The 288,358-nt window shown below is 48.8% G+C and overlaps 3 protein-coding genes, 1 long non-coding RNA gene and 1 pseudogene across 6 annotated transcripts; 1 reads left to right on the top strand and 4 right to left on the bottom strand.

Annotated features, from left to right (window-relative positions):
- The first annotated feature begins 51,890 nt into the window (after positions 1-51,890).
- On the top strand, positions 51,891-53,993 carry LOC144094821 (uncharacterized; annotated as a pseudogene). The gene is made up of 4 exons (XR_013306586.1): positions 51,891-52,093; positions 52,158-52,325; positions 52,514-52,691; positions 52,782-53,993. The product of XR_013306586.1 is annotated as an uncharacterized LOC144094821 (transcript).
- Positions 53,994-54,577: 584 nt separating this feature from the next.
- Positions 54,578-55,783, bottom strand: LOC144094820 (uncharacterized). Its single transcript, XR_013306585.1, has 3 exons — positions 55,652-55,783; positions 55,384-55,591; positions 54,578-54,679 (listed from the first exon to the last, which is right to left on the bottom strand). It is a non-coding gene; the product is annotated as an uncharacterized LOC144094820 (long non-coding RNA).
- Positions 55,784-58,378: 2,595 nt separating this feature from the next.
- On the bottom strand, positions 58,379-61,476 carry LOC144095364 (uncharacterized). The gene is made up of 7 exons (XM_077629124.1): positions 61,401-61,476; positions 61,262-61,321; positions 61,123-61,203; positions 60,984-61,043; positions 60,388-60,767; positions 59,858-60,121; positions 58,379-58,483 (listed from the first exon to the last, which is right to left on the bottom strand). Exons 5-7 carry the CDS (start codon positions 60,607-60,609, stop codon positions 58,379-58,381), a joined length of 591 nt encoding a protein of 196 aa, XP_077485250.1. The 5' UTR covers positions 60,610-60,767; positions 60,984-61,043; positions 61,123-61,203; positions 61,262-61,321; positions 61,401-61,476.
- Positions 61,477-76,331: 14,855 nt separating this feature from the next.
- On the bottom strand, positions 76,332-79,026 carry LOC144094818 (uncharacterized). The gene is made up of 3 exons (XM_077628707.1): positions 78,597-79,026; positions 77,215-77,419; positions 76,332-76,467 (listed from the first exon to the last, which is right to left on the bottom strand). The coding sequence occupies exons 1-3, from the start codon at positions 78,678-78,680 to the stop codon at positions 76,376-76,378; spliced, it is 381 nt and encodes a 126-aa protein (XP_077484833.1). The 5' UTR covers positions 78,681-79,026; the 3' UTR covers positions 76,332-76,375.
- A 14,989-nt stretch (positions 79,027-94,015) lies between these two features.
- Positions 94,016-231,502, bottom strand: LOC144093818 (uncharacterized). Of its 2 annotated transcripts, XM_077627531.1 has the most exons (8): positions 231,287-231,502; positions 229,430-229,523; positions 228,821-228,896; positions 188,970-189,099; positions 137,471-137,737; positions 96,300-96,394; positions 94,918-95,122; positions 94,016-94,169 (listed from the first exon to the last, which is right to left on the bottom strand). In XM_077627531.1, exons 1-8 carry the CDS (start codon positions 231,315-231,317, stop codon positions 94,078-94,080), a joined length of 990 nt encoding a protein of 329 aa, XP_077483657.1. In that variant the 5' UTR covers positions 231,318-231,502; the 3' UTR covers positions 94,016-94,077. The 2 variants fall into 2 exon arrangements, with proteins under 2 accessions (XP_077483657.1, XP_077483658.1); XM_077627532.1 differs by lacking the exon at positions 137,471-137,737.
- Between the last annotated feature and the right edge of the window lie 56,856 nt (positions 231,503-288,358).

Raw genomic sequence — 288,358 nt, 5'->3', positions numbered from 1 at the left:
TGCTCGATCATCTCCATAATATGTCTAAGTCATTTACCTTGAACTTTCTGACTAAGTGACAGGCTTCCAACTCCTACTTTGTCTATAGAGTGAAAGGCATTTAATGCTACATATGTACTCGGTCTCCGTCATACGTGTTTGGTCTGAGCTTGGAGACAAGGTTATAAGAGCAATTGCACAGGACTGGTCATTCACATCACTAGAAAGGGCAGAACTTGGGGCAGCCAAGACTCGGTTTCTTCTTATCAAAGAGGAGGGGGGGGGGGGGGACGTTGAAATAATCTGCCTTGCACCGGATGATTTTACCTGCTCGATGTGTTGACATTATTTTCAGTTGTACCCTTATGGCACGCGTACATTTGAGAGTTAGCCGAAAGGTATTGAAATGGGTGTTTTTTTTAATGAAGTCAGTATAACGTGTAGCACATTGTGTGTCTCACCCGCCTTCGTTCTTGTCTTTGTTTTGTCGTTGTTTTTCTACGATTATCGGCGGCATGCTCCGTATACGTCAGTTCTTCTGCTAAACAGGAGACAGCTCAGATCATTGTCATTTTTCTGTGTTATCTCATAACTGCAAATAGAGCCACCATGGCCAGCGGCATGGTTCTCTTTTTATGATCAATCGTTATAGGGAGTCCTACAAGACCTCTTTAGCGCCTATCTAGCGCTCCCTTAGGCATCAATGAAGTTCTAGACGGTTGCAATGCTGGTGGATCAATAAACGAGCCAAGCCAGTAATATTCTGCCATAATGAACTTTTGAATAAGATACTTTCGGAGTAAAATGAACACCTATCATTGTTATAATATCTTTAGAAACAACCCGCCATTCTCCCCCACTCCCCCTGCTGAAACCCTTTCTAGGGAACATGCGGTTTCTGCACTCCACACCACTAACATTTTTTTTTCTAAATATCTGCAATCATGAGCTCAGAGAAGTTTGGTTTATTGCCTTCGCTAGGAGGGGAGCCTATGGTTGAACATTTTACTCAACATCTACGCTAAATTTCTTGTGTTACCTTTTTTAACAAAAGCAGGATGTCGTTCCTCATATTGCTCATGAATAGAAAGCAGTCTCGTGTTGCCTATTAGAATGTTTGCATCTATTCTACAAAATATTTCGGCCATGCAACGAATTTTCTTGTTCTCCGTCCCACTTGAGAGCAGCTCAGCCGCGAGAAAAAAACATCGCTAGAAGCAGTTGCTAGAATTACATAAACAATCAGCCACTCATCCACTATCAGACGAAGGTCGAATGAAGGAAAAATACAGAACTGCCTGAAAGAGATAAGGACTCATTTATTTTAAATGAATTTATACCTTTTTGTGTTTATATACTTAAAAGGGGCTCCAGAAGTTATTTCTCTTTCAGTCACGGTCATGTTGATTTTTATTCAAACACGTAGGCTGGCCTTTTCTATACCGCAGTCGCTTTGTCTGAATCATTTGACGAGGAGACCTTCGCACAATTACTGTGAGACGTGCATCTCAAATCTTTTTCGAACACGCAATTCTCGACAGAATATCCGCAGTCCCTGTACTAACCCGTCTTCTCCTTAATTACATTCGATGGTGGCACCAGGAATCATACCTTAACTATAATGAAAAAACCGTTTATCCCTACTACCAATGTTGCTGAACTTTAAAAAAAAATACTCAATAGTCCCTTAGTTTCTTGCTGCGGCATTATACACTGCCAACTTCCTTATTTTTATACTGTCAGATGCGAAAAGAAATTCCGATCCGTCACACTGCTGCTGCCTCTAAGGGGCTCGCACTTTCGGCAAACTCACTGCGTAAACAGAGACTTCATATAAAGAGTTCACACCTTCACCACCCCAGTCTTCGAAGGTGACAGTGTAGGCTTCTGGTTAACAATTTCCGGAGCATCGTCTTTTGCATCTGTGCTTCCTTGAACAGGAAATGAGCGTTCTGTGGTTCGCAAATACGCTAAGGTCTTTGTGCCGCTTTCTGATACCTGCTTTTCTCACGGAAATCTCATATTGCAAGTGCTGAGAAGTGCAGTTAGGCAGGACTATCCTCGGTAATAACGACTGGCATCTTATCTGTCTGCAGCATATCTCTTGGCGGTCAGGGCGGAAATATTAGTAAACAATAAATTATGCGATGCAAAGCATTCTTCATGCGCATTTTAGTGAAGCATTCTCTCTCTCTCTGTCTCTTAAGCAAGTTCTATTACGCCTCTAGTTTTCTATCAATTTTATTGTGCGACAAAAACACTGCGTGCAGAAGAACCGCGTGCAATGCTATTGACAAAAGTATGCAACGAAACTTAGCACCGCTCGGCCATTTAGTTTCTACTGCTTCGAGCTTTACATCAAGCATGGCCTAAAAAAAACGTCGTCAAGAATATGGCGCGTAGTAAATAGTGAATTGGCGCGTATTATTTGTAGTGCTTTAGACGTGCCTATCTTACTTAAATTTACTCAATGTTTCGTTTATTAGGCAGATGTAATACAGGTTTACCATACTTTCGTTAGTCGCAAACAGCTTGCTGAATCCTTGAGCTTATACAAGTCCTTGCTACCGCGAAGATAGCAGCAGATTTTTCTCTTTATTCGTGCGTATGAAACTTCAACGGAAAATATTTTCTTACAATAGTTCTAGATGTCGTTTAGGCTGGACAGAAACAGAAAAGAGATTTCTTCTAGTATCCCTGCAGCGAAAGATATTGAAACGTTTGCCATTACAATAATGGCACTTACCTCGAAAACAATGGCACCCTTGGGGGATGTTACCAAGTCCGCAGTCGCTCGTCAGCTGTGTCTTGTTCCTCTCTTAAGCAAAAGTAAAAATTACAGAAAGGAAGGAACGCAGTTAGGTGGCCTGACACATCCACTTCCATCTCTAGCCTCTGATTTTTTTTTATAATTCTATCATGATACGCCCTTAGATGCTTTTGATATTTTGATCATTGAGGCGACTAATTAGGGAATCAGCACAGCGGCCGTCCGCGCATACCGGCGCGTATGGGGTAGCGCTATTCGTGCTCTTGTGCTAATGGGAAAGTGGGCCTATCACGGCTCACCGCACGCTTATCTCTGCTCTCTCCAGCGAAAGAAAAAATCTCCCACAGTAGCTGTTTATAGGACATTTCATTACTCTTCCCTTGGTCCTCTGCAATTATCTTCCCTCCCGGGAAAGATTTCGCTGAAATTATGATTACTACCATTAATGAATTCTGAAAAGCAGCATTCGAAGACCGTTTCATTCGCAGCGCAATTTTATACTCCCATAGAAGAAGCCTTTCTTTAATTATTAGGATCGCACGAGGATATTCGAAGGCTTGTTCTCCACCCCACAATTCTTCGCTAATGGAGAGGAAGCGGCGAGAACAAGTTGACGTCTTACAGACATGCGGTTGGCGATGATGGCCGCGAACTGACAATGACTTGTTGGCCGCAGAAATGGCGAATAAGACTAGGCAAATTCGAACGACGCATGCGTTGGTGCACGTGCAGTCGCGTACAAAATAAAATAGACCACCCCTCAGCATTCGAACCTTTCCCTCCGAATGAATAACGAGAATCGAAAGGTTTGCTCCCTATACGCGAAAGCTCACAGGCTGCATTTGCATGTTTAATTACCAGGCACGAATTATTACACCTGCCACGGAGAAAATGTAATGTAATTTTTATTGAGACATTAGCTCAATGTAATGCCATTTCTTTTTTTTCATTTATTGGTTTTGTTTGGCCAGTACAGAGACTGCAAACAAGGGAGAGCAAGCTAAAGGCGCCTAGTAGCGCCTGACAGAGGCCTGCCCTCCCCATGTAAAAAAAAAAGACAAAACAAAGTGGCACTTGGCAATGGTACAAAATTTCCATAAGTAACAGAAACTAGAAAAGCAGCAGATATATTGACAACGAAACAGAAATCATTCATGCATAGAGCTAAGCACAACAAAACTAAGAGCAAAACATAACAAAGACAAAAACTGATTAGGAAAAAACACACCACAACTAGCTATAACAAAAATATTCATGAACAGATTTCCTAAATCTGACCTCGGACATATTTTGTACTGACAATTCTGTTAAGTATGGATAGGTGTTTAATGTATGAGGAATTATGTGAGTTAGTTTTTGGAACCCACAGTTTGTACGGGATTTTATGCATGGTATTGAGGGTGCCTTAGACTGTAAGCTGTTTGGGCAATTAAATATGTGCTCTCGAAAGTCTGCCAGTTTCCTTTCATAAGGTTTCTGATATAAACAGCAAGCTTCTTGTGGTAAGCGGCCGTGATGGTTAGCAGTCTATGGTTGAGGAAGGAAGGACCCGTGCTCTCACTGTAATGTAAATTATCAATCGCTCGTACAGCTCTTTTTTGTAAAGTAAGTACTTTCACAAGATTGGTTGAGGTAGTCGTTCCCCAGATCAACAAACAATATTGTACATGCGAAAAGACTAGAGAGAAATAAATTTGTAGTTTGAATTTTCGAGGCAGTATTGTGCGAAATTTATTTAGGATACCAACAGAGCGAGCCATTTTAGTGCAAACGTAGTTTACATGATCTGTCCAGAGTAAGTGTTCTTCAAAAATGACTCCAAGGAACATTGTAGAGCTGACACGAGTTATAGGAGCTTGTTCGAAGTGAATTTGGAAGTTGTTCGGAACTTCCTTATTTTTGGCTCTAAACAGTATGTACTTTGTTTTCCTGACATTAAGTTCTAACCTATTTGATTTTAACCAAACAGACAATTGGGATAACCAACTATTGGAGGCTGCTTGCAAAATATTACTATCTTGCCCTGAAAAAAATACGTTAGTATCGTCTGCATAGATTATAATGTTGTCTGCTGGACGAAGGTTGACGATATCATTAATATATAATAAGAACAACGTTGGTCCTGGAACGGAGCCCTGTGGCACACCAGACACAATCTGACCAATCCCAGATGAAATACCGTTAATGATAGTTGTTTGAGATCGGTTGTCAAGGTAGCTAGCAAATAAGGTTAAAGGAACGCCTCGTATTCCATAACACTGCATTTTTTCAAGCAATATCTTATGGTTAACCGAGTCAAACGCTTTCCTCATATCAAGGAATATGCCAACTGTTAGCAGTTTATTTTCTATGTTTCCAATTAGCTTTTCTTTGATTTCCAGTAAGGCGGCCTCAGTTGTTTTGTTTTTTTGAAATCCGTACTGTTGCTTGGAGATGACATGGTTTTTGTCGAGATATTGAGAAAGACGTGTGCTGATTGCAAGTTACGCAATCTTAGAGAAAACTGAAAGAATGGAGATCGGCCGATAATTATTTAAATCATTAATGTCACCCCCTTTAAGAATGGCAGTGACACGAGCTATTTTCAACTGATGTGGAAATGTGCCTGTCGTGAACATTAGGTTGACTATATGTGCTAATGGTATCGCAATGACATCTGCTACTTTCTTGATCGGGACTAGAGCTATGCCATCTACACCTGGAGCACTATTACTGCGTAAGGAGTGAATAATGGTAATTATTTCTGAGTCAGTGCATGGTAACAAAAACATGGAATTACTTTGTTTACTGGTTATATAGACTGAGGCATCTTGATGTGGACCATCAGTTGATTTTCGTGGAAAAACAGATAAGAAATGCCCATAAATTCATTCGCTAGGTCAGCGCCATCATAGTTCGCACCATGGATGTGGAGTGAGACGGGTGCGTTGGTTCTGTTTTTACCTAGAAGATAGTTAAGTGTATTCCATGTTCTCTTCGAACCATCAGACATGGAGAACTTTCTCGCGTAATAATCACTTCTTGCTTTTTTAATGTCAGCGCCTTATTGCGGAACGTTTTGAATTGACGGAGAATGTCAGTGTCTTTTGTTCTCACAAAACGAGAAAAGAGTCTGTTCTTTTCCTGTATGCGGTCATATAGTTGTTTTGAAATCAACGGCTTTCTTGATTTTCTATGAGTTCTGTGCGTTGCTTGCGGAAATGCAGTATTATAGTGTTCTTGAATAGTAGATATAAAATTTGTGTACGATTGGCATGCATCCTCCTGTCTTAAAATATTACTCCAATCTGTGCTAGCACAAAGACGTCGAAACTCTGATAAGCTGTTTTCATCAATTCTTCTAAATGTTGAAGTTTCCGGTTTACTCCTGTGTTGTTTTGGTTGACTCGGAACTATACAGAATATAGGCATATGGTCACTAATGCTTAATGTCAAAACGCCAGCCGGGACATCACTAGTGCAAATATTCGTAAAGCACACATCAATAAGCGTTTCAGAGTTATCAGTAACTCGTGTTGGTGAGGAAATTAAGTTCACAAATCCATAGCTCTTGTACAAATCTAGCAGATTTCTCGTAACGGACGTTTGACCCAGAATATCAACATTTATATCACCAAGAAAAACCACTTCATAATTATTAAGAGAGATATATTCCAAAGTTTTTTCAGCAAAGTTACAAAACGCAGATACCGAACCTGAAGGCGGTCTGTATGTACAGCCGCGGTCAAAAATACGCGGCCCACGGCTCCGGCGCAAGGAGCGGCTGCGGGGCCGCACCGCGGCGCTGCTACCTGCGTCGGGCGCTCAGTACGAGGGTGTAGAGAGTGACGACAAAGCTTCGCCCTCACTCTTCCCTGAGCACGCCACACGGCTGATGAATGTTAAGTGCAGCGTTCAACTGTTTCGCGGCTGACGGTCCGTACGAAAGAGAGCTCTGCAATGCGTGCTGCGTGTGACTTTCATCGCCAACTCGGATATCTCGTATTCCCTATGCACAGACTGGCTACGGCAGGCGCGCGTTCTGCAGTTCGACTAAGCGCGTCTGCCTGCGACGCGTCCGAGTTCGGTTCGCATTCCATAATTACGCGCGTCTCGCGTTCGTGTACGCCGCACTCCAGCGCCCGGTGCTTGGTCGGGTTAACTCTAATTAGTAGCTGGAGCTCGCTCCTTTAAAATTGTTAATTCAAAGCTAGAAAAAATCTAAGCACGTTCCTGCTGCAACGAAATTACGAGTAACACACCACCAGAAACAAAACAGGCCTTCACCGAGTTCACAGACCGGGGTCCTGACGCGACAATAACTTGTTCTGCGCTATTTCTTGAGCACCGTAATGCCCTTGCACGAAGGCTCACCACGCATGGGCGCGCGGGACATACGAGAGCGAAGCAGAATCGAGGCGGCAACGGCGAACCGCGCGCACTCCCCTTCAGCAGAACGCCGCACTTGACAATTATCAGCCGTGTTGCGTTCCCAGGAGAGAGTGAGGGCGAAGCTTTGTCGTCACTCTGTGCACCCTCGCAGCCAGCGACCGACGTAGCCCGACGGAGGTAGCAGCGCCGCGGTGCGGCCCCGCAGCCGCTCCTTGCACCGGAGCCGTGGGCCGCGTATTTTTGACCGCGGCTGTACCTATAACAACAATTTTCCCGCAGCACAAAGAATAAGCTTCTACATCTTCATTCATTTCACAGCATTCAGGTAAACAGTGATAGCCGATTTCATTCCTCAAATAAATTGATAAGCCCCCTCCTCTTTTCTGTTGTCGAGCCAAGGATACGCATTTATAATTATCAATGTTAGGACCATCATTATCATTGCTAAACCAGGTTTCAGAAAATACTAATACATCCCACTTTAACCTCATAGTTGACAGCAACACAACCATTTCATCTATTTTGTTTTGCAGACTTCGTGCGTTTAAATGAAAAAAACAGAATTGTTGAGATACTTTCCAGAATTCAGCATGTACTTATTGAAAGAATCAATATCAAAATAGGTCATGATAGGTTTCTTTTTTCCCACAGAAGATCAGCGCGCATGAAAACCTAAGGCTACCGAATGTTTACCAAGTCGTCTTCGCAAGCAATGCAGATTGCATTCTCTCCGGTTCTGTTCCTGACAAATATTTTGCCACTTCTCTGCCAGGTATACTGGTAGCCACACTGCTTTGCCTTTGAACGTGCCAGCCACAAGAGTCGCCTGTTGAAGGCTGTCAGGTTGTCAAAAAGGCGTATGTCAGAATGCTTAGCTTTCAGATCTTTTACTTTTGCTAGCCATTGATCTCTTGTTTTCCGGCTGACAAAGCGGATCAGCACAGGAGGCGTTTTGTCCTCATTTTTCCTGTGAGGAAGTCTGTGCACACCTTCAATTTCACTCTCAGTGACCGGTTCAAGGCTCAAAGACAATGCAAGGTCGTTCACAACAGCTAACACGTTTTCGTTCTCAGCGTATTTCAGACCATGGATCTCAAGATTCTGGCGTCGTCCATACTGTTCAAGGTCATTTATTTGCATTTTCAATCGACCCACCTCAGCCTCAGATCCCACCGATTCTACGACTTCAAGCCGTTTGTTCAGATTTTGTATTTCCGTATCGTGTCGTTTTTGCGTTTCTAGAAGCTCGTCATACTTGGCTGACATCATCTGCACTGACTGTTCAAGACTTTCTATAACTTCTTTCAAGCTACTTAGAGCGTCGACTTTCTCTTTCATCTGCAAGAGAACAGTCAACTTAGCGTTGATTTGCGATAGTTCAGCCTAGTGCTCACATGCCTGTTCATTTTTCGACTTTTCATTCGACTTTCCCCCTCTGGTTCTGACAAGTATGCAAGTCGGACACTTCCAAGTGGCCTTGGAGGCTTTCCCCTTTGTACTTTTTACATAACCTCCAGAACAGTTTCCATTGTGGTAACTGCAACTGCATTCGTCACAAGTGATACACTCGTCGCCATCATCAAGGTTCTCTTTACATGCAATACAAATAGTATTCTCCGGCATTGCACGGGACTACAACAGAGGATAAAGTACTAAAGGCAACGAAGTAAGGTGACACTCGCACTACAGAATCATGGCAGCGGCAGCAGTAGCAAAGACGAAAACTATAGGTAGCCTTAACAGTGATACGTACAAATGCCCACCAACCTGTAAAGTAGACAAACTCGGTCACGGAATGTCTGTACGCCGCCGCTGCCACTGCCAAAGTGACTGCAGTGCACTGGAAAACGAACGCCCCCCTGATGAAGCCGATAAGCAGCAGACGAAGCTCAATTCAGTGAAGACAGATGGCAGCAGGGGAGAATCCGGCCAGGACCAAACACGACCAAAACTAATTAGATTTGCAAATTATGACTATTGCTATGGAAGAAACGTGGTGGAGATAAAATATTTTAGTATGCACTTCAGTATTTGCTAATGATGAGCGAAAGCAGCTTAAAGTATTTACTGCACTTCTAAGTGTCTCGTAAGCAGGTTAAGCAACTTGGAAGCATATCTGCATCGACTTACCGAACACGACTAGCCATCATGAGCCAAGCCAAAGCCAGGCCGACACTCCAGCGGCAGGAATATGTCGGACCTTGCGATGGACTGCGCAACGCGCGAAGTTTATTTACTGCGACGGCTACGTGAGGTTATTCCTGCCCACCTGTTTTGCAGACAACGGATGCGTTCAATGACACAGACATGCTGCAACGTCACTGTCGACACTGCCGCTCGACGAACATGTGCTATCAGCAACGAATAAATCGCAAACAAAAAAAACTAAAGTGCCGACACAAAAGCACCAGCATATTAGCTAGTGAAGAGGAAATACAAGCGAGGCTGATTAACACTTCTGAAGAAGAGTCTTTGCGTCTTCGAAGTTAAAATAACCAGAGTTAGTATTGAGCTTCCCCTGGCTAAGATATACTTAATTTGCGTTTGGTCGCTCTGTTGTCTTTTCCGCTTTTCATTTCTTGATGATAGTACACGGTGCAGCATGCAGCCTATAAAAAAACATGGCGCCCTGACAACTTCCTTGGCTGGTAGCGAGAGGGGCAGTTTTCTTTTTAATATAGTTCTATTTTGTGTGTTTTAGGTCAAGAAATGAATGACTGCTAAATTATAATGCCAGATAATATTGCCGCGAATATTTGTAGTGTTTATTCGTTTTTCAAATCTGCCGCGACACCACCTTATCGCTTTGTTTGCGACGCAAGACGCGACTAGATTTATCTCGATTGATCGCAGCCAGGCAAAGCTGATTCTACGTTGTTCCGGAATGTTCTAGTAACTTTGCGCCCTTTATCTCGAATGTTTGCTATCAGCTTTAAATTGAGCACGGCCGACAGCGGCGGGCATTCTGTTCGACGACCGCCGAGCACGCTTGTCGCTTCGCCGCCGCCGAGTGATTCAGTCCATTTTGGGTGCAAGTCAGCCCAATAAACAGTTCTTTTAGAAGACCCCTTTCGTCCGTCTTCATCGCTGCTTCGACTGCCATCACCACTACGTGACATCTGGTGGAGGTGCTGGGTAACTTCCATGTTCCGGACGCCCCTTTCAAGTCGTGAACCCAGCCCTAAGCGCTTCACACCCGAGGACGAACCAGCAGCTCAGCGAGCCAGCCGACGTCTCCAGGGAGAGGAGCCTCACTTCGGGAAACTGCCGGACCGCACCAGACAGCGAAAAGACGCTGCTACCAGCATTGCAACCTCGCCAAAGATGTCGACACCGATCATACTGCAGCAGCCGCGGGTGCCGCCAACTTTCAATGGATCCCTAGGCGAAGACCCTGAAGAATGGTTGGACCAATTTGAGCGCGTGGCGTCATTCAACAAGTGGGATGATGCGGCAAAGATTGGACACGTTTTTTTCTCATTGGATGGCTCCGCACGCACGTGGTACGAAAACTACGAGTCGTCCCTTACGACATGGGAGCTATTCAAGAGAGAACTATTGAAGGTATTCACCAGTGTCGTGAGGAAAGAAAGAGCCGAACGACTCCTCGAGACTAGGATCCAGCTTCCGAATGAGCCCGTCCGCAGTTACGTCGAGGAGATGAAGCGCCTATTTCGCCACGCCGATCTCGGGATGACCGAGGAAAAGAAAGTTCAGTTTTTAATGCGCGGCGTAAAAGAACAACTCTTTGCAAGCCTCGTCCGCCAGCCGCCAAAAACAGTCGAGGAGTTTATGCAAGAAGCCTGCACGATTGAGAATACCCTCGACGTTCGAGCTCGGCAGTACAATCGCCCTTCCTCTGCCTGTGCAATCCGTTCGGACACGCCGGCCACCACCAGCGACAGCTTGCGGGAAGTTATCCGCGAAATCGTCCGAGAGGAGCTACGCCGATTACTGCCATCTTCCCCACAGCCACAAGCAGCGACTCTGATGGATGTGGTACGGGAAGAAGTGCAACAGGCACTTGGCACCCCGACGGCCACAGAACCCCAGGCCATGACCTACGCCGCTGCAGTAAGTACTACTCAGCCCCAGGGACCACCCCCACGTCCTCCCCGAGATGAGCCAATCGTTCCACAACGCCGCCTCCCAGCCCCCGCCCGCCCAGCCTATGACCGACGCTCAAGCCCCAGGAATTGCGACGCCTGGAGGACTTCCGACAACCGGCCGTTGTGCTTCCATTGCGGTGAGGCCGGCCATATTCTTCGTCACTGCCCGTACCGACGTATCGGTCTTCGAGGATTTGCCGTTAACGCCCCACGACCACGCTTCGGACAACGTCCGCACGAAATCGACGAGTACCTGCGTCGAGAAGAGTACACGCCGAACCGCTTTTCGCGCTCACCATCGCCGTCAACCTCGCGCTTTGCGTCGCCACGCCGCAGCTACGCAGCCGCGGTACGAGGAAGGTCGCCCAGCCCCCGTAGGGGAAACTAAAGGCAGCAACCTCTGGAGGTGAGGTTGCTCACGAGCTAAACGCCGAAGATCCTCCACCGACCACGCCCCATGAAGACGCTGCACCCACGACGCCGACACTCGCTGCACCGACGCCGCACACAATGAGAACCTCGACCACGACGCAAGCTACCTTGAAATCGACGCCGCCACCCAGAGGAGCTTCGACCACACGCCCAACCCGTGACTCGGATACGCGACGAAGCCGTGACCCGACGCCGAGAGCGACATGCAATGCAAGAGCCAGGACCTCCGACCTAGAAGTGACTATCGACGGCTGGAAAGTTACCGCTCTAGTCGACACAGACGCCGATTACTCGGTGATGAATGGAACATTCGCTGCGCAGCTCATAAAAGTCACAACGGCTTGGGACGGCCCACAAATTCGCACCGCTGGGGGCCACCTCATTACGCCATCAGGACGATGCACAGCGCGAGTGACTGTCAAAGTACATACCTATCCTGCCACCTTTGTTGTGCTACCGCAATGCTCCCGCGAAGTGATCTTGGGTATGGATTTCCTTAATGAGCATCAGGCGATCATCGACCTGCGATCTAAGCTGATCACGCTTTCGACGGACGAAGCCATCGCTTCGATGAAAACTCGGGAAAATCACGTTGCCCTAAGTGTCCTGGAGGAAGAAGTGAGCGTCCCACCCCGTTCAAGCGTTATCGTGACCGTAGGGTCCACGAAAGCCATAAACACTGAAGCCATCATCGAGGGGAACATGCAGTTGCTACTAGACCGAGGAATCAGCATCGCAATAGGCATCGCACATTTCCGCAATGGCCAGGCCGAAGTACTGCTGACTAACTTCAGCGAAGAATACCGGCATATTAACAAAGGAACGACGATTGCTTTCTACGACGAAATATCTGACGTACGAGATTCCTTCGCCCTCTCCGACCCCTCCGCAGAAGATCCGCCTGACCAAGAGAACTCGCCCACTTTCGACATCAACCCAGCCCTGCACCGGAACAGACAAGACCAGATCCGCAATCTGCTTCAAAACTACAGTGAGTGCTTTTCGACATCGCCGAAGGTGCGACAGACGCCAATTGCCAAGCATCGCATTATAACGGATCAACACGTCCGACCTCTCCGTCAAAGCCCCTACCGTGTGTCTCCGCGAGAACGACAAGCCATCCGGGACCAAGTCGAAGAAATGCTTCGCGACGACGTCATCCAGCCTTCAAACAGCCCATGGGCGGCACCGGTTGTTCTAGTGAGAAAGAAAGACGGCGCACTTCGATTCTGCGTGGATTACCGCCGCTTGAACAACATAACAAAGAAGGACGTCTACCCCCTCCCCCGCATCGACGACACACTGGACCGCCTCTGCAACGCCAAATATTTCTCATCGATGGATCTCAATAGCGGCTACTGGCAAATTGAGGTCGACGAAAGAGATCGCGAGAAGACAGCATTCATAACTCGGGATGGGCTGTTTGAGTTCAAGGTGATGCCATTTGGTCTCTGTTCCGCACCAGCGACGTTTCAGCAGGTAATGGATGCAGTGCTGGCAGGCCTGAAGTGGCAGATTTGTCTGGTATATTTAGATGACGTCGTTGTCTTCGCCTGGAACTTTGAAGAGCACCTCAAAAGACTTCGAACAGTACTAGACGCAATCAAGTCGTCTGGCCTAACCTTGAAAGCAGAGAAATGCCACTTTGCTTACGAAGAGCTGCTGTTTCTAGGCCACATCTTTAGCAAGGAAGGAGTACGCCCAGACCCGCAGAAAACAGCCGCTATTGAACAGTGTCAACCGCCGGCCGATAAGAAAGCAGTGCGCAGATTTCTCGGACTATGCGCATATTACCGACGATTTGTGAAAAACTTTTCGCGCATCGCCGAGCCCCTGACCCAACTGACGAAGGCAGACGTGCCGTTTAAATGGGAAGCGCCGCAAGCAGAAGCCTTCAAGGAACTTCAGCGTCGTTTACAGTCCCCACCGATCCTTGCGCATTTTGATGAAAACGCCGACACTGAAGTTCATACCGACGCAAGCAGCTTGGGACTAGGCGCCGTTCTCGTTCAAAAAAGTGACGGGCTGGAGAAGGTCATCGCATACGCTAGCCGTTCCCTTTCCAAGGCCGAGGCTAACTATTCGACCACTGAGAAGGAGTGCCTTGCCATCATCTGGGCTACGTCGAAATTCCGCCCCTACCTCTACGGACGGCCGTTCAAGGTGGTCAGCGACCACCACGCGCTCTGCTGGCTTGCCAATTTGAAGGATCCCTCTGGCCGACTCGCTCCATGGAGTCTGCGTCTCCAGGAGTTTGACGTCACCGTCGTTTACAAGTCCGGACGCAAGCACACTGACGCCGATTGCCTCTCACGAGCCCCTGTAGATGCACCGCCGCTGGACGACGATGAGGACGCCTTCCTGGGACCCATCAGCGCAAGCTCTTTTTCTCAGCAGCAACGCTCGGACCCCAACCTAAAAGGCCTCATCGAGTACCTGGAAGGCAAGGTTTCTTCACCCCCCGCTTCATTCAAGCGAGGACTGTCTTCTTTCTGTGTGCAGAATGAGGTCCTTGTGAAGAAGAACTTTACAGCGAACAAAACAGCCTACCTCCTTGTTGTACCTACTTGTCTCCGCGAAGAAGTTCTACAGGCTTCACACGACGAGCCGACAGCTGGACATCTCGGGTTTACTCGCACCTTCCGCCGCATTCAAGACAAGTATTACTGGCCCCGACTGTCTGCCGATGTCGCACACCATGTGAAAACATGCCGAGATTGTCAGCGACGAAAGACTCCTCCCACACGACAAGCAGGATTTCTGAACCCCATTGAACCTCCCTCAAGACCCTTTCAGCAGATTGACATGGACTTGCTTGGCCCTTTTCCAACGTCAACATCTGGAAATAAGTGGATCATCATAGCGACCGACTACCTGACCCGCTACGCCGAGGCGAAAGCCCTACCGAACGGAACAGCAGCAGAAGTGGCCAAATTTTTCGTGGAGTGCATTCTTCTTCGACACGGCGCCCCCGATGTGCTCATCACGGACAGAGGAACAGCATTTACGGCGGATCTCACGCAAGCCATCCTGCGCTACAGCCAAACCAGCCACCGGAGGACAACTGCATATCATCCGCAGACCAACGGACTGACCGAGCGCCTGAACAAAACCATCGCCGATATGCTCGCTATGTATGTCGATGCCGAACATAAAACCTGGGATGTCATCCTGCCTTACGTCGTCTTCGCCTACAACACCGCAGTGCAGGAGACCACCCAGATGACGCCTTTTAGGCTCGTCCATGGCAGGGATGCCACGACCACGCTAGACGCCATGCTGCCCAACGTTACAGAAGAAGAGAACGTCGACGTTGCCGCCTACCTTCAACGCGCAAAAGAAGCTCGAAGGCTTGCCCGATTACGGATCAAAGATCAGCAGCGGTCCGACGCCAGACGCTACAACCTACGAAGACGCAACGCGGAATACAAGCCAGGAGACCATGTCTGGGTGTGGACGCCCATTCGCCGCCGGGGATTGAGTGAAAAGCTTTTGCGCCGCTATTCCAGCCCGTACAAGGTTCTTCGTCGGCTGGGTGAACTGGATTATGAAGTCATCCCTGACGCAATGACTGCGTCCGACAGCGACACGGCCGACAGCGGCGGGCATTCTGTTCGACGACCGCCGAGCACGCTTGTCGCTTCGCCGTCGCCGAGTGATTCAGTCCATTTTGGGTGCAAGTCAGCCCAATAAACAGTTCTTTTAGAAGACCCCTTTCGTCCGTCTTCATCGCTGCTTCGACTGCCGTCACCACTATGTGACAATATTATAACACTTCTGATGCTTTTGTAATTGATTTTGGAAGGATATGCACAACCTGTCTCTGGTGGCAAATGGGTTGCCCAATCTCATTCGATCTTGGATAACTTTTTCATCGAATATGTCAATATAATCTCTCGGCAACTAACAAATGAAAGATTGAATTAATGTTATGCGAAAAGAATGAAATTAAAGTTGCCGTGTAGCAGGCGCATATTTTTTTACGAGAAAACGCCTCAGAGAAGTCTGGACGCTAGAATATGGCCTATATTAATCTGTACGGTTCTTACTGTACCTTGAGAAACTACCTTACATGACAAGAAACTGGCGCAACATGGAGGAATTTTTGGCGCATGAAAGAAGAATGATAACATACATGTGTATATGGAACAGCATGAAACTTAAAAAGGTCGTCAAAAAAACGAGTTATGGAGCCGTTAAAAGTTCTCGCCACAGCCTTCCAGGAAGGTGAATTTTCTCCGATTGTCAGACGTTTTCTCTGTACGAGGACAGGATAGCGTGAATAGAAATGAAAGCTGGCAAAATCTTCCACAGGACATGCATAGCAACTGGGTTCCGCCTCAGCATCTATTCTTTGCGTTTGGTTTCTGTAGTTCTCTCACTTGCATGACTGGAATTTTAATCACGTTTTTTTTTTCATTTTTTCAAACAGACTTAACAGTAACCACTAGTATTTTGTTCTCAGCAAGAGACAATTAATCGCCCTGAGGTAATCGTGAAACACAAGACGCTGCAGGGCACTGAAGCATAGAAAGGACCAGCAAAAGCGTTCTAGAGGTTTGTTCTCACATACTAGGCCAGGTGCAAGGTAGTTGCAACAAACGAAGGGCTGCAGCATCAGGCTTGGTCAGGAACTGTGCTACGGTAAGCTCTCTAATTCATTAGCCGCCCTAACACCGTACTTCTCCCCCGAAACGCTGCCCTTGCAACTAAGGAAAGAAAGGCTTAAGACTCGAATTTCGAGCTTCGTTTCTGTTTTCGAGGCGAGAGAAGCTGAAACAAAAAGGTGGGGTACGAGGCGCGGTACACACATGCGTGCAGGAGTAGTACGAAGCCTGTGCGCCCGCTAAGCGAGAAAAACCGACCAGCGCGGACGAGGAAGAGGCACCAAAGCTAACCACCGAGGCCCTAATGGGCCGCAGGAAAGGCCTTCGCGTCATCGATCATTTAAATGCCTTGCCTGGAGGAAACAAAATTACGCCCCGCGCAGGCCTGGACACGAAACTTAAGCCTCGGCAGAGTAGCTGTTCCTGCCCTTTATGTCTTTCAGGCGGTTGTCATGCAATATTTTTTGATCACAGAACCCTGAAACATTCGTTTGTTTTCATGGATGGAAGCCTTTTTGAACCCTAGTATCGTGTATTGCGATGTTCGGGAGACAGGAATACACGTACCCATCAAGCGTACTGCATTCTTCTAGTTTCAGTGCGAAAGCTTTACTTTATCAGCAATTCTTAAAAACCCGATGAGTCTCTGAAGCCTCGACCCTCGACCATTAACCCTTGACCTTTCGTCACTGGGATTAAATCACTTGGGTATTGTGTGGCTAGAGGAAGGTCACGTGGAACAGAAGTTTAAAAGAAATTGTCTTCGAGGACGACGTAAAGCAATGTCTAGACAAGTGTCAAGCGAATTCGAAGGACCATTTGCAAGTCAAGATAATTTGAAACCAAGTGCGCTCGCACCTCATACTTGTTTAACGGCATTAAAACTTTTGTTTTAGAATACTGTAGAAGTGTTTTAAACCGGTCGCTCAGAATAAGGAGGGTAATTTCTTTACCACAGAACCAATTGAAATTGGACAGGAATTTATTCTGGCAGAGAAAAAAAACATGTAATTGTTTTTTGTGTATGCAAAAAATCAAACGACGATTGTACTTTATGTTCCCTTTCTTTCTTTGGCGCTTCCGAGTTGCCCGTGTCTGGAAAATAACGCCTCCTTTGTGGTTACTGAGCAGCGACATATTGTCAATTCCTTAATTCAACTCTTCTAACACGGATCGTCAAAAAGAGGGCAAGAAGTGCGAACGAGCCTAGTATGCTGCCACAGATAATAAGGAGTCCAAAACAAAATTACGAAGGAAAGAGGTGTGAAGAAGACGACGTGGATTAACCGAAGAATAAAATGAAGAAGAAGCATCCCGTGAGGTGGAGAGAGATGATTGGTGGAGAAGCATTCAGTGAGGTGGAGAGAGATGAATGGTGGAAAAGAGAAGAAGGAGAAGACGACGACAAAGCTTACGCGGACTAACGCCAAGGCTATTAAAGGGCGAGGGAGAGCGAGGCACAGGGGGAAAGAACAGAGAAGTGGAGGCTCCGGCGGATCAGGGACGCTTCGGCTGGAAGGGATCGACTCCGGCTACTGCTCCGGTTAGCTCGCGTTCTACGGCTTCGCATCGTGGACTGCCTGCCGTGCCTGAGCCCGTTCCGGGGAGTCAACGGAGGACGCTACCACCTGCTACGGCCATTGGTATCTCCAGCGCTGTTGCCACCCATCCAGGTGGTGCCCCTAACGCCAACAACACCGGCATCACCTCCACGGGTGCTTGGACCGGGAGCTTATACGACGCAGCCAGCGACGCCGCCAGCGACGCCAGCCCAAGCACGTCGAACGCCGCCTCGACGCCGGCTACTGGACCTATACAACGCCGCAGCCGCTCCGAACCAACTGTGAGCACGAACGCCGACTACAAACAGTAGAACGCTAATAGTAGACGCTGGTAGCAGTGTTCCCGGGTCGTGTGTATTTTTCATTCTTTGTGTTTTATGTTTGTTAGTTTTGGTAGTTTTGTGTTCTAGTGTGTGTGTCACGTAAGGTGTAGTATGGTGTATTAAATGGGCGTCTGTGTGGGTACACCTGTCGCCTAGTCCATTCTTTCGGTCCGAGTGTTAATCGGGGAGATCCGTGACATATGCACAAGCGTTTATTTCGTCGCCCTTAGCTAAGCACGCTTTCCTAAGTAGCATTTAAACTGTCTCTGACTGGTGCATTGCTAGAAGACCTCGCTACTCTCCGAGATGAATTTAACGCAAGTGTCTTTCATCGCAGTCTTTGAACCCGCATATTAAGTTAACGCGGTAAACGTCCCTACTTTCGATATGAGCCCCATACAGGTGTGCGACAACTGACTATCGGTGGAACACTCTACATGTGGGCATTGTCGATTATGGAACTTGACCCGTAGACGAGGCGCGCAAGCTCGTGCGACATGGCGACAGCCCCAAACGCGGTGGTAATAATGGCGGAGGGGAACGCGGTCTTGACTAATGTCGCTCCGGGCGCGGTCATTACTGCGTCAATGACCCATTACAGCGATGATTTCCTGTGTTCGGAGGCCGTGCGGCCTCGTTGATGACGGGGAGAATGTTGGTGTCCTCGGAAACGAACTTTCATTACCGAGCGATGTCCATTTCCATTATCCATTCCGTCTCCATGCACTGTTTAGCGGCATGACTGATTCTAGATATCAGAGCAGCGTTTTCTCGTCCAGTAAGAGTGAATATGATACAACAATGCTACTCACTCTAGGTTAGCGGCTTAGAGGGTCGTGAAAAGCTTTCGTTATAACGCCCGCGCTCATTAACCGAGTCATTATTTACTAGAGAACTGACAGAGCTGCCTACATGAGATAATTGCTGCAGTGGCATTAAACAAATAGAACTATGGTACATAAATCAGCCAAACATAATTGTTGGGTTGGCTTGGGGTGAAGTTGATTTTATGATAATTTGCGTAACTTGAAGTAGCCATTTTGTAGATGTCGATGTGGCAACGGTAATGAGATTTATTGTTATTAGCGGAGGAAAGGACCCGGATGTAACACGAAGACACTAGATGAGCACTAGAGTTCGCCCAACGTTTTTATTATGCCGCTTAGACGTTTTCTTTTGCTGTTTTTTTAGAAGCAAACGCCAAATATCTGAACTACTCGCGTTAACGGCTAAGATACATTTTACCATCGCATTCTCTTGTACGCTTTGATGAACTTTGTTTCGCTCGGTAATTTCTCGAGAAGATATGTTCGAGCTGTACAGCTGCCAGGCAGTAAATAAAACGAGATTTGAAGGTATGAAGGCGACAAAACAACATAAAGGCGTATAAAGGTGCACAAAAAGTATCTGTAGGTGGCAACAAATAGCTAAAGGTTCACGCATCTAATGGCATCTGCCTACCGCCGCCGTCACTGTGTAGTCGAGTGCGCTTATTATTGAAATTCTTTTCACTTCATTTCTCCCTAGATCCTAAAAATATCTGGCACTATAAAAATGCGGAAGCGGATATACAGTGACAGTTGTGGCAACTATCTTTAATCGGTTGCGTGAGCCTCAGTTTTTTTTTGTATGTTTTACGCTCCGCTCAACGCATTCCGCTAATCTTCCGTTGCCACGCGATCAATTTAGACGAGGTGCTAGCACACCTCCTCTTCCCACAGAACTCGCCGTTAACACGTTCTTAGGACTAAGGTTGCTCTAGGAAATGCCGCACGTGTCACCGACCCGCTAACTCCGTATTTCCGCCGAACCCTCTACTAACGCACATACGTGCGCCTTCTCGGGCTGCGCTCGAACCCGGAGCGTTCGCTCTTCGGTCATCGATGCTCGCGCATCGCCGCCAGCTTTCCTCCTCCCGCGCAGTAGAGATATCACCATTGATTCTGGTCCTCCGGGGATTCTCTGGTATGCGCAGAGTAGTTGACCTCCCGACCAGCCGTTGGTCGCACGGCCCCCTTCCCGCCTACTATCCGCCCCCCCCTCCAATCATAACGTAGACCACGCAGAGGGCTATAGCATTCCTCGCCTCTGCCTGCTTCCCTCCTCACCTCTATGCTGCTACCTTCCTTCTATCGGACACTCCATCTCCTTTGGTGAGCCGTGTTTTCTATTCGGCTTTGTTTGGTGTGTTTGATCTGCAGCAGCTCCGGGTGCTCACATAGCATATTGGGGGCGCGGGGGGAGGTGAGATGGAATAGCAGAGTTAAAAACGGAAGGCAAGAACGGCCAATGGGATAATTCCGGATGTTTGCCGGGCACTGCAGACAGGTAAAGATGGGATGCAAGTGGGAGATTTAAAGAAAAACATGAAGTGTGGCAACGACGGAAGCAAAATTCCCGCAACTGTCCGTGCAAACCGCTAGGCAGGATAAACATTTAAAGTGTATAACGCGTTATGCTGGCTGAGTAGGATAAGATATCGGTATAAAGCGCAATGACCCCAACTAGTGTACAATGCAAATTTCAGTGTGGTTTATAGTTTTCTTTGTCACATATGTCACATACGAACAATTACATAATCGTAATTCTTGAAAAAATGGCTTCAAGACGAAGTTTCTATACTCTATTTGCCGTAGTTGTTCGTTGTCGGTGTAGTACACTAGAACGGAACCGAAAGGAGACAAATTAGGGTCACGCGTGTCCTGAGAGACAATGCTTACCAAAACGTGACTTCAGGACTAGAATTTTCAAAGTGAACATGACATTGGTGGCTCTAATAATAATGCGAGCTCTGGGATGCATTGTGAAAAATGACTGCTATTTATTATACTCATAAGAAAGACAGCGATCCACAGAAAAAATTGTTCACGCTCCTTCTCTCAGCTTCGGTCCTGCGCGTGAACGGCAAAGAGAGACTGAGGCTCATGAAGTGTGAGCAGAGTATAGCGGGCCTTTAAAAAGCACCGACATGTTACTGCATTGAGGAGGAGTTCTTGAGAAGAAAGGGGATAAAATAATTGAGCAGAAAACAGTCAAAGAGAATTGTGCGTCGACAATGCATCAGAGACGGGACGGAACAGAGATACAGACAAGCACTGACTCTCAACTCCTAGATAAAAGTAAGTCGACATGCAAGTAATGAATGTTCTATATGTTCATAAGGGCGCAACATGCATCAACAATCCTTTTGTTCCCTTGTCTGAAAAAAAAAGTGGGCTATCTCGCCTCCAACGTGTCACCGGCGTAATCTTTTGTATTGTGTCTGTTCGCTTTGTATACACGTGTACTATGTCTTGAATAAATAGCTGATAGTCAGAACTTGTCTTTGCTTCCATTCCGTCCAGTCTCTGACACGCCATTTACGCACAGTAAACTATACCAAATTTAAGCTTTATTCTAGTTAAATAAAATAAAAGGGTGAAAATGTACAGCCACACGGCTACTGAATTTGAGGGAATGCTTATCAAAGAGAGATGCAAAAAAGTTTTTAAAGTTTCTCTTTGGGTTAACTATATATAGGCAGATAAAAGTTTCATTGTGCTCCGCTGATGCCAAGGGCGGTCCGGAGATCTAAAGCAATTAGTTGTTCGTGGCACTCGTGAAATTCTACATCTTGTGCTCGTAACATGCACGCAACCTCATCATCATCGCATAATGAGCTCTATGGTCTCTACTGAGCCAGAGTTAACACAGTGTGGACTGTTCCTTGTCCAAGGCGGTACCAGTAAGCACTAAATAACGCGGCGCTGATTCTGAGACGACGACAGAATGATTTCAGATGGAGAGTAAGTCTAATCATCAAGTTTAGATTTTAACTCCGGGTTAAGGGAAAGAAAACAAAATGGCTGTGGTTTAGCTCTGGTTAAACCTGGGGTGACGCGGTAGCTACAGCAGGCCGAGTGGAACTCGCTCAGTCGAATTGCAGCCAGTCTTTCGCCGCTAGGCTTCGCTGGGCGTTTCTTTTTCATCTTCGTCCCTGGACGTGATTCACTTTCTCTCCCTCTCCACTCCCCCCCCCCCCACTCGGTTTCGCCAGCGGGCCGCGCCGCCGGCAGCTGCTCCGCGCCACGTGACCAACCACGTGACCAATCGCGTGACCATGTGGCGACGCCGCCACGCTGAAGGCTCGAAAACCTAGCGTAATGTAGCTATCGCTACAAAAGTTCCTAATGATAAGATGCCACAGTTCAGAGCCGATCCTTATGTAAATAAGCCTATGTTAATTGTCATGAAGGACGTGCAGCTTTTGTGAGAAAAAAAAAGCTACCTGAAGTTAAGGAGCTACAGACCTTTGGTGGCCTCTTAGTCTGCCATTTCGTTGCCCAAAATGCGCAAACTCCAACAAAGACAGGAGGCAGGCCTCTGGCCACTGAAAACATATCAGAAAGCCAGCCGAAGCTAAGCTAGTTTTCTTACCCGAACTTTGGTCAATGAACTGTGGCTGAAGTTTTTGCTGTTGTTGTGCTCATGCAAAATGACGGAGATACACAAGTGGAGATTCAACGCAGAGAGAAAAATTCTAAAGGAAACATTATTCGAACTTGTTATGGGAGAACGAAACACAAAAAGGCCCACTTATCTCTTCGTTTCCCAGGTTCATGATCCGATAATTTTCTTCCCATTTCTCTACAGCTCAGATAAGCAGCTAATAGCACAAAACTGCATTCGAAAATTAAATCATGTGTTAAAAAATTTTATGCCACCTCTTAGGGCCAGTCGCATAAATTGTAATGGGCCGGAACCTGTTTTGATAAAGGGAAGGGTTTTTTTGCGTAGAGCTGTATCTGGGCTAAAGATCCACAATCCGCAGCTCGCTCTAGCAATATTATTTTCGTTGCTTCGCGAACATGAATTGAAACCTCGCATAAGTCAAATCTAAAACATAGTGGTTCCACACAATAAAGTCAAACTACCTTGAGGTAGTTAGTACGTAGATAAATGCTCTGCCGAGTAGGCATACCCACCCCGCCTTTGGCAGAAGTGTGACGCTCACATTTTCCCCGCTGAATGTTTAACCACTGTTAGAACTACCCTGGGTTCATTCGTGCTTCTATGGATCTCCGAGCGACGATGTTGTTAAATTTTATTAAGTGCACTGCATAAAATCTTTAACAAACTTCTAACGCACTCTGCTCTGCTGCATTATCCTGGCGGGAGCTGCTGTCTCAAAACTGCACATAGAACATAAAACTTCCCGCAATATAAAAACGATCAAGGCTGCTGGCAGCATCGTGAATATTTAAGAACTGGGACATCCTTTCCAACTTTAATGCCCATAATTGTTCGGCCTTTCACGTTCATTGCGGGCCACGCACCTCTGCGCGCCAGAGCTACGTTGTCATAAAAGCTACTGACAACGAAGGTTAACAACCGACTCTCACGTCATATGTGAAACATGCACCACGATGCCATTCATGGCAGTTCGCACCAAGAACCGCGTTGCTGTGCGCTGCTGTGGCGCCTACGCGAACATTACATAAGTCATAAAGATTCTTGGAATTAGAAAAAAAAGTGACATATGTGGACATGGCAGTTCTTACGCTGAAAACGACGACTTAAAAGAAAACAGACCACAACAATTATGCTTATTTGTCGAGTGGCGTTAAAATTAAGAACAAAGGGAAGCCGAATCAACGTCGGCAGTGCTGTCACGCATTTGCGCCAATTTAGTTATTACTGTAGGCCGTAGTAAGACACACATGCCAATACTCCAAGGGTGATCCGCTCTATGGTTAAAAGAGCATTCTCGTTTTTCAAGCTGGCAAAAAAGAGAACAGATCTTGCTGTTTCGTTAACACCCTGCTTTTAGAATGGCGCTTAATACCCCAGCGGAAGCATCGTTGGAATCATAACCAAAGAAAAACGTCACCATAAAGTGCGTGCCGTAGTTTCCCTTTGACTGTGCGAGATGACCGGGCCAAAACACTCTGCTGTTGCGGAAGCACGTCCGACGCTCTTCCCTCTCCCCGCATCAAGTACTTTCCAATGGTCGTCAACAAGGGGCGCGTACTGGAGGCGCTGAGAAGCGCAGGAGCCTAGAACGGCGCCTCTTAGCCCCATAAATGCAGCGTCGGCCGGCAGCCGTGTTTCTTTACGGCACACTTGTGTGCGCAAGCTTTCCCAGCATCGAAAGCTCGGCTCTGCAGCTTCGTACAATTGCCTCCGGTGCGTTCTCCAGGCACCTGGCACTCTCCTTGGAAAACACAGTTCATAAAAGCGTCGAGCTGCAAATCATTTCGCAGTTTCCTGGTCTGCCTCGACATGGAGCGAAAATGCTCCTTATTTATTGCGGTAACAAGACTTTGTGATGCACTTTGTGTGGCAACGGTTAAACAGAAAGTAAGCCGAGAAAGGGAAGACACTAAGCGAAAACTGGAGAGGACACTTAAGCTTATGGGTATGACGCGATAGCGTACTAGAATAGGCTTTCCATTCTGAGCATTTTGACAACTTTCTTTAAATGAAATAATTGAATAATTAAACCGTGAATTTTCTTATTGGCATCATCAATTGGCTTTTCATTCTGAGCATTTTGTCAATTTCGAATCGCCCTTTTCCCATTTTTTATTTTTAAATTTTTTAATTAACCATATAGTTCAAAAGATTTCATTAACTCGTCATCGCCTATCATACACAAATCTATCATCAATCACTGAAACCACAAATTAGTATGATAGGATTTTTTTTACGCAGCCCCCGATTATTTCCGACACCCGGTGCCGACTACGCCGATGCCTCTTAGACCGAACGAGCTGTATACGCAGTCGAGTAAAATCCGACACTTCCGGAGATACTCAGTTGACGCAAACAAGAAAGAAACGATACTGGTGACAGCACATCATGCAGTCAGCGTTTAACCGCGGTTCTCGTCAAGTATGGAAAATGACCATAGAAACTACCTGCAAGGCTACGTTTATCCTGACCAAGATGACAGCACAAACGTGGTCATTCTTCCGAGTTAAGCCTGCGTGTAATCCACGCACAAAATTCGCACAGCTGACGGCAACTATTCGTAGAAGAGAAGTTACACTTCACGACTTGAGCAGTTATTGTAATCTGTTACCCTAACATCGCCTTCATCGTCATTTTCCTAACTACCCGCCGCGGTGGCTCAGTGGTTAGGCGCTCGACTACTGATCCGGAGTTCCCGGGTTCGAACCCGACCGCGGCGGCTGCGTTTTAATGGAGGCAAAACGCTAAGGCGCCCATGTGCTGTGCGATGTCAGTGCACGTTAAAGATCCCCAGGTGGTCGAAATGATTCCGGAGCCCTCCACTACGGCATCTCTTCTTCCTTCCTTCTTTCACTCCCTCCTTTATCCTTTTCCTTACGGCACGGTTCAGGCGTCCAACGATATATGAGACAGATACTGCGCCATTTCCTTTCCCCCCAAAACCAATTATTATTATTATTAATATTATTTTCCTAACTGCGAGGCTCAAGCATTCTCACCGCGTTCACCGTCCGCTCCGACAGCCGCCGCTTCACGGACCCCGATCCGAGGCTGACGAACCCCTGGACGAACTCCTCACGAAACGACAGACGATATTTTCCCTTGCTGACTGGAAGGCAGGAAAATGGTAGAGCATGTTCATAACCTGCATTAGACTCTCCAAGCGGTAGCAAAAGAGACCACCACAAAGATCTTAGGTATGCAACTGCAGCAAAACTTATTAGGCACACCTCGTTTAGCCTGTCTGGCAGTGAAATTTCGCTGCCTGGATTGAGGAAATAACTGCACAAAATGAAGAGGATGGCAGAAGAAGCCGACGTTAACGCGGGTTTTCTATAATAATGTGTTAGCCTTAGAAAGGATTGGGCAAACGGAAGTGGCGACAACCATCACACATGGCCACGCCACCGTCACGCGTGGCCAGCCAGGATATAATGAAATTTAGACCACCCGGGCTGCTGCTGCGGAGCAACGTATCGGGCCTAGTCATTAATTTAACTGCCACCTGCCACGGCGGGCTGTTTACTCACAACCCGGTGGGCAGGTTAAATTAATTATTGGTCTACAGAGGTTATTCGGCAAGAGCAACCGGGGACTCACAGGCCCCACCGATGGCTGTGTTTGAAACAGCCACGTGCGGGGCAGTGACGCAGCGTTTGACCACTGCACCAGAGCGCCAGCAGTAATATCAGGACACCCAGCGATCTATCAATCCAGAACAGAGAATGACCAATGACGCACACATAGACATTAGCTACAATAGAATCAGCAGCAACAGAAAAAATAGCTGGGGTTCGACGTGGCTTGAACCTAATAGTACGAGTGAAATCTTTGTTAAGCATGATCTTAACTGTCTCAAAACAAGTGTCAAGGTCAGAGGTCAAAGTCAGGTACCCAACCGTCAGTCATATGATCACGTGATCATAATATCATAGCATGCGCCATGCCACCACACCGTTAAGTTCAGTTTGACCTTGTCAGGCATTGAACGCCACTGTCGATGTGGTGCCCACTGGCGCAAATCAAACGTCAAGGTCAAGCGTCAGATTCAATGGTCAAGGTCAGGTACCCAATGTTTATAGTCGTATGATCATGTGGTCATACCATAACTTGGGCCATAACACCATGCAGTTAAGTTCGGTTTGGCACTGTGAGTCATTGCAGGTCATTGTCTCATCCACATCGAAATCGGAAGTTGTACCTCGAGGAGTAGAGCTCTCGCTCTAAAACGCTGGCGCATTCAAACAATCCACAAAGAATCTCCGCAGGGCTTTTTTTTTTTACATAAATAGATGCGGTAAGTTAGCTCGAGCGTGTTTTTTTTTAATCTTGTGGGTCACGATGCGGTATTAAGAGTGATCGGAGACGAATTGACGTTTACGATCAGTTAGGAAGTAGTCAACATTGGTAAATGTAAATCAGTAAAAAGGCAATAGGAGACTAATGAAGAAGTGCAATAGAGTATTCCCGCTAGAGGAAAGACAAAAACAAAACTGACAAATTTATTCTAAGTAGAAAAATTAACGTACTTTTTTATAGGCTCAACTCGACTTTACCCTGCCCGATTTATGCAAGTAACCGTTCATTATCTAGCTACCTGTCCGATATAATGCAAAGCTAGCTTTAGATTTTGGAGGTCACGGGTCTTGTTTATCGATTCAACAAGAGTTGCATGATTGCTGTAGCTCTACTGCGTGATGAAGACTGAGGGTGCGAGAGATAGCAGGTAGTCTGTGAGGCTCCGACACACTTCGCAACTGAAAAATTGCACGATTCTTCCAGACGGCTCGCCTGAACTCCGCTTTAACCACTCATAGCCACTAAATACATTAAATTCGGTGTTTTTTTTATTGGGAGGGTAGGAAAATCGACAGTGGTTTAATTAATGGAGAAGATCAAGCCTGTAGCCGGTGTGGAGGCAGAAGTTACGTGCGTGAAAGTTAACATGCAAAGTACGTTTTTTACACTGCGTGCCAGTCACATGTGCAAGTCGTCAGCTGAGAGCTTTCTGACGGGCTAGTTGGTACATCTCTATTAAACAGCGTGCGCTAACAGGACGCACACAGGAAACTTCTTTCCTCTGTCTCCAAGTTTCCTGTGTACGTCCTGTTAGCACACGCTGTTTAATAGCTGAGAGCGTGACGCAGTAAAAGACGTTATTCTCGCGTGCTCAAGATGCTTTCTATTTTGCTTTGCTCCTTGTGGTTCTCTTATGACTGCTTGAAAAGAGCATCGCTGCTGATATCAGTAATAGCAAAAAGAAACCGAGCTAGTATTCCGCTATTGTCACGCCATTTTTAGCGACAGCGTTGAAAAGTGCCTTCAATGTGGTACCAGGTCATTCCACCACCACACGGAAATGTAACTGAACGATGCAGTCAACTTTACGTTGTGTTCTAATCGTGACATACTCAATTTCTTGTTTTATTTTAAGGTGGCAGGCCCAAGGGGCTAGAAAATTTTCATTCGACACGTAGATAAAGCATAACACGCAGCGTAGATAGTTAATATGTAAGGGTCGCATTTCCTAAGATTTTTTTCTTTTAACGCGAGAATGCTAAAGGCCCCGTGCACGAGGAGCTCCCTGGTGATAAAAAGTGGAACCAGACAATAAAAAAACAGCTTTATTTTTCCGCCACACTTCAAAGAAATGTTTTTGCTCGTGATCATTTTGTAACATGTGTAGTGAAAGACACACGTCGTTTTTGGGCAGACGTTTGTTAATTTTATTATTTCTGCGCATTTTCTCCCAAACTCAGATGTTGTTGAATGGGTTTGCCGCAACCACCTCGCGCAAAAGTCACAAATCTTCATCAGCGCGCCATCTCTTCCTTCTATGTTTGTGGCTAGAGACGCCTGTGCGTTCTGCAGCGGTTGCGGCACATGCGACATCTGTTGAACCGTCCGCCATGTTGAACTAGCAAGCAAGCGCGAGACCAGAAGGATTTGCGTGAGCCACGCTCGTCGCACCTTTCCGCGCTACGCTAGCACTGCGTACGAGCGGAGCGGAAGTGCCGGTCCGCTCGCGCGCTACCGTCTGAGCGCATGGCGCATGCGCAGTAGCACTCCCGCGTGCCGCCCGAGTGGAGCGGAGGCGCAAATACGCTCTGATAAAACTGTCTATTAACGAGCGTTATAATCCGTTACAAAAAGACATGATGTCCGGTTATGTATAAAAAGTCACATAATCTTTGGGCGCGAATGTTTTTCGTTAGCCGCAAGTGAAAATTGGAGTCATTGTTTGAAGACAGGCCTGCCTCTTGAAGAACGCGAGCGCGCATCAGTGAAGTTCCTGGGCCTGTCCACAACAGGTGGTGGACAGTGGTGTCAGAAGCGGGTGTTTCGCAGTGAGGGCATTTTTCCGGCGCAGTAATCTTCTCTTTGCCACTGGTTGCGAACTGCAGACGTAAGGGTCACGCCGACCCGCAGCCGCCTCAGAGAGACCTCCTCCACCCGCGATCGGTTGGGGGGAAGGGGGTAGGTACACGGGAGAATAAGAGCACGTGTGCGCTCCTTGGGGGAGACTGCAGATGTTAGATGTGTGAAAAGTGGATCTGGTGGCAAAGAGGCAGGGGCAGTTTGTTGAAGGTCCGTTAAACGAGATATCATGTCAGATGCAATGCCATCGACATCTTTGCGAGATTGAACCCAGTGGGTGAGTATAGGCACCGGGTAAGATTGACAAGCAGCATGTATGGCCTGGGAAACGCGAAGGGTACGGACTTTCTTTAGATGCATCAGAGCTTCTTGTAAATGAGTAAATAGGTGCACCTGGTTATAAGGAGGGTCGTCAGGTAAAGCTGCTATGGCATTTGAAAACGCTTGCAGCTCCAAAGAAAGAAATGATGAAGCGTCAGTGCAGTAGGTTTGGCGGCTGTAGAGTTGAGGGTGGGTGGAGCTTATAAAAGCAGTTGATCCCCCCGTTGGGGTTATAGCGACATCTGTGTAAAGGATACAGCCTTCGTGTTGCGTAGAAAAAGCTGGTAGTTACGGCGGAGAGGAGAACTCGGACTTCTTATGACGAATAGGCTTGTTTGACGTAATGTGAAAGTCGTCCCATAGAGGTGGTTGAGGCTCGAACATAGGACGAAGAGAAACTTTCCGTGCTCTGTTGGTTTGTCCCTGGGCAATTAAACCTTCCAGTGTGTTGAGCTACACAGTCCGTACAAGTCTTTGTTGTCGTCGTGATCAGTGGTTGCGTTGCCATGCTAACCACTCGAAGGGAGTTTACCGCGGAAAGAGAACGCTGTGATGCGAGTAGACGAATTCGTAACAGGAGGTTGGTTGCATCGGAAACATCAGGGGGGTGGTTATTGTGGAAGGCTAAGGATATGGCGAAAGCCTAAGAAGGCGCGACTGATGGCTGGTTCAACTGGGGGTCATCCGGAGGGTATTTAACTCGAAAGGAGCAGGAAGGTTATCATCGGAAGAGGATGGCATGACGACAGCGTAGAAAGATGTAACCGGAAGGTGGTTAGTGTGGAAGGGGGAGTGCGGACGGGGGTGGTTAGGGGGAAAGCGGAGGAATCCTCAACCAGAGGATTGTTACCATGGAAAGAGGAAGGTATGGCGAGGGCGAGGGTGATTGCCACGGAAACCACTGAGTGTAGTTACCCTGAAAGAAGAAGTAGGGTGACCATGGAAGGAGGAGGATACGGTGAGACTATCGTATTGTGGAACCGGAGAGTGGTTGCAACGGGGATGATCCAGAGGGTGGTTATCGTGGAAGAAGTAGGGTTACTGAGGAAGGAGAAGAGAATGGCGAGAGCGTCGTAATGCGTAACTGGAGTTATTTACGACGGGTGGGATCCGCAGGGGGTTACCGTGGAAGGAGGAGGAAGAATACGGCGAGAACGAAGGAATGTAGCACGGTCCACCTGAGGCAGCTGCTGCGAAATGCGGCGCCCGGACAGAGGGTCTTCGGCATAAGGCCGCGCGCATAGAGTGGCGATCAGGACAGGAGAGCTAGTCGAAAAGCGATTACGTGGGAAAAATTAAAAATAGCACTCTAGAAGAATAAAAAAGCCGCTTGCGTATTCTCTAGCTTAACATATCCTAAAATATAGACACCTTAACAGATGGCGCTGAATCTCGCGTTACAGAGCCATTTTTTATTATTTGAAGTTGGCTTTTTAGCGGCGCATACAGGTACCAACGAGGGGAAAAGTAACAGACCCACCCTCGGTGTTCCGACCCGTGCCACTCTGCGTAGGTATGCCACCGGACAAAGCACTTCTGGTGCCGAAACGTGCCCACTGCGCCGGTGTCAACAGAAGTGTTTTTCAGGTGCCCCCCCCCCCCCCCACGCAGAGTGGCACGGGCCGCGATCTGAACGTGGGGGGGAGGGGGCTGTTACTTTCACTCCCGATAGTATATCAGGCCAATTCTTTCGCATTATGGTGCGACCATCGATCCACCGGATTATCTGCGTCTTATCACAGCGCAGAGTGGGGATGCAAGCGAGAGAAACGCATGTGTTTCAGATGCACTTGTTCTAGTTCGTTCCTCCACTCTGCTCTGTGATAAGGCGCTGACAAGCTGGCGGGTCAATGGTCTCTGGAAACTCAAATTATTGGCCAGGTGTACTTGTGGCCAGTTCATGATAAGCAGTATCCTGAGCCATTATTCATTTGAAAAAAAAAAATCAGATATACCTAAGAGCGGCCCTATGATTGCTTCTTCGTCTACAACGCACAGAATGTAGACACGACTATTGAGGCCGGTCAGCTAGCAATAGCAATGACAAGTGAGCTTCATGGTGGCAAGCCAAGCACGGTGCCTTTTCGCGTCTCTGATAAACGTTTCCGTCGTTCATAAGTCAAGGAAACAAGCTGGAATTAAAATAAAGTTGTGGCTGCGTGAACTATTGCCCGTTGGGCATTTATATCAGCGGTCGACATTCAGACCAGCATGTATTCTTTCCATGTTTCCACCGCGACCGACAACAATCCAAAAAATAGACGCGTTTCATCGTGTCCATTGCCGACTAATGTTCTGCGAGTAGGAGCACAATGGGACGTTTTCGAACAAGGGATCTATCTATAAGAGTACTTAATCTTTTGACATAGTCTCCAAGACACACAAATGTTCCAAGTTTCAGCAGCATGGCAAACTGTAAGCCCACCGCTAGCTTCATTCTTAGAGTGCGAACCTGGTACAAAAATAGATTCTCCACTCTTTTTGGGCAGTCAAACACAGGTGCAGTATTGCTGATTATAGCTCGGAAAAATGGTGCTCGGCTGCTGACACGAAAGACAAGGTTAAATGCTGGAGGCCCGTGTACTGTGAGATGTCAGCACAGGTAAGAACTCCAGGTGGTCGAAATCCCCATCGAAAGCCCTTCACTACCGCGTTGTGGCGTCGCTCATAGCTTGAGTTACTTTGGGACGTTAAACCCCATGAACGAAACCATCATTATCGCTCGGACTGCTAACCGCGTGATAACACTGCCGATTTCGTTAACGAGGCCCTGAAGCGGCTTGAACAGCTGCAAGAGAAATAGGTTGTGAAATGAGTCCTAGGCTTCAGCCGTTTATTCCCAGACATCTCTTACGACTCTGTATGGCAAGCGATAAATCGGTTCCGCTGTTCGTTGAAGAAGTACATGGCGGATTTCTTCATTTAAGATCACTTCGAGATATTTCCTGTGTTATTGATTTGTATTGACACTTGTTGCAGGGATGGCATCCTGATATGCTTACAACTTCAGCGCCCATGTCGCGGGTCATTTGCTAAGTGATCGACTGTACAGTGCGGCTGGATATGAAGCGACTGTTTCAACCATGAAGTATTCGTGTATCTCATTGCACAAACAGCAGTCATTATCCTGTCACAAAGAAGTAAAGGGAAAGCTTCTTCTCCAATTATTGAATTTGCGCCTTGCCGCCCACTGCGTTGTATATTCCCAAACCCAGAAGTCAATGAGATTCTAAAACATTATTTCGCGATGTCTGCTTGGTAGGATAATTTGTATCCATTCTCTAGTAGCTGGCTTGCGCCTCAGAAGCTGTGCGACCTGGCACGGCAATGTTTTATGTCTGGAGAGCACTGATATGTCTACGGGCTTGCTACAGTGGCTGCTGCAGAACGCGAATGCGGTCTGTGGGTGCTGTTGCGGGATTCTTTAGTTCCTTGAGCTCGAAAGGGACGCCACGCTTGGCTGCCGTGCTGTTTCATTCCCTTTTTTTTTATGGCAGCTTAATTTTGCAAAAGCAAACAATGCAAAAACTATTTGCAGGAACGAGCTTGACCCTAAGAAATCCGCAAACAGGCAAAAATGTAATAAAATACAGAAGTACCGCAAGAGGTGTCAAATTCTTATTTGTCCGTAGAATCTTTCTACTATATATTAAGCATATTTTAAAAAGAGAACTGATTATTTGTAATCTTTTCTGTGTGGTAAATCCCTGGTTCACAGAGCAGCGGTATCCTGTTAGATGCTGAATGTTTTATCGGTCCAACGAAAATGCTACCCGATTAAAAGAATTAAGGAAAAAGCAATGCCATAGAGTAAACGCAGCTGTCGAAGTCTTATCCGGATTAAGCTCAACTTGCGTGATTTGGAACACAAGTGCATATATTTCAAACATGGACATCCAAAGCGTATTCGCGGTGGTTTAGAGAGCACGAAACACAACGAACGGTGCAAAAGGTCAGCTTAGCAAAAAAATCTGCTTGGATCAGAGAAAACCGCTCTATAGCAGCTGCGGGCGGCAATTACCTAGGAATCTCGACAGCCTGTTTGTTTCGACGCTTTGATGCCCCGTCGAGCCTTCGCTCAGTGGATCGGTTTAAAACCGCAACGTGTCGCGCGCTTGCGTTCTCCGAAAATGTGTTCGCCGTGTAACGTGCACACGGGGCGTGGATAGCGCCCGAGTTTACAACCCTCACCATCAGGTCAGGATTTCGCGGCTGCTATGCGTAACGAGTTCCGCACACGACGCAATTTCCGCATTCCATCGAAAGAAGCTTACGCTGCATATTCGCAGCCGATATGGAATGCGAAGGAGAAGCTCATTTCATCAAGTAAATGTTCCTCTATTTTTTACGTTTTTCTTTTATTTTTTGCTACGTGTATTCACGCAGTGGGCCGGAGGGATCAGTCAAAGGAGTGCACACCACGTGACACAGTAACACCCAATCGCGTCGTCTCTGGAGTGCGCGCACAGTAACACGAGCGATATAGCTTGTCGTGGATTAAAGTGACTTTCATTTCCAATACTCTGGGTAGGTTCGCGGAACAGATCTACCGATGCACCGTGACCTTTGTGCTGTTGAAAGGAGGCATATTCATCATCCCTAAACATCATTAGGTAGTACAGATAACTAAGCTTGTTGATGATTATTTTAACCGCACAAGGAGTCGTTAACCTATTGGATAAAGACAGCCAAGCCACATGGTGATTTCATTCACACTAGGTTAGGTCAGACACATTTTCCATGCATTTCACCCCAAAGGAGCCGAGCAGCAGGCCAGAGAAAAGCATTGCTTTATTTAAAAGTGGCAAGCATCTGGCGGCACTGCTGATCGAACCCCGCACCTTCCGCATAGAACAAAGATATGCTAAAAACTGCCGCACTGCTTCCTGACTTCGGAATATTGGGTCAAGCTGTTATAAAAGCGGCGCATGCAATGCCACGCTTCGTGTGCTGTTGCACTTGCGGGAGGTACGCTGAAAGTGTGACAACGCTTTAAAAAATTATGTTGCAATAGCTTATAACTGCGACACCATTTTGATGCATTTGCTTCTTTTAGTTTTTATAAATACCCTCTGAAATAATAAGATATTTTGGGCTGTCCGTAGTTTTATAATGCCTCAATTATTCTTTTTTGCGCATGTCCATCATTCGCCCATTTATTACGGAGGGTATATATACAGAGTTCTTTGTAATAATGACTGTGACTGGAAGCTATGGAACAAAACAATAAACTAGGCAGAAAAAATGCACGGAAGAACATACAAGTGCACCAGAGCTCACCTGAAGTAGCTGAAAGCTACTCTAAATGAAGGATTGCAGCGAGCTTATCTTATGAAGCAAGAAAACTTAACATACGAACAAAGATCGTCCATCGCAAGTTCAGCCAGAACATGGAAGCAGGAGATGAGTGAGGAGCACAACTTTTATGATGATGCAGCAGGGTGATTAAGCGTTTATTACTTCTACACAGCGTTAGCCCGGCTTCACGCTTATTTTAAGCTATAGTACGAATCATTAAGTTTATATTTTCTCTTTAATGAGCCATCGCATATATTCGTTTCTAGCGTCTCTGAACCAAGGCATTGCTCCTTAAAGCTGTGTTCCGTGTTATGGAAAGTTCCTGAGCTTCGGAGACTCGAACAAGCTGTTATGGACCCTCCTATCATGCGCCTTCTTTAGAGCTGAGCGTATTGCACAACTCAGATCGCACAAGCCGCTGTTTGCAGTGGCACTTCCTAATTTGCTTTTCTCGATCAATATTGCACGCATTAGTACTCCTTATTTTCAGTTTCACTGAAATGATGCTGCACGTGCCGTCAAATGTAGGAAATTGTGACCTCAAATATAGGAATACGATTTGCCTGTGGCATCCATTTTACTAGCTTGTAAAACTAATGCAGTAGAGGGATTTGTGTCGACGTAGTTCACTCAGCAGGCGCTGGCGCACTTGAATAATGAGCTTAAGTTAGCACGTCTAGTTTCCGTAGTAGATATCATCGTTCCAGTCTGGGAGGGGGGAAGGTACAACTCTTCGCGTAAGTTGACCAACGTGGATTTTTTTTTTAAATTACAAGTTCTCTTCCAGTGGAATATTTCCGAGACTCTTCCATTTCGCCACGGACGCCTTAGGTATTGGTAATAGATGACAGCAGGCGTTTCCGAACGTCCAGACGGCATCGTTCCGAATAGACTCCCGGCCTTGTTCCGCCTGCTGCCAGCATGCTCGCTAAACGCCTCACGATTCGGGTACCGTTTGATCGGTACAGGGCTGTGAAAATTAAAGAAATATATTCGAGCAAAAAATATATAGAAGCATGGTTAGGGGTACATCAGAAGTAAATACTGCATTCCTTATACTGCTGGGCACAAATATTTGCTACATACTACAGGAGCGAGATGGGTATTTTCCGACGTTGCTCAAGGGTTAAATTTGCGTGCTGTGGCTTCATATGCTAAAGCAGCAATCTATAACGATAACATTGTTGTAATCAATTGCACTGCAGAGTCTCAAAGAAGCATCCAATAACATATTTCGAAAACCCGGCTAACTAACAATTGCTCCCTTGGCCTGAATTCTTAGGGTTGCGCATTCGCATAAAAGCTCTTGTTTTTCAGCCCGCGTGCTTATGTCCTTTCTGTATTTTTTGTCTTTCCTTCACTATTCTATCTCTTCTTCCTTATCTAGGAGTGAAATATCAGAAGATTTTTTACGCTGCAATTGCTTTGACATTACAGTCTCTTTATCTCCATTTTTTCTTGCTGCCTCTCATATCCCTGACTCTTTTTCGCCTTTCTCATCTCGCTCTTCTGTGCAGCGATTCTGTTTCTACTCAGAAAAGGCTATCGGCGCTCCATCACAGATGCAACGACGCGAGACAAATTATTCCAAAGGGCAAGCGCGTTTATAACTATCCGGCCAAGATCGAAGGGGCCGAGGCCAGAATTAGTTAACCCTGTCTGCACCGAAACCATTACGGATTATGGATGGAGGTGTTTAAGGGGCAAAGCTCGAAGAAACGATATTTTTACTCCCTCACCGGATGTGAGAGGAGAGGAAAGGCTACACAGAATAGAAACAGCTTATTGATGGCCGATGATTATATGTAATCTTAAAGAAACGATTTCGTTAAATGTCGGCCTAACTACTGCGCAATTAGGGAGTATAGCAGGTGCTTACATACGTGCCGAACTGCTAAGCCTAGTATTATTTTTGTTCTCAACCACAGACCATGAGTTGTCGTGATTAGGTGAAGTTATGGCACCTTCGCCCGCCCCTAGTAACCAGAACCATGTATATTGAAAATAATTGCTGTTAATTCTTGATCACGGATATATAGAGTGTTTCACCGAAGACTGTCCACGATTTTAAATGTAGGCTTTTTGAGTTAGACGCACAGTTTCTCGGCATATTGTCAGCAGTGTGTTGCAGCGGTACACAGCTAAGACGGGCTAACTAGCAGGCTGGCTAACTAATATTGAATAGTTAAATTGCGAACTACTTCTGTGGGGCTCCCAAATAATTGAGAGACGTGTAGCCCACCGTAAGTAATATTCTTATCAGGTTTTTGAATTTCGAAAACGCGGTCACCCTCGGAGAGTCGACGTTTTCCACCTATTGTGACATACGATTTTTTTTCCCAAAATAAGCGTTTCTTGCAAAATTAAGCGCGATTAATTTGTGACAACCATCTCCCATCACATATAAAAATTGGATGAAAGCCAAATATAGTGTGTGCGTGTGCGCGTGTCTGTGTAATAAGGAAAGAAAAAAAATGTATCTGCTCCATTTCTTTGCCTTTTCTTTTCAAGGCCTCTGTTGGCCAGGTATAGTGCTGTATAAGATGCGTTCATGTACTGTATGATCATTCTTGACAAAGATCAGTTCCTGGTCGAAGCGTTGAACAAATACGTTAAGTTTTTCAATGTGGCTTCTCGAACTTACTATATTTTTAATCAGTTGCCTTGAAGAATTTAATAACTATATTTTTAATCAGTTGCCTTGAAGAATTTAATAACCTTTATATTTATATATATATATATATATATATATATATATATATATATATATATATATATATATATATATATATATATATATATATATATATATGAAGGGAGCCAACAGCCACCGAAACCGAGGTGCATAGGGGAATGTTTTTAATTTTTTTATGTCTTGTGCTAATCAGTGGGATAATCATACTTAGATTAATCTATCGCCTAAATAAAACTACTTATAAAGCAGCAGAAAAACAACCATGCCGCCGGTGGGATCCGAACCCACGACCTCCGAATATCGTGTCCGGTGCTCTTACCAACTTGAGCTACGGCGACGGCTGTCAAATCTGCTGCTCTCGTGGGTATTTATGTTCATTGGGTGTAAGCGAAATAAACATTCCCCTATGCACCTTGGTTTCGGTGACTGTTGGCTTCCTTAATATGTTTGTCAAACGAGCCCCTCATTTCATTTCCCTTGTCTGCTAATAGCTTAACGGGGGTCTCGGTTCTGGCAGTTTTGATGCCATAGGTATCATAAGAGTGCTCTCGCACAGTTTCCGCCCTCGCCGTTAGATGACGTTCCACGTCACGCTCGGGGTATTACAGGACGTGCTACGTCCGCCGCTATGGTCGAGGGTGGCACTGGTGAACACTCTCAAGGTTCGCTTGCACCCAATGAACATAAATACCCACGAGAGCAACAGATTGGACAGCCGTCGCCATATAGCTCAGTTGGTAAGAGCACCGGACGCGATATTCGGATGTCGTGGGTTCGGATCCCACCGGCGGCATTGTTGTTTTTTCTGCTGCTTTATAAGTAATTTTCTTTAGGCGATTTATTAATCTAAAGTACTAAAATATCCAACTGATAAGCACAACACATAAAAATAAACATTCCCCTATGCACCTTTTTTTACGGTGACTGTTGGCTCCCTCCATAAATATATATATATATATATATATATATATATATATATATATATATATATATATATATATATATATATATATATATATATATATATATATATATATATATATATATATATATATATATGGTAGGTAATTTTTGTCAGCCGATTGAGCTAGCCGGAAGTCGCGAATTAAATCCTGTTATGTTTTTCCATTTCTGCTAAATATTATATACGGATATGTATTAGTGTGAATAAGCAGACAGGACCCGCTTCCGTCAGTGCAAAATATGCTTCTTCGGTAGCGCTCGCCTATTCCCAGAAAGAGCGGGGCTATAATCCAGATACGTATTGGCGCAATGGCAATTTATCTCCGATACTTGAAACCACTGTGGCCTCACCACGCAGTGATAGGCTATCGAACTGAAGGGTGCCGTAAACTCACCCCTGCAGTAGAAAAACAAGAGCTTCCCACAAGCGCGAGGAACAAAGAGGGCCCTCACCACCCGTCACACCACCACGGAAAGCATATGCCGACCCGCAACAGCAAGGAAACAGGCAGCTCTAAATCTGCATGTACCCGTCCGCCAAGCGTGCTCCGGTGGCCTACAAGATAAATCGCGATTAAATAGGTTTTTGCGAAAGAAAAAAGCGACGCAACGGTCAAGTATTGCGTCCATGCGCGCCTGTTGCGCCTAAAGTGGAGAGAGAAGCGTGGTGGGCGCGAGACAGGAGCAGCGTAGAAAGCGAAGCTACTTTGTCATAGTCGTGGATGAACCGACGAGAGGGACTGGAGCTGTTTAAATACCTCGCTCCCCCGCCGGCCACGTGGTATACATCGCTTGCCCTGTCGAATCACTGTCTTTTCGTGCACACAGCGTGCAGCAACAAACAGTGCAGCTGACCCATTCTGAGAGTCTGTGCGTGGCGCTGCCTCCGTTTCTGAACGGCTTCAGGAACGAAAGATTGCAGCGGACGCCAAAATTGCGGGGAAATGCTTTAACGAAGTCACTATATGCGAGTTACAAATACCCCCTTAATGCTGATAATCTGATTAAAAAGCCCGACTTGCGGTCAACTGTTGTAAACTCTTCAACCATGATCACCCATGTTGTGTCTCCAGGGCGGATGGTTAGTAACAAAAGTCTCAGAACGCAGAGCTGACCTCGCTGAAGAGCTGAGAAAGGCGTCATTTGAAAACATTGCCGCACATAATGCACTCTGTAAGGAAATAAACCCTACTTTCATCGGTCTTAGTATGTTAATGTATAATAGGAGGAGTCCATTTTCAACAAACTTCGAATACAAGAAACGCCATCCCAGTGACCGTCAATCCGTTCTGAGTGGGCTCGACTGCAAAATACAAGAAGTAACTATAGAACGAATCCACATGTATGTGAATGCAGCCGTGGACGCTTTGGAGCGCATTCGTTAGACGTTCTGTAGAAAGATTAAAATTTGTGAAGATTGTAACTTCCCATGGTGCATAGGTTGTCCAAAGGATCATCCTCGGTGTTTCTTTGAAATGCTCAATTAATCATCAAAAGAGTGCCAGCGGTTCTATTCCCCAAAATATACTCCTTATTCTGTGCCGTGCAGGGCGAGTGAATGGATCCACGCGTTTATGTCAAGAGTACTTGACTGTCCTAGAATAAGAGCCCCTTTTCTGTCGCATCTGCGTGAAAAGCCTGACAACCTTGCCAATTTCTTCTTTCTCTTATTACTACCAAAACGAAATAGCAATTTAAGTCCTCTACACAACCATGTTTCCTCCCACCTACAGAAACGTGTTCATATACCTTGAGCCTGGCGCATGATAGCCTTAGCTGCTTATGTGCCATTAAACCCAACACAACACAACACAAGGTTGCATTCTAAGCACGACACTCTTCGTAGTAAAAATGAATTTGTTAGCCAAAGTAATACCCAAGTCCATAATGTATTCGGTTTATGTAGATGACCTACAGATAGCATGCACTTCCTCCAGCATATCGTCCTGCGAGAGACAAATACAAATCACACTAAATAAACTGGCTGCTTGGGCAGAAATAAATCGGTTCAAGTTCTCTCCTCAAAAAACAGTAGCTGTTCTGTTCTCATTGCGACGAGGCCTACAATTCAAGCCCAACCTATACTTGAATCAAGCCACACTACCAATTAAACCAGAACATAAATTTTTAGGACTCACCTTTGACAAGAAAATCACATTTCTACCTCACATTAACAACCTTAAAAAGAAAGCATCCCAAGCCCTCAATGTATTAAAGGTGCTCTCGCGAAAACGGTGGGGGTCCGATAGAACATGCCTATTACACATCTATCGCTCTCTGGTATGCTCCAAGCTGGACTATGGGTGCATAGTATACGGTTCAGCAAGAGCATCCTACTTGAAACGACTGGACCCTGTTCATAATTTTGGTCTGCGACTATCAACTGGAGCATATAGAACACCCCCGGCAACAGTCTTTACATTGAAGGTAATGAGCCTGCACTAGAGGATAGAAGAGTCACACTGACATGCGCATACGTCCTAAAAACCCGTTCTCTTTCTAAACATCTCTGCCATCCCATTGTTACCAAGTGCCCATCCAAAAGATTATTCAACAATAAACCACAATCCATCCGGCCACTAATAATGCGCTTTGAAGATAAATGTGAAGAGTTAGGAGTACTGGATGCCCTGCCGAATATTGCACAAAAATATGAAAATTTACCACCATGGTACAGCCTGCCTTCAGTGTGCGACTTCACACTGACACACTTACATAAAAAGGAAATGCCACATCAGCTCATACTACAAGAATTCTTTGAACTGCAAGAAAAATGACACCTTCACTGAATTTTATACACTGATGGGTCAAAAACAGAAAGTCATTTTGGAAGTGCAGTAATTCAAGGAAAAAAATGATACGACTGCCACAGTATGCATCGGTTGTTACTGCCGAGAGTTATGCAGTCTTTGTAGCCGTAGACCAAATAGTAAAAGAAAACATTAAAAATAGCGTCATTTACACCGATTCACTGAGTATGCTCAAAGCGCTGCACTGTAGAAACGCTGCTGAACCCATTATAGTAAACATCATACATAACATGATTAAAATAAAAAACATAACATTATATTCTGCTGGGTGCCCAGCCATGTTGGAATTGTCGGTAATGAGAGAGCAGATGCATGCGCAGCACAAGCTCGAATTGATCAAATAAAACAAGATAACATACCACACAGGGATTTTTTAAAATTAGTGCACAGTAAACTCAGAATTAAGTGGCAGGCTGCATGGGAAGAACACGCAAACAACAAACTGCATTCTATAAAACCCGTTTTAGGAGAATGGAAATCATGTAGACATCAAGAACGTTTCACTGAAGTTATTTTATGTGGGCTACGCATTGGGCACACACACCTTACACACAACTTCTTACTGACAAAACAAGACAAACCTCTCTGCGAAATGTGCGGCGATGTACTCACTGTAAACCACATTTTAATTTCATGTACAAAACTGGAACAACTGAGAAAAAAATATTTTACAACACTCTACAATGAATACATCCCATTGCACCCCAAGTTGCTTTTAGGTGATCAAGCACTGGTTGATCTTTCAAGTATTTTTAAGTTTCTTAATGAAGCCAATGTTTTAAACAAACTCTAGTTATAAAAAGTGTAACATTTAACAAAAACCTAACCTTGTGTTTGGCGCATCATAGCCATAGTTGCTTTTGCGCCATTAAAATCAATATAACTAACTAACTAACTTTAGACAACGTGCAAAAATGCGGCTGCCTTGATTCTGTGAAGGCATTTCGTACATGCAGTACAAACAAACTGGCGGAGTGTCGCTCTGTTTTAGTCTCCGTCAAGAACCACCATCACACTCAGTACCTGTACTATGTAAGGGCCGGAGTGCACAAGACATGGCAAAAATAAACAAAATGTTATCACAACACACACCTGCAGCACAAAAGCTAGACTGGGCTGCCCAGCCGGCAGCAGGGTTTCAATGATGTGCTGCCCACCGCCACACCGGGCTACAACGGATTGCTGCACTCAGCTTGCTCTGTGTTGCAAGGCCTAAGTGCTCCAAAATGAAGCTTTGGAAATAGCACTTTGGAACTAGACACCTATTCTATAAAACATTTGTTTTCAGTGATTTCCAGCGACACGCTAGCTTCACAATGAAATGAGCGCTTTCAAACAGAGCAAAAAAATCAAAAGCAGTCATGCACCAAAGACCGCAGTTCACAAGTGCAAAGTCTGAGTTGTCGGCAAAACCGTCACAGGCAGCCGTGCACAGCATCATACCTCTGCGCGCACATGTCTGCACATTAATGCCGATTCCGCAGGGAATGACAGCTGCGCTATTGAAAGTGGAAACTGTCTTAAGCAGACACTTTTGTGAAATCTAGGTAATGAGATAAACAGGCATATACCGGGTGTCCCAGCTAACTTGATCCAAGGGTTACAATATGGTTAGAAACAAACGAGTGAAACCCATTCCATATTGGTGACAGCCATCTTATGCACTACAGGAATTTTTTCGCAATTAATTATTAGTTCAATTAAGTTTAATTATCTAAATAAATAAATATTGACTCTAGACCAGAAATTGCATTTCAAGAGTCGTCGAGCACCTTCAGAAACATCCCCTTCCATCGTTTACGATACGCAAACCCTCACTGTGTCTTTTTCCCAGCTGCAAAGAAAGCCTGCGAAATGCAAAATAAACCACGTGACTAACGCACTTGCGCGCCACCATCGTGCTGCTCAAGCGTGGTTTCAGCAAACGGAATCACCTGCAGCCTTGAGTCGACTGCCCCGCAGCAGCGGCAGGCCGATATGTTGGCGATGGTTTCTCGCCTGCGTCAGCCAGTGGCACCCATGACGGTGCTTGTTGCCGCCACCAACATATCGGCCTGCCAGTGGTGCGGGGCCGTCGACTCAAGTTTGCAGGTGATGTCGTTTGCTCAAACCACGCCTGAGAGCAGCACTACCTTGGAGTTCAAGTGTGTTATTCACGCGGTTTATTTTGTATAGCCAGTTGCAACTAGGAGTGCTAGCACTTCGGTTTTCAGTGCTGTTTCAGTGTTCGGTTCCGTTGCGCATAGATGCAGCTGATGAAGACGACGATATCCAAAATACAGCGCAAGAGACTGGTATTTTATGACGCAGAATGTTCGGCTGCGGCGGTGTGGCAGTCGACGGCGGCAAAAAAGCGCTCCGCTGCCGCCGACGCCGGCGAATCGCCCGGAAAAACACTCCATGCGGGCCACGCTTAACGCAGTAACCAGCAAAACGTATGCGTTCTCGCCGCCTCGGGTTCGAAACTCACTCGCGGCCGTAAAACATTTTCGATTATTTTATTTCAGGTCAAGTAAATTTCAGACATACAAAGAGCCCACGTCGAAATCCAAAATTGAAGCCTCAGTGCTGCAATGAAAAATGCGACCCCGTTAGCCCGCTGTTCTACCAGCTTGTGGAGGCAACGGTTGCTACCAATGCGGCCACTCGATGGAACCGCATCACCGAGTGGCCGTGGCTCTCATCTGCTCACTCACTGAAAAAGGCAGCGCGTTGGAAATGTTTTCCTTAAGCCCCAACTCGATGGGCACATCCTAGGCGTACGGCAGAGCGCCTGCGCGCCCAGCCCCGCGCCGCGACGAGCGTCGAAAAAAGGCATCTACCTCCATGCTCTTTAGTGCTGGCGCGTTCCCCCCCGAGCCGACTGAAATAATTTCAAGCGTGAAGAAAGGAGATTTGGGGGAGCTGAAAGGACCACTTAAACCCCGAAGGAAAGTTCCAGGAAACTGAAAGGGCTTCAAGCCATGAAGAAAAGAGTCCCCGAGAGCCCCCGCGGTTTTCCTAATGTGCTTTCCGTCCGCACAAAGAAGCACCAGAGTATAATACCCCTGTCACACGGACACTGTAAAGGTACTTTGAACTAATGCTCCATTACTCTAAGGACGAACGCGCGCTGCCACACGGACGCGCCAAAGGACACCTAGCGCAAAGGAGCTTCGAAACAAGGCAGCTCGAGTTCGTCCTTTGAGGCTTCAAGGGAGTACTCTCTCTCCCAGCGAGTTAACAGAATAAATAAATTGAGAAAAGAAACGTTCAATTTTCGTTTTATAAATTCACTTCATAAGATTAGTGGTGTTTTAAAATATAAGATCATTTGTTTTGTGGCAGTCTCACCACGCCATACTCTAGTTCCAGATTGAGCGAGTTGGGCTCAGTGTGGCCAGCACTGAGATGTTATGCTTTGTACTTGAAAAATCATGTCATTATTGCAGTCAAAATTACGTTGCTTTAACATAATACGGTTATAAAACTAATTTACTAAAAAAATGTGACATTTCTGTATTTACATGTGCAGTGAGGTTTGCAATTTTGATAACGCTTTTCGCCGATGAGGGCGCTAACAACTTCTTGCGAAGGTCGTTCCGCGACCGTGTAGCACGGACGAACTCCCTTGAAGTAGTGCTCCTTTGGGAGCGTAAAGGAGCATTAGTTCAAAGTGCCTTTAGAGTGCCCGTGTGACAGGGGTATAACACAGTTTTTTCTACCTCTTTCATTTCATTTCCCCATTCTGCCTGCTATCCTGCTATCCGCTGCCCCAGCTCAGGTGCTTCAGTATCGATGGCATATGCCGGGGCTAGCAAAAATATTTTCCTTCCTTTTCGTCATTATTTCAATAAAACCACCACTACTACTACATGCCTCTGACGCCGTTCTGTTCTCCTCAGTACTCAATCCACATGGTCTTGGCCCGCCTTCGCGGCGTGTATTGGCGCCTGAGAAATGGCTGTTGGACAGACTAAGAGAGGAGGAAAAAAGCCAGTGACTTTTGTTCATTCAGAGCGAGAACCTTATAGGGTGTGCGAGTATCGCATTTTTGCCTGCGAACTGAATAGTTTCGAATTATTATGAATATAGGCAAAGAAAAAATACATGTTGCTGGTAACGACTGAAATGCGCTAACAGACGGGACAGAAAAGAAGAACACATACACATGCGATGGTGTCTGTATTCTCTTCCGTACCGTGAGATGCTGTCCAGTCGTCTGCGTCAACATTCACCAACCAGCCCGACCTAGCCCTCTTCAGTGAACAAAATATCGACAGTCAAAAGTTTTTCGCGCAACAGAACAAGGAAATATGTATCAGACCATAACTTTATTTTGGTCGTTATTGTGGGGGGATTCACTCGTTTGGTTTTACGAAGTTTAACGTCCCAAAGCGACTCAGGCCAACACCCTCTAAATACTTTCTTCAGGCCTCTCCAGGCCCTCCTTTCCACACGCGCTACGTCACGCCAAGTGTCCGGTCAGGCTGCTCACCAAGCGCGGCTCCGCTCCGCTCGGTTGTCTCCCTCGATGTGCTCGCGCTTGCCCGGGCAAGCACAGACACGAACGCAGTCTTGCAGTGAGCGTCTAGCTGCTGCTTGAGTCTTTCAGCCTGGCGTTGGGTGCATTTCCGTTCGCTCCTCGCACGGCTGTGTCTGTTTCGTGTGGCCGTTTCTTGTGTGGCGTGCGTACCTGTGCTAGCGCACGAATGGGAAACTGATTGCCTGCCGTGTAGCGAGTGCAACTTCGTGAAACATGGGCCGGTGCTGTGTTCCCGGGTGCCGCGGGAACTACCAGAATGGTCCCAAAGTACGTGTTTATTGCTTCCCAAGAGACGAAGTACGAAGAAAAGCCTGGTTGCGAGCCATTCCACGGAAGGATTTCACACCTACAGAGCATTCGAGGGTAAGACTCTGAAATATTGCTTAATAGGCGCTGGTAATTATCTTAGTTGTGAGCTGTCGCTCCCGGAAAGGCATGCTGTCTTTGTAGGCAATGATATCACTTCTTACACTTATGTATGAATTGTCCAGGAAGCATTTAGTTCTGTGGATGTGCATAAGGCTTGTGTAAAAGCTGTGTAAATATGTAAAAGCTGTTCACTATTCAGACTCTTTTTACTTAGTGTTTTAGGCAATGGAGAGTCATGGCGAATGGCCTTGCTTCATTTTCTCGTGCAGGTGTGTGAACTGCACTTCCACGCAGGCGACTTCATTACGACGTTGTCACACCAAGATGAACTGACAGGGAAAATAATAGAGGTGAAGCGTGACAGGCTACAGTTGAAGATTGATGCTGCGCCTTCTGTTTTTCCAAACTGCCCAAAATACTTGTCCTCAACGCCTGGACGGAGTGAATCGCCAGAGACGAAAAAAGCAAGAAGGGAAAACGCTGCTTTGCAGGAGGCTATGAGGAAGTCACTTCAGTCTAATGAGCTTGAACAGAAAAGAAACAAAGTTTCATCTTACGAGGAGTTCAAATCTAAGTTGCCTGGAATCTGCAACACGAAATTCTGGACCGTTTCTGTCGATGAGCAGTGCGTTAGGTTCCTTCTCATCGAGAATGATCCTTCACCTAATGTGAAATGCGCCTTGGTAGTTCTCCCTGATCTGTCACTTTCTGTTTTCTTGAATGGAGTGAAGCTTCTGTCGCTTCCTTCAGGCAGGATTCTGCCAGCTCAAGTATGCGACACCTCCAGCCTGTCCTTGCTGCTAGAAGAACTCGAGATAGGCTTGCATAATATACCTGAGGTGACGAAAGAGTCGAAACATACTAAAGTATTGCAGTTTGTCGGTTCACTGCTTGCAGACCTCATTGAGGACAGTGATACGACGAAAGAACAGTCTTCTTTGCTGAAATTTCTGGTTGAGCAGATAGAGCTTCTCCTCGCGAAACAGCATGTGTATAGCGCAGAGCTGCTGGTATTCGCCAGTATTTTGAATTCAATTTCTCCTCACGCATATCACTTCACAAGAGCTGCATCAAGAATCATTCTGCCTCATCCTTCCACACTGCGCCGTGTTTGCTCAAATTACAAAGCTGACCCTCTTGTGGAGCAAAATCAACCGCACTGTCTCTCCTACATCCGAGAACGAGTCAAATCAATGAAAGACCACGAGAAGACAGTGACCCTGATGATCGATGAGATCCACATAAAACCATACTTCGACTACAAAGGGGGCACAATAGTAGGATCGTCGGTTCATTCAACGGAACCAGCAACAACAGCCCATGTGTTCATGGTACAATCACTCCTTTCTGCAAACAAGGACGTCATTCACATATTACCTGTGAGCAAACTGAGCGCAGAAATTTTGCACGAGCATGCTAAGAACATAATCATTAATGTTGAGAAAAAAAGGGGGCTCAAAATTATCGCTGTGATAACGGACAACAATGCTCTGAACCGCAAGATGATGTCGTTATTTGCTGCAAGTCCTCAGGTGAGCATTGTCTATCCCCATCCAGCCGATAACGCTCGCCCTCTTTTCTACGTGGTCGATCCTGTGCATCTCTTGAAGTGCATTAGGAACAATTGGATTAACCAGAAAAACCCTGGAACATGCCTCTATTTCCCTGAAATGGACTTGAGTGGAGCAATGCCCGAAGGGCCTCCTCGTATGAAAGCTGCTTCTTTCGCAGCTGTGCGGCAGCTTTATTCTTCAGAGAAGACGTCGCTTGTGAAGGCTGCTTACAGACTGAACGCAAAAGCCGTGAATCCAACCTCAATGGAGCGGCAAAATGTAAAGCTCGCTCTCGACGTCATTAATCAGTTTGTTTCAAATGCCCTCAGGACACATGGTTCCGCGTTCAAGATTCCTCAAGCTGAGTCGACTGCTCTTTTCATTGACGTTATCCTCACATGGTGGCAAATAGTCAATGTTAAGACCCCTTGCAAAGGCCAGAGGCTAAGGGACAGCATGCAAGACCCTGTAAGGTCTGTTGATGACACACAGTTAGCTTTCCTGAGCGGCGTTGTGGACTGGTTGGACGCTTGGGCAAGAATAAACATCACCAGTGGCTCGCTGACGAAAGAGACTCACAGTGCTTTGCGACTGACATGCTATTCTCTGGTAGAACTCTCGCGCTACTGCTTAGAAGAACTTCACTTCAAGTACGTACTGCTGGGCAAATTTCAGACGGATGCGCTAGAAGACCGGTTCGGCCGTTACCGCCAGCTGGCAGGATCACAGTACCACATTTCCGTGCGTCAGCTCTACGAATGTGAGAAGAAGCTTCGTCTTCAAAAACTTTTGACATTTCCACGCGAGGAAACAGAGTTTGAAGACGTAAGTGAGGATCTTGTCCCATGCAACTTTTCTGTGGCTGTCAGCGACGACGATATTACACACGCCCACTCTGACATGGATGCTATTGTCTACATTGCAGGATACGCTGCTCATGCTGCTTTAAAGAAGCTTTCATGTTCTGCTTGCTTCAGCACATTGGTGATTGAAAATCGAGAGATCGAAGCGGAAAATACTGCCATGATAGCTAACCTGTCGAGAGGAGGGCTGAAGTTTCCCCAGCCATGCACAGTTCACATGGTACTGATGACTAAACTAGTTGCAGAGAAGTTGTCTTTTGGAGCAACCGCGGAAGATTTTCTCTCCTGTAGAAATCAACGTGGTGTCGTGATTTCACAGACGATTTCCCTCCTGGACGAACACGACATTGAGACATGTGAAAATGGCCACACTGCACAAACTCTCCTGCGCTTGGTAGTACGCGTTGCAACCAACGTTGTTCTAAACAACTTTTGCAAACTAAGAAATGATGCCATACAAGACAATGCGCAGCAGAAGGCCGCAGCCCGGAAAGCAGCAACGCTTAAGAAGAAGTAAGTTTTATTCCCAAGCAATAAAAATGCTTTGCGCACACTTCATTGCTGGTGTCTCGTCGTTTTTTATTGTAAGGGTCAGATTAGCTGTACAAATACTCAACAGCGCAACATTATTGTGAGTGTCATTATTGCTGTGTGTGAAAGCTTTAAGCAAAACACAATACAGAATAAAACTAACACAATGCGCAGTAGACGGTGTTTTTTTTTTCAATGTTCACGAACTTCTACTTTAACAACTAGATATACGCATGTGCGGTCTGTGCGGATGGATTTTACCGCACGGCAGACATCATGTACGTGATAGAACCTAATAATTAGATGATTAATTGAAATTAACTAATCAATTTTTTATTATAATGACCAATAATGCGAAATTGGCGGCCGTATGCTAAATTGTTTATTATAAAAAACTGTATTAGCAGCTCGAACTTTCTTGACAATAAGGTGTTCTGCAATAAAAAAAATATATAAAGCAGATAAAATGATAGCCTAAGGCGCGCACAAACTAGCGAATTTCTTTTCTGCAGCAACGACAAAAATGAAAATGAAGGAATCACTTATAAGGCAGCTACGTACGGCAGTACCCGAATAGTGCAGACGGGCGCGGCGCGCTGAAATCGCGGAGCGCGGGGCCTGCACGGTCCCTTGGCGTGACGTCACGCGGCCGGTGGAGAGGCCTTAGCATTGAGAGGGTGTTGCTCAGGCTATGACGGACGTCGTAGTGGAGAGCTCCGGATATTTTCGAGCATCTGGTATTCTTTCACGTGCACTGGCATTGCACAGCACAAGGGCCTCTAGAATTTCTCCTCTATCAAAGTGCGACCAACGTGGACGGGATCGAAGCCGCGTTTTTCGGGCCAGCTGCCGAGCACCATAACCACTGAGCCACCGAGGCGGCCCCAGGGTGATTTGAATAATGGCAGCAATAAACTTTAGCTTGTATGGCAATGCTGTGAAAACAACTCGTCGGATAAAATTACTCTGTTCCGTTTAAAATTTAACCCCTCACGTTCAAATAATGCCTACATGACAAAGCTCATGAAATGCTGAGCTGCTATTATGTACTGAATCTTAAGAAAGCCCCGAAAGGTGGTGCAATATTTTCTTACTGGCGGAGTGACGTCAAATGCGGCTACCTGAACAGCACGACAAAACCCAAAAACATGCCTCTAACAAAGAAGAAAAACTTGCTGTTACAGCGCGTGCACAACCATTCCTTCGAGGCTCCCTCACAACCCCTAACTATAATTGACCACCCCGCGCCTCTGACAAAAGTGAAAAACAAGCCTCGCAACCAATATGCCCTATTTCTTTCTCCCTCCCCTCCCAACTATCTATCACCCGTATCACCTCCGGTATTCACTCCCTCTGGCCTCTTATCTATCCATTGACTGCTGCGCCATGTGCTGTCTGTTGTTATAGCCACAGAGCGATGAAACTACTTCCAAAACGTCAGATTTAAAGGCAAAATTTATTTGAAAAGGTACTTGTTGCATAGCTAGAGCTATTTCAATGGGAATTCTAGCATTGAAAGAGTGTCGCCCAGTCCAATCAGGCGTGACTGCGTGCAGACACGGCACATCACCCGTGTGGTGGCACGTCGCATGCGACCTTACACATAGCATGACATGTGAGGTCGATCGAGGCGAGACATTTTGTACAGCGTCAAGTCTAAGTGGGATTTCCAGGACAGACCACCACATTAGCGGTGTCTGCCGTGCATATTGCCAGCCACTCCACCGATCCCAAAGCGATTCCCTTAAAAAGTCTAAAGCAAGCGCCATTTGGCCAGGTTAAGTAAAAAGCGGTGACGCATGCCTCGCAAGCACGAAGTGCTATTTAATTAGCTTAGGTTTAGACGAAGTTAAATTACTGTTTCTGTCTGAGGCAGTGTGTGAAATCTTGTAGGTTGGTTAGCTGTAAAAATGTGAATACAGAACACAGGCATAGAAGCGGTTGCGCTCGATAGAGAAAACGATAAAATAAACCTGGCTCAGCATTGTACATAGCGTTGGATTAACGAAATTCATCGAAAAAGTACTCGGGAAATGAAGAAAGCCGCCAAACTTAATGTTGACATGAAGATCGTTTCAAAAGTCAGCAAAAGATAGCAAACGTTTGGAAATTATTTTATGCTAAGCGATAATTAGAAACGCCTGGCGATGTCCACGCTACGCTGACAAGAAAAATCTACAGTGATTGTTTACATCCCAATCATTGCGAAAGCACAGATTTGTGATGCATGTAGAAGACAACGATGAGCGGGCAGTGCCGCGGTACGGAGCAGATGGAAGTTGACGAAGACGACGCTCTGCAACGTACAGAGTGCGGGGCAGTTTATTACGAGGCGTGTTCGCGGGCGGCGATAGTCTCATTTGTGTACCATCACAGGGTACAACTTAGGACTTTTATGAGAGAAGCGACTTTCCACCGGACTGGTTTCCTCTTTGAGGCGGTGTCTATCTTTGCCGGCTTTTAGTTGTGTTGCCTTTTGTCAAGCTAGTGCTGTGCAGCCACCAGCTGAGTGCTTAGTAAATAATATGTACATAGCCCCTTTATATGCATACATAACCTCGGGCAGTAAGCACCATAATGGAAATAAAATGCGCCGATCGATATCCAAGTAGTCTCGCGCAGTGGCCTTGTTCGCGTCTCCTCGGGTTCGACTCCCATTCGTGGATATTTATGATTGCCTTTTCTGCCTCTTTTTTTCTATGCTCGGGACGGAGTGGACATACATAGGCAAGAGATGATTTTTCTAGGCTCTCAACCTCCGGATTAGTGCTTGCGCACTTATAGCTGCCGATGGAATAATTTTAGACAGCCCGAAGGACAGCTCAAAGAAAGCATTTGTAGAAATTCGCGTACCGGGCATGGCTACGACTTGAGGTGAGAACGTATCTATAGGCTCGTAGCGAACGTCGTTCCCGCGCCGACTAGGGCGCCCCTCCGGGCGGCGAGCGCACACTCGGAAGGATACGATCGGCCCGCTGGCGTTCGGAAAGCCTGTTTGGTCTCTGTTTCGCGCGTAGCTGTTACCTTTTCAGAACAATGCCGAAATGCAACACGAATTGCTGCGTCGTGGGCTGCAACAGCACGTACACCAACTCACCAGGAACGAAGTTTTATAGGTTTCCGAGCCGACCGTATGAAATAGAACGGCGTCACCGCTGGATCGCGCTCGTCCGACGGCAGAAGTAAGCTGTTTTATGTTCCGGCGATATGCGAATTGCGTTAACGATGAATGTGTTGCTTTTACAGCGATGACGGAAGCAACTGGAGACCTGCAGTGCATAGCAGGATATGCAGCAAGCATTTCTTCGCTGGTGTGAAATCTAATGAAGAAGGCCACCCTGCTTACCACCCGTCGATATTTCCCGCTGCATATAAAGCGACGAGTGGGCCTCTGTCAAGCGACCGCTATACGAGGTAGAGCATATATTTTTTGAATTTGCCCTCAGCTTGACGTATTGTGGCTAATGCCACCTCATTTTGTGCATTGACAGTTGATTTGGTTGCGTGATCGCGGTGCTTTAGTGAACCAATATTGTTTGGCTGTGACTACCCCACAAATGCAAAGCGACGAGGTCCTTATTTATTTATTTATTTTTTGCCAGAAAAAGAAAGCGCCAGAATCAAAAGATGCAGGAGGAGCGACAGATATCCAGTTATGACAGTCAACAAACAGGGTGTGTCTCAAGCCCCGAACCACAGATATCAGACAGCCCGCTTTACAGTGACAACGTAGTGGCCTCCGTCGGCGGCCAGTCTGCAGATGACGCACATCGTGTGGATGTAAGCAAAAGTTTACTGCATGCAATTTGTGCTTTTCATTGCATTTAATTTGACTGCTGTGCTAAGCTAATTTTAAAATGCTGGTTTCAGGCCTCAACAATGACTGAAGACGGCAATGTTACTTTCAGCGTGAACTTCACATTTATGTTAGAGTTGTGCGATGGAAATGCTTCATCCTACATAAGTCACAAAGAAGTGTGCAGCACAAGCTTGGGCAGCTCATGCAGTCCAGGCTTTTCGGACAAAAGCACTGGACCAGCGTGCAAAGAGCCTTTCTTGGCGGGGTTCAGATCTCTTCAACACGATGGAAACGCCTTTCATTCGCTGACAGCGATTAATGTTTCATTATTTGCTCTGCTTTTAAGCATACTGCCACCTGCTCCAAGTAAGTTGAGTGAGTTGTCCATTGAGAACAAGATTCTGTTATTTCTGATCAAACTGAAACATGGGCTGCCATTTTCTGTTCTCGCTGTTCTCTTTGGCGTCCACAAAACAACGGCCTCTCGCATCTTCAAGGGTCTACTTGTAAACATCCATGCTGCAACAAGGAAATGGTTATACTGGCCATCACAAAGAGCCGTTCTGGCCACATTACCTCCATGTTCAAAGTACACTATCCAAAATGCAGAGTTGTTATAGATTGCACTGAACTTGAAACTGAAGTGCCTCCAGGAATTGAAAAACAAAACCTGTGGTATTCAGACTACAAAGGAAGGCACACCATCAAGTACCTTGTTGGAATAGCTCCGAACGGCCTTATAACTTTTCTTTCAAAGGGGTTTGGAGGTAGAACTAGTGATACTACGCTAACAGTTGAATCAGGTTTTTTGTCTCTTCTTGAACCAGGAGATCTCGTCTTAGCCGATAAAGGATTTCCACGCATAAAAACAGGTGTTGGCTCCCAGGATGCAACGTTGGTGATGCCACCTTTTGCTACCAGTCCACAATTCACGGAGTCTGAGGTGGATGCCACATATGAAACTGCCTCCGTGCGCATTCATGTGGAAAGAGTAATTCAGAGGCTGAAAATTTTTGATATCATTACACGCAGGATACCACGTGAGCTGACTGGTTATGCTGATGAGATTCTTCATGTACTAGCAGTGCTAACAAACCTGAAGGCGCCCATTTTTTCCAAGCCACCGAAATAATGAGGCTGAAAAGGGAAAAAAATTTATTGCACGTTTTTTATATACACAAGAAGGGTCAAAATGACTGCCCTTACTGCGACATATATGAGGCTTTACATGTCACTGTATGAAAAGTGTAGAAATTAAATAAAGCAGTTCTCATTAACAGGCACTGTTTTCTGGTCTCTGTTGGTGATGGGATGGCGACACTTGTAAAAGGATATTGCCTCTACACGAACAATATTAAAATAAGTAAACATCACATGTCTGTACATTCATGCAATGCCCTGAGAAAGTGCTCAAAATAAAAGTTTCGCAGTTTGGGCACAGCAGACGACAGGAACTCATCATTTCTTTTTACATGGATTGTGAGTGAGTCCACTTCTGTGTGTACATAAAGGTAGCAGCGCTGCAAGCCTAGCACATGCAAGCAGATTTGTATTTGTGTGAAGTACGAATGGCTGCGTCTTAAATCCAGAATGTCTTCACCGCACAGGTATTTCAGCAGGGGTCTCTTGGTCAAGCTCTGCTGTCTTCTTGAGAATGGACACTTGATTTCAAGTAGCACTGCGCTGCCGTCTTCATCCCTGAAAGTTAAACTTTCTATTTGGAAGAACAACCCGATAAAAGTGATTACCTGAAAATGCCGTCGGGGGAGCACGCAAGCCACAGCTCTCCAGGACAAACTACCAGGCCGAATTGGGCGACATTCACGTCGTGCTTCTTTTCAAACGTCTTACGGGCTGATGGCTCCTTTAACAGCCCATACTGCACCTGGTAGCCATTGTACGGCACCTCGGTAACAATGCTCTTTGCACGCTCGGAGAGGCTTTTACAGCAGGTCAGAATCCTGTGTGCCTGCAGAAGACAAAAGGCAAGGATAAGACCACGTCTGTCTTAGCGTAATCAGTGTCAGGGTCAGAAAATTGATCAAGCTGCAAGATAATTCTCTGTACCTTTGTAGCAGTAATTCTCGGAAACCTTTCATTAGCCCAAAGACTACGATCAAGCGCCGTCCTAGCTGACAGGTCAGGCACATCTTCAGGCGACACAGCGACGTAGCGTTCATAAATTCGTCGCTCCGGGCCTGACAGCCTTTGTGGGGAGGGGGGGGGGGGGGGGGCATAGCGAGCCAGACACTATAGCAGTTACTACATCTTTGTTTTTAGTTAGGTTCTCTTAGAGAAGAAAAAATACGAATACTTAAGTACTGTACACTAGGATACAAACCTCTCTAGGAAGTTAACTCGTTTAAGAAGTATTTTGTTTCTACACTGCATGACAGTAAAGCTGTGGAACTCTTTCTCGATCCTCTCCCATTCAAAAAGCACCAGGGCTTGCGGAGAGCTATGAGGAGGGGTTGTAGCGGGCTCAGCTGGACTACTCTTCTGCGCTCAACATATCAATTAAGGGGCAGTTGAGGTCACCGAAATATTGTGTGACATGGTTCAGTGGAACCTCCTTTGCACGCACTGAAAAATCGCAACATAAAAAGACTCGAACTTTCATCAACTTGCGCGAAAATATTTTTCCAGAGTAAACACAGCTGGTAAGTTCCTCACCTTTTTCTTTTTTGGGGACAGCAACGTTAGAGTGCCTCGGGTATGCCTTACGAGACGCCGGTACGCCCCACGATCGTGGATGAGAGGTTTTCGATTCGCATTTGCCGTCTTGTATGTACAGGGCAACTGCCGCGGCGTGCTTGCACTTCCCTGCGATGCCAGCACGGCAATCGCAGCTCCCCGCGAAGATTCGTCTTCTGCCGTCGATCTGCAAGCATTATGTCATCTATAATTCCATGCTACCACACGGTAAAACGAAGGTACTTACGCTGAGCTTCACGCATCTCGCCGGTGCGTTGATTTTCGTCTGCGGTATGCACCTAGCTGTCACCTCCGATCCTTGCGAGTCGAGCAGTTCCCTCACCTCGTAGACGTGCCCCGCTTCAAATAGAAGTCTTCCTTTCTGCAAATTCTTTCCACGAAAAAAGCTGCCAAGGTCGTGTAGCTCCCGAAACCCGGCTAAAATTAATATCGGCACGTTGTTTGCCGCAATCACTGGGTGTCAAACACGCAGCGCGAGCAGCTGACTGCGGGAGTAATCCTGCCGCATTTCAGCAGCTACTCCCCAGATGGCGCCAAAGGTCCGAACGACGTAAAGCCCCTTGATAATTTGAAAGTAGCGACACTCTCCTCCTCGTCGCGCTTTCCTCCTCGATTCTCCTCGCGCGGCGGCTGCGAGCTCTGCGCACGGCACGCTTTTTCTCCCTGGCGCCCGCTGGCCGGCCGCAGCAGTGAGTGAAGCGCGTGTTTTTGGGCCAGGTCTGCGCTCCAGGAGTGCACAAAATATTTGAAAAATTGCCAGAAAAGCATTGAAAATGCCTAAAGTAACGTTCATGAAGAGATTGGTTTCTTAGAACTGTTTGATTGGTGAATACTGATGTAAGCAAAGCTTTCAGGCGAGTTCTCTACTGCAGACACTTTTTAAGTCACATGATAAGGTGTTTTGCTTTGTGCACCTGATCTAGTACTGCCTCTGACTTTGTCAGGGCTTGTTTTTTTAGAGCGTGAACACTGTAACCGCGGTAACGACCCAGGAAAACGACCCAGGATGGTGTTTTGAACTTCAAGATCAGAGAAGGTCAAAGCGGGATTTGGTCTATTTCGCTACTGTCAAGCTATCTGTCTAAGCATAGTATATGTCACGTGATCAACCGTTAGTTTGGATCATTGGTTAAGTATACAATTCTTTTGACGAATAACCGGGCGAAATTAATTGATATTTAGTAAATTGCAATTAAAACCCAATTTTGCGCTGCAGCATCGAGTCATATACCGTTAAAAATCTTAGGGCAAGTGTAATAGCATTGTGCTGGTTAGCGATCTGCATTAATCTGCGTTAATTAGTTAATTTTGTATAAAACCAAACTTTGAGCTATATGATCAAGTCATATACGTTGAAAAGCTTAGAATGAATGCAGATGCTCTAAGTCAGTTAGCGATCCCTATTAATTAGCGTTAATGAGCTATATGCAATCAAAACCACCCTTCGCTTTGTAGCATCGAGTCATATACGTTTCGAAAGCTTAGGTTGAATGCAAATGAGCTGCTCAAGTTATCGACCTGAATTGTTGCTAATTATTTAACTGCACTTACATCCAAACATTCCACTATAGATGGAAAATAAGGGCAAGTGTAATGCATTATGCTAGCTAGCCAAATTTAAAGATAAACTTCACAACAACACAGCTAACACTATAACTAGGCTGAATATGAACTGCTTCGAAATGTTTTTCTTTGCTTGTGCATACTTGCGTGCAGTAGGCCTTATTTAGCGCGCACAAGCTTACAATAAATTAGTCATGAGTGCATCTTCCGTCCATACCTTTGTCTCATCAGTGTGAAATTGGTTTTTGCACTCTAGTCTGTTCACTGAATAAAACAGTTGCGCACTTTCAATGCGATCAAGGACAACCATCCATCGACCGCAATTCATTGAACATTATTAGAAACTAGTGTCAAGGAAGGTTAATAATTTACCTATGAGAGAATGCATTCTATTTCTCTAGGCACGATAAACGCCTCTCGATAATGTAATATTGTTCTTGACCCCAAAATTTCGTTCCAGTATGTAGTAGGGGATATAAAGCTGGTATGTTGATTAGGCACCACAAAAAAAAATGTATTATTAAAGAAAATGAGAGTATGGGCAGCAGGATGATTAATTTCGTGCGGGCACAAGAACTTTGATTCACAAGATACACGTAACAGACGGGAGTATCACATAATATTCAGCATCTACGCTAGCGCAGAAATGTACTATGTTGCATTGATGACAGATGAGAAAAACATGCTCATGGAACTACAACAGTGATGTATGTCATAGCTCAAATCAACGTCAGTTTGTACAGGTATACAGTAGTTTCATGCAACTGAGAGTTGACGGACAATGGGATCTTGAGCTTGTCTGTTAAAAATTGCGGAATTTTTTTTACAAAGGCGACGCTGCAGGTACAAGAACTAGCACGTTTTGAGTCCAGTCGCTATCAGCAGAGAAGATGATTCAATGCGTGGATGCTTTGGTGATTCGTTCCGTCCTGGCCTCGCATGCGAAATAATCTAAAAACGAAGCAGCAAACCTTCGAAGGGTGCGTTCCAACCAACGGCGTGAACCATTTATTACGACGTCTTGGTTAATCCCCTAATGTGACATCGCATATGGCTGGTAGGTTTCTGTGTGAAATAGGATTAACCGCGCCGTCATAAAAATTGGTCGATGTTATTTGCTGAAGGGTCCCCTTCTAGTTTCTTTATTGAGCTGTATCTGACTGTAGCAGATAAAATGCGCAAGTGATACTTAGAAAAAAGCAATATATCTGCAGTGAATATTGGTAAGCTTGGCTTCATACAACACGCAAAAAGCTGCCTTAATCAATATCAGTGGGTACCGACTGTGGCGTTTGAATTTTAAGTCACCTCCTAAGGCTCAGATTACGTACACAACTTTACAGAGGCAGTTGCACCCCATTTACGTCTTGCGGAAGCGCTTACTGCCACCTCACTTGATGGTGGACACTGCGGCACGCATGCCAACACTCTTGCTGGCGCATTTCGCACTTTCAGCAGCAGAAAATATTTTTGACGCTTCGGTTTTGACAAGAATCTGCATTCGCAGATTGCAGAATATCTCAACAATATTAGGAATCACGTTGTGACAAGAAGGAAAGCATGTTTGCCCTGAAATGCTTCGAGTAACGCTTTGCTGCACCTCGGCCACATTTACAGAATGTATCAGCGCTTCTTTATTGTTGCGGACGAAGTTTTCAGCAACTTTGATGACCTCAATGACGCCTTGAGACGGAGTAGTCAGAGACTGATGGTGCTCAGAAAAATTTTTGAATTCTATCAACTTGGCAGTTGTGCCATTATGAACCAATGATTTGTGGCAATCTTCACACTGCATCCGCTTTGTCAGCCTGGAGACAACGTAACCCGCGAGGTAGGCAATCGATTCCTCTACTTCAGGACTTAAGTCTACAAGGTCTTCTGGGGCTTGAATGTTGCTTGTCGTGAGTTTGTCCTCACTTGTGTCCAGCAAATTTATCAACAAATAGCCCTCCTCTTCAGAATAGCCACCATGCTTGCTGGGCTTGAGGAACTGCGCTAGAGTTGCGCTCCTCAGGTTGCATTTAAATTCATACAGTCGCGGGACAGGATTTTTCGCACGCAGGGTGGAAAACAAATTTTCGAGACCATCTTGGCTTAATCTGCTTAGGAAGACGTACTGAAAGTTGTACTGGCTGAGAAGAGCATCTTGGACTTCCAGAGACGTTCTTGTGGCTAAAATGATTCCTGTCTGTACAGGCTTCCAAACTGCTTTGCTTTGGTTGCCAATAACAATTTTAGAGAACATTTCGGCTGTCGCGTGCAAAAATGATACACTGTGTTGATAAGCCTCCTCAACCGCATGGCTGAAAGCGAGGTTTGTCGTTCGTGAGGTCATCAGGCGAAACCACCTAAATATTGTTTCAATGAACCACGCGGTAGTACGCGCATTTCTGGGAATTTTTCCCTTTTCCTCAAGCAGACGCAAACCAGAAGCCGTGTCGTTATGAAAAAGTGAAAAAGCCGGGCCTACTTTCATTTTATCATAATGATTTGGGTCAAGAACAGTCGCGTTCAAGTGCGGCGCGAGCTTTATGTCATCCTTTTCGTCATGCCTCACAAGGGCCTTTATAAACTCGACGTTCACGCAGTTTGTCGGCAAATCGTGTTTCTTCACAATTTCGTTGGGAAGGTAAATGAGATGGCCTTTTGTCAAATGATTTCTTAGATTTTTCAACAAGTGTGGTACGTCGGCCATAAACCAAAGCTTTCTCTGTGGATCACAGGGGTGAGGGCAACTGGTTCGCGGCCTGCTCTGCTTTCCGACGGTGATTCCAAATAACTTCCAAAGTGCCTGATTCGCACTGCCCATGTCAGAAACAACATGAATATTGATCCCGATAGACTCGCAGGCGGTAATTGGGTCAACTACATGAGCTTTAAAGCTGGCAGTATGGATAGAGTTGCCGGTCAGTTGATATCCGATGGTTTGCTTCCATCTGGTGGAAAGACCTTCCAGCATAAATACCAAAGCGTGCGTGGCTAAGCAGTCATCAGGAAGCGAACCATCGGACAAAGGCAGTGTGGGTGCGCCCAAGACTTCACAGCATGAATGATCATATACGAGACCCGACGTGATCTGCATCTCGTCTACCATCAAAATGGCGTGGCGTTCCTCCGGCTTCATGAGATTCACCTGTAGAATGCAAACAGCTGTTAGGAATGACTGAAAGTAAGCTCACGATTGTATTAATGTATCAAGTAAACATACAAACTTAAGACGCGCTGGAGACACCACTAAAAAAAAGCAGAAACGCAGCCAAACATATAGGTATAACTGTTCAACATATTAGTTTCGTAACAATGAAAAGAAAGGTAAAACTGTCAAAATCAACCAGCCAAAGCGACCTGATACCAGGCAAGCTCACAGTACAACAGGCTTGGTGTATGGTAACTATTTACCTTGATCTTGAGGGGTTCCAAAATATCAGTAAGAAGTCCGGGTCGAAACTTTGCATGTTCGATGTGCCTTTGCAGGGTGCGTTCTGAGGGCAAAGGGTAACCATATTCTCTTAGGACACTGTAGCCCCGCGTCCCACATGCCAGCCGCAGCCTCAGTGACTTCACAAGTGTGTCAGCTTCCCACCGCGATCCCTGATTTGACAGCCGCTCCAGTGACGACATCTGATCGTCGTTGAAAAGATGTTTGAGCTTTTTCTTCAGCTGTTCCCTTTGCGCCTCGCTCTTCAAGTATCTTTTTCTTGCAGCTTGCAATCTCCTATTTGACTCCCCTTGATTGCGCTCCAATTCTGCTATGCGTTCCAAGAGGGCCTGGTGCGATGCTGTAAAAAGAAAAATTTTAGTATCTGCAATGTACGTCTATAGGTCAAGCGTACGCTGAAGAACAAGAAACATCGCGTGCAGGGTTTACAAACAGACGCGGAAAGCTCCCTTTCTCTGACTAAGTATGAAAGAAAGGTCTGGTGGCAGCAGAAACTGCGTTAAAGAGCACTGTATCGTTGGCTACCGCAACATAATGCATAAAAGGGGTCATTTACCATTGGGAAAAACCGCTTCGGGGCTAGGAACAGGTTCGCCAGGGCAGTCTTGAGATGGTGCTGATGGAGAAATTAAATAGCTGTATGAGTACGCGGCCACTCACTGACTTCGTGTGTGCTTAAAGAGACAGCAGCTTACAGGAGGGTAAAGTGGGAGAAGTGGCGGGCCCTATTGCCGACGCACTGCAGTGCTGGGGCAAGCACGCGGTGGCCTCATGCGCTGTGTAAAAGATCGCAATGTCATTAAATTCAACAACTAAATAAAATGTGTAATTTACCATTGATCAAAGCTGGTTCGTGGCTCGCACCAGGTTCGTCACGGCAGTCTTGAGATGGTGCTGATGGAGAAATTAAATAGCTGTATGAGTACGCGGCCACTCACTGACTTCGTGTGTGCTTAAAGAGACAGCAGCATACAGGAGGGTAAAGTGGGAGAAGTGGCGGGCCCTATTGCAGACGCACTGCAGTGCTGGGGCAAGCACGCGGTGACCTCATGCGCTGTGTAATGAGTAATTTCATTGAACGCGACAATAAAAAAAATTACAGGGTGCACTGAAGTCTTCAACGCGCGGAAATGCGAAAGCGTAACTGCCACATCATTAACTATCGCTATCCGTATATATCACTATCTACCGTAATGCCGTCAAGTGATCTATCATAACTGTCACTATCTGTAACGAACACTATCACCTCATTCTCCGGGCCTATTATTATCATTTACTATTAACATCCGTAACTGTCACCATCATTAGCTATCACTATTCATAATCATCACTATATAATCTGATGCCGTCACGTGACTTACTGATACACCTTAATTTTCGTTGAGTTACGTTGTCAGTCTTATCTCTATTATCTCATAACATCTGACGAGTCATCTATACATTTAATTTAATTTTTTATACTTTCTTGTTTTCTCATAAATGGAGGTCGGAAAACAGCAAGCCACAGAAATAACTTACTACTGTCATCGGGAGGTTCATGTCTCTGTCGAGGAGGCTTCCTTTGCTTCGGGAGAGGTCGGTGAGAGAAAATTGTCGGAACTGCGTTGGGCCTCAGCTTTTTTTTTCCCAAGTTCGTGTAATATTCGTGGCTCAAACTGGTCTTCAGTGAAATGTAGCTAGAACATAGGGCGATGAGTTAACCACTCAGACAAGATGGAAAAAAAATCTTCTTTCATACAATTGATATAAGTAATATGCTACAGTGCTAAGAATTGTTGCTCGCAAAATGTTCCCCTGTTTTTGCGTCATAACCATAATCATTATTGAGTGTTTAAGTTTCGTAAATACAGCAAATTAATGCAATGATTCCGTCTGATTTTACATCGACTGGAAAAGTTTTCCCGCAGAAAAAGAAAACGCGGAATAGCGCTTTTAGAGCTCCAGCTTTCAAAGCGAAGGTTCTCGGCCAGCGCCTAGTCGTCACAATCAAGGTGAAGCGTGTGTGACCATGTGAACACCCCTTGCACATTGGCCGTATCCCTGATAAAACCAAGCCAAACGTGTTAACCCCCTCATGCGTAGAGGCATGGCAAGACACATTCAAGAATAGAAAATAAAAATGTACGAACTATCTAGCGCTCATTACCCGCAATACCGCGGGTTTACTTGCCAATGAGTTTTTTCAGGGCCAGCATTCATTGTTCTTAAGTAACCGACGAACACTAGTATAAGCTGGAAAGACTAGCTCTTCTACAAGCCACAATTTCGATTTTTAGTAAAGGAGGCGAGGAATCCTAGCAAAATCGCGACAAATGCAATCGAGATGCTGTACCTTCCCGCATATCATTGACAGCAGAAAGCAGACTATAGTGCCGTACTTCTGACTGTACAGAAGTCTACAGCGTATAAAATGATGGAGCCTCGCAGAATATTAAGCATGCTGCAGAGGACAACCTCTACAAGTTGCCGCAGCAAAAATATGAAGGAGCAAGCAGGGAGAATAGAAAACGCAGCGTCAGGTGACCCGTTAGTACGGACAGTGAGAAAGGCGCCTTACCTCGCAAACAACGCTGTTCTTTGTAGGAATAAAGTTCTTTCGGCCAATATTGTGAAGCCACTGCTTCTTGCGCAAGCCGTCACGCTTGCCTTGAGGTATCATGAACACCGCATAACCATCCTCAGGCCGCTTGCTGCAGCTGTACGCACAACAGCACGGCATAGCGTTTGCACGTTGCAAGAAAAGCACAGCGCGTAATATTCGCTCGCCGAGCCTAGCAGAAAAATGGCGCGAAAGAAAAAGACAAAAACAAGCAAAACGCCGGACCCGCGCGTTTCCAAGGGCGACGGCAGGGAGACCAATCGTCGCGCAGGAAATCGGGCGGAGAGCCGGCCCTCAGGGAATGGGGGCGAAAGGGGCGAGGAGGTCGCGCGGCGGCGGCAAAGTTCAATGAATGGCGGTACTTTCTTATTATCAAGGGGCTTTAGCCCAAGCCAGCACCATCATACCCTCGAAAGACCAAAACATCATTGTCGTGTACACCTCGAATGTCAAGGCGGCGAGCCGACTCATCGGGGAGTTTGTATTAGAAACCAGCAATGGATCAGTCCCACTTTACGGGTACCTAAAACAGGACTCCGAAGACATCTGCCACGTAGTAATCACGGTCCTCAACGAGGACACCTCCGAAACCCTCCAACATAAGGTACAATGGCGCACCGGTACTATCAAAGAAATCCGAAAATTCGGCAAGTCAAACAAAGCACGCATCACTTTCGAAGGGAAGGAGAAGCCCCGATACGTGCACTACGAAAGCGTCCTTACACCTGTGCGAAACTATTATAAGACCATCCCTGCCTGCGACAAGTGTGGAATCGTTGGGCATCGATCGGACACGTGTCCAAACCTGCGACCGGACATCTGCGGAACCTGTGGAACCCCAGTCCCATTAGTGGAGGGGGTGCGGGCCCCTCATGAATGCAATCCGCGATGCTCCGTGTGCGGTGGCGCCCACGTCACCAACTCTCGCGAATGTGCGGCAAAATACCGCACACCAAAAACGGCTGCCCTCATGGGGGCAAAGAGCAACAAGACGGCGCCCAAGAGGAAAGACGCCACCTCGGGCCCTCCCGGAGGAGGAGGTGAAGAGGCCAGCCAGGGAACCTCCAATACCAAGAAACAGCCGCAACTCACCACCGATGGGAAACAACCACCGGAGGGGCCACCTGAACCACACAACGGCTCGGAGAAGAAACGGCAAACAACGCAGACGCAAGACGGAGCCCCCAGGGCCTGGGCCAACGTCGTCAAAAACGGACACCAAGTGAGCATTTCGAGCGGGGCTGCTTCTCCCTCCCTCTCTCCTTCCACTCCCCTCCTTAAGACACAAAGTGTCGGGCAAAACCAAGAAATGGCAGCACTCAGGGCCCAAAATGAGAAGCTGCTGAACCAAAATGCGCTACTGTTAAAGAAAATCACCGAACTAGAGTCCAAAATGAATCAGACTCCCCCTCCTCTTCCCTCAGTTCCCCCTGCGGTCGAGGTTATGGAGAGTGAGCCCGCGGAGCCTAAGGCGACCCAAAAAGCAGAAACCTCAATCGAGGCCCGTCTCGAAGCACGTTTCGAGGCACGATTTACCGCCATCGAAGCACGTTTCGAGGCACGATTCACCGCTATCGAGAACCAAATTTCAAAGCTCGTCCAAGCCTGCTCCACTTTTCAAGAGCAAGTTACCCAACAATTTGCTCAAATGCCCGAGATGATCTCCCAGCAAATCACCCAGTTTGCCCAGACGGTCCCCGGGATGATTACTCGACAAATCGCCTCGAATAAACGCCGCAAAACTACTACCAAAACCATTATTTCAGAGGACGAGGACGATAGCTGTTCGCTCACCGGCTCGGAGGACACTCAAACCTCCGACAGCACTGGCCCCGGGATAGCACCGTTACGTCCTTAATTGGTTTGATCATAGAAGGTTGTGGCCAAGTACTACACCAGGGTGGCCAAATCCTGCTCTGGTGAGAGAGTGCGTTGTCGGTTCTGGTCACCGAGATAAGGCCGCACTCCAGGCCTGGTTATGCAATTCCATCGACACGCGGATTTTTTTTTTTTTAACCCGGTGGAGAATTGCGCGGCACCAGGATTTGAACCCCGGTCCTCTTGCACGCGAGGCGGATGTTCTACCTCTACGCCATCCGCAGTTACGTCCTTTCGCTAACATAAACAACAATCATGGCTTGCAACAACCCTAAGACTAAACAACCCCCCAAACCCAATTCGGTCTCCCCTGTCCAAATTGCCCAATGGAACTGCCGCGGGTTCCGGACGCTCCCGTGCTAAGCGGGCGGACCTCAGACTTTTCCTATCAACCCTCGATTCTCTCCCGGCAGTGGTTGCCCTCCAGGAGCCAGGGAGTGGCGCCACTCTTACAAATTATATCACCTTCCAGCAGGACCCCTCTTCCTGCATCTGCGTGCATAAAAGTTACACGGCCAATTTAGTCGACCTCGACCTCCAAACCGATTTCTCGCACGTGATGGTGACCCTCCTTCCGTTCAGGAAAAAAACGCACCACTCCACATACTCAACGTTTACTGCCCCCAAAGCTCAAAAATGCCACTTTCGCGACGCTCTTTAGTCGTGCCCTAAAAACAGCAGGCAGGGGCCCCCTAGTAATCCTGGGCGACTTAAACGCCCCAGCTAGCTTTGGGGATACGTGCGCGAAGAGAAGCGAGGACGCAAGCTGGCGGACCTCGCGTCCACGCTGGGCCTAACTCTCCACACAGACCCTGCATACCCAACGCGAGTGGGTAACTCCGTGACCCGTGTCCGGATCTTACCTTCACCGAGAACATCAGACATGCTGAGTGGACAAACACCGAGGAAACCCTCGGCAGCAACCACTGCTTCATCCAAATCACCGTTAGGACTAAACCGTTGGCAAGACCCCACGCGCAAGCCCGCCTCCCCGACTGGAATGAGTTCCGGCAATCTTACACAAAACCCGACCCCCATTCGCGAACGAGGATACCACGCGTGGACTCAGGAAGTGGTTACACACCTTCGTTCGACACAGAAATTCAACTCTCGGAGGCCACGCCGGAGTTGGATAACCACCTCCTGCATCTCTGGGAGGCGCGGCATAGCCTGGTCCGCAGATGGCGCCGACAGAAACACAACAGGAAACTTAAAGCCCGGATCACCGAGCTCACCCAGCGAGCGGCAGAGTACGCGGCCCAACTCGCCGACTCGAACTGGGTAGATCGCTGTAACACGGCAGCTAGGCAAATGTCAAACCGAAGTACGTGGCGTCTTTTTCGCGCCCTAATCGACCCAACACAGACTCGTGCAGAGACGCTAAAGCATCTCCAACGGGCTATCCACAGCTTCGATGGAGATCAATGCCTTTGCACTCAACAGGACCCCCAAGGGCCCGCGTACTCTTATGCAGGATCCGAGAACGCGGAGTTGGATCGACCGTTCCAACTGTACGACCTGAAGGCGGCACTGGGTAAAATGAAGCGAGGAACGGCGCCGGGAAGGGACAAAATTACCGTGAAACTTCTTGTGCGGGAAAGCTTATGGAAACGATGGTGCGAGATAGACTGTCCGAGTTTTTGGAAGACCATAACGCATTCGCTGACACCATGTACGGTTTTCGTCCGCACCGATCCGCGCAGGACATTCTGCTACAACTCGATCGAGAAATTCTCAACCCCGTCGAATACCCCCTAAGCGACAAGGTAGTACTCGCCTTAGACTTAAAGGGCGCCTTCGACAATGTCAAACACGAAAGCATCTTACAACATCTTTCCCAGACCAACTACGGTCGCAGAACCTTTCAGTACGTCAAACAATTCCTATCTGAGCGACAATCCATCATAAGGATACAAGACGAAGAACACGGCCCTTACCAGCTAGGAACGCGAGGAACCCCGCAGGGCGCGGTTCTTTCTCCGCTCCTTTTCAATCTCGCCATGATGAATCTCCCGGCCCAGCTGGCGAAAGTCGAAGGCATTCACCATGCGCTGTATGCTGACCACATAACCATCTGGGCCAAACACGGCACAGTCGGTGACATAGAAACCCACCTGCAGCAAGCGGCGGCGATCGTAGATGCCTACGCTCGCCATTGCGGCCTTCAGTGCTCCCCGGCTAAGTCTGAATTTGTGCACATTCGCCCATCACCAAAGTGCTATACCAAACTGGAACTATCCCTGCCTAACGGCCCCATACCCGAACACGACGAGATCAGAGTACTTGGTGTTTTCATCCACACAAATAGACGAGTTGAAACAACACTAGCCAGACTGCGCAAGGTAGGAACTCAGGTAGGCCGAATGGTCCGCCGGGTCTCTAGCAAACGCGGGGGGCTACGATGCAAAGACGCCTTGCGGCTGGCACATGCCTTCGTAACCAGTAGAGTCCTCTACTCGACCCCCTACCTTCACCTTCGGAAATCTGACGAAAATGCCCTCGAGGTAGTCCTCAGAAAAATGTACAAGTGTGCCCTGAACCTCCCGGCAAACGCGTCTAACCAACGCCTCATGGGCCTGGGGATGGTTAACACATTCGCCGAGCTTCGGGAAGCCCACTTGACGAACCAATACACTAGGCTCTCGCAAAATGCCATCGGGTCGCCGCCTACTAGCCCGACTGCACATTCGCCATTACACAATACTCGTGGATGAGCGCGCACGTGTCCCCGAGATTTGGAGACTCGCCCTGAACGTGCGACCTCTCCCGGCCAAAATGTCAAAGGAAGACCATAGTGGCAGACGCCTCGCGCGGGCGGAATCTCTAGCCTACCACTACGGTGACAAACACGGAGTCTTTTACGTGGACGCCTCCGGCCCCCACCGTGGGGGGTGGTACACGGCCGCAGTCGTACACAAGAAAGCTACGGTGAACGGACTTACGTTCCGAGCTCAAAACATAACTCATGCGGAGGAGGTCGCTATCGCGCTAGCCGCCGCCGACCGGGACTCGCGGGTCATCATTACTGACTCGAGAGGGGCCTGTAGAAACATTGAACAGGGATACATTCATTTCCTAGCTTACCGCATTCTTCAAAACAGTGACTATCCCCGGGCCCCCGCTCCCCGAACGATAGTATGGGCTCCAGCTCATCTAGGACTCGAAAGCAATGAAATGGCAGATGCCTCTGCCCGCGCGCTCACTCTCCGGGTAACAACGCCTTCTAACCCTACCGCAGCGGATCCCGATCCCAAGCCCGTCTTTACCTTTAAGGAAATAACCCAACTTTACCAATCTGTACATTCAATCTTTCCCAAGCCATGCAAGGACCTCACTAAGACGGAGGAACACATTCTCCTCCGTCTCTTCACCAAAACTCTGCTGTGCCCGGCAGTTCTGAAATTCTTTGATCCCGCTTGCACGGGAAAATGCCCACACTGTGAGGAGAAGTCCTCGGATATCTACCACATGGTGTGGGCATGCCAGTCAACCCCGAACCTAGACCCCAAACCCAACCCCGCCCCGGAGGACTGGGAGGCAGCCCTGCTCCACTGCTCCGACCTAACGAGCCAAAAGGCCCTAGTCGTCCTAGCCCGAGCAGCCCTGGAGGCCAATGGGCTCCTGTAACGAGGAGCCCACCTAGTGTTTGTAAGGGAGGGTCCCTTCAGGGCCCTCTCATACTTCCTCCATATATATTCCCAATAAAGTTTTCTCTCTCTCTCTTCGTCACATCGCTCTTGGTGCTGGCCTTGAGCAACTGCTATGTCAACGTGCAGAATTGGCATACCCTCCCCACGTGCGCGGGCGACGGCCAATGGCGGCTATCGATAAGCAGCGGAACTGGCACCCCACACGTGGCTGCTGAAGCGGCGGCGGCCCGATAACGCAGTCGCGTTCTACGGGAAGCTGAAGCGTCCAACAAGTTTTGTTTTTACTTTCAAATGCAGTCAGTGCCTATGTTGAACATTTGCACTAGTTGCGTACCATGTTTGTTCGCATATGTGCAAAAGTAACGTGCCTGCCTGCACAAGCTGTGATAATTACCATGCGAGTCTTGAGATCTTTTTTTATCATGCCTGCATGACAATTTGTGCTGCACTTGACAAGACATGGAATTTACTGTCCATGTTATGCAGTGCAATCTTTTGCTAATGCCTGTGGTGATGCGACCACTTTTGTGAAATGGCGCAGTATGCAGTAAAATAATTAGTGGTGCGCACTTATTATAAATGCTTCGGTGCCACTTTTTGATTAAAACAAAAATCAGAAACATTTCCTGCCTTGCTCCAGCATCACACTATGTATTCACGATCTTCACGCAAACAGCGAGCACAGGTAGCTCTACCCACAGCACAACACAGGCAGGCTGCAAGATGAAAACAGTGAAGGGGTGCAAAAGTGGCCTATGTGCAATATGTGCAAAAGTGGCCTCCCGGCCTGCACAAGTTGTGATAATTACCAAGCGAGCATGTAGTTCGAGATCTTTTTTTATCATGTCTGCATTACAATTTGTGCTGCACTTGACATTGTGCTGCTTCTCTGGGATGAAATACCAAAGAAAATGGTCTTTTGCATGTAAAGAAAGACCAGGTGGTTGTAAATAACGCAGAGCTCTACATTTCGGTATGCTGCCTCATAGCCCGTGTGTGCGCAGTTTTTGGTAGGTTAAACCCACCGGCGTGGGAGCGGGCACATTGAGACGCCTTATTAAACGCCCATAACGTACCATCATCCTCTGATCACAATCGGGCTGAGGTTACGCAGGGCTGATGTTATCAACTAGGATATTTTTTTGACAACACTGTTCCCACTTCGAGGTTTTGATCAGTTCGCTATCGCCGTACGATAAGCTTGCCGTCCCGTTTAGCTCAGTTGGTAGAGCGACTGCTCTGGTGAAGCGGTGGTCCTCGGCTCGAACGCCGGACCAGGATGAATTTTTCTGTAACTACAGAGTTTCTGAGAAAGCTGTAAGATGATGACAACTTTATTGAGGAATCAGAGGGAGATGAAGACTTGGCTCTTGACCGTCGTCATCTTCCTCCCCTTTCATGAGGCTGGAATCCCTTACAAGATGGGAGTCAGCCGGGCCAGTTGGTTCATGACAGAAAGAATTCAAAGCGCTACAGACGGGACAAGGTGAAAAAAGGAGACACAACACACCAGCGCTGGTGTGTTGTGTCTCCTTTTTCACCTTGTCCCGTCTGTAGCGCTTTGAATTCTTTGTCTGGAATCCCTTGTTTCGGCGGTGTCCAGGACCTGACGGATGACTTTCTTTTGTTCTTTTACTTTCTGACTGACCATTAAATCCTCGCAGGACACTATCTCGTTGTAGCTAGGTCATGTCCACATCATGTGGATCGTGTCTGCAATTTCTTTAGTGTTTACACCTCGGGTCATGGATTACCGGATGCCATCTGCTTAGCGCGTGCTACTGGGTTGGGGAAAACCCCCGTCTGTAACTTTTTCCATGCGGCGCCTTCATTTTTGTTGAGGTTTTAGCCGTATGGCTGTGCTTGGGTCGATGCAAATGTGTAATTACTCGCTTATTTAAGAAGGAAAGAGTTTGCACTGCATCTAGTATTGCCTTCATCCTTGGTGATCTGCTCCTTGTCAGCCAATAGAAAAGACGGTTTTACGTACGGGGACTGCGCAAGCAGTGGTCCTACTCAGCCAATGCGCATGAGGAGTTCCCCAACATAAAACCGGCACACGCCTCCGTAAGTACTTCTCCGGTATGCTAAATCTCTATATACTTTCGTCCTGGACTCATCGAGACTTCGAGAAGTAAGATTGACATGCGACGGCATGATACGCGATTGTTATGGCGAATTGATTTGACACATCAGCCCCAGAAAAGTGGTTTCCACTAAGTCGCCCGTGTGCTGTGCGATGTCAGTGCACGTTAAAGATCCCCAGGTGGTCGACATTACTCCGGAGCCCTCCACTACGGCACCTAATTCTTCCTTTCTCCTTTCACTCCCTCTCTTATCCCTTCCCTTACGGCGCGGTTCAGGTGTCCAACGATATATGAGACAGATAATGCGCCATTTCCTTTCCCCAAAAAACCAATTATTATTATTATTAAGTGAAAATTACAGCCATAGGGCGCGGACATTGAGCGCCTCACAATTTCCACCGTAATTGCCTCTTAATTGATTCCCGCACAATATCCTGCAAAGCATGATGAATGACTTAGGCAGAGCAGAAACGCGGGCTTAAAATTAATATGCAGAAAGCCAAACTAATGTTCAACAGTCTCGGAAGGGAACAGAAGTTAGATTGGTAGGGAGGCCCTGGAAGTGGTAAGGAAATACGTCTACCTTGGAGAGACAGTGACCGCTGATCCGGATCACGAGAGTGAAATAACTCGAAGAACAAGAATGGGACGGAGCGCATTTGTAGATTCTCTCAGATCATGAATGGCAGTTTACGAATATCCCTCTAGAGACAAGTTTATAACAGCTGTATCTTGGCGGTATTCACCTAAGGGGAGAAACGTGGAGGCAAATGAAAAGGGTTCAACTTAAACTGAATACAACGCAGTGTGTACGGAAAGGAAAATAATAGGTGCAACGTTAAGGGACAGGAAGATGACAGAATGGGTCAGAGAATAAACGCGAATTAATGACATAGAAGTAGAAATCAAAAAGAAGAAATGGGCTTGGTCAATTCATGTAATAAGAAGGCAAGATAGCCGACGGTCGTTAAGGCTAACTTACTGATTACCAAGAGAACTCAAGCGTAGCAGGGTTGCTGCGCTCGTGAACGCTTCGTCGCTTATCAAAGCCACCCTGAACGACCCTGTGGCAACGCGAAGCCTGACTCATCGCGTGGGCCTTGCGTCATCTGTTATGGCATCAGTCGCGGGAGACATTCCACAGTGGTTTCCTGCGGCCAAGTCGGCCTTGCAACTAAGCGGTAACGGGCGCCACTGTGACGCACCGCACGCTGACGACGACGCGTCGGACCAGCGGCGGCGGTAAAGGGTGTGTAGCGGCGACCCCGAGTTCCTGGAGTCACGCGCAGCTCGGCGATGCATGTGTGGCCGACCACGTGACTCGGCAACTTCGCGGTGATGTGGTGGCCGCCAGAAGTGTGCATTGGATAGTGACCGGTGGCCAGCTGCAAGCGCGAGGGGAAACGCAGGAGGGGGACGCAGCGGCCCGCCCCAGGGCGCCGGCATGTGTGACTCGTGTTCTTTGTTTCGGTGGAAATGGAGATCGAGATGCCATAAACGAAGTAAATCATCTAGTCTCAGCTTGCCTTTAAGGTGCCAGCAGGCACAGCCGGACCCTCTCACGAGCACGGTGGGAGAGGGCTAAGAACCATCACCGTAGTCGAGTGGCTCAACAGACCGTCGCCCCTCCGAGGCGAGTACGGCGGGTGAGAGCCACCAGGAAACAAAGAGAAAGGTTTTAGTGGGCGGGAGAAAGTAAGGTTGGCGGATGAGATTAAGAAGTTTGCGGGGAAAAGGTTGCCATAGCTGGCACAGGCCTTTGTCCTGCAGTGGGCGTAGTCAGGCTGCTGCTTATGACGATTCTGGATTCAGCACCCTACACACACACTCTTCCACTTCCTATGGGAATGCCCCAGCAGACCGGGGCACCAACCACCCATCATCCACCACATTTTCTCCTCTTGGTAGGCTGCTCTGTGCAGCACAAGACAAGCAACGGCTGATCGACAGGGCGCGGAGGTTAGCGACAGCCTAAGGAGTCCTGGACTAAAGACACCGCTCGAACAGGATAGCGACCAACTACTAATCCATTGGAGTCCATGGTAGAGAGAAGGTAAGGTGGTTTCTTGAAACATAAAAACTGAACAACAGAGGGGACAGCCTCGGTGCGTGCCAACGTTTCGACAAGAAGACAGGGAGATCGAGATGCACGGGTCAATTGCACGTCGCACCATTGTTATTCTTGTAGCAATTCGTTTCCTACGGTTCGAATCTGTGGTCACTAAATGGTCTGGATAGGTGCCCTCCCCTGACTTTAACGTTACTTTAGTTTCTTTGCTATTACTTCTCTTTACCTCTACATTTGTATTTTGGGTGCATAACGTTAATTATGCTCGGCAATTCCTGGCCTGAGTGACTTAATTTAATCTCATCGCCTAACCAGAGTTGTCTAAGCTGTGCTCCAGTAACCTTTATTCCTATCTCTAGCCAATGAACATCTTAAAAGAGCATTACGACAACTTAGTTCAGTTTTTGTTCAAAGTAAAACTCAATTCTGTGACTCTACTTAGTTCAGTTTTTGTTCGAAGTAAAATTCGATTCTGTGACTCCTTCCCTGGACGCCCCACTCCAGTTGTAGCCAACACAGTGCTGTGCGCGTTTTGATTCCTCTAAAATGAACTAATCACGCGAACAACTTGGACACATTTCTTATTGTGTAAATAGTTTGTATATATAACTTTTCCCCCTATCCTCTCTTCCTGTCCCCTCACCTCTCATTTCATTTCTCCATTCTGCCTGCTATCCTTTATTTCCGCTGCCCAAGCTCAGGTGCTTCAGTATCGAAGGCAGATGCCGGGCTAGCAAAAATCTTTTCATTCCTATTTACGATTATTTTAATAAAAAAACCACTACCACCACCACCACTCCTTCCCGGTATTTTCATGTTTACACGGCAGCAAAAAAGACGCATATGTTGCTGAGAAAACTACATTTAAAAAATATCCCGCCACTTGATTCAAATTTGTGACGATTAGACGGAAAGGAGGAAGAAAGAGGTGCTGTAGTTAAGGTGCTCGTCTACTGAGCCGGAGTATCCGCTTTCGAACCCGACCGCAGTGGCCGCGTTTCGATGGAGGCGAAACGCAAAAGGCTCCCGTGTACTGTACGACGCCAGGGCAAGTTAGAGGTTCCCAGGTGGTCAGAATTATTCCGGAGACAAACTACGGCACCTCTTTCTTCATTTCTTTTTTCACTCTCTCTTTTACCCCTTCCCTTAAGGTGCGCTAAGAGAAGAAAGGAAGGAGGTGCCGTTGCGGAGGGCTCCGGAATAATTTTGACCACCTGGGGATCTTTAACGTGCATTGAAATCCGACAGAACAAGGTTTGGTTTATGGGAGTTTAGCGTCCCAAACTCACTCAGGCTATGAGAGACGACGTAGTGAAGGGCTCCGGAAATTTCGACCACCTGGGTTTCTTTAACGTGCACTGAGATCGCACAGTACACGGGCCTCTAGAATTTCGCCTCCATTGAAATTCGACCGCCGCGGCCGGGATCGAACCCGCGTCCTCCGGATCAGTAGCCGAGCGCCAGCTTCCGCTGTAGTTTTGTTGCAGCTTCAAGCTGATTAGGTTTAAGACATGCTGTGTTTTGTGCAGTACACTATCCCAAATAAGTTTCTGCTATAACTGTACTAAACTGCCTCCATGATGCTTTTCTATATTTCAAACTGAACCTGCACAACGACAGTCGTTTGAGATGATAGGATGGAAATTTGAATACGTCATATTTTGTTTTTAATAGGAGTTCGTAGTGGTAAAGTTTCAGGCGTTTTCAACCTGTTCTAATGTAAATGTCGAAATTGTTTGTCTAACCCCACCACTTCTAACCTGTTTCGAAAATTTGCTGGTGGTTTAGCACTGCTGCGTACGAAATATTGTGCGACAGCACGTTTTTGAAGCGAAAGCTTTCCTACACGAGGTAAAGCCGATTTCGCCGTGCGTTGCCGGTTGACCTTCAAGTTAGTGAGAGGTGATGCGTGGCTATAGGCATTACCTAACTGGTCCAGGATGGTGGCGCACCACTTGACCTCTCCATTCGACGGTAGAGGGCGGTAGAAGAGGCCGCAGCGTTCACTGGGTGACTGCAGCCTCTCGCGATCAACCACTAACTGCCGCCTGCCATGGTCGCAAGTTGGGCGCGCTGCCTATCCAGTATGCAGAACGCACTCAAGGTTATAGACGCCAAGCCGTGTTTACTTGCCCGATACAGCACAGCTTTTGCTCTCTAGCAAGGTTCAGCAGTAGTTAAACCGCAGCGAATTTTAAAAGCGAAAGCTTTTACCACTTTCGTCGGAGCGACTTCGCCGTTGCCTCACGTTTGATCTTGAACATTCTCGCTGCGCCGCTGGCATAGGAACGCATCCCGTGACTTCGCCGTGCCGGTGCTCCACCCTGATCCCTGAACTGGCCTAGCCTCAGCTGAAAAAAAAATGGCGGTGGCTAGCTACAACGAAATTACCAATGCCCTCTGCCTGGCCCGCCGAACCTTCCCTCCGCCCAACGACAAGCTGGACAGGGCGCACGCGGTGGCCCTCAGACAACTGCAGACGCTCACGTACCCCAACCCGGCACAATAACACACTGTACCCCGGAACATACCCGACGAATATATGCAAGGTCTGTCACACTGCTATAGCAACTTTACCCCACATGCTCTGGGACTGTAGCAAAAACCCTGACGGTGCTAACTCCGGAACCCTCCCGCCGCGGTGGGCCGCTGCCTTGCGCAGCCCCAGCCTCGGTGACCAACTCTGGGCCGTCCAGCAGGCCCGTGAGGCGACGGCGAGGCAACGTCTCGACGTCCCCACATGGGAGACCTAAGGCCCCGTCGGCGAAAGCTCTGCAGGTCTTTCAAATAAAGTTGTTACCAACCAAGTGGCTTAGCTCGACTTTGCCATGATATACGTGGCGAGAGATACGTTTCGCTAGCTGATCTTGTTGTGGTCACTATGTTTAGCAATGAGAGGCAGATAGGCTCCATCTCGGTGGCTATGCGCTGTCTAGTACGCTCGGCAGTCTGGCATCTCTGCTCGGCAAGTCGTTCCTTCTGTTCGGGCGTCTCCGCTGCTCCCTTCCCCTTGTTACGCTCTGCAAGTGCCATGCGACAACCTCAGGATCGGAAGAGTTACTCTCTTCCCTATACCGCCGCTTAGCAGCGGCTGGACTCTTCTCTGCATTCGTGTCAAACATTGCGATACAGCCGCCCATTACACCCCCGCCTTTTATACGCAGTGCTGGGCAAGCGCCGCGCGGCGCACCTGTGGGGTCTCTCTGGTTACCATGGTATCGGCTCATGCACACAACTGCTCATCTGCATGACGTTACGCGTGGCTCTTGCGGTAGAGCGGGCGTGCGGCAGCGGCGAAGGTGAAGCGCACGCCGCACCTGCTGCTTCTCTCCGGTTGCCATGGTAACGGCGCATGCGTACAACTGGTCTCTCCCGGCCACCGCTTAATGCTCGACTGTTAGACTAAGAGTAGCTCTCGCAAAATTGCAAATGATTTGCACTAAAGAGCCAGTTGCGGGTGTGTAGAAGGAAGTGATTATTCTTAGAAAAATCTATCTTTCTAAGAAAAAAACATTTCCACTGACTGCGGTGCCTGCATTCGGAACAACAAAACTCCCCGTTTTCTGTAGATGGCGACTAATGTGCATAAGGCACATATTAGAGAAGAACAAGCAAAGTGGTGTGAGGTCAGATGCTACCTTTATTGCAGGTGGTAATAGACTATGATTAGACAGGCCTTAGATCCCTGGCCAGGAGCGCGGACAGGCTGTTTTTAATATATGCCACATTTGTTGTAGGGTGCTTGGCACAGACGTAGCCTGCGAAAACAGACAAATGAAGACAAATACACATCAGTTCAAGAATCAAAGCAACACGGTAAAGCACTGCAAGAAATACTGCAGAAAATACAATTATGACCGCAAAATACAGCTGGGTTATTTGCTTACCAATGTGAACGACTGCATGAATAAGGTTGGTGGAAAAATGCCTCAAGCAGTTATTTTTCAACTGCACATACCTCTCAAAGAGTGCATGAACTATACTTGCAGTACTGCTTCAAACCAATGAATTAAAATGTCAGCATTAACTCTGCTGGCAATGCATCACAGACTTTACTACAACAGTGAGAACAGCAGGCCATGCAGGAGCAAGGCAATGCTGCAATGGACAGATCGTAAGTGTTTGAACAGATTCCCGCCAGGGATTGAGTTTTCTGTGACCAACTGCAAGCTTGCTGATATAACAGCTCATTCTTATGTGTGTTCCAGGAGGGAGTTGTGAACAAGCATCGTGCTAAATAATAATGGTTGTGCCAACACAAAAATTTGTTTTTTTTTCACCAACGCATAATCCCTGCTAAGGCAGCCCTGAAACCATTAGAAAACAAAAACTCAAACAAAATTATATAACTTGAAGCAGCATATTACGTGATCAACACAGGGCAAATATGAACTTCTCGTTCTATTCTCAGTGGCACCAGTAAAGTTTGTAGAAAAAAAGAAGTCCTGTTTCGATCTTGGTGTGCTGAATCACAACAATCACTTTTCAGAAACACAGGTACTCACTTATGACTGCACTGAGCCGGACAGGGTAGAGCCCATCTTTCTGCCCTTTTGAGGTCTTCCCTCCAAACAAGGAGCGCCCCTGCAGTTCCTCAGGTGGGAAGACGTGCCGCAAAAGTGCCCTTGCCAATTTTCCTGGTACACCTTGGCACATATTTAGTTGCTGGAGCATACTTTCTTCGACAAGGACACCGCCACCTATGTCGACCTGCACACACAAACTGATATTGTTTCAGCCTGAAAACAGAAGCACCGTTAACTAATAAAGTTTAATTAGCTGGATCAGTTTTGTGAAAATCAAAGAAACTATCTCACATATTCCCTGGGAACAATCTATCAGTTTTGCATAGTTTGATATTTCCCTTTAGTGCCCCTTTTAACTTTCAGTGTAGTGCTTCTGGCCTACCACCCCAGAGTTCGCCACTGCGTGCATGTAGCCTCTTGCAACCAGGGCTGGCCAAGCACGTGGGCTGGGCTGCGATTGGCAACCTCTCAACCTCTGCCAACTCGGGTCGCACCTGCCGGGGCAGAGGTACATCGTTGCGTCTACCCCATGGTGCAAGTGGTGGTGGGGGGACTCCCCGCAATATATTAATCTTTCTGAGTGCAGGAGGCATGGAGCGGGGGGGTGGGAGGTGAAGTGAGAACAATAGCTTCACAGTGCGAGCATATCTAATACGTAATTGGCTTATTAGCCCTGCTAAATTGCCTGTACAGCCGCGTGCTTGCGGCTTTGAGCGTGAACAAACAATGCTAGTGAACAATATTCAACGTTTAGCCGAGCTAAAGCGACCATCATTTTTTTTTTCTGCCTCTGAGGAGGCAGTGCAGATAGGACCCTTGCGAATTTGCCCAGCCTGCCATGGCACACGTTGAGCTGCATCAACACACGACGACCCCGTTGCCTGTTTCAGCCTTCACACGCAAATTAATCTTGTTTCCGCCTGAAAACCGAATAACTGTTAACAAACACAAGTTTAATAAGCTAAATCAGTTTTGTGAGAACCGAAGGAACTATGTTACGTGTTTCCTTGGAGTAATCTATTTGTCTTGCGTAGTTTGATATTTCCCTTTAGTGCGCTTTAATATTTTTCTAAATCTGAGTAGGTAGCGCAGGTACTACGTGCATCTCTAAGCGTATGCTTCGAGCTAATTTATAAAGTAATGAAGCCAACCATTCCTGACATCCTAACCTGTACATACCGTTGCAAAGGCTGCGCCAGTGCAAAGAAGCCTTTGCCCTCACTTGAAAGAAGAAAACATCCCTGGTTTTCGCAAAAACACCACATTGGGAATGAGTACAGCTGCAGAGCTCGATATAGTCGGAATATCAAACTACCTTCGCTCAACTACTTCTAATGTTACCCAAGTATTCAGCTACATACCTTTGTGCATGGAACTACAGGTGCGGCCTGTACCGGTTCTTGCTTGTCCTCCTTGTCCAGCATGCGTTGCAGCCTTTTGACCATCCTTGCAGCATCTAATATATAGAGCAAGAAAATAATGTTTTACAAATGAGCAAACAAGCGAATACTTTGTAACAATGCTACCTTGCTTCTGTTTTAAAGCATATGATTAAGAACATTTACACACAGAGAAAACTAAAAACAAAAATTCTCCACATTATACAATCAGGCCTCCATTACTCATGAAGTACCTGACTTCCTAACTTGTGGGCTTATAATCATCACCGGTGCGAGCTTCGCCTTCTGGTCAATTCACGTTCCAATTCCTTGTTCTCTTAAGACATGCACCCGTGCTGGGCTTCTTTTCGGCGTAGCCCCATCGACGGTGCGCCGAGCACTTTACATTAAAGGATGGCGTCCGTACAGGGTGCGCGTACACCAGCACATAAGCCCAGCAGACAAAGCCCAGCGGGTCTCATTCTGTCGCTCAGAGCAGTAGATCCTGGACGCCTCGATTTTTTGATGTTCAGCGACGAGGCTGTTTTTCACCTGGATGGCCAAGTAAACCGGCAGTGCACACGTTTCTGGTCGAAAAACAACCCGCATTTCACTCACACCAGGGCCGTGAACTCGCCACGGACTGTTGTCTGGTGCGCAATTTGGCGAGAGGGAGTGGTCGGCCCGTTCTTCTTTGAGGACACTGTGACTGCTGACTCTTATCTGCGCCTGTTGAAGGAACGATTTCTGCCGGAGCTGGTGGAGCATCATGTCCGCCTGAACTAAGTACCGTTGTCAAACTTCCTACGATACAAAAGTTACCATAATACGCAAGCTCTGTGTGCAGTTTCACCGCAAATGAGCCAGCGGTTGAGGCGGGGAAATTTTTTAATGTGTCAGCGATAAAAACGCACAATACTGTATAGGAATACTGAGGGGATAGCACGTGGGTGGCATTTGGCGGCGCGTGCAGTGTTTTTTGAGTTGACCGTGGTCAAAGTTCATTTGCTGCTGTGACTCTTAAAAGGGTGTGTATTTTACCTACGTAGTAGACTGTTTCTTTTTTCTTTCTGTGTGTGGGCCTTCGCACGCCGTTTTGTGAATGGTGTGTCGAAGAGCATCTGCTGCTGTGCGTTGACATTTGCTACGTGCAAGTGTGCCGACTCGAACCTTCGCGATGCCTCCGAAGAGACAGTACAGTAGGTATCTTTGGGACTCCTCCGCTGATGTTCCGTTACGCTCTAATCATCTGTTTAAACAACTATTCGGTCGCCGGGCCATCTGCTTCAGCCTTCACTCCTGGCTCCAACGAAGAGGGCTCTGATGTCGGCAGCGAAGCCTCCTCGGAAGACACTGCTCTTGCTTCGACAAAGCCAGTCGTGGACGGGACGGCAGGTAGCGCTGACTGCAGCGAAGGCGACACCACAGCGTGCGAGGAGGTGGACTTTGAACCATCCGAGCGAGTGCAAACTATCAGCGAAGCATCATCAGACGAAATGGAATCAGAAGCTGACTCTATCAGCGATTGCGACCATTCGAGCAGCCAGCAGGAACCTTCCGACGACTGGAAAAGTGAACTGGTAAGCAATTTTCCGGCTGCAAGTGCCTTTTGTCTTTTATAGCGTCTGCTGTTGCAGCTAAGGACCCTAACTCTGTGCTGCGAAAAACCCAGGGCTGGCTCCTGAACTGCGGCCGCCGGCGGGAAAAAGCGAAACAGGATATAGGAGGGGATGTAGGAAGCGGGAAGGTATGTACAAGGGGGGGGGGGGTCAAATTGCAGGCACTAGCTGCCTCCACCGCTGCTGCGGTGCAATGAAAGACAGTAGGCAGACAAAGATAATGAATAGACAGGCGTCAGATGAACATTTTTCTATTTCCATCTGGTTTATGAAACCGGAAATCGTGCCCTTCTATACTGAGTATTTTTTGCTTCTAGCTGATAGATTTCTGTTGCCAGCTAGCTCAAGCTGGAAAATTTGCACTTGCATCCAGCCAGCAAGTGGAAATGAAATTACCGTTTCCACCCACTCCAGCTGAAAATAGTTCCATTTTCATCTGGGGTTAGGGGGTTATACAATTCCTGCTTAATGTTCTTCCTCCCATAATCCTAGATAAAAGCACTTGTGAGTAGCACGTGCACAATGCCCCTCAGCTTCCTCTCCTCAACATAGGTAAAATTAATTACACAAAATTGTGCCTAGATGTTTGTAGAGACAATTGATGTTGCTGTGTTTTTTTCTGATATGCATCATGCTTTCACTTTTCCTTTGTAGGATCAAGTTCTCTTTCCTGGAGCGAAGGTGACTAGGGCAGAAAGCTACCTCATGATCATGGCCCACACCTTGCGCCATGGCTGTTCAAAGGATGCCACAGAAAGTTTGTTACAGCTGATTGCTGCACACTTGTCTCAAGGAACGGAGTATCCAACTTCCAAGTATACCTTCTTTCAGCACTTTTCTGGTGCAGAAAAATTGTACTCCGAACATTATTTCTGCAATACATGTACGGAGTATCTGGGAGAACTTGTGGAGACAGCACAAGTGTCTTGTCCGAACTGCCAGACAGATTACAGTACTGCGGAACTGAAAAAACTGTCGTCTTTCTTTTTGGTTTTGGACTTGAAGACCCAGCTTCGAGAGCTGCTAACATCACGAGATCTCCGAAGGCATCCCACTGCTTTGAGCTATGATGTCGCTGATATTACTCAAAGCATGCACTACCTTAAACTTCCCTTGGCACAAGGCGACATTACATTAACATTCAACACTGATGGGGTGCCATTGTATCAGAGCTCCAAAGTTAGCATGTGGCCCCTGCTTGTCATGGTGAATGAACTTCCCTACAAATGAACTCCTTCATGTTGCCCTTAGTGGCCATTAATGACTTGTCATCAAATGGCCTGACTTGGCATGACAAGGAGGGCACTGTACAAAAAACAAAAGTATACCCGGGCCCGTGTACTGTCGAGAGTGTTGCAAGGTGCAGCGTAATGAATATGAGCCAGTTCAATGGCATGCACAGATGTGCATAGTGTGAGGAGGCAGGAACAGTCATAAAAAAGGGAAAGGGGCATTGTCGTATTTATCCAGCACTTAAGTCAGCACCTAAGCTCAGAACTTCCCAGTCTTTTGAGCACCATGCCAAGAAAGCGAAGTTGCAGCAAAGCCCCAGCCATGGTATACGGGGACCAAGTGTGCTCAGCCTGCTGGCCTTTTTCTCGTTTTCAACTGGATTCGTGGTTGATTATATGCACACCGTTTGCTCTGGTTTTGTAAGAGCAGCCATGTTCATGTGGCTGAAGTCCCCCCGTTGTCAGCATTATAAGCTTCGTCGGAAACTTGATCAAGTAAACGCGTTACTGCTTTCTTTGACCCCAACATGGGAAATCTCAAGGCTTCCAAAAACTCTATTCGAAATCAAAGACTGGAAAGCAGCTGAGTGGAAAAATTGGCTCCTGTTTTATTCTCCGATTGAGTTTAAAAAGTACATGCCTCCAAAAGAATACAATCACTGAATGCGATTTGTAGGCATCATGCACTATCTTCTAGGGCAATTAATTTCCATGGATCAAATCGAAAACATTCAGAAAGAGATGATAAAATTCCTAATAGAATTTGAAGAGCTGTACGGGGGAGAACATATGACATACAACTCCCACCTTTTACTCCATCTTGTCGAAAGCGTGAGGAACTGGGGACCGCTGTGGGGATATTCGCTTTTTCCCTTCGAATCAATGAATGGAACTCTTGGTAAATTTGTTCGCGGAACTCGGTGGGCAAACATTCAAATAGCGCAAAGGTTTTCGATCCATCAGGCATTGTCGAAACTGTGGTCTGAAACTTCATTGCAAAATGCACAGTATGGCATAGATAGTGCATTCAAGTCCCTAATCAAAGTTTATGGTTTGTGGAAGAATGTTACTAAGAATGGAATTGTGCTGCTTGTGGGAAAAGGAGTGCAGAGCGGAATTTATACGGAGTATAAAAAAATGGTAATTGGTGCGTTCTGGTTCTGTACTTCTTGCCTGGACAAGTATGGAAGAAAAAATTCATATGTGCAGGGAAATGGTTTCTTTGGACGAATTTCACGGATTGTCTCTTTGAAGGGAAATTCATGCTCGAGCACTGCAAATGATGAGGTTAAAATCCATGTGCAAATTTTACGTGTCACTAGGAAGTTGTTCAGTGACTTGCCCCATGATCGGTTTTTGCAATTTGTGGAAGTTGAACCTACAATGGACTGTTGTATTGCTGATGTCAGCTGCTTGAAGAAGTGCATTTGTTTGTGCGACGATGACTCCATCTTTTTGTGCTCTCTACATGAAAAACTGGTGCTTGAATCTGTGTAAGTTAGTCTAGCAGTTGGCTGGAGGAAAAGGTCAGGACTATGTGTTTTGTTGCTATTTCCTTGTCATCTTTTCGGATTTTAATACGATGTACTTCGGTGACGTTCTGTTCTTTCAGACCCTCCATCTTTCTTCAGAAAGGTTCAAGAAATCGTGTTCAGATATTACTCCTTTCACTGTGTTTAGTGATCGATGTGCAGTAATGGATACAGGAATGTCTCCAAAGGACACTATGGATGGGAGTTTGGAAAATTGCACTTTGTCTCGGATTTGGAGGAGTAGGTCGCCACTGGCTAGCTTCGTCACCTTGTAGTCAAGGCCCAGGGCGTCGGTAAGAGATTTAGAAACAATGAATGGGGACATTTTCCTAGCTGGTTGATCTAGATTTTCACTAAGTACCACATGGTACTTAGAGAAAACTTTTGTTTTTTGCAGGAACTGCGTAGTGGCATCGGTCCGCCCTTGTTTATGAGGGCGATCATTTGTTGAAGGAAAGGGATCCATAAAAAAAGTTGTTTTCCAGCTGCGGTGGCAGCCACCCACCACGGAGCCCAACATGGGGATGGGACAGGAGGTTGCAAGCAAGGCCTGCCCGCGTCAGCTGTACACCGCAACTATAACCGAATATGACGCAACTCAGGGTAGTTCGTCACACAAGGTTAACCCTTGCCGCCAGGAAAAAAGGAGAAACCAAGAAGTGAGTAGGGGATAGGAGAGTTGTGAGAAAGAAGATAGGAAAGTGAAAGATGGAGGGGAGGATAGGAAAAGGCAACTGCCGATTCCCCCGGTCGGGTCAGGCCGGGGGTGCCGTCTACAGGAAGCTGAGGCCAAAGTGGTGTGTTGCCTCTGCTGAGAGGCCTTAAAGGTCCAAACGCTCGGCATCGGCTCAACCACCAGGATTCCCTTTTCCCCGGACACGGCGATGCCACGCACGGCTAGGCGCGGGTGCTCGGGTCCGTGGTGATGCACTGTTCACCATCATCCCCTTGCGGGGATGTCCCTGCGGATGCTCTGGAACCCGCGGTGTCGCCACTCACCGACGTCTGCAAGCTGCAGACGCCCCCCTGCGGGGATAAAAACCAATTTAAAAAAAGTCTCGAAGCGTGCAATTCAAGATGGATATATCATTGGTACGAACCCCTGTGGCAAGCTAGACGCCATCCAGACGCTGTCAAATGGTTGTTCAAAATTTCGGTGAATTATGCGGGAATACTGCCACTACATTGAGATCTACCAACGACAGCTGGGATGTCGTCTGTACGTGCGATATCTGTTGCTCAAACCAACGTTGTCGCTTTGGCAGACGCGGTTTCGCGTCGCGCGTGTCTTTAGATCATTAATTAGTGATGATGTCATCGTTTTTCATTTCGTGGTTTTCAAATTTACTTATTTTATTAATTACACTAATTGCTTTCTTAATTGTCTTGCTGATTATCGATGTGACGACGTCATTCTTCATCACGGCACATAACTGGTATTTATATAAAAGTTGCCATACACATTCCATCATGACTACTATACACCAGATGACTCAGCACTTTTTGTGACCCAATTTGTGACCCATTACTCAGCACTTTTTGTCCCATTTTCTGTCCATGACTTCTGATCATGACTCATGACCACGACTCCATTTCTTCCTGAATGACCAGGGTCTGACCACATTGATTATGGTCATGACTAATGACTTCGGACTCATGACTCAATTTCACTGGCTCACATGGCCATGACAATGATCAGGCACTATATTTGTATACAAAAAGTCATACGCATTCAATCATTACTGCTATGCATACACTTTCGTGCGACTCATTTTCCTTCCACATTTTGCGTCCACTTTTTGCAGACTGCCGTCAGCGGCCGTTTGCGGTCAGCTGCCGACATAGCCTATTAATGCTTTCGCATTAAAAAAAAATTAGCTGTGGTTTAACTACTGCTGAACTTGGTTAGAGAGCGAAAGCTGTGGTTTTCGTAGCGAACAAAGCGCAGTTGAGCCGACCACTTACCCAGGGAGCCAGTTATGCGCCCTTCCTTTCCTCAAAATCATCGGAGTCTGGAACGCTGTCAACGTCAACGCCAATGAACACAATGAAGGCCGACGACCTATAGTTTCACTGCCGCGTTTCTGCCACAACGTTGTCAATGTCAACCCATGCAGAGCACAACTGTACCAAACTGCTACATGGTTAAAGCGCGACGGCTGCCCACTGTCCAAGGGGGCCTGTTATGAGCCTTTCCTTTGATATCGAAGCTCCTGCTCTTTATCGGTTACGGCACAGCTGTGGCTCGGCGACGTCACGTGGTTCTCCTCGGTTCAAGGCCACATGAAATACACGACGAACAAGCTTATGCTGAGCGATGTCGGTGCACTTTAAAACATCCCCAGGTGCTCGAAACATGGAAACAACCACTACGGCACCGGTTTTCTGTCTTTCTCCTTTCACTACTATCTTTTTATCTTCCCTTACGGCGCGGTTCAGGTGTCTCGAGATATATGAGGAAGTTATTGCGTCCTTTCCTTTCATCAAAATCCAACCAAGCGATTCCTTTAAAAAGCCGCCGCGGTGGCTGAGTGGTTATGGCGCGCGGCAAGTGACCCGAAAGAGACGCGGGTTTGATTCTGTCCGCGGTGGTCGAATTGCGATGGAGGAAAAATTCTAGAGGCCCGTGTGCTGTGCGATGTCAGTGCACACTAAAGAATCCCAGGTGGTCCCGTGTCCCTCATAGCCTGAGCCGCTTTGGGACGTTAAACCTCCACAAACCATTGCCATAAATAAATTTACTCCGCAATAAATTTACTCCGCCACAGTCGGGCTCGAACCCGACCGCGGCGGCACTGTTTCGATGGAGGCTAAAAGCAAAATGCACCCGCAAAACGCAACGGCGGCCGTGTGCTGTGCGATGTTAAAGATCCCTGTTGAGGGTCCCCAGGAGGGTCGAATTATTCCGGAATCCTCCACTACGGCACCTTTTTTTTCCTTTCTTCTTTTAGTCGCTCCGCCACTCGATTCAAATTTGTGACGTCTACATGAAAAGGACTCCATGACCACCGCGGTGAATTTACTGGTGGTGTAATATAGTCTCTGGGATCCGTGGTGAAACTTAGTCGATGCATGCAGTTTACTTGCGAAATCGACCAGTGATGGCGACACCTGTATTTAATGTGATACAATTTTCAAGCTTATTATGGGTTCGTTCCCATTGAAACTGGCGTCTCTACCATTAGAATGCGGTATTCTATCGATAAAGGCAAACTTCATTATGTCCTGAGTATCCACTTTAAAACTTGCAGTGAATAGCAATGGAGGGATTGTTTCCTTAGCTGGCACCGTTCTGTGAATGTGAAATAGAAAGTCCAACTTTCTCGGGAAAAAAATTTTTAAATAGTCTATTATTCTGATACGTAGCAAAATATTTCGTTTTAAAGTGTTGCCAGCGATCGCATCGAACGACCACTACCAATCGGGAACGTTTTTGACAATAGCAAAAATGTGAATAGAAAAAGAAACAAGACTGCCATAGGATGATCTTCCGATATATTTATTGCTATAGTGAAATCTTACATTATATGAAAAAATTGCTTTCATAAACGGTTTTCTGCTCTAAAATGCTTAAAACCACGAGCATGACAATGGAGGCTGGTGCACAGAGAACAAACTAATAGGAAGGTGGAATCCTAGGTCACGTGACCTTGAAGCGTCATCACAACCTGCTCAATGGATAGTGGGCAAACCGGCTACCCTGGCAGGTGGCGGTTAAATTAATGATTGGTCACTCGAGAAGAGCAACCTGGTCCGCACAAGGCCCGGTGCTGGGAGGCCCTGCCAATGTAGGGCATTTTCGTATCGCTCAACTGCTACACAACTGCTCCGGGAGGGTTATGAGGACTTCCAGGGTTCAGGTGCTCGAAAGCTCTCTAAGTAATCTTGGCATCTTGAATTACTCTCGTAATCTTGGCATTAAGAACGATCAACCGGCCAAGCAATGCTGCAAGAGAGCCCTCTTCGAAGAATATATCAGGTGCGGAGCGGCTGAAAACTTCCGTTCCATTTGCGTGGGGTCCAAAAAACCCCATGCAAAACCTCAATGCGCGATAAGGAAACTCTACCCGTTCAACTTTGTGTTGTCTTCACGGCCGAAAAACTTTTGTAAGGCACGAGTGGTATGAAACAGCGGAGTGGTCGAAAGCTGTGTAAGTAATCTTGACATCTTGAATTACTCTCGTGTTTAATACCACTGTCACATGCACAGCAAAAGGCTTTTGAGAATCTAGTCCTTATATTCAAGGGCTCAAGACGCGCAGCTATGGAGCACAAGTGTTGTCCCTTTGCTGCTAAGAGCCTTGGAAGACAAGGCCCCCGTGCTGGTGCGGCCTCCTAGTATCTTCGACATAATCAGCTAACAGGACTTGAAAACAACTTATCTCTCGGCAGTATAGTTGTAGCAGCGCCGAGTGGCTATGGGGGCCAAGGGAATCAACAAAACCTGCTGCTGCTGGTACGAGAAGATGCTAGTAGTTCTTATATAGAGGAATTAAGATGAGGTAAATTTCTAAGGTCAACAAATGCATGAAATACCGCACTAACGTGGAGTATTTTATAACACTCATTTCAGCAGCGGGCATTAAAACTCAACGCTAGCGTCCACATTGAGCTGATCCCTGTAGCTGCGTCGCTGCTCCTCTGAGGCCGCACTACATTCACTGCCAAGTGTATGCCAGCGCACACCCTCCACTACGGCACCTCTCTCTTCCTCTCTTCTTTCACTCCCTCCTTTACCCTTCCCTTACGGCGCGGTTCAGGTGTCCAACGATATATGAGACAGATACTGCACCATTTCCTTTCCCCCCCAAAGCCAATTACTTACTTACACCACCAATAACCCAATGCATGGCTCGCCTTGCACTGCCACTGGCTTCCTCATTTAACTTTGTGAGCACGTGACAGGTTTGTGAGTGGACTAATTTATTATTCAATTCGCTGTTCCAAGCCGATTGCCATTTTTTCCTTAACTTCCTTTGTACTAATTTCATGCAGTCATTCAAGGGTATATTTACTTTTTTTATTTCCTTGCCACGAGCTTGAGCAGCACAGAAATCTGCTCGCTCATTGCCTTTTATGCCGACATGACTCGGGACCCAGCAGAGTTTAATGTTTAGTCTTCTAGCTGTGGCTGTTACTATGTTGTGTATAATGTCACCAAGTATAGGAGTGATTGCGTTCCTTAAGTGGAGGGCTGTAAGTATACTTAAAGAGTCTGAGTATTTCTTCTACGGTCACATATACTGCGTAACATTCTGCAGTGAAGATGGATGCGCACTGTGGGAATCGTATTGTTATCTCCGAATTCCCTCGCACCACTGCACTTCCTACATAAGTATCCGTTTTTGAACCGTCAGTATAAAAGGCTGTGAAACCATTGTATTTTTCCTCAAGTGCCAGAAATTTTTGTACTATTTGGTGTTGTGGAGTTTGCTTTTTGTGGAACTGTGTGAGAGTGAAATCGCACAACGTAGGAAAATCGTACCATGGAGGCAGTGGACCTCGTCGTTGCGCAATGCTGGGTAATGTGTTCAGTACGCCGAGATTCCGGCAGATCTCTTCAAAGCGTAAGAGCAGTGGCCTGGTGGTTTGCGGTTTGTTGTTAAAGATTGTTCTGGATGGACTATTTCATAACAGATGTGTTTTGGAAGGGAACGGATTTTTAGGACGTATGAGCATGTAAGCATGCTTCTTCTATCTGTAAGTGATGGTTCGTTTGTTTCGACATAAAGACTGTTTATGGGCGACGTCCTGTAAGCGCCAGTGAAAAAACGCAACCCCAAATTATGCACTGGATCTAGTCGTTTCAAGTAGGATGGCCTTGCAGAACCATACACCAGGCAACAATAGTATAAGCAGGACCGTACCACAGTTTTTGTGTGAAAGCACTTTGAGTATATTCAGCGATCGAGAAGCTTTCTTTTTCAACGCATTTATGTGAGGTAGAAAAGTTAGTTTTCGGTCAAATGTTATGCCTAAGAATTTGTGTTCAGTTTTTAAAGGTAACTGTGTTTCGTTTAGGTGTAATGTGGGGTCTGTCTGTAGACCCCGTTTCAGTGAAAAAAGTAAGGCCACTGTTTTCTGTGGAGAGAACTGCTATTACTTTTCTTTACCTCTACATTTGTATTTTGGGTGCATAACGTTAATTATGCTCGGCAATTCCTGGCCTGAGTGACTTAATTTAATCTCATCGCCTAACCAGAGTTGTCTAAGCTGTGCTCCAGTAACCTTTATTCCTATCTCTAGCCAATGAACCTCTTAAAAGAGCATTACGACAACTTAGTTCAGTTTTTGTTCGAAGTAAAACTCAATTCTGTGACTCTACTTAGTTCAGTTTTTGTTCGAAGTAAAATTCGATTCTGTGACTCCTTCCCTGGACGCCCCACTCCAGTTGTAGCCAACACAGTGCTGTGCGCGTTTTGATTCCTCTAAAATGAACTAATCACGCGATCAACCTGGACACATTTCTTATTGTGTAAATAGTTTGAATATATTACTTTTCCCCCTATCCTCTCTTCCTGTCCCCTCACCTCTCATTTCATTTCTCCATGCTGCCTGCTATCCTTTATTTCCGCTGCCCAAGCTTAGGTGCTTCAGTATCGAAGGCAGATGCCGGGCTAGCAAAAATCTTTTCATTCCTATTTACGATTATTTTAATAAAAAAACCACTACCACCACCACCACTCCTTCCCGGTATTTTCATGTTTACACGGCAGCAAAAAAGACGCATATGTTGCTGAGAAAACTACATTTAAAAAATATCCCGCCACTTGATTCAAATTTGTGACGATTAGACGGAAAGGAGGAAGAAAGAGGTGCTGTAGTTAAGGTGCTCGTCTACTGAGCCGGAGTATCCGCTTTCGAACCCGACCGCAGTGGCCGCGTTTCGATGGAGGCGAAACGCAAAAGGCTCCCGTGTACTGTACGACGCCAGGGCAAGTTGGAGGTTCCCAGGTGGTCAGAATTATTCCGGAGACAAACTACGGCACCTCTTTCTTCATTTCTTTTTTCACTCTCTCTTTTACCCCTTCCCTTAAGGTGCGCTAAGAGAAGAAAGGAAGGAGGTGCCGTTGCGGAGGGCTCCGGAATAATTTTGACCACCTGGGGATCTTTAACGTGCATTGAAATCCGACAGAACAAGGTTTGGTTTATGGGAGTTTAGCGTCCCAAACTCACTCAGGCTATGAGAGACGACGTAGTGAAGGGCTCCGGAAATTTCGACCACCTGGGTTTCTTTAACGTGCACTGAGATCGCACAGTACACGGGCCTCTAGAATTTCGCCTCCATTGAAATTCGACCGCCGCGGCCGGGATCGAACCCGCGTCCTCCGGATCAGTAGCCGAGCGCCAGCTTCCGCTGTAGTTTTGTTGCAGCTTCAAGCTGATTAGGTTTAAGACATGCTGTGTTTTGTGCAGTACACTATCCCAAATAAGTTTCTGCTATAACTGTACTAAACTGCCTCCATGATGCTTTTCTATATTTCAAACTGAACCTGCACAACGACAGTCGTTTGAGATGATAGGATGGAAATTTGAATACGTCATATTTTGTTTTTAATAGGAGTTCGTAGTGGTAAAGTTTCAGGCGTTTTCAACCTGTTCTAATGTAAATGTCGAAATTGTTTGTCTAACCACACCACTTCTAACCTGTTTCGAAAATTTGCTGGTGGTTTAGCACTGCTGCGTACGAAATATTGTGCGACAGCACGTTTTTGAAGCGAAAGCTTTCCTACACGAGGTAAAGCCGATTTCGCCGTGCGTTGCCGGTTGACCTTCAAGTTAGTGAGAGGTGATGCGTGGCTATAGGCATTACCTAACTGGTCCAGGATGGTGGCGCACCACTTGACCTCTCCATTCGACGGTAGAGGGCGGTAGAAGAGGCCGCAGCGTTCACTGGGTGACTGCAGCCTCTCGCGATCAACCACTAACTGCCGCCTGCCATGGTCGCAAGTTGGGCGCGCTGCCTATCCAGTATGCAGAACGCACTCAAGGTTATAGACGCCAAGCCGTGTTTACTTGCCCGATACAGCACAGCTTTTGCTCTCTAGCAAGGTTCAGCAGTAGTTAAACCGCAGCGAATTTTAAAAGCGAAAGCTTTTACCACTTTCGTCGGAGCGACTTCGCCGTTGCCTCACGTTTGATCTTGAACATTCTCGCTGCGCCGCTGGCATAGGAACGCATCCCGTGACTTCGCCGTGCCGGTGCTCCACCCTGATCCCTGAACTGGCCTAGCCTCAGCTGAAAAAAAAATGGCGGTGGCTAGCTACAACGAAATTACCAATGCCCTCTGCCTGGCCCGCCGAACCTTCCCTCCGCCCAACGACAAGCTGGACAGGGCGCACGCGGTGGCCCTCAGACAACTGCAGACGCTCACGTACCCCAACCCGGCACAATAACACACTGTACCCCGGAACATACCCGACGAATATATGCAAGGTCTGTCACACTGCTATAGCAACTTTACCCCACATGCTCTGGGACTGTAGCAAAAACCCTGACGGTGCTAACTCCGGAACCCTCCCGCCGCGGTGGGCCGCTGCCTTGCGCAGCCCCAGCCTCGGTGACCAACTCTGGGCCGTCCAGCAGGCCGGTGAGGCGACGGCGAGGCAACGTCTCGACGTCCCCACATGGGAGACCTAAGGCCCCGTCGGCGAAAGCTCTGCAGGTCTTTTAAATAAAGTTGTTACCAACCAAGTGGCTTAGCTCGACTTTGCCATGATATACGTGGCGAGAGATACGTTTCGCTAGCTGATCTTGTTGTGGTCACTATGTTTAGCAATGAGAGGCAGATAGGCTCCATCTCGGTGGCTATGCGCTGTCTATTACGCTCGGCAGTCTGGCATCTCTGCTCGGCAAGTCGTTCCTTCTGTTCGGGCGTCTCCGCTGCTCCCTTCCCCTTGTTACGCTCTGCAAGTGCCATGCGACAACCTCAGGATCGGAAGAGTTACTCTCTTCCCTATACCGCCGCTTAGCAGCGGCTGGACTCTTCTCTGCATTCGTGTCAAACATTGCGATACAGCCGCCCATTACACCCCCGCCTTTTATACGCAGTGCTGGGCAAGCGACGCGCGGCGCACCTGTGGGGTCTCTCTGGTTACGATGGTATCGGCTCATGCACACAACTGCTCATCTGCATGACGTTACGCGTGGCTCTTGCGGTAGAGCGGGCGTGCGGCAGCGGCGAAGGTGAAGCGCACGCCGCACCTGCTGCTTCTCTCCGGTTGCCATGGTAACGGCGCATGCGTACAACTGGTCTCTCCCGGCCACCGCTTAATGCTCGACTGTTAGACTAAGAGTAGCTCTCGCTAAAAAAAATTAGCGGTGGGTTAGCTCTGCTATGCCTAGTGTACGTAGCGAAAGGCGCCATTAACTGATGCCGTGGAACTGAAGTCAGCCTGTGAATCTGTCAGTCATGCCTAACAGCCCGGGCAACGACTTCGGGGTCCGTCGACTTCATTTCGCGAAGCCTACGTTGCTGCTGCAACGAGCAAGGCTTGTCTTCTTCCATGGCTCGAAACTGACGACCGAGCGCATCGCCTCCCATATTCATTCGACCCCACGCTCATGCGCAGTAACGCGTATAGGTAGTCATGGCATCAACGCGCAACGGCGGCGATGGAGTAGCGGCAGCCTTGGCGCAGCAGTGACGTCACGCGCTGCGCACCGGTGGCGAAACTCGCGCTAGCGCAGTGGAAGCAGATGGCCAAGACGGGCGAATCTTCCTTCTAGCGTAGTGTAGCTTTATTCAACAATAATAATAATAATAATTAATAGTTTTTAGGAAAGGAAATGGCGCAGTATCTGCCTCATATATCGTTGGACACCTGAACCACGTCGTAAGGGAAGGGATAAAGGAGGGAGTGAAAGAAGAAAGAGGGGTGCTGTAGTGGACATCGCACGGCACACGGGCGCCTTAGCGTTTTGCCTCCAGAAAAACGCAGCCGCCGCGGTCGGGTTCGAGTCCGGCAACTCCGGAGCAGTAGCCGAGCGCCCTGTCAGTCATACACACAAAAATAACAGCGCAACAGACGGGACAATAAGGAAGACACACAGACACGAGCTCTGACTAGCAACTGAAAGAAATTCTAATGCAGCAAAGCAATTTTTAACCCGGGGTCAAGCACACAGCATAAAAACTTAGATTTCCTGCGTTCTTAGCAATCAAGGAAACTAATCTTCAAAGTGACAGAAGGAGTGCTCACGCACTTCACTCCTCTTTTATGAATGACATGCACTTCGAAATAATTCGCGCACAAGCTGTTCCTTATATCTTCTGAGAACTTTGCTCTTGTCAAGATTTGCAGTGCACTTGCAGGTGGCCACGTGTTCACGCAGATTCTCCCTCGTGCTGTCTTTGATATCTCTGCTATGTTCTCGGAGCCTATCAGTTAACCCTTACAAAACATTTTGTTGAGAAATTGTTGAAAAACCATTGGTCAATGGTGAGAAATCACGTTGGAATTCCATTGTTTTTCCGTTGAAGAAACACTGAGACTGCATTGAGAAGTATTTAATATTGGCCACTGAAATATTGTTGGAATTCCATTGAGTACTGTTGAGTGAAAATTTTATTGTTTTACCATTGATATTTTGTTGTTTTTCCATTGATATTGTGTTGTTTTACCATTGATATTTTCTTGAGCTGTACTGAGAACTGTTACTGAAATACCGCTGGAAATTTACTGAAATTTTCTTATTAAAATTTTGCTTATATTCCATTGGGCGTTCTTTAAAGCATGTACGTCCTGAAATGGGTTTGGAATGGTTATACAATCGCTTCGAAGCAATAGCACATGCATATAAATGTCCTAGTAACGACTGGAGCTCGCTAAAAAAATTGCAAATGATTTGCACTAAAGAGCCAGTTGCGGGTGTGTAGAAGGAAGTGATTATTCTTAGAAAAATCTATCTTTCTAAGAAAAAAACATTTCCACTGACTGCGGTGCCTGCATTCGGAACAACAAAACTCCCCGTTTTCTGTAGATGGCGACTAATGTGCATAAGGCACATATTAGAGAAGAACAAGCAAAGTGGTGTGAGGTCAGATGCTACCTTTATTGCAGGTGGTAATAGACTATGATTAGACAGGCCTTAGGTCCCTGGCCAGGAGCGCGGACAGGCTGTTTTTAATATATGCCACATTTGTTGTAGGGTGCTTGGCACAGACGTAGCCTGCGAAAACAGACAAATGAAGACAAATACACATCAGTTCAAGAATCAAAGCAACACGGTAAAGCACTGCAAGAAATACTGCAGAAAATACAATTATGACCGCAAAATACAGCTGGGTTATTTGCTTACCAATGTGAACGACTGCATGAATAAGGTTGGTGGAAAAATGCCTCAAGCAGTTATTTTTCAACTGCACATACCTCTCAAAGAGTGCATGAACTATACTTGCAGTACTGCTTCAAACCAATGAATTAAAATGTCAGCATTAACTCTGCTGGCAATGCATCACAGACTTTACTACAACAGTGAGAACAGCAGGCCATGCAGGAGCAAGGCAATGCTGCAATGGACAGATCGTAAGTGTTTGAACAGATTCCCGCCAGGGATTGAGTTTTCTGTGACCAACTGCAAGCTTGCTGATATAACAGCTCATTCTTATGTGTGTTCCAGGAGGGAGTTGTGAACAAGCATCGTGCTAAATAATAATGGTTGTGCCAACACAAAAATTTGTTTTTTTTTTCACCAACGCATAATCCCTGCTAAGGCAGCCCTGAAACCATTAGAAAACAAAAACTCAAACAAAATTATATAACTTGAAGCAGCATATTACGTGATCAACACAGGGCAAATATGAACTTCTCGTTCTATTCTCAGTGGCACCAGTAAAGTTTGTAGAAAAAAAGAAGTCCTGTTTCGATCTTGGTGTGCTGAATCACAACAATCACTTTTCAGAAACACAGGTACTCACTTATGACTGCACTGAGCCGGACAGGGTAGAGCCCATCTTTCTGCCCTTTTGAGGTCTTCCCTCCAAACAAGGAGCGCCCCTGCAGTTCCTCAGGTGGGAAGACGTGCCGCAAAAGTGCCCTTGCCAATTTTCCTGGTACACCTTGGCACATATTTAGTTGCTGGAGCACACTTTCTTCGACAAGGACACCGCCACCTATGTCGACCTGCACACACAAACTGATATTGTTTCAGCCTGAAAACAGAAGCACCGTTAACTAATAAAGTTTAATTAGCTGGATCAGTTTTGTGAAAATCAAAGAAACTATCTCACATATTCCCTGGGAACAATCTATCAGTTTTGCATAGTTTGATATTTCCCTTTAGTGCCCCTTTTAACTTTCAGTGTAGTGCTTCTGGCCTACCACCCCAGAGTTCGCCACTGCGTGCATGTAGCCTCTTGCAACCAGGGCTGGCCAAGCACGTGGGCTGGGCTGCGATTGGCAACCTCTCAACCTCTGCCAACTCGGGTCGCACCTGCCGGGGCAGAGGCACATCGTTGCGTCTACCCCATGGTGCAAGTGGTGGTGGGGGGACTCCCCGCAATATATTAATCTTTCTGAGTGCAGGAGGCATGGAGCGGGGGGGTGGGAGGTGAAGTGAGAACAATAGCTTCACAGTGCGAGCATATCTAATACGTAATTGGCTTATTAGCCCTGCTAAATTGCCTGTACAGCCGCGTGCTTGCGGCTTTGAGCGTGAACAAAAAATGCTAGTGAACAATATTCAACGTTTAGCCGAGCTAAAGCGACCATCATTTTTTTTTTCTGCCTCTGAGGAGGCAGTGCAGATAGGACCCTTGCGAATTTGCCCAGCCTGCCATGGCACACGTTGAGCTGCATCAACACACGACGACCCCGTTGCCTGTTTCAGCCTTCACACGCAAATTAATCTTGTTTCCGCCTGAAAACCGAATAACTGTTAACAAACACAAGTTTAATAAGCTAAATCAGTTTTGTGAGAACCGAAGGAACTATGTTACGTGTTTCCTTGGAGTAATCTATTTGTCTTGCGTAGTTTGATATTTCCCTTTAGTGCGCTTTAATATTTTTCTAAATCTGAGTAGGTAGCGCAGGTACTACGTGCATCTCTAAGCGTATGCTTCGAGCTAATTTATAAAGTAATGAAGCCAACCATTCCTGACATCCTAACCTGTACATACCGTTGCAAAGGCTGCGCCAGTGCAAAGAAGCCTTTGCCCTCACTTGAAAGAAGAAAACATCCCTAGTTTTCGCAAAAACACCACATTGGGAATGAGTACAGCTGCAGAGCTCGATATAGTCGGAATATCAAACTACCTTCGCTCAACTACTTCTAATGTTACCCAAGTATTCAGCTACATACCTTTGTGCATGGAACTACAGGTGCGGCCTGTACCGGTTCTTGCTTGTCCTCCTTGTCCAGCATGCGTTGCAGCCTTTTGACCATCCTTGCAGCATCTAATATATAGAGCAAGAAAATAATGTTTTACAAATGAGCAAACAAGCGAATACTTTGTAACAATGCTACCTTGCTTCAGTTTTAAAGCATATGATTAAGAACATTTACACACAGAGAAAACTAAAAACAAAAATTCTCCACATTATACAATCAGGCCTCCATTACTCATGAAGTACCTGACTTCCTAACTTGTGGGCTTATAATCATCACCGGTGCGAGCTTCGCCTTCTGGTCAATTCACGTTCCAATTCCTTGTTCTCTTAAGACATGCACCCGTGCTGGGCTTCTTTTCGGCGTAGCCCCATCGACGGTGCGCCGAGCACTTTACATTAAAGGATGGCGTCCGTACAGGGTGCGTGTACACCAGCACATAAGCCCAGCAGACAAAGCCCAGCGGGTCTCATTCTGTCGCTCAGAGCAGTAGATCCTGGACGCCTCGATTTTTTGATGTTCAGCGACGAGGCTGTTTTTCACCTGGATGGCCAAGTAAACCGGCAGTGCACACGTTTCTGGTCGAAAAACAACCCGCATTTCACTCACACCAGGGCCGTGAACTCGCCACGGACTGTTGTCTGGTGCGCAATTTGGCGAGAGGGAGTGGTCGGCCCGTTCTTCTTTGAGGACACTGTGACTGCTGACTCTTATCTGCGCCTGTTGAAGGAACGATTTCTGCCGGAGCTGGTGGAGCATCATGTCCGCCTGAACTAAGTACCGTTGTCAAACTTCCTACGATACAAAAGTTACCATAATACGCAAGCTCTGTGTGCAGTTTCACCGCAAATGAGCCAGCGGTTGAGGCGGGGAAATTTTTTAATGTGTCAGCGATAAAAACGCACAATACTGTATAGGAATACTGAGGGGATAGCACGTGGGTGGCATTTGGCGGCGCGTGCAGTGTTTTTTGAGTTGACCGTGGTCAAAGTTCATTTGCTGCTGTGACTCTTAAAAGGGTGTGTATTTTACCTACGTAGTAGACTGTTTCTTTTTTCTTTCTGTGTGTGGGCCTTTGCACGCCGTTTTGTGAATGGTGTGTCGAAGAGCATCTGCTGCTGTGCGTTGACATTTGCTACGTGCAAGTGTGCCGACTCGAACCTTCGCGATGCCTCCGAAGAGACAGTACAGTAGGTATCTTTGGGACTCCTCCGCTGATGTTCCGCTACGCTCTAATCATCGGTTTAAACAACTATTCGGTCGCCGGGCCATCTGCTTCAGCCTTCACTCCTGGCTCCAACGAAGAGGGCTCTGATGTCGGCAGCGAAGCCTCCTCGGAAGACACTGCTCTTGCTTCGACAAAGCCAGTCGTGGACGGGACGGCAGGTAGCGCTGACTGCAGCGAAGGCGACACCACAGCGTGCGAGGAGGTGGACTTTGAACCATCCGAGCGAGTGCAAACTATCAGCGAAGCATCATCAGACGAAATGGAATCAGAAGCTGACTCTATCAGCGATTGCGACCATTCGAGCAGCCAGCAGGAACCTTCCGACGACTGGAAAAGTGAACTGGTAAGCAATTTTCCGGCTGCAAGTGCCTTTTGTCTTTTATAGCGTCTGCTGTTGCAGCTAAGGACCCTAACTCTGTGCTGCGAAAAACCCAGGGCTGGCTCCTGAACTGCGGCCGCCGGCGGGAAAAAGGGGAATGATAGAGAAAAAGCGAAACAGGATATAGGAGGGGATGTAGGAAGCGGGAAGGTATGTACAAGGGGGGGGGGGGGGGGGGTCAAACTGCAGGCACTAGCTGCCTCCACCGCTGCTGCGGTGCAATGAAAGACAGTAGGCAGACAAAGATAATGAATAGACAGGCGTCAGATGAACATTTTTCCATTTCCATCTGGTTTATGAAACCGGAAATCGTGCCCTTCTATACTGAGTATTTTTTGCTTCTAGCTGATAGATTTCTGTTGCCAGCTAGCTCAAGCTGGAAAATTTGCACTTGCATCCAGCCAGCAAGTGGAAATGAAATTACCGTTTCCACCCACTCCAGCTGAAAATAGTTCCATTTTCATCTGGGGTTAGGGGTGAGCGGTGGGCACGCAAGGAGAGCAGTTCATCAAGGGGGAAGTCTGAGACCCTAACAGTTATATGTAAGGTGTGTATTTATATCACGCTGTGTTATTAATATTCTGGTCAGATGTTATACAATTCCTGCTTAATGTTCTTCCTCCCATAATCCTAGATAAAAGCACTTGTGAGTAGCACGTGCACAATGCCCCTCAGCTTCCTCTCCTCAACATAGGTAAAATTAATTACACAAAATTGTGCCTAGATGTTTGTAGAGACAATTGATGTTGCTGTGTTATTTTCTGATATGCATCATGCTTTCACTTTTCCTTTGTAGGATCAAGTTCTCTTTCCTGGAGCGAAGGTGACTAGGGCAGAAAGCTACCTCATGATCATGGCCCACACCTTGCGCCATGGCTGTTCAAAGGATGCCACAGAAAGTTTGTTACAGCTGATTGCTGCACACTTGCCTCAAGGAACGGAGTATCCAACTTCCAAGTATACCTTCTTTCAGCACTTTTCTGGTGCAGAAAAATTGTACTCCGAACATTATTTCTGCAATACATGTACGGAGTATCTGGGAGAACTTGTGGAGACAGCACAAGTGTCTTGTCCGAACTGCCAGACAGATTACAGTACTGCGGAACTGAAAAAACTGTCGTCTTTCTTTTTGGTTTTGGACTTGAAGACCCAGCTTCGAGAGCTGCTAACATCACGAGATCTCCGAAGGCATCCCACTGCTTTGAGCTATGATGTCGCTGATATTACTCAAAGCATGCACTACCTTAAACTTCCCTTGGCACAAGGCGACATTACATTAACATTCAACACTGATGGGGTGCCATTGTATCAGAGCTCCAAAGTTAGCATGTGGCCCCTGCTTGTCATGGTGAATGAACTTCCCTACAAGCAACGTGTTCAGAACTTGCTTTTGGCTGGCCTGTGGGTCAGCAGTCAAAAACCAAACATGAACTCCTTCATGTTGCCCTTAGTGGCCATTGATGACTTGTCATCAAATGGCCTGACTTGGCATGACAAGGAGGGCACTGTACAAAAAACAAAAGTATACCCGGGCCCGTGTACTGTCGAGAGTGTTGCAAGGTGCAGCGTAATGAATATGAGCCAGTTCAATGGCATGCACAGATGTGCATGGTGTGAGGAGGCAGGAACAGTCATAAAAAAGGGAAAGGGGCATTGTCGTATTTATCCAGCACTTAAGTCAGCACCTAAGCTCAGAACTTCCCAGTCTTTTGAGCACCATGCCAAGAAAGCGAAGTTGCAGCAAAGCCCCAGCCATGGTATACGGGGACCAAGTGTGCTCAGCCTGCTGGCCTTTTTCTCGTTTTCAACTGGATTCGTGGTTGATTATATGCACACCGTTTGCTCTGGTTTTGTAAGAGCAGCCATGTTCATGTGGCTGAAGTCCCCCCGTTGTCAGCATTATAAGCTTCGTCGGAAACTTGATCAAGTAAACGCGTTACTGCTTTCTTTGACCCCAACATGGGAAATCTCAAGGCTTCCAAAAACTCTATTCGAAATCAAAGACTGGAAAGCAGCTGAGTGGAAAAATTGGCTCCTGTTTTATTCTCCGATTGAGTTTAAAAAGTACATGCCTCCAAAAGAATACAATCACTGGATGCGATTTGTAGGCATCATGCACTATCTTCTAGGGCAATTTAATTTCCATGGATCAAATTGAAAACATTCAGAAAGAGATGATAAAATTCCTAATAGAATTTGAAGAGCTGTACGGGGGAGAACATATGACATACAACTCCGACCTTTTACTCCATCTTGTCGAAAGCGTGAGGAACTGGGGACCGCTGTGGGGATATTCGCTTTTTCCCTTCGAATCAATGAATGGAACTCTTGGTAAATTTGTTCGCGGAACTCGGTGGGCAAACATTCAAATAGCGCAAAGGTTTTCGATCCATCAGGCATTGTCGAAACTGTGGTCTGAAACTTCATTGCAAAATGCACAGTATGGCATAGATAGTGCATTCAAGTCCCTAATCAAAGTTTATGGTTTGTGGAAGAATGTTACTAAGAATGGAATTGTGCTGCTTGTGGGAAAAGGAGTGCAGAGCGGAATTTATACGGAGTATAAAAAAATGGTAATTGGTGCGTTCTGGTTCTGTACTTCTTGCCTGGACAAGTATGGAAGAAAAAATTCATATGTGCAGGGAAATGGTTTCTTTGTGCAAATTTTACGTGTCACTAGGAAGTTGTTCAGTGACTTGTCCCATGATCGGTTTTTGCAATTTGTGGAAGTTGAACCTACAATGGACTGTTGTATTGCTGATGTCAGCTGCTTGAAGAAGTGCATTTGTTTGTGTGACGATGACTCCATCTTTTTGTGCTCTCTACATGAAAAACTGGTGCTTGAATCTGTGTAAGTTAGTCTAGCGATAGTGAGCTGCTGTTACACAATCTTACACAGAATTGTGTACACAGTGTTCAAAGTAAGTCATGACGCTGATTTTTTTAGGATGCCTCTTTCAATTACAGCACCAAACGGTCCTATAGTTTTCAATGCCAGCCTGCACTTTTGTAACCGTATATGTTTGATTCACGTTTGCTGACACAACAGTTTTCGACTGGCATGGCATCTCTAAAGTTGAAGGGCTTTAGTGAACCAAGTTAGACGGTGTAAAGTGGTGTTCAGCTCTTGGAGACGTTTCCTTAAATAAAGTGTGCCTTAAAAGGTGTGCATTTCCCTGAAGTTGAAGCCCACATATTCTGACAGTGAGACTGAGGGCGGTGTCCTATTCAAGATATGAAGAGTGCCTCAGAACACCTGTATGAAAAATTTAAGCAGTCTGTAAATATTATAGCAGATCAGTTTAAATCTCCGCTCGTGAATATTTTCGTTACACTCCTTGTTTCAATATGAAAGGGTTTCATTATTTAAAAGGTGCACTGTATACTATTTGAAAAGAGGGTGGCTCTTAATGTCTTTGGCTGCTGAACGCGTACCCTGTCTCCCTTCTATTGGGTCTTCTCAGAATGCACTGATACCATTATGACCGCAAAGGAACCCGTTTATATAAGTTCATAAATATGCAGCTAATTCAAACCAGATGTTTGTTTGACTGCACAACCAATTCTGCACTTCGTCACTTTGGGAAAGAGTTAATGATCGTATTTACATCTCACCGTGTATCGTTTCAATTTGTAAACTGTGTGCTCTTTTTTCTGGTTGAGGTTATTGGTTTGTGATACAGTAGCTTTATTTATTATATAAAAAGGCATGTATATTTGTTTCAAGATGCATTGTTATGCTGCTTTTATTACTTGTCTGAATAGACCTGTACATGTGATTCATTATTTTTTGTATATCCTGTAACAGTTTTGTGCAACATTGATATATATGCAAGAATAAAAAGTTTGGTCATTTTTTTTTTTGCTTTGCAGTGGTGATCAAGTGCTTTAGTCGCCAAAAAGCGCCTTCACAGCCGGTTCAGAGAGATGAGCCAGCATTTGATAATGTATTTCATCTGGGCCAGGTGCAGTTTGCTTACCAACGGACAGTACTCTACTAATTTCTTGGATTGTAAGTAGGTTATTATAGGGCTCATTTGAACTGCCACTTGTCGGCAGTCTTTGTTTTTCAGCTGCGTTTTTGTATTTCAGGAATGATCCTCTGTAGTGAGATGAACTGGAAACTGCAGAAAAATATTCACCCAAAATATCTGCCTGTTCTTCTAAATTTGTCTGTATGCCAGGGGTTGATAGAAACGAAACTGTGAATGGGGAGTAGCTGCCATTTATCTTTTTTACCATCTCCCACATTTGTTTTGACGTAATTGAGCTGTTTATTGAGGACACGTAACCTTGCCACGAAGTTTTTTCTGCATTACGGCGAATATATCGAGCTTTTGCTCTTGCCTTTTAAAGCTTATTAAATTCTCGTGCGTTGGGTACCTACGAAAAATTCTCCAAGCTTTGTTTTGTTTCTTTTTTGCATCTCTGCATTCCTGTGTATACCAAATTTTGTGATTCTGCTTTACTACTCCAGATGACCGAGGAATTGCTAGGCGTGCAGCTGTTAAAATGCAGTTTGTGATAGCTTCATTCAGTTCGTCTATGCTGAGGTCCTCTGAAAATATTTTATCTAAGCTGGCCCTTTCTCTAAAAAGTTCCCAGTCGGCTAATTGTAACTTCCACCGTGGTGGGGATGTTAGGCTTATTAATACAGGGAGGTGATCGCTGCCGTATGGGTTATCGATGACATCCCATTTAAAATCACAAAAGAGAGAAGGTGAAGTAAAAGACAAATCTATGCAACTCATTTTTCCCGTGCTCGGAGAGCAGTATGTATCTTTGCCGGTGTTAAGAAGGCAAACATTATTACTTAGAATAAAATCTTCTAAAATACGACCTCTTGCATCAGTGTGTGCACTGCCCCAAAAACCGGAGTGGGCATTAAAATCACCAACTAGCAGATATGGCTCCGGTAGCTGTTCTAAAAGGGATTCTAAATCATGAAGTGTTACTGTTAGGTGTGGTTCAATATATACGGTACATAATGTGAGTGTTTTAAAATGAAGAATGGCGACTGCGACAGCTTCGTATTTGGTTTTAAGTTTGATCTCGCGGTTTGCCGCACCATTCTGGATGACAATGGCAACACCTCCAGATAGTTTGCTTGCTTGCTCTCGGTCACACCGAAAGATATTGTACTTGTTTAAAATATTTTTTTGTTTTGGACCTAAGTTGGTCTCCTTATAAAGCACAAAGCCACCGGGGACATTGTGTTTAAAAGCTCTTTTATGTCAGAGTAGTTATTTATTAGTCCTCAGCAGTTCCACTGTATAAGGAACGCCATATTTGACTAGTGTAGTTAAAACTTAGAAGACCCCGGTATTGGCACCCGCCAATACCGGGGTCTTTTTTATTTTTCGCTCCAGGGAGCTGTGTTTCTGCTGCAGCAAAGGCGAGTTCTGAGTTGTGTCCATCGCCTCATTAGAGGCTCTGGACTTCCGCGGTGAACCCGCAGGTGTACGGTTTGTGGGCTTCTCCTGACTGGGGGAAGCATTACGGGCGGCCGACTGAGGGGTCGGCGGGCCCTTGCTCAGAGGTGGCAGGGCAGCCTTCGCTGCGTCTGCCGGGGGCGGGGGTGGCCCTGCCTCAGGCATTTCCTGGGAAGTGGCCGAAGCCTGGTGTGGTGTGCCGCCCTTGCGCACCACATCGGCGAAATTTGCTTTTGCCGTGAACTGGAAAGCTGATGGGAGTCTTTTTCGTGCTTCCTGATAAGTTGTTTTCCTTTGTCTTTGTTGTTATTTCCTTCTCTCTCTTCCAGGTAGAACATGACCTCGAGTACGCGGGGTGATCCCCTTTGCAGTTCGCGCACAGTGAAGCACTGCAGTCCACAGATTCATGATTGTTTGACGAACATTTGGCGCATGTTTGGCGGCCACGACAGCTCTGTGAGCAATGGCCAAATCTTTGACATTTGAAGCAGCGTCTGGGGTTTGGGATGTACGGTCTTACATTTATTTTGAGATATCCTACTTCTATGGTTTCGGGAAGTCTCCAAAGGACACTATGGATGGGAGTTTGGAAAATTCCACTTTGTCTCGGATTTGGAGAAGTAGGTCGCCACTGGCTAGCTTCGTCACCTTGTAGTCAAGGCCCAGGGCGTCGGTAAGAGATTTAGAAACAATGAATGGGGACATTTTCCTAGCTGGTTGATCTAGATTTTCACTATGTACTACATGGTACTTAGAGAAAACTTTTGTTTTTTGCAGGAACTGCGTAGTGGCATCGGTCCGCCCTTGTTTATGAGGGCGATCATTTGTTGAAGGAAAGGGATCCATAAAAAAAGTTGTTTTCCAGCTGCGGTGGCAGCCACCCACCACGGAGCCCAACATGGGGATGGGACAGGAGGTTGCAAGCAAGGCCTGCCCGCGTCAGCTGTACACCGCAACTATAACCGAATATGACGCAGCTCAGGGTAGTTCGTCACACAAGGTTAACCCTTGCCGCCAGGAAAAAAGGAGAAACCAAGAAGTGAGTAGGGGATAGGAGAGTTGTGAGAAAGAAGATAGGAAAGTGAAAGATGGAGGGGAGGATAGGAAAAGGCAACTGCCGATTCCCCCGGTCGGGTCAGGCCGGGGGTGCCGTCTACAGGAAGCTGAGGCCAAAGTGGTGTGTTGCCTCTGCTGAGAGGCCTTAAAGGTCCAAACGCTCGGCATCGGCTCAACCACCAGGATTCCCTTTTCCCCGGACACGGCGATGCCACGCACGGCTAGGCGCGGGTGCTCGGGTCCGTGGTGATGCACTGTTCACCATCATCCCCTTGCGGGGATGTCCCTGCGGATGCTCTGGAACCCGCGGTGTCGCCACTCACCGACGTCTGCAAGCTGCAGACGCCCCCCTGCGGGGATAAAAACCAATTTAAAAAAAGTCTCGAAGCGTGCAATTCAAGATGGATATATCATTGGTACGAACCCCTGTGGCAAGCTAGACGCCATCCAGACGCTGTCGAATGGTTGTTCAAAATTTCGGTGAATTATGCGGGAATACTGCCACCACATTGAGATCTACCAACGACAGCTGGGATGTCGTCTGTACGTGCGATATCTGTTGCTCAAACCAACGTTGTCGCTTTGGCAGACGCGGTTTCGCGTCGCGCGTGTCTTTAGATCATTAATTAGTGATGATGTCATCGTTTTTCATTTCGTGGTTTTCAAATTTATTTTATTAATTACACTAATTGCTTTCTTAATTGTCTTGCTGATTATCGATGTGACGACGTCATTCTTCATCGCGGCACATAACTGGTATTTATATAAAAGTTGCCATACACATTCCATCATGACTACTATACACCAGATGACTCAGCACTTTTTGTGACCCAATTTGTGACCCATTACTCAGCACTTTTTGTCCCATTTTCTGTCCATGACTTCTGATCATGACTCATGACCACGACTCCATTTCTTCCTGAATGACCAGGGTCTGACCACATTGATTATGATTATGGTCATGACTAATGACTTCGGACTCATGACTCAATTACACTGACTCCCATGGCCATGACAATGATCAGGCACTATATTTGTATACAAAAAGTCATACGCTTTCAATCATTACTGCTATGCATACACTTTCGTGCGACTCATTTTCCTTCCACATTTTGCGTCCACTTTTTGCAGACTGCCGTCAGCGGCCGTTTGCGGTCAGCTGCCGACATAGCCTAGTAATGCTTTCGCATTAAAAAAAATTAGCTGTGGTTTAACTACTGCTGAACTTGGTTAGAGAGCGAAAGCTGTGGTTTTCGTAGCGAACAAAGCGCAGTTGAGCCGACCACTTACCCAGGGAGCCAGTTATGCGCCCTTCCTTTCCTCAAAATCATCGGAGTCTGGAACGCTGTCAACGTCAACGCCAATGAACACAACGAAGGCCGACGACCTATAATTTCACTGCCGCGTTTCTGCCACAACGTTGTCAATGTCAACCCATGCAGAGCACAACTGTACTAAACTGCCACATGGTTAAAGCGCGACGGCTGCCCACTGTCCAAGGGGGCCTGTTATGAGCCTTTCCTTTGATATCGAAGCTCCTGCTCTTTATCGGTTACGGCACAGCTGTGGCTCGGCGACATCACGTGGTTCTCCTCGGTTCAAGGCCACATGAAATACACGACGAACAAGCTTATGCTGAGCGATGTCGGTGCACTTTAAAACATCCCCAGGTGCTCGAAACATGGAAACAACCACTACGGCACCAGTTTTCTGTCTTTCTCCTTTCACTACTATCTTTTTATCTTCCCTTACGGCGCGGTTCAGGTGTCTCGAGATATATGAGGAAGTTATTGCGTCCTTTCCTTTCATCAAAATCCAACCAAGCGATTCCTTTAAAAAGCCGCCGCGGTGGCTGAGTGGTTATGGCGCGCGGCAAGTGACCCGAAAGAGACGCGGGTTTGATTCTGTCCGCGGTGGTCGAATTGCGATGGAGGAAAAATTCTAGAGGCCCGTGTGCTGTGCGATGTCAGTGCACACTAAAGAATCCCAGGTGGTCCCGTGTCCCTCATAGCCTGAGCCGCTTTGGGACGTTAAACCTCCACAAACCATTGCCATAAATAAATTTACTCCGCAATAAATTTACTCCGCCACAGTCGGGCTCGAACCCGACCGCGGCGGCACTGTTTCGATGGAGGCTAAAAGCAAAATGCACCCGCAAAACGCAACGGCGGCCGTGTGCTGTGCGATGTTAAAGATCCCTGTTGAGGGTCCCCAGGAGGGTCGAATTATTCCGAAATCCTCCACTACGGCACCTTTTTTTTCCTTTCTTCTTTTAGTCGCTCCGCCACTCGATTCAAATTTGTGACGTCTACATGAAAAGGACTCCATGACCACCGCGGTGAATTTACTGGTGGTGTAATATAGTCTCTGGGATCCGTGGTGAAACTTAGTCGATGCATGCAGTTTACTTGCGAAATCGACCAGTGATGGCGACACCTGTATTTAATGTGATACAATTTTCAAGCTTATTATGGGTTCGTTCCCATTGAAACTGGCGTCTCTACCATTAGAATGCGGTATTCTATCGATAAAGGCAAACTTCATTATGTCCTGAGTATCCACTTTAAAACTTGCAGTGAATAGCAATGGAGGGATTGTTTCCTTAGCTGGCACCGTTCTGTGAATGTGAAATAGAAAGTCCAACTTTCTCGGGAAAAAAATTTTTAAATAGTCTATTATTCTGATACGTAGCAAAATATTTCGTTTTAAAGTGTTGCCAGCGATCGCATCGAACGACCACTACCAATCGGGAACGTTTTTGACAATAGCAAAAATGTGAATAGAAAAAGAAACAAGACTGCCATAGGATGATCTTCTGATATATTTATTGCTATAGTGAAATCTTACATTATATGAAAAAATTGCTTTCATAAACGGTTTTCTGCTCTAAAATGCTTAAAACCACGAGCATGACAATGGAGGCTGGTGCACAGAGAACAAACTAATAGGAAGGTGGAATCCTAGGTCACGTGACCTTGAAGCGTCATCACAACCTGCTCAATGGATAGTGGGCAAACCGGCTACCCTGGCAGGTGGCGGTTAAATTAATGATTGGTCCGCACAAGGCCCGGTGCTGGGAGGCCCTGCCAATGTAGGGCATTTTCGTATCGCTCAACTGCTACACAACTGCTCCGGGAGGGTTATGAGGACTTCCAGGGTTCAGGTGCTCGAAAGCTCTCTAAGTAATCTTGGCATCTTGAATTACTCTCGTAATCTTGGCATTAAGAACGATCAACCGGCCAAGCAATGCTGCAAGAGAGCCCTCTTCGAAGAATATATCAGGTGCGGAGCGGCTGAAAACTCCCGTTCCATTTGCGTGGGGTCCAAAAAACCCCATGCAAAACCTCAATGCGCGATAAGGAAACTCTACCCGTTCAACTTTGTGTTGTCTTCACGGCCGAAAAACTTTTGTAAGGCACGAGTGGTATGAAACAGCGGAGTGGTCGAAAGCTGTGTAAGTAATCTTGACATCTTGAATTACTCTCGTGTTTAATACCACTGTCACATGCACAACAAAAGGCTTTTGAGAATCTAGTCCTTATATTCAAGGGCTCAAGACGCGCAGCTATGGAGCACAAGTGTTGTCCCTTTGCTGCTAAGAGCCTTGGAAGACAAGGCCCCCGTGCTGGTGCAGCCTCCTAGTATCTTCGACATAATCAGCTAACAGGACTTGAAAACAACTTATCTCTCGGCAGTATAGTTGTAGCAGCGCCGAGTGGCTATGGGGGCCAAGGGAATCAACAAAACCTGCTGCTGCTGGTACGAGAAGATGCTAGTAGTTCTTATATAGAGGAATTAAGATGAGGTAAATTTCTAAGGTCAACAAATGCATGAAATACCGCACTAACGTGGAGTATTTTATAACACTCATTTCAGCAGCGGGCATTAAAACTCAACGCTAGCGTCCACATTGAGCTGATCCCTGTAGCTGCGTCGCTGCTCCTCTGAGGCCGCACTACATTCACTGCCAAGTGTATGCCAGCGCACACCCTCCACTACGGCACCTCTCTCTTCCTCTCTTCTTTCACTCCCTCCTTTACCCTTCCCTTACGGCGCGGTTCAGGTGTCCAACGATATATGAGACAGATACTGCACCATTTCCTTTCCCCCCCAAAACCAATTACTTACTTACACCACCGATAACCCAATGCATGGCTCGCCTTGCACTGCCACTGGCTTCCTCATTTAACTTTGTGAGCACGTGACAGGTTTGTGAGTGGACTAATTTATTATTCAATTCGCTGTTCCAAGCCGATTGCCATTTTTTCCTTAACTTCCTTTGTACTAATTTCATGCAGTCATTCAAGGGTATATTTACTTTTTTTATTTCCTTGCCACGAGCTTGAGCAGCACAGAAATCTGCTCGCTCATTGCCTTTTATGCCGACATGACTCGGGACCCAGCAGAGTTTAATGTTTAGTCTTCTAGCTGTGGCTGTTACTATGTTGTGTATAATGTCACCAAGTATAGGAGTGATTGCGTTCCTTAAGTGGAGGGCTGTAAGTATACTTAAAGAGTCTGAGTATTTCTTCTACGGTCACATATACTGCGTAACATTCTGCAGTGAAGATGGATGCGCACTGTGGGAATCGTATTGTTATCTCCGAATTCCCTCGCACCACTGCACTTCCTACATAAGTATCCGTTTTTGAACCGTCAGTATAAAAGGCTGTGAAACCATTGTATTTTTCCTCAAGTGCCAGAAATTTTTGTACTATTTGGTGTTGTGGAGTTTGCTTTTTGTGGAACTGTGTGAGAGTGAAATCGCACAACGTAGGAAAATCGTACCATGGAGGCAGTGGACCTCGTCGTTGCGCAATGCTGGGTAATGTGTTCAGTACGCCGAGATTCCGGCAGATCTCTTCAAAGCGTAAGAGCAGTGGCCTGGTGGTTTGCGGTTTGTTGTTAAAGATTGTTCTGGATGGACTATTTCATAACAGATGTGTTTTGGAAGGGAACGGATTTTTAGGACGTATGAGCATGTAAGCATGCTTCTTCTATCTGTAAGTGATGGTTCGTTTGTTTCGACATAAAGACTGTTTATGGGCGACGTCCTGTAAGCGCCAGTGAAAAAACGCAACCCCAAATTATGCACTGGATCTAGTCGTTTCAAGTAGGATGGCCTTGCAGAACCATACACCAGGCAACAATAGTATAAGCAGGACCGTACCACAGTTTTTGTGTGAAAGCACTTTGAGTATATTCAGCGATCGAGAAGCTTTCTTTTTCAACGCATTTATGTGAGGTAGAAAAGTTAGTTTTCGGTCAAATGTTATGCCTAAGAATTTGTGTTCAGTTTTTAAAGGTAACTGTGTTTCGTTTAGGTGTAATGTGGGGTCTGTCTGTAGACCCCGTTTCAGTGAAAAAAGACTGCAAGACATTGTTGTCTGTGTATAAACGCATCTCTGACAGTATTTTCAAGGCGGACTAGGTTATCTGTGGTGCAGCATCCTTTTCTAAAACAACCTTGATGGCTGTCGAGAAGTTCACGGGATTGAAGGACAGGAGTTAATCTTATGTTTAGGACACTTTCAACTGTTCGGAGCGGTTGGTGGCTTCCCGGGTTTAAGAAACAGCACAATAATAGCTTCCTTCCAAGCTTTGGGTATTTTTCCTGATACCCAAACTTTGTTAAAAAACTTTAGAAGTGCCTCTACGGCAGGTTCAGAAAGATGGGCTAGCATTTGGTAATGTATTTGGTTTGGGCCGCGGGCGGTATGTTTACCGGCAGAAAGTATTGTTTGGATTTCTTGTATTTTAATTAAACTACTGTACGGTTCGTTTGTACCGCAACCTGTCGGCAGTCTTTGTTTCTCTGCTGTCTTTTCGTATTTTAAAAATGAATCGCTGTAGTGGGATGAGCTGGAAACTTCGGAAAAATATTCGCCTAAAATATCTGCCTGTTGTTCTAGACTAGTCTGTACACCGGGAGCGCTAAGGGGGACTGTGAACGGAGAGTAGTTGCCTTTTAGCTTTCTGACCTTCTTCCACATTTGTTTTGATGTGGTTGACTTGTTTATCGACAACACGTAATTTTTCCAAGAAGATTTTTCGGCACTACGATGGATATAACGAGCTTTTGCTCTCGCCTTTTTAAAATTTTATAAAATTCTCCTGTGTAGGGTATCTGCGAAAAATGCCCCAGGCTTTGGTTTGTTTCTTTTTTGCTTCTTTAGATTCTTTTGTGTACCAGTATTTGTGATTTTGTTTTATTCCAGAGGATTGAGGAATAGCTTGGCGTGCAGCGGCAATAATACAGTTTGTGAGACATTCGTTTAGTTCGTCTACACTCAAGTCGTCAGAAACTATTCTATAATAATAATAATAATTGGTTTTTGGGGAAAGGAAATGGCGCAGTATCTGTCTCATATATCTTTGGACACCTGAACCGCGCCGTAAAGGAAGGGATAAAGGAGGGAGTGAAAGAAGAAAGGAAGAATAGGTGCCGTAGTGGAGGGCTCCGGAATAATTTCGACCACCTGGGGATCTTTACGTGCACTGACATCGCACAGCACACGGGCGCCTTAGCGTTTTTCCTCCATAAAAACGCAGCCGCCGCGGTCAGGTTCGAACCCGGGAACTCCGGATCAGTAGTCGAGCGCCCTAACCACTGAGCCACCGCGGCGGGGAAACTATTCTATCTAGGCTGGCTTTTTCACGGAACAGTGCCCAGTCGGCTAAGTGCAGTTTCCATCGTTGTGGTTTAGTTGGGATTACTTCAGGTGAATGTGCTAAGCTAATTAGTACGGGTAGATGATCACTTCCATAGGGGTTATCTAAGACATCCCAATTGAAATCTGCAAAAATTGAGGACGAACTAAAAGACAAATCTATGCAACTGAATTTTCCTGAGCTAGGGGATCAGTTGGCCTCTAGTGTCGGTTTTGTTACTGCCCCAAAAACTGGAGTGGGCGTTAAAATCTCCGACCATCAAAAACGGTTCTGGTAGTTGCACTAAAAGGTCTTGTAAGTCTTGGAGTGTTATTTTAAGATGTGGATCTATATAAACGCAGCACACTGTGAGTGTTTTAAATGTGTGCAGGATGGCCGCCACAGCTTCCAATTTGGTTTTAAGCTTGTGTTCTCGGGCTGCGATTCCACTGTTAACAATGATGGCTATGCCACCCGAAAGCCGGCTCGCCTGCTCTCGGTCATGGCGGAAGACCTTATAGTGTTTTAGAATGTTTTCGTGTTTAAAGCCTAAATGTGCCTCCTGTAAACACAAGGCGACAGGTGAGTATGTGGCTAATATGTCTTTTATGTCGCTTAGGTTATGTAAGAGTCCCCTACAGTTCCAGTGTATAAAAAAGCCATCTTGTATTATGTGGGGTACTAGGTTGGGTTTTCAGGCGCCCTTATTCGGGGCTTTTCTTTTTTTTTTCGGTCTATGGAGCCCCGCCGCCCTTCCGACGTCGACGCCTTAGGACTACTTTGACTTATGTCCATCGCATCCTCCGACACGCTGGACGAACGTGCGAGCCACACGTTTGTTTTCATGTTCGGCCTCTCCGTGTGGGGAGGGACCTTGGGGCCCGCGGACATGGAGGCCCGTGCGTCCTGTTTTGTGGGTGGTGCCACCTTGGGCACGGGTGGCCCCGCTACAGGCTCACTGCGTGTGGCCTGAGTGGGAGCCAAAAGCGGCTGAGGTGCTGTGCCCCTTTGCACCACATCGGAGAAAGTAGGTTTGTGTATCAAAGCTACCCTCTTCCGCGCTTCCCTACATGTTGTTTTCTTTGACTTTGATTGTGACAATCTTCTTTTCTTGTTTCCAAACTGGACATGCGCGTGAGTAAGCTGCCCTCACAATTTACACATAGGTGTGGTTCAACTGCACAGTTTTCGGAATCGTGTTCATGGGAAGAGCATTTAGCACATGTGAGTTGGCCCCGGCAACTCTGAGAGCTGTGGCCGTAAAGTTAGCATTTGAAGCAGCGTCGTGGGTTTGGTATGTACTGTCTTAGTTGGAGCTTTATGTAGCCTATTTCTACGGAGTCGGAGAGGAATACTAGATGCAAATGTCAGGACAATGTGCTTTGTGCGGATTTCTTTATTATCTCATCTCATTTTTATCCTGTACACATTGGTCACGTTTTGCTCCTTCAAACCTTCCAGAAGTTCTTCATCAGTTACATATTTGAGGTCATCATTTGAGATAACTCCCCGAACAGTATTCAAAGATCGGTGTGTGCTGACTGTGACCGGTATATCTCCAAATGACTTCACTTCTGACAATTTTTCTTGTTGGTGGTTGTATAAAACTTCTAAAAGAAGGTCTCCGTTTAAAGTCCTGGTAACAATGAATGGTGACACTTGTCTAGCATGTTGGTTCAGTGTTGTTTTTGTTGCTATTCACCACTGTTGCGTTTAGCCAGTTAAGTGTAGTACAACATTTGCATTGGTCAGATGTCATTTCCATACTATTCGTTTTGCTCGGCGTAAAAAAAAAGGCATGTTTCAGCGCCGAACTGGCCATTGCCTTCCGCTTGCCCGTTTGCATCCGAAATTGCATGACCCAATGTTTCCGCTCGTGAATGCGTACCAAACGTGCTTTCGCCGCTTCTGTTCATTATAGAATAATTGCCTTTACGAGGCGCTTGTCAGCGAACCGCGGCCGACACGAATCAAGGCACAGAGCACGAGAACAAGCGAGGGCAAATAGGCTGTTGCAATTACTGTGCATTTGGGTCGTCTAGGAACCAGTACGGACTAATTTACTTACAATTTTTGAGTTTTTGGCACGTATGCTGCGTTGGGTAGCGTGTGCTGACTGTTAGCTCGATGCTTCGTCCAACGACGCCGCATTAGGTATGTAAATCAGGTTAACAGAATATGTTGTTATGTGCAGATTGAGGCGCTCATTAAAATAATTCGACTGATATATTTGGACTACTTTGTTTTCTTGTGCGTTATGTTCATTGTTTTCATTTTCGAGCAGGAAATGTGGGGCTAATTCGAATAAAAAATTAATCTGCAGGCTCATTTCGAAGACAAGAGCTTCGAACAAAACCGCGTGGATGGATGGAAGCTCAAGCCTAATCAACGGTGTTCCCATTCAAAGGTCAGATACCTGCTAAACTTGGTGTTTGTTGCCATGTTGCTTATTGCCTCGTCTACATCTGAAAGCGTTCAGTGAGGAAGTGGTTGGTGTGCGTGCATGTTAAATTTTCTGGCGCGTCTTTTGTGGACCCTTTTCAAAACTTTGGAGGTCAGCTCCTTGGCACAGCAAAATTCCTTCACCCTGACTGCCAAACCAGCTTTGGGGTAAAAAAAAAAGTGCAATGCTGCAGACATATAGCCCAATGCCGCGTTCCTTTCCTTTACACGACACGCTGTCGGGATAAAGGATTAGCCCCAGCTTTGCCTAGCCACTACTTTTGTTGAAGGGGGGGGGGTGTGAAAAACAGCTGCACGTGACGTTTAGGATGGGCCGTCATGGTGAAGGGTCCTTTGGAATGCAGAAAAGCTTACTTTCAGAGTTTTTCAAAAGCACCACTATTTTAAATATGTAATGTGCTCTTTTCGCTTATTTATCTGCTTCCAGAACTTCCTAAAGAGCGAAGGCCACCAAGGGACCGAAGTGTGCATGTGCCTGCATTATTCAATGATGACGCTGCCGCACAAGGTTCTTCACCAGAAGTGAGAAACATCCTTCCCTTAAACACGCAAGAGTATCCTCCAGCAGATTCATCGTCAGACGGAGTGATAAATGAGACATTGGTGGGTACAGAAAACATCAATGCTAGTCAGCAACTTACTTTGGCCACCACAGATGTACGGCCTCAAGAAACTGCAGAGGTTTGTGCAACCCAACCCTTTGATTCTGAGGTAGCAGAGCTTAGGAAGAAGATAGCAGATCTCACAGCAGCCAATAATAAGCTGAAACAACACCATAAAAAGTCTAAGAACACTGTCAAAAACTACAGAAGCAGAATCGCAAGCTGCAGAAAGAGGTAGCTAATTTCTCACGAAATACGAAGTTTTTAAATGAAGACCAAATTCGTGCCCTTTCTCGGAACAACAATCGTGGCAACTAAAAATTAAATTTGCTTGTGGAACCACTGGGTATGAAACGCTCAGAAAGTTTGGCTACCCTCTTCCATCAAGCAGAACGTTAGCAAGAAGAATATAGAGCCTGAAGTTTCTGCCAGGTATCCTGCATGAAGTGATCGACGTAATGAGGTCGAAAGCAGAGGGAATGGAGGACATGGAAAAAGACTGTGTAAGTCATAGCCTATGAATTTACTCGTAGGCACGTGGACGGCTCTGTACTCAAGACGTATGTACTGGAAATAGTCCAGATATGCAGCCAGATTTCTCTAAGAGTACGGGTAGTCACCTGTGACATGGGTGCAGCAAATCGCACTATGTAGAGAGAATTTGGCTTTTCGAGTCACCGCCATTCGACAACTTCGTGCTCAATACCCCACCCAACCTTAGACGGGAAGGAACTTTTTTTCATCTCGAAGGTGAAACTAGAGCATGTACAGGCCGTCTTGGACTATGACGCTGCGAATGAACTTAAGGTAGCACCAAATTTATCAGAAATCCACATTAGTGGTGGACACTTCACAAAGATGAAAGTTGGAGTCGCTGTCCAGCTTTTCCGCGAAGCCCCGCCAGCTATCAAGTTCCTAATAAAAGAAGGAGAGATTGAGCCAGAGGCTGAAACAACAGCGTGGTTTATGGACCTCGTTTCTAGGTGGTATGCCCTTATGTCATCGCGTCATTCCACCATGGCGCTAAGCCGCAGGAACATGACTAAATATCATGCCGCCTTGGACACACTGCGTATGGCAATAGACACGATCAGAGAACTGAAAATGGGCACTGGATCTCAGTGGAAGCCATAACAAGCAGGGGTCCTAATTGCAACAATGGCGGTCCTTCGCCTTCAAGAAGTGCTTCTTGGCAGTGAAAGGTATGAATTCGTCCTGACGAGCAGACTGTTGCGGGACTGCCTAGAAAACCTTTTTTCTGTGGTGCGGCTCATGAAGCCAGTGCCCACTGCGTACGACTTGAAGTGTGCACTTCCGACTCATCAGCGTCAGCCACTTTCTTCACACTCCCAGGTCGACAAATTACGAACTTGATGACCGTGACTACCTTGTCGATCTGCTTGCACACGCCAAGAAGGAAGGTACAGAAAACGAAGTCGACGAAATCAATGATTCGGAAATCCTGTTCATTGAAGAGCTCACGTCAACTGAGTGCCGTATCCTGTTTTACCTTGGCGGTTTTATTTTGAAAGGAATCCTAAAATTCATAACCTGTGCGCAGTGCAACCCTGGCGATGAGTATGCTTCCCTCACTGCACTCAAGGAATACGTCAGGGATGGACAAAACCTCGTATATCCCAGCAGAGATGTAATGAAAACACTGAAAAACTATGAAGAGCACTTTACCGCCGTCAATTCATGGTGTACCGACACATTTTTCACCATGAAGTCGCCACTTCGTTCTTTGATAGCATATCTTGAAGAGATAGACAAGCCCTCTGTGAAGACTTGCATGGCTCACAAAGAGCGAATAAGAAAAATGCTGACTGCTGCGTATGCCAGAGTGAGGCTCCGAAGTACGGGCTCCACAGAAGCAAAACTTGTGCTGGAGTTAGCCTGTAACCAAGCCCGAATATGAAGTTCTGCGAAACTTTAGCTTCGAAGCCAGAATTCTGCATCTCTCAACCTAATCAAAGTTAACAGCTCTAAGACTCAACTTATATGCTTTCACAGCCCAATGAAGAAGGTAGATTTTAACCATCAGCTGTTCTTGCACGGATCTGAGTGTTCTCAACGTCAGTAAACTACAGTAAAGTACCTAGGAGAGTCCTTCGACTGTGCTTTTTCATGGAATGATCACTTATCCCACGTTTGTAAAAAGCTCAGAACTGTCCCCTGTGTGCTTTACAACATTAGGTACTACATGCCGCTTACAATGCGCAAAGTTATTGTAAACGCTGTTGGTTATAGCGTACTGCGTTATGGCATAACAATTTATGGTCACTTTGCTGTTTGCTGGAAGTATAGGATCAACTCTCTCCTACGATCTTTGCTAAAAAATATTAGCTGTGACTTAGGCCTTAACAGGTTACCTCCAAGTGTTTGCCGGGCAAAAACTAAATATAAGCTAAAAAAGATGCTGCGATACACTAATTAGTGGGTTTACGACGTTGTACACATGCTTTATTTACCACCTGTCAAGTAAATCCTGATTTCATTGGTTGCTGCTGTATTTTTTGCACTGATCTGAGGTATTTTCACACCATTTTGGTTTTCCTGTCTATTTTTATTTTGCCTCTGTACTAATTTGATATTCTGTAATTTTTGATGTGCTTATATTTTATTACCGTTGCTGATAATCTTTGTTTCTTCAAAACGTGCTAAACCAAGACGCTGTGTCATTGACCGCGTCTGCTCAGTTTTCTTAACATCCATTGCACTCACTTGTATTGGGACATTTTCAGCAATTCTATTAAACTTGGTAGTTACTTTCAATTGAGGGAGGTGTGCTATATAATAAATTTTCAAACTCCCCCTCCAAGCAGTGGTTTGCGGAATTTTTCAAGAGTTTTGTTCGCCCGGAGATTAAACATGCGTAGGAAGGACAGCACGAATGGGTCTTCTAGTACCCGCGGTGGTATGCAGAATATGCCTTGACATCTTGCATAGCCACTTGTTACCGTCGACACCATGTTGTTGGCTGCTTCTCCCGTTTTTAAAACCAGAAGGGACTCCTTATTTTTCTTATTTTGAGCGCCTGCGGCAAGTGAGAAGCGAGCAGCCCTTCCCCTACGATAACGAAACCTGCATGCTGCGGGAACGAGAATGGCGGCCGCCGTAGCAGACGACGCAGATGTCCTCACCCTGAGCGGTGGCGCACGCATCGAGGCACCCTAATTAGATCATCTGTGTGCGCGCCACTTCTACGCAGCTCGCGTCACCTGTCCGCCGTGTACATTCATGCTTCGTTTGGCCACACTTTGTGGCGCTTTTTTCTGGGCGGGAAAGACTGAGACCGTCGCTCGCGCGCTCCTCAGTCTTCCCACGTGCATGGGCGGGTTCAGCTTGCCCGATTTGCACACAATAAGCAGTGTTCTAGCTGTCCGAGGCGTCCACGACCTAGTCAACGCCACCGACTACCTGGGGAGGGGACTTCTCGCCTACCTTCTTGGGACGTCGCGGCGCCTCTTTTTTGGTCAAGTAACAGGTCCTTCAGCCGAACAGCAGCCGAGGTTCTTTAGTTATGTCTGTCGGGCGGCCGAGTCTCTCACAGCTGCCCTGCTCGAGGTCGACGTCACTAAGACACAGGCCTCCCGTGTTTGCGAGCTCCTCGCTATCCAGGAGGCTGCACCAGAACAGCTCGAACGGAGTAGGCGGGTGCGGTGGCGAGATTTGAAGTCTAGCACTCTTCCACCAGACGTTCACGACTTCGGCTGGCTGTGAGGCTGGAGGGTCTTGCCCACGGGAGTCCGTGTCGCGGCGTGGGGCATCACCGCTTCTTCGCGGTGTCCTCAGTGTGGAAACACTGAAACCCTAGAGCATGCCATGTTTGAGTGCATGGTTGCTAGAACGTTTCGGCGGCTCATGTCGCATATGTTTTTTGTCACCTTGAACTCCCGCACCAGGCCATGCGAGTCGTTTGAGCGGCTTCTGTTGTGTGTGGGTGCCTTTGTTTTGTGGCGGCAGAGAGGCGCGGCTTCCTTGCTGGGTCGACGACCCCAGCGGGCCATGTTCCCATTGTTGCAGAGGGTGAGATTGCGCCTGTTCAAACAGGCGTGCTTAGACTGGGTCACCCTCGACAAGGAAGAATTCCTGCGCCGATGAAGCAACCGGTTCATCAACACAAGCAGGAGCTGCGTCACCGTGCAGCTCCTGCCATACTGAGTGTGCTACGCGATCTTTGTGTGCAGCGATGATTGTGAGCAGTGTGTTGTGCGTGAATGCCCCGCATGCTTCCCCCCACGCGTATGGACCATCTTTTGACCTCTTTTGGACATTCACGGATTATGTATTTGTGCATTTTATGCCAACGTGCATTTTTTGCATAGGTTGGGTGACGCTAGTCGATAAAGCATGTCTTTAGAATGGGCGACATTAGTCGCCGTTCTGTGTCTGTTTTTACGAGGGATGTCAGTCCCTTTCGGGCCCGTTGTAATTAAACTTCTATTGAACCGTGTCAGAAATCCCGGTGTGGTGTGAACATCAGGACCCGGTCTGGTGTTTTTTTCCGACTGGGGAGGCATAAGACAATAGAAATGTAAAGCATGTTCCAAAGCATAGGTATCTTGCGATTTCACCACAGAAAAACAATGAAATTACATATATGCAGAGAACGAGGACCGGCCAAGTGCGCGAGCTGCACTGCCACCAGCACAAGCTGCAAGCAAGGTGGCCCAATCAGGCAGCTCTGTGCGCTTCCACCTTGCCGGCAAGATCACCTAGGCAGTGCCCCACAAAGGCACAATGCGACCGCCCCCCTAATAGAACAGCAAGGGCGCCAGGCCAGAATAGACGACCGACCTGGCGCTCATTAGAGCCCACCTGCCAGGGGTAAAGTATTAAAGACAGCAGTATTTCCCCCAGGACACACAGGAGGGCCAGAACCAGGTGGCGATCCATGAGGCGAGTTCAGAAGAACAGAACAGAGCATGACCTTGGCAGTCAGAGCATTGTAGTGAGAAAATCCATGATGGGCTGTGCAGGCTACTACTGAAAGAAGAGAGGCATTTTTGGCTGCTCAGCTCTAGGACGCAGGTTAAATACTGGTCACAGCGGCCGCGTTTCGATGGAGGCAAAACGCCATGAGCTGTGCAATGTCAGTTTCGTAACTAAAACAGAGACCTCTGCTACTGCGCCTCTTCCTACTTTCATTCCATCCTCCATACCTTCGCCCACAACAGCATGGCTGAGGTGACCTCCCAGAAGTGGAATAGTTACTGTGTCGTGCAAAAAGAAAAGGAGGGAGCAGTGGCACATTAAGATGCTATGTCAACAGTTGCACTGCTCTGACATTTTGATAACATGCTCAGCATGCATGCTGATAAAGCCAGTCAGGTGGCAACTCAGTCTACAGTACTGATGGTGACACTACTGTGCCATCATACAATGTCACCAAAAGAAATAAAACATTAACACACAAGCAAAATGTAGGCAACACCTCAATAGAGCAAGTGAGGTTTGTATAAAGGCACTTCAACCGCTCAAAAGAGGCAATGAAATTGTTTAGAAGCAGCGCAAGGGTAGCAAATCAGAATTCAACATGGAATACGCACTATGACTGCTTTTCATGACACTGTTCATCTTGTGTTCATCAAAAGCACTCTTAACATCATTTCATTGAATGAACAAGCAATTGCGTATAGATGTCTTTCCGAGGTCATACTGCACCTGTAATGCCATTCGGCTGTGGTGCACAGGCTGGCAACTCTTTGCATGCAGTTAAGAAACTGGCACAGCCAGCTATTGTTACACTAAGGGCATGTTCACAATAGCAGGCAAAAAAATCAGAGTACCGTTACTAAGCAATGCGCTATGCACAAAAGAAGCAACAAGGACTTGGCTTCATGATTAACTTTATGTTGGTAAATTATTGCATTCTTCACTGTGGGTACAAGCCCGGAAAGCAATGCATCTAGTGTGATTCCGCTCAGCTGGACTCTAGAATATTCGTACAGAACGAAAAATAAAGCTGCTGCCTGTTGCAAACAAAAAAAGCCAAACAAAAAGCGCCATGTTGCAAACAAAGGCCACGAGGACGGCATTTTCTAGCTGGTGTCACTACTGATGGCGATGGATGCAATCAAGATGCAGAGGCGGAAAATGGTAAATGCCGGGTGGTCAACCCTGGTCGATCACCCGGTATTAATAATATTATACTGAATAATCCCGATAATATAATATCTTAGTGGCGACTCATTCGTAGTCCGAGCACTTGGAAGCTTTCGAAAGAGTATCTGACGGATGGCTAACCTAATGATTCAGAAGACCAAACGCGATATATAGGGTTCGAAGCTGTGCCATTGGACTGGGTCAAAGATATTTTGCACAAAATCCAAGCAGCTCAACCACAAAGGACAAGAACAAAGGAAGTACAATCGTTTCTCGGGTTGACTGGTTTTTATAGAAAGTTTATACCTAATCACACGGACGTTGCAGAGCCGTTAATGCAATTAACAAAAAAGGAGCTAGTAATAAGGTGAACATCCGAGCATAAGCCAGCCTTCGCAACATATGGTTAAAAAATAAACGAACACCAGTGTTGCTAGCTCCAGACATGGAAAAAACATTTGTTTTGCAGACAGATGCTTAAGAGATCTCTGAGCTGAGCAGAATTACTCCACTGGACATTTGTGGGTGAAACCATTCCGAGCGCACTGATCACCATTGTTAGACGACGAATGGCAAAGTGATGAAATTACAGGAGTATTTTTTTAGCATCGGGACCATTAAAGGAAGAGAAAATGCAGGTGCAGATTTATGAGCAGAATGTCAGAGGTGCGGAAAACCTAACAGCTGAGAGGGGAGTACAACTGGCTGCAATATGTTAAAGCAACATATGGTTAAAAATTCTCGCGTTACTTTAAGCTTTATATGCATGCAATTAACATTTTGTATGCTGTTGCTGTTTGTTCTTATACAATGCCTTAATGCGGTGGTCAGTGGAAGAGTGGTGGTGGTGAAAACTTTGGTGTATGAAGTGGTGAGGTGTTCGTGTGGTGGTGGTAATTGGTACGTGGCACTTCAGGAAGAGATAGAGAAGACGATGACGAAACCGAAAACGAGGCGGAAGTAACGCTGTGTGCTGCAAAACATGGGACCCAGATAACAAATAAGATATTGTACAACTTGAGCGTGTCTGCTCAATATAGGAGCCACGAAGATGCCCATGAAGTTATCTCAAAGAAAAAAGACATTGTCAATGGCTCTGAAACGAGGACTAAAGCCAGCGGCTGTTACTACCTCCCAAACCGCTATCGGTATGAGGACGCTTGAAAGCGGACATCCCGCTAAGGGCAACGTGGCAGCACCAACACCCTTTGCCTGATCCTCCTCAACACTCCTCTCGTGGAACAGCGGTGTCTGTTGAAACAAGGTACCACCTGGGTTTTTGTCCGTACTCTGCGTCCGAGAGCTGAAGCAGTTGTGGCACCTTCCTCATTAGCTTAGTGAATGCTTATAACTTTCCCACCAAACCCGGAGGCAGTGCTGAGCCCAACTGACAGGTCTGCTGCTGGTAGCATGCCACCGGCAGCTGCAGATTCCCTTTCCACAGCAAGCAGCACTTGCACCTGCACAACTGCAGCACCTTTCCACAGCAAGTGGTGGCTACTAACAGGCAGGAGCTGAAATCACAATGCAACACTGCAAACGCATAACAGAATGACGCAAACATGCATGCTGGCCGTGCATAATATGACATAGCTTTTGTTCCCATATCAACGTGGTACATTCGTAACATCCTTCTGAAAACCTGCCACAGCAAAAGTTGTTGGATGATGGCAGGAAAGTTACGAGAGGGTTTATTTACATTGTTACAGGAGGAATAATCACAATGGAGGATGCAAAATGGAGCATCGAGGAGGAGCATTTAAAAGGGAGTACGTAAGAGGATCAAGATATTCACTGCACTTGCTGTCCAATTTTAAAACCGATCCAAGCAGATGATCACGCACAAAGCAAACCATCCGGCACTTGCTTGTCTGGTTCTTGTGAGATGTCAGTGATGACGTCACGAGGGCGTGCAGCATGGCTGAATTTAATTATTGGCACCTTTGAGTGGCCGCTGCTGTGCCACTACAAAGTTGACTGCTATGGGACGGCTGCTAAAAGTGCATATCTCGCAAGCTCAAGCCTAAAGTCAGGAACTAGAAGCGAACCGCTCGCGCTCGTTCCCTTAGCAGTGTCACCAAATGTTTTGTACATGTGTAAAAACACTGAGCTCCAGATTTTAGGCAAATATTGATGGACGGAAATTCTGTTAATCGTCCGTCTGATGAGAAAACTTTCCATTCATATAGAGCGGCCATAGGTACAGGACATGGTGGACTTTTTTTGCCAGTACATCAAGTGCGACAAGATGAGCCTGACTGCCAACGAGCACCTCGTCTGGGCAGATATGTTGCACGGTGGTATCAACTCGCACCACTGCCGTGACCTGGCGCGCAAATGTGCCGTCAACCTAGATAGACTTCGCCAAGTGCGGTGACCTCAAGGGCTTCCAGAACTCTTGAGAAGCCGCCCATGTACCCGGACTTCACGGAGAATCTCTACACAAAGAACACCTACTGTTCTCTCCATCCCCAGATTCCTCAGGCTGAGGACGCCTCCGCAAGGGTGGGAGTGTCGAGCCAGGGAGAGAGGATGTCGTCTGGGTCCACGCCGACCGCGGAGGGAGATGTTTTCTAGCCAGCTGAAAGTTCCCACGTGGGGCTGACAGCTGTTTCTTCATTCACGGGTTGGCCTACTTGAAGCCAAATTGGTTGTGCCATTAGCAAACGTGCCGGACATGATCTCATGGTCGGGTCCAGTAGCCGAAAGGGTCGCTTCGTTCCTGGCGACGCCTGCGAAGGCTGGCGGACGATGACCACTAATGCGCTGCCGTTTTCCCACGCAGACCGTCTTCTACCGGGAACTAGGCCGCATTAGTTCTCCCAACTTAGATTGGAGATTAGCTGCTGCACGATCACTGCGGCGGTCTCTCTGCCCCGCCAAGAGTCCATCCAGTGCAGCCAGACTCGGGCCTTCGCTCGCCTTACTTGGTTCCCGGAATCCATCCGGTAATGATGCTCATCGGGGGGGGGGGTGCGTGCGAGAGACCCTTGTCGCGGGGATCGGAACCACCCCGAAGAAGCTTAGTGCTGGCTTCCAGGGTGAGCCTTGCCGATGACGCTGCTAACACAGACAGGCGGGCGCCCGAATGTAACACCGTCGAAATCATCACCAGAAATCTATACTTGCGTTGCCGCTGAAATATAACAGAACTGTGAGTGTTCACCTTATGCACTCGCAGGCACCCAGCCCAGCATCGCAAGTCATGGCCGAGCATGATTATTGCTCAGAACAAGCTTTGCAGCAGCTGTCCAAGCGTGGTGCAGATGACACCAGTTACAAGTATGGTGAGACATAACTATCAAACTATGAGTTAGTGCTATTTACACTGAACAAACTTTTCAGTAACACACCTCTGCTTTTGCAATCAAACTTTTATGCATTTATGGCAAAAAAAACTATATGGCACTAGATTTTATTGTATGCTACCTGAAATGAAAAAAGGTGTACGACCCAAAAATGCTCGTGCAGTAAAGTGAGGCATAAGAGAATGCAACAGAAATGTGACGCATGTTCCAAAGCATAGGTGTCTTGTGATTTCACCAGAAAAAAAGTGCACGAGCTGCACTGCCACCAACACAACACTTCTCGGCCTTTTGGCTAAGACAGGCCGTCAGTCTGCCCGTCGGACCAGCGGATTTTCCAGCGCTCCTGACCAGGTGGGCCCCGGATCCTGCGTCGCGGAGGTCCTGCCTGCTGTCATGCTGCCGCCCGCCCCCTTCGAGCTTCCCACCTGCTGATCCTGGACCGGCACCAGCATAGCTTCTACCGGTCCCGCTGGTGGACCAACTTTCCACGCACCTTTCCCAAAGGCGCACTGCTTCAACTTCACGTTGAACACGGAGGCCTTGCCCGACGACTTAGACGACGGGAGGCTGTTGTCGGCCCCAAGGCAGTTTCAAGCTTTGCGTCGCCGTAGTCTCGGCTGCGGCGACCCAAAAGCTTCTCGTTGCAAGGGCCTTCCCTGTGAACGGCACCCAAGTCCAGGTCTCCTGCGGTCGTGAACGTCACGGTGTTCCGCCTGCCGCTCTTCGTAGGCGACACCTCGCTCACCTCGGCACTCAGCCCTTATGGGAAAGTGCTCGAGGTAACCCACCCAACCCTGAGGGGACGGCGGCATGTCGACAACGGGCAGCGGCTGGTCCGGATGAAAAAGCAGAAACCCGTGCCCAATTTTATATTCGTCCTGGGGCACCGCGCCATGTACGATTAGCGCGGCATCCGCAAAGTGTGTTCCCGCTGCGGGCAGGAGGGCCATGTCGGCGCGAAGGGACCTGCAGGCTTGTACATGATGCATTTGTCATGAGCTTGATTGATGCGCTCTTATTGCTGTTGCCATGCTGTCACTTCCTCGTGTCTTAGACCACTCAATCGACCACAAAAAAAAGCGCGGAGTAATAACTCCTTTTTTTTTCGTACGGACTGCTTCCGTACCTTTCACAGCGCCTGGCTCCTTCCCTTTCCTGCCTAGAGGAGGGGGCAGCGGGAGATGTATGTTGCTGGTTGCTCAGCGTCGCTGCTTCGGCGGATGTGATTGTTGGGTGGGCACCTCTTTCAACTCTTTAGTCTGCACGCGGCTGCGAATGGAATGCACCTGGCATAGCTCACATCGCCCCGTTCCATGTTGCTAGCAGGCGTCGTCGTACATAGATCCTTGCACGTGGCACACAGCCATACCTCGATTGGCGAAGTTGACAGCAGCGAGAAGTTGTAGCAGTTCAACTTGTTCATCGCCGTGTCTACAAAGGTACGTTGCAGTGCTGTCTACATAATGTACGGCACGAGTTTTTTAGCTATGCCCAAAGCGAGAGCAAAGACATGGGCAGAACGCGCAGCTGCAAGAAATACTCGTGCTACATTTTCTGCGCTTGGGAATCTCGGCGAATGTGCAGGAGTGCATAAACCAGAATGCGCAGTTCGAGAGCTGGTCCACAGTGACAGCCAGGAACCCACCTCTCAAATGTACGATCCAGAGAATATTCCCGCCGCGCAGGGAAATCACAGTCAAACTGCTGTCAAAGCATAGCTGCTTAGCAGATTTTCCGCAGCGACTGCGGAAGCCTCCTAAAAACTCCGAGGTCAACGGCACTTTCTGCGAATATAACCTCCCTTAGGCCGGGCAAGGACTGCCACTTCGGACTTGCTAATGGACTGCTGAAAACTCTACAGTTCTCAGCAGAGACACCTTCTGTGTTGGCTCTCTATATTGACTCTATCGTTACCAAGCCTATTGAAATCGATCACCGGTGATCGATGCTTTAAATCGCCGATTTCGACACGTTGGAATCGTTTCATGTTCACCCAGCGCTATCCAGTGGTCAGTCTAGGCACTGCACTTGTAGAACCAGTTTAAATTTTCCCGCTCTGGCAACGTTCTGATTTTTGATGAACCTTTTTGAGAACTGATGTGCATGTGTTGTTGTGAAAGGGGGCATGGCGGCAGCACTTGAGAAAAAAACCTGCCACGCGTGGTAATGCATCATTAACATCATATTTTTGTCATCAAAAGACTCCCAGCAAGTGAAATATTGAATCATATTGTCGGCTTTGTTATCTGGCAGTGTTGAGTGGTGATAATTACCGGAAAATGACGCCAGCTATTCACTAGTAAGCTCTGACTTGGAGTCCGGGTGGTTTTATTCCATGAAAACGCATTCCTGAAGGTCCATTGCATGTCCAGCATGTACACCTGGCCTTTACAGCCAGTTTGCAGCAGTTTTGGTTTCGGGTTCGCTAGAGGGCTGCATCTGGCGTTACTATATCGTTACGACGCCACTCGCTCCGGTCACTGCCATGGCGTCGTCGTCCCGCGTGACTGTCGCACGGAAAGCGTTCTGCTCGAAAGTGTCCTACACCCGCACCTGATTTTAGTGACGAGGATTCGAGCTTCGAGTCCGAAGATGACAGTACCTCTGCTTCAAGCTCTGACAGCGACGATGTTTCAAGTCAGCCCGGGACATCCGCAGCTGCTCACCGGTGAGTTATTTTTATGGTCTTGAGCAGTCACCGGCGTCGTGTGCGCTTATTTGCCGATCTTTGTGCACAAGCTATTCTTGTTATCTGCAGGGTCCGTATGTCGCTAGGCCAGGATGTGCTGCCACTGGCTGTGAAGAAACTTCAGTTTTGCCAACAAGGCCGCCCGGAGTACACCTCGGCCCAGCACTTCGGAGCAGTGCAAGACGTTTCACAACAGCGCGCAATTTTTTCCTGTTATTCTTCACCACAGAAGTGATACATATTACCTGCAAAAATACGAACAAATATGCTTGGATGCATATTTTGGAGCTTCCAAGCTATGCTGAAAGAGATGGGTCATGGAAAGAAGTGACTCCCGACGAACTAGTGAAGTTCATTGGACTGCTCATTTATATGGGCATTGTGAACGTGCCACGCATCCACCTTTACTGGAATACCGGTGGGCTTTTTTTCAGGGCTTCTTCCGCGGAACGTTACGCCAAGGAGACGGTTTTCTGCACTTCTGCGCTTTCTACGTGTGACTGATCCAGAGGAGACTTCTGTAGCTGCGCACGGCAAACTGCACCGCATATTGTGGCTTCTGCAACATGTGAATACAACCTCAGAACTTTTTCAGCCTGCACGGAACCTCTCTGTTGATGAAAGAATGGTGAAATCGAAAGGAAGATCGGGTATTCGGCAATACATGCAGGACAAAATTGTAAAGTGGGGATACAAATTGTGGGTGCTTGCCGATTCGCAGACTGGCTATTCCGTTCAATTTTATGTGTACGCAGGAAGGTTGTCCACATGATGTCTACAGCGCACACTGCCAACAGACATGTAACAGCCACAAGAAAAGAGGGGGCGTGTGGACTACCACCCCAATCGAGAAGCCGCTACTGATTGAAGACTATAATTCTGGGATGCTTGGTGCTGATAAGTTGGATCAGCTGATTGCATCTTATAACGTTTTGATGAAGTGCGTGAGGTGGTGGAAAACACTCTTCTTTCATTGTATTGACATCGCTGTTGTGAATAGCTTCATTATTTTTCAAGAGCACCGCCAGCAACACCTCTCGACACCGGAATTTCAAAGGAGCGCCCAGTTCGACCTACTTTCTTTTCGGATGGAGCTCACCCAACAGCTGCTCGAGCTTGGGGATCAAGAGGTTGCCCAACTAGATCCTGTCCCAAAAGAAGTGCCGCACCATCCGCAAAAGATGCCGAAAAGGCTAAACTGCAGGATGTGCTACCAGGAACGACAAATCGAGCATAAGACGAACGTTTTCTGTGAAAACTGCGGAGCGCATCTGTGCCTCACGAAAACCAGGAACTGCTTCACCGCATGGCACGAGCGATGAACCTGTTCCCGGTCTCGTTTTTTTTTTATGTAGCAGAAGAACTGCGTTGTACCGAGAATTTATTTTTTTAGGCAGTGTTCCTGAGTCATTGATCTTCAAAATGTATATTCTAAATTTTCTTTGTTAAAAATGCATATGTAATATTGTGCATTTTCTTGTTTTTATCAACTCTCCGCAAAAATGGCACTTTTCCAAATTTTTGTGTGTTCCCTAATAAATTGTTTGCTTTGTAACTTATGTTTTTTGGAAAGAGCATTCCATTATGAGCAATTTACCATGCTGCACCGTGTGCTGGAGTATTATTTGTACTGGCAAAAAAATTTCTTCTCAGACCTATGAAAAACGGCCATTTTCTCGCGGTAACGAAAGAGTTAACCCATTCACATCAAAAGACGGCGATTCGCCGTCCGGTGGAGAGAGGGCCGAAGTGGCAAAAGACGGCGAAACGGCGTCCGACTGAAAACCGCTAGTTATCGCAATAAATAAGAGATAGCGCCTCATGAAAGTGTTTCCTGGTTTTTGTTTACTACTTTTTACACCAGGTGGAGATAGTTGTCTGCAAGATTCTCAAATATTTGCAAGGAGAAAAGTATTTTCCAAGCCCGGGTTTCTGAGTCGAACATGGCGACGCGGCGAGGCAAGCTTCTCACGCAGGCAGAGATTGAATCGGTTCTATTTGCGAGTGATGATGACGACAGCGACGACACTGTAGTTGTAGATGACCTGCAAAGCAGTGATTCTGAAAGTGACTCGTCCGACAAGGATGTAGGCTCTCCACTGTCCACGCTGCTGCAGACTTCACTGACTCGTGGAAAAAAAAAGATGGTCAACAGATCCGAAAACCTCGTGTTGTGCTTGACTATAATAAAGGCATGGGAGGCGTTGACCGTCATGATCAGCAGCTGGCTTCCTTCCCTATAATGCGCAGATACGCCAAAGGATACAGGAAAATATTTTTTTATGTTATGGATTTAGCTGTTTAAAACAGCTATATTTTGTTCCAAAAAGCAACCGGAAAAAATAATGTCTTACGCGGATTGGAAGGTGGACCTTGTCGAACAGATCGTCGAAAAAACTTTTGCCAGGATATCAGCGCAGAGGGAAACCAGCTGTGGCTCCATCACCGATGCGGCTAGAAGCTTCTTAGCGTCTTAGCGGGCTCATTTTCCTCGCCAGATACTCCCCAATGCTGTGAAGGAAAACCTGTCTCGAAGATGTGTGGTCTGCAAAGCACAGGGGAAGAGAAGTGAAAGCCGTTGGGAGTGTGAAAAATGTAATGTCGCACTTCACATGCCAGAGTGTTTTAAGATTTATCATACGCGAAAGAATTTCTAATTCCGAAAATGTGTGCGTGCTTTGAGAGCAAAATACAACCATTTTTTTTACGCTATGACTTTTCTAGCGCAAGTTATCGCGGTTTGTTTGCAGCGACATGGTCGCGCCGCGCGCTCAGAAAATGTCGCAGATGGCAGCGCGCAGAACGCGGATGAAGCGGCGGAAGCTAATCGGTTAATATACACGGACTTCCTCTGTTTAAAAGTTCCAAGGTGCATGGCCAATACAGTGCAAGATAGCAAAAAAGTGACCTCCCTCGTTTTATTGTTTGCGTGTTTGAAGGAAAAGCCAAGCCACAATCTGCAAATGACTTTTTGCGCAGGCTTATTATCGAACTGAGTCATATCGTGCAAAATGGTCTAGTCAGAAAACGTCAGAAGTTTTTCACTCAAAGGCTTTTTATGTGACGCCCCAGCCAGGTGATTTGTTTTCATGACAAAAGGACATAGCAGTTACAATTCTTGCCCGAAATGTACTGTGGAAGGAAGTTACGTACAAGGAAGAATTTGTTTTCCAGATGCAACAGCTGCCACACGCACAGACAACTCATTTCGCATCCAGACAGACATAGAATACCACCACTGAACTGCCTGTGGACTTCATTAGAGATGTACATGGAGTGTTTTCTTTACATTTCATTATTTGCTGCTAACGAGAGAAAACCTTATTAAATCGGGTTAAACGTCCAGGCTGCCTTTTCTTTTAACTGGCCACCGAGAGTAGGAAGAGTCGCGTGGCGGCTTGCCGCTCGGCCATCGTTGAAGTGGGCTGCAAAAGCAGAGTATGCGTGTATTTTTATTTCCGTGCGTCTAATTTGCTGCGATGTTGTCTGCGACTAAAACTATTTATTCACGGAAACTTAAAAACAAAATAAAAGCAAAATCGAGACTGTCACACGACTGGCTGAAAGGCATTCCGCGCGTTGATTAACTCCCCTTACTCTCGATGGTCCGATGAAAAAAAAAATGGCAGGAGCCGAGACGTTTAATCCGATTTAATAGGGAAATCAGTTACACAGGTTAACAAATTATTCGAAGTTTCTACGAATTCTTGGAGCAGATAGATTGTGTTCCCACGGTAAAAAGACGAGCTCAGAGTCCTCTTTAGTTCACCTTAACACTAAGTGCTATGAACATGACAACACACACACACATGCAGTGTTTTGTTCAGTTATGTGTAGCAAGTATGAAGCTTTTAGGCTTGCACTGTTTCTGCCTAATCTGCCTTAAAAAAACCTGCTTTTTGTATTTAATGAGTCTTTATAAAGGGACAGCCGTTCTTCAGAATGGCTAAATAATTTCATTTTTTATGTTATCCGGCCTCATATGGTTCGGCCAGATTGAAGCTGACTAGGAGCCAGTTCACATCGGACCTGTCTTCAACTGAAGATGAAAGGTCAAGACGACGAATTAGACCCCATCGCTATATATCATAGTCGGACTCTGAAGACGATGGGCAGCGAAAAATTCCATGAAAGGAGCCTTTCACTACGCCGTCTCTCATAGAGTCGCTTTGGGACGTTAAACCCACGTCTTGATTATTTCTAGCACATGGAGCAACACAAGATCATGGGGGAGGACATGGCAGATCTTCCGATTCCACAACGAGGTATTTCGAGGGGTCTTGATTTTTTTTTAACAGCATATGCGGCGCCTAATCAAGGACAGTACACAGCAGCTCCAGCTATTCCAGAACGAGGTATCGCCACACTTTTTTTGGCAATGGTTGAAGCTGAGTGTGTAAACATGCGGAGATTTTCGCTTAAGTGCCAAGCAGTTTATCTGATATACTGCGTTTTTATGGAGGAAAAACGCTAAGGCGCCCGTGTGCTGTGCCATGTCAGTGCACGTTAAAGATCCCCAGGTGGTCGAAATTATTCCGGACCCCTCCACTACGGCACCTCGTTCTTCCTTTCTTCTTTCACTCCCTTCCTTATCTCTTCCCTTACGGCGCGGTTCAGGTGTCCAACGATATATGAGACAGATACTGCGCCATTTCCTTTTTCCCAAAAACCAATTATTATTACCAATACACTGTGTAGCGCAGCAAAAGACGAGGACACAAGAGACGAGAGACGAACACCACGAGCGCTCGTGGTGTTCGTCTCTCGTCTCTTGGGTCCTCGTCTTTTGCTGCGCTACACAGTGTATTGGAACTATGTACCAACAAGCCCAAAAAGCCACGCTACTGAGCCAATTATTATTATTTCTGCCCCTTTTTTTTTCTTATGAAGTGCGTCAGTTTTACTGGTGTAAACATTGTGTATTCGCTCTTAGTCATATGCTCTTCTTGTGTTTTGCCAACAGTGTTCCAAAGGCAAGTTATGAGGCAGCTGCAGGTCATCCGCCACATAGTGGAGCAAAAAATGCTAGGGTCAAAAAAAGAAGAGGCAGCGTTGACACTGGTGTGCCAACCATTTGATGAGCTCCAGGAATAGAGGGTTGATGACAGTGGACGAATTTTGTACATTTTGCACATTAATTAACTGCTTACAAATAACAGCAACATGCCGAAGCGACCACTGTAAGCCGCTGGGGCAACCATTTCTCAGGAGTGCCGAAATTCGCGGAGCTCGCCGGCGTATGCTCACCTGTCCGTTGGGCGTGTCTGGTGGTGGACCAGAATGACTCCGAACCCTGATTCAAGCTCTGGTTATCGCTTCTCGGCCTCTTAACGGCTAAGATCAAAGCGAGGCTGTTACTATGCCCGTCTGCGCGCAGAAGTTTTCGTTCCAGGTTGCGGTCCCGGCGGGCCGCCCCCCGATCCCGCCTTCCAGTGACCCCGGAGGACCAGCCGTTCCTGCCCCGGCGCCAGGCCTGCTGCCTTGGTGTCCAGGGCTTGATGACCATGGCCCTCCCGCCTCCTGCGACACGCCCCACGAAGGCGCAGTGCTTCTACTTCACCGTGCCGGAGCCTGTTCCGGTAGACCTCAACGACGCCATCGAGGCGATCGTCGGTGTTGGGGGGCTGCAGTACCTGCAGCACCTCGGCGGAACGAAGTTCCTTTGTGCCATGAGCTCGATGGCTCAGGCGACGAAAATGGTAGCGGCGGTGAGCTTCCTCGTCGCTGGAAAGCAAGTACCACTGACGCAGATGGCCGCGCCAGTGGTGTACGTGACGGTATTTCGTCTACCGCCTACAGTCTCGGACGACGCCTTGGCTGCTGCCCTGGGCGCCTAAGGGAACGTGCAAGCGGTGTTGGAGCCCGTCTTCAAGAGCCGGGGCTACATCCGGAACGGGAGCCGCACTGTGAAGCTCGAGATGCAGCGGGCGCCGTCGAACTTCATTACCGTAGCGGGCCACCGTGCTATGCTGGAGTATCGTGGCATGAAGCGGGTGTGCTCGCGGTGCGGAGCAGAGGGTCACCTGGGTGCCGCCTGCACTGCCACGAATTGCGATCGTTGCGGCGCGTACGGCCACGAGACGGAGACCTGCCAAGCGACGTGAAAGCGCTGCGGGGGACGGCATGCGACCTCAGACTGCGTGCAGCCCCGTTCGTACGCCGCCGCTGCCGCCGCCGGTTCCAGCAGGGCGGCAGATGGGACGACCGCCGAGACCGTTGCCCAGCGGGACGTGGCCGTGGCCGAACTTGCTGTCGACCAGGCGGGTAAGGAGGTGACCGACACCTTGTCGGACTTGTCCGAGGAGGGGGAGCAGTCCGAGGGCACCGTTGACGTCGAGGGGTCGGCCTCGCCAGTCTCGGACGCCTCGCTGCCCGAGTCGCCCCAGGTTGAGCCTCAAAGCCTGGGGGCGTCTATTTCCGACGCGCCGGCGATGGCGCAACTTCATGACGTCGGGGCAGGCACAGAGTCGCCTGCGACCTCCTCTCCCAGTGACGACACACACACGCCTGTCACGAGCAGCGACAGCGCGAGCGAGGCGCGCTCGCATAGGGCGCACATACCGGTTGCCCTGCCCCCGCGTGCCCCATGCGCAGCGGAAATGGTGCGAGCGGGGGTGCGCAAAACCTTGGACCTCGAGGACCCGAAACGCCAGCACTCGTCCTCGGATGGTGGCCCTGCGTTGTCGGCCACACCAGCTCCTAAGAAGGTGAAGACGGCGGAAAAGGAGAACGCCCAGATGGACGTCTCCGAAAACGACTAGCCTTCATCATGGCCTCTCCTGTCAGGACTTCAGGACATAAGGCCTCCCTCCTCCTCTCCTTGTTGGTGGCTTGGGCGCTGCCTTCTCAGCACCCGCCTGGCGTCGCTATCCTATTGGCGCGTCGCCCCGTCTGCGCGGTCGGCAAACGATGAATGGTATCTATGTGGTGGAATGTGTTGTTGCGTGTTTGACTGTGCGTTTTTTGCGCAGCCGTGTGCATCAACCGGACCTTTCCGCCGCACAGCCGCTTGCACCATGCGCAATCGTCGTCCCGCTGCCGGGGGACCGCCAGCCAGGATGCAGACAGAAGTCGCGGACCTCCCCTCCAAGTGCCGTCGCAACGCCGGTGTTTGGACGCACCCATGAACTCTTCCTTCATTACTGTGCCGTGAGTCTGTCGCCGTTCGTTCGTTTCTTTGTTTCTGCGCTTTGTTTTGGGTTATGCAGTTTTTCTATTTTGCGCTCATGATGGCTGAGTTCCGTTTTCTTTCATTTAACGTGCAAGGTTTTCGCTCTCCTGATAAGCAACGGGAGGTGCTTCACCTTGCGCGTTCGTTTCACATTGACGTTTTGTTCTTGCAGGAGTGCAATTTCCGCACTCCTGCAGATGTTATCTCTTTCCGTTCGCGTTTTAATGTTGATGCTTTCTTTTCGTTGACGGACTCACGGTGTTGCAGAGTGGGTGTTGTATTTTTGACGCCGGCTTTTCGCACCGGCGCGCACTGTACCTTTGACTGTGACGGCAGAGTCATTGTGGTGGACGTGTTTCTTGACGAGCGGAGGGTTCAGTTTGTTAACGTGTACGCGCCCGTCACGCGCTCTTTGACCGACTTTTTCCGCTCGATCGCCTCCCACTTACTCGAGCCCACACCGCACGACTTAGTTGGGGACTTTAACTGTGTCCTCGACACGATTCGTGACATTCGGGGCCCAGGTCAGGGAGTGTCGAACTACCACGCGAAGGAATTGGGCAAGTTGGTTCGCCAACTACACCTCACAGACGCGTGGGTGTCGACACACGGCAACCTTTTCACGCCAACTCGAGCAAAGGGACGCAGTGCGAGTCGAATTGACCGTGTTTACTTATCCCCCGCGCTGGTTGAGAGTCTCGTGTCGTGTAAGGTTATCTCGCTCCCAGCCGGCGCTAGAGACCTCAGCGACCACCGTCCGGTCGCGGTCTCGCTTAGATGCACGTCAGGTCGTGCAAAGTCCTTAGTGACTTGGCGCATGGACACCTCTGTCCTGCACGACACCACGTGTGTTGACGACATCGGGTCAGAATTGTCGCAGTCGATCGCCAGTGTCGCAGAGTTCAGTCCCGAAGTGTGGGACACCCTCAAGAGACAGTGGAGAGGAATCCTGGTTCGCGCCGGCAAAGCGAGGCGCGCCCGCAACACGGCCGCCATAAACGATGTGCTGCGTCGCATGCGAATAGTTAAACGAGCAGACCAGTTATCATTCGCTATGCGGGAGTACTTAGACATTCTGCGGGCCCGCTACCACCGCATCCTAGAAGAGGGATCGCGAGCGGCCCGAGTTGCAGCAGACTTACGTCTGCCGGCGGAAGACCGTGCAGACCTCATGCACGCGCGGAGCCGTCTACAGAAAAGAGAACGGCCCGCCCGCGTAGAATGCGTCCTCATGCCCGACGGCTCGTTTTCAAGTCACTCCGCCTATGGCGAAAGGGTGTTTCGCGAACATTTCACAGCACTCTTCAAATCGCAGAATTTGTGTGTCGATGAGGATTTCGACGCAACCGTCACCGACTTCTGCGGAGATCTTCCCCGCCCGGTCGGTGACGTGGACTTGGCGCTGTGTGCTCCAGCAGGAAAAGAGGAGGTCCTTGCCACGCTCCGAAGTATGCACCAGGCGACGGCACCAGGGCCTGACGGTCTAGTCACTGGGTTTTACCTGACATTCTTTCATGTCCTCGGAGACTGCCTAACAAGGCTCGTGAATTTTTTCCTCGTAGAGGGCCAAAAACCCTCCTCGTTCAGCCACGGTCGTATTGTTCTCGTCCCAAAGCAGAGTATGTCGCCGTCGCGGCCTGAATCGTGGCGGCCGATAACCCTGCTGAATACGGATTGCAAGTTGGTCGCGTCCCTTCTTGTCGGACGCTTGCGTCCGCTCTTACAACAACTTGTGAGCCCCTTTCAGTCTTCAATATTCACGTCCCTCACTCTTACGCGGGACGTATTTGCATACGCGCACGAGAAGGGGATTAGTGGGGTATTTCTATCCCTCGACCAAGCGAAAGCGTTCGGCAGGGTCGAGCATCCATACCTACTCGCTGTCCTGCACTCCTTTGGGCTCCCCTCCAGGTTTGTCGATCGCATCAGCCTCATGTATAGCGGCCTCACGGTGGAGCTCCAGGTCAACAGCTCCGTCTCCTCGCCTTTTCCGGTCACACGTGGCGTGCGCCAGGGATGCCCTCTCCAACGCTGTTTGTCTTGTCGTTGGACCTTTTTTTGCGGCGCGTCGCTTCTAGCCGATGCATTCGAGGTTTTCCAATGGCAGGACAGGAATCGGTTGTCGTCTCGGCGTACGCCGATGACATCTCCATTTTTGTCCGTGATGCCAGGAGTGTGAGAGGCTTCTTGGCCACATTTGAGGAGTACGCCACTCTTTCAGGCGCCCAGTTGAACCCCGGGAAGAGCCATGCCCTCCGGTTTGGTTGTTTCAATGACCCCCTACCAGTTCCTATCCCGTTCGTAGATGCCGTTCGGGTGTTGGGAATCCTGTTCCACCAGAGCGGTGTCTCTCCACGCACATGGGACGAGGTCGTCACCAAGACAGCGAGCGCACTGTCTCATGCCACTCACTTTAGTTTGTCTTTAGAGGCGAGAGTGGCGGTTATCAAAAGCCGCGCATTCGCTTTCGCGATGTACGTGGCGCGCGTCGCGGTTATGCCACGGCGCACCACGAGCCGATTAGCTTCTCTTGCGGGCTGCTTTTTGTGGGATGGCAGAGCCGCCGCAGTCACCCGCCACCTCTGTCAACTTCCGACCGCCCGTGGCGGCCTCGGACTCCCCTGTGTCGCCACGTTGGCACGAGTTTTGAGTGCAAGGTTAGTCACGAGTCTACTCAATAACGAAGCGTATCCGGGACGCTCGCTCCTCCTTTACTGGCTTAGCACAGCCAGATGAGCGTTCGCGCCTGGACGACACGTTGGGCCGCAAGCCGAAGTACCCGCGGCCTACTACAAGGCCGCAGCCGGGCTCAAACTGTCTCTCGATACAGACTTGCCAGATGTAGACCTCACTGAGGTTCCCCCGAGCCGCATATGCGAGCTAATTGCCTGCGCCTGTCTGAGCCTCGACGACCAGCGGCGCGCAGCTGTGACCAAATGGTCGTCGTGGGCAACGTGCCGCCTCCCGGCTGAAGTACGAGAATTCGAATGGCGGCGGCGCTGGGGCGTTCTGCCAACTCGTGAGCGCCTCTCGTCGTGGCACGTGGTGCCAGATGATCGATGCCCCAACTGTGGCGCAAGGGAAACAGCGCACCATGTCTTCTTTGAGTGCTCTGTTGCCCGCGCAATGTGGCGGCTAGTGTCGCGCATGTTTTCTGTTCGCGCCGTACCGGGCGTCCGACGCCCTCGTGGCCTCTTCGCGAGGCTAGTGTACACATGTACAATGTTTGTTTTGTGGCGCCGGTGGTGCCTGGCTGAAGCACGCCGGCAACCTGCAAGGGCGATGTACCCGGTGTAGCAGAGCCTGCGGCTTCTCCTCTGGCAATGCTTGTCTAGCCGACTCGACACAGATGGAGAGGCGCAGTTTCTGCGACGCTGGCACACGCGGTACTTTGTTGTGCGCGGGAACGGTCTGGCTATGCCGGCTCTGCCATATTAGCCAGCCCCTCCCCCTCCCCTTTCCTTTTTTGGCTCATCCTTGTGTCTTTATCACTTTTAATTGGACCTTGGAGAGTGGACTGTACTGCGAGGACTGCTTATTATCTGTTTGAAAGCGTTCATGACGGACGAATTACCTTTTGGCTTGTGTTTGTTATTTTCATTTTGTAACACGAGCTGCGAAGGTCGTGTTGTTGCTCTGCAACAGGTTGTTATTATTACATGTTGTGCCGGCAAGATTTATTGTTTGCTCCATGTATTTATAGACTGATTACTTGTTTGGCCGTCAAGTAAACTTCCCTTTGTGTAGTATATGTTGTGCCGGCAAGATGTATTGTTTGCTCCATGTATGTATAGATTGATTACTTGTCTGGCCGTCAAATAAACTTCCCTTTGTGTGTGGCGCTTTGATATCAGTCTGTTTGTTACAACTGAACACGGACTGGTGTCATGAAGGGTTCGGGACGGGCGATGGGTAGGTGGGCCCTTGCGGCCTGCCCTTTGTAGGAGGTCCCCCTGGGGGCCTTCTCTTGAGTATCTGTTTTGGGCAGGGGGGGGGGGGGGGTGAGGTCTGTGTGAGAAGTGTGCTAAGATCATATCTTTGTAGAAGCAAAACCCACCAGCCTTTCGTAGAGTCAGTGCTGGTTCCTGGGAAGAACGTTGAGGCACCCGCCGTACGATCTGGACAGGAACCTGCGCAGTGCTACGATTGTCGGCCACCTTAGGGATCGCCGACCCGGCGCCGTGCCGCCCGCCCGGGTGCAGTTTCCTGATCCAGTGGAGCTGACTGGCGCTGCCCGAGCTGCCATCATGCCTCCTGCCGATCCTGCTTGCTGTCCAGGAGTTCCGGGCGCCTCCCCCCAAGGCGCGACGTCGTCGTCGATGGCCTGGGAGAAATAATCGGCCCCAAAGGGTTGGAAAGCCTGCAGCATCAAGGAGGATTCAAGTTCTGTGTCGCCGTGACCTCGGCCGCGGCGGCACAAAAGCTGCTAGCGGAGGGCGCCTTCACCGTGAATGGCACCTCTGTGCCTGTCGCCTGCGTCGGCCCATCCGTGGTTGTCGTGACCAACGTTTATAGATCCTTTTTTTAGTTCCCAAACTCCTCCGCTGAAAGCGGGCGCTGCTTGTACCCGGGCGGTGAGAGGGCGCTACAGTCAAGATTTGCGCGGTCGCCGGCGCGCGCGCGGCCCCTCTCCCGCCGTTACTACTTAGCCCGTGCACGCGTTTGTCGTTGCCTTTTTTTTTTGTTCATTTGTGTTCCTGTGCGCTCTGCGAACACGTGGTGCCCATCGTGCACTCAGAACAACAAACGCTGCTGGCCGTGAAGCAGCTTTCGAGCGCGACGATGCCAACTTGCTTCGTGCAAGGCTGTACTAGCGGGTACAAGAGCAACCCGGAGAAACGGCACTTTTTTGCCCCGCCATCCGATCCGGAGCTTCTCGGAAGGTGGGTTCAAGCTATTCCGCGTGCAGACAAAGTGCTCAGCAAGACTTGCAAGGTGTGTGACGTACATTTTGTGGCAGATGACATTGTGAAGACTTACAAGCATGTCATTGACGGTCAGATTGTCGAGATGGACCGTGGGTGTTGGGCACTGAAGCCTGATGCAGTTCCGTGCCAATTCCCGAATGTTCCGAGCTATTTATCGAGAAATCGCAAGAGACGGCGGTCGCCAAAAAAAAGACCCAGCGTACCTATCAATGCGGCCCCTGCTAATGCCACATTTGCGGAGTCCCACCTAGAAATTCCTGAAGCATTGTCTGATCCCGTGCAAGGCATTGATTTCGCACAGATTGTGGAAAAGAGCTCGTCGATACATCTTCCGAGAAACTGGAGAATGGCGGCCCTTGAGGAGGAGGCGGGAAAATACAAAGAGGTTGTCTTTTATGACGCCAGGATGAAGGAAGGCGTTTATACCATCCTGAAAAGTGTCGTATTTCGTGAGGACCTGACCTACGTTGTCCAAGCAAATGGAAGGTTGTTGTACAAGTGGGATGCGGACATTCAGGTTTTTTCTTTGAAAGATATAGAGGCAATTTTGCAGATCGTGCACACAGAGCAATTTTGCCGTGGTTGCTCTGACTTCGATGTCGCCAGCTGCAGGAGCGTGGCCCAAAATGCTAGAAGTACGCTCTACCATAAAGACTGCACTGTTTTGACAAGTGGAGACAAAGAAGTGTGTGCTATGTGCACCAGCTTGGCAAAATGTTTGAAGCGGAGGGCAACATCGACACGACCGAAGAAGAAGGTGCCTGTGGCAGCAAGTGTGCTGAGAAAGCGGCTAATCCATGCCACTGCAGCACGAGAACGAAAAAAGCAAGAAGTGAAGCGGCTCAGTGAGAAGCTGAAGAATGCGTTGACAAGAACTCTGGATGAAATCACCCAAGATTTGCTTGAGGTACAAACAATGGCCCTCCGAGCAGCTGTAATGCAGCAGGCAGCAAAATCGCCCCGTGGTCATAGATACACAGCCGACTGGCTTATGGTCTGCTTACTTTTGCGGCTAACAAGCCCGAAGGGCTACAAGGCCCTTTCTAGTATGAAAGTTCTTCCCCTTCCAAGTACATGTCGCCTCGTGCAGCTGCTGAGGGGTCTGCCGTGTGAGTACGGTTAAAACAAATTTGCCCTCGAAAGCATTCAGCTTCAAATGACAGGAAAGCCAGAACATCAAACCTATGGCTGTATAATAATTGATGAGGTGAAGTTGCGGGAAACAACGGAATTTAACAGAACATCTTGCAAATTTGATGAATTTATCGACTATGGTGATGTTGCCAAAGCGAATTCTGAACAGCTAGCAGACCATGCTTTAATTATAATGTTCAATCCCATGTTCGATTCGTGGGTTCAGCCCATTGCAAGCTATGCCACAAAGGGAGAAGCACCAGGCTGGGTGCTGGCAAAAATAGTAGTAAACTCTGTTCTGCAGCTTCACCAGCATGGCGCCCAAGTCTTGGCTGTAATCAGTGATGGTGCTGGAAACAATAAGTCAATGTGGAAGCACCTTGGGGTCAGCGGAAAGCTTGGCGAGGCCCAATGCAGGATGGAACACCCATGCCTCCCTGACGGTGCATTTTTGCATTTCATATGCGACATGCCGCACATAATCAAGTGTGTCCGAAATCATTTGATGAAGCACAAGTATGGAGAGGTAAGTTAATATAACCACGCCTTCTTATTATGTGGAGAATTGTTTCTTTTGAATGAGCATGTGTGCCTTGCTTTTATTCCCTTCAAACGTGGCAATTTTATTGCAGATCGGGGACCATCGAGTGAACTACCATCACTACGAGCGGCTTTATGAGGAGGCAAAAAAAGGCTGAGATTAAACTGGTGCCAAAACTGACAGAGTATCACGTCAAGCCGCAGAGGCTTCAGACCATGAATGTTCGCCTGGCAACACAAGTACGATATTTCAGATGCCTTTCCCTGCCAACATGTTATTACTCTTTCCAGATTAAATACTGCGTATGCACGCTCCTACCACAGACAGTTCATATTTCCAGTGTGGGCAACGTTTATTGATTGGCAAGAAATATGTTAAGCTTCTATATTCTGAAGCTTGCTGACTTGTAGCTGTAGTAAAATCAGGAAACTGTTTTTCAGCTTTTCAGCCGCAGTGTGGCGACGGGGTTAAAGGTCTACCGGCAGCTAAAAGTACCTGGCTTTGCCGATAGCGCAGAGACAGAAAAAGTTACTTTGCTGCTAAATGATCTTTTTGACATCCTGAATGCCAAGATTCCTCAAGCTGGAATAAGAAAAGGCTCTCCTAAAATTAAGGTAATCAGTTTCTGTGTACTAAGTTTAAAAGAATCAATCAGAAATCTCTTAATGTGAGAAGAAAAAAAAAATTTTTATAGTATAATGCACCATTTCTGTTGTAGTTTAATATATTTATTTTTTTTTTCATCTACACACATTTTTTTCAGTTTTTGGAGGAATTCCTCGACATGATGAACCGGACGGAAGCAAGAGGAAATATCAAACTCATTGCATCAAATCAAACCGTTGAGTCCCTGTGGGTGACATTGATGTCAGTGCTATCCATTATAGACTTCCTACACAACAAGGGCGTCAGCTATATTCTCACAGCGAAGTTAAACCAAGACCCGCTTGAGGTAATTAGACTGGCACGTTGAATAAGCCTAGAAATGCTCATATATAATGTTTTTTTTTTTATTCCAGAGATTCTTTGGAGAGGTCATTTGGAGGTGACGAAGACCACCCTACAGTGACCAAGTTTAGCCAATTATTTAGGCTGATTTCTCTTTACACACCTGTTGAAGTAGCTGTGAAAGGGAACTGTGAGATGGGAACTGATCGTGTATTACTTAGTGCCTTCAAGAGCCTCGGAGAAAAGCGTCGCGACGCCCTTATCCAGAAAAAGGCTATGAAAGAACAGGTCTGGCAGGAGCTGATGACGATACCTTTCAGGGACCTCTCCAATGCTTCCAAAGACAAAAGATGCAGTGTTCCATCACCAGAAGAAACAGCCTTGTACTATTTGGCAGGCTATGTGGCTTTCAAAATGAAAAAGAAAACGCAATGTGAACTCTGCAAAGCGGACGCACTTGGCACGCAGGATTCTCTGCCGCGTGAGGCTATGCTCATTATTGAGCGTGAATATGTCAGTGGCAGTCTCGCGTACCCTTCCGAAAAGCTGTTTGCCTGTGTAAGCACGGTAGAGGGCACTATAAAACAGGCTAGAAAGGGCGAGTTGTTTGGCGACCTGTTTTGGAACGTGCTGGATTCTCTTGTAAAAAAAGGCACGAATGGTGTTGGTTGTCCATAGCATGCTGAGGTGTTCACAGCTCAATTAACTTACTTTTATTTAGTGACGCGCATGCACTTCTTTGCGCGAGCAAAGTGCTTGGAAAATAGTAGCGCCGTTAGAGCTCAAAGAGAGCGAAAAAAGGGGAAGCTTGTCTGACAAATTAATGGACAGCAAATTTGTCAGCAACGATGTTTAGTGGATTTGTGAATAAAATTTTTTATTTAAATGCCAATGGCCTTGAGTTACTCTTGCATTTCGCCCACACCGGTATCGAACTCGCGGCTTTCGGGAAAGCAGCCGCGGGCCGTAGCCACTGAGACAGCTAGCAGCGGGCTTTAGTTGCACCAGTATTGCTGTAATAAAACTTAAAAGTAATTTTGCTCGAAATGCATGACACAACAGCCAGTCGCGAAAATGTGGTTCGGCGGATAATCCGAATCTATTGAAGTAGCAAGGTTAGGTTCATCTCACGAGATGCAGAATCGAAGCATGCATTTCGTCATTGCCTGTACAAAACGGCCGCTTGCGACACTGCTCAGAATACCGCTCTTAAGTTCGCATACGCGCTAAGCACACATATGTTACGAAATACCTCCGGGCAAGAGCCGGAAACAAAAAACAGCCGTCACGCAGCGATGATTCGAATGCGAGTGCTCGTGCTAGCACGCTGCACGCTAGCAGACGACTCTCGCTCTCCCCGCTCAACCCGTGATTGCAGCGCCGCAGTGGCGGGGACGGCGACAGGCCGCCCGCTCCTTACGGGCGCTGCGAGGAGTTATGGAACTAAACAAGTATCTATAAACGTTGGTCGTGACGGCGTTCCGAGTGCCGCTCTTCGTCGGGGACGCTGCACTAGCTACAGCACTGAGCGCCTACGGGAAAGTCCTGGAAATCAGCCACCCTTCGCTCAAGGGACGCCGTCACGTAGGAAACGGCCAATGCCTCATCAAGATGGAGATGAAGCAGGCCGTTCCAAACTTCATGACAGAGCAGGGGCACCGAGTTATGTTCGACTACCGGGGAGTGCGGAGAGTGTGCTCCCGCTGCGGCCAGGATGGACACGTGGGCGCGGCCTGCCGGACGCCACAATGCGCCCGCTGCGACGTCTTTGGACACGATACGGTTGGGTGCGAGGCGAGCTGCCGACGCTGGTCCGGGAGACACGCGGCGGCCGACTGCCTTCGCCCGCGCTCCTATGCAGCGGCTGCTGCCTCCGGCAACGCTCCAAGAAACCCGACCTGTACCCGGCGCCACAGCCCGAGAACCCTGTTCTCGCTTCGACGCCAAAGAAGGTCGCAGTGCCCGCATCGAGCCAAGACACCGACACGCCTGTTGCAGAAGCAGACCACGCTGCCGCGAGCCAGCCCGAGCTGGAGCCTACCGCACCATCGGGGGAGCAGTCGGCAGACAACGGAGACTCGACCGAGTCTCTCATGTTCTCCCCGAACAGCGACCTCCCGCCGCTCTTCACCTCGGGATCGTCTAGCGATAGCGACTCGTGTGATTCGGCAGAGGAGAACGATGCAGCAACCTCACGCCAGGCGACACTCCGCATGACAGGGGAACTCCGCTGCGAGCAGCTCCCACGACCCGGCTTGGCGAACGCAGCAAGTGCGTCTCGACGACAACGGCGCCGCCGGTCGCCATCGGACACCCCAGACGAAGCCACCCTGGAACCCAAGGACCACGCCCTGGTTGCGCCACTGCCTACCGACACCGCCCAGCATGACTCGGTAAGACTCCATCGACCCGCACTTCAACAAAGGGTCAACCGGCAAGCATGCACTGTCAGCGGCCAAAGACTCCGATGCCGCTCCTGAAGGGGCCTCTCGGTCAAAACCGAAAAAGGTAGCGCGAGCGAACAACTCCGAGATATCTAGAATTGTAAACAGAATGTCGGCGGCCTGTTTATTCGCAATGGCGGCCGTGCATCTCCTCTCCATGAATGTTCAGGGATTTCGATCACTAGACAAACAGAGAGAGGTGATGCATTTCGCCCGCGCGCAGGGCGTCAACATTCTGTTTCTCCAAGAATGTAATTTCCGTGACCCACGTGATGTCACAAACTTTAAGGATCGCTTCCTCGCGCCCGCGTTCTTCTCACTCACTGACGCCGCTTCGTGCGGTGTGGTATTTCTGAACGGCTCCCTGCGCTCGGGCGCGCACTGCACGTACGGGATCGACGGCCGCACACTGGCCGTCGATTTTGCGCTAAACGGCAGACGTGTCAGGGCGTTGGTGGTTTACGCACCGGCACAACAGTGCGATACTTCGCAATTTTTTGAGTCACTCAATTCTTTTCTCCTCGATACGTACCCCACTTTGATGGTAGGAGACTTCAACTGTGTACTCGACCCCTCGCGAGATGTGCACGGCCCCGGTCAAGGTCGGCCCTACGCCGGAGCACGGTCACTACGGGACCTCTGCGTCCAGTTTCATTTATCTGATGCATGGGTGTCCCAGCACGGCAGCACCTTCGGGCCTACCTGGGAAGGAGGACAGTCTGCCAGCAGACTAGATAAGTTTCTCCTCCCCCCCGAGCTTGCGCGCTTCGTCACCTCTTGTAGTGTGCTCGAGTTCCCCAGGGGCACTCCGCGCATCTCTGACCGTCGACCACTGTCAGTAGTGCTGGACTTCGGCGGGTGCGCCCCACGTGTGAACACGTGGCGAATGGACTCCAGCATACTGACAGACGCGTCGAGCGTCGCTTCGTTAAAACGTGCGCCGAGTGCCCCTGGCGCGCGTAATGAGCTCCCTCCTCATCGGAGAGGGCCGCCTACGAAGATCATGTATCACGCAAGAACTTAATGAGACGCTGACGCGCATTCGTATAGTAAAAAGAGGCGCGCCGCTCACCTTCGCTATGAAGGACTATTTAAACCTGCTAAAGGCGCGGTACGGGACGCTGCTGCGGCAGTCGTCCCGTGCGGCGAGCCAAGCTTTCACCCAGGGCAGGCCCATAGCAGACCCCTTGGTCTTGCGCCAAGTACGCGCGGGCGCCCTCAACGAGGACTCCCCCGCTTTAATAGAAGAGGTCGTCCTCCCCGATGGGGCTAGGAGCAGCAGCGCCACTGACATTCGTGACGTGTTCACACGCCACGTGTCACAGCTGTTTGCTTCTGGCGTCGAACAGGAGGGTGGCCCGGAGTTTCGCGAGGCGATCCGCGAGTTTTGCCGGGACCTTCCCGTAATCCCGGAGGAGCTTTCGGCTCACCTCTGCGCGCCGGCGTTGCAGGACGAGCTCCGTGCCACGCTAAATGCAATAAACACCGCCTCGGCCCCCGGCCCTGAAGGAATCCCGATCAGTTTTTACACGCGATTTTATGAGCTGTTAGGAGGTCACCTGCTCAACATGGTGAACAAGTTGGTGACAGATGGAGCTAGACCGGACTCCTTCCGGGAAAGCAGAGTCGTGCTCATCCTGAAGCCTGGCGGGTGCCCATCCGACCCGCAAGCGTGGCGCCCGATCACTCTGCTCAATGCAGACTACCAGATCGTGGCGTCACTGCTGGCGAACAGGTTGAGCACGGCTCTACCCACGCTCATCAGTCCTGCACAGACGTGCAGCGTGCCGGGCCGCTCGGTGTTCTCCGCTCTCGCACTCACTCGTGACTTGTTCACGTTCACCTCGATAGCCGGGATCCCGGGCTGCTTTGTCTCGTTGGACCAAGCCAAGGCGTTCGACTGTGTCGAGCACCGGTACCTCCTAGGAGTCCTAGAAGCCTTTGGCTTCCTTTCCGAATTCATTGAAAGAATTAATCTTCTTTATTCCAGGCTTACAGCCAGTTTAAGTATTAATGGAGCGATTAGCGCTCCAGAAATTAGGCAGGGATGCCCATTGTCACCCATGCTTTTCGTACTCTGCATCGACCCATTGCTACGTCGCATAGCCGACAGTCCATCAGTACGCGGATTCCCCCTGCCTGGCCAAGGCCAGGTTAAGGTCTCTGCGTATGCCAATGATGAGTCCCTGTTTTTGTGGGACGAGGACAGCTACGCGGCGTTGTTACGGCTCTTTGAAGAATACAGCGAGCTGTCCGGCGCCCTGCTGAACAGGGGCAAGAGCAGAGCGCTGCGCTTTGGTGCATTCTCATCGGATCTGCTGTGCGACGTGCAGTGGGTCTCTGCCGTAAAAGTATTGGGTGTTCACTTTCTCGCGTCCGGAGAGGCGGGACGAGAAACATGGACTCAGCTCAGAGCTACCGCAGAAAGATGCTTGACCGTAGCGGTGCGCTTTCGCCTCTCTCTCGCAGAGCGCGTGTTTATCATCCGATCATCGGTATGCGCCCCCTAATTTATGTCGCCAGAGTCGCCTACCCTCCCCGTAACCTCACGTGACGCATGTCCACTCTATGTGGCTCGTTTTTTTTGGGCAGGAAAGACCGAGACAGTAGCACGAGCTCTGCTCAGACTTCCTACAGAAATGGGGGGATTTAGCCTCCCTCATCTACCCACATTGTGCAGTGTCCTCGCCTTGCGAGGGATCCGCGACCTTGTCGACAATACGGACTACCTGGGAAGGGAGCTCCTTGCCTACTTTCTCGGAACACAGTATCGGCCCCTCAGCCTTGCAGCCCCCCCGTTTTTCCGGAAAGCCTGTCGTGCCCTCAGGTCTTTCACCACAGCCCTGCCTGGTGTGGAGATATTCGCCACGCCACCCACACGGGTTTGTGAGCTCCTCGATGTACGAGAAGCAACACGGGAACAATTGACAAGGAGCGGGCAGGCGCGGTGGCGAGACCTGAGACATTCATTTCTTCCTGCGCAGGTGCGCGACTTTAGCTAGCTGCGAGGCTGGCAGGTTTTACCCACGGCTGACCGCATCGCAGCATGAGGCGTGGCACCCTCCGCCCGTTGCCCGCAGTGCGGTTGCGAATGCGTAGTAGCCAGAATCTTCTGGCGGCTCATGTAACGCATGTTTGGGGCTCATCTCACCTACAACACAAGATCGCGTGAGCCATTCTACTTTGAGTCGGCGCATTGGTCCTATGGCGGCAGAGGGGAGCTGCGGCCTTACGCAGCCGCCAACAGAGGGCCATGTACCCCCTACTGCAGCGTGTACGCGCACGTATGCTAGAGCAAGCATGCGAAGACCTTGTGACGCTAGAGGAACACAAATTCCTTTGGCGGTGGTCCACTCGCTTTATCAATGTGCGTCGCGGCCGTGTGGCTGTGCTGACTCTGCCATTCTAGCCACCGGCAGAATTGTGTGCGCGCGTGGTTCTGCTGTGTGCCGTGGATCACAAGTAACGGGAGTGCGCGGCAAAACTTCTTGTCATGTGCATTCTTGTCATTTGCGGTTTATAAGTACCACCAACGACTTAGGTCGTTTTTGTGTCCCTGTTTCTTCAAGGGACGAGAGTCCCTGCTTGTTCTCAGTTCAATAAACTTCTCTTAATGGCGCTTTGATATCAGTCTGTCTGTTACAGCTGAACACGGACTGGTGCCATGAAGGGTTCGGGACGGGCGATGGGCCCTTGCGGTCTGCCCTTTGTAGGAGGTCCCCCTGGGGGCCTTCTCTTGAGTATCTGTTTTGGGGCGGGGGGGGGGGGGGTCTGTGTGAGAACGACTGCGACCTGAGTGGCCGGTTCGTCAGTCGCCACGTTGTAGCTCTCCCGGACCTCGAGCCACTGGAGCGTGCCGGGGAACAGGCGCTGTGCGGCGTCTCGACCCTCGGGATGCCTGCGTCCCCGCATAGCGATCCGCTCGGATAACATGAGCTTTGTTTAGCTGTGGAAAAGTTCCCAGCGGTTGGCGTGATGATTCGGACCATAGGCGCTGTGCGGGGGTGCGGCCGTCCGCTGGATCGTGCTGCTGTACAGTGAACCGCTCGGTAGAACGGTGGCTCTACATGTGGGCTGTCAACTACAGGCAGTCCACCTTTACTTTTTTTTCAGCCGCCCATATGAACACCACAAATGTCCCGAAGCATTCGTGAAATCTATCTGTTCTTATCAGGTTAATATCTGATACGGATTAATATATGTGCGGCGTCTCTCCGGCGTATGCTCACCTGTCCGGTGGGGCATGTACTCTGTACTTTGATGCTGGTTCGTTTGCTACAATAGGAGCACGAGCTCATTCTTATGAAATGTTGGGACGAGCGCTGATACCCATTTATCAGGTAAGGGGGTAGACCTCCCGGAGCTTTACTGCTTTTTGGCAATAGTGCTGCTTATGGACCTGGTGCGGAAAAACACCCTGCGGGACTATTGGTCAACAGACCCGATGCTGGTCACCCCCTTTTTTCAAGAGATTTTTTTTCTGTGAACCGCATTGCTCTTCAGCTGCGCATCCTGCACTTCAGATCAATAAGGGAGCAATCCTATCACCTAAGGGCCATCAGACCAGTCATTCAGGCCATTCAGGAAAAATTTTCCAGACTTTTTCTTCCATACCAAGATTTATGCATAGATGAATCTCTGATGCCTTGGAGAGGCCGCTTTTCATTCCAGCAGTACATACCATCCAAAAGACACTGGTTCGGAGTGAAGATGTTTATGATGTGCGACATGAAAACTGGGTATGTACTGAGGTTTCTAGTTTATACAGGAGCTACAGTTAACCTGGCCAAAAAAAAGGAGCTTGGTTATGTGGGGGTTGTTGTTGCTGACCTGGTGAACTTTCTTGGAAAAGGACACTCTCATTTTGGTGTTCAAAGGCTGTATTCCTTTGCACCAAGGCATGGAATTGGTCTAAATTCTAGCGTGATTTGAAGGTTATCGCACGAGCGTCGACCGAGGAAAGGAACGGCGCCATGGCCGAGAATCCTCTGCTGTGGCGAGGGAAGTGTCTGGCCAGGTTCCCTCACTCTCTTTGCTGTTTGTTAAGCAGTCGCCACTCGCTTCTAGGCAAGCAGCTTCTTAAAAGGCCGTTAACAGGCTTCTGAACATGCAGTAATAGTAATGCGCGCGACGTAATCTTCACGATTATCAGGAATTGGACGCTAAGAAGGTGCATCTGGCGTGTGTAACAGCAGTTATACCCTTATGAAAAAACTTTTTGAGATTTCATCTGCGGAAAAAGACAGTATGATGAGGAGAGTTTGTGACGGTATATTTTTTGCAACTCGGAAAGTCGTTCAAACATAAGAGGTAAAACAAAGTGCACACTTGATTGCAAAGAATAGGCTGGGGCCGGCAACGCGCTCGCAGGAAGACTGGGAGCGTTTCTGGCCGCAGCGGGTGAGGCAAGCGCGGACTGCTGGCTCGCTAGTCTGTGCCGAACACAGGTGAGCTAATGTGCTTTTGGAGCGCAGCATGGTACGCTTACACTTTAAGTATTACGTGTCTGCTCTTCGGTGCCCGCGAATTTTGCCCGTCCGTCCAGTTTGTGTGTTAGCGGTCGCATTACTTACGCGCCACGTGGACCCAACACGCAAGTACAAGACACTTAACGCTCCTGCGCTGCGACCACGAGGCATCCCTCACCAGCTCTCTTTCCGGCTCACGAGGTGAGCGCCGAGAAAAACAATGCCTTCAGGGGGGGGACTGCTTTAGAGTCATGCTAACTGGCAATCTGCTGCACATCCATTCTGAAACCTGTCATCACAGACCCAGTGACCCAAGACATGCAACTCCATGCGATCATGAGGCCTGCCCGCACCCGCATCCATCCGTACTCCGAACTCCTAAAACTCCCAAGCCTCGTGATCATGCAAGCGAATAACGACGTAACGCGAGCCGTCGACAGGCCGCTGCGAGACTCAAAGCTTTGAGCGAGAGCATTTTTTCCGAGAGAGACGAACGAGAGATGCCGACGAATCGAGACCTGTCAGCACGGTCCTCCCAGCTCTGCAGATCCTTCGAACTACTACGTATTAATGAACCAGCTCATTTTACCCTTGCATCCTTAAGCTCAAATAAACCAGCTTGCTTTTAATCGAGAAGAATGCGGCCACTTCTTCGCTGACATATGCGTGCATTAACATTTTGTATGCTGTTGCTGGAGATGTGATGGGTGGCCTGTGCATAAAAGTAGGGAAGTGACATTTGTTCTTATACAGTTCTTATAAAACTTATGTATTAATAAACATGCAGTGGTCAATGGAACAGTGGAATGCGCTGGCATCCCAAATATATCAAATCTTTGGCCGGAAGAAACACCCTACATGAATGAAAAATAAAGGTCCTCATGACCATAGAACATCGGCGAGCTTTACTCAACCAGAACATACCACATGCACATGAACATCGACCAGTGTACTACTGCCTAGCACCTGTGTTTACCTGCACATGCGCAGACTGAAAACCTGCCACAGCAAAAGATGTTTCAAAAGGAATGAAGCCGGCATCCCAAATATATCAAATCTTTGGCCCGAAGAAACATCCTACATGAATGAAAAATAAAGGGTCTTTACTCAACCGGAATATACACTCATGACCGTCGGCCAGTTCTACTAAATTAGAATAAACATACAAATGAACAGCAAGTCACCTTCTAAAGAAGTAAGGCGACTAATTGCAATAATGTCTGACATGAAACAGTACTATAGGTGCATCTGCCTGCAAAGAAAAGAGAATATTAATAGAAGACTGAAAGTTGCATAGAATGCAAGTATGCATAGTAGGCTTAAAGTTGCTCGTACAACTTTCTGAACAGTTGAGCATTATCATGTTTTCATGTCATCTTTATCATGTTAGACTATAACTTCGAAGAATGTTCTTTCTTATTGAGAAATGCAAGCAGGCCATGAGGACGGCATCCTCAAGCTGGTGTCACTACTGACGGTGATGGAGGCAATCAGGATGCAGAGGTGGAAACTGAAGAATCCTGATAATAATATAACATTACAAATTATTTCACGTAAACGTGCTCAAGATGAAGAACTAAGACGGGGGCAGGAATGGCATGAGAAAGATGTAGACAGTCTCCCCACGTTTAACACCAGAAAGACAATGGGCTGGGAGAAGGTGACCATAAAAATTCAGGCTTGGGTGAGAAGATCTCGAAGAAGGAAGTAAAAGAAATGTTGGAGCTTGGCGTGGTTGAGAGATCAAATCCTTGTTTTTTTTTTGTCGGAGATTTTAATTGTGTTTTAGATCACGTATGTGATGCCCGCGGTCCAGGCCATGGGTGACCCTATGCCGGGGCACGATCACTGTGGGATATTTGTTTTCAATTTTGTTTGACCGACGCGTGGGTAAAGAGCTACACGGTGACAGTTTTGGTGGTACCTGGGAGCGGGGCAGGTCGGCTAGTCACCTCGACAAGTTCCTGTTTCTGCACGAAATGAAGTGTTGTGTGGTGTCATGTAGTGTGCTCGCGTTTCCCCTGGGCGCCCCATGCATTAGCGATCGACTTCTGTCAGCAGTACTGGACATGGGCGGGGGCGCCCCACGTTTAGACGTGTGGCGTATGGTCTGCTGACAGATTGGTCAAGCGTGACAGCCATTGAACATGCGTTGGGAGGCCCGGGTGGAGGAGTCGAAAGTTCCAAAACCTAAGACGAGCGTAAATCGGCGTGGCGGGCACTTTTAGTTTAAACACCAGGAGCAGCGCAGCTGTCATCTCCGACGCTTTTGAGCGTCACTTTTCGCGGCTGTTTGTTTTTGGGGCTGGACGGCGGGACCCAGCCTTCTTTGCGGACGCTTTACGTAGCTTTTGCGGTCAGTTGCCACAAGTGCCGAGTGATGTCGTCACATAGCTTAGCGCCCCTGTCAGTTCAGACGAATTGTTTGCCACCATTAAAGGCATGAACAAAGAAAAGGAAATAAGCATAGTAGCCTGAAAAAATCATACAACTTTCTGAGCAGTTGGGAAGCCCGGGTGGAGGAGTCGAAAGTTCCAAAACCTAAGACAAGCGTAAATCGGCATGGCGGGCGCTTTTAGTTTAAACACCACCCTCGCCCGTATTAGCGCCGTGCAGCGCTGCGCACCGCTCACTTTCGCCATGCACAATTACCTTGCTTTGTTAAAGGTGCGCTACCACACGTTAAATCCTCGCAGGCAGCGAGTCAGGCACTAGCGCAGAATAGACCAATGTCGGATCCCACCATATTACGGCAAGTGCGGGCAGGCAGTCTCGACTAGATGCGGCAGGTCCGCGTGGAGGAGGTTGTTTTGCCAGACGGTTCCAGGAGCAGCGCAGCTGTCATCTCCGACGCTTTTGAGCGTCACTTTTCGTGGCTGTTTGTTTTTGGGGCTGGACGGCGGGACCCAGCCTTCTTTGCGGACGCTTTACGTAGCTTTTGCGGTCAGTTGCCACAAGTGCCGAGCAATGTCGTCACATAGCTTAGCGCCCCTGTCAGTTCAGACGAATTGTTTGCCACCGTTAAAGGCATGAACAAAGAAAAGGAAATAAGCATAGTAGCCTGAAAAATCATACAACTTTTTGAGCAGTTGAGCATTATCATGTTATACCATCTTTATCATGTTAGGCTATAAGTTCGAAGAATGTTCTTATTGAGAAATGCAAGCAGGCCATGAGGACGGTATCCTCTAGCTGGTGTCACTACTGATGGCGATGGATGCAATCAGGATGCAGAGGCGGAAAATGGTAAAAGCCGGGTGGTCGACCCTGGTCGATCACCTGGTAATAATAATATTATACTGAATCCCGATAATATTATAATATTATGCCGATAATATTATGGCGGGGGTCATGGACCGCGTATTTATTGCACAGTTTTTGAAGCATTGCAGCTCCAGGATTGCAATATTTTTGAAGAAAAGAAAATGGATTTCCCAGTGTTTGTCCAGGCGGACCCCCGGATCCTGCGTCCTGGAGGTCCTGCCTGCCGTCCTCCTGCCCGGCGCCGCGGTCTTGTCGTGGTGACCCGGGCGGAGCCATAAAGCGACCCTGTCCTCAAGTGAGCCTTACCAAGGCGCAATGTTTTTGGTTCACAGTGCCAGAACCTGTTGCAGCTGACCGCCTCATCGACATCGAGGAGGTGGTCGGAGTCGGGGGGGCTGACTTTCCTTAAGCACCTTGGAGGTCCAAGTTTCCTGGCCGCCGTGGCTTCCGTGCCACAGGTAGAGAAGATAACTTAAAGGGAAGCTGAAGCACTTTTTGAAAAAAATGAGTTCTCTACGTCGTTTTGTAGCTTTTAGTCTGCAGAAACAGAATATCTCATTCAAAAAGAGCGGAAATAAACGCAAAAAGCTGTTTTTAGAAGAAAACGCGCCCCATCGCCTCAGGGCGCCGAGCGAACGCCGCTCTTGACCGCGATTGGTCAGGGCCGTCGTGACGTCATCCACGGGGATCTCCGGCTGGCACCGACGGCTTTGCTGCGTAGCGCGTTGCTTCAGTGGGCTTTTAAGGACTATGTTTTAGAAATTATGGATAATTCAAGCAGTGTTGAACAGTTTGGACTTTCACCATGCATGTTCGAGCCATCAGCAGCTTCAGAAAAAGGCGGAACCAACGATCGACGCCGCGGAGTGCTCCGGCAGCGAAAGTCAATTCGCGACATTTTCATGTGTTGGAAATCTCGACTGGATGGATGGGTGGATGACAGCTTTTATTTCCACCGGAAATGGAGACCCCTTGCTACTCACCGACCCCGGCACGCAGGCATGGAGGGCGGGGGCCGGAGCCTCCGTGACTAAAGGCTAACAAATAGATTTTGTCTCTTCGCGGCATCAGCCGCCAGGTGGATTGGCTTCTTTCTGCCGAGCGGGTTCTTCGCTGCGCAGCAGGGCTTCCCAGCTTTCTCTGCTATCAATATCTTCGTCGACTCCGGTGTAGACAGCACATTCCCATAATCTTTGTTTCCGGGTAACTGTGGAACCGCCGGACTGTCGGAATTTGGACGAGCACGCGCAAACCTATTCCGAAATTGTTGAGAACTACAGACTAACAGACAGACTAAGCAGAAAACTATTGCCACCGCGTGATAAGAAGCTAAGCAAGCCGGAAATTTCGAAGCTCGCAGTGCTGCTCATCAAAACTAGTATGCTGCGAGATATAGTTGCTGCTGCTGTGTACCGAGATAACGAGCAGAATTACTTGTGGCAGATATATGCATACCGCTGCGCGACCACTTTGCCCTTCTGACTCAAGGACAAAATTGTATGAATTCTGATGCCATTGTCGATTGTCAGCCATGACCAAGCGCTCATGAATGAAAATCTTTGCTTTGCTCAGGTATACTAAGCTTATATAATCGGTTTTTTGTTCAGTTAGGTGCAGCTGCATATGCTGCGCGCTGATGAAGAATTAGGAGAATTGCTTATACTGCCGTGAGGTGCAAGCAATCAGGAAAAAGCAAAAAGGCACACAGTGCGTAACAACCTCAAAAAAGTTCAAGACTGTGTGCCTTAAAGACAGTGCTGGAAGTGGCCTTAGCACAGCATGGATGTGAACCAGCTGGAAAAGGCAAAGAGTTTACAAACAGGTAAGAAATTAATATAACGAAAAGAGAAATATTGCAGCACATATTTTGTGCAGGCAGTTTCGGCATGCTGCGTACCACCTGATTGTTTGATTAACGTGGAAGTGGCTGGGGGAGAACAACCGACGGATTCTACCAAGCTGTGTGCTGAGCGCTGTTTGAAAGGAGTACCATACCAAAATTGGTTTATATGCAGGCTTCTTACACGGAACGCTGGAACGAGAGAAAGCAAACTGCACTGGCAGAAGGTTGCGTTGATCTGTCGTTCGCCAAAGCGTGGGCCGCAGCGGAGCAAGCGCAGCCGGACGGCCGGCCGACTCTCCGTGAATGGCGTCACTTCCGCCAGTTCTCCGTCTCTGCCATCCCCCCACCAGACGCTTCCGGAAGCAACGAGGGCGTGCCGGCGGCGGGTTTTTAAGAAGCGATTGCAGCTCTGTTTGCGGAGAGAATCGGGAAAAAAATTACACACATAATTTTCAAGGTCCTTTCTTCCCAACCACAGCGTTTCATGCGATTTGAAAACTGTGGATCACGACTCTGACCCCATCTTCGGAACGCCGGAAGTCCTTTGAGGGGGTCTCGAGAAGTCTTTTGAGGGGGTCAAGGACCGCGCATTTAATGCACTGTTTTTGAAGCTTTGCAGCTACAGGCTTGCAATATTTTTGAAGAAAAGAAAATTAAGGGATCTTCCAGTGTTCTTGTCCAGGCGGGCCCCCGGATCCTGCAGCGTGCAGGAAACACCGCAACATGTGTTTTATGACTGCGTTGTCGCAAGATCGATATGGCGCCTCGTGCAGCGCATGTTTCATGTGCGTGCCGGTCGAGGGGCCAGGCATCAACGAGGCCCCTTTGCTAGTTTAGTGTTGGCTGCCACTATGCTTGTTTTGTGGCATTGGCGTTGCCTCGCGGAAACTCGTTGAACCCTCGCTCAGGCTATGCTGCGCCTTAGAAGCACAGGCAGCGAAAAAAATCGATTACCCTTATGCTGGCATGTTTGGCTGACAGCCGCAAGCTCCCTCCATTCATCATTTTTCACCGGAAGACGATCCCGAAGAAAACTTTCCCAAAAGACGTTATCGTGCGCTGTCACAACAAAGATTGGATGGACTCGAATCTTGTCATAGATAGGATTCAAAGCGTGTGGGACCGAAGGCCAGGCGCATTGTTGCATCCGGAAGCAATACAGTAAAAGCTCGTTAATTCGAACTTCAGTAATTCGAATTTCGGGATAATTCAAACCGTACTACTTGGTCCGGGCTAGCTCCATAGAAGTCCATGTATAAAAAAGCCCGTTAATTCGAACGTGAGTTGGTTCTGCCATGGTTAATTCGAACTACGCGCCGCCGCGCCTGGGCGGCGTGCCGCCTGGCACATAACCAGAGCAGGCCTTGTCGCGAGGCTGCAGCGGCTGAGTTGCCTCCAAAATGGGGGAGAGAAGGTAAAAGCGGGCAAAACCGGTGCCAGCACCCGGCGCAGAGGCTGGAGGGCAAGGGGTGGCAGCTGTGGCAACAGCTACGCCCTCTCTCTACCTCCGAGAACTGCGGTTTCCGGTTTTGGGCCGCCGATCTCAGAAGCCTAAGAATCTTGTCGTATAGCTGCAGTTGTTAACCGATGGATGGCGCAACCAGCACAAAAAATACAGCGAATCCAGTACATCGCAGCTCCGCTAGCACTAGACTGTAGCTGCAGTTGTTAACCGATGGATGGCGCAACCAGCACAAAAAATACAGCGAATCCAGTACATCGCAGCTCCGCTAGCACTCGAGAATTGAACGAATAGGAGGAGCCTTCGTCAACGTCTTTGTCCTGAACTCGCGGTGGTCTCGGCCGCTTTCGGCAGCCTCGAGTTTTCTGGTTTTCGGCGCGCTTACGACCTTTGTTGTGCGGATCGCTTGAAAAGTTAGGCCTCGGTGGTGTGCTTCGCCGTGCTGACGTGCGGTTTCAGAATGGCGTGCGTCCGCGGTAAATACCGCGCCAAAACACTGAAGGATAAATGCGACATCTTACGGGAAGTGGACGCCGGAGTCTTGTCGAAACAAGAAATCGCCAAGAAGCATGGAATACCGAAGAGCACGCTGTCCACTTACATAAAAAATAAGAGGGCGATTGAAGACGCCTTAGAGGCAGAAGTTGCCAGCGAAAGGAAGAGGATGCGGCTGGCAAAGTACCCCGACCTCGAAAAAGCGCTTCTCCTCTGGATTAAGGAGATGCATGCTCAGGACATACCGCTGAGTGGCCCCGTCATATTGGCGAAGGCAGCGGACTTCGCCCTGTGGCTGGGCTACGACGACTTCGCAGCTTCAGATGGGTGGCTGCACCGCTTCCGTGAAAGGTACGACCTTGTGTTTCGTGTGGTGTCAGGGGAGATGAAGGCTGTTAACTTGGAAACATGTGAAAGTTGGCGCTCCGAGGTCCTACAAGGCTACCAACGGAAGTACTCTCCGCAGGACATTTTTAATGCTGATGAGACAGGCTTATTTTTCAAGTTACTGCCCGCCAAAACGATCACGTACAAAGATGACAAGTGTACGGGGGGTAAACGAAGCAAAGAGCGAGTAACGGTGATGGTTGCGGCAAATATGACCGGAAGTGAAAAGCTACCGCTGTTCGTGGTAGGAAAGTCGAGCAATCCTCGCTGCTTCAAGAACATCAGGTCCCTCCCAACAGACTACACGGCAAACAGGAAGGCTTGGATGACTGGAGAGTTGTTTAAGCAGTGGCTCATGAAGGTAGACAAGAAGTTCGAGCGCTGTGGCCGCAAAATCCTTCTTCTTGTCGATAACTGCTCTGCGCACAAGATTGAAGTTCAAACGAATGCCGTTGAGTTGGCCTTTCTTCCAGCCAACACAACGGCAGTGCTGCAGCCCATGGACCCCAGGGCATTATAAAAAATTTGAAGACATTTTATCGGCGCCACATACTAGAAAGAATTATTCTATGCCAGAATTACGAAGTGATGCTCTTGAGTGCACTGCATATGCTTGTGCATGCTTGGGAACAAGTGACAGGGGCTCCAATAGCCAATTGCTATCGCCACTGTGGCTTCACCACGCAACGCGAGCACGTGGACGAGCCACCTGCGCACGGAGACTGCGTCACTAGCGTCACCGCTCCCATGTCGGACGTTCTGAAAGATGTTTGTTTCCTTTGCCGACTACGTAGACGTGGATGCGAGCGCAGTTGTCTGTGGTGTGACCACAGACGAGGACATCATTTCCCAAGTTAAAAACATAGAGCCTGTCGCTGCCAGTGACGACGACGAGGAAGACGACGAGGCACCGGTGCGGCCCTCCGCTGCGGAAGTCATGGCCGGACTGAATGCCGCCCGCCTGTTCTTCAGTTTTGAAGAAAGCGAAGAGGAAGCCTTCCGCAACATTCGCTCTTTAGAGCAAAAAGTGCTTGCTGTTGCCTTCAAAGAAAAAAAGCAGACCACAATTACGGATTTTTTCAAACATTAAATTGAACTGGCACCATGCCCTGCTGCTTCCTGGTCGCGGTGTCCTGTTTTTCTTCATTGCTTTCGTTAGTTCGAACTTCGTTTAATTCGAACTGAGATGGCATCCCCTTGCGGTTCGAATTAACGAGCTTTTACTGTATTGGTTCCAGACTCTTTCCGAGGACATTTGACACGCGGCGTCAAAAGCTACAGCGTGACCGAACGCATCTCACTGTTATACCGGGTGGCATGGCCTCCATTCTCCAGCCTCCGGACGTTTGCATGAACAAGCACTTCAAAGATCGCTCGCGACAATTATACTGGGAGTGAATTGAAAGCGGATCAACAACAACGCCTGCAGGTAGGCTGAAGCGCCCAAGCGCGTCTACCATTGCCCATTGGGTTTCGGCAGCCTGGTACGGGCTGCCTCACGATTTGGGCGACCGTGCATTTAAGAAATGCTCAATTTCAAATGCTCTAGACGGAATCGAGGATGACCTGCTGTGGGAAGCAGCTAGTGACAAAGAAGATATACCTGCGCTCAAAAGACACGGACTGAAAGATAAAGACACACACACACAGCGCCGTGAACATCGGAGGAACATGGAACGGAAAGGCGATGGGAATTTGGTGGTTCATTATCAAGAGTGTAAATGTGTACCTTCCTATAACGAGACGAAGATAGTAAGCAGGAACCGTGACCAAACGACGCGTGAAATAATTGAAGCCATGAGCATAGCGGACAGTGGGGTTGCATGCGTGAGTAGCACGTCCCTTTCACTACTATCAAAGGAAAAGGCATTTTTGCAAAAGGGAAGGTAGGACTGGACATGTGACGAGACAGTTTGTCGATTTTTTATCATCCGGGTGTTACCATCTTCCATTTTTATCAGCTGCTGATGTGTATAAAGAGCAGTGTTTCCCGAATAAAAATTCAGTTGTAAGTCCAGCGCTGTGTGTGTGTGTCTTTATCTTTCAGTCCGTGTCTTTTGAGCGCAGGTATATTTTCAATATGGTAAACCAACTCGCCCAACAAGCCACTCTGCTAGACAAAGAAGAGTCAAGCTGTGATGATGACAGTGACGGCGACAACTGCAGTGAGGATGAGGGTGTATAGTAGGAATGCCTGTTTGGCTTGTATTTCAATAAAGTTGTCTTTGACCCCCATAACTGTGCGATGTCGGTTCCTCGCGTCACATTCGGATTCTTTCGGTTTTTCTGTCGCGCGCCCGAAGTATACCCTCGCGTTACAATCAGTTTTTTTCCCCCTTTTCACACCCGAAAAGTCGACCCTCGCGTCACATTCGAGTAAATACAGTATGCTGTGTGAAGTCTTGGGAGCAGATTTCTTCATTTTACCCTTAAAAATTAATTGTTTTGATTAATTTACTGTTACTTGGTACACACATTTCGTATGGTGAAGTTCAGAAGGCTGTAATAACATTAATAACTGACATAAAAAAAACTGCTCTCAACATTTCATAACTCACTGTTCTGGCTATCTAACCATGCCTTTTAGTGTCAGGACCTACGCCAGGCAGAGAGGCCAAAGTTTAAAGGGGTGATGGCCAATCATCTCATGGAAGTTTCGGGGGTTGTGGATGCCTCTGGGCAGCTAGCTCTACCACTAGGCTCCGCAGGAAGATGGTTTTATGTGCAAAACACCTCACAGAGATGCGATACACCCAAAGCAAAAGGTGGTTTCTCTCATCAAGGCAAAGAAAAGGAAGGAATGCAAGCATAGCGTAGTATCGAAAAAAAATTGGCAGTGTTTTAGCTCTGGTTAAAGCTCGAGTGACGCGATAGCTACAGCTGGCCGAGTGGAACTTGGTCACGTGACCAACCACGTGACGAACCACATGATAAGCCACGGCGGTGCGCCGCCAGCAGCTGCTCCGCATCACGTGACCAACCATGTGACAGTGCGCCGGCACAGCCACTGGGTGGCAGCGACGTCACCGCTTCGCGCCGCCACGCTAAAGGCTCGAAATGCTACCGTAATGCAGCTATCGCTACAAAACAGAAAGGCGACACAGGACCTCTCACCGTGCACAGGAAAAGAGGGCTGCGATTATCCACTGGACAGCGGGGACAACGTGGGGGCAGCTAACGGGAGAGCAAAAGCTATATACGCCGCGAAGCTGTTGACATGTCCGTGTAATAGGCCTGTCTAGCACTCAGAATGAAGTCCACTCACGAAGATTGTCACTTCCTAAATGTGCAATCTGGCACAGCAAAACAGAATAACTAAGTGCACTCGCCAAAGTGTGTATTCAGGTCGGAGTACGTGCACAGAACATGAGTGCGCCTCAACGGCAGCAATTTTTTGGGCATGAAAAGTAATAAACTAAATGTGGATACATATTTAATTTACCTGTTATATTTGAGTTTTATTACTTCAATGGTACTATGAAAGCGATCAGCAAAACAACACATTAAAACGTTCTCTACACAGTTGAAAAAAATGAGCTCTTAAAGGGACACTGAGGAGAAATTGAAGTTGGCTTGTATCGATAGAATAGCAGCTCCTGATCACAAAAACGCCTCTTAATGAAAACAAAGCTCTTGTAGTGTAGAAAATAGCAAGAACCAAAATACAGGTGTCGCCGCCACAGGCCAATCTCGCAAGTACAAGCGTGCTGACTTCCTAGGACAAGAGGCGCCACCTTGCAGGAATTTTCCTTACTTCATGGAAGCCACGAATCACTGAGGCTGGCAAAGGAAGGTTGCGCACCGCACCGCTAGCCGTCAGAAATCACGGAGTCTGCGTTTACGTCACGTATCACGTCACTCCGTTCTGTGACGTCATAAGAGTTCTCCGTGTCGTCATAAGAGTTCTCGAGTTTGAATCAGAGCGGCGGGAAAAACTTTCTCAACTTCGAATCCAAATTTCTTTGAAATAAATGCATCTTTCGCGCCCGGACAAGCGGCAACAAAGCCATGAAATGCCGAACTATCAGATTTTGCTAACAAAAAAAAAATGATAGAGTTCTCCTCAGTGTCCCTTTAAAGGTGTAACACTAATAACTGCACTCTTTCCGCACCCTTATTGCGCAGCCTAGAAAAAACGGCCGAATTCAGGGGGCGGAACGTCGTGCCACGCTTTTGACGCAAATTTCTTACGCTGTGACTTTATTATTGTATGTGTCTGCTACCGCAGACATCACAGTCACTTTTTCCCCTGGCATGAAACATGTACCTGCGTGTTTCAGGCTTAGGGCGTCACCTTTTCTTCATTATGGCGCCGTCGGCGACCTGGTGTCCACCGAAGCCGCAAGTCTTCGATGTCACCGTCTCTGCGAGGACTAGTCCTGAGATCAGTGTTGACGAGGCGGCCTCGATAGCGAGTCTTCCCAAAGTCTACTATGTCCAGCATATGAGCGCCGAGTGACTTTCAAGTGACATTATCCACGTATCGCGCAGTTTTCACCGGCTACCCGATCATCGGCAGCCGGAGTATCCCCATTGTTCCAGTCGGGCCACAGGTCACCACTGTGGTCTGCCTGTTCCTGCCCTCATACGGAACCAGTGAGGCTCTGGTCCAGGTCTTCAGCCAATATGGGCAGGTTCTGTCGGTTACAGTAGGCCAGATTGGGTCTTGCCGTGGCACCCTGACTATGATGCAGTATATTCGATGTCTACATTGACCCCGGAACCCAACTATCTGCGAGCCGCTTGTCACCGGGTCACCTTTAGCTCCAAAGGGATGCAGCGCATTTGCCGGCGGCTTGGTTCCTCAAGCCTCTTCCAGGCGCAGAACATGGCTCCTTTCTATGGGCGCAGCGGCTTTCATGCTCATCAGACAGATGGCTGTGGTCTATTATTAGTTGGGGGTTTAGAGGCGCAAGGGCGAATAAGGCCAAAGAGCACCGATACAATATTTACTCATCTCTTTGTGATACTAGGTGAAATGAGATGGGAGTCGTGATATCCTGTGTATTAAAAAAATTGGCGGTGGTTTAGCTCTGGTTAAACCTCGAGCGACGCGAGAGCTACAGCTCGCCGAGTGTAACCTGATCACGTGACCAGCCACGGCGCCGCACCGCCGGCAGCTGCTGCGCACCATGTGACCAACCACGCGCCGCCACGCTGAAGGCTCGAAATCCTACCATAATGTAGCTATCGCTACAAAACGAGACTAAAAGCCATTGCCACATGCCCATATGGCATATGGCGCCACAGGGTTCACGCCGCCACGCTGAAGGCTCGAAATCCTACTGTAATGTAGCTATCGCTAGGCAACGAGACTAAAAGCCATTGCAAATAGCTTGATTCAATAAGTCTCATCTAATATAACATAAACTCAGTGTTGTGAGTTGGGTAAAAATAAGAAAAGAAGTTTAAATGGGAGCTAACAGCTGGGCTTTGCCACGAGCAAGAGGGCGAGGAGTTCTCTCCCACCGTGCTTGGTTACGGCGCCCTCTTGTCGGTGACAGGGTACCCTTATCATCAAGTTAATCTGCGCCAATAAAAAATTAGTTCAGATGATTATTAAAAATGTGATTCCATTTAAATAAAATATGATGACGTGAAATGCTACAATAAGGCCATCTTGTAATAAAAGCGAAGTATGAAATGGCATGTGATAGTAGCAAAATTTTCCAAAATGTGCGCGACGACGAGTTTCATAAAAAGCACAGGTTAGAAGAACTCAAAAAAACAGAAAGCGGTCCATTTTAGTGCTCGCAATCCGGTGACTGTGCTCCCAAAAGCAAGTAGCTTTGTATTAAGTGTCTCGACAGCCCCTTTGGCTTCGTGTGGTGGGTGTGCGATCCCCTCAGGCACAAGAAAGACAACACCAGTCCCCGAGAAGAAAGCAACTGTGCAGCAGCATGCCTTCAAAGCATGCTGCATGCAGTCAACCTTCCGGCTGCGCCGCATCTGTCTCCAGTCATTAAAAGCAGACAAGGTGCCCAACTACTCGACAAGAAGTGGTTACATCTGCTTGCCCAAGCCACAGCGCATTCCCGATAATACTGTATATGAGCGATTGAGTTTCCTTCACATTCCTTTCAAGCAAATACATCTGAAGGGCAGTATGAAGTAAAAAGACTGGTAGTTAATGCGGCAGTGGACATTGGGGAGATGCTTACGGCACTCTATTCAAACGTTGAGCACGATGGATAGATCCATCCCCGTCAACATCAAACAGCGGACGGTAGCCAGACATGTCTACCTCTCGCGCTTCGTCAAGAAAGGAGAAATCATGTCTTGGTTACACCGCCTCGAAGATATCTAGCCCTAGTCAAGCAATTGAGTCAGAGTCTTGCTCATGAAGAAACTGTAGAGGCGGGTGGTGACTGCTTGGAAGTCTCCGACCCAGTTCAAGTCGCTACTTCTCTCACTCGGGCAGCAGTCTGTGGTTTGGGACGACATTCTTCTTACAATGACACCTGATGAGAGTAAGACACCGCTTATATCCTTTACGACAAGCACGCAGAGGAACTGTCCTTCCCTCAAATCTACCTCGGTGAACGACGTAAAGTTAACTATGCAGTTCAACCCGCGCCATACACAATGGCGTTTAGCGAAACCCATCGAGCAGACCGTACAGGCTTAAGAGGGGACGTGGCATTCGAGATCAACTTTCCTATTTCTTCATGGATTCTGATAAAAATTGGCAGGGTTACTGGTAATGTTTCTTTGATATCACCATAAAAATTTCAAACTGATATCTCAACAACTTTTTTATTTTAAAAATTTCTCTCTTTTCATCTTGTACCAGGCTTCAGCGACTTACAAAATAAGATAGAAGACTTCTTCAAAGTGTGCTGCATTCCAAAATGAATGGATGAGGTCGTGACATTCTTAGATTTTTTTATTTACAATGTAAAAGTTTTTAGTTTTAAAATTTTATGAGCAGACATTACAATGGGCACCTAAACAGTGAACAACTAGTCGAATCAGTAAGTCAGCAAACGGGATGCCGGAAAACCAAGAATGTCACGACCTGAAACATTTCTCAAGGAATGCAGCGAAAAAAACCGTATCAAAATAGCCCCAGCGGTCGCGAAGAAATCAGCGGAACAATCAGAGCAAATGACAAAAAAAAAACAGTTTTGAGAAAATGGCTTCCGAAGTTGCACCTTGCATTTCACTCATCAAAAGGCATCGGGGTTGTAGTCTTTTGTGTCCTTTTTAACATGGGGCTTCTTGGATGCCTTGCCTCGAGATTGAAGTGCTTTCACTGCCTTTCTTTTCCGCAAGGCGTCCTTTTCCGCTGCTCTGAGAAGAGCATGTTGGCCAGTTTGCAGCCCAAGTGTTGAACAGTACTCTGTGTAAGCACTACGGGTCCCTGCATTGAACTTGCAAACCGCTTCGTTGAGAGCTGTCTCTGTTGCAGTCAAAGATGCGTTTTTATCTTTTGGCAGCAGCGACCAAATTACTGAATGAAGTGCTTTCACTGCCTTTCTTTTCCGCAAGGCGTCCTTTTCCGCTGCTCTGAGAAGAGCATGTTGGCCAGTTTGCAGCCCAAAGGCTTTCAGCCGCATTCTGGGTTTTTTTCCCCAGACAACGGCTGAGGAGCTGGACATCCAATAGCCGCCAATAAAAAGGCAACAATGCATCTGTGACATGCCTTGCAAGCTGGTACTTGTGGGAGGGCAGAGGTTTGCCCTCTGTTTCTGCAGCCTGGTGTTGGCACCAACTCTGTGGTCCTTGGGGGCAAAGCTCGTGACGTGGGCGTTCATCGGTAGATGATATGTGATAAAAAGTTGCCATCATAGCTTTCTGCATGTCCTCAACGTTGTCGTGATTGTGCAGAACCTTGACATAATAATTTGTTAACTTCTTAATTAAAGCCTGAGTGAGGCCACCTTTCCCACCAATAGGCCGACCCTTTTCGCCTGGTGCTCGTGGACGGCGTGGCGTTGACGCGTGAAGTGCCAAGAGAACCCGCGACATGCGCGGTGCCTTCATCACTTGAAGTTTCCGACACAAAACGCGGCTCCAGGTGCGCCTGAATGGTGCGCCCGGTGCTCGTGGACGGCGTGGCGTCGTCGCGTGAAGTGCCAAGAGAACCCGCGACACGCGCGGTGCCTTCATCGCTTGATGCTTCCGGCGATGCAGAGCGCTAAGTAGAAAGTTCAGAAGAGTCCCCCGTGCTCGCACACGATGTTTCGTCCGCGTGTGAAGTGCCCGGCAGCGGCTCTGGAGCGGTGCCACCAACAGTCGTAGCCGCGCACGAAGTACTCGCCTGCGAGCCCGTAACTTCGTCAGTGCGCTGCACATCAGAAGTAATTGAAGCAGACAACTTCTTCTTCTTCACCATCGGCGATTTTCGCTTACGGGTGCCATAGGCACGTGCCGTCTTGTACTTCAGAGGTCGCCGACACATGACCGCCAGTGAAAGCCGCTTCCGAAACTATGCTCCGCGCGTACTGACGAACATGGCGGCCATGTAATCCGTATTCGAAACTAAGCTCTGCGCAAGAGACAGTCACGGCGAGCCGAGGTTCTCTGCTCAAATGACTAAACCCCATCGTACACAACGAGCAGCGGAGCCGCAGAGTCGAGAGGCACGCGTAGCAGACGACGCACCCGCCAAGGAGACCAATTGCGCAGCGCGCTGCTGTCACGTGACGTGCGGAGCCAATCGGAAATCACCGTGCGACCGTGAAACTTTTGCTTTTTATGCGTTTGTTTCCGCTCTGAGGAGACCGCTGAAGCGGGAAATTTGAAGTCGGAGGAACGCGCTTTCCATAGAGACCAAGATGGCTACGCTACGCTGGGCGGTTGCGGAGAGATCAGGGCTTGATAAAGCGGCGTTTTTTCGCTACTTGGAAGAAATTTTCCGCCACCCTTGATCATCAAAACAATGATTTGGCGCACTTCTTGATGGTTTTCGACGATGAAAATTTGTAATCACACAAAATATGAATTGTAAAAGCAGAAAATAAATATTTCAAAAAATCGCTTTTTTGACCATTTTCCGCGAGTTGAAAGCTGCGTCCCCCCTTAACTCCTTTGCATGCCCTCCACATTTCAATGAAAGTAAAGAGGTTCAAAATCTGTTCTTCCATGACTCTCTTTAGAAACTCTTGCCTCAAGCGGGAGGTCACCAAAGCACAGCTGTCAGATGAAAGCTTAATCGAAACAGCTGGCCAACACGATATGGCCATTATGAACAGTATACCAAACACTGCTCAGTATTGGCACAGCAGGTTTGGCACCTGGTTTGGTTTGACACCTGGGAAAGCCCACAGTCTTCCTCACCGTCTTGCCTCTTAGGTACATTGGCCTACTCTTCTCCGGCTACTACAGAAGTTACGTCTCAGACCAAGCCAGGTCCATTTTTATTGAGAATATGAAGTGTTACTATTGATCCGAGCTTGTGAATTAGGATCCTGTGGTGTGTGCCATTAACTTCGAGTATATGCCACACGTCATACTAAATCTCCTCGCTAACAAGGACTCTCCGTCTGCATCTCACACGGTCCTGGAATACTTCAAGAGAATTGACTTTCAACACAGGGGTAGTGCACACGCACATATTCTCTGGTTGAATAGCGCTCCAAACAAAGCTATCGACCGATATGCCCGAAACCATCTGGATGGCAGAAACGTTGCTCTCAGTAGACCATGCGGGTCTCGCTCGGTAGACAGTGGACACAGATCCAAAAGCGCATCCACACGTGCTACAAGCACAACAGGTCCCAATGTAGATTTAATGCTCCATTATGGCCCATGGAAGAGAGACCACTGTCGTCATCTCGCTTCTGCCACCAATGTGTAAGCTCGAGCGACTGCGGCATCAGATAGACCATGCACTAGGTTCTCGAGATTACCTCTTACGACAGCATCCAACAGTTCTGGAAGCACCATAGGATCCCCAATCGCGAGGAATACGTTTCCATCTTTCGTTCTGGCATTACTCGACATACGCTGATGCTCAAGCGGGATGCCTCGCAAAAGCAAGTCAACTACAGTAGCCGACGGTTAATTCGGACTTCTAAGATATTTCGGACCTCGATGAGGCGCCGTCAGTCACCCCATAGAAGCACATACATATTCGCCACGGATATTTCGGACATCAAAAGTCGGAAAGTTCGATTTTTCGGACTTATTTCAGTCGCCTGCGGGCCAAAATCGGCCATCTGATCGGCTTTAACCGGTGCAAAAGGTGCCATCTTGGATTGAGGTGGATTTACGCTGCAGTTGGATTGGCTTGACATACTTTCGGTACCTCATTGTTGCCAGTAGAGGTCCCTGCGATCTCTGACACTTTGAGGTGGCAGCCGGATTGTCATCGCCGTCAACTTGCTTTTGTCACCGACGTTGTCACGGCCAGTTATTGCTTGTCCCATACGTTGAAATTTGGTTGGTGGGGGAAGGAATGTGCAGGAGCTATCTCGCATCTTGGCCGGGAGGAATAAAGGAGGGACTGAGAGAAGGAAGGAATAAAGAGGTGCCATAATGGAGGGCTCCGGAATAATTTCGACCACTTGGGGATCTTTAACATCGCACAGCACAAGGGCGCCTTAGCGTTTCGCCTCCATCGAAACGCGGCCACCACGGTCGGAATCCAACCCGGGTACTCTGGATTAGTAGCCGAGGGCCCTAATTACTGAGCTACCGCGGCGGGTCTCGCACGTTTGCCATTCATCGTTTCGTCACTTAGGTTCCTCTGACCGCGTCGACCGAGTGGCGCTCAGACTTCATGAAGTTACATCTGTTCGCAGTTTTGTGATTGCGTCCAGTGGTTCCGCCGCTTTGAACGAAAAGTGCCTTATCTTTGCGTGTGTTTGACGAGCGGTGTGGTGCACACTCGGGTTGTGCACAACATGGCCCCGCCGGGTGCGTCAAAGAAGTGTGGGAAGTATTCCAACTAAATGCGGTGACCTTGTTGTCTACCGTGTACAGTGAAAGCACAACTTTGGCGCAAATACGTCAAATCGTCGCCAGCAAGAGAAATTTGTCGCGATGTAAAATCAGTGACATTTTTAAGCCGATTTCATCTCAATAAAGTGGTTTTATTGTACTTCACAGATTTTTCGGACTGTTCGATTATTCGGACCATTTTCTGGGTCCCTTCGAGTCCGAAAAATCGGTCGGTGACTGTACTTCAATCCTTGGATTGCGTCGGTGCTCGATTCGAACATGTTTTAAATCATCCTTGGTGTCTATGCCTGTGCAACGTATGTTGTCGAGTACGTTATTAAGGCAAACCGTGGCATGTAGAACCTGCATCACGCACTCAAGACATTCTGGCGTCATACCCTGAAGCTAATATGACGTACTCGAAGGCCTTACGACAATACAAACCAGTCGTGCGGTTATCACTGTAAACACAGCCTGGCCAGACAAAAGGCCATGGATTCTAGAGACAAAGCAACAAATGGATGAAGACAGTCCGGATGACTCCAGTGCTGTCATCTTTAGAAAGAAATCAGTGCAAAGCTACGAAGATAGACCACTTTCTCTGCAAGGCATTACATACGCAGAGTGCCGAAACCAACTACAACCACTTATGGACTCCTCGAAAGAAAACGGCCACCCAACGTTACTCGTACCCCGCCTCGGACCCAGTAAACTTTGAAAGAGAACATGTCCTTCTCTGACAGTTTCACAGGGAAACTGACATCCTGAACCAAAACAACTTCAGGACCACCTTGAACGGAGATCAAAAATCACATGACTTGATTCAACGCAGTCTTGCATAGGCGTGTTCAACTCCCGAGCAGCGAAACTAGGTCATGTGCAAGTACACGAGGCGTATACACACTATGTACCATCGGGGACAAAATTTTGCGGGACGCCGGAGCGCCGTTCCGAAGCTGCCTCTGGGACACTAGACGGCGCGGTGCGTGCGTCGAGGCTGCGCTGTGCCATGACTAGGCGCATGCGCGTCCTATATGCGTCCGCTTGCCTTCCTTGGCAATTCGCTTTGCGTGGAGCGCTGCTTGTTCCGCGCTTGGGCGCCGGTAGTCGCTTTTCACCGGGCTTTCCAATGCTCGCGCTGCTCGAGCCATGCGGCTGCCGTGCTCCGCGCGCAGCCAGTCGACAGCGATAACAGAGCGCGTCGGCAAGGCCCACCGCATCTAAATCGCGTTTTTTAGGAAAACAAGTGGAGCACGGACAGTTGTTTTCTTTGGCTAATCATTTCTAGTTTCTTGCATGCGAACGAGGCCGTGTTTCTGCAAACTGCCCGTTGCGATTTATACGTCTTCTCGACGAAGAAACTCGGCCCGTGTGCTTCAAGTGCGAGCTTTAGCGTGCATCGCAACCCATTCATACTATCGTGCCGACAGACTCAAATCGAAAAAGAGAGAAAGAATCCTTAAGCAACGCATTTCTTGTCACGAAATATGAAACTGAGAGCAAGAAACAACCACGATCCAGGCATAACTGGCAAGGGACAATTCCTAGCACTAGGAGAAATCACCATTAGCAGCGATAACGCTTGCCAAACGACGTGACATGTATTGATACAGAGAACGGAGCACATCTGTGTCGGCGCGAAGCCCTTTGATGGTTTCCCCCTGTGTGTATGCCCTGGCGTTCCCAAAGTGGGAGCTCAATAGATTAGCTTCTATTAGGCCCCACACATTTTCAGTGAGGTTTCTGTCGGCTTGCTTTGGAGGCCATGGAAGCTGCCGCACCCCTGCGAGAGTCGGAAAAGGCGCTCACTCTTCGAGATGTGAGTATGGGACTCCTATTGTGTTGAATCAAGTAGAATCCGTCCGGGAATGGTCCATTAAGGACGTATGACAAGAACACGTTCTCGATGATGCCGACGTAAAACTTCTCGATGAAAGGCCCGTGAATTCTCACCAGAGGCCCGGCCCTGTTCCTAGATATCGCGCCCCACACAGTGACGAAAAAGCAAGTGCCAGCTGTCGAACACGTTTTGCGCGTGGAAGCTCCTGGTCCCGCCACTGATTTCGGTCATTACTCAAGCACTACTACAAAAACAAAAAAAGCTGAAATAATACTCTAGCAAGTATGACAGTGCTCTTTACGCCTTCGGTCGCCGACGTACTGACGCGCACGCGCTTGCCTAGGTTGATCACAGATAAAGGAGATAGCGGGAGCACTGTTTCCGCAGAACGCCTCTATTTTCTGCTTAGTCATCGATGTTACTCGGTTTATGAATGACTAGTGGTATCGAGGAAAAGCTATATATAACTTCATCCCAAATTCTTCCTGATGCAAAATGCCTCCGAGGGTGCCGATCGACGACAGGAGACTAATTGCGCGCCTGTTCGTGGAAGGGGTTCCCCAGAGGGAAATAGCTCGTCGGACTGACCGTTCCAAATCGGCTGTGGCCCGCACCATTCGCGTTTTCCGCAATGAAGGCAGCCTGGCTGATTCCAAGCGCTCAGGGCGACCGAAAGCCACATGTGAAGGTGATGGCCTCCTCATCATAGCTGCATCGGTGGCCGACCCCTTCATGACTGCTCGACAAATCCGCAAGGAACTCACGCTAAACATATCTACAAAGACTGTCAAGCGACGGCTAAAGGAAATTGGCCTCCGATCCTGCATGGCTGCACAGAAGCCCCACCTAACTGTCAAACAGCGCCAAGAACGGCTCGAGTTCGCCAACTCTCTGAAAGAGTGGACTGTGGACGAGTGGTCCGAGGTTATATTCTCGGACGAGTCCACATTTTCTACCCGCTGGGACCAGAAGTGCCGAGTTTGGAGACCAGTGAATTGCAGGTATGGATATCTTTTTTTTGGGGGTGTATATGTAAATCCTTATCATTCTGTAGGAAGAATGCGAAGAAGGCTGGGTTTTGTGGGAACTGGCGACCTCAGTGGTCCCAAACGACAAATACTGCAAAAGAAACTCATCATTCTGATAGAACCGCCCCTCCCCAATGGGCCCATAACCTCATCCTTCATCGAGCCGAAGCTGCAAGTCCTTGAAGATTATTGATCTTTAGAGACGACTGTTGTATCTTAGTGGCGTCATTAGTAATATTATGAAATATTTCACACCTGCGACTAAACCTTGGTACACTGAAAGGATAGTTTTCATTCGCGCTACAGCTGATCCATAAGACCCAAATTATGATCTCTTACCGATTTTCTCTTCTTATACAGGTATATGCCATCATACGTGCAGAGCGTGTTCTCGAGCGGTCGCTGCTCCGTGGCTGTCTGGGGCGCCATGTCAAGGAATGGATTAGGTCCTTTGGTGAGAGTCGACGGATCGTTCACTTCGAACTCTTATGTCGACATCATCGAGAATGTCTTCCTTCCTTCCATACGTCCTTGACGGACCCTTCCCAGATGGATTCTACTTCTTTCAACAAGATAGGAGTCCTGTACACACATCTAGAAGAGTGAGCGCTCTTCTAGACGCTCGTGGCGTGCGGCAGCTGCCATGGCCTCCAAAGGGAGCTGACATGAACCCCATTGAAAATGTGTGGGGCCTAATGAAAGTCAATTTAATGAGGTCTCACATTGGAAATGCCAACGCAGACACGCTGTGGGAAGCCATAAAAGCAGAATGGGAAAGGCTCCGCGCCGACACAGACGTGATCCGTTCACTGTACGAATCCATGCCGCGCCGTTTGGCAAGCGTTATCGCTGCTGATGGCAATTTCTCCAAGTACTAGGAATTGCCCCTTTTCTCAGTTTTAAGTTTCGTGACAATAAATATGTTGCCTAAGGATTCTTTCCCTGTTTTTCGCTTTGAGCCGGTCGGCACGATAAATATGAATAAGTTGCGATGCACGCAGACTTTCGAGGTTGACGCATACCTGCCTTCGTCGAGTTTTCATCTCAACGGGTAGTTTGGAGGAAAAAGGCCTCGGTTGCATGTCAGAAAATAGATGAGATTAGCGAAAGGAAACTGTGCTCCACTTTTCTAAAAAATGCGTTATAAATACGGCTGCCTCGCTATCAATGCGTGCTGTTATCGCTGTCGACTGGCTGCGCGCGGAGCACGGCAGCCGCATGGCTCGAGCAGCGCGAGCATTGGAAAGCCCGGTGAAAAGCGACTACCGGCGCCCAAGCGCGGAACAAGCAGCGCTCCACGCAAAGCGAATTGCCAAGGAAGGCAAGCGGACGCATATAGGACGCGCATGCGCCTAGTCATGGCACAGCGCAGCCTCGACGCACGCACCGCGCCGTCTAGTGTCCCAGAGGCAGCTTCGGAACGGCGCTCTGGCGTCCCGCAAAATTTTGTCCCCGATGGTACAAAGACTGTGCACAAGCGTCCAATACTCTAGCCAAAGATGATAAAGATCATCGCCCTAGTGCGCTTACTTTGGTTGGAGAAAATAACAAAACTACATACATCTTCGGTTAATTTTCCGAACTGTAATCCAAGATTGTCCAACCGCACTGTCCCGCAGTTAAGCCAGACAAGAGAGACGTAATGCCTCGAAAAGGATTGTGTGCCAATGTGAGGATGACGAACGGAGGCTAATACGAGGTTATTCGAGAAGTCACCCACCGCCTCACTATGCCTGACTCTACCTTTGCAGATCTTTACCAGTGCTGCTGGCCCTGAAAAGACGTTTGTGCTTCGCCTAATAATGAACATTATTAATGGACAATGAAGGAGCTTGCACTTCTGAGGATCCGGGTTGGTGTTGCTCTATCTCCAGCCGTGACACGAAAGTGGCCGCAATTTCGAAGTTTACATCCCCGTCCCGGGTGTCCAGCCTCAAAGTCACCCACAATGCTGCTGTGTAATTTTCATTATTAGGCCTTCACTTCAATAAAAGTTTTGCACCACCACCACCAAGAACAGAAATGCTAATGCCAAAATTCACTACCCGCTGTGGGTTTGCCTGGTGCTGAAGCCAACCAGAATTCGGCGCCTGGCGGTAGCATGTTTCTCACCGAGCAATCATGATTTATTTACCGCTTGGACGCAGGGACATCATAGTTCACTCCCTGACTTTCTTACATGAGCGAGCGAACCTTTTGTCATTTATTTAAGCATCCTTGTCATCCATCATTACATACCCTTTCATGACCTGAGGCAATAAACATCGCTTTAAAGAAATGGACATCTTCAAGCGTTACTGCAACGACTCCGATACTGATCGCAGCAAAGCTTGCACCATCGCTGGCAAAGCTGCGCTAGCAGTGGGCGGTATTACTGCCGATTCCGCCTTCAATCTCGCCGTATCACACAAACAGCGTAATCGAGGGCCAAGCAGCAGTGACCTAAATGCTTTCCGGACTGCATTCAAGAACATTCCCTGTGTCAAAATCGACGAACTCGGCGTAATGTCATCCAGCATTCTGAGCATTGTTGTCACACGGCTTCGGTCAATTTCCTGCAAATATCACAGAACCCTTCCCAGGCTTCGAAACATCCTTTGTGGAGATTTTCGTTAGATCCCCATAGTGCAAGCTTCCAAAGTGTATGAGCATACTAAACTGAACAGCAGCGTCTTCAACGCCGAGCAAACGTCCTGGCACTACCTCTCAAACTAATGCTTTATGGAGCTCGTGTGCCAGAGCGACTCGACATTCTCTTCCATTCTCATATAGGAGACGGCAAGGCTTTGATTGAGTGACATCGCCATGCTCGAAACCATTTTAGGAACTCCCGAGGAAGCTGCTTTTTTGCAAGCACCAAATGCACTGAGGCGCTTCTACAGCAACAACGCCGCCGACAAATACAACCCCATGTCAGCCGGCGTGACAGGTCAAAACGCTGTAGATGTTGCGCAGCTGACAATCATTGCCCACCGGTCCGTTGAAGACTAGGACTGTGCAAAAGAAGGGACTGGTCAAATGCCAAAGGCAGAGACTGAAAATCTTCCTAAGAAAATTCTCCTTTGCCTCTTGAAACCTTATGTGTTATTTAGTAAAACCGACGTCATTGACGGCATGGTCAACGGAACTATGGGTTATTTCAAAGACGTTCAGTACGACATGGATGGAAAGGCACTGCGGCTTTGGATTGACTGCCCTTTAAGCCGCTCTCAAGTGTTCATTCTCTAAATGCGTTCCTGAGAGACATTGTGAGAGACCCTTGCTTAAATCGTGCTTCCACCTTGTGTCTTTCGGAGACTAGCCTGGAGCCCACTGACCCCCAGAAACTGCTTCGGTAAACAAAGCCGCTACACGAAAGTGAGAGGCCGAGCTAGCAAAGGCCGACCGAGAGTGCTGGAACGACCGATATCGCCTATCTCCGTTCCATCGCCGGGGACCGAAGTATCTTACTCAAGCCCCGATGACGAGGATGTCCTGACTGCATTTGAAAGGAAGGCCGCGCTTCTTAAAGAATGTGACAATCGCGACGGCTCAACTGAACATGCGACGCCCGACGTCAGTGGTAGACCCCAAGTGTTGACTGGCTACCGTTTTGTCGATGTAGCAGCGGTAAGAACAACGATCGGCACGCTGTTGTGTCCCATGTGCAGCGAGCAATCGCTTGATTTAACAGAAAGTGGTGCAGGCGCAAACCTTCAGTTTGTTGTTTTGTGCACTGGGATTGAGCCGTCAGCCGGAGCTGCCCGTGCCACTGGCTGCCCGGAACTGCAGAATTAACTTCATGAAGTTGAAGAATTTGTTCACGAGCACGAATAGTCTGCCACCAATGCATCTGAAGACCTACCAGCTGCTAGGAGGAAAGATACACGGCGCCCCGATGGACGCTGCGTGCGACGCCATGCACGATGCCGCGCAGGCCCGTTAGGAAAAAAAAAAGGCAGCCCAAGATGATGAGTTGCTTGATGTTTGTGTCAGCTACGACGGAACGTGGCACAAATGACGCCACACTTCCCACTTTGGGCTTGGTGCTACGATTGAAGTGGACTCTGGCTTCGTGGTCGACTTTTCTGTACAGAGTAACTACTGCCATGCGTGCAGCTTGGGACCCAAGCCTGGTGATGCGAGTCATGAAGGATGGGCCGATGCACACAAGGAACTCTGTCAGAAAAACTTTTCTGGCTCTTCAAGAAGGTTGGCAACCTGGGACCGAGGAGCGTGGATGTGATTCACGTCGGCTCCGGAAATTCTGTCTCGTTGTGCCAGAAACGTTTATCGGATGTTGGATTCAATGATACCTTGTGTGTGGAAACACGTCAGGACCACGTGGATACCAAATTTGTGGCTGTGAGTGCAACCATTTGTCTGTTGCTATCGATTTTGTGCGGGTCGCCTGGGCCGCGTTAGGCGTCCGTTAGGCCTAGCCATCTTCGGCCGGAGACGCCGGCCCGGAGGCCCCTACGCCACCAGTCAGCCGCTGATTCTGTGGACCAACCATGTCGATGGAGGTGACCGTCGAAGGTACGGACCTGGATCCGGAACATTATGACAGCAGCTGGGTCAAAGTGCTCCAATGAAAGGTTGAAGCGAAACACCAACGGAAGCTTCTCGAAGGTTCAGAGGAGAACGCAAAGATGGAGACGCGCCGTGTTGGACGCGGGGAAGCCGGAGACAAAATTGCAGGTGGGGCCGTTTTAGGCCCTACCAAAGCAGTCCGGAGGAAAGCGGCTGAACGATCGATCACTATGAATCTTCCGAGATTCCCGGATGAAGGCATCAAGGTGATTATTAGGCCTCGTGAAGGCCTGGCGCACCGAAAATCGGCCCAATAATCAGATTTTCAATCTTTTAATTTTTGTGTTCCTCGCACCATTCCGCATCTGTATGCAAATTTTCATCATTATACCCCCCGTAATTAAGAAGTTAAAGCGATTTAAAAATGCAGTACTACACCCAGTGCCCTTTAAATTGTGGAAAAACAACACCCATTTTTAATCGCCCGGCGCATCGAAACTACGTGCTCTACCGCGGGCTTTCGGCTTTTTTCTTTCGAGCAGCAACCCTGTACATGCCGCCTTCGCCAGAAAAACGAAAGAAAAAATAAAAAGCGGCGCACGCTGCTATTGGCCGGTTTAGGCTTGTGATCAAAATGGCGTCGTCTGGTTGGGTTGGTTCCGGCAAGCTAGCCATGGAAAGCGGACGCCCGGCGACGCCATTTTGTCTTTCTGTCGACCACGCTAGTGCAATGCGAAAACCATGCCAGGAGGCGCGAAGAAGTACCGCTCTGTGCACAAGTTCGGGCGAAAGCGTGCAAAAGGAAAAAAACGTGTTAATGACGCGACGTTGTTGCATACTGTGCAACAAGCAAGCGCCAGTGGTACGGGATTGCGTAACGGTTATGTTGCGGGTGGCGACGCTTCTCCGTCTCCGCTGGATAACGGTGATGTTCTTCGTGCCGATTGTAGTCGTGCACGAATTGACACCGCACCTGTGACAAACAGTGACATAACTCAAGCAAGTGCCCGTGAGCAGTCTACACTTGATCGACTGGAATCGACGCCGGCGACGGCACGAAAGACTGCGCTGTTCGCTGATGCAAGTGGTGCGTCCGCAGGATCAGACACAGACGGGACAGCCTCCTATACAATAATTGACCTCAGCGTTGCGTTTGCGGTGCAAAACGTGTTGCGGATGCGTGAGGTTGATTACCAGCAACCAGAGCTATGGCCTCGCCGTGAAACTGATCGTGCTATCTGACAACTGTGGTGAGATTGCGGCCGAGTGGAACTCGCGGAGGGTTGACGGTGAGAAAAAGTGCAATCCTTTCGAGCTCAATATTCTTGCTAGTCGAGCAATGCTGTCGACCGGTAACGCCCAGACAGCAATGAACGATATCTTTTCGGCGATGGGATTGTCGCGGCGTGGCATGCACAACAAGACGTTTCAACGGCACTTGAAAAACACACTGCAACCTGCTGCTACTCGAGCAGCCGCGGCAGCTATGGCACAGGCCGCGCAGGCAGTGGCGAAGGTATATGACGACTTGTGTTTTGGACACAGGGGGAACATTGCCGTGTGTTACGACGACACATGGATGACGAGCGGGCACTCGTCACATATAGGCGTCGGTGCCGTAGTGGAACTCTTCACTGGTTATGTGCTCGATTATGTGGTGCTGTCAAACTTTTGTCTAGGCTGCGAAACTGGCCAAAAGCCAAACACTGACGGCTATGAACTCTAGAGATCGCGCCACGAGTGCCAAAGAACAACATCAACTTCAAGGCTGGCTAAATGGAGGTAGAGGCAGGCAAAATTCTATTTGAGAGGTCTCTACAGCGCCACAACATGTGCTACACAACAATATTATGCGATGGGGATAGTCGCACGTTTAATGCCCTTTAAGATGCTAAAATTGTGGGATACACAGGTATCCCCTCCTCGTCCCCCGCGCCAGCGGCGACTGACTTACACGGGCGCGCTGCCCACCAGGAATGTGGAGAGAAGGCACCCCCGTGACTCTGCTCATTTCCGCCCCAGCACTGACGTGACGTGACTGACGTGATGTGACTGACGTGACGTCACGGCAGCGCGCTGCCTTCTGCGGAGAGGGTAGCACGCCTAAGCTTGACGGCAACGATTTGCTGCCAGGGAGGCAATGCCCGAAGGGATAAAAGGGGGGAACGTGCGGCGGGAAGGGACTCTCGCTGCAGGACCTTATACCCCTGTCACACGGGCATTTCGAGGGCCCTCGAACCGATAGTCTATCGACTCAAAGGCGATCGAGCGCTGCCACACGGGCAGTTTCAATGGCGATCGAGTCAATAGCCTATCGAGTCAACGGAGTAGCGCAGAACTCCATCGAGATTTCGAGGGCCTTCGAGCGCTGCCCAAGGTTGCTAGCGTTGCTCCGAGCGGCGCCAAGCGCACTTTCGTACACGACACATTCACGGTGCAAAAACATGAACAAACATTATTCGCATAAAATTTAATGTAAGCAGCCTGTAAAATTATTTTAAAATTATATTAGACTGGTTTTAAGCGCATTAATTTTGCGTTGCAGTCTTTGCGTTGCTTGCGTACTTAACGTTGACAACATGGCGGCACCCTGCCCGCCCGCTTCACAGCGATAACAGCTTCGTCGCTAATCCCTCAAAGCAATATCTTGTTCTAAGCTGTTGTATTCGCCTTCGATTTGCCCATTCTTACTCTCGCATAAAGTTTCAAGAGAAAAATAGCTCTTGTTTTTCAGATATCATGGCGATTTCCCCGGTCTTAAGCCTGACGAAGCAGCGCTCCGACGCAGTTGGACTGGCTTGGTTTTGGCTCGTCTTGTATTAGAGTGGCTACAGCAGTGTATGCATATGTACGTCGCGTACGTGCAATTAAAAGGGTTTTTAACGACTTTCGCGTATGCTTGTAATTCAGCATTTAGTATACATATATCAAATATTTTTGTTATTTTTGCAAAATCCAAAGTAGCGATTGTGGCGCCACTCATCTGTGGCGTAAGACACGAGAACCATTTCAATGACCATTGAGATTTGCCGTGTAGCAGCGGCGAGTTCGATGGCGATTGAGAATCTCGAAGACCCTCGACTCGAGGGTGATTGAAACTGGCCGTGTGACAGGGGTATTACCCAAGTGCCCCACGGACCCCTTTCGCTGCCCGCCGACCCCCGAACACCAACGCCAGACGACGTCAACGACCTGGTGAGCTGCTGAAGATCTATTTTACGGATAGAACATTCTTCCGCAGTGTGCTTTACCTCGCGTTAGGATAATAAACTATTTCCTAGCGTGCCCTGTCGTTGCCTATTTCGTCCGGACCTGCCGTGGCTGTGACTCTGCGCTACGGGTTGGGGAAACGTGTTGCGTGCTTGAATAACGCCTGCGTGTAGCTTGCACGGAAGCTCGCCTTCCCGGCCGGCTGGACGTAGTGACCCCATAAAATCTATGGCTACATTGAAGTAGTCAAGGAGGATTGCATAAACCATGTGCACAAGCGTATGGGAGCAGCTTTGCGCAACCTCTTGCAGAGGCACAAGGGTGCGAGAAAACAAAGCCTTGATGGCAGAGGAAGGCTCACAGCTGATCTAGTTGACAAGCTAGCTATATATTATGGCCGAGTGCTAAGGTCAAATGTAGGCAATGTGGATGCCATGCAGCGAGCCGTGATGGCGACATATTACCACATCATGTCGACTGATGACTGCCCCAATCACACTTTGTGTCCCACTGGTGAGTAGTCTTGGTGCTGCCACAATGCTGCAAAAGCAAAAGAGGAGCCCGAACCGAAGCATAAGTACAGTCTGCCAAGCGATGTGGCTGAAGCTCTTTTGCCCGTGTACAGTCGCTTATCAGAGAAGAGCCTGCTGCAGAGGTGCATTCGGGGGAAGACCCAGAATTCAAACTAGAGCTTCCACTCGATCATCTGGACCTTGATCCACAAAGAGCGGCATTCGTCACTGTTTGCTGTGGAAGCAGCCACAGCAGAAGCTGTGCCAGCGCTTCAATGCCGGCTGCAAGCATACAGCAACAGCAATTCTGCAAGAATGCAACGTGAACGTGCCAGCAACTGTCTTCAGGAGAGCTGAAGAAAAGGACTTGCGCCGTAACACGCGTTCTGCGAAGAAGCGGGCGGCTTCGCTTGGCTTTGCTAAAGCGGAAAAAAAGCACCGCGACAGCATGCACCCTGACTATGCTCCTGGTGCATTTTGAAAGCATGCGAAGGTCTTTGGGGTTTTCTTTCCTGATTAAATATGCTGTGAGGCTTGAGTGCTTCTCAAAATCCCCCAATTTCGGTGGAGTTGCATTTTTGAAAGATTAATATCTCCGGTCCTGTTCTTGCTATTGCTATAATTTTTTTCTTTTTTGCTAGAAAGAGAACCTTGTGAGTCACATGACACCAAGGTAAATGCAATGAGCACAAGAAAAAATTTACTGAGAAGGTTATCTGTCTTGGGTACCCAAACGGACCTTTCCTTTCAAAAGTTTCCTATTGCATAACTTAGGCTCAAATTGGCATAAGCCATTAATTTTTGCTTTAGTTCACTTTCCACTAGTTTCTGATCATGTTGACATATCAATCATTGACATAATTTACATGTAGATACTGTGGGATGTTTTTTCTCGTTTTCTCAAAACTGCAATTTTGGAGGAACGATATCTCTTAAACTATTTGTGCTATAGCTCTCATTCTTGTTCTGTTAGACAGAAAACCTCTTGGACAGTGCATTAAGACTAAAATATGTTGAGTTATTACACGGCAACATTTACAAAATTAATTATCAATCTTGGATGCCAACTTGGTCTTTTTGTCACAAAAGTTTGACTAGGTATAACTTTGGCTGAAATTATTCTAGCACATTATTTCTTGTCTTGTTGCACTCTATGATCTTTCTAGATCACTCTGGCAGGTCTATTCTCATCATGCCACAGAGTGTTTAGTAATTAGCCCACCTCCAAATGAGCAACATGAATTAGGTGAAATTTTGAAAACTATTTCATCTACAAGAAAACTAATCAGATATTTGAAATCAGCATGCAAAAATATATAAATGGTGGTAGGTTCAACCAGATCCACACATAATAAGAAAAAAGGTCTAAGAGGGGTGTCCCCCCTTAAACGCACGTCGGGCCCGCTGATCAGCCAAGCCCTCGCCAAGGCTGCGGACTCGGCTGGTCTCAAGGTGTGTGAACGGACTCATGGTGTGTGAACGGAAAGCAAGGTATGGTGCTCTTTCATTCCTTCGACTTTAACCGAGGCGTGAAGGTAGCTGCAATCCGTTGCTTTAAACTCGACGACAAGGAGCACGAAGTTGTGGCCAATATGATCGCACCGGAGGATTGCGGGCGAGGGGTAGTCCACGGGATCTCTGAGAGATTAACGGAAGAAGCACTGAGGAGAGATCCGAAGAATCCAGACGTCGCTGGAGTGCGTCGGATGGGCAAGACTTCCACTATTATTATCACTTTTCTGGAAGCTGACGTTCCAAGATTTGTCAGGATTGAAGGCATGCTCATGCCCTGCTGGTTATTCAAAAAGAGATATGAAGTCTGCTTCAGGTGTGGAGAACTTGGTCATCGCTCCGATGTGTGCGATAGTGAAAACCCAAATTGTCGTGGCTGTACGGTGGTGTCGCCGCCCGAAGATCATCAGTGCGTTGCCAAGTGTCGCCTATGTGGAAAAGGCCATCTGACGGGTGACAAGCATTGCAAGGAACTCTTCCGTACGCCATACGTAATCAAGGAGAAACAGTGGGAAGCAAAGTTAGCTGCCGAGGAGGAGGCCAAGAAGCAGCAGCCAAGTCCGTTCCAGCCGTAGAGATGGCCGCAGTGCGTCCCACGAACGACCCTCGAGCCATCCGAGGTACCATTCCGCTTCGTTTCCTCGCCTGCAGCCGCCTTCGTCTAAGATGACGACGAAGGGCTCTCGATCGAAGCAGCAGCAGCAGCAGCAGCAGCAGCAGCAGCAGCAGCAGCAGCAGCAGCAGCAGCAGCAGCAGCAGCAGCAGCAGCAGCAGAAACAGCAGCGGCAGCAGCAGCAGCAGCAGCAGCAGAAACAGCAGCAGGCGTCAAAAGTGGATTGCGTAAGTAGTGTCTCTCAGGACTCAGATGAAGTCAAGGCTCTCAAAGACCAGAACCGATTATTACAAGCGCAAGTTAAGGCGCTGCAGGAACAGGTTATGGCGATAGGCAGGACTTCGCAGCCGATGAATGATGAAATGCAGCCGGTGGAGCTGCTGCGTAAGGAACAGGCAGAGCTCCCTAGGGAACGTCCTCCAGTAACAAAAAAGAAGAGAGGTTCAGAGGAGGATCTTGAAACACGCATACAAGGATTAGAAAGACTCAATAAAAAGGAACAGGATGATTAGATTTTTCAACAGCAAGTTATGGCCGCTTTGGAGCACCTGAGGGCTGCTATGGAATAGATGCGCGCCGATATGGCAAGCAGAGACGAGAGAATTCAATGGGTATATCAGGAAATTATTAACCTTCAAAATGGTTCTGCGTCACCGTAGACATACCATTTGGCAGTGGAACTGTAGGGGCTTCGGTTGCAAACGCGTGGTACTCCAGACTTTTTTTGATGAGCAGTGACAAACCCGAAGTAATCGCGTTGCAGGAGTGCGGTAAGCAAGCCAAGCTGGCGAGTTCCAAATCGTACGTAGGACGAGGTGACAACACGCGAGTAGTCACTCTCGTCAAAAGGAATATAATGGTGTTGCAGCATGATACGGGGACTACAAATCTAGACCATATTCTGATTGAGATAATCCCGCAAAAGAGGAAACTCAATAGTCTGTTCATTCTAAATGTGTATAGCCCGCCACGCCAAAAAAGTCCTTGAGGCTTCGATGAGCTCTTCACGAAAGCGCGCGTGATCTCGAAGGGAGGGCCCCTTTTGATAGTCGGGGACTTTAACGCGACACACCCGGCATGGGGGTATAAGTACACGCAAGTAAAAGGACGTGAACTATGGACTAGTATTCAGCAGAATGACCTAGTGCTTCTGGCAGATCCCCTAAGACCTACAGGCAGGGCAACCGTGTTTCTACAGACACGTCCCCGGACTTAACTCTAACAGGAGGCCGCATCTCTGCCACCTGGTGCAACACAGACGAAAACTTGGGTAGCGATCATAAAATTATCGAAATTGTAGTCGACAACGGACCACCGGTTGCCCGCATCAAGAAGGTGGCTTCGGTGAACTGGGAGGCTTTCCGAAATGGCCGCACGGGGCAGGAGGAAGGCATAAGCAACATTGATGACTGGAGTAAAAATGTCCTTCAGTCGGTCCGCGAGGCAACAGAGGAGGTAGAGGTTGACGAAGAAGTGGAGGGAGTAGATCGTCACATGGTCCGTCTCTGGCGCAAGAAGGATCTTGAAACGCGAATCACGCACAAGAGGGGGAACAGGAACTTGCGAAGACAATTGGCCGGGCTTAACAAGGAAATCGAAGAGTACGCGCTCGTTTTAACAAGGCAAAACTGGAACAACATTTGCGACAAACTGGACCGGAACATCGGGAAGGCAGGTACGTGGCACTTGCTTCGGCATCTTCTAGATCTGGACAAGTCAAACTGGAGGCCAGGCAACAACTTCATCAGCTAGTACATACATTTGACGGGACCACGGATACGCTCATATCCCAAGTCCGGGACCGGTACTTGAGCTGCGCGACGGGTACAGCTGAATGGCTACCAGATTACGGGGGGCAGGAAAACCCGGACTTAAATAAACCGATAACGGTTGCCGAGGTCCGGGCAGAAATAAACAGATTGAGAACCAGGACTGCCGCAGGTCCGGACAAGGTCAGCAACCGAATTCTAAGAAATTTGGACGAGACGTCGATCCGACATCTCGCTGCCTTCATGCAGGAGTGTTGGGAAGCCGGTCGACTGCCGACAGCATGAAAGGACGCGAACCTTGTGTTCCTCCCGAAGGCGGGGAAACAGCCGGGTTTCAAGCACCTGCGTCCCATTTCACTCACGTCGTGCGTGGACAAACTGATGGAACATGTGATTCCGACCCGGCTGAACCGATTTTTTGAGGACGAGAGTATATATCTAAATACCATGATTGGATTTAGACCACATTTGTCGGCATGTGATGTCATGCTGCAGCCAAAAGAACAGATAATAGAAAATTCAACGCTAGACACCAGGGTGATCGTTGGTCTAGACGTGTTGAAAGCTTTCGACAACGTAAAGCACTCAGCCATTCTGGGGGGTCTGGCTGCGTTAGACGTGGGTGTTCGTACCTACAACTACATACGCGATTTCCTTACAAACAGAACAGCATCTATAAGCATGGGGGGGTAACACAATGACGGGTATTCGACTCGGCAACAAGGGCACCCCGCAGAGATCGGTGTTGTCCCCGGCCCTGTTTAATATCGCCATGCTTGGCCTCCCCGCACAACTGGACGGAATTCCGGGGCTGAACCATACGTTGTACGCAGATGACCTGACTCTGTGGATGTGCAGGGGCAGTGACAGCCAAATTGAACTTACGCTTCAAAGAGCTATAGATTTAACAGAAAAATACTTAGAACCAATCGATCTCAGGTGCTCGGCCGAGAAATCAGAAGCGCTACTTCTCGCGCCCATGCGGTCGCCACAGCGTCGGCGCATAAAGCAGGACGGACAGTATAACACGCGAATCACTCTCAGGTCTCAGGGTCAAAGGTAACGTAATTCCAGCGGTGGAAAGCATTGGGGTTCTAGGGTTACGAATTCAGGCGAACGGCAGGAACTCGGAAACGATTCAGAGACTAGAGGCTAGCACCAATCAAACTTGCTGACTCCTAAAACGAATCGCTAGCAAACATGCGGGTATGAAAGAAGCTAACCTCCTTAGGCTAGTGCAATCTTTTATAATCAGCAGGATAGTCTATGTGGCACCTTATTTGCGGCTTTACCAGGCGGAAAAGGACAAACTGGATGTTCTAATCCGTAAAGGGATAAAAACAGCACTAGGTCTACCACCCTGTGCGCCAACAAACAAGATTTTGAGTCTAGGGGTTTCGAATACCCTCGAAGAGCTCATTGAGGCTGCAAGGATCTCGCAATATCAGAGACTTCTGCGCAGTCGTACTGGTCGCAGCATTCTGGAGAAGCTGGGGCACAAGCCTCGAGTGTGCTCGAGACCTACGGACCCGGTTCCTAGACAGGTTAGGGACAAATTAAAGATACCCCCACTCCCCAAAAACATGCATCCCATCTACCATGAGAGCCGGAGGAAGGAAAGAGCAGTAGCATTGCAAGCCTGCTTTCAGGGCAGACAGAATGTCTTGTATACGGATGCTGCACAATGCACAAACATTACGGGGTGCGTTTCGGTAGCCACTAGGGAAAACGGAGGCCCGGTAGCGTGCTGCAGCACTAGACACTCGACAGTAACGGAGGCAGAAGAGTGGGTCATTGCGCTGGCTCACCTCAACAAAAGGTTAAAAGTATCGTGAGTGACTCTAAATCAACTATTAGAAACTTTGACGCGGGCTGCATTTAAGCTACAGCAGCACGAGTGTTGGCCGGCAATCCACCACCGGCAGAACAGGTAGTGCTCATTTGGACACCCGCGCACCAAGGATTGAGGGGAAATGAGAAAGCGCACGCACTGGCCCAAGGATTAGCTACTTTCCGGGATCCCAGTGGCGTCTTGTGCACAACCCCGTCTTAACACGTATGAGGAAATCCTAAACCATTACAAATTAGGCCGAGCGGTACTTCCAAAAGCAAGTAAGCAGCTAACCAAAAACGAAGAGGTTGTGTGGCGCAAGCTCCAAACCAGAGTATTCCCTAACCCTCAGGTTTATAGCAAGTGGCACCCTGAGATTTTCAGCCCCAGGTGCAAACGTTGCGACGGCATAGCGGATATGATCCATATGATATGGACATGTCTGAGCTTTGGACAACTTGACAGAATAGATGAGTCCTGGGAGGCACTGCTTCACAACGAGGACGACAATCAACAACGAGAAGTCATCCGTCTCGCCCTTGCCGCTGCTGAGATCCAAGAGATCCCGGTCGACGGCTGAGCGGGAGGACATGGCTGGGACCGAGCGGCGCCTCGGATACCCATCATCCTTTTTGACGGGTGCTAATAAATGTTATTTCTCTCTCTCTCTGGCTCTTCAAATGCCATGGAGGTGGAGTTTGCTGGCATTGTATTCAGCAGGTCCAAAGTGCTGCACAACATGCAATATACAACAGTGCTAAGTGATAGAGGCAGTAAGGCTTTTTTGCATGTGTCCCAGCTTGGTCTCTATGATAAAGAAATCATCAAAGAAGAATGTGTAAATCATGTCGCCATATGTGTGTTTGCTGGAATTGAAAAGCTCAAGAAGAAGAGTGGCCTGGGAGGCAAAGGAAAACTCGCAAAGGTCATCTCCAAGAAACTCACGGCATACTATGCATCTGCATTGAAAGAAAATGCTCCCGACGTGAAGATGCAGAAAGGGGTTATGGCCACCCTTTTTCATTCTTACTCTACTGATAAGCCACTGATTTGCCTGCCCACATGGCGAGGACTCCTGGTGCCGTTACAACAGGCACCAGGCCTTGCTTGCCGCGGGCAAGCTGTCAGTGGCTCGCGCGCACCGCCCAGAGTTCAGCAGGGACATCGCTAAGGAGCTTGTGCCCCTGTATAACAGGCTGGCCAAAGCAGACCTACTTGCGCGCTGCTCGCGCGTGCAGACTCAGAATTCCAACGAGTCATTCAACTCGTTGCTGTGGAAGCGGTGTCCAAAGACAGAGTTTGCATCTCTCAGAACTATCGAGACAGCTGCAGCACTAGCTGTTCTAAACTTCAATGAAGGACCGATGAGGCTGAAAAGAGCCTTAGACAAGTTGGACATTACCTGTGGAACACACACTACCAAGGTCATCGAGGAGAACACCAAATTGTGCGTGGTGAAGGCACGAGCAGGAGCACTTCATAGCTCTAAGGTGGCTAGAAAAAAGCGCAAACTTGAAGCCACTGCTGCTGAGCAGCATAGAGTTGAAAAAGAGGGACCTACATATACTGCTGGAGGGTTTTCCTGAACATTATGCTGCTGAGCAGCATAGAGTTGAAGAAGAGGGACCTACATATACTGCTGGAGGGTTTTCCTGAACATTAGAGGTTTGGAAGTACAGTTAAACCTGGATGTAACGAACCTCTATGTAACGAATTCCTGGATTTAACGAAATTTTTGAATTCCCTAACGCCGCCCCCATTGAAGCCCATGTATTTTCGACCTCGATGTAACGAAAACGTTGCGGCAGTTAACCTTGATGTAACGAACTCGCAAAGCTGATCAGTCATTACTTTTTGCACTTTTAAGGAAAATTCGACCAAATAAATGCACTATATTAGTGAATATTAGTATTGTACGGAGCCAACAGCTACACGAACGCCTGGGATCACCGCGACCAAGCGAACTTAGCGATGATGATGATAGCGACGGTTAGCGCGCGGCTAGCGCCGCCCCGTGCCCAACGTAGCAGCCTGTTCAGGCTTTGCTTGTGTAGCGTGGCACCAGGTGGCGTTTGTAGCGGCGGTTGATTTCTTTTGTTGCATTTTTTATGTATGGATTTGAAAAAAAGCATTTTTATTTTGTGATTTCCATATGTTTCAATGGCTTAGACACAGTTATGTGCAAGAATTCACTTTAAAAGCAACGCTGATGGCCGGTTCTTTCATTACCAGGGCGAAGGAAGGAGAGGGGGGAAAGGAGGACGAGGCTGACGGGACGACGCGTTGCATTCGCCATTTTGCATTTGTCCTGCGTCTGTGCGTGTCAGCTGTGCTCTCGTGCTGGTTCGTTTGACTTGTTTTGGAGGTGCTAGGCCTGCCGTCGGCGTGTAGTCGTGCGTCTCCGCTTGTAACTGCGTCGTCGGTTGGTCATGATGAGTTCTGCTAGTTCTACTGCCAGAAAACGAAAAGTTTTGTCTTTCGAAGACAAACTTGCAATTTTAAATGCAGTCGCCGCGGGCGAGAAGAAGAAGGACATTGCCGCCCGTTTCAGCATTCCAGCGAGCACCCTATCAACGATTTTGAGTGCGGAACACAACATCAGAAACGCAGTGGAGTCGGGAACAAGCTCGAAGAAAAAAAGCCTGAAGACGTCGACATATGCTGATGTGGACAAGGCAGTGTTCACGTGGTTTTTGGACACGCGAGCCAGAAATGTGCCCATTAGTGGCGCGATTTTGCAACAGAAGGCAAAGGACTTTGCGTGTATCTTGGGCCATGACGATTTCAAGGCAAGCAACGGGTGGCTGCAGGGATTCAAGAGCCGACACGGTGTCGTCGGGAGAGTAATCAGCGGCGAATCTGCCTCCGCAGACAGCGATGCTGCTGCTTCATGGGTGGCTGACAAGCTGCCTGGAATACTGAGTCGCTTCGAGGCGGCCGATGTCTACAATGCCGACGAGACAGCTCTATTTTATCAAATGCTTCCGGGCCGCACGCTAGCACTAAAAGGCGATGACTGCCGCAGCGGAAAGCAGAGCAAGCTCCGCATAACGATTCTGCTGTGCGCCAACCTCGACAGCACAGACAAGCGAGTCCCGCTGGTTGTCGGCAAAAGTGCCCGTCCCAGGTGTTTTAAGGGAACGAAGCGTATGCCCGTCAAGTATGTGGCGAACTCCAAGGCGTGGATGACTCGGCCAATATTTTCAGAATGGTTAACGGAATTTAACCAGGACGTCAAGCGGCAAGGCCGTCAAGTTTGCCTACTGCTGGATAATTGCTCGGCGCACCACGTCGAAGGCCTGCAGCTCTCGAACATCGAACTGCACTACTTCCCGGCCAGCTGCACGTCCCTAATACAACCCCTTGACAAAGGGGTCATTAACAGTTTTAAATGCTGTTACCGACGCCGACTAATCCAGAAGATTCTTCTCGACATCCGGCTGGAACGGGAGATGAAGATTGATATTTATCAAGCAGTCGAGATGCTTGCTGCCTCCTGGCAAAGAGGTCAGGGCAGAAGTTATTAGGAATTGCTTTTTAAAGGCCGGAATAGCAAGAAACGCACAGGCTGGTGCCGATGACGAGGAAGACGTTTCTACTCCGTCCGATGTGGCCGAAGCGTGGAACGAGCTACGCACTAACGGTGGTGTACCCGACGACGTTGAACTGGATGACTTTTTGTTTGCCGACAACGCCGCCGTGGCTACAGAGGAAATGACTGATGCAGCACTGGCTGAAAGCGTGCAAGATGATCGTGATGATGGTGCTTGCGATGCAGATCCGTGTGACGTGCCTACTGCAAAGGAGGTGATGAACGCAATGGACGTTATGCGCCGTTTCGTCGGCTCGCGCGACGATGAAGGAGCTCTACATGATTTAGCTTCTTTGGAGCGGCGTGTCCTGCCTGCACTTGTGCCGAAGAAGCAGGCAGCAATTACGCAATTTTTCAGTGTAAAATAACGCCACCTCTCCTCTTCTCTCAAAGCTCCTTTGGAAGCTTTTTTTTTCAACGGTCCCTCTCGGGGCCACCAATCGCGCTTCGGCAGAGCACGCAGGCACGATGATTCCCGCTGTCTCTCGCTCGAGTTCCTCTCTCTACACCAAGTCGCCTATGCGCAGACACATGGTGCAGTCGTTTCGCGCCACGCACTTCCACGTGCGCGGCGACGTAAGAACAGTCGTGTCACGTCATAAAAACAATTGACGAGCCTTCACGCGAAACCTGCATGTAACGAAAACCTGCATGTAACGAAAAATCGGGAGCTTTTTTCAACTTCGTTATATCCAGGTTTAACTGTACAGTGGGGTAATTTTCAAACTTGATAATATTAATATTGTAGCAGACTTTCTTTTGTGAGGAACACAACTGTGTCTCAATTTGCCTATTTTTTCCTTTTTTTATGCCAAAAAACCTAGTTTGAAAGAAGTGACGGAGATGAAAAATGAATGTTTTTTTTTTATAAGGCAGCATTCTTTTGAAATATAGCAAAATTAAGCAAAATAATTCCACAGTTGTGTGCTCTCGTCATTCCTAAAGCCACATAACGGAAAAAATTTGGCGGATTACACTTATTTTCGAAACGATCGTTTTCCTAAGCAAGCACAGTCATCCTTGTCATAGAGGTTGCATAACTTGCTTCATACTTATTCCAGGGTAATGAAATTTTGCACCGATGGTCCCAGCTGTAATATAAACCAGCCCTGCAAGTTTCAGTTAAATCGAGCAAGCGGCTCAAAATTTCAATCAATAGGGTAGTGTCCCCCTTAAATGGCAAATACTATCGGGAAAAACACACCAGAAGTGGCATAGTTTTTAAGCAACCAATATTTTTTCTTGTACTTCGTTGTTTTTGAAGCATGGGTAGGTGCAGAGCAGTCAGCTTAATGCATGCATCCCAAAGCAATGCCATGCCAAAAACTGTACTTACAGAAAAAGCTTGCTGTACTGAGTGAAACCCGCTGGCCATTCACAAATTTCCCAGCCTGCTCCTGGTCGCTGGCGCCAATCGCACGCAACTTGGTGGCTTGCACAACTTCCACGCAATCCTTGGTCTTTAGCTGAAAAAAAATTGAGGGATCAGTGAGATATCAAATTTGATATTAATTGCTTTGTTTGAATGACTAAGAAAAAAACAGTGTTTATCATGGGCACAATTATTTCACACTATAGTCGGGTACAACTTTAGAAGACAGGAGAGGGCCCGCCCAGATGACCGAAGCGCAGCAGCCAATTGCCTCCGCGACTAAAGAAATAGTCCCGCTCAAAAAATTGTGACTGCTTCTAAAACGCGTATTTTTCTGTATAAATAAGATTTGTGTATCTTGATCTTGATGAGTGGTTTAGTAAAACTATCATGATGCAATGCTTCAGCACATGCCTGATCGCGAGAGAAAAATAACTCCGTGCCTTCTACAACGCTGTGCGTCGTCTGCTACGGAGCGAGATCGACGGCACTGGGCGTGTAATTACAAAACAGTCTGGCTCAATAGCATAGGATTCATATGTACTTTTTGTGTGTTTTCACAAGCTTATTTTTTTAATGTGTGAGGCTTATTTTTCAATTGCTACTTGTTTCTTTTTTTTTTTGTGGTTGCGAACCTACAATCTTGTGAGTTCACGCACGTTCGCGCACGGCATTCCGTACCTCTTTTCCGCCACAGAGCCCAGCGAGGTGACATCGGAACGCGAGCCTTTGCTGCCGAACGAGCCTTGTGTCGCATCGATGATCACACCACCAAGGAGCCTCGGCAAGAGCAAGAGCGGCCGCATCCTGAACAGCGGTTCACGCAACATGATCTTCCACTGCTACACGTTTTGGCGTAACAGGGAGCCTGAACGCAGCAGCGTAGAGGAGACGAGCAAGTTTGTCGCTGACATTCTCGGTGTCAGCGAAAGAACTGTGTTCAGGGTGAGGAAGGAAGTTAAAGCTTCGCATTTTTCGGGTGGAAAACTGACGACGCCGTCCCGAAAGCGCCCACGCAATGCGGAGAAGAGAAGACGCAGCGCGAAGTTTGACAGCTTCACGTTGTGCGCGCTGAGGTCATGTGTGTACGATTTCTTTCGCCGCAACGAGATACCGACGGTCGAGAAGATCACTACCGAGTTCTCGGAATGTATGGAACTCCCATCACTAAGGCGGTAAACTGTGCGTCGCCTGCTTGCCGAGATCGGCTTCAAGCACGAAAAGAGAAGCCGCAACTCGCTGCTTATCGACCGGGATGACATCACCGATTGGCGGAATCGCTACGTCCGTGACGTGGAGCGCTACCGAGCGGAAGGCCGAAAGATCTTCTACCTGGACGAGACATGGGTGACGGCGGGACACACTCGGTCGATCGTGTGGACAGACACCGTGGTGCAGAAGCGCAGACGGCTGTTCGCTCGAGCAAATGGCCTAACGACGGGTCTAAAACAACCTTCTGGGAAAGGTCAGCGCCTGATCGTCACGCACATCGGCAGCGAGGATGGCTTCGTCGACGGCTGCTTGGATGTATTCCGAGGCCAAAAGACAGGCGACTACCACGAGGAAATGGACGGCAATCGCTTTGAGGGCTGGTTTAATGCCGTTCTGCAGAAGTTGCCAGCTGGTAGCATCATTGTTTTAGACAATGCACCTTACCATAGCCGGCGAGAAGAGAAATTGCCAACGACGGCCTGGAAGAAGGAGAAGATACAGGAGTAGCTCACAAGCAAGAAGATCACCTACGCTGAAAGGATGATAACGAAGCAGCTGCTTGAGCTGGTGGCATCTGTAAAGTCACGCTTTCTGAGCTACATCGTAGACAATGCAGCTGTAAGCGCCGGTTGCATTGTACTCAGGCTCCCGCCGTACCACTGCGAATTTAATCCCATTGAGCTTGTTTGTGCCAAGGTCAAAAATGGCATCGCTGCGGACAACAGAAACTTCAAGCTGTCCACGGTCGACGCCATCTTGAGGGAGAAAATCAAGCACGTAGCGGCGGAAGACTGGGCGAAGAGCATTCAGCACGTGATGGACTTGGAGGCAAAGTTCAGACTTGACACGTCTGGGAGTGAGCACATTCAACCCATCATCATCCAGCTGGGTGAAGATGACACTGAAGAAAGCGACTCCGACTGCAAGCTGTCTGGCATTGAGCCACTCGACGAAGCATAACGGCTTCTTTTAACGAAAGAACAGCCTTTATTAGGGCTACCAAAATTTTTCCCGTTGGTTCGCAACAGACAACCATCCATTCCGTGACCTCTGAAATAAATAAGCAGTTCCATTTATGGCGTATTCCTTATAATAGAAGCTCAATTCTGATAAGCAACGTCCAGCACACATTGTGCTCGATTTAAGAAGTGGCATAGAAACATGTTTAAATGCTTGTATATCTGAATTGAAACGCAACTGTTAACTCTGATTATCTTTGGCGGGCTCAAAATGCTCATTCAGGCAGCCACCATCTAGTTTGACGGGCCCCATGTTGAAATAACAGTATTCAAGGCACGCTTTATAGCTCTGTTAGCAGTCTGCACTGGAAATCGCAGTCATGTCATAGCCAGTGCTACTGCGATACCAGTAGTCAACACGAAACTGACAGCCACTGTTAGCATCTTGCACGCCAAAGCACATTCATGTGGTTGCATTGTTTATTTTGGTTATCTGGCTCACACAAGTAATGAGAATAAGAGAATAAATATAAAGCATCATTAGCTTATTGAGGCCCAAAATGCTCATTCAGGCAGCCATCGTCGAGTTTGACGGGCCCCATTTTGAAATAACAGTAGTCAGAGCACGCTTTATGGCTCTGTTAGCAGTATGCACTGAAAAGCGCAGCCTTGTCATAGCCAATTTTTAATTTATTTATCTGACTCTGGCATTAACGCGAATGCAAGCACAATTATTAACGTGAATAACTTTGCTAGCATTTTTTTTTGTCATATTTACGTACCGGAAAAATGCTCAGCAAGGTTGAACGTGTTTTAGTGAGTCACTTTGTTCATTACAAGCCGTAGGCAAAATGACGGCCAGATTCAGACAGTGATATTGATGAGGTAATAAATGGTGAAAGCTGAAAAAGCTATCACAGCACTGCTTTGCTGGACTCCATTCACTAGAAAACTGCATTTGTAATGATGAAAGCGTCAAGACAGGAAATAATCCACTGCACAATGTTATGTGTACCCCCACATGTGACGGGCAGCGAAACCATCTATTTAATAAGACTGAATGCAACAACATCGCAAGATGCTGTTGCACAATATGGCACCATTTCATGTGCACTCCTGGCGAGCTGCCGTATGCACTGATGCATAAACACATTAACAGGGGTAAGAGACGAAGTTATTGCGCAAGCCACGTGATGCTTTTAACATTTTGTATCGGTCAATGTTTCTGTCGTCACAGCTGATAGAAGTTTCTTTAGTGCAAGTTGGTTAATCACGTTGTGACAACAGCACAAGAAGCAAGGTCAGAGTAGTAGGAGAAAACACAGCAATATGGCAGACTGAGGAGGCAAGGTAGACAAGAGTGTAAGGATTTAATGACATCGAAGAGGCCAGCCCTGCCATTCACAGGACTTGGTGCTTTGAATGAGACGATTTAATGAAATTGTAAAGGAAGAGGTGGATGCAGCATGCTTACAAGAACAAACACAAAAATAAAAGGACACAAATAGGAATAAGAAACACATACACGCACAGAAGCATTCACATATTCACACACATGCACACAAATGCGAGCGCGAAAACTAAGATCTAAAATGCAAAAAAGAGAAAAATAACAAATATAAACAAACACGCAAGAAAACATGCACACACATTTAATGCAGCCGCGAGTAGAGGTGTTAGGAGTCAGTTCACAAGCAGCTGTGCCTACTTTGTCGTACTTTTATTTGATGTACATAATGGCTCTGTTGCCTTCACTGTCTTGGAATTGTTTTAGTAGCAACATATCACAACAATCGAAAAGCAGCGCAAAGCTGTGTTGTGGGAAAGCAAGTCGGGCGCTGGCAGCACAAATGATGTGCGATTGTGTCACAGCAGGCATTCTACAGCTGGCACGTGCAGTGAGTGAAGAATTCTAAGCCATACAGAGACGCGAATTCATGCCAAGCTCCCTTGTAAAGGCACCAGTGTATCGGTCATAATTTTATATTAGGCTGACATTAAGGAAACATTTTATATTAGGCTAAAGCTGACATTAAGGAAACAAACACTGCTCCCACACGCCTGGCCGTTAATAATCCAATGACATTCGCTCAAGCAGCGCGTGTTAGCCACTGATTGTTAGCACTGGTGGAAAGTGATCAATCGACGGTGCTACACAACACTCAAACGACGCCCTGCTAGACGCTCGGCTATCTTATCATACTGCTGCCAACGATCGATCGTTTGCGCGCTGAGCTGGCAGCAACAAATCTTTGCGTAGGAGGCTGCTTCCGCAAATCTTTTCGGCTGAGGAACTCGTAGACTGGTTTCATCCGCGCACGCTTTTCTCATTTATCCTGAGAATGGTTTTGCTCCATCACTTCGCCACGTCCGACGTGAAACGCAGGGGCACAGTACACTAACACACCCGCCGCTCACAGTAGGTACCAGACTTTGGCAAATTCTCCTCGTCGTAACTTCACTTAGGAGCAAAACAAAACACCATAGAACAAACACGCACGATGTTTGTTTGCAGCGGTGTGCCGCTGCAGGATCCTGTTTCCAGACGAAGTGCAGCGCAGCGCAGCACAGTCACCGATGTTCGCTGTAACCTTTTTTCGTCGCCTCACGGCTCAGAACAAACGCACGCGGCACAAGTTGTGCATCGTAAGCTTGCAACAATATTTCCGACATGACAGACGCCCACAAACAATTCGAATTCACTCTGACGAAGGGAGACGCACACAGTTGACATGACTCGGCCCAGTTCGAAGCGAGGGCGGCCATGTTAGGCATGTTCTCCGCCGGCGGGGTCAACGGCCGTCCGGCTCATGACATCACCTGAAGTGCGTGCCTATTGGAGGAGGCTCGTGCGCATCCGCCTTTGAGGGGCAAATGCCGCTGCCTTCTTAAGTTGTACCCGACTATAGCTTTGTACAGTAAACCACGTTTATCGCGACCTCGTTAACACTGACTTGCTGCACGGTCCCAGCACTACTGCGTATAGTTCTATGGTGTCAGATGCTTATTAGCTCTGAGCCCTTGGCCTTGCACTGTTTAATGCAGAAAACCTTGGAAAGGGCAATCGGAGTTTCCAGTTCTGAGCCATAGGTACTCGGAAGCTCTGTGGTCCTGTGGGAGAACTTTTGGCTGATTGGCACAGAAACACACACTGCTCCAGTTACTTTCACTCCATTACAAAAAATTCGCACAGCAGAGACCCGTCCTCCATATTACAGTGCAGAAGCAACCACTGAAATTCAAAGCACGCATACTAAATGCACACCTACCTTCGAACACAGCTCGACAATTATGGGTATATATATTGCAATGAAATACCAGTCAGTGCATGTAGTTTTCAATTTATCCTAAAATTATAAGCAACTCGATGAACAATAAGCATTAAAAGAGAAATAAAGTAACCAGATTTTAAAAATCTGTCAGAAGAAATATGTAACATACACTACCCTCCAGCAGTTCTTCCGCTTTGTGCATCAACAAACCACTTTCTTACAGGCACATTTGCACAGAAATGGGGTTGAACCTGATGTTTAAGAATCTTTTTGGGGTTCAGTGCAACAATAGGGAGAAACAAGGTTTTACCCAAAAACGAAGGGCCCTACAGATTGCATCACAAGTCCAGATAGGTGCACTTGAGTCTACGGCCTCTACCATAAGTCTCCAATTTTCCTATCCTCTACAAGCTGCACGATCACTGTCCACTACTAGTCAAATTTCACAATCCCACCTGGCTCAGGGCCTCCCACTGCCTTTCTCACTCTTGGGATCCTGCAGCCCTAGCAGATTATCAGCTGTTTATTTATTTATTTACATTTCTGCAGCACCATGAAGGCATAACTGCAGGGCGGAATACAAACACAATCAATCCTACAGCATGTGCCAACCTTTAGTACAGGATCGAAAAGAATCTATGGCAGATGATAAAAAAGAGCGTCAACAACGCATTCACATCAGTCAATTGTTCGGGAAAGGACAAGAAGAGGAAAAGCAGAAAAACAGCAGCGTAGCATGCATGCACATCACAATTCAACAGTGCTGGGAACTTTGCCTCGGACTCACATTCAAGAATACATTAAGGCAGCTTACAACATTCATTGATGGCACGCGGAAAGAAAAGCAGTTTGAACCCATTAGTACAGCATTATATCTCACGTATTTTCCAGCCGTGGTCGCGCCTTCTGGATACAAAATTTAACTTTATTCGTAAATGGCGCTCCTACAGAGAGTCCCAGTTCAGCTCCTGTTTGACACTGATACTTTGCTAATTAAAACAATATTTGTTGGTGACAAGCCGCGCTGCACAATTTTGAACGTGTTCCAGCATATCACAATAGGCTCCGACGAGAAGGTCCCACAATGCATTGGCATACTCCATAACTGGTCCATGTTAGTGAAGTATAAAAGTTCAACCTTCTGAGGAGCGTCCCAAAAATTCCTTTCCAAAAAATTTAGCTTTCTTGATGCCTCTGCCAGAATGTATTGTCTGCTTTCTCCCTCATTATTCTCATTTTAGCAGTGCACTCTCCACAGCAAAAGTGCTGGACATTGTACTATCAAGACGTTTGTGTGGCGTGCAAGCGGCTTGTATCATGATGAATAGATGTACATACAGCCAAGCCAATTTTCCATGCCGCAACTACAGCTGCAGCCAGATATCATTTTGTGAAGCAGCACAATGGAATTCAATTTTACAGTGCCGAATTGTGCAGCATTTTGTTTCAAACATGCGTGTGAAAGGAAGACTGTTTATGTTGCATGAAAAGAAAGGAATGACACGCATACTGGAGTTTGCAAGTATACCCTGTGGACATTACAAAACACTGCCACCCTTGCTTTATTTTTGACAGCTAACAAAATCCATAAATCATCTGGAAATACTTTGGTTCATAAAGACAAACTGCTGTGCACTCATTTGAGCACAGTGGACTTTCCCTCAAGACAAACTTGAGCAAATCAATGTCTCACTGTATTAGGCACATCTAATTGCAGTGAAGATCTGCAGTGTATTCCAGTGAGTCAGTGCATCATAGGGAAGGTTATGAAAACAAATGCAAGTTTATGAGCTTCGTAAGCAAATGATCTTGCCCAATCTATTTATGCATGTAACTGAGAAATTTGCCTTGAAAAAGATATTTACCGCTGCAGGTCAGAGCACTCTTGTGCCAGGTAGCCCATTACAAAAGAAGTCTGCATAGATAGCGCAATAAGTAAGTGTGGTTGAATATAAAACTGACTATCCTTGAATATATATAATATATATATATATATTGTAAAGACGCAAATCAGACGCACAAGAAATGTGGACAGGCAAAATCTTTGTTGACACAGCGTAGCTCCAAGCCAAGAGTTCGAGAGTGTCAGCTTCGTCTTCTTCGCAAACTGAACTGCGTCAGCTTCGTCTTCAGCATTCTCTCCTTCGGCGGCACTGGCCGCTGGGGCAGCAAACCTCCATTATATGTCTTACAATACCCCCGGGGTGAAAAGGCGCCATCCTGGCGGCCTAAGGGCACGAGATGATAGCGGGCTCGTAGTAGGGTTTCAGGCGGTCGAAGTGGACGATTTCGCGGCCGCGGCGTCGATGATCAGGCGAAGGTGTGAGGGGCTCGACGAGGTAGTTAACTGGAGATGTCTGCTGAACTATGCAATAGGGACCGTGGTATTTGCTTAACAGTTTTGTCGACAGGCCCGGGCTGGAGGACGGCACCAAAAGCCAAACTAAGAAGTCAGGAAGGTAAGCCGGCGGCAGACAGGTAGAAGTGGCGCGGGCACTTTTCTGACGGTACTGATCGTGGGCAGTAAAGGAACGGGCGAGTTGACAGCATTCTTCGGCATGCGCAGCGGCTTGAGAGACGGTTGTAAATTCGGAGGAATCTGGGAGGTAAGGGAGTATTGTGTCCATAATTGAAGATGGCCCCCGGCCGTAGAGAAGGAAATACGGGGAAAAACCAGTAGTTGCTTGCATTGCAGAATTGTAAGCATAGGTAACGAATGGTAGAATGCGGTCCCAGTTGGAGTGATTGGATGAAATGTACTTGGCCATCATGTCGCCGAGGGTCCGGTTAAGGCGCTCGGTTATGCCGTTCATCTGGGGATGGTAAGATGAAGTTGTAGGGTGGACGATGTGACACACCCGAAGAAGGGCCTCCAGGACGCCGGACAAGAAGACGCGACCTCGGTAGCTGAGCAATTCCTGAGGCGCACCGTGGCGAAGAATGATGTTTTCAAGTATGAAACTAGCGACGTTGGAGGGCGTTGTAGCTAGTAACGGGGAAGTTTCCGCATAGCGCGTGAGATGATCTATGGCCACAATGATCCAACGGTGCCCAGCAGAAGTGCTAGGAAGAGGGCCATAAAGGTCGATTTCAACACGGTCGAAAGGGCGGGCCGGACAAGGTAAATGTTGCAGAGGAGCCGGAGAGTGCTGTGGTCGATCCTTGCGCCGCTGACATTCGAAGCAAGAGCGGATGTACTGACGGACAGAACGGTACATGCCTCGCCAATAATACCGAAGACGTAGGCGGGTAAAAGTTTTCAGCAGACCGGCATGAGCACATTGCGGGTCGTCATGATAACTGGCACAAATAGCGGAGCAGAGATGCCGGGGAATCACGAGCAGCCATTTGCGACCATCTGGTAGGTAGTTGCGACGGTACAGCAGATGGTCACGCACGACAAAGTGACGGGCTTGACGACGGAGTGCTCTAGAAGGGGGGGCTGGCAGAGCGGTTGGCTAAGATATCGAGAATAGAAGCTATCCAAGGATCCTTGCGCTGCTCAGAAGCCATATCAATGGTATTGAAAGAAGGCGTGAGGCTGGAAATAAAGGGTTGGTCGAGTTCAGAGGACACAGGGGAGCGTGAGAGGGCGTCAGCATCGGAGTGTTTGCGTCCGGAGCGGTAAATGGCCTGAATGTCGTAGTCTTGTAATCGGAGAGCCCAACGAGCGAGGCGGCCGGAAGAATCCTTGAGTGAAGACAGCCAGCAAAGGGCATGGTGATCTGTGATGACAGCGAACGGGCGCCCATGTAAGTAAGGGCGAAATTTTGTGATCGCCCAAATAATTACCAAACCTTCTTTTTCCGTGACGGAAAAATTAGTCTCCGCTTTTGTGAGTGCACGGCTTGTATAAGCAAACGACGTACTCATTGAAGCCAGGTTTCCGCTGAGCAAGAACGGCACCCAGACCAATGCCGCTGGCGTTCGTGTGGAGTTCTGTAGGGGCGGAAGGGTCGAAATGGCGCAAGATCGGAGGGGAGGTGAGAAGATGGCGCAGCATGGCAAAAGCTTCGTCGCATGCAGTGGACCAGGCCGGTAAGTCGTTGCCGCCGGCGAGAAGTTGTGTCAGTGGGGCGATAATTGCAGCAGAATTCTTGACGAACCGACGAAAGTACGAGCAAGTCCAATAAAGCTTCCAAGTTCTTTCAGGGAGGTGGGCTTCGGGAAATCAGCAACTGCTCGTAGCTTGGCAGGGTCCGGGAGGACACCATCCTTGGACACGACGTGGCCTAAGATAGTCAGCTGTCGGGCGCCAAAGTGACACTTCTTCAAATTAAGCTGCAGGCCAGCGTCACTGAGACACTGAAGGACACTCTCAAGACGAAGAAGATGAGACGGAAAATCCCGGGAGAATACGACAACATCGTCCAAGTAGCAGAGGCATGTTTGCCGTTTCAGCCCACGTAGGATGTTGTCCATCATGCGCTCGAAAGTTGCAGGCGCGTTGCAGAGACCGAAAGGCATCACATTAAATTCATAAAGCCCATCAGGCGTGATGAAAGCTGTTTTCGGGCGATCAGCTTCGGCCATCGGCACCTGCCAGTATCCAGAGCGCAGATCTAACGAAGAAAAGTACTCTGCCCCCTGCAGGCAGTCAAGCGCGTCATCTATACGAGGCAGGGGGTAGACATTTCTCCGAGTAACTTTGTTTAGCCGGCGGTAGTCTACGCAGAATCTAATGGAACCGTCCTTTTTCTTGACGAGTACAACGGGAGAAGCCCACGGGCTGTGAGAGGGCTGGATCACTCCACGGTGCAGCATGTCGCTCACCTGATCATCAATTATGCGGCGCTCAGCGGAGGAGACGCGGTAAGGACGCTGGCGCAAAGATCGATGTGTTCCAGTGTCCATATGGTGGCGAACCGCTGTTGCACAACTCAAGGTGTCTTGATGAGAATCGAAGGACGTGCTGAAGCGCTGAAGCAAGGCAACAAGCTGGGCGCATTGGGGAGGTGGCAGAGCGGCATCGACGGAATCGGCAAGCCGGTCGGGTGAGGTCTGATCGGTTGCGACGATGGGAGGAGTGAGGGCATTGATGTCATGCGCGGGAGGGTCATCCGGAACAGGTGAAGCATCGTCGAGATTGATGACATCAACCGTGCCAAGCGATTCTCCCCGAAATAAAGTGGTCGGGATACGCAACGGGTTCGCAACGTTGAGGGCGCTACAACCACCAGATATTGTGAGCACAGCATGCGGGAGCATGACAGATTTGCGGTGCGCACAAAGGGGTGAGGGCGAAAAAAGGACAGTAGGGTCAGAGAGTGCAGCACAAGTAAGGGGCACAAGAACAGAAGAGAAAGCCGGCACGTAGGGGTCGTCAGTGGCGAGAATATGCGTGGCAGTAGCAGGGGAGGCGTCCACAAGAGTATCACACAGCGGCGACAAATCAATTTGAGCACATGCACAGTCGATGATTGCGTGATGCGCGGACAGAAAGTCTCAACCAAGGATGATGTCGTGAGAGGAGTGGGCAAGAACAAAGAACTCAATGGTGTAGGAGAGGCCTTGGATGATGAGGCGAGCGGTGCACACTGCGAGAGGTCGAATGGGGTCAGCGCTGGCGGTTGAAAGGAAAATTTCAGAAAGCGGCGTCGTCACTTTTTTTAGTTTGTGGCACAAGTTGCGGCTAATGATGGACACGGCAGCACCAGTGTCAATGAGCGTATGAACAGGAACACCTTCCACCAGCACTACCCAAAACGACAACCAGCTTTTAAAAATGCATGTCCTGCCTATGCCTATTCATGATTTCAGCTCAGATTTTTATTCGCAGTTATTGCCAACTCACGCAGCTCTCTCCTCCATTTCTTAGCATGAACCCTATGATTTTTCTTTAAGTGGCTCACTGCACTTTTCCCAATTTTAAACCTTATAGGGTACCATTTTTTTTGCCTGAAAGATTTGTACCAGCAAGGCAGTTTAAAATTTTTGTTTTTGAGCATACTGCAAGGCGCTGTTCGTAACTCCTGCGTGCATGCCAAAGGCCTTAAACCCCATTGTTCTTGCAGCTATTTCTCTCAAATGCTCTGCATCTGCGCACGACCTGGCCTAGATGTAGTCTGTTACCTCTTCTAGTACCTCACTGCATACCGTAAAATGTTCTTTTTTCGGATTGTTGAGTATTTTAACCCTCTTTTGCGCACTGAGTATTTATGTCCTTAATCATGAACTGCAATTCCTCATCACTGATACTACGGCAATAACATCCCGAAATCAGATGTAACTAAGCCGTTCTCCACAAGTCTTCACATTTCCTAAACCAATCCATTGCTAGACAGAGAGGGTCATTTCATCTAGCATTGTCACATACCATTCACTCTATGTGCGTTCTACAAACTAAGCAACCCTTGATTCCATGTCACTGCTGTCAAAACTACACTTATGACTAGCTTCATACTTCATATCTTCTGCAATCGTCATCACACAAAGTACTGATTAGTTAGTTAGTTATATTGATTTTAATGGCGCAAAAGCAACTTAGGCTATGATGCGCCAAACACACGGTTAGTGCTTTTGTTAAAGGTTACGGTTTTTATATCTAAAGTTTGTATAAAACATTGGCTTCTCTGAGAAATTTAAAAATGCTAGAAAAATCAACCAGTGCTTGATCTCCTAAAAGTAACATGGGGTGTAGTGGGATGTATTCATTGTACAATGTTGTGAAATATTTTTGCCTCAGTTGTTCCAGTTTTTTGCATACAATTAAAATGTGGTTTACCGTGAGTTCATCGCCACACATTTCGCAGAGAGGTTTGCCTTTTTTTGTCAGTAAGAAGTTGTGAGTAAGGTGTGTGTGTCCAATGCGTAGTCGACACAAAATAACTTCTATGAAACGCTCCTATGTGTACATGATCTCCATTCTCCCAAAACAGGTTTTATAGAATGTAGTTTGTTGTTTGTTTGTTCGTCCCATGCAATCTGCCACTTATTCCTGAGTTTACTGTGCAGTAATTTAGAAAAATCCCTCTGCGGTATGTTAACTTGTTTTATATGGCCAATTCTAGCTTGTGCTGCGCAAGCATCTGCTCTCTCATTACCTAAAATTCCAACATGGCTAGGGACCCAGCAGAATATAATGTTATGTTTTTGCTTTGTAATTTTAACTATGTTATGTATGATTTTTCCTATTCTGGGTTCAGCAGCGTTTGTAGAATGCAGCGCTTTTAGCATACTGAGTGAATCGGTGTAAATGATGCTATTTTTTATGTTTTGTTTTACTATTTGTTCTACAGCTACAAAGATGGCATAACACTCCGCAGTAAATACCGATGCATACTGTGGCAATCGTATCATTTTTTCATTTGTTCCTTGAATTACTGCACTTCCGACATGACTTTCTGTTTTTGAGCCATCAGTGTAAAATTCGGTGTAAGTGTCATATTTTTCTTGTAATGCAAAGAACTCTTGCAGTATGTGCTCGTGTGGTATTTTCTCTTTGTTTAAGTGTGTCAATGTGAAGTCACACACTGAAGGAAGGCTGTACCATGGTGGTGGATATTCATGTCTTTGTGCAATATTAGGTAGGGCGTCCAGCACTGCTAAGTCTTCACATTTATCTTCAAAGCGCATTATTAGTGGCCTGATAAAATGTGGTTTATTATTGAATAATCTCCTAGATGGGCACTTGGTAACAATGGGATAGCAGAGATGTTTAGGGAGAGAACGGGTTTTTAGGATGTACGTGCATGTTAGTGTGACTCTTCTATCCTCTAGTGTGGGCTCATTAGCTTCAACGTAAAGACTCTTTACCGGGGATGTTCTATAAGCTCCAGTTGATAGGCGCAAACCAAGATTATGAACAGGGTCCAGTCGTTTCAAGTAGGATGTTCTTGCCGAACCATATACCACACACCCGTAGTCCAGCTTGGAGCGCACCAAAGAGCGATATATTTGCAATAGGCATGCTCTATCGGACCCCCACCGTTTTCGCGAGAGTACCTTTAATACATTGAGGGCTTGGGATGCTTTCTTTTTCAGGTTGTTAATGTGTGACAGAAATGTAAGTTTCTTGTCAAAAGTGACGCCTAAAAATTTATGTTCCTGTTTGACTGGCAGTGTGGTTTGATTCAAGCACAGATTGGGATCGACCTGTAGGTCTCGTCGTAATGAGAATAAAACAGCTACTGTTTTTTGAGGGGAGAACTTGAATCCATTTTTCTCTGCCCAAGCAGCCAGTTTATTGAGTGTGATTTGTATTTGTCTCTCGCAGGACAGTATGTTGGCCCTTGAAGGCCCTTCCAACGAATAGGAATGGACATGCTGGGTCCGTTCCCACGTTCGAACTCTGGCAACAAATGGATAATTGTCGCGACGGACTACCTTACCCGCTATGCAGAAACGTCAGCTCTACCCAGCGGCACCGCTTTAGAAGTCGCTAAGTTCTTCGTGCATCAGATCGTACTCCGCCATGGGGCACCTGAAGTGCTGATCACTGACAGAGGCCCTGCGTTCATGGCTGAGCTGCTGCAGGAGATCTTGGTTTACAGTCATACCGACCACCGCCGACCAACGTCGTACCACCCTCAAACGAACGGGTTGACTGAAAGACTGAACCGAACCCTTTCTGACATGATTTCCATGTACGTCGATATTGAACACAAAACGTGGGACGAAGTGCTTCCTTATGTCACCTTCGCCTACAATACGGCCATGCAAGAAACAACGCAGATGTCCCCATTCCAACTCGTCTACGGCCGTGCAGTGACGACGATGCTCGACGCAATGTTACCACATCTGGACGACTCTAGCCTTCACACTGATACCTACACGTTACTGGAACGCGCCGAAGCTGCTCGCCAACTGGCCAAAGTTCGAATTCAGGACCAACAACTTCGAGATGCAGATCGCTACAATCGGCGCCGTCACGACGTCCATTATGCGCCTGGCGACCGTGTGTGGATGTGGTTCCCCATTCGGCAACGAGGACTGAGCGAAAAACTCCTCCATCGCTACTTCGGACCATACCGCGTGGTCAGGTCATTGGGAGACCTCAACTACGAGGTCATTCCCGATGGATTTCAGAAGTCCCGACGGTCCCCGTGCCCTGAAGTGGTTCACGTGGTCCGCCTGAAGCCTTATCACGATCGGTAGCCTCGCCCACTAACCACGTTCAGTCCTTCCGACCTCTCCACTCACTCCCACCATTGGGACGATGCTTCTTTTTGCCGGGGAGTAATGACACCGCCCATTCATCGTTGTCGTTCTACTAGAACCACGAGAGCGCGGAATGCGCGCGCGAGCTGGCCTTAGAAAAAGAAGCCGAAGTGTCTGGCTGCGAATGCTCCGCTTTTGCGACTGCTACTGACGTCCGCTGCAGTCACCTACTTTGACGTATCCAACCGAGCTGTACCACCCGTGACAATATTAATAATATATATATTATATATATGCATATATATTATATATGCATATTCACTAATTCACAAATCATCTGATGCTGAAACTTTTAATGTGACTGAATTTTTTTTTTTCAGGCTATCTGCATTTGGTTCTGTAGCAGTCAACTGAGTTGTGCGCAGTACACCAAACATACAAGGAAGCATTGGAAAGCAGTGGAGGTTCTGAACCATCTTCTATATCCCAGTTTTTGCATGAGGTCTATGATCGAATGCTGAGCACGGCCTGGTACGTATTTTCGTGCTTACACGTCTTGGATTGCTTCGTTTGATAATGAACATGCACGCGCTTATCGCAGGTGCAGCTGCGCAAGATGTATGGTGATGCCATCGTGCGCAGAATGTGTGTGCTGCCGCAAAGATGTCCAGGTCTTGCCGAAGATAATGAATGGGCAAACGTGCGTCACGGAAAACTCCGAATTCGTTACATACTGCCTTACGCCATTCATTCTAGACGTCGAGTATAAAAAGCTCCATACACAGTTTTCACGATGTCGTCGAAGTGAATGCGTAAGATATTTGTTTTTTTCCAGTGGCAGATAATAAGTATCTTGGACTATATTCTGGATTATTTCTCAGTCGATACACAGATACACTGCGTACCAGCAGTTTGCGTGGTGGGCGTACGGTCGCCTAGGTTACGGGAACCGCGTCATCTTGCCCAGCTGCACAGTAAACCTGATACGGAAAACGTTCCCATCGCCTCAGTACACAGGCTTCAAGTGGTTCTAGGTAAGTGCAATGACAAACGCATTTGTATGCGCTACGCTGTCGCGCCCTGCTTGCTAAAATTACGCTCACTGTGCGCAGTGGCATGCACCAATACACAGATGGATGAACCCGTGGATGAACCCGCCTGTCAACGGCACCGTATTCATTTCGTAAATAAAGAGATGACGGTGATTTCGAGGCCTATAAAATTTCCTTCTGCTTTCTTCCTTCACTTTACAATGACAGCTCTCCAACTTGCATGACCAGTTTGCACCCATTACAGTCACTCAATAATCTCGCGTTCGTTACGTGTAATTACATTTGCCGTGCACAAGGCGGGAGATTATTACTAATGGGGAGAAAAAGAGAGTTAAAGAGCAGGGAAGGGTTTTTTTTATTGAAACATCCGCAGCGCACACACGCATGCGTCTGAATGTAGAAACGACTTTTTTGATGGACCCGCCGCGGTGGCTCAGTGGTTAGGGCGCTCGACTACTGATCCGGAGTTCCCGGGTTCGAACCCGACCGCGGCGGCTGCGTTTTTATGGAGGAAAAACGCTAAGGCACCCATGTGCTGTGCGATGTCAGTGCACGTTAAAGATCCCCAGGTGGTCGAAATTATTCCGGAGCCCTCCACTACGGCACCTCCCTCTTCCTTTCTTCTTTCACTCCCTCCCTTATCCCTTCCCTAACGGCGCGGTTCAGGCACCAGTGTTTGCACTGATCATTCTCCGTAAAGTCGGTTAGTACGTGTAACGGCCAGACCGATTTCATGAAAGCATGAGCCACTTACTCTATACAGGGGTCATGTAGGTCTCGATTTATGAATAATTTGTTTTCTGTAGCTTCTTTTGAATTGTGGTGCCGCAGAGAGTGAGCCATAACCAAAAGAAGACTCTCGTGCTGGTTCAGTTGGGCCCCGGGAGACAAGGGTTGGGCCTGAGAAAAAAAAACCGCTGGCACGAGACTGCTTTAAAACTATTGGTAACTTGGTGTCCAACGATATATGAGACAGATACTGCGCCATTTCCTTTCCCAAAAAAACCAATTATTTATTATTATTATTATTATTTTTTGATGGTGTCCAAACTTTGCACAAGCTGGAAGCAAATACTGCTGGGTAAACAACACTCATTAGCTGCGTGATGCGATAGTGGCAGTACTTTCGCCGAGGTTAAATGCTTTCAAATCTACCGTACATAAACTTTCTCGGGTGCTTTACTCAAATGTTGATGTTAAAAGGTGCTGTCATGTGTTCGTTCGTATTTAAAAGTCAGGCGAAGCACAAGCTGCGTGCGCAGCCGTTATCAGAGCTTTGCATCAGCCAACTTAAGCAGACGCCTCTTCGGACTTCCTGTCACAAACATGCGTCACTTCCGGCATGCACTAATGGCGCCCGTTTTCCCAGTTTCGGTTTTAAAAATGCTGATTTTTGCATGCCGCTTGCGCAGTAACCGCAGAAATCTGGAGAGTAATATTTTGCTGGTTTTGATGTTGGGAAAATTTCGGTCAAGTTGGCCTTTAAGGGTCCAAACGCTCGACATTGGCTCAACCACCAGGATCCCCTTTTCCCTGGACACGGCGATGCCACGCACGGCTAGGCGCAAGTGCTTGGGTCCGTGGTGATGCACTGTTCGCCATCATCCCCTTGCGGGGATGTCCCTGCAGATGCTCGGGAACACGTGGTCTCGCCACTCACCAACGCCTGCAAGCTGCAGACGCCCCCCTGCGGGGACAAGTGAGGTTTGGATAAAAGCAGCCAAAGCACTCCAAGCGTTTAAAAGAGGCAAAGAAATTGTTTGGAAGCAGCGCAAGGGTGGCAAATCAGAATTCAACATGGAATATGGGGCCACTATGACTGCTTTTCATGACACTGTTCATCGTGTGTTCATCAAAAGCCCTCTTAATTGTTGGTTACATCTCTGATGTAACATGTCTTGGCCGTGACAGTGATGCGGAAACAGAATGAGATGTAAGGCTGTTCATGAAGGATGTGTAAAAACTACCGATTCTCATGCGAAGCACATCAGGCAAAGTTCCTAGCCTTGGAAAGTGAAACAAGTTGCAGTATGCTGCTAGACTCCTGGCTTTGCGTGCAGTTAAGAAACTGGCACAGCCAACTATTGTCGTTACACTAAGGACATGTTCACAATAGCAGGCAAAAAAATCGTAGTCTCGGCTGCGGCAGCCCAAAAGCTTCTCGTAGCGAGTGCCTTCCCGGTGAACGGCACCTCAGTCCCGGTCTCCTGCGTGGGTCCTGCGGTCATGAACGTCACGGGGAAGCCTGCCGCTCTTCGTAGGCCACGCCGTGCTCACCTTGGCATTCAGCCCTTGTGGAAAGTGCTCGAGGTAACCCACCAAACCCTGAGGGGCCGGCAGCATGTCGACAACGGACAGCGGCTGGTCCGGATGAATATGCCGAAGCCCGTGCCCAATTTCATATCCGTCCTGGGGCACCGCGCCATGTGCGATTACCGTGGTTTCTGCAAAGTGTGTTCCCGCGTGCAGGCGGTACGGTGGGCCGCACGCGGCGGCGGACTGCCTGCGCCCATGTTCGTACGCTGCAGCCGCCGCCAGGAAGCCCGAGGCACCCTGACCTGGGCCAGCAAAGGGACCTGGAAACGACAACCTGCGGACGCCCGCCAAGCAGTGGCAGGTCAACACCGCCCGGGAAAACCAGGCCGCGAGCCCCCCGGACGACCCCCCCCCCCCCCCCCCCGGGAGGACCAGAAAGCCAACCCCCCAGCTGCCACAACCAGCGTGGACCATACCGTCGACGCACTGCGGGAGAGCTTCTCGAAGCTCTTCGCCTTTGACTCCGCCACGTCCCCAGCCACCGCCTCCAACGCAACGGGCGCCTTCTCACCAGAGCCGCTCACACCTTTCGGCTCGGAGGATGAGGCGAGCAAGGACTCAGAGTCTACCTCGTCCCTGACGGATAAGGGCGGGCCGATCGAGAGCAGTTCAGTGCTGCGCCTGAGAGGCCTCCCGCGTTTGCGAGCTCCTTGCTATCCAGGAGGCTGCAAAAGAACAGCTCGAGCGGAGCAGGCGGGTGCGTTGGCGAGATTTGACGTATAGCACTCTTCCACCGGACGTTCGTGACTTCGGCTGGCTGCGAGGCTGGAGGGTCTTGCCCACGGGAGTCCGTGTTGCAGCGTAGGGCATCACCCCTTCTTCGCGGTGTCCTCAGTGTGGCTACACTGAAACCCTACAGCATGCCATGTTTGAGTGCGTGGTTGCTAGAACGTTTTGGCGGCTCATGTCGAGTATGTTTTTTGTCACCTTGAACTCCCGCACCAGGCCATGCGAGTCGTTTGTGCGGCTTCTGTGTGTGTGTGGCTACCTTTGTTTTGTGGCGGCAGAGAGGCGCGGCTTCCTTGCAGGGTCGACCCCAGCGGGCCATGTTCCCATTGTTGCAGAGGGTGAGATTGCGCCTGTTCAAACAGGCGTGCTTAGACTGGGTCACCCTCGACGAGGAAGAATTCCTGCGCCGATGAAGCAACCGGTTCATCAACACAAGCAGGAGCTGCGTCACCTTTGTGAACTAAGCCCATCATTGACCATAGACTTTCGAGAGTAGCTGTGGACATTACTGGATCCATAACAGCGGCGTCCAATAAAGGAAATCGCTACATACTCACTCTAGTGGATATGGCAACGAGGTTCCCGGAAGCAGTGCCTTTGAAGACTATTGATACGGTGCAGCTTTGCTTGAGATGTTCTCGTGTTATGGGGTGCCAAATCTTCAGTAATCGTGGATTGAACTTTACCTTTACATTTCAAGTTATGTCTAAAGTTATGGAAGATGGATCGCCTGCTGGCTGTCAAGGATTTATTCACTACACCCTGTCACCCCCATGGCGAAAAGCCAAAAGGACTGAAAAGGCATCACTCACGTTCACCTATCCAGAACAGCCTTCTTTTTTCCCCTTTTGAAATGTTGTATGGACGAAGAGTGCGTGGTCCCTTGGCAATTCTCGAAGAGATTTAGAGCAACAAACAGTTGGAAACATGCTTCAGTTGAGAGGAAAACTCCAGGAGACTTCCAAAATCGCGCATCAGAGATATATAAAAAGATATGACAAAAACGCCAAAGCGCGGTCACTGAAGCCTGACTGGCGACGAAGTGTTCATACTGCTTCCTAAAAATTATTTCACGTAAACATGCTCAAGAAGTATGAAAAACGAAGACACGGGGCAGGAATGGCGTGCAGACCGATTCATGGTGAGAAAGATTCAGGAAAATTCAGGCTTGGATGGGGAGAAAATCTCGGAGATAAAGGAACTGTTTGAGCGGTATACTCATTAACCTCAGGAGACTTTTTCGAGGCGATTCGCGGACTTTTGCACCCATACTATAAGGTTTCAGGGTTCTGAGTCATAAATATCTAAGGGTTACACTCACAAATAAATTAAACTGCTCGAAACACATTTCAGAAATTTCTGCTGCTGCGCTTGCGTAAGGGCTAGTATGCGGCGTTTGTGTGGGACCTACATAATGAAAAAGATATTGTACAACTTGAGCATGTCCAAAGACAATATAGGAGGCATGAAGATACCCACGGAGGAGTTGTCAAAGAAAAAGACTGCACATGAAACGCGGGCCCTGTTTCAACGCCTCTGGAACGAGGACTAAAGTCAGCGGCTGTTGCTACCTCCTAGACTTCGCCACCGGTACGAGGATGCTCCAACGCCGACATCCAGCTAAGGCAACTTTAAGAGGCGGTTATAAGCATATATTGTGTTTTCACAGTGTCAAATTCTAAACAGCACAGAAAAGATACATCTGCCTGCTGACAGCTCTTAAAAAAAACTGGTTTTTCAGGAAAGGAAAATGGCGCAGTAACTGTCTCGCATATCTTGGTGGACACCTGAACCGAGCTCTCGCGGCAGCACCGACTGACTCCCTTTACCTGATCCTCCCCTCAACACTCCTCTCGTGGAACAGTGGTGTCTCTTAAAACAAGGTACCACCTGGATTTTTGTCCGTACTCCGTGTCCGAGATGAAAGCTGCAGCAGCTGTATTTACAGAGCTAATGAGGAAGGTGCTACAAGGCCTTGAGAATGTAGAACATTATATCGACATCTTAGTGGCGACTCATTCGTGACCCGAGCACTTGGAAACTTTCGAAAGAGTATCTGACAGAATTCGGATGGCTAACCTAATGGATTCAGCCAACCAAATGCGATATATAGGGTTCGAAGCTGTGGCATTATACCATTGGACTGGGTCACAGATATTTTGCACAAAATCCAAACAGCTCAACCACCGAGAACAAAGGAAGTACAATCGTTTCTCGGGTTGACTGGTTTTTATACAGTTTATACCTAATTACGCGGACGTTGCGGTGTCGTTAGTGTAATTAACAAAGAAGGAGCTAGTAATAATGTAGAATGACCATCCGAGCATGACCAAGCTTCGTGGTTAAAACAACAACCACCGGTGTTGCTAGCTCCAGCTCAAAGCTGAGCAGAATTACTCCACTGTGGGAAAAGATTGTCTTGCTTTGGTGTGGGCGGTGAAATGTTTCCATTTATATTTGTGGAGGAAACCGTTCCGAGCGCAGACTTATCACCAGCCGCTGGAATATTTGAATAAAAGTAAGATGACGAATGGCAGAGTGATGAGATGGAGTCTGACATAAGGAGGGGAAAATGCTGGTGCAGATTTTATGAGCAGAATGTCAGAAAGGTGCAGCAAACATGTAATTAATTCGCTCACGTTACTTTGGGCTTTATTCGTGCATTAACATTTTGTATGCTGTTGCTGGAAATGTGATTGATGGTGGCCTGTGCATAAAAGTAAGAAAGTGACATTTGTTCTTATACAGTGCCTTAATACAGTGGTCAGTGGAGCAGTTGTGGTGGTGAAAATATTGGTCTATGAAGTGTTGAGGTGTTCGTGTGGTGATGATTTCGTGTGCTTCAAAGACAGGAGTAAAAACACTAGACCTAAAAAGAAAGGCACGCTAATTGGTACATGGCACTTCAGAGAAAGAGTACAGTGGTATTTTTGGAAGAGATAGAGATGACAACGACGAAACCGAAAAAGAGGCGGAATTAGCTTCAAACGACGCCACAGTGTAATAATCTATGCCCTGGTTTGTGTCCACATATAACCCATCCATTCAGCGCTGTCAGTGCACGCATTGTTATTCCCTCCTCTCGCTGTGGTTCTCTGTTGTGCCTGCACAGAAGCGTTACGTCAATCGGCTTAGAGACCAGACTGGCATCTTGTAAGCGATAGCTGTGCCCCTCAACGACGAAAGCGGCAGCAGGAAGCTTGCATAGAGACTTTGGCCGTACCCTGACCAGCGACAGCTGCTGCTAAGTCGCGCCGCCTGGTAAGCGCAGTAAGCCGTTGAATGCCAAGATGCATGTCCCACGGCTTGTAACGTGGGACAGAGCTTCAACTGTGTACCGTGTGCAATAAACCCCGTGAGCAGCGGCCAGAAGCCACAATTGACCGCGCGCCCGCTGATCCCGCCGCATCTGCCAATGTTCCACAAGCAACTGCGCTGGTTTGTTCAAATACTGAAGCAGTGGCAAAGCTAGCGGGAACAGCAGACCAGTAGCCAAAGTTCTTCAATCCAACAATTTACAAAGCTGGATCTAAATTCATGCACCACCTACGGCCTGCATGTCCTGGTTGCAGCACCGATTGCCCCGTTAATATACTGCATCAAAGGTGCCGCCAGCAGGTGATTGCCAGAGTTCTTTAATACGACCGGCTACAACAAAACTCAGAATCGAAATCGATGCTTCACTTGCTGACTGTGTGTCCCCGATGCGGTGTTTATTCGCCACGTTGCATAGGTGAGCCACAGCTGGAAATTTCAGACCTCCGAACAGGAAGAAAAATAAATCTGGACAAGGCTTTGAGGACAGTTATTGACGTTGCTAACAAGATAGTCCTCGTGGCTAACAAAATACTCATTACATAATGACCTCAGGAGGCTTTTTCGAGGCGATTCGCAGACTTTTGCGCCCATACCGCGGATGTGCGTGGACGGGCAGAGATATGGAACACGGGCGACCTAGGTTGCTTATGCGCAGCTCCATGCCAACACTAGGAAACTTACCCGAAAGACATTATTGTGCGCTGTCACGAAAAAGGTTGGATGGCCTTGAATCTTGTCATAGATTGGATTCAAAGCGTGCGGGACCGAAGAAGGTCAGGCACATTGTTGCATCCGGAAGAAATATTGGTTCTGGACTCTTTCCGAGGTCATTTGACACCCAGCGTCAAAAAAAACTACAGCGTGACCAAACGCATCTCGTTATACCGGGTGGCATGACCTCCATTCTTCAGCCTCTGGACGTTTGCATGAACAAGCCCTTCAAGGATCGCTTGCAACAATTATTACTGGGAGTGGATTGAAAGCGGATCAACAACAACGCCTGCAGGTAGGCTGAAATGCCCAAGCGTGTCTACCGTTGCCCACTGGGTTTCAGCAGCCTGGTACGGGCTGCCTCATGATTTGGGCTGCCGTGCATATAAGAAATGCTTAATTTCAAATGCTCTACACGGAAGCGAGGACGACCTGCTGTGGGAGGCAGCCAGAGACAACGAAGAGTCAAGCTGTGATGATGACAGTGACGGCGACAACTGCCATGAGGATGAGGGTGTATAGGAATGCCTGTTTGGCTTGTATTTCAATAAAGTTGTCTTTGACCCTCATAACTGTGCGATGTCGGTTCCTCACGTCACATTCGGGTTCTTTCGGTTTTTCTGTCGCACGCCCGAAGTCTACCCTCGCGTTACAATCGTGGGTTTTTTTTTCCCATTTTCACACCCAAAAAGTCGACCCTCGCGTTACATTCGTGGTCGCGTTACGTTCGAGTAAATACGGTATGCTGTGTGAAGTAAGTGTTGGGAGCAGATTTCTTCATTTTACCCTTAAAAATTAATTGCTTGATTAATTTACTGTTACTTGGTACACACATTTTGTATGGTGAAATTCAGAAGGCTGTAATAGGATTAATAATTGACATATCAAAAACTGCTCTCAACATTTCATAACTCGCTCTTCTGGCTATACCTTTTAGTGTCAGGACCTATGCCAGGCAGAGAGGCCAAAGTTGAAAGGGGTGATGTCCAATCATCTCATGGAAGTTTCGGAGGTTGTGGATGCCTCTGGGCAGCTCTGCCACTAGGCTCCGCAGGAAGATGGATTTATGTGTAAAACACCTCACAGAGATGCGGTACACCCAAAGCTAAAGGTGGTTTCTCTCATATCAAGGCAAAGAAAAGGAAGGAATGCAAGGATAGCGCAGTATAAAAAAAAAATTGGTGGTGTTTTAGCTCTGGTTAAACCTGGAGTGCCGCGACAGCTACAGCTGGCCGAGTGGAACTTGGTCACGTGACCAACCACATGATAAGCCACGGCGGTGCGCCGCCGGCAGCTGCTCCGCACCACGTGACGTGACAGCACGTTGGCACAGCCACTGGGCGGCGGCACAGCCACTGGGTGGCAGCGACGTCACCGCTTCGGCGCCGCCATGCTGAAGGCTCGAAATGCTACCGTAATGCAGCTACCGCTACAAAACAGAAAGGCGACACAGGACCTTTCACCGTGCACAGGACAGAGGGTTGCGATTATTCACCGGACAGCGGAGACAACGTGGGGGCAGCTAACAGGAGAGCAAAGGCCGCGAAGCTGTTGACATGTCCGTGTATAGGGCTGTCTAGCACTCAGAATGAAGTCCACTTACGAAGATTGTCACTTGCTAGACGTGCAATCTGGCACAGCTAAACGGAATAACTAAGTGCACTCGCCAAAGTGCGCACTCAGGTCGGAGTACGTTCACAGAACACGAGTGCGCCTCGACGGCAGCAATTTTTTGGGCATGAAAAGTAATATAAAACTAAATGTAGATACAAATTTCATTTACCTGTTATATATAAGTTTTATTACTTCAATGGTTCTATGAAAGCAACCAGCAAAACAACGCATCATTAAAACGTTCTGTATACAGTTGAAAAAAATGAGCTCTTAAAGGTGTAACAGTAATGAATACGCTCTTACCGCACCCTTATTGCGCAGCCTAGAAAAAACGGCCGAATTCAGGGGGCGGAACGTCATCCCACGCCTTTCACACGAATATTTTTCGCCGCGACTTTATTATTGTATGTGTCTGCTACCACAGACATCAGTCACTTTTTCCCCTGGCGTGAAACATGTAACTGCGTGTTTCAGGCTTGGGGCATCACCTTTTCTTCATTATGGCGCCGTCGGCGACCTGGTGTCCACCGAAGCCGCAAGTCTTCGATGTCACCGTCTCTGCGAGGACTAGTCCTGAGATCGTTGTTGACGAGGCGGCCTCGATAGCGAGTCTTCCCAAAGTCTATTGTGTCCAGCATATGGGCGCAGCCAAGTCTATTGTGTCCAGCATATGGGCGCAGAGTCCTTTCAAGTGACATTATCCATATATCGCGTAGTTTTCGCCGGCTACCCGGTCATCGGCAGCTGGCGTATCCCATTGTTCCAGTCGGGCCACGGGTCACCACTGTGGTCTGCCTGTTCCTGCCCGCGTACGGAACCAGTGAGCCTCTCGCCCAGGTCCTCGGCCAATATGGGCAGGTCCTGTCGGTTACAGTAGGCCAGATTGGGTCTTGCCGTGGCACCCTGACTATGACGCAGTATATTCAATGTCTGCATCAACCCCGGTACCCAACTATCTGCGAGTCGCATGTCACCGGGCCACCTTTAGCTCCAAAGGAATGCAGCGCGTTTGCCGGCGGCGTGGTTCCTCAAGCCTCTTCCAGGCGCAGAACATGGCTCCTTTCTAAGGGCGCGGCGGCTTTCATGCTCATCAGACAGACGGCTGTGGTCTATTAGTCGGGGGTTTAGAGGCGCAAGGGCGAATAAGGTCAAAGAGCACCAATACAATGTTTGATCAACTCTTTGTGATACTGGGTGAAATGAGATGGAGTCGTGACATCCTGTGTATTAAAAACATTGGCGGTGGTTTAGCTGTGGTTAAACCTGGAGCGACGCGAGAGCTACAGCTGGCCGAGTGTAACTTGGTCACGTGACCAACCACGTGACGAACCAAGTGATCAGCCACGGCGCCGCACCGCCGGCAGCTGCTCCGCACCATGTGACCAACCACGCGCCGCCACGCTGAAGACTCGAAGTCCTACCGTAATGTAGCTATCGCTACAAAACGAGACTAAAAGCCATTGCCACATGCCCATATGGCATATGGCACCACGCCGCCACGCTGAAGGCTCGAAATCCTACTGTATGTAATGTAGCTTTCACTACACAACGAGACTAAAAGCCATTGCAAATAGCTTGATTCAATAAGTCTCATCTAATATAACATAAATTGTGTTGTGAGTTGGGTAAAAATAACAAAAGAAGTTTAAATGGGAGCTAACAGCTGGGCTTTGCCACGAGCAAGAGGGCGAGGAGTTCTCTCCCACCGTGCTTGGTTACGGCGCCCTCTTGTCGGTGACAGGGTACCCTTATCATCAAGTTAATCTGCGGCAACAAAAAATTAAAGTTCACATGATTGTTAAAAATATGATTCCATTTAAATAAAATATGACGACGTGATATGCTACAATAAGGCCATCTTGTAATAAAAGCGAAGTATGAAATGGTATGTGATAGTCGCAAAATTCTCCAAAATGCGTGCGACGATGAGTGTCGTAAAAAGCACAGGTTAGAAGAACCCAAAAAACAGAAAGCGGTCCATTTTAGTGCTCGCAATCCGGCTACTGTGCTCCCAAAAGGAAGTAGTTTTGTGTTAAGTGTCTCGACAGCCCCTTTGGCTTCGTGTGGTCGGTGTGCGATCCCCTCTGGCACAAGAAAGACAACACCAGTCACCGAGAAGAAAGCAGCTGTGCAGCAGCATGCCTTCAAAGCATGCTGCATGCAGTAATCTTCCGGCTGCGCCGCATCTGTCTCCAGTCATTGAAAGCAGACAAGGTGCCCAACTACTCGGCAAGAAGTGGTTACGTCTGCCTGCCCAAGCCACAGCGCTTTCCCGATAATACTGTAAGTGAGCGATTGATTTTCCTTCACATTCCTTTCGTGCAAATACACCTGAAGGGCAGTATGAAATCAAAAGACTGGTAGTTAATGTGGCAGTGGACATTGGGGAGATGCTTACGGCACTCTATTCGAACGTTGAGCACGATGGATAGATCCATCTGCGTCAACATCAAACGGCGGAAGGTAGCCAGACACGTCTACCTCTCGCGCTTCGTCAAGAAAAGAGGAATCTTACTTGGTTACACCGCCTCCAAAATATCTAGACCTAGTGGAGAAATTGAGTCAGAGTCCTGCTCCTGAAGAAACTGTAGAGGCGGTGGTGACTGCTTGGAGGTCTCCGACCCAGTTCAAGTCGCTACTTCTCTCTCACTCAGGCAGCAGACTGTGGTTTGGGACGACATTCTTCTTACAATGACACCTGATGAGGGCAAACACCACTTATATCCTTTACGACGAGCACGCAGAGGAACTGTCCTTCCCTCAAATCTACCTTGGTGAACGACGTGAAGTTAACTATGCAGTTCAACCCGCGCCATACACAATGGCATTTATCGAAACCCATCGAGCAGACCGTACAGGCTTAACTCCTTTGCATGCCCTCCACATTTCAATGAAAGTAATGAGATTCAGAATCTGTTCTTCCATGACTCTCTTTAGAAACTCTTGCCTCAAGCGGGAGGTCACCAAAGCACAGCTGTCAGATGAAAGCTTCATCGAAAGAGCTGGCCAACACAATATGGTTATTATGAACAGTATACCAAACCCTGCTCAGTATTGGCATGGCAGGAAGAACATCTCTTTGCAATGGTTTGACACTTGGGAAAGCCCACAGTCTTCCTCACCATCTTGCCTCTTGGGTACATTGGCATACTCTTCTCCGGCTACTACAGAAGTTACGTCTCAGACCAAGCCATGTCAATTTCCATTGAGAATATGAAGTGCTACTAAAGAGCCAAGCTTGTGAATTAGGATCCTGTGGTGTGTGCCATTAACTTCGACTATATGCCACACGTCATACTAAATCTCCTCGCTAACAAGGACTCTCCGTTTGCACCTCACACGGTCCTGGAATACTTTAAGAGAATTGAGTTTCAGCACAGGGGTAGCGCACACGCACATATTCTCTGGTTGAATAACGCTCCAAACAAAGCTATCGACCGATATGCCCGAAACCATCTGGATGGCAGAAACGTTGCTCTCAGTAGACCATGCGGGTCTCGGTAGACAGTGGACACAGATCCAAAAGCGCACCCACACGTGCTACAAGCACAACAGGTCCCAATGTAGATTTAATGCTCCATTATGGCCCATGGATGAGACCACTGTGGTCATCTCGCTTCCGCCACCCACGTATGAGCTCGAGCAACTGCGGCATCAGACAGACCATGCACTAGGTTCTCGAGACTACCTCTTACGACAGCATCCAACAGTTCTGGAAGCACCATTGGATCCACAATCGCGAGGAATACGTTTCCATCTTTCGTTCTGGCGTTACTCGACATACGCTGATGCTCAAGCGAGATGCCTCGCAAAAGCAAGTCAAGTACAGTAGCCGACGGGTAATTCGGACTTGTAAGATATTTCGGACCTCGGTGAGGCGCTGTCAGTCACCCCATAGAAGCACATACATATTCGCGACGGATATTTCGGATATCAAAAGTCAGAAAGTTCGAATTTTCGGACTAATTTCAGTCGCCTGCGGGCCAAAATCGGCCACCTTATCGGCTTTTCGCCGGCGCAAAAAGTACCATCTTGGACTGAGGTGGATTTACGCTGCAGTTGGATTGGCTTGACATACTTTCGGTACCTCATTGTTGCCAGTAGAGGTCCCTGCGATCTCTGACACTTTGAGGTGGCAGCCGGACTGTCATCGCCGTCAACTTGCTTTTGTCACCGACGTTGTCACGGCCAGTTATTGCTTGTCCCATACGTTGAAATTTGGTTGGTGGGGGAAGGAATGTGCAGGAGCTATCTCGCATCTTGGCCGGGAGGAATAAAGGAAGGAAGGAAGGAAGGAGAGAAGGAAGAAAGAGGTGCCGTAATGGAGGGCTCCGGAATAATTTTGACCACCTGGGGATCTTTAACAGCGCACAGCACAAGGGCGCCTTAGCGTTTCGCCTCCATGTAAACGCGGCCCCCGCGGTCGGGATCCAACCAGGGTACTCTGGATCAGTAGCCGAGCGCCCTAACCACTGAGCCACCGCAGCGGGTCTCATACGTTTGCCATTCGTATCGTCACTTGGGTTCCTCTGACCGCGTCGACGTCATGACCGCGTCATGAAGCTACATCCGTTCGCCGTTTTGTGATTGCGTCCGGTGGTTCCACCACTTTGAACGAAAATTGCCTTATCTTTGCATGTGTTTGACGAGCGGTGTGGTGTACACTCGAGCTGTGGACAACATGGCCCCGACAAGTCCGTCAAAGAAGCGTGGGAAGTATTCCAACTAAATGCGGTGACCTTGTTGTCTAGCGTGTACAGTGCAAGCACAACTTTGGCGCAAATACATGTCAAATCGTCGCCAGCAAGAGAAATTTGTCGCGAGGTAAAATCAGTGATATTTCTAAGCCGGTTTCATCTCAATAAAGTGTTTTTTTCGTACTTCACAGATTTTTCGGACTGTTCGATTATTTGGACCATTTTCTGGGTCCCTTCGAGTCCGAAAAATCGGTAGGTGACTGTACTTCAATCCTTGGATTGCGTCGGTGCTCGATTCGAACATATGTTTTAAATCATCCTTGGTGTCTATGCCTGTGCAACGTATGTTGTCGAGTACATTATTAAGGCACACCGTGGCATGTAGAACCTGCATCGCGCACTCAAGACATTCTGGTGTCGTACCCTGAAGCTAATATGACGGACTGGAAGGCCTTACGACAATACAAACCAATCGTGCAGTTATCACTGTAAACACAGCCTGGCCAGACAAAAGGCCACGGATTCACGAGACAAAGCAACAAATGGATGAAGACAGTCCGGATGCCTCCAGTGCTGTCGTCTTTAGAAAGAAATCAGTGCAAAGTTATGAAGATAGACCACTTCGTCTGCAAGGCATTACCATACGCAGAGTTCCGAAACCAACTACAATCACTTATGCACTCCTCGAAAGCAAACGGCCACCCTACGTTACTCGTACCCCGACTCGGACCCAGTGAACTTCGAAAGAGAACATGTCCTTCTCTGACCGTTTCAAAGGGAAGCTGACATCCTGAACCAAAACAACTTCAAGACCACCTTGAACGGAGACCAAAAATCACATGACTTCATTCAACGCAATCTTGCATAGGCGTGAACTCCCGAGCAGCGAAACTACCAGTGAACCTAGGTCATGTGCAAGTACACAAGGCGTATACACACTATGTACAAAGAGGCACTGCGCACAAGCATCCAATACTCTAGCCAAAGATGATAAAGATGATCGCCCTAGTGCGCTTACTTTGGCTGGAGAAAATAACAAAACTACAAACATCCTCGGTTAATTTGCCGAACTGTAATCCAAGATTGTCCAACCGCGCTGTCCCGCAGTTAAGGCCAGACGAGAGAGATGTAATGCCTCGAAAAGGATTGTGCGCCAAAATGAGGATGACGAACGGAGGCTAATACGAGATTATTCGAGAAGTCACCCCACCGCCTCACTATGCCCGACTCATTACCTTTGCAGATCTTTAACAGTGCTGCTGGCCCTGTAAAGACGTTTGTGCTTCGCCTAATAATGAACATTATTAATGGACAATGGAGGAGCTTGCGCTTCTGAGGATCCGGGTCGGTGTTGCTCTAACTCCAGCCGTGACACGAAAGTGGCCGCAATTTCGGAGTTTACATCCCCGCCCCGGGTGTCCAGCCTCAATGTCACCCACAATGCTGCTGCGTAATTTTCATTATTAGGCCTTCACTTCAATAAAAGTTTTGCACCACCACCACCAAGAACAGAAATGCTAATGACAAAATTAATTACACGCTGTGGGTTTGCCAGGTGCTGAAGCCAACAAGAATTCGGCGCCTGGCAGTAGCGTGTTTCTCATCGAACAATCGCGATTCATATACCGCTTGGACGCAGGGACATCATAGTTCACTCCCCGACTTTCTGACATGAGCTAGCGAACCTTTTGTCATATATTTAAGCATCCTTGTCATCCATCATTACATACCCTTTCATGACCTGAGGCAATAAACATCGCTTTAAAGAAATGGGCATCTTCAAGCGTTACTGCAACGACTCCGATACTGATCACAGCAAAGCTTGCGCGATCGCTGGCAAAGCTGCGCTAGCAGTGGGCGGTATTACTGCCGATTCCGCCTTCAATCTCGCCGTATCACACAAACAGCGTAATCGAGGGCCAAGCAGCAGTGACCTAAATGCTTTCCGGACTGCATTCAAGAACATTCCCTGTGTCATACTCGACGAACTCGGCGTAATGTCATCCAGCATTCTGAGCATGGTTGTCACACGGCTTCGATCAATTTCCTGAAAATATCACAAAACCTTTCCCAGGCTTTGAAACATCCTTTGTGGAGATTTTCGTTAGATCCCCCCAGTGCAAGCTTCCGAAGTGTATCAGCGTACTAAACTGAACAGTAGCGTCTTCAACACCGAGCAAACGTCCTGGCACTACCTCTCAAACTACTGCCTTACGGAGCTCGTGTGCCAGAGTGACTCACGTTCTCTTCCATTCCAATAAAAAACGGCCGTGGCTTCGCTTGGTTAAGTCTGGTGATTGCGAAGCAACCACCAGTAAATTCATAACGCTGTTTTCTTCGCTTTTCGTTTTCCTTCTCTCGAAACGCACGTTCCTTCTCGAGCTGCTGCTGCCGCTGTTCCGGGGTTTCTTGGACACGCCTCTGCCGTTTAGTCGCGTTCCAGCGTTCTGAACTAGTAGAAGGAGACTCACTGTCGGGCAAACTCATAATTTCTTCCTTTGCTTCTGCTGTTTCCAAAGAGGAGGTTCCACGTTGTCGCCGAGCTGCATACTGGGCACGCCGCTTAGAAAGTCGTTCTTCTCGTTCTTCTTCCGTCTCCGTAGCTCGCTGATGCTTAATCTTTGCATTCTGCTGAGCTGCCTTGTTCGTAGGCACCATCGTAACATCTGGCTGTATGACTGCCTTGGCGAGAGGAGCGGAGCTGTTTTATACAGCTGGTGTGACGTCACTCTGACCGTTGCGCCCCTGGCGAGAAGAGCGGGAGTTAGGCCGCCGTTGGTGGCTACCGCCTCGCCTCGCGACGGCGTGAGATGGGGCCCCGTTTTTACACAGCTGGTGTGACGTCACACCGACCGTAGCGCCCCTGGTGAGAGGAGCGGGAGTTAGTCCGCCGTTGGTGGCTACCGCCTCGCCTCGCGACGGCGTGAGATGGGGCCTCGTTTTTACACAGCTGGTGTGACGTCACTCTAGGTCACGTGGTGTGACGTCACGCAGCGAGGTCACGCTAAAGGTCAATGGTGCCTACCACCGCCTCGCCACGGAACGAGCTGAAGTGCGACCTAAAGTAGTATTGCTTCGCAATAATAGGAGACGGCAAGGCTCTGATTGAGAGTGACATCAACATGCTCGAAACCATTTTAGGAACTCCCGAGGAAGCTGCTTTTTCGCAAGCACCAAATGTACTCAGGCGCTTCTACAGCAACAACGCCGCCGACAAATACAGCCCCATGTTAGCCTGTGTGACAGGTCAAAACGCTGTAGAATGTTGTGCAGCTGACAATCATTGCCCATCGGTCCATTGAAGACTAGGACTGTGCAAAAAAAGGGACTGGTCAAATGCCCAAGACAGAGACCGAAAATCTTCCTAAGAAAATTCTCCTTTACGTTTTGAAACCTTATGTGTTATTTAGTAAAACCAACGTCGCTGACGGCATGGTCAACGGAACTATGGATTATTTCAAAGACGTTCAGTATGACATGGACGGAAAGCCACTGCGGCTTTGGCTTGACTGCCCTTTAAGCCGCTCTTAAGTGTTCATTCTCTAAAAGCATTCCTCAGAGACATTGTGAAAGACCCTTGCTTAAATCATGCTTCCATCTTGTGTCTTTCGCAGACTAGCCTGGAGCCCACTGACCCCCATGAACTGCTAGGCGTTCAGTCCTGATTTGGAACTAAACGTCCAGGAGCGAAAGCCATCGGCATTGACATTTATCGTCACTCCAACGCGAGTTCAAGGCCTAGACGAGATCTGTGCCATCCGTGCAGCTTGCACTTCAGTCCAACACAGAAATCAGATCAGATTGCTTCCCAAACCCCATGACGATGCCACGCAAAGAATGTGACAACCAATAAAAAGCAACAAAAATGTGAACTGTAGGTAACAGCCAATCTAATGCAGACAAGCTACAAGGTCAGGCCAACAAAGACGTTGAAGGAGAAATTTCAGAAAAGGCCACAAAAAAGCACATAATTATTTTTAAGGTTTTTAGACCATACTCAGCCCTTTAAGTGGGGACACGATGCAAAAAACCGCAATTTTGGGCCAAGAAGTCAATTTTTGGATTATCCTCGCTTTCGATTCCTGGACTAATAAAGAAGCTGTCGGCAAAATTTTCTTCACGGGTGTGCTCTAGAAATGCAGAAAATCTCGTTTATTGAATGGTCGGCGGCGCCTGCGCGTCGTTCCGGGTCGAGGAAAATGGCCCGCAAAGTGCGTGTGCAGTGTCTATTAGGCCTAGCGAGCAGCGAGTGCCCTTGTGAGAAGCGTCGTTTCTTCCAGCGAGCACGCGCGCTTCCGTCGAGAGTAGAGCAAAACGTCAGCAAAGTTAAAAAAAGCAAACGGAAAAATCTGAAAACAGCACGCCCTGATTGCCTAGCAAACCGAAACTTGAGCTGTATGATTAGCGCAAACGCAGCACGTGACGCTTTAAATGTCGTTTCGTGCTATGCGAGGCCTCGCTTTGTCAGACCAGGCTTGATCGCATCCCGCACTGAATCTAGTCTCTCTGCTCCTCTGGTTTCTTCAAACATATTTTTGTTGGAGGAATGCCAGCTACGAAGTTCTCGTCGCGAAGCAGCTTCAGTAAACGAAGCCGCTACACGAAAGCGAGAGGCCAAGCTAGCAAAGGCCGACCGAGAGCACTGGAACGACCGATATCGCTTATCTCCGTTCCATCGCAGGGGACCGAAGCATCTTACTCAAGCCCTAATGACGAGGATGTCCTGACTGCATTTGAAAGGAAGGCCGTGCTCCTTAAAGAATGCGACGATCGCGACGGCTCAGCTGAACGTGCAACGCCCGACGTCCGCGGTGGGCCCCAACTGTTGACTGGCTACCGTTTTGTCAATGTAGCAGTGGTAAGAACAATGATCGGCGCGCTGTTGTGTCCCATGTGCAGCGAGCAATCGCTTGATTTAACAGAAAGTGGTGCAGGCGCGAACCTTCAGTTTGTTGTTTTGTGCAGTGGGTGCGGAAACATCGTCCGAGTCCCGCATTCTCCCGTCGTGGGATCGAGCCGTCAGCCGGAGCTGCCTGTGCCACTGGCTGCCCAGAACTGCAGAATTAACTTCATGAAGTTGAAGAATTTGTTGACGAGCATGAATAGTCCGCCACCAATGCATCTGAAGACCTACCAGATACTAGGAGAAAAGATACACAACGCCGCGATGGACGCTGCGCGCGGCGCCATGCACGATGCCGCGCAGGCCGTTAGGAAAAAAAGGCAGCCCAAGACGATTAGTTGCTTTGTTGCTCGATGTTTTTGTCAGCTACGACGGAACCTGGCACAAACGAGGCCACACTTCCCACTTTGGGCTTGGTGCTACGATTGAAGTGGACTCTGGCTTCGTGCTCGACTTTTCTGTCCAGAGTAGCTACTGCCATGCGTGCAGCTTGGGACCCAAGCCTGGTGATGCGAGTCATGAAGGATGGGCCGAGGCACACAAGGAACTCTGTCAGAAAAACTTTTCTGGATCTTCAAATGCCATGGAGGTGGAGGATGCTGGCATTGTATTCAGCAGGTCCAAAGTGCTACACAACATGCAATATACAACAGTGCTAAGTGATGGAGACAGTAAGGCTTTTTTATTTGCATGTGTCCTAGCTTGGTTTCTATGATAAAGAAATAATCAAAGAAGACTGTGTAAATCATGTCGCCAAACGTGTGTTTGCTGGAATTGAAAAGCTCAAGAAGGAGAAGAGGGGCCTGGGAGGCAAAGGAAACCTCGCAAAGGTCATCTCCAAGAAACTGACGGCATACTATGCATCTGCATTGAAAAAAAATGCTCTCGACGTGAAGAAGATGCAGAAAGGAGTTATGGCCACCCTTTTTCATTCTTACTCTACTGATGATAAGACACAGCATTTTGCCTGCCCACATGGCGAGGACTCCTGGTGCCATTACAACAGGCACCAGGCCTTGCTTGCCGCGGGCAAGCCGTCAGTGGCTCGCACGCACCGCCCAGAATTCAGCAGGGACATCGCTAAGGAGCTTGTGCCCCTGTATAACAGCCTGGCCAAAGCAGACCTACTTGCGCGCTGCTCGCGCATGCAGACTACGAATTCCAATGAGTCGTTCAACTCGTTGGTGTGGAAGCGGTGTCCAAAGACAGAGTTTGCATCTCTCAGAACTATCGAGACAGCTGCAGCACTAGCTGTTCTAAACTTCAATGAAGGACCGATGGGACTGAAAAGAGTCTTAGACAAGTTGGACATCACCTGTGGCACACACACTACCAAGGTCATCGAGGAGAACACCAAATTGTGCGTGGTGCAGGCACAAGCAAGAGCACTTCAGAGCTCTAAGGTGGCCAGAAAAAAGCGCAAACTTGAAGCCACTGCTGCTGAGCAGCATAGAGTTGAAGAAGAGGGACCTACATATGCTGCTGGAGGGTTTTCCTGAACATTAGAGAGAGAAATAACATTTATTAGCACCCGTCAAAAGGATGATGGGGACCCGAGGCGCCGCTCGGTCCCAGCCATGTCCTCCCCTCAGCCGTCGACCGGAATCTCTTGGATCTCAGCAGCGGCAAGGGCGAGACGGATGACTTCACGTTGTTTAGTTTCGTCCTCGTTGTGAAGCAGTGCCTCCCAGGACTCATCTGTTCTGTCAAGTTGTCCAAAGCTCGGACATGTCCATACCATATGGATCATGCCCGAACATTAGAGGTTTGGAAATACGGTGGGGTGATTTTCAAACTTGATAATATTAATATTGTAGCAGACTTTCTGCAGCGAAATTTTGTGAGGAAAACAACTTGTCTCAATTTGCCTATTTTTTCCTTTTTTTTATGCCAAAAAACCTAGTTTGAAAGCAGTGGCGGAGATGAAAAACGAATGCCATTTTTCATAAGGCAGCATTCTTTTGAAATATAGCAAACTTAAGCAAAATAATTCCACAGCAGAGACCCATCCTCCATATTGCAGTGCAGAAGCAACCACTGAAATTCAAAGCACGCATACTAAATGCACACCTACCTTCCAACACAGCTTGATAATTATGGGTATATATATTGCAATGAAATACCAGTCAGTGCATGTAGTTTTCAATTTATCCTAAAATTATAAGCAACTCGACGAACAATAAGCATTAAAAGTGAAATAAAATAACCAGAATTATTTTAAAAATCTGTCAGAAGAAATATGTGACATCCACTACCCTCCAGCAGTTCTTCAGCTTTGTGCATCAACAAACCACACTTTCTTACAGGCACATTTGCACAGAAATGGCGTTGAACCTGATGTTTAAGAATCTTTTTGGAGTGCAGTGCAACAATAGGGAGAAACAAGGTTTTACCCAAAAACGAAGGGCCCTACAGATTGCATCACAAGTCCAGATAGGTGCACTTGAGTCTACGGCCTCTACCATAAGTCTCCTATTTTCCTATCCTCTACAAGCTGCACGATCCCTGTCCACTACAAGTCAAATTTCACTATCCCACCTGGCTCAGGGCCTCCCACTGCCTTTCTCACTCTTGGGCTCCTGCAGCCCTAGCAAATTATCAGCTGTTTATTTATTTATGAAGGCATAACTGCAGGGCGGAATACATACAAACACAATCAATCCTACAGCATGTGCCAACCTTTAGTACAGGATCGAAAAGAATCTATGGCAGATGATAAAAAAGAGCATCAACAACGCATTCACATCAGTCAATTGTTCGGGAAAGGACAAGAAGAGGAAAAGCAGAAAAACAGCAGCGTAGCATGCGTGCACATTACAATTCTGACAACAGTGCTGGGAACTTTGCCTCGGACTCACATTCAACAATACTTTAAGGCAGCTTACAACATTCATTGATGGCATGCGGAAAGAAAAAAAAAACAGTTTGAACCCATTAGTACAGCATTATATCTCACGTATTTTCCAGCCGTGGTCGCGCCTTCTGGATACAAAATTTAACTTTATTCGTAAATGGCGCTCCTACAGAGAGTCCCAGTTCAGCTCCTGTTTGACACTGATACTTTGATAATTAAAACAATATTTATTGGTGACAAGCTGCGCTGCACGATTCTGAATGTGTTCCAGCATATCACAACAGGCTCCGACGAGAGGGTCCCACAATGCATTGGCATACTCCATAATTGGTCCATGTTAGTGAAGTATAAAAGTTCCTCAACCTTCTGAGGAGCGTCCCAAAAATTCCTTTCCAAAAAATTAAGCATTCTTGATGCCTCTGCCAAAATATATTGTCTGCTTTCTCCCTCATTATTCTCATTTTAGCACTGCACTCTCCACAGCAAAAGTGCTGGATATTGTACTAGTATCTTTTAAAGTGGCTTGTATCATGATGAATAGGTGTAAATACAGCCCAGCCAATTTTCCATGCCGCAACTACAGCTGCAGCCGGATATCATTTTGTGGAGCAGCACTATGAAATTCAATTTTACAGTTGCGAAGTGTGCAGCATTTTGTTTCAAACATGCGTGTGAAAGGAAGACTGCTTATGTTGCATGAAAAGAAAGGAATGACACACATACTGGAGTTTGCAAGAATACGCTGTGGACATTACAAAACATTGCCGCCCTTGCTTTATCTTTGCCAGCTAACAAAATCCATAAATCATCTGCAAATACTTTAGTTCATAAAGACAAACTGCCGTGCACTCATTTGAGCACAGTGGACTTTCCCTCAAGACAAACTTGAGTAAATCAATGTCTCACTGTATTAGGCAAATCTAATTGCAGTGAAGATCTGCAGTGTATTCCAGTGAGTCAGTGCATCATAGGGAAGGTTATGAAAACAAATGCAAGTTTATGAGCTTCGCAAGCACATGAGCTTGCTCAATCTATTTATGCATGTAACTGAGAAATTTGCCTTGAAAAAGATATTTACCACTGCAGGTCAGAGCACTCCTGTGCCCGGTAGCCCATTACAAAAGAAGTCTGCATAGATAGCGCAATAAGTAAGTGTGGTTTAATATAAAACTGACTATCCTTGAATATAAATCTTACTATCAAGGCCATAGCTCTTGGATCTAAGCTTCACATTTCTGCATAATACTATACTGCAGATACAACTAACAAAGCAATAGAGCAAGAGACAGTTTTCAAATGGAATGAAAAACAGAATATTTAGCTGGCGTTCAAAATCACTGACCTGCTACTGAGCGAGGAAGGGAATAACAGAATGAAGGAAAAGAGGTGCAGAAAATTGTTAATGCTTAGAAAATAATTATAAATTTAGAGAAATCTCCAGAAATGATGTAGCCACTAATTTTGCTTGGTTTTATGGTGTTTAATGGCACAAAGCGGTGTAGGCAATGTGAGATATTAGAGGAATGGATAAATCTTTAAGTGTGCTAACATGACAGAGTTCCTGCACCTCTAGCATCTTGCCTCCATCAGAATGAGACCACTGCAGCTGGAACTGAACTTGCATCTTTTGGGTCAGCAGCTGAGCACCATACCACGGCACACATTAGGGGTGACATGCTTAGTTTAATTTATTTGAGTTTAACATCCCAAAGCGACTCAGGGTACGAGGGACATTGTAGTGAAGGGGTGACATGCAACAAAGTGGTGACTAACGGGGTTTACAAAGTTCACTACAGAGAGTGCGAGCATTGTTGAGGTTTTAGAGTTTGTCTAGTGTACAAATGCCATATAACTTCACAGACAATTCATTACAAGTATATGCTCCCTATGGCAGGGTCTGGGACCTAAAGCACAAAGCAATATGTACATAAAATGAAGACAAGAGCCGAGTTCCCTGCTGCCAGCAACCTCTCCACTACCCAAAAGGACAGTCAGCTTTTTAAAATGCATGTCCTGCCTACGCCTATTCATAATTTCAGATCTCTCCTCCATTTCTTAGCATGAACCCTATGATTTTTCTTTCAGTGCTTCACTGCACTGTTCACAATTTTAAAACCTTATAGTGTACCACTTTTTTTCCCAAAAGATTTGTACCAGCAAGGCAGTTGGAAATTTTTGTTTTTGAGCATACTGCAAAGGCACTGTTCGTAACTCCTGCGTGCATGCCAAAGGCCTTAAACCCCATTCTTCTCGCAACCATTTCTCTCAAATGGTCTGCATTTGTGCACGACCTGGCCTAGATGTGCAGATGACTTGGCCTAGATGTACTCTGTTATCACTTCCAGTACCTCACTGCCTATCGTAAAATGTTCTCATTCCAGATTGTTCAGTATTTTAGGAATGGGCTCCAGGAATGGGCTGCGCATCATGCGACTCAATGTCAATCGCCATTGCAAATGGCACTAGCACCGCGGACAGCACATGAGGAAAAAGATTTTTGCTCTCCACTTTGCTCAACTTTGAGCGGCAGTCAGCTACGCTTTTAAGAGCAAAGCTCTCAAGTACGGCAACATTGGCACTTTTTGTTTTTACTGACATGAGGGTCCTCTCGTGAGGGTGCAAGTACGTTTGTTTTGCACCAAGTGTGTTAGTTGCGAGGTATGTTTAACTAAAGAGGGGGCATCTGCTATGGCACCTCTTCTTTAACTCCATTAATTTAAAATATTTCAATGGTGCAGTTTTAAGAATGTAGAGGTACAAGCTGTGCAGTATAACCATACCATCGTATCGTATCATATAGTAAACCATCATTGTAGAGCACAATGTTTTTAAAGGGATAAATGAACAAATTGGACCTTTTCGAGGGCACCACCTTTATGTTAACAGCAGCTGCATCAAAAGCTACATGAGCGACTATATTTTGTACAAGTCTACAGTTCCTGTGATTATGAGCTGAGGTACTGCTGTGAAGTGCATGTAGAGTTTAAATGCATTTCTACACCCAGCTGCAAGCCTATGTTGAAAATATTTTTCTAAATAGGCAGCTAAGATATATGCATCACTGAAAAAGAATAACTACCATGAACGGCTCAGGAGGGATGACACAGCCAAAGGCAGGAAGCACGCATGGCCCAACAGATGCTGGCAGCTGGCAACTGCAAATAAATACATCAAGAGCAACAGCTGTCAGTGGCTATAACATTGTCATGAACGTCAACACAGGAAATTGTCTACTGCTTTAGAAACTAAACTTAGACATAATATAAGTAAATAAAAAAAGCGATGAGCTGGCCCATGACCAAAGAAATGAACGGATTGTATGTAATGCACCCATATACATACATACAGAAGAGTCAGGATGACTGTCATAACCACACTGAAAGATGAGCTGGCTGAAATACCACAATTTGAATATAGGATACGCAGGTTTGCATTAATTCCCATCATGGTGCCTTGCACAGCGTCTAAGGTATTCTTAAATTTAACGCTGCGACCAGTCTGCCTACCATAAATGAGAAGAGAATGGAAATATAAGCATGCCTTCACTAGCAAGAAGCCTGATATCTCACGTCACAGCTTAGCATCATGCAAAAATTGGTAGCACCATTTAACAAATCTGCATACAATTATAAACTGCACAAATTTATCGACTGGGAATGCAAGTAAGGGCAAGAGAAACAAAATATACCAAAGAACACATGCGAGTGCGATGAAGGGAGGTCTGCGGGTAGGATCCCGTGCCTGGGAAGATTTCCGAGCTCGGAGAATCGCCGACAGCACAGCTGGTGGCACGCAACCATGAATGAATAACAAAGTGGAAATAAGTAACAAAAAAACCATCGCCAATGGCGAACGACTTGAATGCGGGCCGCACAAGCGAGGGATATAGCAAAATGGTAGAAATCCTAAATAAGTGTGAAGTTGCATCCCCGACAGCTCGCAGTGCTCAGGAGGAGAGGAAGCATAGACGCTTACAGCCTCAAATCCTGTTCCATTAGGGAAGAAAAGATAAGTTTACAAATGACAAGGTGAGGAATATGCACAAGCCTTTTAAATGAGATCACTGTCTCAGAATAATTTAGTTTGACGAATATTAAGGTTGAGGCTGAGGTTGAGGTGTTGAATGCTACAGGTGGGGTTAGCCTTGCTTTATCTGCCGGCAATTGGTCCACCGCAGCGTCCCTTCGATATTAACAATGCTGCATCTTCCCCGCTAAGCGCACAGTCTCTTATAATAGCACACATTCTCACCCGCAGTCACCATCTATGCACACAATCAATCCACACAGTTTACATCACAGTCCACTCCAGAAGTCACCATCTATGCACATATTCAGTCACAGTAGAACATAGGCCATTGTAGTGCCACACTCCATACACACATTCACTCACAGTATAAAGTAGTCCACTCCGGAAGACACCATCTACGCACACATTCAATCACAGTAGGCCATAGTCCGCTCCTGCTGTCACCATTTAAAAGCAAGATCCGTGTTCTGCAGAAATGTTAAAAGAAGGCGTGCAGCCTCCCTTCTGCATGTCTGGTTTCCACTTGGGTAGACAATGTCCTGCACTGTGCTGCGACGGGTGCCTGTCTTCTTGAAGGAAGCGAACATCACATGCCTTTCCGCGTTGTACTCTGGGCAGTACATAATATAATGTTCGATATCCCCACACACACCACATAAAGAGCAGAGCGGAGACGATGCTATGCCGGTCTTATGCATCCATGCAGGAGTGCGGGCAGAGGCCGTGCGAATTCGATGTATAAGGGTCGCCTGAGATCTTCTCAGTCCCTTGGTCACACATGGCTTGTGGGACGCACTCCACGGGGTACTGAAGTGATCGAGCACCGTTTTCCTGCAGAGACTTTTCCCATCTTGGGGTACTTTTTTTGATCGAATCCTTGAGAGAGCTTTATGGGCGAGACTGTCTGCAAGCACTGATTCGATAAGTACCAACCCAGAGCAAAATAATGCGCTGTCTGTTCGCAGCTGCCCTAGCGCGAGCGCTCCGGCGCGCGGCACTTCTCGCTCATCATCTTCAACGCAGTGCGAATCCATGCTTTCGCACTAAGCGTCGCAGCGCTAGCAAGCGACAGCGTAACTCTATTGTGATATCTGGTGGCATTTTTATTTACCACGGCACACGAGTACTAAACGCACATAAAGACAATGAGAATGAGAACAACACTTGTAATGCAGGATATTAGGCCCTGCTTTTTGGGTGCTGCATTAAGCCCGGGATACATGCGACGTTTTTTTCAGCGATGTTCGCCCGGCAGAAAACGTCGTGGCGGCGCGACGCCTGGCCGGAGATACATGGAGCGAATAAGCGGCAGCCCGCCGCCGCGTATTTCTCAGCGCGAAAGCAATGGGATCAACAAGTGCCAAATACCATTAAGCGAGGAGCTCTTTGAGAGCAGCGACGCTGACTCCTCGCTTAAATAACGAAATTGTTCATTTAGACACCACTTTACTGATTGCAGCACGCGTGCGTAGATATCTACAAGGTTTTGCGTACTCGAATGCATGCGGTCGCGTACCTTTCGATGCCCACTCAGCCGTGGCTACCATCGGCTGCGGTTTTCTTCGGCACCTTCGCTTCAGGGAGGAAAGACAGGCATTTAGATCCTAGATTCTGTCGTTTTCTAAAAAAAAAGTGACATTTCAGGTATAGTGAAGCGTTTATTTCCACGATAACAACTTTTCCGTGCCACAAACACCGCAGCGCTCATCGGCCATGGCGGCCATGTTGGCGGCGGCGGAGGCAGCCAAACCGGAAGATCGGGCTTTCTGCGTTGCTATTGGCTTGCTGCGGCTGCCGCTTCCGGTCTCGCCGGACGCCGCGCGTCAATAGGTGCGTTCGATTCGCCTGCACTCCCTGCACCAGCTCTGTCAAGTTCCGCAGCTGTTCTAAGGCGGTGCCGCGAGCGTGCAGCGCCAGTTCCAGCAGTTCAAGTGCTGCCTACTTCCAAAACGAATGGTCGAGTGCAGGCCTGGTCGTCTGCTAGCCTTGGCGTCGCCACCAAATTGCAGCCAGCAGCGTGGCGCCCAAATCAACGGCCTCCGACATCCCGAACCGCTTGAAGAATTTTCAAACAGCACATATCGCAGCGAAGTGTTGCCATGAATCAGCCTCGATGCAACCTCGCGACAGCTAAACGAAACGAACGTGTGTTCCTTTACTGAAAACGACTGAGGTATGCGCACGCCGACTTGCATGCTAAGCGGTTGTTGCAACAACGTGCATCATGCGCTGCATGCACGTGTTTACTGTTTAGTTAACATAACTGGCTTCGAGTTCCAATATAACTTTATTAGTAGAAAGGAAAGACGCCGGTTACGGGTCCCTACAGAGCACGATGGTCGAGAGATGCAAGCTTGCCCGCGAGGGCCGCCGTCCCCACCTCCGTCGCCGTCTTCTCGGGAGGCCACTCACGTTCCATGAGAGTCGGCAGGCCCGTGTGAGACACTGTTATCATCGACGAGTGGAATAATTTGAGTATATCCGCCGCTTATCGCAAAGCGCAAGCCGTCGTCGCGCAAGCCGTCGTCTGCTCCCAAGGCGACTGCAGCTGCACCATTTCGGCACCGACCATTGAGGAGGTGCGCAAGGTCCGTTCGATTCGCCTGCACTACGTGAACTGGTTTTCGAGGTGCTGAACTTCGCCATTCGTTTCAGCGGTGCAAGATGGCGCCGTCTGCACGACGCCATTCGTTTAAAAAAAGTGCAGACGTCGTGCAGTTCTAGTTCAGGAAAGTGCAGGAAACCTGTGCACCTCCTCAATGGTCGGTGCCGAAATGGTGCAGCTGCAGCCGCCATGGAAGCAGACGACGGCTTGCGCGACGATGGCATGCGCTTTGCGATAAACGGCGGACTTACTCAAATTATTGCACTCGTCGATGACAACAGTGCCTCACACGGGCCCGCCGACTCTCATGGAACGTGAGTGGCCACCCGAGAAGGCGACGACGGAGGTGGGGACGGTGGCCCTCGCCGGCACCTTGCATCTCTCGACCATCGTGCTCTCGACGGACCCGTAACCGGCGTCTATCGATCCTTTCTACTAATAAAGTTATATTAGTACTCGAAGCCGGTTATTTTAACTAAAAAGTAAACACGTACATGCAGCGCATGATGCACGTTGTTGCAACAACCGCTTAGCATGCCAGTCGGCGCGCGCGCACCTCAGTCGTGTTCAGTAAAAGAACACGCGTGCGTTTCGCTTAGCTGCCGCAAGGTTGCATCGAGACTGATTCATGGCAACACTTCGCTGCGATGTGCTGTTTGAAAATTCTCCACGCGGTTCGGGATGTTGGCGGCCGTTGATTTGGGCGCCACGCTGCTGCTGGCTGCAATTTAGTGGCGACGCCAAGGCTTGCAGACGACCAGGCTTGCACTCGACCATTCGTTTTGGAAGTAGCAGCACTTGAACTGCTGGAACTGGCGCTGCACGCTCGCGGCACCGCCACGGCACCGCTGCGGAACTTTAGAGAACTGGTGCAGGGAGTGCAGGCGAATCGAACAGACCTACAGTTTTCCTGCACTATCCTGAACTAGACCTGCACACCGTCTGCACTTTTATGAAACGAATGGCGTCGTGCAGACCGCGCCATCTTGCACCGCTGAAACGAATGGCAAAGTGCAGCACCGCGAGAACCAGTTCACGTCGTGCAGACGAATCGAACGGACCTAATATCTGAGTAGGAGGAGGGGGGGGGGTCGTTTTTTTTTTTCGAGGCCTGGCGTCAAACGCGCGCCGTCGGGCGAAAATCGCCGACAAAGCGCTCCATGTATCCCGGGCTTATCCGCATGCAGACTGCCTCCACTCACATCCCTATATAGCCGCATACAAATAGCGCGTGTGAATACAGATCAGTAAGTAGCAAAGCAAAGCAGTTCGGGACTCACCGGTCATGCGATTCATCCAGGCTTGGTAAAACCACGCACGAGTCTTCGTTGCCTTTACAGATGACAAGACGTCGCAGCACCGCCTCTCTTCATGGTTTACCCGTTGAATCTCGCCAATGTTGACAGGGCGCAATTCTTATCGTTGGCTTGCAAAACACACTCCTGCTCACCTTCCTAATAAATGAGATGTTCCTCACACGGTCCGCCGTACAAGCACTCAAACAATGCGTCAAAGAGGCAAATAATACAAAACGCGAAGCGCCTGTCATGGCGCCGACGGCTGCGCTTTCACGTCGTTGAAAAACTGCAACCAGCAAACAAGTTTGTTTTTTAAACAACGAATATTTAAATTCTGTTCACAACAAATACGTTATATTTATGAATATCAAAGCACTTTACAGTTACTTTTTCTGGCATGTCGTTTGTCGAAGCTGCAATCCTGTGATCCCATGAAGTAACCCGGATGTTCTAGCCAAGACCTACGGAACTAGATACCTGCAGATTTGGCGGGGTCCTATGGGACTACGTGCGCCAACTTTCATTAACGTTTTGGCCGTTGAGGGCGCACAATTGACCTGTTCGTCTCTCATGACCATCATCATCGTCTGCTTTCGACAAATGATTTCTCTTCTTTCACTGCCTCCCTGTACATTTGTCCCGTCTTATTATTTTGAAACCTAGTAATGAACAATGCAAATATGACCTTTCTTCAAATTCTAGAGGTGAATATTTTGTTTGCGCGCATGCCAGGCGTGAGACTTTCTGGCATCTATAACTGGCATCTATAATCTATAACTTAAAACTATAGATAGAACTGCGTGCATGTACATACATGCTGCCTTTGTGATCAAGGGGCTGCTCACATGAAATCGACTGTAGAACTCGGAAGGAGTGCCTCTTGACCGTCAATGTCGATTCACTCATGCCGCGCAATACTGCTCCGGAGTTCCCGGGTTCGAACCTTACCGCGGCGGCTGCGTTTTTATGGAGCAAAAACGCTAAGGCGCCCGTGTGCTTTGCGATGTCAGTGCACGTTAAGGATCCCCAGGTGGTCGAAATTATCTAGGAGCCCTCCAGTATGGCACCCCTTCCTTCCTTTCTTCTTTCACTCACTCCTTCCCCCCTTCCCTTACGGCGCGGTTCACGTGTCCAACAAAATTTGAAACACTGTGCTATTTCCTTTCCCCCCAAAAAGAATTTATTATTATTATTATTATTATTATTATTATTATTATTATTATTATTATTATTATTATTATTATTATTATTATTATTATTATTAATTATTATGCAGCGGAACTGGTCTTACCTATGGAGTCTCCGCGATGAGTTATAGCCCGGCATATAAGATAAAAATTGCGGCTCAACCTGGGGACGGTGCTCTCAAGGGGCTGCTCAGATGGCATCGGCTGTAGAACTCGGAAGGAGGGCCTCTTGACCGACAATGTGGATTCACACATGCAGCGGAACTGATGTTACCTATGGAGTCTGCGGGTTGAGTGATTGCCAGGCATTTAAGAAAAAAATTGCGGCTCTACCTGGGAACGGTGCTCTCAAGGGGCTGCTCAGATGGCATCGGCTGTAGAACGCGGAAGGAGTGCCTATTGACTGCCAATGTGGATTCACAAATGCAACGGAACTAGTGTTACCTATGGAGTCTGCGGGATGAATCATAGCCCGGAATATAAGACAAAAATGCTGCTCCACCCAACGCGCTGCTCTCAAGTGACTACTCAGATGGCATCGAATGAAGAACTGGGAAGGAGTGTCTCTTGACTGTCAATGTGGATGCACCCATGCAACGGAACTGATGTTACCTATGATGTCAATGTGGATGCACCCATGCAACGGAACTGATGTTACCTATGGAGTCTCCGAGTTGAGTCGTAGCCCAGCATATAAGATAAGAATTGCGGTGCTCTCAGGGGGCTGCTTAGATGACATCGAGTGTAGCACTCGGAAGGAGTGCCTCTTGACCGTCAATGTGGGTTCACCCATGCAGCGGAACTGATGTTACCTATGGAGTGTCCGGGTTGAGTGATAGCCAGGCGTATAAGATAAAAATGCCGCCCCATCCGGGGGCGCTGCTCTAAACGGGCTGCTCAGATGGCATCGACTGGAGAACTCGGAAGGAGTGGCTTTTGACCGTCAATGTGGATTCACCCACGCACGGAACTGATGTTAGCTATGGAGTGTCCGGGATGAGTGATAACTAGGCATATAAGATAAAAATGCGGTCCCACCCGGGGGCGCTGCTCTCAGGGGGCTACTCAGATGGCATCGACTAAAGAACTCGGAAGGAGTGCCTCTTGACCGTCGATGTGGATTCACCCATGCACGGAACTGATATGTTACCTATGGAGTCTCCGAGTTGAGTCATAGCCCGACATACAAGATAAAAATTGCGGCGCTCTCAAGGGGCTGCTTAGATGGCATCGACTGAAGAACTCGGAAGGAGTGCTTCTTGACTATCAATGTGGATTCACCCATGCAGCGGAACTGATGTTACCTATGAAGTGTCCGGGTTGAGTGATAGCCAGGCGTATAAGATAAAAATGCGGCCCCACACGGGGGCACTGCTCTCAAGGGGCTACTCATATGGCATCGACTGAAGAACTCGGAAGGAGTGCCACTTGACCGTCAATGTGGATTCACCAATGCAACGGACCTGATGTTACCTATGGAGTCTCGGGGTTGTGTCATAGCGAGGCATATAAGATAAAAATACGGCTCATCCCGGGGGCGCTCCTCTCAAAGGGCTGCTCAGATGGCATCGACTCTAGAACTCGGAAGGAGTGACTATTGACCGTCAATGTGGATTCGCCCATGCAACGCAACTGATGTTACACGCATGCAACGGAACAGATGTTACCTATGGAGTCTCCGTGTTGAGTGATAGCCAGGCATATAAGATAAAAATGCGTCTCAACCTGGGGGCGCTCCTCTCAAGGGGCTGGCATCGACTGAAGAACTCGGAAGGAGCGCCTCTTTACCGTCAATGTGGATTCGCCCATGCAGCTGAACTGGTGTTACCTATGGAGTCTCGGGGTTGAGTCATAGCCAGTGTAAGACTGGACACGGGCTTTAGAATCTTCAGAGGCTGGCGCTCAACGAAGACGACGACGAGAAGCGCCGAACACTCCGAACCTCGAGCACCGAACGCTCGGTCGCTCGTGCGTGCTCTGGACTGAACGCGGTCTCTGATCTGTGCCTGGACGGTTCCGCTGGTTGTTCATGACGCTGTGCTTATTACTGTGCTGTGCTCTTATTACTGTGCTGTGCTGTGTGTGCTGTATTAGTAGTATGCTGTGTTCTTATTACAAGTGGTGGAGATGCCAACGATCCCTCGCCCTGGAGCTTCGCACAAGCGGATTGCCTACCACCTCTGCAATGACTGAGTCCGTCACCCAAACCGCTTCACCGCTTCCGTCGGCTTGTCTTCTGTTCCGGCGCCGCGCGGCAGCGTGACCCGACCATCTTCAGCGGCACAGATGACACGGATCTGGAGGATTGGTTGGCCTCCTACGAACGCGTAAGCGCATACAACAAGTGGGACGATAGCGTCAAGCTCACCAACGTTATCTTTTATCTGAGCGACGTAGCCAATCTCTGGTTTCGAAACCACGAGGCTGACATCTCAAGCTGGCAGCTATAAAAACCAGTCTGACAGAAGTCTTTGGCCGTCCCGCAGTGCGAAAGCTTCGCGCCGAGCAACGCTTGCGAAGTCCGGCCCAGCAAACCTGTGAAAACTTCACCAGTTATATAGAAGATGTCATCGACCTATGCAAGCGTGTCAACCCTTCTATGAGCGAGGCCGACAAGATCGGACACATTATGAAAGGCATTGAGGATGATGCCTTCCAGATGCTCGTCGCCAAAGATCCCAAGACTGTCTCCGGTGTCATCGGCTACTGCCAAAGCTTTGATGAGCTGCGCAAACAGCGCCTTTCTACCCGGCGTGCAGGCTTTCAGGATGCCGCACTTTGCAGCTTGGCTCTCCCAGGGGACGGTGCTCTGGACCAACAGTAGCTCCTCCAGAGCATCCAGCAGTTTGTACGTGAGGAAGTCACACGCCAGCTATCTTTGTCTACCTGCCCGCCTACGCCTGCGCCGTCGCTCACTCCCAACCTAAAGCGTGTTATCGAGGAACAGGTCGCTGAAGTCCTGCCACCTTCTTGTCAGCCACCCCTGATCGCGGCTCCTCTGACGTACGCCGATGCCGCGGTGCGGTCGCAGCCCTCACCTGCTGCCCCTGTCTACAGGCCACCTACCCGGCAGTTAGAACCCGTGCGACCTGCAACCCCTCCTTACCGTCAGGTTGCACGCCCCCGATCACAGCCGCTGCCACTCAACCCCTGGCGCACATAAGACAACCGCCCCATTTGCTACGCCTGTGGCGTCGCTGGTCACGTGGCTCGTTTGTGTCGCAGTCGTGACCACCGTCCCTACGATTATAGGCGTGAGCCGACGTATGACCTTCCGCCGTCGTCCTCGCCTTCGTCACACTTGCCGCCTCTGGATTCTTCTCCTAGTTATCATCCCCGCTCCCACCGCTCGCCGTCTCCTGGCCGTCGTTCCCGTTCTCCAATGCTCCGTCGCCAACCCGCCGTTCACGCGGAAAACTAACCGCCGCAGTTCCGGAGGCAAGAACTGCGTCACCAGCGGCTCACTCAAGACCTGTTTCTGCGCCTGCCAATATTATTACCGTTTTCGTTGAAGGAGTCGCCGTCGAAGCACTTGTTGACACTGGCGCAGCCGTTTCGGTTCTCAGTCACACCCTCTGTCGCAGACTCAAAAAAGAGACGACGCCCCTTCCTCCCGTTTCTCTCCGGACGGCCAGCGCTCAGGACATTCGACCGTTAGCCGCCTGCACCGCCCGCCTGCTCATCGGGAACGTTCCCTACACAATCGAGTTCATCGTCCTCGCCCGCTCCTCTCACGACGTTATCCTTGGTTGGGACTTCCTCTCACATCACGCCGTTATTGACTGCGCCCGTGCTCAGCTTGACTTGTCGCCCTACAGTGACGCCCCTTTGGACGTAACCGGTGCTGCTGCCGCTACTGTGGTCGTCTCAGAGGTCAAAGACGTTCCACCTTTCTCTTCAGTGCTGATGCCTCTTTCTTGTGCTGCGCTCTCAGATGCAACTGTGACTTATACCACCTCTTTACGATGCGCTGGCCAGAAGTCTGTTTCGCTGCCTCATGCTGTGCTGACAATTGTTCGTGGCTCCAGCGCTATTTATGTGGCCAACCCGTTCTCCTGCCCTGCCACTTTACTCCGTGGCCAATCGCTTGGTAGCGTTGCCGTTCTCGATCCCGCCTCCGCATACCGCCTCGTCGATAGCGCGGCCAGCCTTCACGTCAGCGCCATTACGCCTGTTCCCATCACGAATCAGTCGTCTGTAGATATTATTCACCGTTCCGTCGACGCCGCCCTGACGTCTACCGAACGAGACCAGCTTGTCGCCGTTCTGCAGCGTTTTCAAGCTTCGTTTGACTACCAGTAACCTTCCTTGGGCCGCACCACCACCATTACTCACTGTATTGACACTGGAACCCATGCCCCTTTACGCCAACGTCCGTACCGCGTGTCAGTCGCTGAGCGCAGCATCATTGACGCCCAGGTGACCGACATGCTCCAGCGTCACGTGATACAACCGTCGCACAGCCCGTGGGCATCGCCAATGGTTCTGGTCAAGAAAAAAGACGGTTCCATCCGTTTCTGCGTGGACTACCGTCGTCTGAATAAGATTACACGCAAGGACGTTTACCCTCTCCCCCGTATCGACGATGCCCTTTACTGCCTGCAGGGCTCCGAGTTCTTTTCTTCATTGGACTTGCGCTCTGGTTACTGGCAGGTGCCGATGGCGGAGGCCGATCGCCCAAAAACTGCATTCGTCACACCCGACGGGCTCTATGAATTTAATGTCATGCCCTTCGACCTCTGCAATGCACCCGCCACATTCGAGCGCATGATGGACAACATACTCCGAGAGCTCAAATGGCACACATGTCTTTGTTATCTAGACGACGTTGTAATCTTTTCCCCGGACTTTCCGTCTCACCTACAGCGGCTCGAGACTGTTCTTCGCTGCCTGGCCGCCACTGACCTCCAACTTAATTTGAAAAAGTGCCGCTTCGGAGCTCGGCAGCTCACCATTCTCGGACATGTCGTGTCGAAGGATGGCGTTCTCCCGGATCCGGCCAAGTTGCGAGCTGTGGCCGAATTTCCAAAGCTCACTTCTGTAAAAGACCTCCGCAGCTTCGTCGGCCTCTGCTCCTACTTCCGCCGCTTTGTCCGCAATTTTGCCACTATCGTCGACCCCCTGAACAAGCTCCTTTCCAGCCACGACCTTTCGGCCTGGTCGCCAGCCTGTGATGAAGCGTTTACGACACTCCGTCGCCTCCTCACCACTCCACCAATTCTGCGTCACTTCGACCCTCGTTCTCCGACGGAACTCCACACCGATGCCAGCGGCGTCTGCCTCGGTGCAGTACTCGCTCAACGCAAGCAAGGCTTTGACGAATACGTTGTCGCTTACGCTAGCCGGACACTCACAAAAGCTGAAGCCAAATATTCTGTCACCGAGAAGGAGTGTTTAGACATCCTTTGGGCGATCGTCAAATTTCGCCCCTACCTGTACGGGCGCCCTTTTGACGTTGTCACCGATCACCTCGCCCTCTGCTGGCTGTCCTCTTTGAAAGATCCCTCTGAGTCGACTGGCGCGATGGGCTCTGCGACTCCAAGAGTACGACATTCGCGTTATCTGTCGTTCCGGCCGCAAACATGCCGATGCTGACGCCCTCTCACGTTCCCCTGTACCATCTGAAGCAGCGCCTTGTATATCCGACCGGCCTTCTTTGAAGTTTGAGTTCGCTGATATGGCTTCCGAGCAACGCAAAGACCCGTGGACCCCTTGCCTTTTTGATCTCCTATCTGGCCAATCGTCTCGACCTCCTTCCCGTGCTCTCCGTCGTCAGTCCCACCATTTCGCCATCCGAGACGAGCTCCTTTACCGCCGCAACTATCTCCCGGATGGTTGCAAGTGGCTTCTCGTCATTCCGACACATCTGCGCTCCTTCATTTGCTCTTCCTACCACGATGATCCCCAGTGTGCCCATGCCGGATTCTTGAAGGCTTTCACCCGTCTACGACAGCGGTACTACTGGCGTGGGATGGCCCGTTACGTCCGCCAGTTAGTTCAGTCCTGCACCGCATGCCAGCGACGAAAACATCCACCTCGCCGACCCGCCGCTCCTATGCAGCCGCTGCCTTGCCCAGTACAGCCCTTCAAGCGTGTTGGCATCGACCTCTACGGCTTTCTTCCCAGCACATCAACCGGGAACCGCTGGATCATCGTTGCCATCGACCACCTTACACGTTACGCTGAAACATCGCCTTTACCATCGGATACAGCCCACGATATTGCATCCTTAATTCTCCATCGCATCATTCTTCGCCATGGTGCGCCCAAAGAGCTGCTCAGTGATCGAGGTCCGGCCTTCCTCTCAGAAGTTGTAGAGGCTCTCCTTCAGGAATGCAACGTTGCTCACCGCACCAGCTCCACCTACCATCGCTAGACAAATGGCATGGTTGAGCGTTTTAATCGCACCCTCGGCGACATGCTGGCCATGTATGTTGCTTCCGACCATTGTAACTGGGACCGCGTTCTCCCTTTTGTCACATACGCTTATAACTCCGCTGCTCAAGCCACCACTGGATTCTCTCCGTACTTTCTCCTGTACGGCCGTGATCCTTCTTGCACAATGGACACCATTCTACCTTACCGCCCTGATGCTTCCGAGTTTACAACTCTCTCAAACCGCAACTTATGCCGAAGAATGCCGACAGCTTGCCCAGTCCTTCACTTCTCACGCCCAGCAGCAGCAGAAAAGCACCCGTGATCCCCCTGCACTTCCTCCCGCTTACCTTCCTGACTCTTTGGTCTGGCTCTGGGTACCCTCCTCAGGTCCCGCCCTTTCCTCCAAACTAGTTAGCAAGTGCCAGGGACCCTACCGTATTCTTCAGCAGACATCCCCCGTCAATTACCTCATCGAACCCCTTACGCCATCCCCTGATCATCGCCGCCGAGGCCGCGAAATTGTCCACACGACCCGCCTCAAACCTTACTACGACCCCGCCGTCGTCACATCGCCCTAGGCCGCCAGGATGGCGCCCTTTCGCCCGGGGGAAATTGTAAGACTGGACACGGGCTTTAGAATCTTTAGAGGCTGCTCAACGAAGACGACGAGAAGCGCCGAACACTGCGAAGCTCGAGCGCCGAACACTCCGAACCTCGAGCGCCGAACGCTCGGTCGCTTGTGCGTGCTCTGGACCGAACGCAGTCTCAGATCTGTGCCTGGACGGTTCCGCTGGTTGTTCGTGACGCTGTACTTATTACTATGCTGTGCTCTTATTACTGTGCTGTGCTGTGCTGTGTGTGCTGTATTAGTAGTGTGCTGTGTTCTTATTACACCAGGCATATAAGATAGAAATTCGGCCCAACCTGGGGGCGCTGCTCTCAAGGGGCTCCTTAGATGGCATCGACTGAAGAACTCGGAAGGAGCGCCTCTTTACCGTCAATGTGGATTCGCCCATGCAGCTGAACTGGTGTTACGTATGGAGCCTCCGGGTTGAGTCATAGCTAGGCATATAAGATAAAAATTCGGCCCAACCCGGGGGCGCTGCTCTCAAGGGGCTGCTCAGATGGCATTGACTGAAGAACTCGGAAGGAGTGCCTCTTGACCGTCCATGTGGATTCGCCCATGCAGCTGAAATGATGTTACCTTATGGAGCCTCCGGGTTGAGTCATAGCTTGGTTTTTATGCCGATATCGCCGAACGCCCCTCAAGGAAGGCAAGTCCCCGGCGGTACACTTGTGGTACCAAATAAGGACAAAGCTGGACTGCATCATGCCCAATGAGAAGTCAGAAGAAATCTAACAAAGAGCTGGTGGGTCTAGATTTGAGGCAGGTGACAGTCTGGATGGGAGATTTTGGAACAAGTCGCAGGTTGATACCAGGTGTAGTGCGAGATCAACTAGGATCCAGGATAGTCACTGCTGCCATCACCGTGCCAATCATGCCATCACCATCTGTAACGTCGTACTGTATTCATGGGCGTGCCGTCACGTGACATAGGGTGTGAGGTGCGGGGTAATCTTCGCTATCCTGTTCATGGAGCTTCGCCGCCCTGAGCCTGGAGTCAACGTCGGCCGTGTGTTCGCTGTCCGCACCTCCCGGCCGAATCCCACTCCGACAGACCAGATTCTATCTCGTCGTTCACCCCAGCTCCTCCCCAGCCCAGACCTGAAGTCATGATTAACTGACGACCTCATCGCAACCAGACCGTATGACCTCATCGACCCGAAAAGCTGCCTAAAAATTTGAATGCCCTGCTGACGTCGTTCGGTTCGTTCATGGGCCTCCGCAGCTGGCTCTAGGTAACTTGTGGCCCAAAAGCGTCGTGGATCCGGGTTCATCCTAACATCATCTTATCCACCGTAGAAACAAGCTCTTCTCCGACGCCGATCGTCACGTCCACCGTTTCATCGTCATTGCCTCCTAGTTCGCACGATCGGGACGATCACTCAGTGGCACCGAGTCGTGTCACAGACTAGAAGACGACGAAGCAGACCTGGTCCTAAGTCATCATCACATTCCTGGCGAGCCAGCCAGGATCCGCAGTTAACATACCTGAAGCGGAGTGTCTATTAAGGGTATGAGCATGCGGTATTTAGGACCATCTGCGACTCCGACCTGTCCATTTTGAATAAAATATTTACCAACCTCAGTGGGTCGAAATGAATCGATTTTACAGAGAGACTGTACATTGTACGTTAGGGCTCGACACTTCATACACGTGGTTAGGCCTTTCATGCAAAGTCGATCCAATGCCGAACGTGCATGACATCTGCCACGTGAGTGCGTTCGCCTTTTTGTCATCATTTGCCCAAGGTGTTCCGAGTCACACAGCGGAGATACCTGTAGTGCTAGCGTGCATGTCGCATGCGCTGAGAACGACCGACATGTTCGGTGTCTCGGTACGAAAAGGCTACGAAAAGGTACGAAAGGGCTTTCCGACCCGAATTTCACGAGGGACGCGTTGATCTCATTTCATGACATCACCCATCACTTTAGGCTGGCAAGGCGCGCATATCCTCCTCCCCACAAGTCAAAAAAAGCGCAAAAAGTTACCTGGCGCCGACTGCAAACACGCTCCCATCTGTATTCCGCAGTGCTTGCCGTCATGTACACTGGCCAGTACGACCCAAACTGCCATACATGTGGTGAAAGGGCCACATACGACCACATTCTCTAGCACTAAGCAAATAAACCGCCTCCAGCGGAGTTGATCCAGCTCCCTTCTCCCGAGCGGTGGGAGGCCGTGCTGGTCAGCTCGGACCCTAACATTCAAGTACGGGCAATCGAGCGGGCCAATGAGGTCGCCGCCAGCCATGGGCTAGCGGCCATCTAGTATGTCTCCTGCAGCCTTCTCTCGACGCAATAAATCTTTTACAATCCAATCTTATTGTCCCGGTTCTTTTCTCTCCGTGCAGTATCGTCTTGCGGGCCTTGTTTACCGAGTGCAGAAGGGTGACCCCACCTCTCGCCGTCATCGTCTTTGGCACCGCGGGCAGCGTGACTGGCAGCCTACAACACATCTCCACTTTCTAAAGCTGAATTCTTTCGATCGGGTTAACTGCACGACCTCTGAGTCTTCTACAGCTCTTGGGATCACGCGCCGTTGTGGGAAGCTTCTTGGCTTTCGCTATTCTGACAAGGCTTCAGTCCAAATTCCACTTGTTTTGGCCGTTGCTACTTACAACTCTCTTGTTCCATGCCGAGCAACGGTGCCATATGAATTATATTCCTTTCAACGTCGTCCGTGTCTGCTTAAACGACGCAGAACCTCGGAAACCGTCCGAAAGACATCACACTGCTAGTCTTATTTTGTCTTTTACCCCCACACAGTTTCGCCTGGCTCTAAATCTCGAAGAGGGCGAGCTCCATGTCTCATGTGATATTTCTTTTCTTCAGCTGCTCTCTTTTGTTTCCAGTCATGCAGGGACTTCTGTATATTAGTGATGTATGTTAGCTGCTTGCATGGGCAGGGACGCTCGCAACCTTCCTCCCATTAACATTTCCGCAGGACTGAAGCCGTTCGCCAGCCGTGTGGCCTTGCAAGTCTGAAGAGCAACGCAACTGTCGCCAGTCAACTGTAGGCTCTTCTTGACGATGCGTACCGCAGCTTCAATGGAACTGTCTCTTTGAGGAAATCTCGGGCTAGGGGTGACATCCTCAAAGCCCCGTTTCTACGCAACTGGTTAAAATCAGAGCCGATCACCTTGCTTAATTAAGGTCCGTTATCGCTGTACAGGGGCCCGATGCCTTGCGAATATGGACTTGTGTTGTTACTTGCGCCGCAGTAATTTTCGACAGTAAGACAATCTGTAGCGTTAGCGTGCATGCAGCGTGCGCAAAGAACGATCGACACGTTCGGTGTCTCGGAACGAAAAGCCGTTTACATTCACCGCGGCACCAGCGCGGGGCCTCTCCGTGCAGAATTCGTCGTATGGGCAATCGTCTGCAAAGTTTCATTCCTCTCACATTGGCAGTAAACTTTACCGCCGGATTCCTGATGTCACTCACATTCCATAGTCGTTCCTTCCACTGAAGCATCAGAGAAACATCATTTGGCGCACTCCAAAAACATTTAAAGATACATCTGTCTGTGGCAGACTTCGCTGCTGTCTCAGAGAAACTTGAATGGGGCCAGGCGAACCTTAAGAAATTAAAGGGCTTTAATTTTTTGATCGCCTCCAAACGCTAACCTCGGACAGAGCAGCAGGAGTGGCCATATATGCGAGTAGTAGTAGCTGGAGAAGGATTTGCCCTCGTAGGTCGTGACAGCGCAAGTAGAGAGGTACCCCGCACCTCCACCACATGTTAAGTTACAGTTACGTGCGGCCAGCCGAAGAAAGAGACACGATGATCGATGGCAATGAGATGATTTAATGGCTGCTGGCCTAACGCGAGCGCTCCTGCCCGCGCCACTGCACAACTCGTCGTCTTCGTCACAATATGACTTGACATCGTGGGACGTCGGTCGGCAGGAGCTCCGCGACTTGTTTGGCAAACGAGCTATCGGTCGCCCATATTGTAGCTCGCAAAATGGTGTCCGCTTCCCAACACTCTCAGAAACGCTGGCATGATTGTCGCCATCGCAACGTCAACAATCCTGGGGTCCCTTGTCTTGTATTTATATCTAGTTTACAAGTGAAACTGATGTCATTATGATACGCGATGCGCAATAAACAAATAAAAGAGACTAAAATCTAATGTAAATGGCTGGAACAAATTCCTAAGATCAAAATAACATTACTTAAAATGGGGTATAATCATGGCGGTAAAAAAGGAATGAAATGGAGTCTGAATATAGGATACTGCCAAGAGCAAGAGGGCGAGGAGTTGCCTCCCACAGTGCATGGCTACGGCGCCTCCTTGTCTGTGACAGGGTACCCTTGAGGTGATGCGATATGAAAAAAACTATAAAAACTTTAAAATTCCAATGCTATTTACAAACTTCATAATTTGATCAAATGGTACCATAGGTTCATCACCTAACAGAAGAGATGGATGGGATGGTACGTGATGTTTGCAAAAGTTTACAAAATGAGTATGACGATGCGTTTCATACAATGGACAGGTTAAAGGGATGTGAATAACTGAAAGCGGGCAACTGCAGCGCTCGCATTCTGATGGATCTTCTCCCTTGAGTAGATAACTGTGTGTTAAGTGTGTGTGTCCGATTCTTAGTCTTGAATGTATGACTTCATAAAATCTGTTTTGTGATGGCAATCCTTCCACTCTTTTATGTTTGGCTTTATGAGGTGCAGTTAATTATTTAGTGCATGGTTCCATTCAACCTACCATTTAGATTTCAGCGCTCGCTTAATTGTTCCTTTATAGTTCAGCCAGGGGATCTTCATTTTGCAGACGTCACTCCTGGTTGTATTTCCTGACACGGAGTCTGCGAGCTCGTTTCCAGGAATTCCGACATGGCTTGGAAGCCAGCAGAAATGTACGTTCTATCCGCGTATCGCAAGCTCATGCAGTTTTTGCCGGATATACAGTAAAAGAGGTTTATTTTTATCTATGTTTCGAGCGAATTGCAGTCATGGCAGTTCAGGAGTCTGTATATTACTGTTTTTATTGTGTGTTTTTTTGTCGGTCGTCCAGTGCTGTCAATATTCCATATAATTCCGCGGTGTACACACTTGCTTTTGGGTTTGGCACGACTGGTTGAACACTTTTCCACGGCAGCTGCACCAACCCTGTCATGAGTTTTTGAGCCGTCTGTGTATAAAGCTGTATATTCATTATATTTTTCTTCAATTTCAAAGAACTCGCTCTCTATAAATGCCAATGGTACAGCTTTCTTGTCGTACTTGGCTAATGCAAAATTACATTGCACGGACGTTTTCATCCAAGGTGCGACGTCATTTTCGTATGGGTACAGATGCTCTACAGAAAGGTTGAGTTCATATGATTCGGCGGTCTGGTCTATCCTGATTCCTATGGTTGGTATGTATGTTGTCTTATTTCGGAAGAGAGCCGCCTAACATGTATTTTCCAAAATAGGTTCGGAGGGGTGTTCCCGCAATGAAAAAATCTTTAATGCGTATGTCAGTGTCAAGAACGCTCTCCGCGATTTCAAAGACGGTTCGTGGCATTCCACATATAGGCTTTGAATAGGTGACGTTCGGTATGTGCCTAGAATAATCCTTAATCCGAACTGATGGACGAGGTCTAGAGCTTTCAATGTGGATGGTCGGGCTGAAGAATAAACAACGCACCCATAGTTCATCTTTGAGCGTATCAGTGATCGATATAGGCGGAGTAAGCAAAGCATGTCTGCAACCCATGTCTTGTGGGACAGAACTTTCAGGATATTTGTAGCTTTCTGAGTGCGGAGCTTCAGCTGTTTGATGTGTGGTCTGAATTTTAGTTTTGAATCGAAGATCAAACCAAGGAACTTTTGTTCGGTTTTTACGGGAAAGGTTTTTCCAGTGAGATGCAGGGATGGATGTGGAAGTAGGCCTCGTTTGCATGAGAAGCAGACTGAAACAGTTTTTTCTGGCGAGAACCTGAGTCCATTTTCATCCACCCACTTTGTGAGGCGATTGACAGTTGTTTGTATTTGTCGTTCGCAGATAGCAAAGTTGCAGGATGCAAAGCTTATTTGCAGATCATCTACGTACAACGAGTATTGTACACTCAGCAATGCATTACCTGATAATAGCACTATTTTAAGAGAGGCCTTCGGTTCCGGAACCTTCAGCGACTGGCGCTCAAGGAAGACGACGACAACGACAACCGCTGATCGCTCCGTGCACGTACGGCCCCCTTGCTTGTGCGACGCTGTGACCGGGCGGTGACTATTCGTCTTCCCAGTTTCTGATTGTTCGCTTGTTTTTTTGCCTTTGCAGGGTGTTTGCTGTTGGTTAGGGCAGATGCCCTTGTCTTCTTCTGACCAGATAAACTCCTCCTGGTTGGCCAACCTCCCCTCAGATCAACTTCCCCTGGACGCCTTGTTTCGGGGTGGCATCGGTAGCATTCCTGTTGGTCTAGTCCCTTTGGATGGAGACGTCAAAAAGTTGAACCCGGATGCGGTTCAGGCTGCATTGCAGGCGATTTCGCTTGTCTTCATTAAGATCAATGACGTCCGGCAGTTCGCCAGAGGATGTATTTTGTGAAGATCGGCAGAACAGGCCTGCATAATGGATTTATTGAAGTGTACCTCCTTTGGAACACACTCGGTGAACGCTTTTATTCCTCCACGCTTGGCGTACTCTAAAGAACTAATGCGGGGTGTTCACTCGCGGCTCCGTCTTGGGAAGACGCTGGAGGAACTCTTCCCTGCAGGGGCGATTTCTGTCCATCGTTGCACCCAGGTGGTTGTGGAAGTAAAGATTCCGACGGAAACGGTTATTGCTATTTTTACCTGCAACTCATGTCCATCCTAGTGGAAGGTGTGGCCCGTGGTCTGTAAAGGGGCCAATATGCCTCAAAGCTGTTGCAATGCCGTAATTGCTGGAGATTTGGTCACAGTGAAAACGCTTGTAAATTAAGTTCAAGTTGCTGAGCGCGTGGTGCAAGCCATGGTCGCGATGAGAGCTGTGCAAACAATGAGACGTGCTGCTTGTGCAACGGTAGCCACTCCGCAACCTATTCTAACTGTCCTGCGAAGGCTGAGGAGGTACAAGTGCTTGAAGTTCTAGATAAGCGTCGGTCCTCTGGCGTGGGGCCATAGCAATTGTAACAGAAAAGACACACAGTTAATCAAGTGTCGCAGCACGGCGGACTACTGTGGTGGATTCTAGTCTGTCAGATGCTATCGCTGCAGCGCTAGGAAAGGCTGTGGCAAAGACCATGAACCGTTTGGTGGAAACTGTCATAGAGTGCACTTCGCAGGCCATAATGTCTCAGCTGTTTAGTATCCGTGACGTCCTTTATTTTTAAAAACCGCAAATGCGGATGGAGCCAGAGCGTGGGGCCAAGTTTGAAAACTTGAAATGGGCAATCACATGTGATTGATAAGTGATCGATCGATACGTAACCAGGAGATAGAAAAAGTAATAAATTAGAGGCAATTTGGTAATTAATGAGAAGCAAAGGGGGCTCGATCTTCAGAGCGCTCTGTCGACAATGCTTCACGACGAAGTTCGGCAGCGGGAGGAGCTTAAGGAAAAGCTGCGGGAACTGATGCAAGGCGCCGCTGAAGCACTTCAGTAAAAGACGGCAGCTTGATCAGACACTCCCGAACACACATGATCCAAGGCAACAGCTCTTCATTCATTGCACTCAAGTGGTGACTTTCGATGGTCGATGTGGACACGCACGTCAGAATGCCATTCTTGAAGTTGTCAGACTTTTACAGGGGGAGGAAACTGCAATGCATGTGTAGGAGAAGGAACAGATAATTTGTGGGCGCAGCAATCGTCAGTGTGCGCGAGTGCTTCTTCCTAAGATCAATGTGTTTATTGCACTGCAGTAATGTCTTAAGGAATATCACCCTACCCTAGCCGACCACAGGAATACTACCCTGCCCTAGCCGATCAGCAAACTCAAGAATATGTACACATGGGCCCAAACACCGGCTCTTGTTGGCATTTATAGCCTTCGTGGGTCTCCATATGTACACTCATGGATAAAAGTTCGCGGGGACGGGTAAATAGACTGGGCGGGTATTTAGTCAGTGGGCAGGAACGATGGATGCGGAAAATGTGAAAACCCGAAATGGTTGCTCGGATGAAAAATAAGAATTAATCGATAACCAATCAATCAAGTGAACGAGAAAACAACCGTGGCACCAAATTTGACAGGAAAGGCAACAAGTGTCGAGGAGGCGTCAACGCTTTCACATTCTTTTAGTGCGGGCAGCCGCAGTGATCTTTTTTTCCTTTTTCAGCCGAGACAAGACCACTTTTCTTGGATCATGGGCGATGTAGCTAGGAACTGGAGCCAGAACAACGCTGAACAGCATGCGTCAGCAAGCTTGAAAAAGGCACATAACAGTAAATAAATTGATCATTTTCATTTCAATTCTATGTGGTTTTGTGCATGAATTACTCTGGAATGCAAAAAGCTTGTGTTAATCTACACGCGACCATTGTGCATTTTTGTGCATTGCCTACTCCAGAATACACAAAGCCTGCGTTAACTGACAGGTGCCACAGTAACGACTACGGCACAGCATACGAGCGCTACACAAGCCAGACTACAAGAGACAAGACAAAATACAAGACTAGTGACTACTGAAATTTTCTGTCTTAGAATTCTGTTGTGTGTTTTGACTGGGTTTTGAGGAGATTGGAATAAAAATCGAGGAAATCTGATAGATATTATCTTCAACTTCATCGTCATCTTCATCGCGCCTTCATCGGCAATGTCATCATGTCAAGTCAGTGGATAGGTATAAAAACCCGGTCCGCAATAAAGCGTTCGTTCTTGTTGAATGTTCTACATTAGACACACCCCGGTATGACCGCCATGAAAATAACCGCGACAACGCTGTTTTAGAACCCGGGAATGGATTTCGCCGTAGCACGACTGGTGAACTTCTGTTCTATTTGCGCGAAGGCCGCGGCGATGAAACGAGGACAGATAACTCTTCGCACCGAATACCACGGCCCTTATTGCACCGTCCAGCAAACCTTCCCTGTCAATTAGATCCTGGAGCCATTCACCCCCTCTTCCGACATGCGCCATCTCGTCAGGGTGGCTGCTCTTCTCTCCCGTTGCAGTTGTAGCGAACCACAATGGCCGCATCTGCTGCCGCCCAGAAAGATGACAACGAGGACGTAGCGCTGCCGCACTGCTCGTTTCGGTGGTTAGACTGGCTGTCGTTGGCGTTGGCTGCCGTTCCGTTTTCGGAGAATTCCATCCCCTGTTCATTTGTGGTTAAATCTCCTTTCAATAATTTAAGCTTTTGGATTCTACCTCAAAGCCAAGTCAAAAGTCAAAGGCCAAGGCAAAAAAAAAGCTCGCTTTTCTGTGCTTTTTAGATTTCGCTCCTGCCGTGCACACTGTATTCGCTTGCTTATATGTAAGGAACTAGTAACCCAGACATCTAAACTGTCTGCTGGAAGAACGTCCAGTCACTTCCTTTCCGTACGGTTCATGATGCTGATGTGTTGTTGAGGCCATTCGACCGTAGTGTTATATTATAACGCCGACGCCTGGTAGCTCACAAGCGCTCCCCTCGCTGGTCACCTTAGACCCACGGGTCTAGTAGATTCGGGTTCTCCGCCCAACCCAGATCAAACCAATCGTACATCATGCCACAAGATACCACCGGGATCATTGCTGTAGCGCGCAGCTACATGCATTCTGGCGCGGCGGAGTTGACCGCCGAATAGCAGTCGGCCGCCCGTTCAGTAGCTGTGACAGCACCTAGCGCACAGACCTCCCTCATGCACTACCGCCTTAATCTGAGGCAGCAACACTGGATGGTGATCATGACCTGGCCAAGAAGGCCGATTGATTGATTTTCGGCCGCGCACATGCCACGTTCAACGTGAGGACATGCACGGTCAACATGGACACCTTGAAATCAAAACCCAGACATCTAAACTGACTGCCTCCTGGAAGAACGTTCAACCATCTTCTCTTCCGTAGGGTCCATTACACTGATGCGTCGTTGAGGCCATTCGTCCGTAGTGTTAGTATTATAACGCCCACGCCTGGTAGCTCACAAGCGGTCCCCCTCGCTGGTGACCTTAGACCCACGAGTCTCTAGTAGATTCAGATTCTCCTCCAAACCCGGACTCAACCAATCGAACATCATGTAACAAGATATCACCGAGATCATCTATAGCGCGTAGCTACACGCATTCTGCGCGACGGTGTTGACCGCCGAACAGCAATCGGGGCTGCTCAGATGGCATCGACTGAAGAACTCGGAAGGAGTGCCGCTTGACCGTTAATGTGTATTCACTCATGCATTGGAACTGATGTGATCCATGGCGTCTCCGGGTTGAGTCGTAGCCTGCCATATAAAATGGAAATAATTGTCTATAATTTAACTGAGCATTTGACTCTGACTAAAGTTGAGCTTGTCCTTGCAACTGAATCTTTACTGCTCGCCCTTGCCCACCCAGAACACATTTTCATGGAATGCCGATCCATTCCAGCCTCAGTTCTTTTTACTGGTCACACAGTGGGTTTCTTGTTTTTGCACTTTCCACCAGCTAACACCATCACTAATGTCTTGACTGCGATTGTCTCGACAGCTGGGCAGCAGCCTGAATTGCCCGAAAGGGTGAAGTAGGAGCGTGTAACGGAGTTCATCGACTGCACACGAGATAACCTCACCTTCATGAGCTGAAGGCTCGCTTCGAGAAGGACGAAGACAGCGAAAGTACGTGTAACGTTTTCTTGCTTGGCTGTGCATGCTTTCGCATTTGCTTCTCATTATTGCTTGGAGTAACTTAATCTGCTGTGCTGATGCACATGCAAGTTCGGTTGACTCAAACGCTGATGTTACACATTTTACAGCCATTTTGGCCCGATTGAGGAACTTATAGAATTTTTTTGACTCACTTCAGAACGTATGCTTTTGGGTCTGCACTCGTTGGGGTCTTCCTAAACCTGCTGAAGTCTGGAAGCCATTGAGCAAGAGCCCAATTGATTCGAGCAAAAGTTTTATTCCGGTGCTCATGATGCATTGCACAGTTACAGTACAGATTATAGTAACAGTATATTAACACATTCGCGATGTCGAGATGAATGGAGGAAGAATAAAACCAGGGTGGAGATATCACCTGAGGCATCAGGGGGTATAATTCAGCAAAATACGTCATCTTAGGACGACACTGCACGCTATGGCCAGAGCGACCGATGAGGACGAGCTGCGAGGCAAGTATTATCTGATGATGTTGTTCTTGTTGCCTCATAAGCGATGGCACATACCGACGGTGGTGGATTGGCCAGGGTTTGGTACACATCCAAACAGGAGAAAAAGCCATCCAAGCTTATCTCAAGCGGCTCATAAATAAAAATCGAGGAACCTGTGGAATGAAAAATGAGTAAATGTGATATATCCACAGCTTCATCGGCTTCTACATCGCGCCTTCATCGGCAATGTCATCGTGCCACGTCAGTGGCTAGGTATAAAAACCCAGCCCGCAATAAGGCGCTCGTTTTGTTTTACTTGAGACACACCCCGGTATGAAAGCCATGAAAAGCACCGCGAGAACGCTGTTTTGGTACCCGGGACTGGATTCCGACGTAGCCCGACTGGTGAACTCCTATTCTACTTGTGCGCAGGCTTCGGCGATGCCACCAGCACAAATACCTATGGCGTGGCCAGCCACTGAGGAAAGTGGAGCCGACTGCACGCAGACTTCGCAGGCCCGCTGCACGGACAAATAGTCTTAGTTGTCGTAGGCTCAGACAAGAAATGAATGGAAGCGATTCAAAGAACATGTCACTTCGCGAACAACGGCCGAAGCGCTAAGAGCAATATTAGCACGCTTCGGCCTTCCAAATAACGGGATACAACTTGTGGGTAAAGTTTTTCGCGAGTTTCTGGCACGGAACAACGTGTCAACTCACGACAGCTTCTTGTCAACCACTATCGAGTGGGTTAGCTGAGTGAGCTGTGCGTACTCTCGAGGAACAGCTGAAGAACAAAAAATTAAAGTGGGACACTTTGTCGACACAAAGTGCGGTGAGGCGAAAGCCTTTAACGCGGTGCTGCTATGCAATTGGTTGCGAATCATAAATGCTGGAGAAACTGGGGAGAGTTTGGGAGGCATCCGTATGATTCGACGCCTGTCTGCAAACACTCTCCAGCGTCCTAGACAAGGAGAACTACATATGCGTGGGCGGGAAGTATCGTAGTCGTTAGCACGCTGGGCTGCGGTAAGGAAGCATGATTGTTCGAATCCCATCGTGCACAAAGATTTTGTTTCTAATCGAGTTGAAAAGCGTAACGTACGGACGGACGGACGGACGCGAGCATGAGCCATTGAAGTATTTCGCCTTAAAACCGAGGAACAGACCTCAAAGTGCGCATAGCTCGGTTTTTTGCCGATATCGCCGAACGCCCCTCAAGTAAGGCAAGTCCCCGGTGGAATACTTATTACGGTACCAAACAAGGACAAAGCTGGACTGCATCATGTTAATGAGTCAGTAGAAAACCAACAAAGAGCTGGTGGCTGTATGCTCGAGGCAGGTGACCCAGTCTGGATGCGAGATTTTCGAACAAGTCGCAGGTGGATACCAGGCGTAGTGCAGGATAAACTAGGGTCCAGGATGGTCACTGTTTAATCAGGGGAAGGAATTCAGCGGCGACAATTGGACCAGGTAAATATATTTAGGACAACATCTTAATAACCACTGCCGGCGATCCATATATTACTGCCGATAATGAATTTGCCGGAATTCTCTCCACTTTTCACAAAATATGCTGTTAAAAACCCTTCGTGTGTCATACTAATAAATAATGCTACCTTTGATATCTTACCCACTTTTATTTCTCTGGGAGTCGCTTCTATCTTATGTTCTACATTGACTGATCAATACCTTTTTATAGCAGTATATATAGCGCGCCGTGAGGATATAGAAGGACCTGTGGTTTGCTTACCACGTGTATACCGACTTCACACACTGATAAAATCATTTGCGCGATTTTAATCCAAAAAACATTCTAAGGGGCGGCAATATCTCTTACTCTAGAGGAATTAATATTCAAGCTTTTGCGGCCTCTAATTACAATGCTCGATTTAAATAATTCGGACTCTACCAACCTATGAAACTCCGCAATCTTCAAGCTGGATTGACCTCAGCTTGTATTCTCCTAATTTACTTACAAAGGCTATTATTATTGGCAAGTTACTGCTGATTCATCGCTTTCGAGCACAGACATATTGCATACTCCTTTGTTTCCCAACCCTCATCGCCATTCAGGCGGGTCATCATAGCCAGCTCCAGTCGTTTAATTTCCGAGTTAAATTCTCTGCCTAAGTTGTAGTGTTTTTATAATCATCAGTTTCATTCAGCACGAGCCCTTGATCATGTCCTAGCAAAATTTAACGAAGCCTTCATAAAAATTTACAAGAAAAACTTGCATTTTCCTTGGGAAGACGACCACGAAGTGGGCAGTGGCGCGAGCGGGAGCGCTCTGTATCTGTCACGTCATACTGTATTCATGGGCGTGCCGTCTCGTGACATAGGGTGTGAGGTGCGGGATAATATTCGCTATCCTCGTCATCGAGCTTGGCCGCCTGAGCCTGGAGTCGTCGTCGGCCGTGTGTTGCCTGTCCGCACCTCCCGGCTGAATCCCACTCCGGCAGACCAGATCCAATGTCGTTGTTCACCCCAGATCTTTTCCAGCCCAGACCTGAAGACACGATTAACTGACGACGTCATCGCAACCAGACCGTATGACCTCATCGACCCGAGAAGCTGCCGACAAATTTTAATGCCCTGCTGAAATCGTTGGGTGCGTTCACGGGCCTCCGCAGCTGGCCCTAGGTGACCTGTGGCCCAAAAGCTTCGTGTGTCCGGGTTCATCCTATCATCTTGTTGTCCACAATGGCAGCAAGCCCTTCTTCGACGCCCATCGTCCCGTCCTCCGTTTCATCGTCTTTGCCTTCTAGTTCGCACGATCGGGACGATCGCTGGGTGGCACCGAGTCGTGTCACAGACTAGAAGACGACGAAGTGGGCAGCGACTTGAGCGGAAACACTCGTGCCAGGTCATCCACCATTAAATCATGCCATAGCCATCTGTCATATCATACTCTATTCACCGGCTTGCCGTCACGTAACAATACTGTAACGCACTAGACGACAAAGTGGGCACTGGCACGGCAAGGAGCGCGCGCACTTGACCCACCTACTTTCATTCCACCATAGCCATCTCTCATGAATAGAGTCCTATTTTAATCGGCTTGCCGTCAAGTAACAACTGGTGTGAGGTGCGGGGTGATCATCGCCATGCTGGTCCTGAATCCGGTGTGCTGCGTCTGCCGTTGCCATCGGCCTTGTGTGTATGGTCCGCGCCGCCCGGCTGTGCCCCAGCCCACCTGACCAGAACCAACCTCTCCGTTCGACCTAGCGCCGTCCCCCGCACCGACCACAAGATACAACGAATTGATACCACTGACCACACTCCAAGCGACCCGACCGACCAGAGACACGTGATCACACAGCCCTCCTGCCCATGCCGTTTGGTGTGCCCATTGGCCTCTGCCGTCGGCCTAATGTGACCTGTGTGCCAGAAGCTTTGTGGACCAGTGCTCATCTGATCCTCGGCAAGCCCCATATATTTTCTTCGTCGAACCTTCATGTCACGCCCATAGTCAAGTCTCACATTTCATTGTCACTGCTATTCTTCTAGGCCGTATGATCGGGACGATCCCTCGGTGGCCCCGGGTAGAGTCAAGAGCTAGAAGACAACAAAGTGGGCAGTGGCGCGGCACGGAGCGCTCTTGTTAGGCCCACCGGAATTAAATCGCTCCATGGCCATCTTTCATGTAGTCCTGTCTTCATCGGCTTGCAGTCACGTAACAATATTCTTAAGTGCCTCCTTACGTTCCAGCCTGGCGTCCTTCCCGTCGAGTGTGCTGCTACTATTGCTGTATAAGCGGTCACATTTTCCGTGTGTGTCGCCGGCGACATCTAGATTAACAGCACGGTAATACTCCCTTAGAGAGTACCCGTTATGGTTTCCTTCCATGTAGCTTGGTAGCTTGACAGTACTGTGGTTTCGTCACTCGCCGCCGTCAAATGCACTTGCGCCTGCCTGAATGCGGTGAAATGCTTCTGAGCAGACCTGGGCCATATGTCATCACTTTCTGGCGACCCAGCCAGAACCTTCAGTTATAATACCTGAAGCTTATAGTGTAAGCATGCGGCATTTAGGACTCAGACATGACCATCTGCGACTACGACCTGTCCATTTTGAATAAAATATTTACCAAACAGCCTTGCAATACAAGCCCAGCGCCTCAGTGGATCAAAATGAATTGATTTTCCAGACGGACTTCGGCACTTCCGGCACGTGATTCAATCTTTCGTGCAAAGTCGCTCCAATGCCAAACGTGCATGACGTCTGCCACGTGAGTGCGTTTGCCCTTTTGTCATGTGCCCGATGACCATGCTTAATTAAGGTCCGTTATCGCTCTACACGGGTCCGATGCCTTGCAAATATGGACTTGTGCTGTTACTTGTGCCGCAGTAATTTTCGACAGTAAGGCAATCTGTGGCGTTAGCGTGCATGCAGCGTGCGCAAAGAACGATCGACACGTTCGGTGTCTCGGAACGAAAAGCCCTTTACATTCCCCGCGGCCCCAGCGTGGGGCCTCTCCGAGCAGAATTCCTCTTGCGGGCTATATAGTCTGCACAGTTTCATTCCTCTCACAGTTGCAGTCAACTTTACCGCCAGATTCCTGATGTCACTCCTTCCACCACATCCACATTTATTGGAAGCTCAACATTTATTGGAGTCCCGGTAGCCGCGGCTGGTGAGCCGGCGGAGCGGGATGTTGACGTTGCTGGCCTGGTCGGTTGCTGAAAGTGTTCTGGACTGCGCGAGCCAGGTCGCGCTCCGAGCTTCGTCTTCATCAGCGGCGAAGGCGATACCAGCGCCGCTGCAAGACTGCTGAGGAGGCCCCACGATGTTTAGTGCGAAAGCCCTACTTAACACTGTCCCAACCAAGAACCTTGTGTGAAGCCTCGAAGTAACTCGGGCAAGCTCGGGTTAGTTCGGAAGCCAATGGGAGGAGGCTCAGGAAATTTCGGAGAAGCGGCGCTTTAGTTTTAGGTTGTAGGCCAAACTTAGCATAGCAACAACACATGCAGGAATAAAATATATACTGTGGCGACTGGCTTCTGCTCTAGCGGCGGCGCGAAGAGGTCAGCGTAACCTCGGTGAGGGATTAAACTGAGTATAGTATCGTCGCCTGACGTGCCGACGATACAGCCAAGCAAAATAATGAACCAACCAAGCTAAACACACGTTTTCTCACGTCTACTAGGTTTAACGACGTCATAATGCTTCCACTTTTCTTGTTGTAGGCATCCTCGGTCGGTCCATGTCCAGCTCGCCTCGCTGGCGCCTGAAAGGACGTGCTCGCTTCATCGCGACTTCTTCGCTGAAAGGGATCTCGCTCGCCGTCGCCGTCGTTTTCTTGAAGGCAGGAAGTCGAGTCGAGGAGAGTCTTTCGGCTAACATACGCAAATATAATGCCGTCATTATTTCCAGATCGTAAAAGAGCTGATCGCCAGCCACACGGCGACGCTAGTCATCCGAACGGCTTTCAGCGCTGTCCGACAATGCGACGCTCACATGCGCCTGCTAGCAGCCACCCTACCTACATAGGCAATTGCGACAGCACGCTGCATATCCCCACTACCGTGCTACGCGACTCACGCTACCTTGCACGAGGCGCGGGCGAGAAGGGGGAGGGAAGCACTGCGCGACCATCTCTGAAGCTGTTCGGAGATCTCCTTACCTGGTGATACTTACCTGGTGCATTCCACCCCTGCTCGGCCTGCTGTGTTCCTGCGTGCGTTCCGGCCGCCGGCTTGCGTCGGTGGCCGGTGTTCGACCACCAAGAGTGATCTTTTGTTCCGGTGCCCTTCGGCTGGCGGGCGCCTCAACATGGTGAGCCAGCCACCTACAAAGGCCCTTGCCTTTGATGTCGTCGTCCCTGAGGGGGCTAGTCCGGAGGATGTCGTCGATGCGACAGCCTCCGTAGTTCGTTTGGAAGAAGTTTACTGTGTCCAGCACTTCGGTGGACGCAACTACCAAGTTACCGTAAAGAGTGAAGCCGCCATGGCTGCAATCGTTGATGCGTCTTGCCTCATCATCGGCAACGAACGCGTCCCCATCGTTCCCGTGAGCCCCCAGGTGACTCAGGTGACTGTTCTTTTTCTGCCCGCCCGAGTACCAAGTGATGCCCTTGCCAAGGCTCTTTCTCCTTATGGCAAGGTGCTGCACATAAGTCGCGGCATCATGGGGTCGCGTCCCACTGTCACCACTGGGACGCGGTATGTCCGAATTGAAATGAAGCCCGAGTCGCCCGTGCCTAACTACATCAAGGTCGCTGGCCACCGCGTGACATGCGATTACAAAGGCATGCAGCGTGTTTGTCGACGTTGTGGGTCGACATCACACTTCAGAGCACAGTGCACGGCTCCGTTCTGCGCCCGCTGCGGCGTCTTTGGGCACCAAGGCCAAGGTTGTGTGCTGCCGTGTCGACGTTGTGGTGATCCACACGCTACCGTGGCATGCGCGATCAAGCCCTCGTACTCTGAGGCTGCGGCCCGACCTGCACCTCCACCGGCTGCACAGGCAGCCGATGAAGCCATCAAGGAACGCGGCGTTTCCGACACCAACGGCTTTGTGAGTGGTTCCTCGGCGTCTCTGAATGTATCGGTGGAGGAAGCGGTGCCTACGGCTGATGCGTCCAGTGATGCACCTCGCAAGCCGGCAATAAATGTGCCTGCTATGTCAGCCTCTGTCTCTCCAAGTGTACCTGCCGCTACGGAGGCCGAGCCCATTGCGCCCCTGCAGGTCTCTGATACTGGGGACAGGCCGCTCTCGCAGCCTGCGCGGCAGCCCGCAGCCAGCGTTGCGGTTTTGAGCGACAACGCCAGCGTATCTGAGGCCGCTGGTGACGAGAGCAGCTTGTCGTCCTCAGCTTCTTCAGTCAACCTCGTCATCGACGAGACTATCATCGTGCCTGGGCAGGAGCCGAGGCCGCCGTCGTCATCTCCTTCGTCATCGCAGTTTAGTGTCGCCACAAATATTCCGCCTGGGCAGGAGCCAAGGCCATCTCCTGACGTGGAATCTGTGCAGTCGCCGTCCTCTTCTGCATCGAGGATTAGCGCCAGCACTTCTAGTACTCTCTCTTCGGATGTTGAGATGGTCGCTTTGAGCTCCAGCTTAAAGCGTCCACATACGTCGACTACGGACTCGGACAACTCTTCTGGTCGGGCAAGGAGGCCTCGTGCCTCCTCTGGTCCGACTCTACTAAAAAAGTGAGATGGTTTGGCGCCGTTAGTAGCGCGCATTGTATTGCTTAGACATCACAACTTGTTGTTTTTTGTTTTTGTTCATTACCAAAATGGCTACACTTAACATCATCACGCTTCACGTGCAAGGGTTTCGCAATGTTATGAAGCAGACCGAGGTGGTCGCTTTCGCTCGTTCATCGGGCTGCGATATCCTCTGCCTGCAAGAAACTAATTTTTTTCGCCTCAGTGACGTGTTGGAATTTAAGCGTAGGTTTGGTATCGATGCTTTCTTTTCGTACGCTAGCACGCGTTCTAGCGGAGTTGGCGTTCTTGTTCTGAACCGAATACTTCTGCGAGACCATCATGTTACCTACGATGCGCTTGGCCGCGTTCTGGCGTTCGACTGCACGTTTAACTCACTTCGTCTGAGACTTCTTTGCATCTACGCACCTGCGCATTCTAATTTGGTAAACTCATTTTATAAAAATCTTGATGTGTATTTTCTTGGAGGACGAAACGTTGTGATGTTGGGCGATTTCAACTGCGTGCTCGATACGGTCGCTGATGTGCAGGGCCCTGGCAGAGGCAGCCCAAGCTGGAATGCGCGCGAGTTGCGCCGCCTAGTCAACCAGTTTCTGTTAACAGATGCTTATGAGCTCCTGCATGGCGGCGTCTTTGTGTGGACTTGGCGTCGCGGATTGTCGTCAAGCAGGCTAGACAGGGCGTACGTACCGACGGGCCTTTTGAGGACAGTGGGTGCTGCTAATGTAATTACGCTGCCATCCTCACCAGTACACATATCAGACCATCGTCCCTTTCTTCTGTCGCTCAGGGTTCCGGCGGCTGCAGTGTCTCCTTTCAGACCATGGCGTTTGAATGTACGCATCCTTCACGATGCCAGCACGAGAGAAGGACTAGCGCGGGCCTTGCGGTTTTCGGTTGTTGGGGCCGTGCCTGGTGACTGGGATCGTCTGAAGGAGCAGTGGCGTCACCATTGCGCCGCTTCTGGTCGAGCCCTTAGAGCTCGCGTCTCAGCTGAGGTTCGTGTTATGACGGCGAAGCTCCGTATAGCTCAGCGCACCCCGTCGCCATCGGCGCTTATGTGTGCATGGAAAGAGGAACTTTCAGAGCGTCTCCAGCGTCTTTTACGATCATCCTCTCTGACAGCGGCCGCATGGCGTTTGTCGGCGCAATCCAACTTCTCATCCAGAGGTGCTTCGGTTTGCACGCCAGGAGCTGTTGTGCGCTCAAGGTGCCCCTGCTTTTACCTCTTCCGTCGGTGCTGTGGCCCAGCCAGTTGGCAGGAATTTCAGTGCGTTTTTCGTCCATTTCAGGGATATTGCTCAGTCGCACTTTTTGGTTCATCGCGATGACGTTTCCGCACACCCTTTTTTTGCAGGCTTGCCGCAGGTTGCGGATGAACTTCATGATGGCCTTATGGCTCCGCCAACAACAGACGAAATCAAGGAGGCGTTAGATTCCATGAAACGAGGCTCAACGCCTGGGCCAGATGGTCTTCCTGTGGAGTTCTATTTACAATTCTGGCATATAGTAGGCCCCATTTTCACGGAAGTGTTAAAAATCTGTTTCACTCGGAATGTCCTTCCTAATTCATTTAAAAGAGGCCGCATCGTTCTGATCCCTAAAAAGTCTTCTTTCTCGACATGTCCGGCAGATTGGCGCCCTATCACCTTACTAAATACAGATTATAAAGTATTAGCAAAATTACTCGTCCGCCGTTTACGGGCTCTTCTCCCGTCCCTCATTTCCTGCCACCAGGTTTGCTCTATTCCGGGCCGTGAAATACATAGTTTATCTTCTGTAACGAGAGATATCCTAGAGTACACTATACGGCGGCGCGCACAGGGTCTTCTTGTTTCTCTAGATCAAGAGAAGGCATTCGACTTTCTAGAACATGAGTATATTTACGGTACACTGGATGCTTTCGGTTTCCCACCTTCTTTAGTGCTACTTATTAAAGAGATGTACAGAGATATTTCAAGCACTCTGTTCCTCGATGGCTGGGAAAGTACCGCATTTGATGTTGGCCGCGGCGTCCGTCAAGGTTGTCCGCTCTCCCCTCTTTTGTTTGTCTTAGCATTGGAGCCTTTCCTTTTGGCAGTCAATCACCATTCTCTCATTAGCGGTCTGGCATTGCCAGGCAGTGAGAGTGTACGCGTCACTGCTTATGCAGATGACATCACGCTATACTTAGCTGATGAACGCAGCCTGCTCGAAGTTTTAAACGTTTTTCGTGAGTACGCCTCCTTGTCGGGGGCTGCTCTTAATTATTCCAAGAGTCATTACTTTTTTGTAGGGTCACCTCAGAGACGTATAACGAGTACAATACCTTTGCAGTGGTGTGAGCAGATGTGCATTTTAGGAGTGACCTACGACTGTGCTGGAGTATGGGATGGTATGTGGTCTTCGGTCGTAGAGGGTATTACAGCTCGTGTGCAGAGGGCACAGACCTTTGACCTTCCTCTGCTTGAGAGGCGCTACCTGGTTCAGTCGGTCGTGCTGGGTGCCTTTTGGTACCTTTGCCACATTGTTAAACCACCCCTGCGCGTCATAAGGCGGGTGCAGACTACAGTTTCTTCTTTTTTTTGGTCAGGCGGAACCGAGCTTGTGGCTCGTGCTGTTCTTGGACAACCACGTGAGAGAGGTGGTTTTGCCTTCCCAACGTTGACCATCACGTCCTCACTGTTAGCATTGAAGTGCATGTTGCGTATCCTGCTGGGGGACGCGTCTCCGGCGCGAACCCTGGCGCGGTACTTTTTGGGCCCTTCCTTGCGCTTTTTGGATCCCTCGGCCCCAGTTAATCATGGTCCTCAATCAGAGAAGCCTACCGCTATATATACTACGGCAGTGGCCTTTTTCAGGCATGCAAGCGCAGTAGCACCTGACGTCAACATCCTTACAGACCGTGTCGTGAATATTATGGGCTCGCTGTTGTTGCCTGTTGTGCCGGCGGCTCGCCGCTCACCGATGCGCCGCGTTCAATGGGCGCGCATAACATCGACGCCTCTCCCAGACCATCTACGTGACTTTGTGTGGAAACTTGGTTGGGCAGTGCTGCCTACTTGTGATCGGCTGGAGCGGTGGGGCGTTTTACGCTCCAGTACCTGTCCGAATTGCCCGCTTCCGGAATCTAATCGCCATGCTACAGTCACCTGCATGGTAGCACGTGTCTTTTGGCGCGCCGTTCATGCGGGATTCCGTGGGCAGGGCATTTCGAGCTTTGTCTCCCGCGGCCGCTTCCCCAGTGGCCGTTTTGCTCGCCTGTTAATTGTTGCAGGTCTTTTTAGTTTATGGCGCAATCGATGCACCGCGGTCGCTGGTGGCTTTCGACGCCGAGCTGTGTGGCCAATACTTGGCCGTCTTAGAAGGGAGCTGATCAGTTTCTTGTCAGAGGAACTCTTTTTCTTGGGAGAGGAAGAGTTTCTCCGGCAGTGGTCATGCCCATTCATTTCTGTTAACAATGAACGTCTTGTTCTGGTCTTTAGACCAAACTGGCGCTAGGGTCTTCTTCTTTATTCCCCCCCCCCCTTTTTTTTTCCGTGTCAGATTTTTCCGGTATCACTCACTGTTAATAATCATGCCACGCCGCTTTAAACCGCACACAAGAAATTCCTGTTAGTTATTCAAAGATGTTTTGGCACTCTAATTGGCTCGCCTTACATGCTGAGCGTCATGTCAACTTGTGAATGTCAAATGTATCCGGTAACCTTGGCATGTGTACATATGTAAATAAAATTTCTTCTAATCGATCTCATACTTTGCTCCACCATCCCCTCCCAACGCGGGAGCGTTAAGTGAGCACCATAAATTGGAGACCACTCTCAATATTTTTCTAAATAACCAACACATGCGCCCATGGCACCATTTCCGAGACCTGAGCTCAAGAACTCCACCGTTCTTCCTCGTTACAGAGGCCCCCTCGTCCTATGGCGAGAAAGAAAGATTCGAAGTAATAAGCCGAGCGCTTCATCGGAGCTGCAGAGTGCTTCAGAGGTTTAGTGCGTTCTTTGGAAACCACGAGGAAAATTAACCATCTGGAAATGCAGATACAGCCACATGATCTCAGATTTCTCTCCAGATACTGGAGAAGTACCGCTTCCCAAATACTGGGAAAGTAATTAATGAGGCGATGACCTGGGCAAAAAGATTCCCGACGAGAAACCTCCTGACGCAGTTCCTGTGGTTCCTGCCCACGATTCGCTCAGAAACTCTTACGTCTTGCGTAGGAACGCATGATATTAGAGTGAGGATAAAGCGAACAGTACATATTATGATGATCTGGATTGTGCAGTCAGCGTGGGTGAGAGCCGACACCGAAGCGAGCCCAAGCCCGGTCATGAGAGGTAGAACGCCTGCGCTCTTTGGCAACACGGTTATGGCAGTGCGTTGCTGCGCGCGGATACTACCGCAGTTTGAAACTCGGCGTTTGTTGCGTGCCCACCTGTCTCAGAAGAGATACTATGACAGGAACGGCAAGAAGCGTCAGTTAACGGTTGGAGATCGTGCCCTCATTCTTTTGCCCAGTAGCCACAATAAACTACTGATCGAGAGGAAAGGTCCATTCGGGGTTTGTGGCAAAAAGAACAACTTGGATTATTGGATCCACTTGGGCCACACTAAGAAGCTATTCCACATCAATATGCTCAAAAGATACGAAGGCCGTGCGCCCCAAGAGACCGTGCAGGCGTCATCTTTCGTGGTAATCGAAGGAGGTGACTCAGAACAACTGCCTACAATTAGCACGGACCACGGTAAAGGAATTGAAGCCGTGCAGATCTCCACCAAGCTCGATAACGACAAAGAGCAAGAGATTCGGAGCTTACTTGACACGTATGCAGGTATCTTTTCTGAGATTCCCGGGAAGACGCATCTAGTGGAGTGCCAACTCAGGCTCCCGACTTCTGATGTCGTGAATACACCACAGTATCCGTTGCCTTTTGCCATGAAGGAGGTCGTTGAAAAGGAGATAGACGAGATTATCAAATTAGGATTCATTGAACGTTAAAATCTCCAGACGATTCCCCCCTCGTTCTGAGTAAAAAGAAAGACAACACCTATCGGACTTGCATTAACTTTCGACGCAGCAATGATGTTCTTGTGTCAAATGCGGAGCCCATTCCAAGAAAAGACGTAATATTTACCGAGGTTGGAACCAGGGTGTACTGTTCAAAATTTGACCTCGCTGAAGGCTACCAGCACGGATCTCACCCCGGTACACCAGCGCCGGTGGGGCATCGTCCCCAACGAGCAGTGCGCCAAATGCGGCGCCCTGGAAACACCGCAACATGTTTTATGCGTGCGTTGTCGCGAGATCGATATGGCGCCTCGTGTAGCGCATGTTTCATGTGCGTGTCGGTCGAAGGGCCAGGCGTCAACGAGGCCCCTTTGATAGTTTAGTGGTGTCCGCCACTATGCTTGTTTTGTGGCGTCGCCTAACGGAGGCTCGTCGAACCACCGCTCGGGCTATGTACCCAGCGCTGCAGAACCTGCGCCTCGTTATCTGGGGATAATTGTCTGGCCAGTTAACAACCCATGGCTAGGCGCTGTTTCTGCTGCGCTGGCACATGATTCTTTGTAATCACCAACGGCAGGCTAGAAATGTGAACTTTACTACCCTGCCCCCCCCCCCTTGTTTTTATATTGTCTCTGTTGCACATGTGACTACAGTGTAATTTTTTGTGTGTGCCCCTGAATTTGAAGTTGTGAAAGCTCTCCCCCTTTTTCATGATCTTTTTTCAATGGAGAGCCAAAATGGGCTGTCAGTGTACAATTGCATTCAAGTGCACTCTTGGAAATGTGTTCTGGTTGAAAGCGCTGTTATGTATGTTTGAGAGTAATAAACTTCTCTTTGCTTTAGGATATTTTGGGTGAGGGGGGAAGGGATGAGAGCGCACAGCCAATTTTAATGGCCGTCATCTCGGATTCAATAAACCGAAACTATGCCGCCACTTCGTCCCCTGAAATCATACTTGCACAGTTCCACCTCTAGCATCCACCATATTGGACCGTGACGTCATTATCGGCACACGGCAGGTGGTTGTTTCTACAACGCTATTGTAGATGGCGCTATAAGTCTCAATGCGAGATGCGCTGTTTTCTAGTCGCAGCTACAGATGGCGCTTTGAACTCGGGGTAATAGGAGACCTCACGAAATCTCGAAACGTGGTGAGTAGTTGCTGCCACAGATGCCGCTGTTATCAAGCAGACCCCACTAAATCTCAAAACGTGATGACTAAGAGCTAACGCTCTTAAAAAAGCATTGTACGTGCGTTAATGACACGTTAAGACATTCGAACTCGCCATCCTTTCTTACATCCGACGATGGCTCCGAATGACAGCAGTCTGCGGCATCATGCGGCCTATATGAGTGGTCTGAGCCCGGAGCTGTTCTCTCCCGCCAACAAAGCGTACGCCAGGCTACAGGAGCTGAAGACCAATCTGTCCCAGTGTGGAACCAACCTGAAAGCGCAATGTGTTCAAGGCAGCACGCACAGCTGCGAATTGCCGCGGCAGCTGCAACAACGGAACCGAGTCTTGGGAATCACAGGCGTGCAGCTCAGAGGACGGAACAATTGTGGCAAGCTCGCCGTGGTCTGCTTACGAAGTATCTTCGGAATGCATACCGGTTGCCGCATCGAACGCTCAGTGGTTTCCTTCCATTGGCTCCTGATGAATCACCGATGCGTCACCGAGCTCCGGATGGAAGAATGGGGAATCGTTGATTACATCATTTACGGAACCGTTTTCTACGACGATGTGGCTCAATGCACTGGCCTTTGAAACCTGCAGTTTTGCGTGCAAACCCTGTGGATGTTGACTTGCGAGCAGATGCTTGATGCGGTGCAGTCCCTGCCCATCCTCGAGGAGATCGCCAATAATGTTTTCGACGCCGGCAACGAATAACACATGACCACCCTAGCTCACGAAATCAGGACAAAAGGCAAGCTGAACCGGCTCGTGATCGGGAGGTTTCGTCCTGAGCTAAGTATCCGGTATGATCCACCAGGCATGTGGGGCATCACAGCAGCGCTGCGGAGCAACACGGTCATCAGCGACTTCTCCATCGAGGTGAGCTGGATGAAAGAAGATTGCCGTCTTTTCTCGCAGGTCATCGAAGAAAACCGCACGCTGAAGTCGTTGCGCCTGTTCGGTTGCATTGAAAGGCCCACTTTGACCGTGGCTGAGATGGCCGGAGCGGGGAAGGACTCGAAGGCGCTGGTTATTTGAGATTTGACTCGATTTCTCATCGACACCAGTGGAGCTTGGGCACTGGCGAGGTCGCTGTCCACTGCCAAGAAAGTGGAGCAGCTGGAGCTCGATCGTCTCCTGCATACTGGTCATTACGGAGCAGAACAGTGGGCCGAGATCAGGATTCGAAACGGAAGGCGTCTCATACAACGAGGTTTTCTGGGCATTGCAGCCCTTTGTACACATTCTGCGCAATGTGAAGTCGTTGCGGAAGCTCAGAATCCCTTTATATGTCTCTACAACGGAGAATGAGCGGGCGTGTTTCGACGCATTAGCGAATGAAGCCGCCGTCGGAATTGTGCACTGGGAGTGAAAGATTAATTCTTGCCTAATCGACTCATGCAGCGCCGTCAGTGAGGCAGGCATTGGCGTCCAAGTAATAATCGATGGCCTTTATAGAGACGACCAACCGTTGGAGGGGACAACAGAGGGGGTACAAGTTGTGAGGTTTCACCTGCGGGAATGGGAACCAGCGCCAACTGTTCGCCATTTTAAGCAGCTACTCACATTCCGCAGCCAGTCAACTCTGACGGTGCATGTTTTTATCCGGATTAATACCGAGAAAGCTGAAATTCTTGCGCAGTTCCTGAGGCTCACCAAGTCACTCAGCATGATCACAATAAGCTCCGAAGCGAAAAGGACGGCGTCAATGGTTCTGCTCGACGGACTCTCGCACAACACGAGCATCACGACTCTCATCATTGAGGACTCGTGTACCAGCAGGCCAGCAGGGCGTCTTTTAGCAGACGTCGTCTGTTCGAGCAATAAGTTTCGGTCCCTTACGTACAACGTCAGCAGCGGGAATCCATCTCGAGCGTTCTTCACTACGCTCGCCAAGTCTATCCGGAACAACAGCACCCTCCTTTTGATGAAGACCGGTGATGTTACTGCTCCAACCAAGCAACTAGACCCTATTCATAACGTCCTAGCTCGCAACGAACATCTGCTGGTCCATACCGCACGATTCGTCAGCGGCCGCGCCTCCGGCAAAATTGGAGCACAGGCACTCGAGTTAATCGGCTCGGACCCCATGGTCATCGAAAAAGTTCAAGAAATGTCGTCAGTGAATAAAAAGGCCGCCAACAGCTGGAAGACGTTTAAGTAACGAGCGTTAGCTTTATTGGCCATAAGTAAAACGAAAGTCTTTCCGCATCTAGCGGGGCCAATGAAGAAAACCCTGAGCGGTTCGGACCCGCCAACGCCTGGAGGACGTTGAAGTAACGAGCGTTAGCTTTATTGGCCATAAGAAAAAAACGAGTCTTTCCGCATCTAGCGGGGCACGACCACTATCGTGTCATTGCCTACGCCAGCCGCCTGCTCTCTCCCTCTGAATGTAACTATTCCATTACTGAGCGGGAGTGCCTTGCAGTTGTTTGGGCATTAACAAAATTCCGCCTCTATTTGTTTGGGCGGCCCTTCTGCGTAGTTACGGACCACCATGCCTTGTGTTGGCTCTCCTCTCTTAAAGACCCCACAGGACGACAGGGGCGCTGTGCCTTGCACTAGCAGGAATACGCTTTTACTGTTGTCTTTCGATGGCACTGCTCCGTGGGAGGCTTACCAGTCACAGCTGGACACCATGGCGGCGACGCAGTGATGGGACGCCAGCACGAGGGCTGTGATGCTCGTCTCCGAGCTGCGGGGCCGAGCGGCTGTTTCGGCTACGGTTTCATCCACCGAGCGATGGTTGTGACGTGTGGTTGATGTTCAGGTCACACGACGCACGAAAAACAGCAATATTGCGACGATGAAGACGAATCTGGCAGTGGCACGGGACGGAGCTCTAGCGCTAGGCCAGCGGCCATTAAAATCATCTTTGCCTTCGTTCATCGCGCCTCATTCGCCGGCTGGCCGTCACGTAACATTTGGTGGAAGTTACCAAATTCAAACCCGGGCCCCAACCTGTATGTTCGCAGTGGTCGACACCTCGCCGCCATTACCATGTCTTCTGGATCCGCCCCATCTCCGCCAGCAACACAAGCCATCATATTGGCCCACCCCCGCGAACCAGGCACATTCTGCGGGACAGACGACATTGATGTGGACGACTGGCTCGCCTTTTATGAACGCATCGGTACCCATTACAGGTAGCATTCCACGCTGATGCTCGAAAATGTGATATTTCATCTGACCGGCACCGCGAGTGTAATCTGAAACATTCGAAGATATTGTTAGGTGACGGCCAGCCGAAGAAGGAGAAACGATGACCGATGGCAATGAGATGATTTAATGGCTGCTGGCTTAACGCGAGAGCCCACGCCACTGCACAGTTCGTCGTCATCATCAAAATACGACTTGAAATCGGGGGACGTCTCTAGGCAGAAGCGCCACGACCTGTTCAGCAAACCAGCTACCGGCCTTCAACTCGCCGCCACTTGTAGCTCGGCAAATGGTGTTCACTTCTCAACACTCGGAAAACGTTAGCATGATTGGCGCCATCGCAACGTCACCTATCCTGGGGTCCCTTGTCTTGCACTGGCTCCCGTACCAGACGCCCTGTGGGCCTGTGTGAAAACTCCTGCCCAGCTATGCAGGCCCTTACGGTGTCGTACGTCCTGTGACCGCGGTGACGTACGAGATCGCACCGCTGCACCCACAGTCCCCGCCCACTCCACCCGGCACCGACATAGTCTTACTACTCGAACTCTGCCTTGGCCGTCTAGTGCTCACCGGCACTATGCTTTTCGCGCGGGGGGAGGGGGGTGGGGGGTGGGTCGTGTTGCGTACGTTTGGCGGACGACGTAGTGTTTCGAGAACGACGACAACGCCGTAGTGCGCTGCTGCGATATTTTGTGAGCGGTTCGGCTGTCTCAGGTCTATGGCCCTTTCCCTCGCTGAATACCATTGCCGTCAGGCAACATTTAGTGCAGGTGGTGGGTAATCATCGGCATCCTGGCCCTCGAGCTTCGGCGTCGTGCGTCAGCCGTGGTCGTCGGCCGTGCGTTCTTGGCCTGCGTCGCCCGTATCTGCCCCAGCCTTTAAGACCTGAACCGACCTCGCCGTTGCTCCCCCGCCCTGATCACCTGACTCAACGAACTGGACTTGACCCCACGATCGGCACGACTACCGACCAAACGAGCCGAGAAGCCGCTCAGAGGTGATGACGTCATTCATTGACAGGTGAGGCGGGCGTTTTCTGCGAACGGACACTTCTTGCAGACACTTATGAGGCAAATAAGGATTTCACCTTAATACAGTGTCCTCCTGCCCATGCCGTTCGCTGCTTCCAAGGGCCTACTTGCGTCGGCTCTTGGTGACCAGCGACTCGGAAGCAACATGGACCAGGACTCATTCGATCACCTCTTTTATTGTGCATGGCGGCCAGCCCTACAGCACCTGGTAGGCCGGTCTGCAAGACGGCGCCGGAAAGACAGCCAGCAGCAGGGGCGAAATCCCGGTTAGAGCAAAGCGCAAATATCCGAAGAGGACACCTGACAGACTGCCGCCGTCCCGAACGAGGAATACCTCATCGTGGAGGACGCGCAACGGCCGACCCAGTTATCAGGAATAGATAAGAGCCGTTGCCCGCCTCACATGGAAAGTGGTCGAAAAAACGAGTGAAAAATGATCGCGACCTACAGCCCGACAGTGAGGAGATTTCGGGGGCAGAGAAGGCCTCGAGAGACGCGCGGCGGGTCAGACAGAGAGAACAGACACCCGCACCCTGACGATGGATAAGTTGTACCGCTGTTGTAAATGAATGTTAATAAATTGTGCTCTGCAATTGATATGGGTTCGATCACCGCTGGTTTCATCTGCCCGACAAAAGGCCGTCAGCACGCTGCACATATTTCGCCGAAATGCCCAGAACTGGTGAATGCTTTAATGTGGCTCGAACATTAGTCCGCTCTGTGTTGCTACCTCGGCTCGTTTATCAAGCATATATAGTTTAACGCATCATCCGAAGAGATTGGGACCAAGTGCACAGAATGGACATTCGAGTCATCACTGACCCTCCCTTGCTTGATCCCTATTGACAACTACCAGCGGAAACTCACTGATGAGATCGTGAAGCAGCGCCGTAATACGCGCAACCTGAAAGTATCAGCAACCTCTGCTGCATCTGTCATAGCAAAAAACTTTGATCCCACTTAACCACTTCTTCACGCAAAACCTTTGGAAACGCTTCCTTGACAGCATCCCCAGGTCACCTACAACCGACCCCTACGCGTCATGCGCAACGCTCACCTTTCAGTGAGAGAAACAGAGGCTTCTCTCCGAGAAGACTCCGTAGGTGCACTTCAAGCTTACGTAGACGCAAGCACAAAAGATATGTCGCATACCAGTCTTCTCTGTCCAGCTGTACCTAATGTACGATAGACATGTTCCTACATCGCAGAAGCGCTCCTTCACTCTGTGATAGCAAAGCTCATTGCCATTCGTGACGGCTTGTCCACTTTAAAGGACCTCCTCTGCACTACACCGAATTGTTTACTCCCATTACCGACTCAACACAAGCAGTACAGGCTATACGGCGCGTAGCCTGTCCTCTGGGAATTGTTGAAGTGTGCTCCATCGTGGAATCGTATCCATGCCCCGTCCGAGTTATGGGTTCGACGCAGTACGCACTGTCTTATCCCGCTGCGCTCTTCGGAGCACCCATTCTGTTTCGAACAGCAGCCTGAAAAGGCTGAGAGTTGAGGCCATGTATTTGAATCTCTACCCGGTAATGTGGGACGTTAACCCTCCCAGAAGGGATGCCCAGGCCACGTATGCCGTTCTGCCACAGATTAACCTGGAAGCGGACAGTGCGTCACATCCACTGCAAGTGCCATACCCGTTTGCTCTAGTGAAATTATCCGCATGAGACGCCGTACTGCCTAGAAGGGAATTTCTCTGCCGCCCCACCCGTGCATCAATTCCACCGCGTGGATCCAGTCTTCCCGGCGGTTTAACCCGCCGTGTGGAGGTGGCGTTGAGGAGAATCTGGGTAGATGTTGCGCCGACACCTGCCGTAATGAGGTGGCGTTGAGAAGAATCCGGGAGGATGCAGCGCTCACGCCTGCGGTCAGGGCCTTCTGGACACCACAGACATAGCTTCTGAACTGCCCCTTCTGCCTCGCTTCGGCTACAGAGGCGACGTTATACCTCACTTTGTACTAAGTTGCCCAGGACTTCGGGAGGCCGCAAGCGACGCCTCGGCTTTCAGGGTTGCCGCCCCAGCTGACCACTGGGCACTCAAATCTCGACCCATGAGCCCCAATACCGGGCCGGGCTTTGTTGGCTTTCATAGCACACCCCGGCCTGCACATATACCTATAACCCTCTTATGCAGAAGGGCATATTTGCGCTAAAAAAATGATGTGGTGCGGCTTAAAAGAGACAGGAAAGAGTTAAGAAATGGAACTGCTCGGCAGTGCGTTACCTGATAACAGCACTATGTTAAGAAAGGCCTTCGGTTCCCGAACCTTCAGCGACTGGCGCTCAAGGAAGACGACGACGACAACGACATCCGCTGATCGCTCCGTGCAGGTACCTCCCTGCCTGTGCGACGCTGTGACCGAGCGGTGACTATTCGTTTTCCCAGTTTCTGATTGTTCGCTTGTTTTTGACTTTGCAGGGTGTTTGCTTTTGGTTAGGGCAGATGTCGTCTTCTCCTGGCCAGATAAACTCCTCCTGGTTGGCCAACCTCCCCTTAGATCAACTTCCCCTGGACGCCTTCTTTCGGGGTGGCATCGGCAGCATTCCTGTTGGTCTAGTCCCTTTGGATGGAGACGTCATAAAGTTGAACCCGGATGCGGTTCAGGCTGCATTGCAGACGATTTCGCCTGTCTTCATTAAGATCACTGCCGTCCGGCTGTTCGCCAGAGGAGGTATTTCGTGCAGATCGGCAGAATAGGCCTGCATAATGGCTTTATTGAAGTATACCTCATTTGGAAGCCACTCGGTGAGCGCTTTTATTCCTACACGATTGGCGTACTCTAAAGAACTAATGCGAGGTGTTCGCTCGCGGCTCCGTCGTGGGGAGACGCTGGAGGAACTCCTCCCTGCAGGGGCGATATCTGTCCACCGTTGCACCCAGGCGGTTGAGGAAGCAGTTTCCCACGGAAACTTATTTCTACTTTTACCTGCACCTCATGTCCATCCGAGTTGAAGGTGTGGCCCCTGGTATGTAAAGTGGTCAATATGTCTCAAAGCTGTTGATATGCTGTAATTACTGGAGATTTGGTCACAGTGCAAACGCTTGTAGATTAAGCTCAAGGTGTTGTGCGCCTGGTGCAAGACATGACCGCGGCGAGAGCTGTGCAAACGATGAGACGTGCTGCTTGTGCAACGGTAGCCACTCTGCAACCTATTCTAACTGTCCTGCGAGAGCTGAGGAGGTACAGGTGTTTGAGGTTCTAGATAAGCATCGGTCCTCTAGGCGTGGGGCCATAGCGATTGTAACAGAAAGGACATACGGTTAATCAAGTGTGGCAGCACGGCGGACTACACTGTGGTGGATTCTAGTCTGTCAGATGCTATCGCTGCAGTGGTAGGAAAGGCTGTGGCAAAGACCATGAACCGTTTGGTGGAAACTGTCATAGAGTGCACTTCGCAGGCCATAATGTCTCAGCTGTCCTCTTTAATGCTGAACACCAGAGCATCCGTGATATCCTTTATTTTTAAAAGCTGGAAGTGCGGACGGAGCCAAAGCGTGGCGCCAAGTTTGAAAATTTTAAATGGGCAATCACGTGACCACTGATAAGTTATCGATACGTAACCAGGAGATACAAAAAAAAGATAAATTAGAGGCAATTAGGTAATTAATGAGAAGCAAAGGGTAATAGCGCTCGCTCGTCAGAGCGCTCTCTCGAGAAATCTTCACGACGAAGTTCGGCGGCGGGAGGAGCTTGAAGAAAAGCTGCGCGAACTAATGCGAGGCGCCGCTCAAGCACTTTCTTGCAGCCGATGACGGCTCCGAATGACAGCAGTCTGCGGCATCATGCGGCCTATATGAGCGATCTGAGCCCGGAGCTGTTCTCCTCCGCCGACAAAGAGTACGCCAGGCCACAGGAGCTGAAGACCATTCTCTCCCAGAGTGGAACCAACCTGAAAGCGCAATGTGTTAAAGGCAGCACGCACAGCTGCGAATTGCCGCGGTAGCTGCAACAATGAAACCGAGTCTTAGGAATCATAGGCGTGCAGCTCAGAGAACGGAACAATTGTGGCAAGCTCGCCGTGGTCTGCTTACGAAGTATCTACGGAATGCATACCGGTTGCCGCAACGAACGCTCAGTGGTTCTCTTCCATTGGCTCCTGATGAATCACCGATGCGTCACCGCGCTCCGGATGGAAGAATGGGGAATCTGATTACATCATTTACGGAAAAGTTTAATACGACACTGCGCCTCAATGCACTGGCCTTCGAAACCTGCAGTTTTGAGTGCAAACCCTGTGGGTGTTGACTTGCGAGCAGATGCTCGACGCGGTGCAGTCCCTGCCCATCCTCGAGGAGATCGTCATTAATGTTTTCGACTCCGGCAACGAATACAACATGACCACCCTAGCTCACAAAATCAGGACAAAAGGCAAGCTGAACCGGCTCGTGATCGGGAGGTTTCGTGCTGAGTCAAGCATCCGGTGTGATCCACCAGGCATGTGGGGCATCAGAGCAGCGCTGCGGAGCAACACGGTCATCAGCGACCTCTCCATCGAGGTGAGCTGGATGAAAGAAGAAGATTGCCGTCTTTTCTCGCGGGTCATCAAAGAAAACCGTACGCTGAAGTCGTTGCGCCTGTTCGGTTGCATCGAAAGGCCCACTTTGACCGTGGCTGAGGTGGCCGGAGCGGTGAAGGACTCGAAGGCGCAGGTTATTTTAGATTTGGCTCGATTTCTCATCGACACCAGTGGAGCTTGGGCACTGGCGAGGTCGCTGTCCACTGCCAAGAAAGTGGAGCAGCTGGAGCTCGATCGTCTCCTGCATACTGGTCATTACGGAGCAGAACAGTGGGCCGAGATCAGGATTCGAAACGGAAGGCGTCTCATACAACGAGGTTTTCTGGGCAATGCAGCCCTTTGTACACATTCTGCGCAATGTGAAGTCGTTGCGGAGGCTCAGAATCCCTTTATATGTCTCTAAAACGGAGAATGAGCGGGCGTGTTTCGACGCATTAGCGAATGAAGCCGCCGTCGGAATTGTGCACTGGGAGTGAAAGATTAATTCTTGCCTAATCGACTCATGCAGCGCCATTGGCGTCCAAGTAATAATTGATGACCTTTATAGAGACGACCAGCCGTTGGAGGGGACAGCAGATTGGGCACAAGTTGTAAGGCTTCACCTGCGGGAATGGGAACCAGCGCCAACTGTTCGCCATTTTAGGCAGCTGCTCATATTCAACAGCCTGTTAACTATGGCAGTGCATGTTTTTATCCAGATTAATAACCGAGCAAGACGAAATTCTTGCGCAGTTCCTGAGGCTCACCAAGTCACTCAGCGAGATCACAATAAGCTCCGAAGCGAAAAGGACGGCGTCAATGGTTCTGCTGGACGGACTCTCGCACAACACGAGTATCACAACTCTCATCATTGAGGACTCGTGTACCAGCAGGCGAGCAGGGCGTCTTCTAGCAGACGCCGTCTGCTCGAGCAATAAGTTTCGGTCGCTTACGTACAACGTCAGCAGCGGGAATCCATCTCGAGCGTTCTTCACTACGCTCGCCAAGTGTATCCGGAACATCATCCTCCTTTCGATGAAGACCGGTGATGTTACTGCTCCAACCAAGCAACAAGACCCTATTCATAACGTCCTAGCTCGGAACAAACATCTGCTGGTCCATACCGCACGATTCGTCAGCGGCCGCGCCTCCGGCAAAATTGGAGCACAGGCACTCGAGTTAATCGGCTCGGACCCCACGATCATCGAAAAAGTTCAAGAAATGTCGTCAGTGAATAAAAAGGCCGCCAACAGCTGGAAGACGTTTAAGTAACGAGCGTTAGCTTTATTGGCCATAAGTAAAACGAAAGTCTTTCCGCATCTAGCGGGGCCAATGAAGAAAACCCTGAGCGGTTCGGACCCGCCAACGTCTGGAAAACGAAGTAACGAGTTAGCTTTATTGGCCATAAGAAAAAACGAGTATTTCCGCATCTAGCGGGGCACGACCACTATCGTGTCATTGCCTACGCCAGCCGCCTGCTCTCTCCCTCTGAATGTAGCTATTCCATTACTGAGCGGGAGTGCCTTGCAGTTGTTTGGGCATTAACAAAATTCCGCCCCTATTTGTTTGGGCGGCCCTTCTGCGTAGTTACGGACCACCATGCCTTGTGTTGGCTCTCCTCTATTAAAGACCCCACAGGACGACAGGGTCGCTGTGCCTTGCACTAGCAGGAATACGCTTTTACTGTTGTCTTTCGATGGCACTGCTCCGTGGGAGGCTTACCAGTCACAGCTGGACACCATGGCGGCGACGCAGTGATGGGACGCCAGCACGAGGGCTGTGATGCTCGTCTCCGAGCTGCGGGGCCGAGCGGCTGTTTCGGCTACGGTTTCATCCACCGAGCGATGGTTGTGACGTGTGGTTGATGTTCAGGTCACACGACGCACGAAAAACAGCAATATTGCGACGATGAAGACGAATCTGGCAGTGGCACGGGACGGAGCTCTAGCGCTAGGCCAGCGGCCATTAAAATCATCTTTGCCTTCGTTCATCGCGCCTCATTCGCCGGCTGGCCGTCACGTAACATTTGGTGGAAGTTACCAAATTCAAACCCGGGCCCCAACCTGTATGTTCGCAGTGGTCGACACCTCGTTACCATGTCTTCTGGATCCGCCCCATCTCCGCCAGCAACACAAGCCATCATATTGGCCCACCCCCGCGAACCAGGCACATTCTGCGGGACAGACGACGTTGATGTGGAAGACTGGCTCGCCTTTTATGAACGCATCGGTACCCATTACAGGTAGCATTCCACGCTGATGCTCGAAAATGTGATATTTCATCTGACCGGCTCCGCGAGTGTGGTCTGAAACATTCGAAGATATTGTTAGGTGATGGCCAGCCGAAGAAGGAGACACGATGATCGATAGCAATGAGGTGATTTAATGGCTGCTGGCTTAACGCGAGAGCCCACGCCACTGCACAGTTCGTCGTCATCATCAAAATACGACTTGAAATCATGGGACGTCTGTCGGCAGAAGCGCCGCGACCTGTTCGTCAAACCAGCTACCGGCCTTCAACTCGCCGCCACATTGTAGCTCAACAAATGGTGTTCACTTCTCAACACTCGGAAAACGCTTGCATGATTGGCGCCATCGCAACGTCACCTATCCTGGGGTCCCTTGTCTTGCACTGGCTCCCGTACCAGACGCCCTGTGGGCCTGTGTGAAAACTCCTGCCCAGCTATACAGGCCCTTACGGTGTCGTACGTCCTGTGACCGTGGTGACGTACGAGATCGCACCGCTGCAACCACAGTCCCCGCCCACTCCACCCTGCACCGACATAGTCTTACTACTCGAACTCTGCCTTGCCCGTCTAGTGCTCACCGGCACTATGCTTTTCAGGCGGGGGGAGGGGGTGGGGGGTGGGTCATGCTGCGTACGTTTGGTGGACGACGAAGTGTTTCGAGAACGACGACAACGCAGTAGTGCGCTGCTGCGATATTTTGAGAGCGGTTCAGCTGTCTCAGGTCTATGGCCCTTTCCCTCGCTGAATACCTTTGCCGTCAGGCAACATTTAGTGCAGGTGGTGGGTAATCAACGGCATCCTGGCCCTCGAGCTTCGGCGTCGTGCGTCAGCCATGGTCGTCGGCTCTGCGTTCCTGGCCTGCGTCGCCCGGATCTGCCCCAGCCTTTAAGATCAGAACCGACCTCGCCGTTGCTCCCCCGCCTCGATCACCCGACTCAACGAACTGGACTTGACCCCATGATCGGCACGACTACCGACCAACCGACCCGAGAAGCCGCTCAGAAGTGAAAAAACTTTGAGGGCACTTAAGTCTGCTTGCCTGGAGAAATGCGAAAGCATGGAAGTTTCTAGAACGCGGTTTTTTCCACGACGCCAGTACGCGTTAGATTTATTTTACTTTTATTGTTATTGTCATTTATTTTTCTTTTATTTCGTTCTTATTTGTTTTTCTATGTGTTTAAAGAAAATGTATTTACAATTATTTTTATTTTAGTTTTGATGACGTCATTCATTGACAGGTGAGGCGGGCGCTTTCTGCGAACGGACACTTCTTGCATACACTTATGAGCAAATAAGGCTTTCGCCTTAATACAGTGTCCTCCTACCCATGCCGTTCGCTGCTTTTAAGGGCCTACTTGCGTCGGCTTATGGTGACCAGCGACTCGGAAGCAACATGGACCAGGACACATTCGATCACCTCTTTCATCGTCATGCCGGCCAGCACTACAGCACCTTCCCATTTCTGCTGTAGCGTCATCTGAAGCAACGGTGCAACCGAAGCACATCCCCATTTCGCACGTCTCTTTGCCAACGATAGGGACAATCGCTCGGTGGCCCCGAGTAATGTGACGAAGAATACAAAGCTGACAGTGGCGCAGGAAGGAGCGCTCGCGCTAGACCAGCGGCCATTAAAATCATCTCTTTGCCATCGTTCATCGCGCCTCATTCTTCGGCTGGCCATCACGTAACAATATAAATGCTGATGCATAATTTAACTCACTTCCGCACTTAACCGAGCCTGTTTCAGCATCTATAATTACAACAAACAACGTATCAGCATTTATACTGCGCAGAGGGTGTGCGTCACGTGACCTAAACATCAACTACACTCCACAGTCATCGTTCGTTTGAAGAAACCGAAACAGCGTCGAGAAGGAGTTGAATTATAAATTATTTGGTGAGCGTATGCGAATACCACGGTGTGTTCCATGCATACCAATGTTTAGCGCGTCGCTTGAAAGAAAACACGCAAGCAAAAAATTGGTCCCTATTGTTCTTTAAGAAGGAGTTCGGCTCGAGATGGCAACCCCAAAGAATGTGGTGAAGAGTTAGCATTCCACAACCAGAACCGTATCACGGAAGTTAAGTATGCCTGTTGCCACGTCAGCAACCGCAAAGCCATGCTACTGGCGCTACAATTCAAGGGTAAAGCACGTACCCCACACACAACCCGAGAATGGAGAATGGTCGTCCGACATGCATGAAGACGTCCAGGAAGACTGCACTGAAGAAATGGACGTAGATAAAATAAGTGCATAACTTGAATAACGATATCAAAGAAATGGAAACGAAGCCTGTGGGAGGTGCAAAGAAAGCGCAAATATTCTACTCCGAAGAGTGGCCGGTGAGTGTCGCTCCAATGCAAAGAAACCGACGCAGAAACTCCAAATGCAGCCACAAATGTAGTCACAGGGCGGGGACTACCACGCGATCGCATTACCTCGAGACTGCTAAGGAGGCCCCACGATTTTTAGTGTGAAAGCACTACTTGACACGGTCCCAACCAAGAATCTCGAGTGAAACCTCGAAGTAACTCGAGCAAGCTCCGGTTAGTTCGAAAGCTTTTGGGAGGAGGCTCGGGAAATTTTGGAGGAGCGGCGCTCCAGTTGTAGGTAGAGGGTGAACCTTGGCCAATCCTACCTAGCATGTAAATACTGTCGCGCCTGGCTTCTGAACCAGCGGCGGTGCGAAGAGGTCAGCTCAACATCGATCAGAGCTTAAGCTGAGCAATTACTGCGACAGCATGCTGCATATCCCCACTACCGTGCTACGCAGCTCACGCTGACCTATTGATACTTACTTTGCTCCACTATCCCCTTTCAACGAGGTAGGGCTATGTGAGCACCATGAATCGGAGACTTCAATCTCAATATATTTCTAAATAACCAACACATGCGCCCATGGCACCACCTCCGAGACCCGAGCTCAAGAACTCCACCGTTCTTCCTCGTTACAAAGGACCCCTCGTCCTATGTCGATAAAGAAATATTCAAAGTAATAAGCCGAGCGCTTCATCGGAGCTGCAGAGTGCTTCAGATGTTTAGTGCGTTCTTTGGAAACCCCGAGGAAAAATAACCATCTGGAAATGCAGATACAGCCACATGATCTCAGACTTCTTTCTCCATATACTGGAGAAGTACCGCTCCCCACATACTGGGAAAGTAATTACTGCGGCGATGATCCTGGCAAGAGAACTCTTGACGAGAGACCTCCTGACGCCTTTGGAAAATTCGCACAAGAACCAGTCATCGTTATGCCCACGATTCACCCAGGAACTCATGCCTTGCGAAGTAAAGCATGATATTAGAATGACGATAAAGCAAACAGTATTTATTATGATGACCTGGATTGCGTTGGCGCCAGGGTGTGGGCCTACACCTAAGCAAGACCGAGCGCGTGAGAGGTTGAATGTCTGCGCTCTGTGCAAACAGGGTCATGGCAGTGCGTTGCTGAGCGCGGACACTACTGTTTGAAACTGGGCGTTTCAAGGGCAGCCAGTAAGCACCAGCTGAGAAAGGTCCGGCGTCTAGCTGCCCGCTGCAGCGCCACGCCGCCCTGAAAGCTGCGGACGCCGGTCTCCCGCTAACCAGACCAGACTTCGGTCCTCTGCCGCCAGCTGGCACCCGCTGCCAGCATACCAGCTTAGCTTGCCGCCACCCGCTACCAGCACACGCCCCGCACCAGCAGTCTTCATGTAATTCATTGTGACGGACGCTACGCTCACCGGCACCCAGGGTAGGACGTTTCTTCTCTCATTGTAAATATACATTGTGATTTCGTTTACCTTAGCGTGCCTTCGTATGCTCGACGTCGTGTCCTTGTCATGGAAAAAAACGTGATAATTGTGCTTCATTGCGGCCTATCTCTGCCCGGGCCACGTAAGTGGAATCGGGTCCATTAATAACATCATATATATGCTGTCACTCGCGTCCACCAGAGCACCCCCGCATACGGACGGACGAGCGCTGTGTTGTGTTCTCGCGTATGCGTGCGCACGGAGCAAACAATGGAAGACTCTTGTGCCATAGAAATGTGTGCGAACTGGTAGGGCGGTCTGCAAGACGGTGCCGGAAAGACAGCCAGCAGCAGGGGCGAAACCCCGGTTAGAGCAAAGCGCAAAGATCCGAAGAGGACACCTGACAGACTGCCGCCGTCCCGAACGAGGAATACCTCATCGTGGAGGACGCGCAACGGCCGTCTTAGTTATCAGGAATAGATAAGAGCCGTTGCCCGCCTCACATGGAAAGTGTTCCAAAAAACGAGTGAAAAATGATCGCGACCTACAGCCTTCCGGTGAGATGATTTCGAGGGCAGAGAAGGTCTCGAGAGACGTGCGGCGGGTCAGACAGAGAGCACAGACACCCGCACCCTGACGATGGATAAGTTGTACCACTGTTGTAAATGAAATTGTGCTGTGCAATTGATATGGGTTCAATCACCGCTGGTTTTATCTGCCCGACCAAAGGCCGCCAGCACGCTGCACCTATTTCGCCGAAATGCCCAAAAAACAGCTAGTGAATGCTTTAATGTGGCTCGAACATTAGTCCGCTCCGTGTTGCTACCTCGGCTCGCTTATCAAGCATATATAGTTTAACGCATCATCCTATGAGATTGGGACCAAGTGCAAACAGTCAACAGACAGGACATTCGAGTCATCAATGACCCACCCTCGCTTGATCCCTATTGACAACTACAAGCGGAAGCTCACTGATGCGATCGTGAAGCAGCGCCGTAATACGTGCAACCTGAAAGTATCGCCAACCCCTGCTGCATCTGCCATAGCAAAACCTTTGATCCGACTTAACCACTTCTTCACGCAAAACCTTTGCAAACGCTTCCTTGACAGCATCCCCAGGTCACCTACAACCGACCCCTACGCGTCATGCGCAACGCTCACCTTTCAGTGAGAGAAACAGAGGCTTCTCTCCGAGAAGACTCCGTAGGTGCACTTCAAGCTTACGTAGACGCAAGCACAAAAGATATGTCGCATACGAGTCCTCTCTGTCTCGCTGTATCTAATGTACGCTAGACATGTTCCTACATCGCAGAAGCGCTCCTTCACTCTGTGATAGAAAAGCTCATTGTCATTCGTGACGGCTTGTCCACTTTAAAGGACCTCCTCTGCACTACACCGAACTGTCTGCTCCTATTACCGACTCAACACAAGCAGTACAGGCTATACGGCGCGTAGCCTGTCCTCTGGGCATTGTTGAAGTGTGCTCCATCGCGGAATAGTTTCCATACCCCTTCCGAGTTGTATGGGTTCGACGCAGTACGTACTGTCTTAGGGAAGCGGACAGTGCGTCCCATCCACTGCAAGTGCCATACCCGTTTGCTCTACTGAAATTATCCGCATGAGACACCGTACTGCCTAGAAGGGAATTTCTCCGCCGCCCCATGCGTGCATCATTTCCACCGCGTGGATCCAATCTTCTCGGCGGTTTAACTCGCCGTGAGAAGGTGGCGTTGAGGAGAATCTGGGTGGATGTTGCGCTGACGCCTGCGGTCAGGGCCTTCTGGACAGCATAGACCTCGCTTCTGAACTGCCCCTTCTGCCCCGCTTCTGCTACAGAGGCGGCGTTATACCTCACTTTGTACCAACTAGCCCCGGACTTCGGAAGGCACGCAATCGACGCCTCGGCTGTCAGGGTTACCGCCCCAGCTGACCACAGGGCACTCAAATCTCGACCCATGTGCCCCAATACCGGGCCGGGCTTTGTTGGCATTCATAGCACACCCCGGCCTGCACGTATACCTATAACCCTCTTATGCCGAAGGGCATATTTGCGCTATAAAAAATGATGTGGTGCGGCTTAAAAGAGACAGGAAACAGGAAATTGAACTGCTCGGCTGTGCGTTACCTGATAATAGCACTATGATAAGACAGGCCTTCGGTTCCCGAACCTTCAGCGACTTGCGCTAGAGGAAGACGACGACGACAACGACAACCGCAGATCGCTCCGTGCAGGTACCTCTTTGCCTGTGCGACGCTGTGACCGAGCGGTGACTATTCGTCTTCCCAGTTTGATTGTTCGCTTGTTTTTTGCCTTTGCAGGATGTTTGCTGTTGGTTAGGGCAGATGTCGTCTTCTCCTGGTTGGCCAACCTCCCCTTAGATCAACTTCCCCTGGACGCCTTCTTTCGGGGTGGCATCGGCAGCATTCCTGTTGGTCTAGTCCCTTTGGATGGAGACGTCATAAAGTTGAACCCGGATGCGGTTCAGGCTGCATTGCAGACGAATTCGCCTGTCTTCATTAAGATCACTGCCGTCCGGCTGTTCGCCAGAGGAGGTATTTCGTGCAGATCGGCAGAATAGGCCTGCATAATGGCTTTATTGAAGTATACCTCATTTGGAAGCCACTCGGTGAGCGCTTTTATTCCTACACGATTGGCGTACTCTAAAGAACTAATGCGAGGTGTTCGCTCGCGGCTCCGTCGTGGGGAGACGCTGGAGGAACTCCTCCCTGCAGGGGCGATATCTGTCCACCGTTGCACCCAGGCGGTTGAGGAAGCAGTTTCCCACGGAAACTTATTTCTACTTTTACCTGCACCTCATGTCCATCCGAGTTGAAGGTGTGGCCCCTGGTATGTAAAGTGGTCAATATGTCTCAAAGCTGTTGATATGCTGTAATTACTGGAGATTTGGTCACAGTGCAAACGCTTGTAGATTAAGCTCAAGGTGTTGTGCGCCTGGTGCAAGACATGACCGCGGCGAGAGCTGTGCAAACGATGAGACGTGCTGCTTGTGCAACGGTAGCCACTCTGCAACCTATTCTAACTGTCCTGCGAGAGCTGAGGAGGTACAGGTGTTTGAGGTTCTAGATAAGCATCGGTCCTCTAGGCGTGGGGCCATAGCGATTGTAACAGAAAGGACATACGGTTAATCAAGTGTGGCAGCACGGCGGACTACACTGTGGTGGATTCTAGTCTGTCAGATGCTATCGCTGCAGTGGTAGGAAAGGCTGTGGCAAAGACCATGAACCGTTTGGTGGAAACTGTCATAGAGTGCACTTCGCAGGCCATAATGTCTCAGCTGTCCTCTTTAATGCTGAACACCAGAGCATCCGTGATATCCTTTATTTTTAAAAGCTGGAAGTGCGGACGGAGCCATAGCGTGGCGCCAAGTTTGAAAATTTTAAATGGGCAATCACGTGACCACTGATAAGTTATCGATACGTAACCAGGAGATACAAAAAAAAGATAAATTAGAGGCAATTAGGTAATTAATGAGAAGCAAAGGGTAATAGCGCTCGCTCGTCAGAGCGCTCTCTCGAGAAATCTTCACGACGAAGTTCGGCGGCGGGAGGAGCTTGAAGAAAAGCTGCGCGAACTAATGCGAGGCGCCGCTCAAGCACTTTCTTGCAGCCGATGACGGCTCCGAATGACAGCAGTCTGCGGCATCATGCGGCCTATATGAGCGATCTGAGCCCGGAGCTGTTCTCCTCCGCCGACAAAGAGTACGCCAGGCCACAGGAGCTGAAGACCATTCTCTCCCAGAGTGGAACCAACCTGAAAGCGCAATGTGTTAAAAGCAGCACGCACAGCTGCGAATTGCCGCGGTAGCTGCAACAATGAAACCGAGTCTTAGGAATCATAGGCGTGCAGCTCAGAGAACGGAACAATTGTGGCAAGCTCGCCGTGGTCTGCTTACGAAGTATCTACGGAATGCATACCGGTTGCCGCAACGAACGCTCAGTGGTTCTCTTCCATTGGCTCCTGATGAATCACCGATGCGTCACCGCGCTCCGGATGGAAGAATGGGGAATCTGATTACATCATTTACGGAAAAGTTTAATACGACACTGCGCCTCAATGCACTGGCCTTCGAAACCTGCAGTTTTGAGTGCAAACCCTGTGGGTGTTGACTTGCGAGCAGATGCTCGACGCGGTGCAGTCCCTGCCCATCCTCGAGGAGATCGTCATTAATGTTTTCGACTCCGGCAACGAATACAACATGACCACCCTAGCTCACAAAATCAGGACAAAAGGCAAGCTGAACCGGCTCGTGATCGGGAGGTTTCGTGCTGAGTCAAGCATCCGGTGTGATCCACCAGGCATGTGGGGCATCAGAGCAGCGCTGCGGAGCAACACGGTCATCAGCGACCTCTCCATCGAGGTGAGCTGGATGAAAGAAGAAGATTGCCGTCTTTTCTCGCGGGTCATCAAAGAAAACCGTACGCTGAAGTCGTTGCGCCTGTTCGGTTGCATCGAAAGGCCCACTTTGACCGTGGCTGAGGTGGCCGGAGCGGTGAAGGACTCGAAGGCGCAGGTTATTTTAGATTTGGCTCGATTTCTCATCGACACCAGTGGAGCTTGGGCACTGGCGAGGTCGCTGTCCACTGCCAAGAAAGTGGAGCAGCTGGAGCTCGATCGTCTCCTGCATACTGGTCATTACGGAGCAGAACAGTGGGCCGAGATCAGGATTCGAAACGGAAGGCGTCTCATACAACGAGGTTTTCTGGGCAATGCAGCCCTTTGTACACATTCTGCGCAATGTGAAGTCGTTGCGGAGGCTCAGAATCCCTTTATCTGTCTCTAAAACGGAGAATGAGCGGGCGTGTTTCGACGCATTAGCGAATGAAGCCGCCGTCGGAATTGTGCACTGGGAGTGAAAGATTAATTCTTGCCTAATCGACTCATGCAGTGCCATTGGCGTCCAAGTAATAATTGATGACCTTTATAGAGACGACCAGCCGTTGGAGGGGACAGCAGATTGGGCACAAGTTGTAAGGCTTCACCTGCGGGAATGGGAACCAGCGCCAACTGTTCGCCATTTTAGGCAGCTGCTCATATTCAACAGCCTGTTAACTATGGCAGTGCATGTTTTTATCCAGATTAATAACCGAGCAAGACGAAATTCTTGCGCAGTTCCTGAGGCTCACCAAGTCACTCAGCGAGATCACAATAAGCTCCGAAGCGAAAAGGACGGCGTCAATGGTTCTGCTGGACGGACTCTCGCACAACACGAGCATCACAACTCTCATCATTGAGGACTCGTGTACCAGCAGGCGAGCAGGGCGTCTTCTAGCAGACGCCGTCTGCTCGAGCAATAAGTTTCGGTCGCTTACGTACAACGTCAGCAGCGGGAATCCATCTCGAGCGTTCTTCACTACGCTCGCCAAGTGTATCCGGAACATCATCCTCCTTTCGATGAAGACCGGTGATGTTACTGCTCCAACCAAGCAAAAAGACCCTATTCATAACGTCCTAGCTCGGAACAAACATCTGCTGGTCCATACCGCACGATTCGTCAGCGGCCGCGCCTCCGGCAAAATTGGAGCACAGGCACTCGAGTTAATCGGCTCGGACCCCACGATCATCGAAAAAGTTCAAGAAATGTCGTCAGTGAATAAAAAGGCCGCCAACAGCTGGAAGACGTTTAAGTAACGAGCGTTAGCTTTATTGGCCATAAGTAAAACGAAAGTCTTTCCGCATCTAGCGGGGCCAATGAAGAAAACCCTGAGCGGTTCGGACCCGCCAACGTCTGGAAAACGAAGTAACGAGTTAGCTTTATTGGCCATAAGAAAAAACGAGTATTTCCGCATCTAGCGGGGCACGACCACTATCGTGTCATTGCCTACGCCAGCCGCCTGCTCTCTCCCTCTGAATGTAGCTATTCCATTACTGAGCGGGAGTGCCTTGCAGTTGTTTGGGCATTAACAAAATTCCGCCCCTATTTGTTTGGGCGGCCCTTCTGCGTAGTTACGGACCACCATGCCTTGTGTTGGCTCTCCTCTATTAAAGACCCCACAGGACGACAGGGTCGCTGTGCCTTGCACTTGCAGGAATACGCTTTTACTGTTGTCTTTCGATGGCACTGCTCCGTGGGAGGCTTACCAGTCACAGCTGGACACCATGGCGGCGACGCAGTGATGGGACGCCAGCACGAGGGCTGTGATGCTCGTCTCCGAGCTGCGGGGCCGAGCGGCTGTTTCGGCTACGGTTTCATCCACCGAGCGATGGTTGTGACGTGTGGTTGATGTTCAGGTCACACGACGCACGAAAAACAGCAATATTGCGACGATGAAGACGAATCTGGCAGTGGCACGGGACGGAGCTCTAGCGCTAGGCCAGCGGCCATTAAAATCATCTTTGCCTTCGTTCATCGCGCCTCATTCGCCGGCTGGCCGTCACGTAACATTTGGTGGAAGTTACCAAATTCAAACCCGGGCCCCAACCTGTATGTTCGCAGTGGTCGACACCTCGTTACCATGTCTTCTGGATCCGCCCCATCTCCGCCAGCAACACAAGCCATCATATTGGCCCACCCCCGCGAACCAGGCACATTCTGCGGGACAGACGACGTTGATGTGGAAGACTGGCTCGCCTTTTATGAACGCATCGGTACCCATTACAGGTAGCATTCCACGCTGATGCTCGAAAATGTGATATTTCATCTGACCGGCTCCGCGAGTGTGGTCTGAAACATTCGAAGATATTGTTAGGTGACGGCCAGCCGAAGAAGGAGACACGATGATCGATGGCAATGAGATGATTTAATGGCTGCTGGCTTAACGCGAGAGCCCACGCCACTGCACAGTTCGTCGTCATCATCAAAATACGACTTGAAATCATGGGACGTCTGTCGGCAGAAGCGCCGCGACCTGTTCGTCAAACCAGCTACCGGCCTTCAACTCGCCGCCACATTGTAGCTCAACAAATGGTGTTCACTTCTCAACACTCGGAAAACGCTTGCATGATTGGCGCCATCGCAACGTCACCTATCCTGGGGTCCCTTGTCTTGCACTGGCTCCCGTACCAGACGCCCTGTGGGCCTGTGTGAAAACTCCTGCCCAGCTATACAGGCCCTTACGGTGTCGTACGTCCTGTGACCGTGGTGACGTACGAGATCGCACCGCTGCACCCACAGTCCCCGCCCACTCCACCCTGCACCGACATAGTCTTACTACTCGAACTCTGCCTTGCCCGTCTAGTGCTCACCGGCACTATGCTTTTCAGGCGGGGGGAGGGGGTGGGGGGTGGGTCATGCTGCGTACGTTTGGTGGACGACGAAG

This window comes from Amblyomma americanum, chromosome 6 (genome assembly GCF_052857255.1).
Source record: "Amblyomma americanum isolate KBUSLIRL-KWMA chromosome 6, ASM5285725v1, whole genome shotgun sequence".
Classification (NCBI taxonomy): domain Eukaryota; kingdom Metazoa; phylum Arthropoda; class Arachnida; order Ixodida; family Ixodidae; genus Amblyomma; species Amblyomma americanum.
The sequence above is the reverse complement of the archived record's forward strand: the minus strand, read 5'-3'. Positions and strand labels throughout refer to the sequence as shown.

What these genes read in the sequence shown, in the direction of transcription:
- LOC144095364 (XM_077629124.1), bottom strand. Translation starts at nt 60,609, where the DNA reads ATGTCGTCACTGGAGCGGCTGTCAAATCAGGGATCGCGGTGGGAAGCT. An exon ending in TGGAACCCCTCAAGATCAAG is followed by an intron (nt 60,122 to 60,387) that starts GTAAATAGTTAC and finishes TGCATTCTACAG; the next exon opens with GTGAATCTCATGAAGCCGGA. An exon ending in CTGCCAGCTTTAAAGCTCAT is followed by an intron (nt 58,484 to 59,857) that starts GTAGTTGACCCA and finishes CTGCGAATGCAG; the next exon opens with ATTCTTGTCAAAACCGAAGC.
- LOC144093818 (XM_077627531.1), bottom strand. Translation starts at nt 231,317, where the DNA reads ATGGTAGCCACGGCTGAGTGGGCATCGAAAG. An exon ending in ACTGACTCTACGAAAGGCTG is followed by an intron (nt 96,395 to 137,470) that starts GTGGGTTTTGCT and finishes TCTATATATTAG; the next exon opens with ATGCTGCAAGGATGGTCAAA. An exon ending in CTGTAGTTCCATGCACAAAG is followed by an intron (nt 95,123 to 96,299) that starts GTATGTAGCTGA and finishes TTGTGTGTGCAG; the next exon opens with GTCGACATAGGTGGCGGTGT.
- LOC144094818 (XM_077628707.1), bottom strand. Translation starts at nt 78,680, where the DNA reads ATGGTCAAAAGGCTGCAACGCATGCTGGACAAGGAGGACAAGCAAGAA. An exon ending in CTGTAGTTCCATGCACAAAG is followed by an intron (nt 77,420 to 78,596) that starts GTATGTAGCTGA and finishes TTGTGTGTGCAG; the next exon opens with GTCGACATAGGTGGCGGTGT. An exon ending in CCGGCTCAGTGCAGTCATAA is followed by an intron (nt 76,468 to 77,214) that starts GTGAGTACCTGT and finishes CTGTTTTCGCAG; the next exon opens with GCTACGTCTGTGCCAAGCAC.